Source organism: Microcaecilia unicolor, chromosome 4 (assembly GCF_901765095.1).
Source record: "Microcaecilia unicolor chromosome 4, aMicUni1.1, whole genome shotgun sequence".
Taxonomy (NCBI): Eukaryota; Metazoa; Chordata; class Amphibia; order Gymnophiona; family Siphonopidae; genus Microcaecilia; species Microcaecilia unicolor.
In genome coordinates this window covers 27805411-28075402 of record NC_044034.1, presented here as the reverse complement: position 1 = coordinate 28075402, position 269992 = coordinate 27805411, and the positions used below count along the sequence as shown (strand labels likewise).

Sequence of the window (269992 nt, the reverse complement as noted above, 5' to 3'; positions counted from 1 at the left end):
TTCTTGAGGTTTTTATAACAGCGTGCATCAGCGCCCGGGGTGCTTGCACCAGCTGTGCCTCTTGCTGCTGCCTCGCAAAGCTCTCAGCCTGCAGTGAGGTCTCTGACACCAGTGTCACATGTGGCACTGGTATCAACAGCCGCCTGTGTTGGCACTCCCTTGACGTCAGTGAAGGAGGATTTTCCAGAGTCAAGAATGGAACTGACACCTTGATATCCTTCTCGGGGGCATGGCTCGTCTATTTTGAGGCAGGCTCGGTCTCAGCCCTTCTCATGGGAGTCTGATGAGGATCCACACTACTTCTCGGAGGAGGAGGTCCTATGGTATCCCATCTGACCCTTCTTCTCCAGAGGAAAGGAGGAAGTCTCCACCTGAGTGTTTTTCCTTCCCAGTTTTTATTAGGAAAAAATGGCAGCTGCTGTTCCCATTCATTTGGAGATGGAGGATGAGCCTAAGGTTGAGATGTTCGAGGTTCTGGACTACAAATCTCCTCCTAGAGAGGCTGTGACTGCCCCCTTCACCGCATCCTGAAAGATGTTCAGATGAAGAACTGGGAGTCCCCTCTGCCAGTCCCTGTCTTGCCCAAGAAGATAGACACCATGTCTCAGATCTAGAGTTCCCCAGGATATGAGAAGCTTCAGTTGCCTTATCATTCCATGGTGGTGGAATCCGCGCTCAAAAGAACCAGGAGTTCTAGGGACTATGCTTCAGCACTTCCTGGCAAAGAAGCTAGAACCCTGGACTCTTGTGTGGAAGATGTATCAGGCCTCTGTGCTCATCTCCCATATTCAATTTTATCAGTTCTACTTGAGCCTATACTTGTGGATCTTTGTGTGTACTATGTCTGATTTGGCGGATTCTCTCCAATAGGAGCAGGCCGAATCTCTTTGCAAGTTGGTCAAGCAGCAGAAGACGTGTAGAAAATTCTTGGCCAGGGGCACCTATGACACCTTTGATGATGTGTCCAGGAACTCTGCCCAGAATATAGTGATGCACAGACTCTCATGGCTGTGTGTCTCTGACTTGGAGGTCCAGCAGAGGTTGGTGGATACCACGTCGGGGAGATAACCTTTTTGTAGACAAGGAGTAGGAGGTCACTGATTTATCAAGAAATACAATGACACCATTGATACTCTCCTTCTGGACGTCTTCTGCACCTTCCTTCTTATCTAGGTTTGTGGGCAAGTCAAAGACGGGTACATTCAGCAAGCTCACCCAATGCACTTATTCTTGTCAACAGCATGTGCCCAAGGCCCAGCCAACCCCCCCCCCCCCCCCCCCCCCCAAAGCTGGAGACAAGCTTTTGACTGGCTCCAGCAGAGCATAGCCACAGTAAAGGTAACCATCCTGGATGACAAACCGGTTAGGAAGAGGCTGAAGTTTTTCCAAGAAAGGTGGCCCCTTGTAACCTCCGACTGGTGGGTTCTCCAAAGAGTCCATCTCAGTTACGCCCTGCATTGGCATAAAAAACCACCAAATACCCAACAAGTGTGTCTTGCTTTAGCTCTCAGCACAAGTGGGTTCTTGCAGAGGAACTCTACACCCTTCTAAAGGCTCATGTGGTCCAGCCCGATCCACTAGGGGAAGAAGGGCAGGGATTCTATTCAAGGCACTTCCTTGTACCCAAGAAAACAGGGGCGATGCGTCCCATCCTAGACCTAAGGGCCCTATAAAAATTCCTTGTCAAAGAAAAGTTCAGAGCTGGTTTCCCTGGGCACCCTTCTCACCATGATTCAGGAAAATTATTAGCAATACTATGTGGACTTGAAGGATGCTTACACTCACATCCCCATACTTCCAGGTCATAGGAAGTATCTTCAGTTTCGGCAGGAGACACATCACTTCCAGTACCACGTGTTGCCTTTTGGCCTTGCATCAGCTCCCAGGGTTTTCACCAACTGTCTTGCAGTAGTTGTAGCATTGTTACGCAGACTGGGAGTCAGTCCATGTGTTCCCCTATCTGGAAGATTGGCCAGTGAAGAGCTTATCGAAGGATGGTGCTCAGGAGTCCATACAGAAAACTATTGAGATGTTGGAACTACTAGAGTTTGTTTTAAACTACCCTAAGTCTCATCTTCATCCAGTTCACCAACTGGAGTTCATCAGAGCCCTGGTAGACATGCAGCAGGCATAGGCTTTTCTCCCTGTGCTGAGGGCGGACATTCTTGTCATTTTTGCCACTCAGGTCCAAGCCAGCCAGCAGGTCACAGTTTGGAAGATATATAATAGTAACATAGTAGATGACGGCAGAGAAAGACCTGTACGGTCCATCCAGTCTGCCCAACAAGATAAAATCATATGTGCTACTTTGTGTATACTGACCTTGATTTGTATCTGCCATTTTCAGGGCACAGACCGTAGAAGTCTGCCCAACACTAGCCCCGCCTCCCAACCACTAGGCCCGCCTCCCACCACCAGTTCTGCCACCCAATCTCCGCTAAGCTTCTGAGGATCCATTCCTTCTGAACAGGATTCCTTTATGTTTATCCCACGCATTTTTGAATTCTGTTACCGTTTTCATCTCCACCACCTCCCGCGGGAGGGCATTCCAAGTATCCACCACTCTCTCAGTGAAAAAATACTTCCTGACATTTTTCTTGAGTCTGCCCCCCTTCAATCTCATTTCATGTCCTCTAGTTCTACCGCCTTCCCATCTACGGAAAATGTTTGTTTGCGGATTAATACCTTTCAAATATTTGAACGTTTGTATCATATCACCCCTGTTTCTCTTTTCCTCCAGGGTATACATGTTCAGCGTATGCCTTGAAGTGCTATAGAAATGATAAATAGTAGTAGTAGTAGGTCAGCAAGTCTCTCCTCATACGTCTTGTAAAGCAAATCCCATACCATTTTTGTAGCTTTTCTTTGCACTGCTTCAATTCTTTTTACATCCTTAGCAAGATACGGCCTCCAAAACTGAACATAATACTCCAGGTGGGGCCTCACCAACGACTTATACAGGGATATCAACACCACCTTTCTTCTGCTGGTCACACCTCTCTCTATCTTTTCCCTCTGACAGTATTAAGATCACTTATATCATCTCATTACTCTCTGGACCGGGCCTGGCCTGGGCCTCCCCTCTCTGGGAACAATGCGACCCTCTTCTGTCAGATCTAGGGGAGTTCCTTTGCCGGTTCAGGATGGTTTTCGATGTTCCAGGGCGGCCCTCCTCTGCAGTGGCGGATTTGCTGCGAATCCAACAGGGTAACTCGTCCGTGGGAACTTATGCTGTTCGTTTCTGGACCTTAGCCGCGGAGGTTCGTTGGAATCAAGAAGCTCTCACAGCCATCTTCTTCTGGCAGGGTTTGAATGGTCGGATCAAGGACGAATTGGCTGGCCGGGAACTTCCAGCTACCTTGGATGCCCTTATCACGTTCTGCATCCCCATTGACATCCGCTTTCAAGAGCGATCACAGGAGCGTACCACTCAACGCCCTCTGCTGAGGCCTACTCCCCGGCTGTCACAGCAGCCTATTTCGCCCAGAGGAGTGATGAGTTCCCTAGCAGGTGCCCCCGAGGAACCTATGGTGATTGGACGACAGCGTCTCTCCAAATCAGAGAGGTCCCATCGACGGAACAATAGACTCTGTTTATATTGTGGACAGCCTGGACATTTTGTGAATTCCTGTCCTAATAAACTGGGAAATGCCAGGGCCAAGGCCCTGTGAGGGGGGTGGCCTTGGGTCGATCCTCGCCCCTCCTAGATAATCTGATTTCAATCCCCATCTCCCTGCGTTGGCAAACATTTTGTATCAAGACAATGGCCCTGTTGGATTCAAGAGCGGAAGGGAATTTCATAACTGCAGACCTCTTTAAGCGCTTGGGGGGACTTGCTTTGCCATATAGTCCCGCTCTGCAGGTAACCTCTATTCAGGGATCGACCCTACTGCAACCCATCACCCAGGTTACGCCACCCCTGCTGATGCAAGTCGGGGTCTTTTATCAGGAAGAGATTAAACTTTTGATACTTCCCCAAGCAATCCACCCAGTCATTTTGGGGCTACCCTGGTTACGCCTACACGCTCCCAGTATTGACTGGGCCAATGGCGAGATCAGCAGTTGGGGAGCCCGCTGTTTTCACACGTGTCTCTCGTCGGTTGAGCCTCCTCAGAGGCTCATTTCGGCTCTTCCTGGAGTCCTCCAGCCTTGTGAAGCTGTGTTACCTGTGGAGTACCAGGACTTCCAGGATGTCTTCAACACACTGGAGGCGGACTCTCTGCCCCCGCATTGACCTTTTGACTGTCCCATTGACCTACTCCTGGGCAAGACGCCTTCCAGGGGCCGATTGTACATTCTTTCCCGAGAGGAATCCAAGACCATGCGCTCATACATACAGGTTCCCCCTGTAGTCCAGCAGCTGTCTCTGAGTCTAGTGTCTCTTCCTCTCCCCCAGTCTGATCTCTCTTTCTCTCCCTCTCCACTGCCTCCTCTCTCCCCCCCCCCCCCCCCCCAAGATCCAGCAGCACTTCTCCCTCTCAACCCTGACCCCTGCTAGGTCTAGCAACACCTCTCACTCCTCACCCTCTGCCCCTCCCCCCAGGTCCAGCAGCACCCCACTCCCAGGTCCATGGGGAAGGAGGGAGAGATGCTGCTGAGCCTTGGGGGGGGGGGGCAGAGATGCAGCACTTGGGTGTGTGCTGCTGAGGTGCCACGTACCTGTACCATGTGTTGGGAACCTCTGTTCTAATCTGTTTCCTTTCTGCCACTTTCTCTTCATATGGTATAGAACAATGTTTCACCCGTGCTTCATTGTCAAACTCAATGTATTTTTCCAATTATTAATAATGTTTCAATACAGTTGCCAACAATAAATTCAATGTATCAGCTTTAAGACTGTGAATTGGTGCCTTCAATTTGCAAATAATTTTCGTATGTAAAAGATTCCTGTATCCCTAGAATTGTCAAAATGCTTATCCATATGTCCAAAACAAAAATCTCTTATCAGACCACAATCATAAAACACGTGACAAGGTACCAGATCCTGGTGCACATTTTAATTAACTGGAATCCAGTAGTATCTATGAATAAGAAAGAAGGCAGTTTGTGTGATAGAAGCAGATAAATATATTTAAAGACTGATTGCCATATGTTAGCCCACCTTGGGCAATCCAGCATGTTTTCTAACTCTTGTTCCACACTTTAACCCCACTGGATATGTGTTGCTATTGCCATGAATAACTTTATAAAAATTATTCCTGGTAATGAGGGGCCAAAATTTAGAAATGTTAATCTGAATACATCACAGTTTCTGTGAGCAGTACAAGAACATTAAACATGCATTTCACCTTGTGCTAAGAAAGAAGCAAAATATGTAAGAAATATACATTACCAAAACTGGTGTTTTCCAATCACTAAACAATGAAAATAAAATCCTCTTTCCCCTTTTTTAAATTACTGTTGTAGACAAATTATTTTTCCATTTGAGATGTTCCCAGTCTCTTTCCAACCTTTTCTTTTTATATTATCCCTTACCCTCTTTTACCTTTCTAGCTCCTCTATTTCCACATTTTATTATGTCGACCAATCCCTTTCCTCTCACACATTCCCCAGTGCCTTCACATCATCTCTCCACCCCACCCCTCCTTATGCCTTGTCTAAAATAACCTTGCCTGTCTGTCACACCTTTGCAGATGCCCCCACCTAGCTACCTGCCCTCATTGCCGCATAATTCCTGAATCCCTACTTATCTGTCCATGGCCACTTCAGCCATCCTCAAGTCCCTGTTCAGTCATAATGTCTACATTCCCCCCTTAATCTCATTCCTGAAAGCCATATTTCTAAAGAGGGAGGTCACTTGCAACCCCTAGAGTTCTCAACCTGTAATGAGATACTGCATCAGGTTTATATCTTCTTTCTCAAGTTGCCTAGGCACTCTCCTTCTCTCTGGACCCTCATCACTTTGGGGATTTCAAGTATCTGGCTGCCTGCTTTAAATTTTTCCCAGCCTGGAAGCACTTGTGGTTGTTAAGGAAAGAATGGGCTTTCTGTCAAGTTTTAGGTGACAACCCCCAGTCTTTTACACTGCTTGAGAGTCCTGGTATAGGCAATAATGCTTTTTAAAGATGTGCCCTGAGGACCATGTGACCGCTCTTCATATATTCTGAAGGGTTGTTATTCTTAGATTGGCCACTGAGGCTGCTTTTGCATATAGCTGATGGGTACCAATCTTGTTTGGCACTTGAGTGTTTGCTGAATATTCAGAGATCCAGGAGGAGAGTGTATGCTTAGAAGTGGATTTGGATGATAGGTAACAAAGAACTGAGAGCGTTCCTTAGATCTTTGATTCTTGCAAGTAATATGAGAGAGCTCTTCTGCAGTTTTCAGTGAGGCCACTGAGCCAAGGTCCCAGGCAGGAGGGGGGTGGTTTGAGGGGAGGTTTGGTGTTCATAAGTACGCTCATGAGATATGCCATTATAAGCGAATAGGTGGATCCAGACTGAAGAAATTTTCAATCCTGATTCAGACAGTTGTAGAAAGCACAGAACCTGTGACACCGAACAGGTAAAAAGGTCTAGGTTTCTTGCTGCAGCCCAGTGAATAAAGCACATCTGTTTACTACTACTACTATTAAACATTTCTATAGCACTACTAGACTTATGCAGCGCTGTACAAATTAACATGAAAAGACAGTCCCTGCTCAACAGAGCTTACAATCTAAATTGGACAGACGAACAGACAGCTAGGGGTGGGGAAATTGCAGTGGTAGGGGTGATAAGTGAGGGTGTTGAGTAAGAGAGTCATGGTTAGGAGTCGAAAGCAGTAGCAAAGAGGTGGGCTTTAAGCCTAGACTTGAAGACAGCCAGAGACTGAGCCTGACGGACTGGCTCAGTGAGTCTATTCCAGGCATAGGGAGCAGCGAGATAGAAGGAATGGAGCCGGGAGTTAGCAGTGGGGGAGAAGGGGGACGGCAGGAGACATTTACCCAGCGAACGGAGTTCACGGGGAGGAGTGTAGGGAGAGATGAGAGCGGAAAGGTACTGAGGAGCTGCGGAGTGGATGCACTTGTAGGTCAAAAGGAGAAGTTTGAACCGTATGCGGAAGCGGATAGGGAGCCAGTGAAGCGACTTGAGGAGAGGGCTAACGTGAGTATAGCGACTCTGGCGGAATATAAGACGCGCAGCAGAGTTTTGGACAGATTGAAGAGCAGATAGATGGCTGAGTGGGAGACCAGCGAGAAGCAAATTGCAGTAGTCTAGGCGAGAGGTGATAAGGGTGTGGGTAAGGGTTTTGGTAGCGTCCTCGGAGAGGAAAGGGTGAATTTTGTTAATATTATAGAGAAAGGAACGACAGGTTTTGGCAATCTGCTGAATATGAGCAGAGAAGGAGAGAGCGGAGTCAAAGATGTTTAAACAAGTAGCATTTTCTAGTTGTGGGCCTTTAGCAGCTAAGATGACCTCCTCCTCAGTAGTTTGCATGGAGAACTCTTATCCGTAGAGCAATATCTCTTTATTTGGGGCACTGCATCCTTTACCTTCTCTCTGAAGAAATTGTCTGACAAAAAGGGTGCATCAGATAAATGGTCATAGAAGTTCTCATGGATGTCTGACGCTCTGAGCAATGTGATGTGGTGTGCAGTGATCATGGCTGCTGCAGAGTGGCATGTTGTCATGTAGTACAGATAAGGTGGCATGTTAATTCCTGTATATTCATATTGATCATGTTTGCAGATGTTTGGGTCATCCAATTGTTGAAGTGCACAGTGGTAGTGCAAAATTTGTAATTTAAGTGCTGTGATATTAAGTGTTAACATGGCACTCTAGTATACTCTGGTATTTTGTGGTCTTTTCCTGGAGGAATACAAAGTGATGTGAAAATGTACCCCCCCCCCCCCCTTTCCAATTTCCCGTTATTGCATATATGTCACACTATGGATGGCTTTGTTTGTCATGGCCTGAGTGCAACAGAGGCTCTGGAAGGTGCACAATCAGTTGGAAAGACAGTATCTTCTTAGGCCCTGGAAACTACACAACCCCAAGGAGTGCAGGTAACCCCTGCCCCCCCCCCTCTGCATTTGTTATAGATGAGGAGCAGTGGAGACAATGGAGTGCAGTCCGAGAGAGACCAGCTGGGGGACTCCGAGCCAAGGCTTGGACACCCCGATGTCATTGATCACGGAGGAAGAATTATACACAGAAAATTAGAAGCTTTAAGAAAATGTATCTAGAAGTAAACATCTTCACTTTATAAATTTTACAAGATTGAATATATCTTGCAAGGAAGCCTTGGTGAAGTATATGGTTGCTATATTAAAGGAGCCAAGAGCCTTAGATTAATAAAGCATATCAGGCTAGAATCAGTAAATGGTGCTAAAAAATCGGCACTCAATGCTTTTCAATAATGGGCACTCAAAGATGAGCATTGAATGCTGATTTCGGTGCCCAAATTTGGGTGCCAAGACTTGTGCCTGCTGAAATCAGGTGTAATTCTCAACACCCAATTTGGGGCCACACCCCTTGTATTCTATAACAGTGTGCAAATGTTAGGAATATCCCTGGCCTGCCTATGTTCCCTTTTGGGTTGTGTGCTATGGGATTTGGCGCATATTGTTATAAACTAGCATACACCAAGATGTGCATGCAAATTAAAATTGGTGCCAATTAGCACATTATTGGCACTGTAGTTGGGCACCATATATAGAATCCGAAGGATTATGTGCCAATGTCTGCTATCAGGAGTTTGGATTCTGAGGCATCTGTTTCAGTGGACAGTTTGAATAGATATGGTTTTGAAAGGGACGCTCATTTTCAACTACACAAACTCAAATGAAACAGTAACATATTTATGTTTTCCCAGATGTGGCAAGGGCCACCTAGTGAAGATAATTTTTGCTCCTTAGATGTAGGTTGAACAAGTTAGGGGCACATTTCCTGTTGAAGTAAATATAATAGAATGGTTTTTTTTAACCATCTCAGTTAACTTTATTCTTAAGTGATACATTTTCTGGAGATGGGTCCTTACAAACTCCACTGGTTAGATCTTCACTATCTGCATTTAGAGTAATTCACTAAAGCTTAGTTTAACTGTCATAATGTCCTTAGTATTTGCTTCCCTCCCCCTCCTATTAAGAAAATCCTTCCCTATATATTGTGGACTTTATGAGGTCCTAGTGTTTTGAGTTTGTATTTTTTTATTTATTGCTTTTGATCTATACATGAGGGCTCTCAGTATGTTCCTGACAAGTGTAATGCTTGTAAGTTTATTTTTGTAATCTTATAAATAAAAAGAATGATGGCCTTACCTTTTATTTTCCAGACCATGTTTCAGCAGCACTGTGATTGGGATACAGAAGAGAAACACCAGGGGGGGGGGGGGGGGGTGTGGCTTAGGCAAAACACCATATTTACATAGTGTTGGCCCAAGGTGAGATCTGCAGGCTAAGACCTTGATCCTCCTCATTCTTCTAACTGTGGGATCCAGGCCACTCATAGTGTCACCACACCAAAACTTGTGGTCAAGGCTGAGGCAAAAAGAGGGAACCTCATCCTTTTGCTCCATCAGGCTGAAGGTTCATGGCCAACCCCTGACAGCTCACCACACCAGACTCGACCACAGGGCTACAAGCTGTGACCTGTGCCCTTGGGAAATCAGCCTACCGAAACATCCTCTTGCACTAGACCATCTGCTGAAGGCAGAAAAATACTTGGCTGGTTCCAGAGCTGCAACAATTCTTATACATGCGATGACATCACTGAAATGTCAGTATTCTCTGCCTCCATCTGCTGGTCAGGGAGTGTCACCTACTTGAATGGATTGCTGTAACAGGATGATGAGGAATTTACATTTCTTGTAATTCTGTTTTTTTTTTATTACTTTGTTTTTGGTTGTATGTAATTTCTTGAATGTTGTAATCAAAGTTAAAAAGAAAATATTATTTCTCTCTGCATATTAGTGTGAACCACTAAACATACCTAAGCTGTGTAGCTTCATATTTCCAGGCCAGTACTTCATTTTCTTAACAAGATCAGTTAATTTCCTCAGCTAACACAGGGGTCCTTTTATCAAGCTGTGGTAAAAGAGGCCCCACACTAGTGAAAGCGTGTGTTTTTGCAAAAAAAAAAGTCTGTGTGGTAAGTTCGCACTTGCTGCATGGCCATTTTTTTTTTTGGGGTGGGGGGGCATTTACTGCCACCCATTCAGGTGGCCGTAAGTACTCCCGTGCTAACCCGGTGGTAGTTCCGGATTGGCATGTCAAGCTTATTGCCATGCGCCAACCCTTTAGTAAAAGGGCCCCATAATTAATCTTCACATCAATGTAATTATTTGAATGAGATCAGAAATTAAATATTTCTAAATTGATTTAAAATGAGTCTATTTTCACATACAAATACAATGTTGTTAATCTTATCTAAATTAGTGCGAGAATCCAAGGTTTATAATAGGTTTAATTTGTAAATCCTAACTACAAGGCTGATGGCAAACTTCAATATCAAATATGAAATTACATCTTTACAAAATGTTAAAATTGTAATGAAAATACTTTTACAAAGAATTGAACTACTACTAATCACTTCTATAGCGCTATGGAGCGCTGTACACATTATATGCAGATACTCGTCTTTGTCCATAGAGGGCTCACAATCTAAGGGGCCCTTTTACTAAGCTGCGTAAGCGCCTACGCGCCCAACACCCGACAATTCCGAGTTACCGCCTGGCTACCGCGTAGCCCGTGTGGTAATATCATTTTTTATGTGTGACCACCGGAAAATATTTTTATTTTCTGGCATGCGTGCATACATGCAGTAATTGGCATTTTACACCTGGTTACCGCGTGAGACCTTACTGCTAGGTCAATGGCTGGCGGTAAGGCCTCAAACCCAAAATAGACAAGCGACAATTTTCATTTTGACACATGTCCATTTTTGGCAAATATTTTTAAAAGGCATTTTTTACATGTGCACTGAAAAATGATTCTGCGCATGGCCAAAATATGCGTCTATACCAAATGTCATTTTTCAGCGCACCTTAGTAAAAGGACCCTTAAGTTTTTGTACCTGCGGCAATGGAGGGTTAAGTGATTTGCCCGAGGTCCCAAGGAGCTGCAGCGGGAATTGAACCCAGGAGCAAAGCCCGCTGTACCAACCATCCCCCACTGTGGAAGTCTGATTAATTTGGTGTCAAAGACTTAATTTTCTTTAGCTACTGCTGACTTTCTTAAATTATTATATAGCAAAGAAAGGTCATCAACATAATTAATGAATTGAAACTCAGCCACTAAAATGTGAGTAAAGAGGTATCATGGATTAGAGCTGATAAGCATGGCTCGGCACTAAATGCTGAAAAACATTTTATTCAGCATACAGCTTTGATTATAATCAATCACCTCTATTCATGTATATATAATTTAGTGTGTGCAACATCAAACAAATATAGTAAAAAAATGCATCTGAATTTTACAATCCAAAATTTCCTTGGCACCAGCATTTCAACGAATCATCTCCATCAAGGGTTATCAGCGGCCTAAGGTAATTTTGAAACACTGGTCAATCTTGCAAATTTATCTTGAATTATCACCTATTTTTGCTTACACCCATTCTCACAACTTGAGAGACATGGTTCACTCAATGTTTGTTTTCATGTTCAGTTAATATTATGGATTTTAGTGGACATCAACCTTTTGGACAATGCTCACTGTGTGTCCTCAGTCTTTATCAGGCAAAATATTAGTAACCATGCAAGATTATATGACTTTTTAAAAATCTTTCTAGTACATGTGTAACTAGTGGCTTGATATACCTAATCTGTCTTTGTCATCAACGTTGTACTGGCAAAACAAAATGATCACAGCAGATCAGAATTTATTTATTTATTTAGATTTTGCTCACACCTTTTTCAGTAGTAGCTCAAGGTGTGTTACATTCAGGTACTCTGGATATTTCTCTGTCCCAGGAGGGCTCATAATCTAAGTTTGTACCTGAGGCAATGGAGGGAAGTGACTTGCCCAAGATCACAAGGAGCAGCAGTGGGATTTGAACCGGCCACCTCTGGATTGCAAGACTGGTGCTCTAACCACTAGGCCACTCCTCCACTGAACATGTCATTTGGAAACATAGGCATAAATATTCACAATAAATGAGTGGAGGTACCATTAGTATCATACTGTGCTCTCTGGAACAACATTAATTTCATAACCCAAGATTTACTTGCACTCATGTAACCTACCCCCACCCCCCCCACACACACACACCGTTTACTAAGCCACGCTAATGCCAACACAGCCCATTCACATTGAATGGGCTGTGCCTCTGTTGGTATTGCTGCGCACCTCAGTAAATGGGGGAGGGTGTAAGTGTCTAACCAGAGAGGCAATATGGATTCATTATTGCTTTGGGTTGAACAACAATGGATTTATGTTTGTTTATGTTTATTCACATTTAATATGGATTACAGATGATTACAAATAAAATACCATTTGAACACAGTTTCCCTGAATGGCTTAAATAAAGAAATCAACTGGTTTGTATTTTGAATGACAAACAGTTTCAATTACTTAATTGAAGCCACTTTTTGCAGCTGTGATTGGTTCTTAAGTAGCGCATGATCAAAAGTTTGCTGACATGCAGAGGTATCTTGATAAGGACATACGTTGTGGAAAGTGTTGTTTAAAGTACTGTAATTTTTTCTGAGAATTATTTTGTCAGCAAGTTGGGGGGGGGTTGAATTATCAACGTGGGCTACCATTAAGATGGGTTATTTTACTATGATTTGTGTTATTTAACACAGGTCCCATTTTATTAAATCAGACCTAGTTACTACTACTACTTATCATTTCTGTAGCGCTACTGGACGTATGCAGTGCTGTACACTTGAACATGAAAAGATAGCCCTTCTCAACAGAGCTTACAATCTAATCAGTACAGACAAACAGGACAAATAAGGAAAACACTTAAGGTGGGAATGATAAAACAGACATGGGTACTGAACAAGAGAATAGAGGTTAACAGTAGTCCACATTGATAATGTATTTTTTCTTTTGTTTTATTTCCCAGGTTCTTTTTGAAAAGCCACTGATATCCCCTTAATACAGACATTGATCGAGTCAGACAAATCTGACTGTCTTCTTCGGCTGGGTGACCAAACAGTTGGATGTAGGAGGGGCGCTTGATGTGGTATACTTGGATTTCAGCAAAGCCTTTGACACGGTTCCACACAGGCAACTGATAAATAAATTGAGTGCCCTTGGTATGGGACCTAGAGTAACTGATTGGGTTAAAAATTGGTTGAATGGTAGGAGACAGAGGGTAGTGGTAAATGGAGCTTGCTCTGAAGATAGGGATGTTGTCAGTGGAGTACCGCAGAGATCGGTCCTAGGGCCGGCTCTTTTTAACGTCTTTGTGAGCGATATTGTGGAAGGGCTGTCTGGTTAGGTTTGTCTCTTTGCGGATGATACTAAACTCTGCAACAGGGTGGACACCCTGGAGGGTGTGAATGACATGAGGAAGGACCTAGTGAAGCCAAAAGAATGGACCGATATTTGACAACTAAGGTTTAATCCCAAAAAAATGCAAGGTCATGCACTTGGGTCGCAAAATTCCGAGGGAACAGTACAGTATAGGGGGTGAAGTGCTTCAGTGTACGAAGGAACAGCGGGATTTGGGGATGATTGTGTCTGATGACCTTAAAGCTTCCAAATATGTAGAAAAAGCGACTGTCAAAGCCAGAAGGATGCTTGGGTGCATAAAGAGAGGCATGGCCAGAAGGAAAAAGGAGGTGATAGTGCCGTTGTATAAGTCTCTAGTGAGGCCCCATTTGGAGTACTGCGTGCAGTTCTGGAGACCGCACCTACAGAAAGATATAAACAGGATGGAGTCGGTCCAGAAGGCGGCTATGAAATTAGTAAGCGGTCTTGAACACAAAAAAATATATAGGGTCAGGCTTATGAACCTCAACATGTATACGCTGGAAGAGAGAAGGGAGAGAGGAGACATGATAGAAACATTTAAATATCTCAAGGGCATTTATGTACAGGAAGAGAGCCTTTTTCAAATGAAGGAGAGCTCTGGACAAATCACTCCTTTCTGTACCCTTCTCCACCACCGCTAACTCCAGACTCCGCCCCTTCTGCCTCGCATCACCTTATGCCTGGAACAGACTTCCCGAGCCCATACGCCCTCCCTGCCCATTTTCAAGTCCTTACTCAAGGCCCATCTCTTCTTCCTTGCTTTTGGTGCCTAACCACCTTCCCATTCCTGATACCTACACTGACTACATAGTTTTTACCTTTAGATTGTAAGCTCTCTTGAGCAGGGACTGTCCTTCCCCATGTTTAAACTTGTACAGTGCTGCGTAACCCTGGCAGCGCTATAGAAATGCTAAGTAGTAGTAGTAGTATGAGGGGGCATATGACAAAGTTAAGAGGGAATAGGCTTAGGAGTAACCTAAGGAAGTATTATTTCACAGAAAGGATGGTGGCGGCGTGGAATGGCCTCCCGGTGGAGGTGGTGGAGTCGAGGACTGTTCCAGAATTTTAAAAGGCATGGGATAAGCATGTGGGATCGCTTAGGAACAGGAAGAATTAGGGGTTACAGAGGATGGGCAGACTGGATGGGTCATATGGCCTTTATCTGCCGTCATGTTTCTAAAACACTGGTGTCTTGGATTGAAAAATTCAAGATGTTTTTTCAATATATTTAATGTGTACAACATCAAAGTATATGTGATGATAAAGTGAATGATACATACCTGTAGCAGGTGTTCTCCGAGGACAGCAGGCTGATTGTTCTCACGACTGGGTGACGTCCGCGGCAGCCCCCACCAACCGAAAGAAGCTTCGCGGGCGGTCCGCACGCAGGGCACGCCCACCGCGCATGCGCGGCTGTCTTCCCGCCCGTGCGTGACCGTTCCCGCTCAGTTGAATGACAAGCAAAAATGATCACCGCAACTCCAAAGGGGAGGAGGGAGGGTAGGTGAGAACAATCAGCCTGCTGTCCTCGGAGAACACCTGCTACAGGTATGTATCATTCACTTTCTCCGAGGACAAGCAGGCTGCTTGTTCTCACGACTGGGGTATCCCTAGCTCTCAGGCTCACTCAAAACAAGAACCCAGGTCAATGGAACCTCGCAACGGCGAGGATACAACAGAAAATTGACCTACGAAGAACAACTAACTGAGAGTGCAGCCTGACCAGAATCAAAGCGGGTCCTGGAGGGTGGAGTTGGATTTACACCCCAAACAGATTCTGCAGCACCGACTGCCTGAACCGACTGTCGCGTCGGGTATCCTGCTGGAGGCAGTAATGTGATGTGAATGTGTGGACAGATGACCATGTCGCAGCCTTGCAAATCTCTTCAATAGTGGCTGACTTCAAGTGGGCCACTGACGCTGCCATGGCTCTAACACTATGAGCCGTGACATGACCCTCAAGAGCCAGCCCAGCCTGGGCGTAAGTGAAGGAAATGCAATCTGCTAGCCAATTGGAGATGGTGCGTTTCCCGACAGCGACCCCTAGCCTGTTAGGGTCGAAAGAAACAAACAATTGGGCGGACTGTCTGTGGGGCTGTGTCCGCTCCAAGTAGAAGGCCAATGCTCTCTTGCAGTCCAATGTGTGCAACTGACGTTCAGCAGGGCGGGTATGAGGCCTGGGGAAGAATGTTGGCAAGACAATTGACTGGTTAAGATGGAACTCCGACACCACCTTCGGCAAGAACTTAGGGTGGGTGCGGAGCACTACTCTGTTGTGATGAAATTTGGTATATGGAGCATGAGCTACCAGGGCTTGAAGCTCACTGACCCTACGAGCTGAAGTAACTGCCACCAAGAAAATGACCTTCCAGGTCAAATACTTCATATGGCAGGTATTCAGTGGCTCAAAAGGAGGTTTCATCAGCTGGGTGAGGACGACGTTGAGATCCCATGACACTGTAGGAGGCTTGATAGGGGGCTTTGACAAAAGCAAGCCTCTCATGAATCGAACGACTAAAGGCTCTCTAGAGATGGCTTTACCTTCCACACGATAATGGTAAGCACTAATCGCACTAAGGTGATTCCTTACTGAGTTGGTCTTGAGGCCAGACTCTGATAAGTGCAGAAGGTATTCAAGCAGGTTCTGTGCAGGGCAAGAACGAGGTTCTAGGGCCTTGCTCTCACACCAAACGACAAACCTCCTCCACTTGAAAAAGTAACTCTTTTTAGTGGAATCCTTCCTAGAGGCAAGCAAGACACGGGAGACACCCTCAGACAGACCCAACGCAGTGAAGTCTACGCTCTCAACATCCAGGCCGTGAGAGCCAGGGACTGAAGGTTGGGGTGCAGCAACGCTCCGTCGTTCTGCGAGATGAGAGTCGGAAAACACTCCAATCTCCACGGTTCTTCTGAGGACAACTCCAGAAGAAGAGGGAACCAGATCTGACGGGGCCAAAAGGGCGCTATCAGAATCATGGTGCCGTGGTCTTGCTTGAGCTTCAGTAATGTCTTCCCCACCAAAGGTATGGGAGGATAAGCATACAGGAGGCCGGTCCCCCAATGGAGGAGAAAGGCATCCGACGCTAGCCTGTCGTGTGCCTGTAGTCTGGAACAGAACAGAGGCAGCTTGTGGTTGGTCTGAGAGGCGAAAAGGTCCACCGAGGGGGTGCCCCACTCTCGGAAGATCTTGCATACCACTCTGGAATGAAGCGACCACTCGTGCGGTTGCATGGCTCTGCTCAGTCTGTCGGCCAGACTGTTGTTTACACCTGCCAGGTATGTGGCTTGGAGGAGCATGCCGAACTGGCAAGCCCAACGCCACATGCCGACGGCTTCCTGACACAAGGGGCGAGATCCGGTGCCCCCCTGCTTGTTGGTGTAATACATTGCAACCTGATTGTCTGTCTGAATTTGAATAATTTGATAGGACAGCCGATCTCTGAAAGCCTTCAGTGCGTTCCAGATCGCTCGGAGCTCCAGCAGGTTGATCTGCAGATCCTTTTCCTGGAGGGACCACAGACCCTGGGTGTGAAGCCCATCGACATGAGCTCCCCACCCCAGGCGAGATGCATCCGTCGTCAGCACTTTTGTGGGCTGCGGAATTTGGAATGGACGACCCAGGGTCAAATTGGTCCGGATGGTCCACCAGAGCAGTGAAGTGCGGCAACTGGTGGAGAGGCGGATGACATCTTCTAGATTCCCGGTGGCCTGAAACCACTGGGAAGCTAGGGTCCATTGAGCAGATCTCATGTGAAGACGAGCCATGGGAGTCACATGAACTGTGGAGGCCATATGACCCAGAAGTCTCAACATCTGCCGAGCTGTGACCTGCTGAGATGCTCTGGTCTGCGAAGCGAGGGACAGGAGATTGTGGGCCCTCGCCTCGGGGAGGAAGGCCTGAGCCGTCTGGGTATTCAGCAGCGCTCCTATGAATTCCAGAGACTGTGTTGGCTGGAGATGGGACTTTGGGTAATTTATCACAAACCCCAGCAGCTCCAGAAGTTGAATAGTGCACTGCATAGACCGGAGGGCTCCTGCCTCCGAGGTGTTCTTGACCAGCCAATCGTCGAGATATGGGAACACGTGCACTCCCAGCTTGCGTAGGTACGCCGCTACCACCACGAGGCACTTTGTAAACACTCGTGGGGCAGAGGCGAGCCCAAAGGGCAGCACACAATACTGAAAGTGCCGTGCGGCCAGGCGGAATCTGAGATACTGTCTGTGAGCTGGCAGTATCGGGATGTGAGTGTATGCGTCCTTTAAATCCAGGGAACATAGCCAATCGTTTTTCTGAATCATTGCCAGAAGGGTGCCCAAGGAAAGCATCCTGAACTTTTCTTTGACCAGGAATTTGTTCAGGCCTCTCAGCTCTAGGATGGGACGCATCCCCCCTGTTTTCTTTTCCACAAGGAAGTACCTGGAATAGAATCCCTGCCCTTCCTGCCCGGGTGGTACGGGCTCGACCGCATTGGCGCTGAGAAGGGCGGAGAGTTCCTCTGCAAGTACCTGCTTGTGATGGGAGCTGAAGGATTGAGCTCCCGGAGGACAATTTGGTGGCAGGGAGGCCAAATTCAGGGCGTATCCGCACCGCACTATTTGGAGAACCCACTGGTCGGAGGTTATGAGAGGCCACCTTTGGTGAAAAAATTTTAACCTCCCTCCGACCGGCAAATCGTCCGGTATGGACACTTTGAGGGCGGCTATGTTCCCGTGGATCCAGTCAAAAGCCCGTCCCCGGCTTTTGCTGTGGAGGCGCAGGGGGCTGCTTAGGCGCACGCTGTTGACGAGAACGAGCGCGCTGGGGCTGTCCCTGTGCCTGACGAGGCCTTCGGGCCGGCTGGGTGTACCTACGCTTTGCAAAAGAATAAGGCACAGCCTGCCGGGCCCGGAAAAAACGTCCACCTGCTGAGGTGGGTGCTGAAGGCGCCCGGTGGGAGAGCTTGTCGAGGGCGGTTTCCCGCTGATGCAGTTGGTCCACCAGCTGCTCGACCTTCTCACCAAAAATATTATCCCCCCGGCAAGGGACGTCGGCCAGTCTCTGCTGGGTGCGGTTGTCCAGGTCAGAGGCACGCAGCCATGAGAGCCTGCGCATCACTATACCTTGGGCCGCAGCACGAGATGCCACGTCACAGGTGTCATAGATACCCCTGGACAGGAACTTTCTGCACGCCTTCAGCTGCCTGACCACCTCCTGATAAGGCCTGGACTGCTCCGGCGGGAGCTTATCGACCAGGTCCGCCAGTTGCTTCACATTGTTCCGCATGTGGATGCTCGTGTAGAGCTGGTACGACTGGATGCGGGTCACGAGCATGGAGGATTGGTAGGCCTTCCTCCCAAACGAGTCCAGAGTGCTAGACTCCCACCCCGGGGGGCGCCGAAGCGGTATCCCTCGAACTCCGTGCCCTCTTGAGAGCAGAATCCATGACCACCGAGTCATGGGGCAATTGGGGCCGCATTAACTCTGGGTCCGAGTGGATTCTGTACTGGGACTCTGCTTTCTTGGGAATGATGGGATTAGATAGTGGTCTCATCCAGTTCCGAAGCAGTGTCTCTTTGAGGACATTGTGCAACGGCACCGTGGAGGACTCTCTAGGTGGTGATGGATAGTCGAGGACCTCGAGCATCTCAGCCCTCGGCTCATCCACAGAGACCACGGGGAAGGGAATGCAAATAGACACGTCCCTTACAAAGGAGGCAAAGGAGAGGCTCTCAGGAGGCGAGAGCTTCCTCTCTGGTGAAGGCGTGGGGTCCGAGGGAAGACCCGCAGACTCCTCTGAGGAGAAATATCTGGGGTCTTCCTCTTCCCCCCACGAGGCCTCTTCCTCGGTATCGGACATAAGCTCATGTAGCTGAGTCCTTAACCGGGCCCGGCTCGACGTCGAGGCACCGAGGCCTCGGTGTCGTCGAGCGGTGGACTCCAGCGCCGGCGGGGACGAAGCTCCCTCCATCGACGTCGACGGGGACTCCACTTACGTGGCGGTCGAGACCGGCGCCGCAAGCGGCGGCGGTGTCAACGGCCTCGGCACCGGGCTACAGCTCGCCGGCGCCACAGTCAACGGCGCCGAGGGCGCAAGCACCCCCGGCGCCGGCACAGCCTGGCGCATCAGCCCTTCCAGGATCCCCGGAAGGATGACTCGGAGGCACTCGTCCATGCCCGCTGCCGGGAAAGACGGGGGGGGCCGGTAGAGGTGTCGGTGCCGGAAGCTGCTCGGGTCCAGAAGACTGCACCGAAGTGCTGGGACCCTGACGCGTCGGTACTTCTACTACTGAAGGGGATCTCTCCTCTCGACGCGGACGCTTCGGCGTCGACTCCTTGCCGGTACCGAGAGCCGGATGCATCGAAGGCGACCGATGACGGTGCTTCTTAGATTTCTTGCGGTGCCCGTCATCGGTGCCAGGTGGAATGGAGGAGGAGGAGGTCGATCCCCCTCGGTCTCGAGGAACCGGGTCAGACAGGGTTCGGTCCCGAGGGCCATGGGCCGAGGGAGTGACCGTGGCCGATTGCCCACGCGGTCTCTCACCCCTACCCTCACCGGAGGACCGGCGGGCCGACGGGACCTGTGCTCCTGGGGTCGATACCATCGGTGCCGATTTCGCGGGCATCGATACCGGTACCGAAGAACCAGCCGTCGATACCGATGCCGTCGAGGTCGACGTCGAGGGGCCGGCGCAAGTTCCGAAAAGACAGTCCTGTAGAACTTGCCTCGCAACCTGAGTCCGTTTCCGGAGACCAAGACACAAAGAGCACGACTTGATATTGTGCTCCGGCCCGAGGCACTGGAGGCACCAAGCGTGGGTGTCGGTCTGCGAGATAGGCCGGCCGCACCGACCACACTTCTTAAATCCACTCGGGACCTTCGAGGACATCGACGGAAAAATCGCGTCGGCGAAATTAAAGTCGCCGATGGTGGCGGTAAATCACACCTCGAAAAATAAATCGGCCGCAACGCGACGCCCCCGCTAGAAAACGAGGGAAACAAGCGCGTTCACACTTTTTTTTTTTTTTTTGAAGAAAAGAAAAGGCCGGAACGCGCCTAGAAACAAACAAAACTAAGGAAATTCGCAAAAACGCGACGGTTTTTCGGGCTGAACAAGAGAGAGCGGCGACGCACGACTCTCTCCAGCGCGGAAAAAACAAGACTGAGCGGGAACGGTCACGCACGGGCGGGAAGACGGCCGCGCATGCGCGGTGGGCGTGCCCTGCGTGCGGACCGCCCGCGAAGCTTCTTCCGGTTGGTGGGGGCTGCCGCGGACGTCACCCAGTCGTGAGAACAAGCAGCCTGCTTGTCCTCGGAGAATGAAAGCTGTATAATGAATAAAATGTTATTCAGCTTTTAGTGCAGAGACATGCACTTATCAGCTCTGACCCAAGATACCTCATTAGTCACATGTTACCATCACTAATTATGGTGATCGCTTTTTTGATGTATTATTGTTTTTCTTACATTATTAACAGGTATTAATTCCAGTCCTTGAATGCCGCAAACAGGTCTTCTTTTCAGAGTAATCAAAACATGCAAATTAACCTGGTCTTATACCAAGTATATGCAAATATGTTAATTGTGGTTATCCTGAAAAACAGACCAGCTTGTGGCTCTGAAGGACCAGCGTTGAGAGCCCCTGATTTTATACGATCTGCATACTGTATTTCATTCTGACAATAGTAACATTGTAGATGACGGCAGAAAAAGACCTGCACGGTCCATCCAGTCTGCCCAACAAGATAACTCACGTGCTAATTTTGTGTATACCCTACTTTGATTTGTACCTGTGTTCTTCAGGGCACAGACCGTATAAGTCTGCCCAGCACTATCCCTGCCTCCCAACCACCGGCTCTGGCAAAGACCGTATAAGTCTGCCCAGCACTATCCCCGCCTCCCACCCACCAGCCCCGCCTCCCACCCACCGGCTCTGGCACAGATAATAATATGCACTACAGTGTATCAGGCTATTCCCTAGCTTCCAACTTGTGTACAGTGTTCCTGGTTGGATCTTGTGTTTCCGTAATTCACAAATTTAAGGGAAGTCAGAATGAGGTGTGCTAAGATATCATAGTACCCCCCTATGTCATCACATTTTCAGAATTTGCACTTAAGTAGTTGGAAGTCACTATCTTTCTGAAATCTGAAAGAAAACAATACTAGTCATGTTAAAGTAAATACTTTCTTTAGCAGACCTGCTCACATTAGTGGAAGTATAGGACAACTGCATCCCGTTATATACTATGTTTTCCAGTTCTGAAGCAGCTATAACATGGAATGCAAGGCAATAACGGGGCATCAGCTAGGAGCCTATTCTATAAAGGAAAGTATGCATTGACTTTCCTTTAAGAACACTAGCTTAACCAGGTCTATATGCACCTAGTACTCAGGCACGACCACTTATGCCAGTCATAAAGCTGATGTAACTGCTCGCACCTAAATGCCAGTGATGCTTTCGTAACTTATAGTATTCTATAAGGTACGTATGCATGAATTTCACCCGCCATGCAAACAGGCATTAAGAGATACCAGCATATTTACAAACTGGTGCTTAGGTAGCATTTTGCATATATGCAAGTACCAGTATTCTAAACATTTACAAACTTACATTTTAGCACTTATTGTACAGAACTGTCCCCTCAGTGTTTAATTTCATTATTAACAATTAATTAGTCTTTTCGCCTTTGGATGAACATTTTGACTTTCTCGCACATGAAGAACTCAGTCTAGGAAAGATACAATCACACAGCACCACTGAAAAAGCCATACCTGAAATGACAACAAAGAGAAAAACCTTAAACTCTTATCCTTAAACCTGTTACATTACAGATAAGCAACTTTGCTTTCTTGGAAGACAAGGGTGTTCACCAAGACACACAAAGGAGATCTACTTTTTAAGGAAGCAACGAGAAAACATTTTTTGTTGAGAAAAACCCTCTTGGGGGGCAATTTTTAAAGGACTTTATCTGCAGATAAAAATACATTTACCCACCAAGAAGGCCCCTTTGAAATTGTCCTCTGCAGGATAGCTCACATTATGGATGACATCACCGATGGAGCTTCTCCAGCTCAGAAAACAGTGAAAACTTATGAGCTGCTTCGCCAAACTACGTGCGCCTCTTCGCACTTGTCACTGTCACACAGGACCATCTCCGTCTACATTTTTAGCATGAGTAGAATACAATTGTTTGGGGAAGTGGATGGGAATGTGACGACTTGCATCCTGCTGTCAATGAAGAACATCTGCTACAGGTAAGTAACTTGACTTTCTTTGAGGACGAGCAGAATAACAAGTCCACATATCATGGGATTCCCTAGCTCCAGGCTGCCTTCAACAGAAAAGGGGGAACATGCCAACAAATGCACTGCAATGGGCAGGCATCAACTTACTTTTGGTAGCAACCAGCCTCTTTTTCTTTTTTTATTGAAGGCAGCCTAGAATAGAAAGAAAATAGACCTGAGCAATGGAGTTGGATTCTAATTCCCAAAGAGATTATGGAGGAATAACTGGCCAAACTTAGGGCTCTGCTTACTAAGGTGCACTAGCGTTTTTAGCACACGTTAAAAGCACTAGCACGCCTACAGAGCAGCTTAGTAAACAGGGCCCTTACTGTTGTGTTGGGAATCGGAATCCTTTTATAATCAGTACTGGGAGGTGAATCTATTCTGGTAGCCCTGCAAATTTCTTCCCTGGAGGCAGATCTCAGGTGAGCTACTGATGCTGCCATAGCTCTGATATTGTGAACCGTGACATAAACCTCTAGAGTCGATCCTACCTCAGCATTAGTAAAGGAAATGAAGTCTGCTGGCCAACTAGATAGTGTGTGTTGACAGCGGCCCGTACCCTGTTTGGATCAAAGGAAACAAAAAGTTGGATAGACTTTCTAAGGGCTTTAGTCCCCTCCAAAACAGAAGGCCAATGCTCTCTTGTCCAATGTATGCTGTGCACTTTTACCTAGGTGGGCATGAGGCCTAGGAAAACATTCTGGCAGGATGATAGACTGGTTAAGATGGACATCTGACACTTCCTTAGGAAGAAACTTGGGAAGAGTACATAGAACCACCCATTTGTTACAGAATTTAGTAAAAGGTGGGTCAGTTGCTAAAGCTTTGAACTCGATCACTCACTCTGCATGCTGAAGTCACTACTATTGTAAATAAAACTTTTCGGGACACTTCACAAAGCTTTCATCAACTGGGTTAATGCTAGAGAATGACATGGGGATGGGGCCGGAGCCCACGGGGATAGATGCTGTGGGGACGGGGCAGGGATGTGGACAGAGCCTGTGAGGACGGGGACAAACATTGGACCTGTGTCACTTTCTACTTTGAAGCCTGTTAATGAACTGGACTGTTATTTATGTTTCATTGATGATGAAGACAATATTTTTATTTTTTGGAAAAACATGCTGACCACAGTTAGCAAAATCTGTATGGGGGATCCTGTACATCCTGCTACCAGTACCTCTTCTAAGCAGTGGCGTACCAAGGGGGGGGGGGGGGCGGTCCGCCCCGGGTGCACGCCGCTGGGGGGGTGCCGCGGCGCGCGCCTGCTCCGAGTTCGCTAAACTTCGTCGCTCGTTTGCTGCAGCTCCCTCTGCCCTGGAACAGGTTACTTCCTGTTCCGGGGCAGAGGGAGCTGCAGCGAAGCGAAGTTTAGCAAACTCGGAGCAGGCACGCGCCGCGGCACCCCCCCCCCCCCCAGCGGTGTGCACCTGGGGGGGGTGTCATTTCACCGGGGGGGGGGGGGGCGCATTCGACGCTCCGCCCCGGGTGCCATCCAGGCCAGGAACGCCACTGCTTCTAAGACATCTTCTAGTGCAGAAGGGACTATGGAAGACAGGAGAGCTAGACTGAGTCCTGAGATTCTTGATGATTTCTTATTCATCCACAGATTAAAAAATCATAACAGTGCTTCATAGGACATATTTCTCTCCTCTAGGGCATACAAAACGGGTTGTATTTTGTACTCCTGGACATTTTAACAGGGTGGATTAGGATTCCTTGGGGTAGTAGAAGTCAGCTATTGTTAGGGTTGGAAGGGTAGAGGGTGGTGGTGGTGGTGGTGGGAGGGTTTATTATAGTTGCTCATTGTTATTATTGTTTTCTATTTGTAATTTGTACACAACAGCTGTACAACATATTGTTCCTTTTTTATATTTAAATCTTTTTATTAAAGTATAAATCATAAGTGTTTGAGGCTTCTGCAAATGAGAACAGAGCCCACGGGGATGGGGTGGGGACAGAACCTGTGGAGATGGAGACGGGGCCTGCGAGGATGGGGCAAGGATGGAGACAGAACCCACGGGGCCGTGAACAGATCTTATCCCCATGTCATTCTCTAGTTAACACTATGTTGAGGTCCTATGACACTGCAGGAGGCTTTATGGGACACTTCAATAGAAACAAGCCCTTGCACAAATCAAACAACTACCTTCTGAACAATGGTAAGAGACAACCTGCGCTAAAGGAGTTGGTTTTCAGACCTGACTCTTGACAACTGTACAAGGTATTCAAGGTGCAACAGAGTCCATTGAACCTGCATATTAGTGATGAGGAATTCCCCAGTCATATGGGCCATCTTATGGTTCCCTCTTCTTCTGGTACTAGCGCGGGGTACAAATAAATGCAGGAAGATGAGATTCATGTTTCCCTATCCTATCCTGAGTTTCAGGAGAGCTTCTGCTATCAAGGGAATCAGAGGATATTTGTACAGAAAGCCCCCTCCAAATCCAGGAGGAAGGTATCTAAAGCTAGCCTGCCGGGTGTCCCTATCCTAGAGCAAAACTGAGGCACCTTCTTGTTCTGAGGCGTGGTGAAAACGTCTTTTGGGGGGTAGTGCCCTACTCTTGAAACAGAATTTTGAATGACAGATGCTGAAGTGGATTTGGGGTATTGCAGTGGTGCAGAGTCTGCCAGCCATATGCTGCTTTTATTTGAGCTGCTGCTAGCGGAATGAATAATGTGGCAGGAGAAGTAAGAAATAAAGAGAACCAGAGTTTCAACTGGTTGACGGACAGACGACAGAGGGTGGTGGTAAATGGAGTTCGCTCGGAGGAGGGAAAGGTGAGTAGTGGAGTGCCTCAGGGATAGGTGCTGGGGCTGATTCTGTTCAGTATATTTGTGAGTGACATTGCCGAAGGGTTAGAAGGTAAAGTTTGCCTATTTGCGGATGATACTAAGATTTGCAACAGAGTGGACGCCCGGGAGTGGAAAGCATGAAAAGGGATCTGAGGAAGCTAGAAGAATGGTCTAAGGTTTAGCAATTAAAATTCAATGCAAAGAAATGCAAAGTGATGCATTTAGGGAGTAGAAACCCACGAGAGACTTATGTATTAGGCGGTGAGAGTCTGATAGGTACTGAGGGGGAGAGGGATCTTGGGGTGATAGTATCCGAGGATCTGAAGGCGACGAAACAGTGTGACAAGGCGGTGGCCGTAGCGAGAAGGTTGCTAGGCTGTATAGAGAGAGGTGTGATCAGCAGAAGAAAGGAAGTGTTGATGCCCCTGTACAAGTCGTTGGTGAGGCCCCACCTGGAGTATTGTGTTCAGTTTTGGAGGCCATGTCTTGCTAAGGATATTTAAAAAAATTGAAGCGGTGCAAAGAAAAGCTAAGAGAATGGTATTGGATTTGCGTTCCAAGATGTATGAGGAGAGACTTGCTGACCTGAACATGTATACCCTGGAGGAAAGGAGGAACAGGGGTGATATGATACAGACATTCAAATACTTGAAAGGTATTAATCCGCAAACAAATCTTTTCCGGAGATGGGAAGGCGGTAGAACTACAAGGCATGATATGAGATTGAAGGGGGGCAGACTCAAAAAAGATGTCAGGAAGTATTTTTTCACAGAGAGTGGTGGATGCTTGGAATGCCCTCCCGCGGGAGGTGGTGGAGATGAAAACGGTAACGGAAATCAAACATGCGTGGGATATACATAAAGGAATCCTGTGCAGAAGGAATGGATCCTCAGAAGCTTAGCCGAAATTGGGTGGTGGAGCCGGTGGGGGGAAGAGGGGTTGGTGGTTGGGAGGCGAAGATAGTGGTGGGCAGACTTATATGATCTGTGCCAGATCCGGTGGTGGGAGGTGGGACTGGTGGTTGGGAGGCGGGGAATAGTGCTGGGCAGACTTATACGGTTTGTGCCAGAGCCGGTGGTGGGAGGCGGGGCTGGTGGTTGAGAGGAGGGGATAGTGCTGGGCAGACTTATACGGTCTGTGCCCTGAAAAAGACAGGTACAAAACAAGGTAAGGTATACACATGAGTTCATCTTGTTGGGCAGACTGGATGGACCGTGCAGGTCTTTTTCTGCCATCATCTACTATGTTACTACGTTCCCCAACGGTACAGTTGCTGGGCCTTAGGGATTTGAAGTGGCCATTGCAAACTTTTCATGTGAAACAAGAGAAATTTAAAGTTAATCTTTTTTTTTTTTTTTTTAATTCCTGTCAGAGGAGGGGAGAGCAGCAACCAATGAGGAGCTACATATAGGTACTTTTAAGGAGCCTTTTACAAAGTTGCAGTGGAGGGGCATAACTGAACGGGGATGACCATCTCTAAGGGCACCCATCTCTAAGGATGTCCCGGCGAAGGGGAGGGGAAATCTGTATTATTGAAACAAGATGGGCGTCCATCTTTCGTTTCGATAATACGGTCGGGGCCGCCCAAATCCCAACATTTAGGTCGACCTTAGAGATGGTCGTCCTTAGAGATGGTCATCCCCGGTTTTCGGCGATAATGGAAACCGAGGACGCCCATCTCAGAAACGACCAAATCCAAGTCCTTTGGTCGTCGGAGGAGCCAATATTCGTAATGCACTGGTCCCCCTCACATGCCAGGACACCAACCGGGCACCCTAGGGGGCACTGCAGTGGACTTCACAAATTGCTCCCAGGTGCATAGCTCCCTTACCTTGGGTGCTGAGCCCCCCAACCCCCCCCCAACCCACTCCCCACAACACTACCATAGCCCTAAGGGGTGAAGGGGGGCACCTACACGTGGGTACAGTGGGTATTGGGTGGGTTTTGAAGGGCTCCCATTTACCACCACAAGTGTAACAGGTAGGGGGGGGATAGGCATGGGTCCGCCTGGCTGACGTGCACTGCACCCACTAAAACTGCTCCACGGACCTGCATACTGCTGTCATGGAGCTGGGTATGACATTGAGGCTGGCAAAAAAAAATTTTTTACGTTTTTTTTTTTTTTTAGGGTGGGAGGGGGTTGGTGACCACTGGGGGAGTAAGGGGAGGTCATCCCCGATTCCCTCCGGTGGTCATCTGGTCAGTTTGGGCACCTTTTTGAGGCTTGGTTGTGAAAAAAAATGGACCAAGTAAAGTCGGCCAAATGCTCGTCAGGGACGCCCTTCTTTTTTCCATTATCGGCTGAGGACGCCCATCTGTTAAGCCCACCCCAGTCCCGCCCTCGCTACGCCTGCGACATGCCCCGGGAAATTTGGTCATCCCCGTGACAGAAAGCAGTTGAGGGCGCCCAAAATCGGCTTTCAATTATGCCGATTTGGGCGACCCTGAGAGAAGGATGCCCATCTCCCGCTTTGTGTCAGAAGATGGGTGCCCTTCTCTTTCGAAAATAAGCTTGATAGCATTTTTAGCTCAAAGTAAAAATCAGCTAGCAGTAAATGTTGAGCGCAGATAGAAATATAATGTGCATCTCAGCGTTTACCACCAGCTGAATTTTACCGTGAGCTAAAAACGCTAGCGTGGCTTTGTTAAAGACCCTCTAAATGGCGCTCCTTATAAAATTACCCTCCAAGTGTTTATTGTTCACATTGCTTTAAAACAAAGTCACTCACCAATAGCAGGTCCCAGCCAGTATACTACAGCATATTCTAAGAATGTATTTCCTTTACAGTGAAAATATATTGAGAAGGCCAGAGCTTGATTGAATACTGCTCCTGTTATATTTCCACCTGCAATAGATTCCAAAATAAACAAATTGGCAAAGTAATTCTTAAAATTATTGAACAATTAAGGGTACATATTTTGTGAAGAAAATGCTGAATTAACAGACTGCAATTCAGTCAAATGCAGACTAAAGAAGTGTGATCGCTGCAATATTCACACTAATGCAGAACCTGAAATCCAACCAAAATTCTGCTACAGTTTGAAAAGATGAGTAGGCAAGAGACATTTGTATCCCACATATTTGTAGGCTCAATGTGGCTTACATAGTACTGGAGGGCGTTTGCCGGCTCCGGTGAGAACAAATACAAAGTGATGTTGTGGTAGGATAAAGTTCATTTGGTACAGTCACATTTAGGGTACAGCGGAAGAGTTATGTCCATTACGTACTTTAGTTTTGTTGTGTCGCAGAGATCAGGCATTTAGGTTGGATCGGCAGGGTATGCCTTTTTGAATGTTAGTATTTAGTGATTTCCGGAAGTTTAGGTGGTCGTGCATCATTTTCAAGGCTTTTGGTAATGTGTTCCAGAGTTGTGTGCTCATATAGGAAAAGCTGGATGCGTAAATTAATTTGTATTTGAGGCCTTTGTAGCTTTGGTAGTGCAGATTTAGATATGTTTGTGTTGATTCTGATGTGTTTCTAGTTGGTAAGTCGATGAAGTCTGTTATGTATCCAGGGGCCTCACCGTAGATTATTGTGTGAACCAGGGTGCAGATTTTGAAGGCAATGTGTTCTTTGATTGGGAGCCAGTGTAGTTTTTCGCGGAAGGGTTTTGTGCTTTCATATCGTGTTTTTCCAAATATAAGCCTAGCTGCCGTGTTCTGAGCGGTCTGAAGCCTCTTTAAGGTATGTTCCTTGCATCCCACGTAAATTCCATTGCAGTAGTCTAAGTGGCTTAGTACCATTGATTGTACCAGGTTGCGTAATATATCCCACAGGAAGAATTGTTTCAAGCGTTTGAGTTTCCACATTGAGTGGAACATTTTCTTTGATGTGGATGACACTTGGCTCTCTAGCGTTAAGTTACAGTCTATTGTAATGCCGAGGATTTTCAGGCTGTCTATAGATAGGAAGGGTGTAATCTGGGGTGTTGATACTTGTGGGGTTGTCCACGCTGTATTGGGATGAGAGGATGAGACAATGTGTTTTTTTCTTTATTGAGTTTTACCTGAAATGCATTTGTCCATGATGTTTAAGCTGAGTTTTATTTCGTTGGATATTGCCTATGTTACCTCTAATGGGGGGGGGAGCTAATTTTTGCCAAAAAATCCTTTCCTAGGGGCCTTGTTTACTAAGCAGCACTAGGGACGTGCTAGCGTTTTTGGTGTGCACTAAATGCTAAGCTGCCCATAGGAACTTATGGGCGATTCTAGCGTTTAGCAAGCACTAAAAATGTTAGCGCGGCTTATTAAACAAGGCCTTAAAGGTTTTACTTGAGACAAGGGGCCCTGTTTACTAAGCCTTGCTAGCATCGTCCATATGTTACTATGGGCGACTTAGCGTTTAGTGCGTGCTGATCTGTGCGCGCTAAAAACACTAATGCGCTCATAGCACTGCTTAGTAAACATGGTCCCAAGATGTACTAATGCATTTTCCCATTTTGGGGGTAATTTTATACGGGGTTTTTTTTTTTCATGCATATAAAACTACACCACATATACAACTACAAGCTATAACAAGTAAGCGTATATTTGCATATAACCAGAGTGCAAGCAAGTTTGTGGCAGATATCTGGGTGAAGCATGGGCAGAATCATACATTACATGCATAAGAAGTGATGTATTAGTCTTCAAAAACTCTATGAATAACCACATGAACTATAGATGCCCTCTCAACACTGACAACACTATTGTAACTCCACCAAAATGTAAACTGTAAGCCACTTTGAACCAAAACTTGATTTTGGATAATAGTAGGATAAAAGAATGCATAAATAAATAAAATAATCATTTTTATTTTATTATCGATCCTAGAATTTCAGTTTTAGTTTAGTTTTTATTTTAGTTTCTAGTAAGTTGATCATTTTATTTTTTAAATAATTATAGTTTTTATTTTTAGAAAACCAATCATTTTAGTTTTTGTTTTTTTACAGCTACAAAATTATAGTTTTTATTTCTTCTTGAAGAATTTAATGTCTGTTTTAATCAGTTTTTCAATATTATCCAGAAGCATGGGGATTTCTTCTAGCTTTGACCACTCGCTGACCAGAAGTGTATCAATTCCAGTTTAAGATTATTGTGCCTTTTTACTAAGCCATGCTATAGGCGCGTGTGAAGACACAGTGAGGTCCATTTACAGAGTGGAGGTAAGCCCAACGCGGGCTTACTGATCACTCTACCGGGACTATGGCTGGCCCAAAGCAGCCAGCGGTAGTCCTGCACTAAGTGCGTGTCATTTCCTGGAGGAAAAAGAAGGCCCTGGAAAAGGCATGCATGGCGGTAATTGGGCATCGCTGCATGCTACCCTTTTACCACGGGTTAGCACAGGAACCCTTATCGCAATGGGTGGAGGTAAGGGCTCCCAGTTGCTTGGCCATGTGTGCCTGGGGTCTTTTTACCTGCTGTGTTAAAAAAGGTCCTGATGCGTGGAAAAAATGGCCCGCGCCGCTTGTGCAGGGCCTTTTTCCCACAGCTTAGTAAAAGGACCCCAGTGTTTTTTTAAGCCTTTAAAATGTATTAGATATTTTCCTGTCTTAATTATAACCTGAAGTATATTTCTCCTATTTGGCCAGCAGGTGGTGTTTCTTTGCTGTAAAGCTGTTACAGAGGACTGGCCTCTCTTTTTATAAAGTTAGCACACAGATAAAGGAAATGCCTGTAATAATGTAAGCAGTTTTTCTTGACTGTTCTGGGCTCTGATTGGCCCAGGAGCTCATCTCATTTGGACATTACTGTTACCCCCCCCCCCCCCAGTCTTAGCCAGGAAGGAAAGAGAGCAGGATCTCTTTGTTAAGACTCTGTGAACAGCGCACAAATGTAATAATAATAATAATAATATATCCTGATCTCCCCAGGTACTTTTCAGAAAGTAAACAAATGTTTAGTTAGTGTTATAAATTGATCCATATTTCAGTTACCTGTTACTGATTGCACTTTGTTTGTTCCACTGTTCAGTTTTTTAGATAATAAACAATTTTGTTTGTTGACTCTGCTGTCTGGGCTGATAAAGAATCCTGGTGGTTTGTGTGTTGGGTCTGTGAGTGCTTTCTGGGAATTGTGGGACCTAGATATCACTGGGGATAATTTCAGAGTGGTAGACTCACCCAGAGGCGGTTGTGACCCAGTTGGTGGGAGGAGCGTGCTAGTGTATAGCACATGCAGCAGGTGTAGGCGGACCTGAACTGTGACGGACAGCAGGGGCGTAGCCAGACCTCAGCGAGAGGGGGTCCAGAGCCCAAGGTGGAGGGGCACATTTTAGCCCGCCTCCCCCAGCTGCCGCCCCGGCCACTTTCGACCCCCCCCCCGTCACCGCAAGGTACCTTTGCTGGCGGGAGTCCCCAACACCCACCAGCCTTAGTCTTCTTCAGTGCTAATCTCCGGCACGTTTGCTCGCTTCGCTGATCTGTGCTGTGAGTCCTGACTTCTCGCATGTTCCCACTTAAAGGAATGTGCAGGATGTGCTGGATGTCAGGACTCGCAGCACAGATCAGCGAAGCGAGCAAACATGCTGGAGACTGGTACTGAAAAGGACTAAGGCTGGCAGGGGTTGGGGACCCACGCCAGCAAAGGTACCTTGTGGCGGCGGGGGGGTCGAAAGTGGAGGGGGCCAGACTAAATCTGTGGGGGCCCATGCCCCCACCTAGCTACGCCCCTCACGGACAGACTCTCTAAGTGGCTGTGGGGTAACCCCAGGCAGGTGGCTAGGCATTTTGTGACAGCGCACTAGCATTTTTAGCACACGCTAGAGACACCCATAGGAAGATATGGGCATCTCTAGCATTTAGTGTGCGCTAAAAATGCTAGCGCACCTTAGTAAATAGGGGCCTTCATGTACATAATTTTTCAACTATAATAATCATGTAGAAGGTGCTGTTCCATTGGGTCAGACAATCTATAATGAAAATCTTCCCACAATTTTTAACTTTCTGGCCTAACTTTGATAATTTCCTTAATTGACCCACCAGATTTTATTTGTTTTATCACCGGAGGTGGCTAACGCCTCACGGTACTATGTAAGCCACATTGAGCCTGCAAATAGGTGGGAAAATGTGGGGTATAAATGTAACAAATAAATAAATGACAAATTTTTTCAATGATCTATGAATACTGGCAGCTTCCAACTAACTGTAACAAATGAGTCAAGCATGGAAGGACCAGAGGCCATCTTTCAGCATAATGCCTGAATCAAGGGTCTATAAAAACAGTATAAAAATATACACATACAAACTAGGGCCCTGTTTACTAAGTTACGCTGTAGGCGTGCTATCGTTTTTAGCACGTGCTAATGCTAGATACACCCATAGGAATACATGGGTGTCTCTAGCATTAGCGAGCACTAAATTTACTAAATGCCTTAGTAAACAGGGCCCTTAGAAGACAATTACTGAAATAAGTTAAAATAGACATAGAAACTTAAAATATCAAATAAAGGGACATGACCCTCTTTCACCCTGACAGGTCCTGTGCTTGTCAAACCTTAAAGGGGAAGCAGCATTTCTTCTATCTAAGAGTCGGTTGGGCCGCTGGACGAAAATGGTGTTAAAGGGGCGATCAAGGAGGACAAAGCCGTAGCGGAGAAATTAAATGAATTCTTTGCTTCGGTCTTCACCGAGGAGGATTTGGGGGGGACACCGGTGCCGGAAAGAATATTTGAAGCGGGGGAGTCGGAGAAACTAAACAAATTCTCTGTAACCTTGGAGGATGTAATGGGTCAGTTCAGCAAGCTGAAGAGTAGTAAATCACCGGGACCTGATGGTATTCATCCCAGAGTATTAATAGAACTAAAAAATGAACTTGCGGAGCTACTGTTAGAAATATGCAATCTGTCCCTAAAATCGAGTGTAGTACCGGAAGACTGGAGGGTAGCCAATGTTACTCCGATTTTTAAGAAGGGTTCCAGAGGAGATCCGGGAAATTATAGACCGGTGAGTCTGACGTCGGTGCCGGGCAAGATGGTGGAGGCTATTATTAAGAATAAATTGCAGAGCATATACAAAAACATGGACTGATGAGACAAAGTCAGCACGGATTTAGTGAAGGGAAGTCTTGCCTCACCAATCTAATGCATTTTTTTGAGGGGGTAAGCAAACATGTGGACAATGGGGAGCCGGTTGATATTGTATATCTGGATTTTCAGAAGGCGTTTGACAAAGTGCCGCACGAAAGACTCCTGAAGAAATTGCAGAGTCATGGAATCGGAGGTAGGGTATTATTATGGATTAAGAACTGGTTGAAAGATAGGAAGCAGAGAGTAGGATTGCGTGGCCAGTATTCTCAGTGGAGGAGGGTAGTTAGTGGGGTCCCGCAGGGGTCTGTGCTGGGTCCGTTGCTTTTTAATGTATTTATAAATGACCTAGAGATGGGAATAACTAGTGAGGTAATTAAATTCGCCGATGACACAAAATTATTCAGGGTCGTCAAGTCGCAGGAGGAATGTGAACGATTACAGGAGGACCTTGCGAGACTGGGAGAAGGGGCGTGCAAGTGGCAGATGAAGTTCAATGTTGACAAGTGCAAAGTGATGCATGTGGGTAAGAGGAACCCGAATTATAGCTACGTCTTGCAAGGTTCCGCGTTAGGAGTTACGGATCAAGAAAGGGATCTGGGTGTCGTCGTCGATGATACGCTGAAACCTTCTGCTCAGTGTGCTTGCTGCGGCTAGGAAAGCGAATAGAATGTTGGGTGTTATTAGGAAGGGTATGGAGTCCAGGTGTGCGGATGTTATAATGCCGTTGTATCGCTCCATGGTGCGACCGCACCTGGAGTATTGTGTTCAGTACTGGTCTCCGTATCTCAAAAAAGATATAGTAGAATTAGAAAAGGTACAGCGAAGGGCGACGAAAATGATAGTGGGGATGGGACGACTTTCCTATGAAGAGAGGCTGAGAAGGCTAGGGCTTTTCAGCTTGGAGAAGAGACGGCTGAGGGGAGATATGATAGAAGTGTATAAAATAATGAGTGGAATGGATCGGGTGGATGTGAAGCGACTGTTCACGCTATCCAAAAATACTAGGACTAGAGGGCACGAGTTGAAGCTACAGTGTGGTAAATTTAAAACGAATCGGAGAAAATTTTTCTTCACCCGTGTAATTAGACTCTGGAATTCGTTGCCGGAGAACGTGGTACGGGCGGTTAGCTTGACGGAGTTTAAAAAGGGGTTAGATAGATTCCTAAAGGACAAGTCCATAGACCGCTATTAAATGGACTTGGAAAAATTCCGCATTTTTAGGTATAACTTGTCTGGAATGTTTTTACGTTTGGGGAGCGTGCCAGGTGCCCTTGACCTGGATTGGCCACTGTCGGTGACAGGATGCTGGGCTAGATGGACCTTTGGTCTTTCCCAGTATGGCACTACTTATGTACTTATGTACTTATCTTAGCTATAACCTGGAAAAAAGGAGCCAGAGCTCCCCGCTGTGCTATCTTCGTGACAGGGCACCAGCTGACTGTAAATGACGAGATGTCATGGGTGTCTTGATGTTTACTGCCAGCTGATTCCTACCATGAACTAAAAATGCTACTGTAGCTTAGTAAAAGATCCCCTTAACTAGTCAAGGGCCTTTTTTTATCAAGCCGTGCTAGTGGTTCCTGCGCGGCAATACCGATGAAGTCCACTGCTGCACCAGGGACCACTAGCTTAGCTTGATAAAAGAGGCCCTAAACATAATAGCCATCATAAATCCCTACTCATAAAATTCAGTGTTGAATTTTTCACATTTTTTGTTTCACTGTTTATTCTAATTTTAGTTTTTATTTAGTTGTTTAGTTTTATCTTATGGCTAATTTTAGCTTTTATTTGGTTTTAGTTTTATCTTTTAATTAAAATATTTGGTTTTTTTAAATTTACTTTTAGTTAACATATCACTGTGCATAAGTTTAAAAAATACTTACCTGCTTCAGCTGCATAGATTTCACACCTTCTCTCAAGCTGTTGTAAATATACATAGCCACAATGTTGCTGTGATTTTGGCACGTTTTGTGCTGATATTTTATGAATACACATAGGTGCCTGTGTTTCTTTATAAAATAACCTCAAATTGGGCACCTACTTGGCCTCCTGTATATACTAAGTAAACCGCTTTGAATGTAGTTGCAAAAACCACAGAAAGGTGGTATATCAAGTCCCATTCCCTTTTCCTTGTTACAGAGGGAGTATCCCTCCCAAAGTTGAGCACACCTTGGACCACCCTCCTATCTTCAACTGTGGCTGGGAATTTTATCTCCCACCTCCATCCTGGGTGCAAGTACTCCACTATGCCAACAGCACAGCCTGCACCTATAGTAATGGCTTCTACTGCTCTGATTGGCATAGACATTTGCTACAAACCACTAGGAGTTGGAGATCAGTAACCTGACATGTTCTTCAGGGGCAGAAGCAGATGGAAAGCTGTACTACAGCATGTGGCAGGGGAAATAACCACACCAAACAGCAATGTGAATCCCATCATCCAAGGTGGCCAGAGTTGTACCTAATGCTCTGTATGGGTTAAACCCCTCTGTGCCCTGTCATTTGTTTTGGTTCTTTCCTCCTCCTATCTACAGATCCTCTCGGGGTTCTCGGTTTTGACCAAAACTGAATCAGTAGCTGAAATTTGCTTCCCCCCCCCCCCAGGAGACAGTGGGTCCTCCCTGGTCATACCCCCCCTTCAACAGAGTGGGTCCTACTGGGCCAGCCGTCACTCCCACCAGCAGAAGGTGGGACCTTCTGCACTGGCAGGCCAGCAAGCTGGCCACCCACTCTCCCACCACCCGAAGGCCGTCACTGGGCTTACCTTTATATGCCCCAGTGAACTAGTGGCCTCTTCTGGACAAGAGTGACTTTGGAATGCCTGGAAGAGGCCACTAGACCACCTGGGCAAATAAAAGTAGGCCCGGGCAGGGTGGACAGCAATCATAGGGGAGGAGGGAGAGTGTTTCGTTTTCAGCTGAAAACGCACTGGCATTTTCAGCCAAACCCCAAACTTGGATTTCAGGCTGGTTTCAATGCCAAATCTTGAGTGGAGAGATGTGGTAGCCGTGTTAGTCCACTTTTAAAGGTAATTGATAGAAATAAAATAAAATAAATCAGGAAAGAAAATAAGATGATACCTTTTTTATTGGACTAACAATACATTTTGTGATTAGCTTTCGAAGGTAGCCCTTCTTTGTCAGATCAGAAATAAGCAAACGTTGATAAATAACATATAAGTGAAACATTAAAGCATTTCAGTGACAGTCTAACAGGATGAGTGTGGGGAGGGTTAGGTGAGAGACAGGGGGGGGGGCTGGTGGATGAGGGACAGGGAAATATGCAAGGTGATAAGATGGTGACAAAGCAGTAGAATTTTCAAAAGCTAATCACAAAATGCCAAATCTGAAACTCAGCTGACTTCTAGTCACTATTTTTGTCCCCAACCACCTCCTTCCCTATGTGGACCCTGATGATATTAAGGATGCATTATGAAAATGATAGCACTCCCAGCTCAGAAGGGAATATCAAGCATTAAAAATGTGAAACTTGAGATAATTATAAGATAGAGCGGGACAGATGCATTTAACCTAGTTACAGATTGCTGAGACTTGCTGAATTACTAATTTCAGCAACCTTAAGTAATGAATGTTTTGTTCAGATGCTGGGAAGTGTCACCAAGAACACAAATGTTTGGAAGGGAATAGGGAAGTAAGAGAGAAATATGCAGATGTCTGAGCATGCAGATGTAATATGGAATAATGTATGTTAATTCTGTATTCCTACAAATGTTAATGATCTTTACCGAAATGATAATGATCTTTACCAAAATAGCTAGCAGCTGTCTGACCTTTGCTCTTTAGAATGCTGATAGAAGTTGAATATAATCTAGCCAGTGCATTTTTTCAAAGTTTGTGTCCCATGCCTTGTGATGTAACTAGTTAATTTATGACTTAAAGCATTCTTAATAAAAGAGCAGATGACCTGAGGGATTTTAAGACAGTTGTGGGTGGCCTCACTGCCATTATGTGAGACCCTCAGTTCTCTCTCCCAAAGGCCTTTGACCTATATATTTTTTTATTGGTGGTGTGTGTGTGTGTATTTCTTTCCCTTGGTCTCTTAGAGCTGAAAATAAAGGACCAGGTATGATCCTGTTCTGGGCGGGGTCCCAGGCAATCAACCCTAGCTTTCCTTCCTTTTTTTTTTTTTTCCTTTTAGGTTTTTCCTGTTATGGAAATTGCTTTGCTATGACCCAGTGGCAAGGCAAGATATCAAATCAACTTAAGTACATGGCCAAACCCAATTCTTAATAGATATGATCTTAGGGAATATAATATTTTATGTGTGTTGCAATCATATATGTACCTTTTTTGTTTTATTATTTCATTTAATTTCCCTTTTATTTTATTGTTTTTTTTTTTTTTAAATCTGTACTATGTTTGTTATACTGTGCATGCATAGGACCTCTTTGGGGTAGGCACTTCAAATGTAATATCTGCTTGGGATTTTGATAAGGTGGGTGAGAACAACCATTCAAATATAACACTCCAGTCGTTTTATCTGTACATTCTGGATTGATGTTATTCTAAGTTTATAGTTTAGGTACTGAATTTGGAAAGGTTAGATTTAAAAGCATGGTTTTCACCTCAAGCTTCATTCAAATGAAGGTTGATGATAGATGGGAAAAGTTGATGTGTAACCACTGTTGATAACCCCTGGGACCCATCTGGCACTCTGAAGTTATGTTGAGCTTCTTCAAAGTTTGTGGCTAGTGATATGTTTTATGCTTTATTTCTAATTTTTTAACTTATTGCTTAGTGCAGTGTGCTGAAGTTCTTTTTAAGCGTTTTCCCCGAATAATGAAATGTTTTAACTAACGGAATTCAAAAATGCGTGGGATAAACATAAAGGAATCCTGTTTGGAAGGAATGGATCCTCAGAAGCTTAGCCGAGATTGGGTGGCAGAGCCGGTGGGGGGAGACGGGTCTGGTTCTGGACAGACTTCTACGGTCTGTGCCCTGAAAATGGCAGAAACAAATCAAGGTCAGGTAAACACATAAAGTAGCACATATGAGTTTAAATTGTTGGGCAGACTAGATGGACCGTGGTGGGAACACACAATTAAATTCAAGGTCTTTTTCTGCCGTCATCTATTATGTTACTATGTAACTAAAGGAGAGAGTGCAACTTCGTTCCTTTTTTGACACCAGGGCAAAAGCCATTGCGAGACCCACTCCTAGCAGTGTGAAGTACGAACCTGCGTACACAAGGAGGACAACGATGGCGGCGAACACGTGGGCCTGATACTTAAGCTGCTTGCCCCGCACATAGAGTAGGCTGTTCTGGACCACGAAGGCGCAAAATGCTTCCACGCCCGTCGCCAGGAGCAGGTCATCGGTGTGAATGCCACTCTGACACTCCAAGCAGCCCAAACTATGCAGCGGTGACAGCTTCAGCGTCCACAGGCGCGCCATTCCAAACCTGGCCAGCAGGGCGGCGCCAAACTGGCAGGCTAGCCACGGCCAGGTCCTGCTGCCCAGCGACGCCCGGCCGCTCAGCAGCTGCTCCAGCGTCCCATTGGGGTTGCAGGTGGCGCCGGCGAAAGTCAGGACGTTCACCATGGTAACCGCGTAAACAAGGATGAGGAGGAGCTGCGGGTCGGCGGCGCCGTGCTCGCCCAGGAGCCGGAGCTCGTGGACGCAGCAGCACAGCTGTAACGTGGAGACGAACTCGACGAACAGCGGCCGGTAGCGACTCTTCAGCTTCTTACGGGCGCAGGTCCGCAGCGCTTCACAGGATAACACAGTAGACACCAGGAGCGCGAGGGACACCCAGCGACTGTCCGCCATGGCGAGAGCGGCTCAGCGCCGCAGTTTCTAGCCCACTTTCGGCTGCCCGTGCCTGTCTCCCAAGGCGGTGCTGGCGCTCAAGTGTTGCGGCGGCAACGTGGCGACTGGCTGGGTTTCCGGAAGTGACACCGATAACGAACTTAGGACTTGAGCGAGGTTACCAAAAAAAAAAACCAAAAAAAAAACAACCCCGCAGCTCCAGCACAGGTGAAAAGATAGAACAGGGGGCGCGCGACAGGCAGGCAGCAGCGCTAGAGGGGGCTAAAGGGAAGTACCACCTTCGTCCAATCCCTTGGAGCGTGGCGCGCTCGAGCTCAGCCAGTTGCCCGCCCGCCCGGTTCCAGGGACGCTTTGCCTTTGCGTTTGCACGCGTCGTCGCTCGCGAGCGACCGTTGGGAGCAGCTGCTTTTTTTGCCAGTGCCTTGAAGTTAAAATACGGGGTTGCACGCAGAGCAGATACGATGCCCCACCAACGTGTATGTGTGTCAGTGCTGTTTACGAAGGGAGGCAGCAGGGGTATAGTTTACAGGTTTCTGGAACTGAGGTAACTTTGGAATATTTAATATACTGCATTTTAAGTTCGTAGTATGGACCCCACTGTACCCAAAACTTCTGATTTATCATAATTGACTTTAAATCCAGACATTTCCCCAAAAGCTCTTATCTCATTGCAGATGTTTATTAATGACACTTCAGGTTATGCCTGGGGAAAGATACCCATCGTCTCTGACAGCAATTTTTCCCGCTAAATGGGGGGGGAGGGGGAGGGGTGCGGCCAACACTTGTTCTGAAAGTAGTAGAAGAGGGTAACATGTTCGTTAAAAAGGCTACAGTGACGTCTCGATTATCTGACGTAAACGGGAGTGACCCGTTGTCGGCACCTAACCATTTCACCTCTATCCAGGAAATCTGGACTGCCCCAATTTGACTGTCTGCACATGTTGTCCATTAGATTGTAAGCTCCTTTGAGCAGGGACCGTCCTTCTTTGTTAAACTGTATAGTGCTGCGTAACCCTAGTAGCGCTTTAGAAATGTTAAGTAGTAGTAGTAAGTGAAAAGTCAGACGATTTGGAGAACAATGGTAACCTCTTGCAGAGGCGTAGCCAGACAGCAGATTTTGGGTGGGCCTAGTCAAGAAGTGGGTGGACACCAAGTGTTATCCCCCCCCCCAATGCGATGAGGCCAGTATCAGCAGCTTAGGAAGCTTAGACTGCTGAAGTGGAGAGCAGTGTTTTCAGCTCCATCAGGGGGAGGTCTTCAGCTGGCGGAGCTTGGGATCCCCACTAGCAAGCACTAAATATGTGCTGCTGTTGGGTGGGCCTGAGCCCTAAGTGGATGGGCCCAGGCCCACCTGTGGTTACGCCACTGTCTTAAAGAAAGCAGAAACAAAGGCAAAGTTCCCGAATTCAAAAATTCTCTTAAGACTCAAACAACTAGGAGCTGACGATATCATAGGGGTCTGTTGATTATCCGACTATCGAGCATAGCCAAGACTACTGTACATTAAAGATTCAAAATTGACTACTCCCCAGAAAAAGTCAATTTTTTGGATACCACGGTCTCAATCAGCGATGGCTATATACAAACATCCATATACAAGAAACCCACAGACAAATGCAGCTACCTCCACAACTCCAGCTTCCACCCTTCACATACAAAAAACTCCATTATTTATAGCCAAGCCACAAGATACCACCGTATCTGCTCTGACCCTGGGGACAGAGACAGACACCTTGAAATCCTGACTGCATTCTTCGAACAGAAAGGCTACAACCTCAAAATAATCTCCAAGAATATTGCCTCCTCCCTCAAAACACCCAGGGAAAATCTGCTACAGTACAAAGAAAAAAAAAAGCCACAGACAGAATCCCCCTTATAGTGACATACAACCCAGAGCTGGAAAAATTAAGAAAAATCATAAAAGATCTGCAGCCTCTACTCCAGGAGGATGAATTACTGAAAGAAATATTCCCATCCCCACCAGTGTTGGCCTTCCGACAGCCACCCAACTTAAAACACAAGCTAATTAGAAGTAAGCTCCCAACACAGATTCAAAAAGAGGCACACATCCTTGCAATATATCCAGCTGCAAACGATGCCAAAACATTTCACAGGACCCCACGGTCATTCACAAAGGAAAAATATTCAACATTAAGGAATCTTTCACATGCTCATCTTCCAATGTGGTATATATCATTGTGTAAAAAATGCAACGAAGGCTGCTACATTGGAGAAACAAGTCCGATGCTAAAGAAGAGATTTAATTTACATAGACACCATCCTGCTTATTTTCGAAAGAGAAGGGCACCCATCTTCCGACACAAGTCGGGAGATGGGCACCCTTCTCTCAGGTGCGGCCAAATCGGCATAATCGAAAGCCGATTTTAGCCACCTTCAACTGCAGTCCATCGCAGGAGCGGCCAAAGTTTAAGGGAGCTTGTTGGAGGCGTAGCGAAGGCGGGATGGGGGCGTGGTTAACACATAGGCGCCCTTGGCCGATAATGGAAAAAAGGCCGGCCCTGACGAGCATTTGGCCGACTTTACTTGGTCCATTCATTTTCAGGACCAAGCCTTAAAAAGATGCCCAAACTGACCAGATGACAACCGGAGGGAAGTGGGGATGACCTGCCCATACTCCCCCAGTGGTCACCAACCCCCTACCACCCAAAAAATAAAAAGTCAAAACATTTTTTGCCAGCCTCTATGCCAGCCTGAAATGTCATACCCAGCTCCATGACAGCAGTATGTAGGACCCTGGAGCAGTTTTAGTGGGTGCAGTTCACTTCAGGTAGGCGGACCCAGGCCCCCCCCCCCCCCCCACCTGTTACACTTGTGGTGGTAAATGGGAGCCCTCCAAAACCCACTGTACCCACATGTAGGTGCCCCCCTTCACCCATGAGGGCTATGGTAGTGGTGTACAGTTGTGGGGAGTGGGTTTGGGGGGGGGGATTTGGGGGGGCTCAGCACCCAAGGGAAGGGAGCTATGTACCTGGGAGCAATTAATGAAGTCCACTGCAGTGCCCCCTAGGGTGCCTGGTTGGTGTCCTGGCATGTGAGGGGGACCAGTGCACTACAAATGCTGGCTCCTATGACCAAAGGGCTTGGATTTGGCTGGATTTGAGATGGCCGGCCTCAGTTTCCATTATCGGCGAAAACCGAGGCCGGTCATCTCTAAGTTTGGCGATCTCAACATTTAGGTCGATCATCTCTAAGGCTGACCTAAATGTTGAGATTTGGCTGGCCCCGACCGTATTATCGAAACGAAAGACGACCGCCCATCTTGTTCGATAATACGGTTGGCTTCGCCCCTTCCGGGGGCCGTCCCCGGAGATGGGCACTCCCGTTAATTATGGACCTCCATATGAAAAATGCTAGTACCAATAAAGATTGCCATGCCTGTGGGGCAGCACTTTAGAAAACCAGAGCACTGTACCAGTGATTTCATGGTAAGAATCCTTAAAGGGAACTTTAAAACAATACAGGAACTTAAGACCTTTGAAGTCTGAATGATTACATATTTTGACACCCACCAGACAGGACTTAACAAAGATCTGGGTTTTCTAGCCCATTATAAACCATAAAATTGTACTGCTTTGTCACCCTCCTGTCTCCATGCATATCTCCCTGTCCCTCATCCACCCGACTCTTCCTGCCTCTCACCTATCCACCCCCATCCTGTTAGACTGTCACTGGAATACTTTGATGTTTCACATATATACTGTCATCTACCAACATTTGCTTATTTTCGATCTGACAAAGAAGGGCAACCTTCGAGAGCTAATCAAGAAATGTATTAAGTTATGTCCAATAAAAAAGGTATCATCTTATTTTCTTTTCCATGTTTTATTTTGTTTTATTTCTATTGATTACCTCTAAATAGATATGAAAACTGTGTGGTATTTTTTGAAATATTTACATTATCAAATAAGCTACGTTTTTGCGAAACTGAGTATGTGCAGAAGGAGGGTGCCTGCCCCACACATGCTCAGTTTTCATACATGCAGGGGCAGGGGCAGTTGACAGAAGTGCTGACGTAGAATTTCTTTGGTCTGCTAGTTTCCAGATTTATGGATTTTGGGTAGCATGTAGAATGTACTATCCAAATTTGAATATTGTAATGGCATATATGCGGGTATTAAAATTGCAATCCTTAAAAAATTACAAACACTACAAAATACCGCTGCCCGCCTTGTATGCAGTGCTCCTCGCTTTAAGAAGGCTTTCCTTCTCTGTTCGATTCCCACTGCAGCTCCTTGTGACTCTGGGCAAGTCACTTAACCCTTCATTGCCCCTGGTACAAAATAAGTACCTGAATATATGTAAACCGCTTTGAATGTAGTTGCAAAAACCTCAGAAAGGCGGTATATCAAGTCCCATTTCCCTTTCCCTTGTTAAAACTTCACTGTCTTCTCATAAGCACCAGGACCACCTTTAAAATATGCTTCCATATCATCAAGCTGATCAATCCATAGACTGGTGGGTTGTGTCCATCTACCAGCAGGTGGAGATAGAGAGCAAACTTTTGCCTCCCTATATGTGGTCATGTGCTGCCGGAAACTCCCCAGTATGTTCTCTATCTCAGCAGGTGGTGGTCACACACAGCAGCAGCTCTGGCTAGGCCTCCAAGCCTAATTTTTAGGTTTTGTTGAGTGCCTGGGGTTGAGGGCTCTTTTGAGCAAGTGCAAACCTGGTGGTGCCAGGTCCCTCCTTTTCTCCCCCCTCCCGTTGGCTCCGTTAAAAAAAAAAAAAAAAAAAATTTTTAAACGTCCTTAAAGGCGTTTATTTCGACGTTTATTTAAACGTTCATTGCAGCTACTCACTGGGACACCAGTTCGTTACAGCTCGGAGCGGACAGCAGGTAATTTTTACCTTTTTATAGCGGGCAGGGGGTTCCCCGATTCTTCTCCTCGTGGCATATGGCGTCGGAGGTGCAAAGGGTCGCTCCCCGGATCGCTTGAGCGCTTCTAGAGGGGATGCGGGGGTCTTACAGCCTGATTCGCCCTTGTTGGGTGACAGTTTTGTGACCGATGAATGTCCCGGTCCTTCCTCCGGCGTGGCGGTTTTTCCCGCCATAAACGCCCATCCCCCGCTCCTCGCCTCCGCCATCTTGGCCGGCCACGCGGCTCGGACGGCTTCTTCGTGGGCCGCCCTTGAGGTTGGAGACATTAATGCCATGAACGCCCTTAATTTGGGCGACGGCACAAAAGCGGCTAAAGTTAAGCGCCGTTCTTCCCGCGCGGCTCCTTCGCGGAGTGTCGCGCCGGACGCCATTTTGGATGCGCAGCATGTCTCTCCCCCGCTCTTGCGAGCGCCGGTTGAGGGTGCGTCTAGGGCTGTTGCCCAGGCTGCGGAAGTGCACAGTCTGGGGGGTTTCTCCCCCGAGTTTGTTTTGCTGCTGCATCAGGCTTTCCTCATGCAAAACGCTGCCCCTGCTCCCTCGTCTGGTAAAGAGGTTGAGGTTCCCAGAGGTAAACGCCCTCGGGTTGATTCCCAGGCCTTGGAGGACTTTGTCTCCTCCGATGTAGATGAGGGCAGCGTGTCTGAGGTCTCCCAACGGTCCTTTGCGGATTCCTTGGAGGAGACGGATCCCCGCTCGGATGGAGCGGATGACCCCTCTGCAGCGCGGCTTTTTAGCCCAGAGGATTTGCCCAACCTGTTTTTACAGGCCATGGACACTTTGAAGATTTCCTCTCCGGAGGACGTCTCTCCCTCAGCCCCTGTTGGCTCTGCCATTATGCTGGGGACGAAGCGCCCGCCTAGAACCTTCCACGTGCATGATGCCATGCACACCTTAATTTCGGCTCAATGGGATGTCCCGGAAGCGAGCCTTAAAGTGGCTAGGGCTATGTCCCGCCTCTATCCTTTGGCTGTGAGTGAACGTGAGGCCTATCTGTGGCCTACCGTGGATTCTTTAATCACTGCGGTGACTAAGAAAACGGCGTTGCCGGTGGAAGGTGGCACGGCCCTAAAGGACGCCCAAGACAGAAGATTGGAGGCGGCCTTAAGGTTGTCTTTTGAGGCGGCTGCTTTAAGTTTGCAGGCCTCAGTTTGCAGCTCCTATGTGGCCAGGGCGTGCCTGACTATGGTGCAGCGGGCTTCCCCCTCGGATCATTCCTTGAGGGCTGATTGGCCGGCCCTGGAATCGGGCTTAGCCTATTTGGCAGACTTGCTGTATGATGTCTTGAGGGCCTCAGCTAAAGGCATGGCTCAGACAATCTCTGCGCGGCGGTGGCTTTGGCTGAAACATTGGTCTGCTGACCATGCCTCTAAATCCCGCCTGGCTAGATTGCCTTTTAAAGGCAAGCTGCTCTTTGGGGTCAAGCTGGACAAAATCGTGACCGATCTCGGCACGTCTAAGGGCAAGAAATTACCAGAGGTCAGGGCTCGGGCTAGTACTCGTCCCGGTACCTCCAGAGGACGGTTGCAGGAAGCCCGTCGGTACCGCCCGGGCAAGTCGGGTTTCTCTGCCCCCTCTTCCTTCAAGAGGAATTTCTCCCCCAAGCAGCATTCCTTTTGCAGAGACCGCCGTCCCGGAGGTGCTTCCTCCGGTCCTCCCCCAGGGTCTCGTACCCAATGACGGGGCCTTGGTCCACGCCCCAGTGCAGATTGGAGGACGGCTGTCCTCGTTTCTGGGCGAGTGGACCACAATAACTTCAGACGCGTGGGTGCTGGAAGTCATCAGAGACGGCTACAAGCTAGAGTTCTGCCGACCCTTAAAAGACGGTACACTCTCTCCCTGCAAGTCTCCGGTCAAAGCTGTGGCAGTGCAGCAGACCTTGGACAATCTGATCCGCCTGGGCGCGGTCGTTCCTGTGCCAGAAAGTCAGCTTGGCAAGGGACGTTACTCCATTTACTTTGTGGTACCAAAGAAAGGAGGTTCTGTCCGGCCTATCCTCGACCTCAAAGGGGTCAATCGGGCCTTGAAAGTGCGGCACTTTCGCATGGAGACTCTCCGCTCTGTTATAGCGGCAGTGAAGGCAGGAGAGTTCTTGGCTTCCTTGGACATCAAGGAAGCGTACCTGCATATTCCCATCTGGCCTCCTCATCAACGCTTCCTGCGTTTTGCAGTCCTGGGACGACACTTCCAGTTCAGAGCCCTCCCATTCGGGTTGGCTACTGCTCCGCGGACCTTTTCCAAAGTAATGGTGGTCATCGCGGCCTTCCTACGAAAGGAAGGGATACAAGTCCATCCTTATCTGGACGACTGGTTGATCCGAGCCCCCTCTTATGCAGAGTGCGGCAAAGCTGTGGACCGGGTAGTTGCTCTTTTGAGCTCCCTGGGATGGATCATCAACTGGGAGAAGAGACAGCTGCGCCCGACTCAGTCCCTGGAGTACCTGGGAGTTCGATTCGACACCCAAGTGGGCAGAGTGTTCCTGCCAGACAATCGGATTGTCAAACTTCAGGCTCAGGTGGACCAGTTCCTGGGAGCCTCTCCTCTTCGGGCTTGGGACTATGTGCAGCTGTTGGGCTCTATGACGGCCACGATGGAAGTAGTGCCCTGGGCCAGGGCTCATATGAGACCACTTCAACACTCCTTGCTGCAGCGCTGGACTCCGATGTCGGAGGATTATGCTGTGCGACTTCCCTTGGACCCAGCAGTGCGCAAGGCGCTGAGCTGGTGGATGCAGACAGACAAATTGTCTGCGGGAATGCCTCTGGTGACCCCAGAGTGGATTGTCGTCACGACGGACGCCTCTTTGTCGGGCTGGGGAGCCCACTGCTTGGGAAGGACAGCGCAGGGGCTCTGGTCTCCTGCAGAGGCAAAGTGGTCTATCAACCTCCTGGAACTCAGAGCCATTCGGTTGGCGCTTTTGGAGTTCATCCCGGTACTGGTGTGGAAGCCTGTACGGGTCCTGTCGGACAATGCCACGGCTGTGGCCTATGTCAACCGCCAGGGAGGTACAAAGAGCGCCCCTCTAGCCAAGGAGGCTATGTATCTTTGCCAGTGGGCGGAAGCGAACCTGGAGCAGCTTTCAGCGGCCCACATTGCCGGAGTCATGAATGTCAAGGCGGACTTTCTCAGTCGCCATACCTTGGAGCCCGGAGAGTGGCAGCTATCGGCTCAGGCGTTCTTGGACATCACGAAGCGCTGGGGCCAGCCAAGCCTAGATCTGATGGCGTCATCGGCCAATTGCCAAGTGCCGCGCTTCTTCAGCAGAGGACGGGACCCTCGATCCCTGGGAGTAGATGCTCTTCTCCAACAGTGGCCGACACAAGAGCTCCTCTATGTGTTCCCGCCCTGGCCCATGTTGGGCAGGGTGCTAGACCGGGTGGCAAAGCATCCCGGCAGGGTAATCCTGGTGGGTCCGGATTGGCCCAGGCGTCCCTGGTATGCGGACTTGATCAGGCTCTCAGTGGACGATCCTCTGCGACTGCCAGTGGAACAGGGCCTGTTACATCAGGGTCCCGTGGTGATGGAGGATCCCTCCCCCTTTGGTCTTACGGCCTGGCTATTGAGCGGCAGCGTCTGAGGAAGAAGGGCTTCTCAGACAAGGTCATCGCCACTATGCTGAGAGCGAGGAAGCGCTCTACTTCTACTGCTTACGCCAGGGTTTGGTGTATCTTTGCAGCGTGGTGTGAAGCAGGCTCTCTTTCTCCCTTCACTGCTCCAATTTCTTCAGTGTTGGCGTTCCTGCAAGAAGGTCTGGAGAAAGGCCTGTCGCTCAGTTCCCTTAAAGTCCAGGTAGCGGCTCTGGCTTGCTTCAGGGGCCGCCTGAAGGGTGCTTCCCTGGCTTCACAGCCAGATGTGGTGCGCTTTCTCAAGGGAGTTAATCACCTGCGCCCTCCTCTGCACTCAGTGGTGCCTGCGTGGAATCTCAACCTGGTGCTAAGAGCATTGCAGAAGCCGCCTTTTGAACCCTTGTCGAGGGCATCTCTGAAAGACCTGACGTTGAAAGCCGTCTTTTTGGTGGCTATCACTTCAGCCAGAAGAGTTTCCGAGCTCCAGGCGCTCTCATGTCGAGAGCCTTTTCTGCAGTTCACTGAGGCAGGAGTGACTATTCGCACAGTGCCTTCCTTTCTGCCCAAGATTGTTTCTCGCTTCCATGTGAATCAGCAGCTCTGTCTCCCTTCCTTTCGTAGGGAGGACTACCCAGAGGAGTACTCTGCTCTTAAATATCTGGATGTGAGACGAGTCATCATCAGATACTTGGAAGTGACCAATGATTTCCGGAAATCGGATCATCTGTTTGTCCTGTTTGCAGGTCCTCGTAAGGGTCTGCAGGCTGCTAAGCCTACAGTGGCAAGATGGGTCAAGGAAGCCATTGCAGCGGCGTATGTGGCCGCGGGGAAGGTGCCGCCTATCCAGCTGAAGGCTCACTCCACGAGAGCTCAGGCGGCCTCGATGGCAGAGGCCGGATCCGTCTCCTTGGAAGAGATATGCAAGGCGGCAACTTGGGCTTCGGCTCATACATTCTCCAAGCATTACCGGTTGACTGTGGCTGCACGGGCGGAGGCCCGGTTTGGAGCTTCAGTGTTGAGGTCAGGGATTTCTATGTCCCGCCCTGGGTGAGTACTGCTTCGGTACATCCCACCAGTCTATGGATTGATCAGCTTGATGATATGGAAGGTAAAATTATGTATAATCATACCTGATAATTTTCTTTCCATTAATCATAGCTGATCAATCCATAGCCCCTCCCAGATATCTGTACTGTTTTTATTCTGGTTGCATTTCAGGTTCAAGTTTAGTCTTCAGTTACTTCAGAAAGACTTCGTGTTCAAGTTCTTCCTTCACTTGGATTCTTCAAGAGTTGAGACGAGTTTGTGTTACAGTGAGCTGCTGCATTCCTCTCCCCTCCGTTTTACGGGGCTGGATTGAGATTTAAATTCTGCCGGCACTCCCTCCCGCTTCGTGCGGCTGTAGGGCAGCTTTGTACCCCTCCCGCTTCGGCGGTGTTAGGGTCAGTCAGCTCCTCCCGCGGTTGCGGTTGCAGGATAAGCCAGATCCCCCCGCATCGGCGGGTGTGGTGTCCCTCCCCCGCTCCGCGGGGATGAGCTGGACGGATTCCCCTCCCCCACTTGTGTGGGGATGAGCTGGGTTAATTCCCCTCCCCCGTTTCGGCGGTGGTGAGCTGGGCAGAGTGTCCCTTCGTGGGTGTAATTCTCTTAAGTGCTGAGTCCTGCGGATGGAGCTTTGATATCGACATACTGAGGAGTTTCCGGCAGCACATGACCACATATAGGGAGGCAAAAGTTTGCTCTCTATCTCCACCTGCTGGTAGATGGACACAACCCACCAGTCTATGGATTGATCAGCTATGATTAATGGAAAGAAAATTATCAGGTATGATTATACATAATTTTACCATGGTTTATCACCCTCCTACATGCTAATTGATTTACCTTTATGTAATATAGTAAAAACATCTAGAGAATACCTCAGGATCCATTATCCAAACAGCAAAGGTCTTTCTTGCAAATCAATCCTTCCATATCATCATGCTGATCAATCCATAGACTGGTGGGTTGTGTCCATCTACCAGCAGGTGGAGATAGAGAGCAATCCTTTTGCCTCCCTATATGTGGTCATGTGCTGCCGGAAACTCCTCAGTATGTTCTCTATCTCAGCAGGTGGTGGTCACACACAGCAGCAGCTCTGGCTAGGTCTCCAAGCCTAATTTTTAGGTTTTGTTGAGTACCTGGGGTTGAGGGCTCTTCTTGAGCAAGTGCAAACCTGGTGGCGCCAGGTCCCTCCTTTTCTCCCCCCTCCCGCTGGCTCCGTTAAAAAAAAAAAAAAATTTTGGGCGCCCTTAAGGGCGTTTAATTCGACGTTTATTTAAACGTTTATTGCAGCTACTCACTGTGACACCAGGTCGTTACAGCTCGGAGCGAGAAGCAGGTAATTTTTACCTTTTTATAGCGGGCAGGGGGTTCCCCGATCGATCTCCACGTGGCCTATGGCGTCGGAGGGCGAGGGCGCGAAGAATCGCTCCCCGGACCGCGTGTGCGCTTCTAGAGGGGGGTGCGGGGGTCTTAAAGTCTGATTCGCCCTTGTTGGGTGTCAGTTCGGAGGCCGGTCAGTGTCCCGGGTCTTCCTCCGGTGCGGCGGTTTTTCCCGCCATAAACGCCCATCCCCCGCTGCTCGCCTCCGCCATCTTGGCCGGCCACTCTGCTCGGACGGCTTCTTCTTGGGCCGCCCTTGAGCTGGGAGACGTTAATGCCATGGCCGCCCTTGATTTGGGCGACGGCAAAAAAGCGGCTAAAGTTAAGCGCTGTTCTTCCCGCGTGGCTATTTCGCGGAGTGTCGCGCCCGACGCCATCTTGGATGCGCAGCATGTTTCTCCCCCGCTCTTGCGAGCGCCGGTTGAGGGTGCATCTAGGGCTGTGGCCCAGGCTGCTGAAGTGCACAGTCTGGGGGGTTTCTCCCCCGAGTTTATTTTGCTGCTGCATCAGGCCTTCCTTATGCAAAACGCTGCCCCTTCTCCCTTGTCCGATAAAGGGGTTGAGGCCCCCGGAAGTAAACGCCCTCGGGTGGATTCCCAGGCCTTAGAGGACTCTGTTTCCTCTGATGTAGATGAGGGCAGCGTATCTGAGTTCTCCCAATGGTCCTTTGGGGATTCCTTGGAGGAGACGGATTCCCGCTCGGATGGAGCGGATGACCCCTCTGCAGCGCGGATCTTTCACTCAGAGGATTTGCCCAACCTGTTAGTGCAGGCCATGAGCATTTTGAAGATTTCCTCTCCAGAGGACGTCTCTCCCTCAGCCCCTGTTGGCTCTGCCATTATGCTGGGGACGAAGCGCCCACCTAGAACCTTCCACGTGCATGATGCCATGCACACCTTAATTTCGGCTCAATGGGATGTCCCGGAAGCGAGCCTCAAAGTGGCTAGGGCTATGTCCCGCCTCTATCCTTTGCCTGAAAGTGAATGGGAGGCCTTTCTTTGGCCTACCATGGATTCTTTAATCACTGTGGTGACTAAGAAAACGGCATTGCCGGTGGAAGGTGGCACGGCCCTAAAGGACGCCCAAGACAGAAGATTGGAGGCGGCCTTAAGGTCGTCCTTTGAGGCGGCTGCCTTAAGTTTGCAGGCCTCAGTTTGCGGCTCCTACGTGGCCAGGGCGTGCCTGACGATTGTGCGGCGGGCTTCCCCCTCGGATCCTTCCTTGAGGGCTGATTGGCCGGCCCTGGACTCGGGCTTGGCTTATTTGGCAGACTTACTGTATGATGTCTTGAGAGCCTCGGCTAAAGGTATGGCTCAGACAGTCTCTGCACGGCGGTGGCTTTGGCTGAAACATTGGTCTGCGGACCACGCCTCTAAGTCCCGCCTGGCTAAGTTGCCTTTTAAAGGCAAGCTGCTCTTTGGGGTCGAGCTGGACAAAATCGTGACCGATCTCGGCACGTCTAAGGGCAAGAGGTTACCAGAGGTCAGGGCTCGGGCCAGTGCTCGCCCCGGTAACTCCAGAGGACGGTTTCAGGAAGCCCGTCGGTACCGCCCGGGCAAGTCGGGCTCCTCTGCCCCCTCTTCCTTCAAGAGGAACTTCTCCCCCAAGCAGCATTCCTTTCGCAGAGACCGCCGTCCCGGAGGTGCGCCCTCCGGTCCTCCCCCAGGGTCTCGTACCCAATGACGAGGTCCTGGTCCATGGCCCAGTGCAGATTGGAGGACGCCTGTCCTCGTTTCTGGGCGAGTGGACCAGGGTAACTTCAGACGCTTGGGTGCTGGAAGTCATCAGAGACGGCTACAAGCTAGAGTTCTGCCGACCCTTAAGAGACGGGTTTGTACTCTCTCCCTGCAAGTCTCCGGTCAAAGCTGTGGCAGTGCAGCAGACCTTGGACAATCTGATCCGCCTGGGTGCGGTCGTTCCGGTGCCAGAAAATCAGCGTGGCAAGGGACGTTACTCCATTTACTTTGTGGTACCAAAAAAGGAGGTTCTGTATGGCCTATCCTCGACCTCAAAGGGGTCAATCGGGCCTTGAAAGTTCGGAACTTTCGCATGGAGACTCTCCGCTCTGTTATAGCGGCAGTGAAGGCAGGGGAGTTCCTGGCATCCTTGGACATCAAGGAAGCGTACTTGCATATTCCCATCTGGCCTCCTCATCAACGCTTTCTGCGTTTTGCAGTCCTGGGCCGACACTTCCAGTTCAGAGCCCCTCCCGTTCGGGTTGGCTACTGCTCCGCGGACCTTCTCCAAAGTAATGGTGGTCATCGCGGCCTTCCTGCGAAAGGAAGGAGTACAAGTCCATCCTTATCTGGACGACTGGTTGATCCGAGCCCCCTCTTATGCAGAGTGCGGCAAAGCTGTGGACCGGGTGATTGCTCTTTTGAACTGCCTGGGGTGGATCATCAACTGGGAGAAAAGCCAGCTGCGCCCGACTCAGTCCCTGGAGTATCTGGGAGTTCGATTCGACACCCAAGTGGGCAGAGTGTTCCTGCCGGACAATCGGATTGTCAAACTTCAGGCTCAGGTGGACCAGTTCCTAGTAGCCTCTCCGCTTCGGGCTTGGGACTATGTGCAGCTGTTGGGCTCTATGACGGCCACGATGGAAGTAGTGCCCTGGGCCAGGGCTCATATGAGACCACTACAACACACTCTGCTGCAGCGCTGGACTCCGGTGTCGGAGAATTATGCTGTGCGCCTTTCCTTGGACCCAGCAGTGCGCAAGGCGCTGAGCTGGTGGCTGAAAACAGACAAGTTGTCTGCAGGGATGCCTCTGGTGACCCCGGAGTGGATTGTCGTCACGACGGACGCCTCTTTGACGGGCTGGGGAGCCCACTGCATGGGAAGGACAGCGCAGGGGCTCTGGTCTCCTGCAGAGGCTAAGTGGTCTATCAACCTCCTTGAACTCAGAGCCATTCGGTTGGCGCTTTTGGAGTTCCTCCCGGTACTGGCGTTGAAGCCAGTACGGGTCCTGTCGGACAATGCCACGGCTGTGGCCTATGTCAACCGCCAGGGAGGTACCAAGAGCGCCCCTCTAGCCAAGGAAGCCATGAATCTATGCCAGTGGGCGGAAGCGAACCTGGAACAGCTGTCAGCGGCCCACATTGCCGGAGTCATGAATGTCAAGGCGGACTTTCTCAGTCGCCATACCTTGGATCCCGGAGAGTGGCAGTTATCGGCTCAGGCGTTCTTGGACATCACGAAGCGCTGGGGCCAGCCGAGCCTAGATCTGATGGCGTCATCGGCCAATTGCCAAGTGCCGCGCTTTTTCAGCAGAGGACGGGACCCTCGATCTCTGGGAGTAGATGCTCTTCTCCAACAGTGGCCGACACAAGAGCTTCTCTATGTGTTCCCGCCCTGGCCCATGTTGGGCAGGGTACTAGACCGGGTGGCAAAGCATCCGGGCCGGATAATCCTGGTGGGTCCGGACTGGCCCAGACGTCCCTGGTATGCGGACTTGATCAGGCTCTTAGTGGACGACCCTCTGCGGCTGCCAGTGGAGCAGGGCCTGTTGCATCAGGGTCCCGTGGTGATGGAGGATCCCTCCCCCTTTGGTCTTACGGCCTGGCTATTGAGCGGCAGCGTCTGAGGAAGAAGGGCTTCTCAGACAAGGTCATCGCCACTATGCTGAGAGCGAGGAAGCGCTCTACTTCTACTGCTTACGCCAGGGTTTGGCGTACCTTTGCAGCGTGGTGTGAAGCAGGCTCACTTTCTCCCTTCACTGCTCCAATTTCTTCAGTGCTGGCGTTCCTGCAAGAAGGTCTGGAGAAAGGCCTGTCGCTCAGTTCCCTTAAAGTCCAGGTAGCGGCTCTGGCTTGCTTCAGGGGCCGCCTGAAGGGTGCTTCCCTGGCTTCGCAGCCAGATGTGGTACGTTTTCTCAAGGGAGTTAATCACCTGCGCCCTCCTCTGCACTCAGTGGTGCCTGCGTGGAATCTCAACCTGGTGCTAAGAGCCTTGCAGAAGCCGCCTTTTGAACCCTTGTCGAGGGCATCTCTGAAAGACCTGACGTTGAAAGCAGTCTTTTTGGTGGCTATCACTTCAGCCAGAAGAGTTTCCGAGCTCCAGGCGCTCTCATGTCGAGAGCCTTTTCTGCAGTTCACTGAGGCAGGAGTGACTATTCGCACAGTGCCTTCCTTCCTGCCCAAGATTGTTTCTCGCTTCCATGTGAATCAGCAGCTCTGTCTCCCTTCCTTTCGTAGGGAGGACTACCCAGAGGAATACTCTGCTCTCAAATATCTGGATGTGAGACGAGTCATCATCAGATACTTGGAAGTGACCAATGATTTCCGGAAATCGGATCATCTGTTTGTCCTGTTTGCAGGTCCTCGTAAGGGTCTGCAGGCTGCTAAGCCTACAGTGGCAAGATGGGTCAAGGAAGCCATTGGAGCGGCTTATGTGGCCGCGGGGAAGGTGCCGCCTATCCAGCTGAAGGCTCACTCCACTAGAGCTCAGGCGGCCTCGATGGCAGAGGCCGGGTCCGTCTCCTTGGAAGAGATTTGCAAGGCGGCAACTTGGCATCGGCCCATACCTTCTCCAGGCATTACCGCTTGACTGTGGCTGCTCGGGCGGAGGCCCGGTTTGGAGCTTCAGTGTTGCGGTCAGGGATTTCAATGTCCCGCCCTGGGTGAGTACTGCTTCGGTACATCCCACCAGTCTATGGATTGATCAGCATGATGATATGGAAGGTAAAATTATGTATCATACCTGATAATTTTCTTTCCATTAATCATAGCTGATCAATCCATAGCCCCTCCCAGATATCTGTACTGTTTATATTCTGGTTGCATTTCAGGTTCGAGTTTAGTCTTCAGTTCCTGTTCAGGAGGACTTCGTGTTCAAGTTTTTTCAATTGGATTCTTCAAGAGTTGAGACGAGTTTGTGTTACAGTGAGCTGCTGCATTCCTCTCCCCTCCATTTTATGGGGCTGGATTGAGACATAAATTCTGCCGGCGCTCCCTCCCGCTTCGTGCGGCTGTAGGGCAGCTTTGTACCCCTCCCGCTTTGGCGGTGTTAGGGTCAGTCAGCTCCTCCCGCGGTTGCAGGATAAGCCAGATCCCCCCGCATCGGCGGGGTGGTGTCCCTCCCCCCTTCCGCGGGGATGAGCTGGACGGATTCCCCTCCCCCACTTGTGTGGGGATGAGCTGGGTTAATTCCCCTCCCCCGTTTCGGCGGTGGTGAGCTGGGCAGAGTGTCCCTTTGTGGGTGTAATTTTCTAAGTGCTGAGTCCTGCGGATGGAGCATGGATATCGACATACTGAGGAGTTTCCGGCAGCACATGACCACATATAGGGAGGCAAAGGGATTGCTCTCTATCTCCACCTGCTGGTAGATGGACACAACCCACCAGTCTATGGATTGATCAGCTATGATTAATGGAAAGAAAATTATCAGGTATGATACATAATTTTACCTTATTGCAGGGTTCACATATCAGAGTACCAGACTTTGGAATTCTCTACCGAAGCAATTAAGGTATTTAGAACATAATCTGAGATTCTGTAAATTACTAAAGGCTTTTCTATTAAGTACATAAGTAATGCCATACTGGGAAAAGACCAAAGGTCCATCGAGCCCTGCATCCTGTCCCTGACAGTGGCCAATCCAGGTCAAGGGCACCTGGCAAGCTACCCAAACGTACAAACATTTTATACAAGTTATTCCCGAAATTGTGGATTTTTCCCAAGTCCATTTAGTAGCGGTCTATGGACTTGTCCTTTAGGAAACCGTCCAACACCTTTTTAAACTCTGCCAAGCTAACCTCCTTCACTACGTTCTCCGGCAACGAATTCCAGAGTTTAATTACGCGTTGGGTGAAGAAACATTTTCTCCTATTTGTTTTAAATTTACTACACTGTAGTTTCATCGCATGCCCAGCACTGTTCTTGTACTAAAAGTTTTGAAGCTAATGTCAAAACCCCTTAAAATTTACACTCCTGCCCATCCATATCTATTCAGTTACGATCAGGGCATAGACCGTAGAGTTTGCCCAGCACTGGTTTTGCTTCCCAATTTCCGGCATTGCCACCCAATCTCTGCTAAGGTTCCGTAGATCCATTCCTTCTAAACAGGACTCCTTTGTGTTTATCCCACGCATGTTTGAATTCCATTACCATTTTCACCTCCACCACCTCCCGCGGAAGGGCATTCCACGTATGTACCACACTTTCTGTGAAAAAATATTTTCTGACATTACTCCTGAGGAGTAGCCTAGTGGTTAGTGCAGTGGACTTTGATCCTGGGGAACTGAGTTCAATTCCCACTGCAGCTCCTTGTGACTCTGGGCAAGTCACTTAACCCTCCATTGCTCCTGGTACAAAATAAGTACCTGAATATATGTAAACCGCTTTGAATGTAGTTGCAAAAACCTCAAAAAAGTGGTATATCAAGTCCCATTTACTTTTCCCTTTCCCCTTTCAACCTTAATTCATGTCGTTTAGTTCTGCCACCTTCCCATGTCTGGAAAATGTTTGTGGATTAATAACTTTCAAATATTTGAACGTCTATCATGTCACCCCTGTTTCTCCTTTCCTCCAAGGTATACATATTCAGGTCGGCAAGTCATTCCTCGTACGGTTTGCAATGCAAACCCCATACCACTTTTGTAGCTTTTCTTTGCACTGCTTCCAGTCTTTTTACATCTTTAGCAAGATAAGGCTTCAAAACTGAACACAATACTCAAGAGCGAGGAAGTATCCGTTGGTGGCTTCAGACGGACAATCTAACCAGAGGAGTTCTTCTGGATGTGCCTAGTGGATAATAGTCACAACTGATGCCAGCCTCAAGGGCTAGGGAGCTCTCTTGGGTGCCTTGTTAAGGGGCGGTGGTCCTGACAGGAAGCAATCAATCTCTTGGAAACCAGAGCAATTTGCTTGGCACTAGAGGCATTTCCGTCTCTCCTCGAAGGCAAACCAATGTGCGTCCTCTTAGTCAATGCCACAGCAGTAGCTTATGTCAGTTGCCAAGGAGGAACAAGAGTTGGTGCTTCTCATGGTTTGAGCGGAACATCATATATCTGCTCTATCGTCGGCTCATGTAGTGGGAGCAACAAACATTCAAGCAGATTTCCTCAGTCTCCACACTCGAGACCCAGGAGAATGGATGCTTAGTGCGACAGCATTTCAGACTGTAGTCAATCACTGGGGGCTTCCAGTCATGGATCTTATGGCGACAGCCATCAATTCCAAAGTGCCTCATTTCTTCAGTCAGAGGAAGGATTGCAAGGCAGATGGCATAGATGCTGTTCTTCAACCTTGACCGGCAGGCCTTCCTTACATGTTCCCTCAGTGGCCTCTTCTAGGACGTCTAATTCAGAGGATCAAGGTGCATTTAGGTCTTGTGGTTTTGGTAGCTCCGGATTGGCCTCGCAGGCCTTGGTATGCTGATCTCATACCGTTCTTTTCTTTTAGGAAGCTATCCAAACCTTTTTTAAATCCCACTAAGCTAACTGCTTTTACTACTTTCTCTGGCAAAGAATTTCAGAGTTTAATTACACGTTGAGTGAATACATTTCTTGATTAGCTTTCGAAGGTTTCTCTTCTTCGTCAGATCGGAAATAAGCAAATATGGTAGCAGATAGTATATATAAGAGAAACATCAAAGCATTACTTTGACAGTCTGACAGAGTGGGAGGGTGGGGGTATGCACGGGGACATCAAAGCATTTCATTGATATTCTAACAGGATGGGTGTTGGTAGGTGAGAGGAGGGTAATAAACAGAGAAATACAACTTTATGGTTTATAATGGGTTAGAAAACCCAGATCCTTGTTAACTCCTGTCGGTTGGGTGTTAAAATATTCAATCATTCTTATTTCAAAGGTCTTACGTTCCTGTATTGTTTTAAAATTACCTTTCAGTATTCTTACTGTGAAATCACTGGTGCAGTGTTCTGGTCTTGTAAAGTGTTGGCCCACAGGGGTGGGGGCTTGACTGGCACCGGCTATTTTCATGTGATGTCTGTGCAGATTGAATCTTGTCTTAAGCATCTGGCCTGTTTCTCCAATATAGCATCCTTCGTTACATTTTTTTACACTGAATGATATATACCACATTGGAAGATGAGCATGTAAAATAGTCCTTTATATTGAATATTTTTCCCTTGTGAATGACTGTGGGGTCTTGTGAAATGTCTTGGCATAGCTTGCAGCTGTATGTGTTACAGGGAAACGTGCCCTTTTCTTTTTCAGTCTGTGTAAAAAATGTAACGAAGGATGCTATATTGGAGAAACAGGCCAGATGCTTAAGACAAGATTCAATCTGCACAGACATCACATGAAAATATCCGTTGCCAGTCAAGCCTATACTGTATGTGCTATAGATGTAATCTACTTAGATTTCAGCAAAGCTTTTGACACGGTTCCCCACAGGAGGCTCTTGAATAAACTGGACAGGCTGAAGATAGGACCTGACGTGGTGAACTGGATTAGGAACTGGTTGACGGACAGAGGGTGGTGGTTAATGGAATTCGCTTGGATGAGGGAAAGGTGAGTAGTGGAGTGCCTCAGGGATTGGTGCTGGGGCCAATTCTGTTCAATATATTTGTGAGTGACATTGCCAAAGGGTTAGAAGGTAAAGTTTGCCTTTTTGCAGATGATACTAAGATTTGTAATAGAGTGGACACCTAGGAGGGAGTGGAAAACATGAAAAAGGATCTGCAGAAGCTAGAAGAATGGTCTAAGGTTTGGCAATTAAAATTCAATGTGAAGAAATGCAAAGTGATGCACTTAGGGAGTAGAAATCCACGGGAGACGTGTTAGGCGGTGAGCGGGTGATATGTACAGACGGGGAGAGAGATCTTGGGGTGATAATATCTGAGGTTGCTAGGCTGTATAGAGAGAGCTGTGACCAGCAGAAGAAAGGAGGTGTTCATGCCCCTGTATAAGTCGTTGGTGAGGCCCCACCTGGAGTATTGTGTTCAGTTTTGGAGGCCGTATCTTGCTAAGGATGTAAAAAGAATTGAAGTGGTGCAAAGAAAAGCTACAAAAATGGTATGGGATTTGCGTTACAAGACGTATGAGAGACTTGCTGACCTGAACATGTATACCCTGGAGGAAAGGAGAAACAGGAGTGATATGATACAGACGTTCAAATATTTGAAAGGTATTAATCCGCAAACTAACCTTTTCCGTAGATGGGAAGGCGGTAGGACATGAAATGAGACTGAAGGGGGGCAGACTCAAGAAAAATGTCAGGAAGTATTTTTTCACAGAGAGAGTGGTGGATACTTGGAATGCCCTCCCGCGGGAGGTGGTGGAGATGAAAATGGTAACAGAATTAAAAAATGCGTGGGATAAACATAAAGGAATCCTGTTCAGAAGGAATGGATCCTCAGATGCTTAGCAGAGATTGGGTGGCAGAGCCGGTGGTGGGGAGGCAGGGCTAGTGCTGGGCAGACTTCTACAGTCTGTGCCCTGAAAATGGCAGATACAAATCAAGGTCAGGTATACACATAAAGTAGCACATATGAGTTTATCTGGTTGGGCAGACTGGATGGACCGTACAGGTCTTTCTCTGTCGTCATCTACTATGTTACTATGTTACCTGTTAAAAAAAAAGACGTTTACCCTTAGTTTGCAGTCTTCCACATCCCTGCCACAGTGGAAGACCGCGTTGAGTCGGTCCCTTACTGCCTCCCATTCTTTCTGCTTTGTTGTAGCAGCCAGCCTCTGGCTTGTGGGAGCAAAGAGATGTGTGTGCCTCTGGATTTCCTGAACCAGCAGTTCAATTTCAGGGTCACTGAAATTACCCTTGCGGGTGAGTGGTTGCTTTGGTGCCATTGTACTAATGTGATGCAAAGAATCGAAAATACAGAGAAGGGTGCTTAAATACTCTCCCAGGGACGCCCATGTAAGAACGCGATGGGCGTCCTAATTTTGATTATTGACAAAATCCCTAAACATCCCCAGCTGCTCTGGCAATTTGGGTGTCGTCATTTCGATTATGGGTAGGGAACTATGGACGTCCCCAGCTGCTCTGTGTTTTGGGCGTCCTTATTTCGATTATGGGTGATAATGATAAACGTCCTCAGCTGCTCTTCCCATTTGGAAGTTTGCATTCCTTCTATTGGCGCCTCTTTAAAACGGCTTTCTCTGTGCTTGCCCTTTAGAGGTTTTTCTTTAGATTATGGGGTGGTATTTCAAAGCGTTTTAACCTCAGTTATAGTAACTGCAATGGAATATATGCGGGATGTAAAGAACAACTCACAAAGAAACTCCAGACAGCCCAAAACACAGCAACCAGGCTGATATTCGGTAAAACACGTTTCGAAAGTGCTAAACCCCTTTGAGAAAAACTGCATTGGCTCCCAATCAAGGAACGTATCACCTTCAAAATCTGCACCTTGGTCCACAAGATTATCTACGGTGAAGTCTCAGGATATATGGTCAACCTGATCGACCTCCCAACCAGAAAAAGAACCACAGCATCACGCACCTACTTGAATCTCCACTACCCAAGCTGCAAAGGACTCAGACACAAATTAACCTATGCATCCAACTTCTCCTACATAGGCACACAATTGTGGAATGCACTGCCAAAGACTGTGAAAACAATCTACGACCACCTAAACTTCAGGAGATCATTAAAGACCTACTTATTCAGAAAAGCATTCCCTACTGACCTAACTTAGATGCCTCAACTCTGCAACACAGCAAAACCATAGTTTGTATTGGACATTATATATTCCTTCCTATTTTCGATCCCTATGTACCTGAATATACTAACCTTACCGACCCTAATATCAAATTGTAATTTGTTTCCATACCAGACTTGGTGATCACCTTTACGGTATTATGTAAGCCACATTGAGCCTGCAAATAGGTGGGAAAATGTGGGATACAAATGTAACAAATAAATAAATAAACCTTGTTTTTGCCACTGTATGCTTTTGTACACCTGTTTTTTTTTGGGGGGGGGGGGAGGGGGATCTTTTTGCCAATTCTTGAAAGATGACTGGTGTGTGGCCTTTGTACCTTTCCATTCCAAAAGTTTCAGACTGGGTGTTAGCTGGTAGCTTAGCATATACCAGTGATGGTGAACCTTTCAGAGACCGAGTGCCCAAACAGCAACCCAAAATCTAATTATTTATCGCAAAGTGCCGGTACTCATAGGCGGGGTCACCACATATGACTCCACCCCTCTGATAGCCACACCCCTTACACCAGCCATGGCGCATATAAAGAGACATCATTGAAAATATTATACTAGTATAGGAGAAAAAAATAACATGATTTTTTTTCATTATAAATCATTCTGTAAGCTGTTACAGCTCCAGTATACCCAGTGCAAACTAAGACAGCAGATGTAAATTCTCAAATTGGACATATTCCAAACACTAAAATGAAAACAAAAAGATTTTTTCTACCGTTGTTGTCTAGTGATATTGGTCCCAGTCTCTGATTCTGCTGCTCTCTATCTGTTCTGTTAACACCATTTCCAGGGCTTCCTTTCCATTTGTTTCTTTACTTTCGTCCTTTCTTCTTCATTTCCTTGAGTAGATGAGTGATAGATGGCTGAGTTAACAGATGGGGGGGGGGGGGGGGGGAATGCATGGGGGAGCTTTTGAATGGAAGCAGAAGCTGAATGAGTACTGTGCAGAACCACAAGCTAGTAATCCGGGAGAAGATGAGTGATAGATGGAGGGAGATGGGTGTAGAACACAGTAAGGGAAAAATTGATAGGTAGTTGTGAATGAAGGCTTTTGATGGTAGTATTCTGGCCCTGATTCTTGTTGAACTGGAAATAGAACAAGATAAAGGCCTGTTTTGCTCAGGAAATGCATGGTTGTGGTGTTTGAGCTGATGGGGAGAAGAATCACAAGCTAGTAATCCGGGAGCGAGACTTATTACTATATAGAACAGTGTAGAAAAATGAGCGGATATTACCTGGGCCGACGATACCAGTGGCTCGGCGGGGGTGGAGTACAGCGGGGTAGAATACGGCTGAAGCACAAGGTGGGAGTCGCGGAGCGGTGGCTGCGTGCTGGCGCACAGAGTGCTGCAGGGGGAGCAAGACGCGACGCCGTGACGTGGAAGAGAGGAGCCTTAGAGGAGATGATGCAGTGAGCGAAGCAGCGGAAGTGTAAGGTAAGCTCCAGCGACACCCCCCCTAGCGCCAGAGCCGAACAGCCAATGCGGTGCCACGATTCCTTGTTTTTTTTTCTTTTTGTAGCCACGAACGATGAAGGCAGCGCATGCCCTCTCTGGCATGCGTGCCATAGGTTCGCCATCACTGGCATATACTCTGCATTTTCTACATCTGACCAGCTCTCCATTCTCTACCCTCCAGGAGCTCCTTGCTGTGTGTGATGTGCTCCCTCACTGGCCCCCATTCTCTCCTTTGTTGAAGCAGGCAGCCTCTGGTCCCTTGGAGCCAACAGATTCTTGCACCACAAGTTCAAGGTAACCTCATACCTCTCAGCCACCTCTTCCCTTTCTGCTATGTAGGTGCTAAACAAACACTTCTTGCATCTTGCAGGACAGCTGATCAAGAGGATTGCAAGAGACAACAGTGGACTGTAAAACACTGCACTCTGAGAGCCATGACTGTTTCTACCCAATTTATTGTACAGATGTCTTGTTCTCTATTGGACACACTCAGTTGTGGCTGCCTGTGGGGTGGGGGAGGGGAAGAGGCCCAGAGAATGGATGTGTGCATCCCTCATGGTCAAGGGCTCCCCATTCTCTGTATGTTCTCTGCATTCAAATCATACCTCTATTTTCACCAGGTTCACGGGTATCCACAGCTGGTAGTTATTCTCCCGCTTTGCACCTCATGTGTCTCCCTGCTAGGTTCCATTCTTCTTTATGTGGTGAACCCCAGTCCCCTTTTATGAAGTGCCCACCCGTTCTCAAGGTTGCTGGGGGTGGGGAGGGGGGGAAGCATATATGTACTGAATGTCTTTTCCACATTATTCAACACAGTCCTACAATCCTCCATAGTTATGGAACAACCACATTTATAAATTCTATCATGCAAACTATTTTCAAGGTGGCCACAGGTGCGTGCCTATCATGGCCTTGAGCCCTTAAGTCATGGTGAGGGAGAGGGGTTCTGGTTACAGTTCCTATTCTAAATTACCTGCAGGTGGCTACAGCCCGGTGCCTATATAAAATGCCTATATAATTCCCCTAACCTGTGCCCTTCTGTACCTGATGTATTATATTGCAATTGTGATGAAGTAAACATCCATCTAATACTTTTACCGTTGTTTTCCCTTTTCTCCTCAGCACTATTTACCATTGCTGATACATTCAATGTGAAAAGATGACCCAGCTGTTTCTAGCTCCTTCCTCGCTATCACCAATGTGGTTTGGTTGTGGGTAAGGGTGTCTGGTGATCAGAGAGCAAACATTGTGTATGCGCTACCTATGGTTATCTGCAAGTTTCTACTTGGCAGATCACTAGTGCTAGACAACATACCTAACAACTCTGTGCTGTGGGGCTCTATGGTAAGGGGGTGAGAGGCTGGATGGGCATTTCTGTTCCTCAACAGAAATGCCCACCCAGCTTCCCCCCATCTTACCATACAGCCATGCAGTTTGGAAGGAACAGGTAGCCTTCTGTATGGCCACACTTATGACACATATGTACCAAAGTTTCTCTTTCACAGTTCACCTGTCATGCAACCCAGATTGCTGACTCCTCTCACATCAACCCCAGCATTTGATAATATGTAGTGCACAAAGTAGAGACACACAGCCTGTTACATGAAAAATATGAAATTGTGTATTTAAGTAAACAAAAAAATATAACTATTTCCAAATTGTTTTTCCCCCCCCAAAGTCTTTTAAGGGAGGCCATGTCCTCGTCCCTGCAAGACGTTGTGCAGCAGGCTAACGAGCAGCACCAGGAGCAGCCTCTGCACCCTGAAATGCTGCTCGTTAGCCTGCCGCATTGCCTACACCTCCAGCCTCATTGCTGACACCTCTTGCAGCAACTGGTTTTGGCTATTCACCAGTTTCTGTAGGAGGCATGGGGCTGGTGATAGGGCTGGGGATGGTGTGGAGAGGGCTGGAGGTGTTGGGCCCTCCTCGAGGGGAGGCATATCATGTCAGGGGTCCTCCTCCTCCTGCTTGACCACCGCTGCAGGCAGTCCTGCCTCCTCCTCCTGCTCTTTCTCCTCCTCCTCCTGCTGGCGCCCTGTGTATGTAAAAGGATTGTCCTTGAGATCAGCACTTTCAACATAGCTTGCATAGTGCAGGTGTTGGTTAGCTGGTATGAGGCAGGAATGAGGAAAGGTGGGGGTCAGTGGTGAGCCCTGGGCTAGACACATGGGGCGTGAGATGCATGAGATGACATGACAGGGAACCCTGGAAGCTGGTCTGAAAAAGGAGTACACTATAAGATGTGTTGGCAGGGAACACTCATTCCTCAGCAGCATGTTAGCATTTTGAGTTGTGACTATGGTAGGATGAATTTTTTTTGGGGGGGTGGGGAGGAGGAGGGGGGGTGGAAGCACTATTTCTTTACATTACTTTCAAATCATGCTATGACATCCACTAAGAGCAGGACATCAGGCAAGAATACCATGAAACAGTATTCACCCCAGAAAGGGGGATACAGAAGTGAGGCATGTCATCTCATTCATCTCAGATGATTAATTGGAAGTTACAGCCACACTGATGGGAGGGTAGCAGCAACCTCAGGCCTTGATCTGGGACAGAGGTGTTATGGCTTACTAGTTGCCTATTAGCCACCATGGAAACTGACATTGTACACATTTGCATTATTAAATAAATACATTTACAAATGAGTAGAGATGCCCTGTTTACAATACTTACGTCGAGCCCTGACGCACCGTCGCACGCCTCCTAACAAGATTGGGGCTTTCCCACCGTATACGCCGTAACCGGCGTCTCAGGGACTCCAGGTCCCTCTGAATTCCCAAACGTCTGCAAGATACAAGTTTGTACACCAGGAGTCAGGGGATGGCCCTTCTTGCTTTCACAACACAAATTCATTTGGCAGCCAAATTGTAGAGACACACAACAGTGATTGGGGGGGGGGGGGGGTGCATTACAGCTACTTTTTCATGAATGTCTTCTCCTAAAGTTGAAGCTGTCAACCAGGATAAATGTCTTGCTGCTATTGCAGTTGCACCTCTTATAGAGGTATCAAAATGATCATGAGTCGTTCGGATCATTTGTTTAGAACATTCTTCTAAATTTGCCATAATAGATACAAATAGAAGAATGTTTTCCTGAGGCAAGAGGAACTGCAACTTTGATAAATCATCCATAATTGTATATAAATATTCTACATGGTGAAAAGTGTGAACTGAAATACGAGCTGAAAGCATAGCAGATTGAAAACTCTTTCTTGCCATTGTATCCATAAATTTTAAGTCTTTTTGAGGAGAATGTTTATATCCTTTTGAATCTTATTTTGACACATTGCTGATTTAACTACCAGTGATGCGTGAGGAAGTTGATTCTTGCCATGATCTAAAACGTCCTGTACCTTATATTTATTTTCTAAAGCTCTCTGAGTAGGTATTATAGAATACTAGTAAAAAAGGCCCGTTTCTGACACAAATGAAACGGGCGCCAGCAAGGTTTTCCTCGGAGTGTGTATGTTTGAGAGAGTGACTGTGTGTGAGAGAGTGAATGTGCGAGTGTGTGTGTGTGACAGAGAGTGAGAGTGGGTGCGAGTGTGTCTGTGAGAGTGAGAGTGTGTGTGTGAGCATGAGAGTGTGTGCCAGGGTCCCCCCTCCCTCCCGCCCTTTGAGTTCCAGGGTCATCCCCTCTCCCTCCGAGTTCCAGGGTTTTGTCCCCCTCCCTCCCTCCGAGTTCCAGGGTCATCCCCTCCCTGCCTCCGAGTTCCAGGGTCGTCCCCTCCCTGCCTCCCTCCGAGTTTCATGGTCCCCTCCCTCCCCTGCATTATGCTCTCTCTCCCTGCATTCATCCATATGCAGGCAACGTCCTCTGTGCCCTGCCCCCTCCATCCATCCATGTGCAGTATCTCTTCCCTGCCCCCTCCACCTCCCTCCGAGTTCCCGGCCCCCCTCCCTCCCCCCTTCCCCCTCAGAGTTCCAGTGTCCCCCTCCCTCCCTCCCATTTCCAGGGTCCCCCCTCCCTCTGTCCCTCCGTCCCTCCCTCCCAGTTCCAGGGTCCCATGGAACTGGGAGGGAGGGGGGACGGAGAACGTTGGAGGAGTGACGTCAGCAGGTGGTTACAATCCCAGTGACACACATTGGAACGTTGGAGGAGTGATGTCAGCAGGTGGTTACGATCCCAGTGAGACACATTGGAATGTTGGAGGAGCAAATTATTATATTAGAAGGATTTGTCTAGATTAATTTATGGTGGTCTTGGAGTACTTGAGCTACAGGAAGGGCAATAGACTCCTTAACAATATTTAGATATTTGGTTACTAATCTTTTGTCATCAGAAAGGCAACTCTGAGAGGATGGAGGAATATTCAATGTGTTAGCTAACTTAACTAAAAACTTTGAATAAGTACATCTTGTTTAGGTGAGTGTAAACTAGAAGTAGAGGGTATTTGATGAACAGGTTGCATAGGTTGTAAATTATGATTTGAAGAAGCTTGAGAAAGAACTGGTGAATTTACAGAAAAGTGAGAGAAGATCCACCAGAAGGTGGAAAACTCTAGCACCCCACGGTAAAAACAATAATATGTAAAAAGTGGGAGTACGACCACGAAAACCAGAAACTGGAAGATGTTCTTGAATAAAAAACTTTATTGAAAATTTAAAGACTCGACACGTCGTGTTTCGGCCGTCAGGCCTGCATCAGGAGTCTGCTGTACAAAGTGCTGCAGAGCAATGACGATGGAAATCCTCTGGAGTTTTTACAGCAGTCTTAAAAAAGACTGTTTTAAAAAAAGTCCGTCAGAAGCGCTGCTCGCACTGTTGATAGTATACTATCAACAGTGCGAGCAGCGCTTCTGACGGACTTTTTTTAAAACAGTCTTTTTTAAGACTGCTGTAAAAACTCCAGAGGATTTCCATCGTCATTGCTCTGCAGCACTTTGTACAGCAGACTCCTGATGCAGGCCTGACGGCCGAAACACGACGTGTCGAGTCTTTAAATTTTCAATAAAGTTTTTTATTCAAGAACATCTTCCAGTTTCTGGTTTTCGTGGTCGTACTCCCACTTTTTACATATTATTGAATTTACAGAAAAATCATCTTCTCTAGAATTTGAAGGACAGACAGACCATAATTCCTGTCTGTGAGGAGATTTATGGTGAGAGGATGTTTTAAATGAAAGCAACTGAGGTGGAATAACCTCTTTAGCTTTAGAAGGAATAGAAGAACCTCTTTAACAGGCTGCTGATTTTGTAGAACCTGTGTGAGTAAATTAATTAACTGTAACTGTGCATTAAAGGAAGATGATTGAGATCTAGTTCCCCTGCTTTTATGAGATTTAGAAGAGGCACAAGATAATGAATGCCTGGAGTGTCGACGTTGTGCAGACTTATGGTGTCGATGCCAAGAGTGAGCTTGACTCCGTTTAGTTGGGGGAGTGTCAGACGATGAGAAAGAGGTCGAGGAAGCTCGATATCGACCTGAAGTGAGAGTATTTGATGATGACGTTGAGGAACGTCGATGTTGAGAAGCTGATTTGTGAGAAAAAAATGGTCTCGTTGAAACAGCTGATTTCAAAGAACGTAAAGCCGAGGTGGAAGCATCGGTGTCAGGCAGAGAATCAGCAAAAATTACCTCAGGCAATTGAGCTGACACTGACAAACTTTGCAAATTCCCTGAAGAGAAGTCCTGATCCCCGGGCATTAAAACAAGGGGGAGAGCAGGAAATGAAGGCACCTGATCCCCGGGCACTGAGGCAAGGGGGAGAGCAGGGATTGAAGTGTTATTTGTGGAGCTGAATCAGCTGATAAAGGTAAACATTGAGCAGTAGAATTTTTCTTCGACGAACTTACAGATGAAGTTTCCGAATGTGAAGTAGCTAAATATTGCTTCAGTTTAGAGCTCTAATTTCAAGTGACTTCTGTAACATACTCCTACAAGAAAAACAATTAAGTGTATCATGATGTTCCCATAAACAACGGAGACATCATATATGAGGGTCAGTAATAGATCATTTACATGTGCAAGTAGCACAATGCTTAAATCCTGTCTTTTGGGTAGACATATTAAATAAAATATCTGATAAATTGAATTCTCGAATTTTGACTGACTGACTCAAGTAAATAGACACGGGTCGTTCCGTTTCCACGGACAAAATACTACTACTACTACTACACATTTCTAGAGCGCTACTAGGGTTACGCAGCGCTGTATCTGTAATGTCACTTTGTATATATATACTACTAGTAAAAAAGGCCCGTTTCTGAGAGCAGTGAAATGGGCACTAGCAAGGTATTTGTTTTTTTGCAATGAATGTTTTGAAAGGGATTTTTAGGATAATTATGTGGTGTTGGTAATGAATAATTGACATTTTTGTATTATGTGCAATATCATTTTTTAATTTTTGTTTTTTTGTAGTGTTGGTTGTTTTGTTTCTTTTTTAGTGGGGTTTTGGGGTGGAGGGGGTGGTGGTTGTGTGTCTGTGTGTGTGAGTGAAAGATCATGTATCTCATAGGTAGTTTGTGTGTGTGTGTGTGAGCCAGTGTGTCTTGTGTGTGTGTGTCACAATTTGTGTGTGTGTGTCTTCCCTTTTGTTCCCTCCACTGTTGTTCACCAAGCTGCATACCTTGGATTAGAGATTGTGAGGGCGTGTTATCTCCGTACTGTGGTTCAAAGTGTCAGTTCTTTTAGTTCAGAGGTGCGTTTCCTCGTACCTTGTACGTTTGGAGGCATATTTTCAAAGCACTTAGCCTTCCAAAGTTCCATAGAAACCTATGGAACTTTGGAAGGCTAAGTGCTTTGAAAATATGCCTCAGAGTGGCACAGTTGCTGTTTTCTGTGTGTCCAGTGTATTGCTAGAAATGAAATGGGCAGTGTTATAATTGTCATGTATTGCCTTTTTTTTTTTTTTGGACTCTATTAGGAGACATTAAGTTTGGCAGTTACATGAAGTGATTTTTGTGTGTGTGTGAGAGTGATGCATGGGAAGGAGTATGTGTGAGAGAGAGATGATGTTTGGTTAGGGGGCATGTGTGGTGATGTGAGGCGGCAACACTGTGTGTGACATAGAGAGTGTGGCTGTGTGTGTCACAGTGATAGTTTGTGTGTGTGTGAAAGTGAGAGAGGGTTGTGTTGACTAGGAGGTTGGGTGTGAGTTTCTGTGTTTGTGTGATTTTGTGTTTCTGTCTCAGAATGTCGTGGGGGAGGGGGTAATAGGGGGCGGTGAACTGTGAGTGTGTGGTGGGGGAGAGAGTGAGTGTCCATCTCTCCATGTTGTGCGTCGGTGTGTTTTTTTTCGGGGGGGGGGGTTGGGGGGGGGGGTGGTTGTGTGTGTGAGAGACAAAGATGTGTTTGAAAGATAGATTGTGTGTGTGTGTGGGGAAGTGAAAGAGGGTGGGGCAAAGTTGGAGTGCAGGGGCGAGTATCGTGTAACAATGTTGGGGGGGGGCGTCTGGTAAACTTGGAGGGGTTGGCTGTTGTGTTTTACTGTTTTTGTCTTAGAGTTGCAGGTGTCTTGTTATTTTGGTGGGCCTGGGGGTGGGGGACATATGTTGGGGAGGGGGCGTGTTTTGCGATCTGTAACTCTGCTTCACTGTGTGTGTGACACAGAGTGTGTCTGTGTCACAGAGTGTTTGTGTGTGTGTGAAAGTGAGAGAGGGTGGGGTGGACTGGCAGGTTGGCTGCTAGTGTCTGTTTTTGTGGTATTGTGTGTATGTCTCACAATGGCTGGTAGGGGAGGGTGGGTTTTGGAAGCTGATCTGAGAGGGTGTGGCAGGGGGCTTGGAGGGGGTCAGCGTTGGTTGGGTTTTTTTTCGGAGGGAGGGGGGGTTGGCCGTGTTGTTGGTGGCTTGTATTAGTGTGGTGTTGTAGTCTGTTTTTTTTTTTTTAATGTTGGCTTGGGGGGGGGGGGGGGGGGGGTTGGGAAATGTCCCATGCTGGCAAAGTGGGATGAAGTGGTGTGTGGCTTTGAGGGTGGTTATTGTTGCAGGGAAGATATAGAATGAGAGAGAGAGAGATTGAGTGTGCATCTATCCTTGTGCATCTTCTGTGTTTTTTTTTTTTTGGGGGGGGGGAGGGTGGCGTGTGAAAGATCATGTGTGTCACGGAGCTACATTGTGTGTGTCTGTGTCACAGAGACAGTTTGTGTGTAAGTGACTGAGGGTGGGGTGGATTCGGAGGTTGTGATATTGTGTGTGTGTCTCACAGTTGTGTATTGAAGTGACATTTGGCTTTGAGTGTGCTTATTGTTGAAGGGGTGATATATATACAGAGAGAGTGAGTGAGTGTGCCTGTTGCGCATCAGTGTATGTTTGTGTTATTTTTTTTTAGTGGGGTTTTGGGGTGGAGGGGGGCAGTGGTTGTGTGTCTGTGTGTGTGAGAGTGAAAGATCATGTGTGTCACACAGTTACTTTGTGAGTGTGTCTTATGTGTGTGAGACAGTGTGTCTGTGTGTGTGAGAGAGGGTGGGGCGGTCAGGGTGTTTGCGGGGGAATGCGTGTGTTTCTGTGGTATTGTATGTGTGTTAGTGTCTGTCAATGACAGGGGGGGGTCCATGGGTTGGTGAAATGTGAGGGTGGTTGGAGGGGGGTCAGCGTTTTTTGAGGGGTGGAGTGGGTTGTATCCGTGTTGTTGCTGGCTCTTCTTTTTTTTTGTGTGTTGTGCTGGCAAAGTTGGAGGAAGTGTTTTTGAACTGCGAGGGTTTTGCAGGGGGTTTGGAGGTGGGTTTGCGTGTTTTTTTTGTTGGGGGGGAGGGGGAGATTCATCTTCATCGTCGGTGTTACAGCAGCCGGCAGCAGCAGTCCAAAGCGTGTAGACTCGGCCCTTTTCTCTCTCATGTCCTGTTTTCGCACGGGCGGGACCTGAGCTGTGTGAGAGAGAGAAGTGCCGAGCCTGGACGCTTTGGACTGCTGCTGCCATTCGCCGTAACACCAACGATGGAGGGATGGTGCCTGCAAGTGTAAGGGAGGTAGGGTAGGGTGTTACGGAGGGACGACGACCCGAGAGGGTGGGGTCCTCTACGTCCGGAGGCGTGTCGTGACGGGAGGGCGGAGAGTATGGAGTAATTGAACGCTGATTCGGGAGGGAGTCTGTCGGGGAGGAGGGGGAGGTCTGAAGTTGGAGAGGAGAGGGCAGGGGTCCGAAGTCGGATGAGGGGGGCTGTTGCCGGGGGACGTGGTCCAGTGGCATCTCAGGAGGGGCGAGTGACAGAGCACCGGGGGGGTGGGGCTGTTTTCGAGTGTGTCAGTGAGGTTGGTTTCTGGGCTTTACTGGCACTGTTCTTCACAGCGGTTGTGTGTCGTTGACGTTCGGGCATGCTGTTTGGGTCGTGTTGCTTTCTTGTGGTTGGTCAGTTTCGCTGGTGACGTACCAGGAAGTACTGACGTCAGTTCATCAGATGTAGAGCACGAATGGTACTACTACTACTTAACATTTCTAGAGCGCTACTAGGGTTAGGCAGCGCTGTACAAATTAACAAAGAATGACGGTCCCTGCTCAAAGGAGCTTACAATCTAAAAGACGAAATGTCAAGTTGGGGTAGTCTAGCTTTCCTGAGTAGAGGTGTGGTGGTTAGGTGCCGAAGGCGACATTGAAGAGGTGGGCTTTGAGCAATGATTTGAAGATGGGCAGGGGGCCTGGCTCAAGGTTTAAGTGCCACGGAGTCAGTTTCAGAACGTTGGAGGTGCTTTTTATTATATAGGAGATTGGTACGGGCGGGAATCCTCTAATTTGCTCACTTTAACTTTTAGAGCACTTTCTATTGGATAGCCGGGTTGGTCACGTCACCGTGACCTTTATTCAGAGGTGTGGCAAAAGATCCTGTCCATGGAAAACGTTTAATTTTCGTAATTAACATCCGATCCGTTTGAGCACCAAAATGAACCTAACTTTTGGTGCACTATATGGAATTAAGGGGTTGTATTATACTCCGATAGCTTAAACAGTTCCCAGTACATTTTGGAAATATTCAGAAGCTATCCATAATGAGCCAGGTTCTTGGGGCCTGGATTGGCCGCTGTCGGAGACAGAGTGCTGGGCTTGATGGACCTTTGGTCTTTTCCCAGCGTGGCACTGCTTATGTACTTATAACATTAACTACCCTAGCGTACACTCAAAGCCCACTAACAGAGAGTCAACGTCTATGAATAAAAGTAAAGCGAAAGAGCCAATGTTTTCCGTCCACTCCGCAGCCGGTTCTGCAGACAGTGACACGCTGACGTCATTGAAAAGCAGTGTATTCCCATTCATTGTGACGTCATCGACGAAGTCACCAGACTTCTTGGTTCCCCTTCTCTCTTTACACACACCTACCTTCTGCCCTTCTCTGAACACCGCACGCTTCACTCCACCCACCTAGTTACAAAGTATGTACACAGCGTAAGACTGGCGATCTGGGCGAAGATACACCATGTGCTAGGGGGCGACGGAAGAGGCGGAGAGAGGGGCGGTGCTTGTTGGGGTAGCGAGTTCGTAGCGTGGTGGGAGGAAGGAGTGGCGGTTGGTGGAGGAGGTGCCAGCGGCCCTAGGGGTGGGGCTGGGGCGGAAAGTGCCTGTGCCGGCTTCCTTCCATCCTGTGTGGGTGCTGGAGTGGAGTCGAGTTCTGCGTGCAGAAGGGCGCAGGAAAGCTAGCGAAGCTATCCAGCAAAGGTAAGAGAGCGGCTAGGGCACGGAAGTGGAACGATTACGGCCGCTGTGAGAAATTGGATCTCCTCTGCGGCCCCCACTAGCGAGGGGACATGTGAGTTTGTATATGTGCTCAGGGTGGGGACTGGCGCTCTCTTCCCTGGGGATGGGGAGAGTGTGCGCGCAGGGTGGGGGACCGAGAGAGTGTGTGGGCTGAAGCTGTGTTCTTTGGGGAAGTTGGTGTCGAGGTAGGCACTGGAGCTGTGTTCAATGCAGGAAGGGAGCGTGTATGGTTGCGTGCCGGGGGGGGGGGGTGGAACTGTGTTCCCTGAGGGAGTGGGCGCCACTGTTGGGAACTAAAATACTGGGCTGGATGGACCATTGGTCTGATCCAGTATGGCTTTTCTTATGTTCTTATAAGTGACAAAGATAGGGACTGGAATTGCGTCCCCAGGGGAAAGAGAGTGTGTGCCCAGGGTGGAGGCCGGAGCAGCAGAAACAAGTACGTTCCCTGGGTGGGTGTCCTGAGCTGTGTCTCGAACTAAGTTTGAGTCTGTGTACAGAATGTAAGGAGGAGATCGATTGTGGTAAAAAGCAGAATTTGAGAGTAAAAGTTGGTTTCTCAGGGTCTGGACGGGAGTTGTTTGCTCAGGGAAATCGATGTGTGTCTGGGGTTAGGAAGGAGCTGCTTAGTGGAAGTGGTAGGCAAAGATTTCAACTGGAAGAGGAAATACAGTTTGTTTTTTTTTAAATGTATGTTGAGGTCGCTGAACTGTAATGGTTCTCTGAGGGGGAATGATTTGTAAAGACTGTGCTGTTGGTGTGGATGGACTTGTATGGTCTTTCTCCCGTCATTTTATACTTTCTTTGTTTGCATGTATTGGAGAAAAGAGGGCCTGTGTCTACTCTGTGTCTTAGGGCGGAGAGAGCCATGGGCACTATATCACATGGGGAGCCATATAGAAGTGCTTGAGTTTTTGTGGAGTGTGTAGGTGAGTTATTTTTGTCAGCTTATACAAAAGTGGTGGTGGTGATTTTGGAGACATTCTGAGAACATAGATCTTGTATAAGCTGCAAGGTAGCAGGTTTTCTCACAATTCTTGTGCAGTTTATGTAATTGCTCCCTTTTTGTAGGTTAGTTGATTTTTAGATGGAAATACAATGTTTGGGGGTGGGGGTGGATATAGGCCAGAGTTTTGTGGTATAGCAAAAAAGAACAAAAACAAAAAGATGTGCAGTAGGGAACAACTTGAAGTATTTGTTTCTTTTTCATAACTGTATTTAAAGCAGGAAGCAACAAATAAGTGTTTATTATATTTTGAATTATTTCTGTTATTGTATTGCGCTAATCTGTTCAGCTGGCTCTCCAGGTCTTTTTTTTTTTCTGTAATGTTTAGTAGGAAATAAATGTAGCCGGAAAATACAAAACAGAAGTAATGGCTAATAACATTATTAGATTCACTCTTTAGAAATTTTTTGTTTTGTTTTGTTACATTTGTACCCTGCGCTTTCCCACTCATGGCAGACTCAATGCGGCTTACATGGGGCAATGGAGGGTTAAGTGACTTGCCCAGAGTCACAAGGAGCTGCCTGTGCCTGAAGTGGGAATTGAACTCAGTTCCCCAGGATCATCCTGTTACTTCTGATGGGTGTTGTCAGTTGGAATTGTTAAAGATCTTTTAAGATTTGCTGCTTGAGAGACCGTAGGAATTACTTTACATTCATAAGGTGAAACCTGTACTCTGTGCAGTGTTGTAAAGGTTTGTCTGCTATGTGGGTAGGAATAGGGCTGGGAAGCTGCAGTAATAAGGATAAAAGGTCTTTATGTTCTTACTAGTAAAAAAGAGCCCGTTTCAGTATGAAAGGAAACGGGCGCTAGCAAGGTTTTCCTCCCTCCCTCCCCCTGTCCCCCCCAAGTCCCACGGCCCCCTTTCATCTCCTCCGTTTTCCATGGCTTTCTCCCTCTGTCACTCTCCGTCACTCTGTTCTCCCTCCGAGTTGCAGGCCCTCCTCCCTCCCTCTGTCATTCTCCTTCTCTCTGTCCTCCCTCTGAGTGCCAGTCCCCCCCCCCTAAAATTGCCAACCCCCCCCCTCTCTTACTGGGGTCCCGTCAGCAGCATTGACGAGCGAACAGAGTCAGCGAGTGTACTGCCTTTCCTTCTGTTCGCTCTGAGCTCTGACTTTGGTCCCGCCCTCATTTCCTGTTTGCGCAAGGGTGGGACCAGAGTCAGAGCGAAGAGAAGGGAAAGCAGCATACTTGAAGGGATGTATGACGTCAGTGTTGTCTACCGCAGGTAGCAGACCACATCCAAGGGAGCCACAGTCCCAGGCAGCGTCAGAACGTTGGAGGTGAGAATTATTATCTAATATAATAATTCGTACCTCCAACGTTCTGAATTTGACTCCGTGTGGCAGTGAAGCCGTGTAGTGTTTGTAGGGTTCGTAATCGCACCCCCGATCACTGCCCCGCCCTCGAGGGAACTCTGTGGTTTCGCTTCTGTTTCTGCAGTTCCTATGGTCCCGCCATTCTGCAAACAGGAAATGAGGGCGGGACCAGAGGAACAGCCAAAACAAGCGGCGTCTGTACTTGCTGCACTTCAGTGTTGCTGGATGAGCAGGAGGTAAAACTTTTTAAACAGCAGCTGCCACGTAGGAAGGGCTGGGGCACCCGCACACATCCTCCTTGCTGTCGGAGGCCACAGAGACAGAGGGAGGGAGGCACTGGCTGGCGGAAATGGGAGGGGGAGGAGAGGGGGGTCCTGAGATGAGAGAGAGAGGGGGAAGGTGGGTCCTAAGACGAGGAGGGGGGAGAACATTAATGGCAGAAGGTCATTACCTTGCTAGCGCCCATTTCATTTCAATGAGAAATGGGCTTTTTTTTACTAGTATAGGATAAAAGGAAGCAGGAGCAAATGAGTGCATGTCATGGAGGAGCCAGACCGATACCAGAAACCTACTGAGCTGGTACTGATAAGTTGGTGGTGGCTTGTCCAGCAAGGCCAGTGGATGAGGGAAGGAAACAATTGAGAACCTGGCTTATTGTTTTAAAAAGGGCACTTTTCGGAAGACTTAAAACATAAAACAAACAAAACATCCAGAAAAAGGAGTGTAATTTTCATGAGTTACTGCTCATAGGAAGTGCATGCCTTAACTATTAGCAATCAACAACAACAAAAAAGGTTTGTCTTAAAATAAAAGCATTGTGACTTTTATGTGGTGTTTGTGAACTGTCATTTACTTTACTTCCCAAATGAGGGAGCTAAATATGTTGATTCCTGACTGAAAGAGGTAAAGTCCAAACCAAGAGGAAGACATTTAGGGAAAAAGACATATAAGATTACAATGTGATGATGAGTGGGTAGAAGACTGTTTACAAAGCCTCTGTGTCTGGCCGTGCTTTAGTTGGTGAATAGCTGAAATTTGGCTGCATGTAACATTTCTTCTGACTCATAATGTTTGGTACAAGAAATAGACTATCACTTGTTACCAGTGCAATTGCTAAAATGCAAACATTCCAGCTGTCCAAAACTACATTCAAATCAGGGGCAGACTGACCAGCCTATCAAGGCAGTGGCCAAGGGGCCACAGCAGTAGGGGGCTTATTCTCCCCTGACCAATAATATACATCAGATTGGGTGATTAGGAGCTCTGGGCAAAAACAGTCATGATCACTGTCAGTCCTCCCCTGATTTAAATGTTACGGAAATGTTATCCTTTATTTTCTTCCTTCCGTCACAGAATGTTGTCACACTGACCATAAAGTTAGAAGAGCCAAGAGTGGTATGCAGTTCTTCCAGTAATGGCATTCATTTTCATTTAAATTAAACGGTAATGAGTTGGTGACTTGTTTTCTCATGGACACCTGCCAAATCATAGTTTGAATCTTAATTAGGTGCTGCTGGATAGGAGCAGGTATAATTGTTCTCCTTTTAACAATATTATGAATTCTGCCCTGTAGCCTTGACTAGTAAAGAAAAGCAGGAGAAAACTATCACATGGTTGGTTCTGGAATACTTCTTGGCAGTGGTGCACTGTGCCAGCCACCTGAGCCAGAGCTGAGTTGATAGAGCTTGATATTTTTAGCCAAGACAAAAGTAAATAGTAGCTAAAGCAGCCAGGGGTATTAGTGTGTAGCCCAGTGACCAAGCATGATATATTTTTAGACTAATTTATTTTGTTTAATAAGCTTTTTAAGTTATAGCACTTTACTGTATTTCAGTTTTTTTTTCCAGAGGATGTTTTTGTAATGAAGTATATTTAAGTTGCACAGCTCTAATTAGAGTGTGCATTTTAATATGGCCAAAAGAACTGTCATCTGGCATGCCCAAAGAATAAAGATACTGTATTGGAAATGAACATGCAACAACACGGCTCTAAGTAATAAATAATGGCTATAGCTTTATTAACATGAATAAGAGACAGGAAGATGTTACTTAACCTATAACACGAGGCCAAAGAGACCTCATTACTGACACCCTATCACCTAATTGAGAAAAGATAGGAATGGAATTGCAAGACTGAAAGATAATGAGAATGGCTATGTGGAGAGTGATGAGGATAAAGCAAACGTGCTAAACAATTACTTCTCTTCGGTGTTCATGGAGGAAAATCCTGGAGAAGGACTGCGGTCAACTGCCGAGGGAACATCTAGGAATGGAGTGGATACTGCGCCTTTTATGGAAGAGAGAGTTTATATACAGCTTGCTTGAGAATGTTAGCTTCAGAACGTTTAGTACAAGAACAGTGCTGGGCAGACTTCTACGGTCTGTGCCCTGAGAATGGCAAGGACAAATCAAACTCGGGTATACATATAAAGTATCGCATATCATATAAAATGAGTTTATCTTGTTGGGCAGATTGGATGGACCATACCTGTTTTTATCTGCTGTCATTTACTATGTTACTAATCAAGTTAGGTGGCAATACGTTTTGGCAGTTAATAAGCCCTCTCTTATGATGTGCTGATCCTCAGCTAGGTACCACATTACCTCCGTATGAAACTTTGTTTTGGCTTGGGTTCTGTACCGCAGACCCAGGGTAGTGTAAGCTTGGCACTGGTCCCTCCTCTCGCCTCCTCTGCTTAGTTGGTTTATATATCAGACTTGATATTAATGTTTTAGAAGGAGCAGAGGGCATACAAGGAAATCTGCCTGTTGCCACAGACTACCATTCTGAGCCTGCTGCCGTGTTTGGCATGGTTCATTCATACTGTGGCTTATGCCCCTATTTCCGTTGTGTTTGAAAATGGAACAAATTTATCCTTATAAGGGCATAGAACTTTGGAGGAAGAAACATAGGGTATATTTAAGGCCAATTTAAATGCTAAATGCTTTAGCTAGATGTGGGCTATTAACTTCAACCAAATTTTGAGCAGGATTGATGGAGGCAAAAACAATAATAATCCTGGTTGAAAAAGGATATTGGATTTAGCTCATGCCTTTTTCAGTTATAGCTCAAGGTGAGTTGCATTCAAGTGCAGGGTAGGTAACGATTTGAGGGTAATCAGATATCACCTGGAGTTTTTAACAATGCATCTTGGGGGGGGTCACGTGATGCTTTAGGGCAAGGCAGACGTGGTGCCGAGTTCTCCCGGGCCCCGACTCGAATAAACCCGTAAAAACCCTGCAAATAGTAGAGAAAACTGCTTTCTGGTAAGAATAGTGACAGCGCATCGCATGGAAAAGTATCTGAGCGCTGCAACAGCAACAATGGCGCCGAAAAACACAAAAAAAGAAAAAGAGAAACCGAAGACGACTGGCGGAGTGGAGGACGGCCCGCCACAATCTGACGTCGCGGTATTCTCAGAAGAACAACTGCGCCAAATTGCAAGTACTGTGGGAACGGTGATCGAGCCGATCCAAAAAAAATTTGATAAGGTTTTTGCTCAGCTAACGACGCTGGAAGAGCTCTTAACGGATACAGTGAGGAGGACTGGAGAGACTGAGCAGCGGATGGTGGCAATGGAGGAGGCAATTCCCCCGGTTTTGCAGCAGGTGAAAACGCTCGAGACTAAAACCGGGTCACTGGCAGAGAAACTTGATGAACTTGAAAACAGATCCCGTCGGGCGAATTTAAGAATAATAGGCTTACCAGAATCTGTGGGAGCCTCAGTATTATCGTCAGTGCTGGAAAAATGGCTGTCGCAAGAGTTTGCACTATCTGACCACGCGGGGCCCTTATGTCTAGAAAGGGCCCACCGCATTGGCCGACAGCAAGATGGCCGACGCAACCCGCGAACTGTGATCCTGAAAGTACATAACTACATCCACAAAGAGGAGATTTTAAGAGGATACAGACAAAAAAGAAACGAGACTAAATTTGATGGACATCAAATTCTCATTTTCCAAGACTACTCAGCAGCCTTACAAGAAAAGAGGAAACTGTATTCCCCGCACTGCAGGCGCCTGCACGAGCTGAATATTCAGTTCATGTTGGCATATCCAGCGATTTTAAAAATCAAAGAGCAAGGACAATGGAAAGTCATGGGATCACCGGAGGAAGCAAAGAAATATGTGCAACAGCTGGAGCAGAGGGAAAGAGCACCTGTGGGTAATGAATGAATGCACTGATGTGTATAGGAGCATACGTGGACAAAGCTGTGTAACTCAAAATTTGTTAATGGTTAAACAGGGTTGTTAAGCTGGTTAAAATGAGGACATAAGAGTCGGGGGCCGGGAGACTAGGAAACCCCTAAGACCCACTGTAAATGGGTAGTTGTTATGAGGGTTGGAGGGGTGATGGTTTGGGGTATCAAGCGGGCGGGGGGAGGGGGAGGGAGGGGGAAGGAAGGGGGGTGGAGGAGGGGAGGGATAAGGAGAAAACACAAGATGACAATGAACCTAAACACAATTTTTATTGCTTGTCTAGCTGGTATCAACTAATGTCATTGCTACTACGGAGTGCGGTGGGGGACACACTCTCTCGGGGCAAGGCTGGGTGCCCCGGGAGACAAGACCATAGAGAGTATTTAAAGACTATACAATCGGGGAGCTGGCACGTCCCCTAGGAAAATACGAATAATTTCATGGAATGTTGGGGGCATCACTTCCCCCGTCAAGAGAACTAAAATACTGGCGGCATTAAAACGACACGATGTGGGGATAGCATGCCTACAGGAGACTAGGCTCTCCCGGGAAGAGCACGAGAAATTAAAAAGACACTGGGTGGGCGAGGTGTTCTACTCCCCAGCAACAGGGCGAAGAGGGGGGGTGGCCATACTAATTCATAAAGCCTTACAGTGTCAGGCACAAATGATGTTTAAAGATGGAGAAGGGCGAGTAGTAGGGATTAAATTGAACCTACAGGGAAAGGAACTGCACTTAGCCTCCATATATGGCCCGAATGTTTCCGCACATGCTTTCTACGCCCAACTGTTAGCGCGATTTCAAAATCAGGCCAATCTCCCCTTGATCTTGGCAGGTGATATGAACCAAGTGATGGATGAGGAGCTAGACAGATCAGGCACAGGCCAGAAGAGACGGGAGCCCGCCACCGCAAGGTTGGCGGCCTTCTGCCAGGAACTGGATCTAGTAGATACATGGAGATTATTGCATGGGGAGGAGAGGGATTATACGCACACCTCTAGGGCGCACCGCACGCAGTCTAGAATAGATTACATATTTACATCTCAAGACCTCTTCCCCAGAGTAATTAGCGCCCAAATTGGCCCAGAAGAAATATCAGATCATTCGCTCACTTGGGTGGATCTGGAGCCCATGCCACTCTTCCAACAGAGGCCGGGATGGCGATTCCCAGCTTACCTGTACAAGGTCAAAGACTTCGTGGGGTTCCTACAGAAGAAATGGGAAGAGTACACAACACACAACCAAGCCCATAGGGAAGATCCTATACTATTTTGGTCAGCTGCCAAGGCGGTATTAAGAGGCGAGATGATTGCCTATGTCAGTAAACGCAACCGACAGATAGCACAGGGCATAATAGGCCTAGAGAAGAAATTAAGAGAAGCAAAAAGGAACTACACTAGGAATCCCACACAGTCACAATATGAGTTGCTGGTGTCCACCAGAGCAGCATTGAATAGCTTCATACACAAAAGGACAATGAGATCCTTATTGTACAGGAAATATAAACTACACAAATTCGGAGACAGGGCGGGAGGAATGATGGCTAGGCTGGTGAAAGGGGCCCGCAAATCGTGCTTCATCCCAGCCATACAAAAGTCCACAGGTGGGGTAACTACCAGCCTAGAAGAGATTGCGCACATATTTAGGAAACATTTTGCCACGTTGTATGAAAAGGGCCCAGAGGAGGAAGGCCCTCGGGAAGAGATACAGAGATATTTGCAAACGCAGCGACTGGGAAAGATCCCTCTGGACCAGTTGGCCGCCCTTAATAGTCCAGTAGAGGCAAAAGAGCTGCAAAGGGCTATAGGTGCTCTAAAGTTACACTCGGCTCCAGGGCCTGATGGCCTGTCTGGAGAGTTTTATAAAATGTTGAGTCCACAGATCATAGGGCCACTAACTGAGCACCTTAATGCCATGGTAGAGGCAGGTCAATTCCCAAAGCATACCAACTCGGCGATAATTAGCTTGATCTTAAAAAAAGGCAAAGACCCTTTGCAGCCTAATTCATATAGGCCAATCTCTCTAATAAATGTAGAGGCCAAATTATTATCCCGGATTCTGGCTGACCGCCTGGCACCTTTGATGCCTCGGCTCATTGGGGAGGATCAAACGGGGTTTGTCCGGGGCCGGCATTCAGTTTTAAACGTAAGGAAACTCATTATGGCAATGCTATCCGGGGCAGAGCTCGAGGTACCCCGCATGATTGTGAGTCTAGATGCAGAGCGAGCATTTGATCAAGTAAATTGGTCTTTCATGTTCGGTCTTTTAAAGGACATAGGATTGGAGGGATGGGCGCTGCAAGCGATAACACTCCTGTATACGCAACCAAAAGCTGCAGTTAGAGTAAATGGGGTCCTAACACCAGAATTTGACATAGGCAGGGGCACACGACAGGGCTGCCCCCTCTCTCCACTACTCTTCTTACTGACACTAGAACCCCTATTGGTTGAGATTCGCACGCGGCGAGACATCAGAGGCATAAAGGTTTTTGGGAAAGAGCACAAGGTGCTGGCATACGATGACGATGTCCTGCTGCTACTAGGGGACCCTCAGGCCTCCTTGGAGAATCTTTTAGAAGTAATAAGGGCATATGGCAAGTTGTCTGGGTACACAATCAATAAAGCCAAATCACTGGCGATACCCTTAGATCCTATAATCAGAACCACTTGGAGGGGTCCCCTTACACTGCAATGGGAAGAGCACCAGTTTAACTATTTGGGAGTCACTATTCCAACTGACCTGGGGACCCTATATGATAGGAATATACAACCCCTCATAGACAACACGAGATGCTTACTGCAACTCTGGAGCTCATGCCCACTCTCACTTATGGGTCGGATAGGCCTTATAAATATGATAATAGTCCCGAAATGGCTTTACAAATTTCAGATGTTGCCGCTATATCTGAGGCGAAAGGAAGAGAAGATTCTAAACAGGCTAGTACAGAATTTCCTCTGGAATAACAAAAAGCCCAGACTCCCTTTACACGTGATTCAGAAGCCAAGACCACAGGGGGGGATGGGTCTGCTTAATATAAGACAGTTAACAATAGCCTGTGCCATGAGGCACATAAGAGACTGGCTAGTGGGGAGCCAAGATTTTTCAGCAACTCCAACAGAGTTAGACATGTCCCCCACTGCACACCTGGGCTGGGTGTTACATGCGCCTGGAGGAAGATTAGGTAGAGATTTGGTCAGGAACCCCCTGGTTGTCTCGGCAAGAGCAACGTGGCGATGGCTTTGTAGGTGGCACCATTTCGATTGGAGGGCGACACCTTTTTTGCCATTGTACCACAACCCTGATTTTCCAGAGGGCACATCGTCTGCGGCATTTAGCCGCTGGCGGACATTAGGTATAAAATATGTATATCATCTAGTGTCTGAAGAGGGCAAAACGCGTACGTTTGAAGAATTGTGTCAGGAATTTAAATTACGGGAGATAGACCGCTTTTCTTATTTACAGGTGCAACACTACATAGTGGCGCTGGGCTGGTCTAACTTAAGTGAAGACGTACAAGACATGTTGAGCACAGACATGACATTGGGGGCACAGGAGTCGGTGCCACTCAAATATCACCACAGAGCTCTGCAAGATTCCACAGAGGATATAGACTTTAGAAGTAGAGCTCAGCACTGGGCAGAAGAGTTATTGATTGAAGTTTCTGGAGAGGCATTGAGTAAATTTATAGCCTCCATGTGGAAAGCCTCCATCTTCACCAAATACATAGAGATGCAGTATAAGTTTGCACTACGATTATACATATCACCAACACGAGCTTACAAGGCTGGGTACAGTGACTCGGATGTGTGTCCTTGGTGTAAACAGACCCGGGCCACGCTTGGCCATATGTTTTGGTTTTGCCCACACACACTGCAACTGTGGACCCAAATTCTGGGTGAAATTAAGAGATACTGGGGGCGCACAATACAGAGACATCCAATGCTGTTGTTTGGTGAATATAACTATATCAAGCCAGCACTGCCTGGATTTTTGTCATTCCTGCAGAGAGCAATACTGATGGGAAAGAGAGTCATCCTACTACAGTGGCGAGACACTAGAGCCCCTGCTCTGGGAACCTGGAGAATACAAATGATAGAACTCCTAAAGCTGGAGAGATGTGGACAATTGGATTTGTCCTCCAGAGAAGGACTGAGATTTCAGAGGACATGGGCGAATTTCTGGGATACACTGCAACCGTTAGCGAGAAGTCGAATTTTAAACTGATTATTAGAGTTCATATCACAGCTGTAATTGTTAATAGGAACATGTGTGTTGTGGGAGGGGTGGGCAAGGGGAGGGATGGGAGGGGGGATTGGGGATAGGGAAGAGAGAGGGGGGGAAGATTAGAGAGAGGGGACAAATAAAAAGCAGAATATAATACGCTTTATGGAAATGCTGAAAGCACTGGGATTACAGATGGTTATACCGCAATGTTGTTAATATGCTATCTTTTCTGCTAATAAACAGAGTTAAATATAACAATGCATCTTGAACACTGAACAGATTGCATAAGTCTCAGGTTCTCTTCTGTTGTCATATTTTGTTTCAGTGCTTGAATTAGAGTTCTAAATAATGCAGTTCAAGTGACACTTTATAAAGGAAAGTAACTTTTTTTTATATACTTTTTTGAGGCCACTTGCTATATGAAGCTTCACTTCAGCTTTACCAATAAAGGTACTGACAGGTGCAGAGAAAGTAACCCCACCCCCACCCCTCATTCTCTTAGATTTATCACTTCTATTTGTAGACCTGAATCAATTTACGTGTACAACATGTATTGATCACCATAAATCTAATTCCACCTCACATCCCGTGTCCTTGTTTTTACTTCATGGTTGCCTCCATATTCCGGAAGTTCTTCCCTCTTTCCTTACTTGTCTACTTCACTTTTCCCATTCCAACCATTTATTTATTTAGGGCTTTGCTCACACCTTTTAAGTAGTAGCTCAAGGTGAGTTACATTCATATACACTGGGTATTTCCCTGTCCCTGGAGGGCTCACAATCTAAGTTTGTACTTGAGACAGTGGAGGGTTAAGTGACAAGATCACATGGAGCAGTGGTGGGATTTGAACCAGTCACCGCTGGATGTCAAGACTAGTGCTCTAAGCTGTGCAACATCCAGTATACTTCATTTTTCTGAAGTAGACTCTGGTCTTGGGACGCTTATGCTTTTAATAAATTGATTGATCAATACGGTTGCAGCTGCTTCTGTCAATTTTAGAAATCATACCCATATTTGTAGCTTCAACACCCTATCTTCCAGATTCCTTTAATCGGGATACTCTTATATGAGAATAACCAGGTATTCATTAACTTCCTGAATTGCATGTAATCTGTACAATTATGAATTTACTCTGGTAATTAGTTCTAGCATAGTGGTTTGCAATGTAAGGAGGTTTCATTCCTTTTCCAAAAGCATCTGATTTTACTTTTTCACTACTAGGAACTCTTTTCTACAGACATCAGTGCTCTCTCCTTGTAACTAGTGCCTTACCTTGAACTTGGTCTGTATTTCTTTAATCTATAGACATATTGTATATAAGAAACCTGCTAGCCTGGAGGCTATTGATGCAGATGTCTATACCCACTCGAATAGTGTAGGTATCTTTCTACTACTACTACTATTTAGCATTTCTATAGCGCTACAAGGCGTACGCAGCGCTGCACAAACATAGAAGAAAGACAGTCCCTGCTCAAAGAGCTTACAATCTAATAGAGTCCCTGGAGGGCTCACAATTAGAAAAATAAAATCAAACAGTTGAAGTGGAATTTGAACTGGGGAGGAACTGGTGCAGATGCTGCAGTTGCAGTGTGCTCAGGCATCGAGGGTGCTTCTGCCAACTGCGGATTAGCCCCAGATTCTTCCTGAGGCTTCATCCATGCCTGTGGAGAGATCCTTAGTGCCAGCACCTTGAAGGGTGTCAACACTGACTCATGCAGTGCTGCTCAACGACAGGGGGGTGGGAGATGTTATCTGTTCTGGACACAGTACCATTACACTCTATCCTTAAAGATGCACTGATGAAGCACTGGGAATCTACCCTCTCAGTGCAGATCGCACCTAAGAAGTTGGATACACAGTATTGTATCTAGAAGGCTTCTGGATTCGAGAGGGCACAACTACCTCACCAGTCTCTGGTTGTTGAATCCACCCTCAAATGAGCTAGGAGCTCCAGAACTCATACCTCTGCTCCCCCAGGTACAGAGGCCAGGACATTAGACTCATTTGGGAGGAAGATTTTTCAGGCTTCTATACTTATTGCCTGCATCTAGTTCTACCAGCTCTACATGAGCCATTACTTGCAATCTTTGCTACGCAGTACACTTACATGCTCATTTTCGAAAGAGGACACCCATCTTTCGACACAAATTGGAAGATGGATGTCCTCAAAGGGCTGCCCAAATTGGCATTATCGAAAGACGATTTTGGGCGTCCCCCAACTGCTTTCCATTGCGGGGACAACCAAAGTTCATAGGGGCGTGTTGGAGGCGTAGCAAAGGCAGGACTTGGGCATGCCTAACATGGGCATCCTCGACCCATAATGGAAAAAAAAAGGGTGTTCCTTATGAGCACTTGGACGACTTTACCTGGTCCAGTTTTTCTTACGACCAAGGCACAAAAAGGTGCCTGAACTGACCAGATGACCACTGGAGAGAATCAGGGATGACCCCAAGTGGTCACTAGCCCCCTCCCACCCTAAAACAAATCTTTAAAAATATTTTGTGCCAGCTTCAAATGTCATACTCAGGTCCATGACAGCAGTATGCAGGTCCCTGGAGCAGTTTGTGGGTGCAGTGCACTTCAGGTAGGCGGACCCAGGCCCGTCCCCCCCCCCCCCCACCTGTTATACTTGTGGTGGTAAATGTGAGCCCTCCAAAAACCACCAGAAACCCACTGCACCCACATCTAGGTGTCCTCCTTCACCCGTAAGGGCTATGGTAGTGGTGTACAGTTGTGGGTAGTGGGATATTGGGGGCTCAGTACACAAGATAAGGGAGCTGTGTACCTGGGAGCAATTTATGAAGTCCACTGCAGTGCCCCCTAGGGTGCCCGATTGGTGTCTTGGCATGTGAGGGGGACCAGTTGACTACGAATGCTGGCTCCTCTCACAACCAAGGGGCTTGCATTTGGTCGCTTCTGAGATGGGTGTCCTTGGTTTCCATTATCGCTGAAAATCAGAAACGACCAAGTCTAGGGACAACCATTTCAAGATTTTGGCATCCCCGACTGTATTATTGAAACGAAAGATGGATGTCCATCTTGTTTCGATAATACGGTTTTCCCTGCCTCTACGGTTTTGTGGGGACGTCCTCAGCAAAATTTGGGCGTCCCTTTCGATTATGCCCTCTTAGTCTTGCGGATTCTCTCTCACAGGAGCAGGCTGCAGATCTTTGCCAGTTGGCCAGTAAGCAGCTGGAGTGCAGAAATATCTGGCCAGGGGCTTAACAATTCTTTTGATATTGCATCCAGACCCCGCCATGGGTGTGAGGATGCGTAGACTCTCATAGCTGCATGTTTCTCACCTAGAACCAGCGGTTCAGGAGAAGTTGGTGGATGTTCCTTTCCTAGAAAACAGTCTTTTTGGGGACAAGGTGGAGGATGTTGCTGACCTCATTAAAAAAAAAATAAAAAAACATACTGATAACCATCCAGACTGTGTCTTGGCAACCTCCAGCTGTAACCTCTTCGCCTAGGAGGTTTTTGAGTGGGCCTAGGCAGTTACTCTACTACCTTCAAAGGCATAGGTTTCTGCCGCTTTTCACTCTGCCCAGAACCCCCAGGCCCAGCGTTCTCGGCCTCTCCAGACCTGATCTCGGAAGTCCCAGCCAGTGCCCCAGTCAAAGCAAAGGGCGAGCCTTTGATTGGCTCCAGGAGAGTGTAGCTGCAGTCAAGTAACTGTCCCAGATGGCCTACCTATTTGTGGGGGGGGGGGGGGGGGGAAGCTGAAATGTTTTTTCCCCCCAACACGGGTGGCCCCTTGTTACCTCTGACTAGTAGGTTCTTCAAACAGTAGTCTCAGTTACGCCCTACATTGGTGTCAAAGACCACCAAATTGCCCACTGAGAGTGTCGTTCAACAGCTCTCGGCACAAGTAGGTACCTGCAAAGGAAATCTCTGCCTTTCTACAGCGCAATGCGGTCAAACCCATACCACCAGGGGAAGAAGGGAAGGGATTTTGTTCTAGGTACTTCTGTGTGCTCATGAAAATGGGAGGATTTCATCCCATTGTAGACCTAAGGGCCCTGAAGAAATTCCTGGTGAAAGAAAAGTTCAGGATGATTTCCCTGGGTGCCCTTCTCCCAGTGATTCAGGAAAAAGATTGGCTATGCTATATGGACATAACGGATGTCTATACCCATATTTCAACAACTACAAGTATAGTGTTCTGCCATTTGGCCTCGCGAGAGATCTCCATGTATTCACCAAGTGTCTAGTGGTAGTTGAGCATATTTGTTCAGACAGTATGTGTTTCTAGCTGGATGATTGACTGGTCAAGAGCACATAGCAGGAGGAAGCTATAGAGTTAATGCGCCTAACTATTAGGGTGTTGGAGTTACTAGGGTTCATCATAAACTATCCGAAGTTCTACCTTCTCTTGGTTCAGTGATAGGACTACATTCGATACATTGCAGACTTGAGCTTTTCTTCCACAAGCGAGAGCAGAGACCTTGACAACACTCGCAGGTCCAAAGCAGCAAGCAGGTCACAGCTCAGCAAATGTTAAAATCGATGGGTCACATGGCCTCAACAGAGCATATTGCTCCCTTGAGAGAGGTCCAGTGGACCATAGCTTCCCAGTGGTCTCGGGCGGCTGGGAATTTAGTGGATGTAATCCAGATTTCTCCAGAGTTGACTCATGCCCATCTCTGGTGGACAATTTGGACAAATTTGACTGCGATACTACCATTCCAAATTCCACCTCAGAAGTTCTGCCAGTTCTGCTGTTTTCTCGTGGAATTGGGTGGATTTTTTAAGCAGCCCATGGGAAATTTTGTAACTGTTGCGGGTTGCAACTTTTCGGGCTTGTTTCTTGGCTGTGTGCATGTTATGGGCAGTGTTGCTGGTTGGTTCTGGCTCTCTGCTCACCCTCCTGTTGGTCTAATTTGGAGCCGGAATGAGGCTTGGTGCTAAGGGGGTTAAGATTTATTATTTATTTTTATTTAATACATTTATACCCCACATTTTCCCACTAGTTGTAGGCTCAATGTGGCTTACACAAAACCGATCAACTTGCTGCAGAGAACACCCATGACTTTCCTATGTAAAGGACTAAGGCTAACAGTCTTGGGTAAATCTCTCTTATCTGCCCCCTTCTCCTCCACTGCTAACTCCAGACTCCGTTCCTTTTATCTTGTTGCACCATATGCCTGGAATAGACTTCCTGAGCTGGTACGTCAAGCTCCATCTCTGGCCGTCTTCAAATCTAAGCTAAAAGCCCACCTTTTTGATGCTGCTTTTAACTCCTAACACTTATTCACTTGTTGAGAACCCTTATTTTATCATCCTCACTTTAATATTCCCTTATCTGTTGTTTGTCCTGTTTGTCCTAATTAGATTGTAAGCTCTGTCGAGCAGGGACTGTCTCTTCATGTTCAAGTGTTCAGCGTTGCGTATGTCTAGTAGTGCTTTAGAAATGACAAGTAGTAGCAGTAGTTGAAAATAACTAGAGATGACCGTGAATCTCCCCTGGCAAGACAAAATCTTTGTAATCTTTCCAAATCTACCATTCTGAACTCTGCAGTCAATTTTAGAGGTGTTCTTCATCCCCTCCTAATTGTGTAAGCTGAATTGTTCAATCCTCAAACATTTTTGCATTGTTTCTGGTCATATTATGTATTCAGCACTCTATTAAAGCCTGGCTGTCCTAACTGACTTCTGCGATCAGTTCTTAAATTCAGTTATTCTAGCTCAAAAGCAGTACAGAGGAAGGCAACAAGAATGATATGGGGATAAAGATGTATGAGAAGAAACTACCTCCTCAGCTAGGAGGACTTTTGGCAAACCAAGGAGGAGTACCTGTTACTATCTATGGCGTAGGTACAAGCCTTTGTCTTGCCAACCTGCTCAGGCTCAACCCCAGCATTCTTGTTCATGTCAACAGCGTTCGTCAAAGGGCCCTGCTGCTCCCCAAGCAAAGCAAGGGATGGGCTTTTGACTGGCTCCAGCAGAGCACAGCCACAGTAAAAGTGTCAGTCCTGGATGACTTGCTGGTTGGGGGGGTGGCTGAAGTTTTTTCACGAAAGGTGGCCCCTTATAACCTCCGACCAATGGGTTCTCCAAATAGTCCGTCTCGGATATGCACTCAATTGGTATCTAAACCCTCCAAATTGCCCACTGAGAGCTCTCCAAATAGTCCTCCTTGGATATGCACTCAGTTGGTATCTAAAACCGCCAAATTGCCCACCAAGAGCCATTCAGCTGTCAGCACAGACAGGTACTTGCAGAGAAACTCCACCCTTCTGAAGGCCCATGCAGTCGAGCCCATTCCACCAGGGGAGGAAGGACGGCAATTCTATTCCAGGTATTTCCTTGTACACAGGAAGACTGGGGAGGGGGGAGGTGTCCCATCCTAGACCTAAGGGCCTTGAGTAAATTCCTAGTCCAAGAAAAGTTCAGGATGGTTTCTGTGGGCACCCTTCTCCCAGTGATTTAGAAAAAGGACTGGCTATGCTCTCTTGACTTAAAGGATGCATATATTCGCATCCCAATACTTCCGTATCTTTGAATTCGGCTGGGAACCCATCACTTTCAGTACCGTGTGTTGCCTTTTGGCATCGCGTCAGCTCCCAGGGTCTTCACTAAATGTCTAGTGGTAGTTGCAGCATCACTACGCAGACTGGGAGTCTGTTCCCATATCTCGACGATTGGCTGGTGAAGAGTATCTCTTCGAATGGTGCTCAGGAGTCCATGCAGATGACTATTTGGGTGCTCAAGTCTTCGCCTTGTCCAGCGATTGGAGCTCATAGGTGCCCTTCTCGATGTACGGAAGGATTGAGCTTACCTTCTAGAGACGAGAGCGGATGCTCGCCCTCGCTTCCAAAGTTTGAGCCTCTCAGCAGGTCGCAGCTCGGCAGATGTTGAGATTGCTGGGCCCCATGGCTTCCACAGTGTTTGTTAACCCATGACACATCTTCACATTAGATCAGCTCAATGGACCCTAGCTTCTCAGTGGTATCAAGCCATGGGGAGTCTAGAAGATGTCCTCCAAGTTTCCCCAGTGCTTATATGCTTCTTTCAGTGGTGGACCATTTGATCCAATTTGACTCTGGGATTTCAATTCCAAATTCCTTAGTCACAAAAGGTGCAGATGAAGGATGCATCTCTCCTGGGATGGGGGGCTCATGTAGATGAGCTTCACATCCAAGGTGTTTGGTCCAGCTAGAAACAAATCTTCAGATCAATCTCCTGCAGCTCCAGGCGATCTGGAACGCTTTAAAGGCTGTCAGAGATTGTACTCATCCAAACAGACAACCATGTTTCAATGTATTACATCAACAAGTAGGAGGGTACTGTATCACGCAGTCTAGATGTGGCATTGCGCTTCCCAGCATGGCAAGTTCCTTCAAACCACTTATCTGGTGGGCAAAAACAATACTCTGGCTGACAGACTGAGCAAGATAATGCAACCACACGAGTGGTCTCTCAATATAGGCATAGCCTGCAAGATCTTCTGAGTGTGGGGCAACCACTTGGTGGATCACTCCCTTGGTGGATCTTTTTGCCACTTAGATCAACCACAAGGTTCCTTAGTTCTGTTCCAGGCTTCAGGCCCATGATAGACTAGTGTCAGATGCCTTCCTCCTCAATTGGAGGACAGGTCTTCTATATGCGTATCCTCCCATACCTCTAGAAGGGAAGGCTTTGTTGAAACTGAAGCAAGACCGCAAAAAATGATTCTGATCGTGCCGTACTGGCCATGGCAGATCGGGTTCCCTCTTCTTCTGGAGTTATCCTCCAAAGAACCGTGGAGATCGGAGTGTTTTCTGACCGTCATCACACAGAACGAGGGGTCTCTTCTACATCCCAACCTCCAGTCTATGGCTCTCACAGCTTGGATGTTGAGAGCCTAGAATTTGCTTCCTTGAGTCTTTCGGAGGGTGTCTTCTGGGTCTTGTTGGCTTCCAGGAAAGACTCCACTAAGAGGTGCTATTCTTTCAAATGGAGCAGGTTTGCTGTCTGGTGTGAGAGCAATGCCCTAGATCCCCTTGCTTTTGCCCTTCACGGACGCTGCTTGAATATCTTCTACACCTATCGGAGTCTGGTCTCAAGACCAACTCTGTAAGGGTTCACCTTAGTGCAATTAGTGCTTATCATCAATGTAGAAGGTAAGCCCATCTCTGGACAGCCTCTAGTTGTTCGATTCATGAGCGGTTTGCTTTTGTCAAAGCCCTCTGTCAAACCTCCACCAGTGTCATGGGTTCTCAACGTTGTTCTCACCCAGCTGATGAAAGCTCCTTTTTGAGCCACTGAATTCCTGCCATCTAAAGTAGTTGACCTGGAACGTTGTTTTCTTGGTGGCTGTTATTTCAGTGGAGTAGAGGAGTAGCCTAGTAGTGGTTAGTGCAGCAGACTTTGATCCTGGGGAACTGGGTTTGATTCCCATTGCAGCTCCTTGTGACTCTGGACAAGTCACTTAACCTTCCATTGCCACAGGTACAAATAAGTACCTGTATATACTAGTAAACTGCTTTGAATGTAGTTGCAAAAACCACAGCTCGTAGAGTTGGTGAGCTTTAGGTCTTAGTAGTGGTAACTGTGTTGGATCCGCTGGGGAACGGTAATCGTAACATGATCAAATTTGAGCTGATATCTGGAGTGAATTCACTAAAGAAATCTACTGTAACAACATATTTTTGAAATGTGACTATGACAAATTGAGGAAAATGGTTAAAAAGAAGCTGAAAGGGTCGGCTGCGGAGATTAGGAATTTAAAATCAAGGGTGGATGTTGTTTAAAAATACCATCGTGGAAGTCAGACCAGATGTATTCCATGTATTAACACAAGTGGAAAGAAGAGCAAATGACAGCCAGTGTGGTTAAAAGAATGGAAAAAGGATCCGAATGAAGAAAATAAGAAGCAACATAAGCACTGTCAAGCTGTGTTCCAACTGTTGGTGCCGTAGAACTGAGAAACTGAAGGAAATCCCAAGCTCTTGGCACTTGTTCTGCATAAAAGGCTTTTTTATCTAGAATCTTGTGCATTCTCTTGAGTGCTACTTAAGTGTTGAAGCGGACCATAAAATACTTGAGTACTTGAGAGGGAATTGGATGATTCTTGGTGAAGTTTACAATCCAATCAAAAAGTGTTGCAAGGAGGAGACTACTCAGGGTGTGGCATCCTGAGAATCCTGTTCAGATAAGATAGTTGTCTAAGGGTAAATTTAAATCATTTTCTTGCACATGAGTGCTGTGGCCACTGCCATCACCTTGGAAAATGTCCTGGGATCCATTACCAAACCAAAAGCAGAGCTTTGAACTGATGATGCTCTCCTAGCACACACATTCTCAGGTATCTCAGGTATAAGCTTCTGAGACTGTGAAAATCACTTTGACTAAGTTAAATTAAGTCTGGAATTCCTTCAGTTTGAGCAAAGATATTACTGAAGGCAAGGTTTCCATCCAAAAATGGGGAGGCTGAAGAGCAGCATTGACTCCTTTCAAATACAGAATAGTTTTGGGTCTACAAAATAGGAGTACTGGCATTGACCCTGCTCTTGAAGGGGAACAGACTTGATGGCACCCAAATTGAGTTGACAGAAGGGAGCCCTTCACTACCCTGTGCTTGAGTCAACCTGCAGAATGCACCATATAGGCATATGAAGTGGGACAAACAAATTTGAGAAAGCCCTCTGTGGGGCTAAAACAATTACCTTGCCTCAGGAAAAGGGGAGGCAATGAAGGAACATATACACAGATAACAAAATATGAAAGCAGCACTCTAGAATGTAGACTAGGTGTAACTAAATGTCCCTCCAACAACAAAACCCAAGTTCATACACCCCAAATATATACTGAAAAAAAACAAGAGACAAGACTCAGGTGTTATAAGAACACTGCACCAGTAATTTCACAGTAAGAATCCTGAAAGGTAACTTTAAAACAATACAGGAACGTAAGACCTTTGAAGTCAGAATGATTGAATATTTTGACACCCAACAGACAGGACTTAAGGATCTGGGTTTTCTAGCCCATTATAAACCATAAAGTTGTATTGCTCTGTTTATCACTCTCCTCTCAACTACCCACACCCATCCTGTTAGACTATAATGAAATGAAATGCTTTGATGTACCCATACATACCTCCTAACCACCCCCACCTTGCTAGACTGTCATTGAAAGGCTTTGAAGCTTCATTTATATATACTATCAACTAACACTTTTGCTTATTTCTGATCTGACGAAGAAGGGCAACCTTCGAAAGCTAATCAAGAAATGTATTATGTCCAATAAAAAAAGGTATCATCTTATTTTCTTTTCCATGTTTTATTTTGTTTGATTTCTATTGATAACAACAAAGAAAAGATATAAAAGCTGATTTATTATATTGGCAGCAGAGAAAATGGTGTAAACTAGTGATTATACATTTATGCTAAATCAGACAAAATGATGGTAAAGCAATGGATATTTATGTACCTGTCAAAGCAAGCTAAAGAATGCACACTGTATACCCTATGTCCTGAACTGATTAGGACTCCTTACTCCTGGGCAGTATGGAAAAGGTAGTTAGAACCTGACAGATGATGAAGGGCTCTTTCACTCTCACAGACACGAAGGCAGAGGTGATCCGTCTCTCGGGAGGATCAAAGGAGCTGCAGCAGGCAGGACCTTCAGGTACTGTCTCTGGATAGTGATGCAGACTGGAGCAGGCCTTAGCAGCCAAGCAAACAGTAGGGCTACCTTTTAACCAGCTTGAGATGTCTTCATGATATGGCTGGCTCGGATCAGGTCATTTCGCAGCCGTTCTTCTGATAACTGCTCCAGATGACAACCAGATAAAATCATGTTTTTGCAGAGGCCTTTTATATCTTTTTTTTTGTTTTTTTCTAGGTAACATGGGCCTCCCAGTCTGGAATAGTAAATTTTTGACTTCATTGTTTTGACTTGGAGAATCAGAACATTATGCCATATGTAAAACATGGCAGGGTCATTGTGATCACGGCATCTTATTTCAGTAAAGTTATCATACTGCTTGTGTTTGTTCAGCCATTGTATTGCCCCCCATTACCAAGGGAAGTTCTGCAGTCCTTGGTGGTTTGTAGTCCTTGGGGATGTTTTTCAGTATCTTTGCAAGCAAATCTGAGGCCTAACAAGCATCCGGCCTACACAGTGAAAGGTGGCATTAGCCAGAATCTGTATTTCATAAAGTCAGGTTAGCTGAATAATGCCAGGCACCATATTTCTATACAGCTTTGCTATACAGTGGCATGCAGTGCTCCATGGTGCCTCCTGTAGGACCTTTTTCTCACACACCTTGAGGACTTTGGGGGCTCCTACCAGACCCCTTGATGCTCAGTACTCATACTGCACAGGGGCCTGGAGCCCAGAAAGATTTTGTGTAAGGCAGTCCAAGAGTGTCTGACAGCACTGTGGTACTAAAAAATTGCAAGTCCTCCTGGGGCCTCTTCCACAGGACTGACCACCTGCAGCTGCGTGGTGATGCTAGCCTGTGTGTGTTGGGAGTAGTCCCTGATTTAGGAGAGTGGAACATGATTCTCCTTGGACCTGATGAAAGAATTGTGTTCTGTTGACAAAATGGCCATCGTTACCACCACAGTACCTTAACTTTTTAATACAAACAGAGGCCACCTTCCAATGCTGCCACTCAGAGGATGACTGTGGTTAGAACCCCCCCCGCCCCCCCCCCCCCCAAAAAAAACAACAAAAAAAAAAAAAACCCAAACAAAAGAGAACGCCAAACTCTTCAAAAATATCTGCTACTTCGGGTGCAGTCAGAAAAAAGAGGTTAAGTGGCCATATTCCTCAATGGAGGAGGGTGAATAGTGGAGTGCTGCAATGATGGGATCAGTGCCATTTGACATATTTATAAATGATCTGGAAATCGAAACAAGCGAGATGATTAAATTTGCAGATGACACAAAACTATTCAAGGTTGTTAAAACACATGTGAACTGTGAAAAATTGCAGGACGACAGCCTAAAAATACTTGGTGTCACAGTCGTCCGCAACCTTAATCTTGAGAGCCAAGTAAACTCCGTAAAAAAGAAAATGTTCTACTCAATGTGGAAACTTAAATGCGTAAAACGGTTCTTCCCAAGGGAAATATTTAAAAACCTAGTACAATCAATGGTTCTAAGCCATGCAGATTACTGCAATGGCCTCTATGCGGGATGTAACGAACTCACAAAGAAACTCCAGACCGCCCAAAACACAGCAACTAGGCTATTTGGTAAAACATGATTTGAAAGTGCCGAACGCCTCCGAGAAAAGCCGTACTGGCTCCCAATCAAAGAACGGATCATCTTCAAAATCTGCACCCTTGTCCACAAAGTCATCTACGGCGTTGTCCCAGGATACATGATAGACCTCATAGACCTATCACCCAGAAACAGTACCGGATCATCACGAACATACTTAAACCTCCATTACCCAAATTGCAAAGGACTCAAATACAAAACAACATATGCATCCAGCTTCTCCTATATAAGCGCACAACTATGGAACGCACTCCCAAAACTGTGAAAACAATCAATGACCACCTAAACTTCAGGAAATCATTAAAAGCCAACCTGTTCAAGAAGGCTTACCCTACCGATCCAACGTAAATCCCCACACCCGGCAACACAGCAAAACCAAAGATCATACTGGACAATATACAACCTTCCCTCCCTTGTACCTTCACGGTGTCTGAAACACACCAGCCTTATCTGACCACAATATAACCTTGTATTTGTTTTCTACCAGATTTGGCTAATGCCTTTACGGTACTATGTAAGCCATATTGAGCCTGCAAATAGGTGGGAAAATGTGGGGTACAAATGTAACAAACAAATAAACGTGGAAGACTGGGCATCCAAATGGCAGATGAAATTTAATGTGGACAAATATAAAGTGAAGCACATGGGAAGAATAATCTGAATTATAGTTACCTGATGCTAGGGTCCACCTTGGGAGTTGGCACCCAAGAAAAAGATGTAGGTGGTGGTGTAGACAATATGCTGATATTTTCTACCCAGTGTGTGGCAGAAGCTTAAAAAAAAAAAAAAAAAAGCAAAATAAGGTGCTAAGAAGTATTAGGAAAAGGATGGAAAATAAGACCAAGAATAGTATAATGCCTCTGTATTGCTCCATGGTGCGACCTCACCTTGGGTATTATGGTGACCAGAATTTAGCACATCTAAAAAAAAAAAAATAATATATATATATATAGCAGAATTAGAAAAGGCTCCAAGAAGCATGACCAAACTGATAAAGGAACTTCTCTCATATGAGGAAAGGCTAAAAAGGTTAGGGCTCATCAGCTTGGAAAAGAGATGTCTGTCTGAGGGGGATATGATTTAGGTCTACCAAATCCTGAGTGGCATAGAATGGGTAAAAATGAGTCTTTAAAAGAGTAAAAAAAAAAAAAGGTTCAATGACTAGGGGACACTCAATGAAGTTACATGGAAATACTTTAAAAATAAATATTTTTTCACTCAATGAATAGTTAAGCTCCAAGTGGTTAGTGTATCTGAGTTTTAAAAAAGGTTTGGATAAGTTCCTGGAGGAAAAATTCATAGTCTGCTATTGAGATAGACATGGGGAAACCGCTGCTTACCCTGGGATTGGTAACGTGGAATATTGCTATTTGGGTTTCTGCCAGGTACTTGTGGCCTGGATTGGAAACAGAGTACTGTGTTAGATGGACCATTGGTGTGGCTCTGTATGGCTGTTATGCTCTTATGGCCTTTCTGTTTATGCTGCATGAGGACTGGGAAACTCTCCAGCACTTCTGTCTTTTTATTGAAACTTTTTGAAGTAACTTGTTCCATTAGGAAAGAAATAATATTAAGGGAGCACTGTAACAAGGTATATGTCCCATCACGGGAAGGTGAGTACCGCAGCCAAGGAGACATACCAGAACTTGACTTTATAGAGTGTTAACATGGATTGAGGTTAGTCCTGTGGCCCATTCACAGGACGAAGACATTGGACCCTGCATGGGAGATTGTAGCTTGTCAGGAAAGGCTATGTGGGAGGTGGCAGGGAGGGACTAACCTTTCTGGATTCTATTCATATAATTCCCTGAGTGCTGGGAGCAAAAGAAGAATACCCAGCAACTGAACTAGGAGAGACATTGGCATACGATTGCATAAGCAGGTGAATAGTGGACATTGCTTGCTAATAAGACCCGGGAAGAGAGGAAAGGTATCTGTTAGGCCCTGGAAAGGCAGGGGACAGGATACCTGTTTACCCCAGAATTGAAAGAACTAAAAGATGCTTGATTGCTGGTGGTTATTTATTCACTCTCAACTGTAAAGGGAGACCCCAGACATAGACCATACAGCTGTTGAGCTTAAAGAGTTTGAGACTGATCTCGCCTTTTTGAGTGTGAGAGGAAAACGGTAACGGAATTCAAACATGCATGGGATAAACATAAAGGAATCCTGTTCCGAGGGAATGGATCCTCAGAAGCTTAGCCGAGATTGGGTGGCAGAGCTGGTGGTGGGAGGCAGGGCTGGTTGGGAGGTGGGGATAGTGCTGGGCAGACTTATACGGTCTGTGCCCTGAAAATGACAGATATAAATCAAGGTAAGGTATACACAAAAAGTAGCACATATGAGTTTATCTTGTTGGGCAGACTGGATGGACCGTGCAGGTCTTTTTCTGCCGTCATCTACTATGTTACTATGTGGTTCTGCTGGAGATGGATACTAGATGGGGGTGCTGACCTTGTGGAGACCAAACGAGGTGGACTACAGCAGATCTTGGACTATCTTTTTGGTGGATTACTGCAGTAGATTGTGGACAGATATTTTGTTAAAGCATTGAACAGGAGGAGCGAAGCTGGAGGACAACGGTTGACATAGCCCAAAAATAGGAACCTATGCCAGATAGCTCAGGGATGTGGAGGGCCAATGAACCTCTCCAGACTCAACTAGAAGGATCATAATCCAGCTCCTGGGACTCTACACCAGTTAGCCTCAACCACTAACACATGCTATAATTACAAATATCCTCCTTGACCAGCTGCTGGAAACAGGTATACTGACAGGAGTCTGGCTGCACCACCTGTTATACCTGTGATGTCAGTAGAATCTTCAGATTTTTTTTTTCCCCGCTCCATCTGCTGGTAAGTGAGAAATAACCCACTGGTCTACTCGAATAAGGAAAAATAAGTCGCTGAATTGGATTATAGAACAAATAATTGTTGGCTATCAAGGTAGTAATTCATATGTAATGAACCTTTGATACGTATGTTGCTCTGATAAAGAACAGCCTGTCAGTCACTGGTCTAATGTTTGGCAATTAAAATTCAATGCAAAGAAGTGCAGTGATGCACTATGGAGTAGAAATCCAAGGAAGCATATATGTTAGGTGATGAGAGTGATACGCACACAGAGAGAGGGACCTTGCTGTGATAGTGTCTGAGGATATGAAGATGACGAAACGGTGGCTGTAGCCAGAAGGATGCTAGGCTGGTTACAGAGAGATGTAACCAGCAGAAGAAAGGCGGTGTTGATGCTCCTGAACAAGTCATTGGTGAGGCCCCACCTGGAGTATTGTGTTCAGTTTTGGAGGCCATGCCTTACTAAAGAATGTAAGAAGACTTGAAGCGGTCCAGAGACAGGTGACAAAAATGATATGAGGACTGCGCTAAAAGACACATGAGAAGACTGGACCTAAATATATATACCCTAGAGGAGAGGAGGGACAGGGGAGTTATGATACAGAAGTTTAAATACTTGAAAGGTATTAATATAGAAACAAATTTTCCAGAGAAGGGAAAATGGTAAAACTAGAGGACATGAGTTGAGGTTGCGGGGTGGTAGACTGGAATAATCTCAGAAAATTCTTTTTCATTGAGAGAGGGTTGATGCTGGAGAACAAAAACTGTGGCGGCATTTAAAAAGGTTTGGAATGAACACAGAGGATCTCTAATTAAAAAATGAATGGTATAAAAAAAAACAAAACCTAAAGGGTTGAGTTTGCATGTCAAGTAGTGCTTAGATGGCAACTCTGGCTGTATCAACTAAGGCCGGTGCTGGGCTGGCTTGTACGGTCTAAGTCCCGCATACAGCAGTCCGGTTTAGGATGGGCTGGAGAGAACTTCAACGGAAATGCCAGTAATTTGGAAGGTGAGGACAGTGCTGGGCAAGCTTCTACGGTCTCTGTCCCACAAATGACAAGATGGATTTGGATAGGCTTTAATAGCAGCTCCAGTAGTTGGAACATAAGGACAGCCGGGTGGACTTCTACGGTCTGTGTCCCAGAAACAACAAAGGAATACTTTAACTATATATCAACATGTTCATTGTTGATTTAATCTAGAATTGATAATGAATGTGACTTGTTGGGCAGACCAGGTGGAGGAGTAGCCTAGTGGTTAGTGCAGTGGACTTTGATCCTGGGGAACTGAGTTTGATTCCCACTGCAGCTCCTTGTGACTCTGGGCAAGTCACTTAACCCTCCATTGCTCCTGGTACAAAATAAGTACCTGAATATATGTAAACCGCTTTGAATGGAGTTGCAGAAACCTCAGAAAGGCAGTATATCAAGTCCCATTTCCCTTTCCCTTCCCTTTATCTGCTGTCACTATCAAGCTCATTTTCAAAGCACTTAACCTCCCAAAGTTCTATAGAAACCTTTGAAAATATGCCTCTATGTTACTTAAGCAGAGGTAGTTTGTCTCTGCCGAGAAATACTGACATTCTGTGGCTGAGAATGCACATGCCTTATACTGATTTTGGCATTGTTTTGACTAGTTACATTCAAGTACAGTAGGTATTTCCCTGTGACCATAAGACTTAGTCTAATTCTGTACCAGAGGCAATATAGGGTTAAGTGATTTGCCCAGAACCAACATCAATAGGATTTGAACCCAGCTTCTTTTGTTCTCAGCCCACTGCTCCAAAAATTTGCAGAGGAGGTGAGAGACTAAGGGAGGCTACTGTGGGTAAACTGCATAAAACATTTAAATTTGTTACTTGTGAGTAACATTAGCTGTCTGGTCTGTAGCTGGAATCTCATGAGACTAAGATTTCATTTAGCAGAACAACACTGCTGAATGAATTGTTGCACTAGCCTGGGTTTGATATGAGCCCAAGGTCTGGGCAAAGTACAATTTTTAAATAATGTTAAGATAATTTTTAAATAATTTTGTGGCAACAAATAATAATCTGCCCTTTTGTTTTGCAATTGTTATGACTGTTTCCTTCTAAATAAAAAAAACCAAAAACAAATCCTTAATGTGTGATTATTGGACAAGGCACAGCACTATCTTGTTCTCTAAAATGTTTTATATTTTCTTTCAAGATTGCGCTTTTAAGACAGTACTTGAGTATCATTTTCCAAAAGGTTTCTCTGACACCAGGATAAGAAAGGAGTACATTCAGCTTCTTGAGTTGCTTTAAACAACTAATGTGAAACGATTGTGAATGAAAGAAAAGAAACTTCTAAAAAGTTTTTTTTCCCCCCCCCCCCATCTTGTGGGATGATAGGATGGGCTATAAGAGATGGTTTGAACCTAGGGGGTTGAGGATCAAGTAATGGAAGAGTAAAAATGGAGGTGGGGAGGGAGTATTTTCAGTGTCTGGTGTGTTCTTGTGAGCATCATGTCTGTTGTGACCCATTATCATACTATTTTGATTTGATTTACCTATTAGCAAGTTTACCTCACTGTTCTAATTGTGTATTAAACTAATGTTGGAACTTTTGACCTATGCTGTTAGTACAATGTCAGTTGTCTATGTCAAGCTGCACCCAATGTACACTGCCTTGGATGAATCTCTTCATAAAGGTAATCTTAACAAATTGTACACTGGGGTTACATTATTCTGGTTTTATTGTAAACAACTTTGTATTTTTACAGGATGTAGTGTATCAAAATTGTACTTAAATGGAGCATTTAATTGGGTGGGTAGAGGAATTGTTTGTGGACAAGTGGGAGTTGTCTTGTTTTTGAAGAGTAGATGTATCCAGTTGTGAAACATTTTGGAACTTAACAGCCCATATCATTATTCTGTCTCCCATATACATTAAAAAAAATAATAAAAAGGCTGAACTTTACTAGCCCTACGAAGCCAGTACAGAGCACAAGTTCATCATTGGAGAACATTAAAAGGCTAGAGCTTAAAAAAAAAAAAAAAGTAAAGTATTTGTTAGCAAATCTGATCTGAGTTGGGGAAATGCATGTTGCAGAGAGAAGGGCTTTTGAGTTGGTGGTTGCCTTACCTAGAATGAGGAACTAATGTATACTTGTGTTCTGCATTCACTTATTGATGACATCCAAATTAGGAGAAATGCTGTAGTAATAAACAAATCAGGAGAAGTGCTGGGTGATGACTTTGGGACTTCCCTTTTACACATGATTTCTCATTTCTTAAGCAAATCCAATTTTACTTTCCATAGTTCTTGATTGAAAGCCAGACGACATTCTTAGACTACTTTCTATTTAACAGATTTTAATAACATCTTGTTTGTTAACCTAGGCTAGACTAGGACGACTGTATTACTAGGGTGAAGTCATCTCTGACATTTGTTTATTTTCTTTCCAAGACAACAGAAATAGGGAAAGCATTATGCTTAAGAGGTTGAATGTCTGTCATGGGACAAAATAACTCTGAAAATTTAACAGGAAAAGACAGTGTGGCATGGGAGAACAATAGTGAAAAGACAGTTTGAAAATGGGCCTGATTGGACAAAAAAAACAAAACCCTCATTTCTCCAAAAAAAAATGGCCAGTTAACCAAGTAACTTTGTCCTATTTACAGACTAGCTGGTTAATCAGTCTTCAGTAACACTTTGACATTGCTCCAACAAAAATTTTGATAGGTCACATCAGCTGCTCCTGCCTGATCTATTACCTCTGCCATCTTGTGATTTGGTCTTTTCATGTAATCTAGGGTTTGGCAATCCACTTGCAGTTTTGGAGAAAGGGGGGCAGTATCTTGAAACAAGTCATTCAACGAGATTAGATGGACAAGGTAGGTAGTTGCTTCTTTTCTTTTCACTGTAGGATCCCATCTTCAGCCAGCTTTCTGATGTGGATGGTTTGGCAGCATATTTTCTTGTATCCAAATTTCAGAGTTAGACAAAACATTAGCCCTATTTAGTGAACTGAGTTACAGAGAAAAAGTGAGTTGTCAAAGATGTTAAAATGGAACTGCTACAAGAAAGCGAGCTCTGTCTTCTGTTGCTTAAAACTGCTTGTTTTCTTAATGAAGTAAGAGGGAAATGGAAATCCTTTTGCACCACTGGATCTTCCTATCAAACAATGAGGATGAGAATTTGGGCATTAGTGTCCCCATAATGGTCAGCTTTCTAAGTACCATCCATACTGAAGATCTCCTAATGTTGTCCTGGAGGGCACTTGGTAATTGGGGACTAGAAGGTCTCTATGCACTATGGAGGAAAGAAGATAACTGCAAGGTACTGCACAAAATGAGTAAAGCAGCAGTGGAGACTCAGGGCACCAAAAAAGGTGCAAAGCAGGTGGAGGAAAACTGGCATCTAAATACACACTGTTGCCATGTTTGATAGGATCAGAATAGCAGATCCTGTGGGTTATGTATAAGAAATGTAATGAAGAGGCTAACTGCCAGAAATTGAGAAATGGTACTGCAGACATTTTATGCCAGGAACCTCCTCAGTAATGTTAACACAAGGCAGCATAAAAACCTGCTGGCCAAGTATTAGTCACAAAATAGACACAACATTGTTTTTAATGGTCTGTCCATCATATTCCTTTCCCCATTCTCTATTTCTGTGGATAACACTCTCATCCTCCCTGTCTCATCAGCTTGTAACCTTGGGGTCATCTTCGACTCCTCTCTCTCCTTCTCTGGACATAGTCAACAGACTGCTAAAACCTGTTGCTTCTTTCTCTATAATATCACCCAAATTTGTCCTTTCCTTTCTGAGCACACTACCAGAACCCTTATCCACACTCTTATCACCTCTCGCTTAGACTTTTGCAACTTGCTTCTCACAGGTCTCCCACTTAGCCATCTCTCTCCAATCTGTTCAAAATTCTGCTGCACGACTTCTATTCCGCCAGTGTCGCTATGCTCATATTAGCCCTCTCCTCAAGTCATTTCATTGGCTCCCTATCCGTTTCCGCATGCGGTTCAAACTCCTCTTATTGTCTTACAAGTGCAGTCACTCTGCAGCTCCTCAGTACCTCTCCACTCTTATCTCTCCATACACTCATCCCCAGGAACTGTGCTCACTGGGTAAATCTCTGTTTTGTGCACCCTTCTCTTCCACTGCTAACTCCAGACTCCATTCCTTTTATCTTGCTGCACCATATGCCTGGAATAGAGTTCCTGAGTCGGTACGTCAAGCTCAATCTCTGGCTGTCTTCAAATCTAGGCTAAAGGCCCGCCTTTTTGATGCTGTTTTTAACTCCTAACCCTTACTCATTTGTTCAGTACCCATGTTTTATCATTCCCACCTTAGTGATTCCCTTATCCCTTATTTGTCCTGTTTTTCTGTCCTAATTAGATTGTAAGCTCTATCGAGCAGGGAATGTCTATGTTCAAGTGTACAGCGCTGCATATGTCTAGTAGTGCTATAGAAATGAGTAGTATTAAGTGTTGTTCCACTTGGAGCTTTCTTATATTTGTACATTTTTTGGATTGTTGAGATGCACAGTTGTACTTTTGTTTTTGATGGTTTTGATTTTTCAGCACTATGGTGCATAGCAGACTTTTGTAATATATAGGGATTTATATCTATATCTGTATATCTATATATTTTTTTAAAGATAGTAACATAGTAGATGACGGCAGAAAAAGACCTGCACAGTCCATCCAGTCTGCCCAACAAGATAACTCATATGTGCTACTTTTTGTGTATATCCTACTTTGATTTGTACCTGTGCTCTTCAGGGCACAGACCGTATAAGTCTGCCCAGCACTATCTCCGCCTCCAAACCACCAGCCCCGCCTCCCAACCACTGGCTCTGGCACAGACCGTATAAGTCTGCCCAGCACTATCCCTGCCTCCCAACCACCAGCCCCGCCTCCCACCACCGGCACTTTTCTCCACGTGTTTTGAAGTGGAATTTTTTTTCCACTGTTCATTCTTCTATTTGGCAGTAGGAAACCAATACTAAGAAAGTGAACGCCTTAAAAGAATTATGATTTGCAGTTCTGTTATCCTAGAGTTTAGAGGTTTACAGTTTAGAAAAATATAACAATTTATAGTTACTGTGAACCATAATGTTTAATATAACAAACCTTTTTTGGTTTGTTTAGATCTGTAGTTTATAATCATTGTAGAGTTAGATGCACCCACCAGTTTTCTTCAGTTCATTGCACAAAACCATAATTTGCAGTACAAAGTTCTCTTTATGCCAGTATGTGATAGCAGAGCTTTTTTCCTGCTGGTATCTGCTTGATTACGGAATGCAGTAGCTGTGCTGGTTTGGGTCCAGCCTCATGCCTCTCCTCCTTTACCTTGTGATGGATAGGAAGGGATGGGCTAGACCAGAGTACAGGAAACCCTTCTTTCTGTCATGACATATTCCCACCAGCTTCCACTCCTGATCCTTGCACATTGCCTTCAAGGGCGTAGGAAGCAAAGGACTGTCTTTTGATGAATGAGAGTCCAGGCACTGGACAGAGTTGTAGAATCAGTTCTGTTTTCCTATGCTACAGCATCGGTACTACAGGACTACTACCCCGCCTCTTGGCCAACACACAATTCCCCTAATTCTTTGTGCTCCTGGGACTCCGGACTTTGTGACTGCTTGACGAACCCCACAAGGCGAGGCAGGAATGAGAGCATATGCAAGCCTTGCTTAAATGTGACTTGAGTGTATCAAAGATCTAGAGAACAGGTCCCGTAGGAACAACCTGTGGTGGTTGGGCCTCACAGAGAACATTGCAGAGGGAGAGCTGTGAGGCTTCTTAGAAACTTGGTTACCGAGTAGCAACTACCAGACTTGGTGGGGATGTGCATATTTAACAGGTGTCTTTGAATATCTTCTTTTTTATTATATTGATTGTTTTGTTTTACCACCATTTGCCAAGCAGATCATAGCAGTTTACAAAAGCAGAATATCAATATGCTGAACAATAAAACCAGACTTATCAATAAGTACATAAGTACATAAGTAGTGCCATACTGGGAAAGACCAAGGTCCATCTAGCCCAGCATCCTGTCACCGACAGTGGCCAATCCAGGTCAAGGGCACCTGGCACGCTCCCCAAACGTAAAAACATTCCAGACAAGTTATACCTAAAAATGCGGAATTTTTCCAAGTCCATTTAATAGCGGTCTATGGACTTGTCCTTTAGGAATCTATCTAACCCCTTTTTAAACTCCGTCAAGCTAACCGCCCGTACCACGTTCTCCGGCAACGAATTCCAGAGTCTAATTACACGTTGGGTGAAGAAAAATTTTCTCCGATTCGTTTTAAATTTACCACACTGTAGCTTCAACTCATGCCCTCTAGTCCTAGTATTTTTGGATAGCGTGAACAGTCGCTTCACATCCACCCGATCCATTCCACTCATTATTTTATACACTTCTATCATATCTCCCCTCAGCCGTCTCTTCTCCAAGCTGAAAAGCCCTAGCCTTCTCAGCCTCTCTTCATAGGAAAGTCGTCCCATCCCCACTATCATTTTCGTCGCCCTTCGCTGTACCTTTTCCAATTCTACTATATCTTTTTTGAGATACGGAGACCAGTACTGAACACAATACTCCAGGTGCGGTCGCACCATGGAGCGATACAACGGCATTATAACATCCGCACACCTGGACTCCATACCCTTCCTAATAACACCCAACATTCTATTCGCTTTCCTAGCCGCAGCAGCACACTGAGCAGAAGGTTTCAGCGTATCATCGACGACGACACCCAGATCCCTTTCTTGATCCGTAACTCCTAACGCGGAACCTTGCAAGACGTAGCTATAATTCGGGTTCCTCTTACCCACATGCATCACTTATTAGTGATAAATGAGGGTGGGAATGAGTAGCGTAACATTTTTCTTTCTTTTTTATTTTTTAAAAATTGGTTTCAATAAGCAGTTCTGCAGCTAGAAACTCGTATTCCAAACATTAACATGAACTTGTACATACTTAAATAAAAGCATAACACATCATTCTTACCGGGATCTACATTTGTTAATTCCAACCTAATCTCTCTATGCCCCCTCCCTCCCCTACATCCCTGCCCTTCCCTCCCTTAGGACACAAAAGGTATGATAGAATCAAGGGAAACCCATCAACCATAATTTGAAGGCATTATCCTAAAACTGAACCCATATGGTTTGTAACTGTGCTACAGGAGCCATATTTAAGAGCACATTAAACTTTGTGAAGATTCAGAGCATATCATCACAGGAAGAGAAGTTCTCTCTCTCTCTCTCTCTCTCTCTCTATTCCAGGATATGGTTTGTGTCTTTGCTTGAGGGTTGATTACCTTTTAGTTTATATCTATTTATTAACATTTGGCAACAGTCAGCTGACTGTTCCAGCTGCTGTGTCTTTAGCACTAGACCCGGTTAGGGACTGGTTGCTTAAAATGTTTAGTTGTGGAGATGAGTTTTAAAAACATTTTATGATAAAAGTCGGGGTTTTTTTCTAGATGTTTCTAAGGTCTCTGAGGGAGAGGCAGCAGTTTCTCCTTAGGTGGTCCTGGGTACTTTAGCTGGGTTCTACTTATGTGTTGAAATTTCCTTGCAAATCTCTCTATATAAAAGGCAACCCCAACGTTCTAATGAAGCCTCACTGGAAACTTGAAGGGGGCGAGATATCCGGTTTGCCACAGACTGTGTGCCCCGCCCTCGCGCCACAACGTGATGACGTCGAGGGCGGGCGAATGACGCATCTCGCATGACATGCAAACGGTACCCCGTCCATCTGATCTTGCGGTCGCCATCGCTCACTCCTTCAATCGCCTATCTCCATCTGCTCCTCTCAGCGCCTCTCACCTCCGAGTGAAGGCGCTGCAGCAGGCAACAGATGATAAGTACATAAGTAGTGCCATACTGGGAAAGACCAAAGGTCCATCTAGCCCAGCATCCTGTCACCGACAGTGGCCAATCCAGGTCAAGGGCACCTGGCACGCTCCCCAAACGTAAAAACATTCCAGACAAGTTATACCTAAAAATGCGAAATTATTCCAAGTCCATTTAATAGCGGTCTATGGACTTGTCCTTTAGGAATCTATCTAACCCCTTTTTAAACTCCGTCAAGCTAACCGCCCGTACCACGTTCTCCGGCAACGAATTCCAGAGTCTAATTACACGTTGGGTGAAGAAAAATTTTCTCCGATTCGTTTTAAATTTACCACACTGTAGCTTCAACTCATGCCCTCTGGTCCTAGTATTTTTGGATAGCGTGAACAGTCGCTTCACATCCACCCGATCCATTCCACTCATTATTTTATACACTTCTATCATATCTCCCCTCAGCCGTCTCTTCTCCAAGCTGAAAAGCCCTAGCCTTCTCAGCCTCTCTTCGTAGGAAAGTCGTCCCATCCCCACTATCATTTTCGTCGCCCTTCGCTGTACCTTTTCCAATTCTACTATATCTTTTTTGAGATACGGAGACCAGTACTGAACACAATACTCCAGGTGCGGTCGCACCATGGAGCGATACAACGGCATTATAACATCCGCACACCTGGACTCCATACCCTTCCTAATAACACCCAACATTCTATTCGCTTTCCTAGCCGCAGCAGCACACTGAGCAGAAGGTTTCAGCGTATCATCGACGACGACACCCAGATCCCTTTCTTGATCCGTAACTCCTAACGCGGAACCTTGCAAGACGTAGCTATAATTCGGGTTCCTCTTACCCACATGCATCACTTTGCACTTGTCAACATTGAACTTCATCTGCCACTTGCACGCCCATTCTCCCAGTCTCGCAAGGTCCTCCTGTAATCGTTCACATTCCTCCTGCGACTTGACGACCCTGAATAATTTTGTGTCATCGGCGAATTTAATTACCTCACTAGTTATTCCCATCTCTAGGTCATTTATAAATACATTAAAAAGCAACGGACCCAGCACAGACCCCTGCGGGACCCCACTAACTACCCTCCTCCACTGAGAATACTGGCCACGCAATCCTACTCTCTGCTTCCTATCTTTCAACCAGTTCTTAATCCATAATAATACCCTACCTCCGATTCCATGACTCTGCAATTTCTTCAGGAGTCTTTCGTGCGGCACTTTGTCAAACGCCTTCTGAAAATCCAGATATACAATATCAACCGGCTCCCCATTGTCCACATGTTTGCTTACCCCCTCAAAAAAATGCATTAGATTGGTGAGGCAAGACTTCCCTTCACTAAATCCGTGCTGACTTTGTCTCATCAGTCCATGTTTTTGTATATGCTCTGCAATTTTATTCTTAATAATAGCCTCCACCATCTTGCCCGGCACCGACGTCAGACTCACCGGTCTATAATTTCCCGGATCTCCTCTAGAACCCTTCTTAAAAATCGGAGTAACATTGGCTACCCTCCAGTCTTCCGGTACTACACTCGATTTTAGGGACAGATTGCATATTTCTAACAGTAGCTCCGCAAGTTCATTTTTTAGTTCTATTAATACTCTGGGATGAATACCATCAGGTCCCGGTGATTTACTACTCTTCAGCTTGCTGAACTGACCCATTACATCCTCCAAGGTTACAGAGAATTTGTTTAGTTTCTCCGACTCCCCCGCTTCAAATATTCTTTCCGGCACCGGTGTCCCCCCCAAATCCTCCTCGGTGAAGACCGAAGCAAAGAATTCATTTAATTTCTCCGCTACGGCTTTGTCCTCCTTGATCGCCCCTTTAACACCATTTTCGTCCAGCGGCCCAACCGACTCTTTGGCCGGTTTCCTGCTTTTAATGTATCTAAAAAAATTTTTACTATGTATTTTTGCTTCCAACGCTAATTTCTTCTCAAAGTCCTTTTTTGCCCTCCTTATCTCCGCTTTGCATTTGGCTTGGCATTCCTTATGATCTATCCTGTTACTTTCAGTTGGTTCTCTTCTCCACTTTCTGAAGGATTGTTTTTTGGCTCTAATGATTTCCTTTATCTTACTGTTTAGCCACGCCGGCTGACGTTTAGTCTTTTTTCCCTTTTTTCTAATACGTGGAATATATTTGTCCTGAACCTCCAGGATGGTGTTTTTAAACAGCATCCACGCCTGATGCAAGTTTTTTACTCTGCGAGCTGCTCCTTTCAGTCTTTTTTTCACCATTTTTCTCATTTTGTCGTAATCACCTTTTCTATAGTTAAACGCTAGCGTACTTGATTTCCTAGTTTCACTTCCTTCAATGCCAATATCAAAACCGATCATATTATGATCACTGTTATCAAGCGGCCCTCGTATCGTTACCCCCTGCACTAGATCGTTTCCCTTCGCCCCTCCCTCCTTCCCTCCCTGTGTCCCGCCCTCACAGAATTTACTCAGACGACGGCGGGACAGGGAGGGAAGGAGGGAGGCCCGAAGGGAAGCGATCATCTGTTGCCTCTGCTGCAGCGCCTTCACACGGAGGTGAAAGGAGCTGTGAGGGGCCGAACCCCCTCCAAGCCCCCACCGTCGCAGCACATCCCACCCCGCCCCCTCCGAGTCCAACCGACAACGTTCACAGCTTCTCCTACCACAAACAGGTGAGCCTATTTAGTTCCCTGTAAACAAGGAAGGCAATTTGTTTGATCTCTATTTCCACTGTCCCGAGCAGCCGTCATTGCTATACACTCAAAATAAAGCAACCAAACATATGAGCTGCTGCATCCAGGTAGTCGTTCTTTATTATTGCTTCATCTGTAACAACTGTGAAGGTGTTTCATTTGCGCCCCCCCCCCCCCCCCCCCCCAAACATTCACACACACACTCTCTCTAACACACACAAAAACAAAAAACCTACTGGTAGCCACCAAAACCACAACCGGAAGGATCCCTCACTTTCAAACCATCACCCCAGGAACGCAGACCCCCCCCCCCCCTTCAAAACTCCCTCACCACTCCCTCACAGTTCACCACCCCCTCCCCCTAACATTCTCACTCACACACACCATCACACCCTCCCAACTAGCCTACCACGCCCACCCCTCCCTTTCCCACCCCTCAAACAACATTCTGACAACAAAAACACAATATCTATCACACACAGAAAAACACTTCACTAATGACAACAAGCCACAACACAACCTGAAGGCGGTGGGCCACCACAACCAGGCGGCGGCCGACCACAAGGCCCTGGAGAACACCTGGAAACTTATGCACAAACTGGTGAGTTGCAGCGCAGTGGGAGAGGGGAGGGAGGACGGCCTGCAAATTGGACGACAAGAAAGGGGGCCGTAGGACTCGGAGGGGACAGAGGAAGACAGCGAAGGGGGGGGGGAACAATCTTGCTAGCGCCCGTTTCATTTCATACAGAAACGGGCCTTTTTACTAGTGTCTGATAAAATTGAGAGGGTTGTTTTTTTTCTGGATACTAGTCAGCTACTCTGAACTTTCCTTATGTGTTGTTTTCTTGGATTATATTGAGCAGGAGTAGGTGGCTGTTCTGGGGTGTATTTTCCTCCGTACTTTCCTCTGTACTTGAATGTTTGTTCTTACCTCAAGATGTTTAAGTTTTTGTTGGAAAATGTTGATGTTTTTGTTGGAAAATTTTATCTAGATAAGTGTAAAAAAAAAATACCAAACATGTTTATATGTTTGACAAATGTACAACAGTAACAACTCAACCCTTTCCAACATGTAGCTGTGGTGTTTGTTTTAACCCAAACAAATAACTGCCATCTAATTGTGGAGTGCATTGTTTTTATGCCCAGTGGTCCCAGGGCCTGACAATAACTCTCTCTACCTATTTTATGAATTATGTTTTAATAAAATTGTTTTTACAATGAATAGTTGGTGAGAGGTGTAATCTTATGGCAGTTTGAACACTAAACTAGGAATCAGGTGAAAAATGGTTCACGCTATCTGTGTGTTTTCAGTCATTTTACTTGTTTTGTGCTTACAACTCATAATTACAATGAATTTCAACTTCCTGAAGTAGACAAACATGGCTGTGACAGATTAAATAATAACAAGGTAGAACTGGCTGTGACCTTTGTTAGTGTTCAGTTTGGCAGCATCTCGCTGTCATAAAAAATATGAATGTTAGCACTTTACAAAGTGTGGACATGCAACTGAGAGCTGTAGTTTGAACTAATAGAACAAGTTATACGCTAAACAGAGGTTCTCAATTGCTATGTAGATGATGAAACCTAAAACTATTCTTTTTTGTTTGTTTGTTTGTTTGTTTAACACTATCTTTTTTTGGGTTAGTGCTAGTGCTCTGGAACTCTTTGCCGGAGGATGTAGTAACAGCGGTTAGCATATCTGGGTTTAAAAAAGGTTTGGACAAATTCCTGGAGGAAAAGTCCATATAGTCTGCCACTGAGACAGACATGGGAGAAACCACTGCTTGCCCTGGGATTGTTAGCATTGAATGTTGCTATTTTCTGAGATTCTGAATGGGATCTTGTTACTCTTTAGGATTCCGGAATCTTGCAGTTCTTTCGGATCCTACATGGAATGTTGCCACAATTTGGGTTTCTGCCAAGTATTTGTGATCTGGCTTGGTCACTGTTAGAAACAAGATACTGGGCTAGATGGACCATTGGTCTGACCCAGTGTGGCAACTCTTATGTTCTTATCAGAAAGTGGTTGAGAGATATTTATTTATTTATTTGTTGCATTTGTATCCCACCTTATCCCACTTCTTTGCAGGCTTAAAGTGGCTTACAATACATCATGAGTTGTGGAAGAATGTTAGTAGATACATATTTGGTATTACAGAATCTTAGTCGGCATGATGTTAATAAAAACAAACTAAAAGCAGTTATAGTATACCAGTAAAAAAGGCCCGTTTCTGTTAGAAATGAAACGGGCGCTAGCAAGGTTTTCCTCGTAGTGTGTATGTTTGAGAGTGTGTGTGTGTGAGATTGACTGTGTGAGAGAGAGTGAATGTGCGAGTGTTTGTATGTGACAGAGAGAGACTGAGACTGGGTGCGAGTGTGTCCGTGAGAGAGAGAGTGTGTGTGTGGCTCAGAGTGTGTGGCAGGGGCCCCTCCTTCCCCCCTCCATCCTTCCGAATTCCAGGATCATTCCCCTTCCCTCCCTCCGAGTTTCTCCCCGACGTACAGGGCTATATGTGCAGTTACTCCAGGCTGGACTTAAAAACCTCCTTGAACTTGATACTGCAAAACCTGGCATCGTCTGTCCCAGGTAGGAGAAGTTCAGAGAACAGTTCTGCTGGCCCATCTGTGTCTGTTGTGAGTAGAAGAACCTTTCTTGTGCTCCGATCTTCAGCTCAGGCAATTCTTTGTTCTGAGGATCCAGTTGTTTATTAAAAGTTTGTGACTCGGTCCCGTTTAGCATAGTGAGAGAACAGAAGTGGCTGTAGAATGTGGGTGTAGTGCTCCCATTGACAGCCAGCAGCACAGAAAAAGAAACGATTAGGAGTAGAGGATGTGTGAAGAAGAGAAGATCTGCAGCTGACTGTGTGTCAGGACCAAAACTGTCTCCCAGCCTTCTTTTGCCATTAGCATCACAAGTGATCAAAGTTTATGTATAGGTACAGAGAAAAAAACGGAAACAATAGAATTCCCCTCACCAGTTAGCCAAAGTCCCTGCAGAGGTGTGGTCGACCTTTTTTTTTTTTGCCCTTTTGATTAGTTTCAGGAGTCCTCTGACTGCTCCTCCCCGTCATTCAACCTGCACCATGCTCTCTTCTAGTAGCTTAGCTGAACCCCTCCTGTTGTTGTTGAAAGAAACTGGCTCGCCCTGAAGGAGGACAGAGCTTATTGATTGGCTGATTCCTGTTAGTAGGTGGGTCCTATCTTAGCATTTTGCTACGACTGTTCAAGTGTCCTTCTATGAAACAGCACGCCCTCAACAACGACGGGCTTTTAGATTGTCTGGTTGCTGAGGAGGAAGGTCTTATTGTAACAGTAGTAAAAGAGGGCGGGGCCCGGAGCGATTCCCCCCCCCCCCCCCGCCTCTCTGCCTCCCTCCCTGCCAACCCGGAGCGATTTTGGTGGCTTCACCACCACGAACCTTCGAACCTTTTTGAAGGAAGTCAGGGCTTGGCTTCACTGACGTCAGTGTCCTCAGAACGTTGAGGGTGAGTTTTATTATAGTAGATAAGCAGTTCCTTGTCATCAAGCAGATGAAGCCATTACGTATGGGTTGTGTCCATCAACCAGCAGGGGGAGATAGAGAGCCCTCAACTTTTCACAGTGCCTCATGGCCAGCCAGCTCCACTGCCTCTTCAGTATTCTCCATCTCCCCAAGCAGGGTGGCTGCAGCTTCTTTGAGCTCCATCAAAAATCTGCCTGGGGGTTACTCCTGGCTTGCCAGTTGTTAGCCGGGGTGTTAGAGGCTATAGCAGCTTCACTTTGAAGGCACATAGGTCTGTCCTTTCCCACTCAGTGGATGCAGCCACATTGGTTCGCCTTTCCCTGCCTTTCCCACTCATCTGAGCCTCCGGAGTTCTTATTACCTCTGCTTTCCTCACAGTGTTAAAAAAAAAAATGGAACAGAGGTTTTCCTTTGATTCTTCTATGGGACCGGAGCTGTGATACTCGGTCCGGTGAGGTAAGAGTGTTTTCTAACTCCTCTGTGGTGGGCCCGCGATCGGGGCGTTTTTGGCGTGAAGCCGCCATTTTGAATTTTCTCACCATTTTCGGCGATGGCTGCAGAGAATGTAAAGCGGTGTTCCCGGTGTGGCAAGCGCAAATCAGCAGTGGGGCTCTGTAAATCGTGCTGTACAGGCGTCAGAGCCGGCCCGAGCATGGCGAGCGATGATTCTTCCCGCTCAGAGCTGGCAGCGGACGCCATTTTGAATTCTCCGCATGGCGCGGCCTCCGTAGAGACGGAGAGCCCTGAGCCCCGGGGGGGGGGGGGGGACCTCGAATTGAGGCTATTCAGGGAGCGGCTAGCCCCGGACGGGATCTGGGTGCCCAGGGCGAGTTTTTCTTCCCTGATTTTGTGTTATTGCATAAAGCATACATGCTGAAAAGAGCTCTCCCTCAAGGGTCGTCTGAGGCCCCTTCTATTGCCCCCCCCCCCCCCCCCCGGTGGATTCTGGCCTGGGACTGCACGCTGAGGCTATTTTCCCTGATAATTGGCATAAAGAAAAGCGTAGAAGGGCTAATTCCCCTTCAGATTGTGGTGCACCTCCTTTTTCCCCCTTGTGGTCGGGCTGTGAGAATTCGGAGAGTTCTGGCAGGCCTTCGTGGTCTGAGGAGCCAGAGTCAGGTGCAGAATTACCACAGGATCTGGATGATCCCTCCGCGGTGAGGTTTTTCCACCGTGATGAGCTGCCAGCGCTGATTTCAGATGCCCTACAGGTCCTTTCTATTGAAGAGCCTGACAGTGGCACGGCCTCCTCTGTGAATCCTAGGATGGCTAGTTCCAAAAAGCCTGCTCGAGCCTTTCCTTTGCATGACTCCATCCAAGAGCTTATTTCCACTCAGTGGGCTGACACCGAGGGACCTTTGAAAGTTTCCAGGGCTATGGGGCAATTATACCCTCTGCGTGAGGAGCATTTGGCTCGCTTTGCAAGGCCTAAAGTAGATGCCCTAGCCACTGCGGTGACAAAGAGAACTACCCTCCCTGTGGAAGGAGGAGTTGCCCTGAAGGATATACAAAACCATAGGCTGGAAGCAGCACTTAAACGGTCCTTTGAAATTGCAGGTCTTACTGTTCGGGCGTCTGCATGCAGTTGTTATGCTGCTAGAGCCTGCCTGGCGTGGGTGCAACAGGCAGTGGAACAGCCCGGAGATGGATCGGAGCCTTTCTCGGATGTGGCTCCGCAGCTGGAGTCGGCCTTGTCCTTTTTGGCTGATGCCCTTTATGATATTGTCAGAGCTTCGGCTAAACAAATGGCAGTAGCAGTGGCGGCTCGCCGTCTTATTTGGCTACGACATTGGGCAGCGGACATGGCCTCTAAGGAAAGGTTGGTGAAGTTGCCCTTTCAAGGCCTTCTTCTATTTGGTGAGGAGTTGGAAAAAAAAATTGTTAAAGGCCTGGGAGATCCTAAACCCCAGCGCTTGCCCGAAGATAGGCCGAGGCCTTCCTCCAAGGGCCAGGCAGTCCACTCCTCTTATAGACCTCGCTTCCGTGAAGCTAGAAGGTACCGCCCGGGGTGTTCTGCTGGGTTCACTTCTCGTGCCCGTTTTTCAGCAGAGGAACTCCTTTCGCTCGGACAAGCGTTCCGCAGCCACTGGCTCTAGGCCTGGAGTTCAGGGGCAACCCTCTCAATGATGGTGCGCTGGCCCCCTCCTCGCTTCCTGTCATCGGAGGACGTCTTTGCCGAGGAGTGGGCCAATATTTCCTCAGATCAGTGGGTTCTGGACCTGATCAGAGATGGCTACAGAATAGAATTCAATGCCCCAGTAAGAGACGTGTTTGTGGAGTCCCGATGCGGTTCTGCTGCCAAATGGGCGGCAGTAGAGGAGACTTTGCAAAGTCTGATTCAGTTAGGGGCCGTGTCCCCAGTACCTCCCGCCGAACACGGCTACGGCCGATACTCCATCTACTTTGTGGTGCTGCGAAAAGGTGGGTCTTTTCGCCCTATTCTGGACTTAAAAGAATTAAACAAGTCCCTGAGAGTGCGGCATTTCCACATGGAAACCCTGCGCTCCGTCATTGCTGCGGTACAGACAGGAGAGTTTCTCACATCTGTAGACCTGAAAGAAGTTTACTTGCACATACCAATTTGGCCCCCGCACCAGAAGTTTCTGAGGTTTGCGGTGTTGGGAAAACATTTCCAGTTCCGGGCCTTGCCTTTTGGCCTCGCCACAGCTCCCCGAACCTTTTCGAAGGTAATGGTGGTAGTAGCTGCTTTGCTCAGGCGAGAAGGTATCAGGGTTCACCCGTACCTAGACGACTGGCTCATCAGAGCAGTCTCTGTAACAGAGAGCTATCAAGCTACAGCCAGAGTGATCTCAGTACTTCAATCTCTAGGCTGGGTCGTCAATATGGCCAAAAGTCACCTGACCCCCTCGCAATCTCTAGAATATTTGGGAGCCAGGTTCGACACAGGCTCGGGCTATGTATACCTACCCATGCTAAGGCGGTGCAAGCTTCAGAATCAGGTCCGTCTGCTCCTGAGGATGCCCCGCCCACGAGCTTGGGACATTGTCCAGCTGCTTGGATCAATGACGGCCACCATGGAACTGGTGCCCTGGGCGAGAGCGCACCTGAGACCTCTACAGTATTCCCTACTTCAAAGATGGTCTCCAGTGTCTCAGGATTATCAATGCAGACTTTCTTGGCTCCCTGCGGCCCGACTCAGCATGGAGTGGTGGCTCTCAGACAGCATGCTGCGGCGAGGAATGCCGCTGGCGCTCCCCGATTGGTGTCTAGTAGTGACAGATGCCAGCCTGAAGGGATGGGGCGCACATTGCAAGGGGAAGCATGCCCCAGGGTCTATGGACACCCGAGGAGTCGGAGTGGTCCATCAACCACCTGGAGTTGAAAGCGGTGTTTCAGGCGCTTCTGGCCTTTCAAGTGACCCTGGAAGGATTGGCTGTCAGAGTGATGTCGGACAACACGACAGCAGTGGCCTATATAAATCGACAAGGCGGCACTCAGTGCAGAGCACTTGCCGCGCAGGCTGAACAGATGTGCCACTGGGCCGAGCTGCATCTTCAGTTTCTGTCAGCAGCTCACATTGCAGGTCAGAGCAACGTGCAAGCCGATTATCTAAGCAGGCATCAGATCGATCCAGCGGAGTGGGAACTAGCAGACGAAGTATTCCTGCAGATCTGTGCCAAATGGAGCAAGCCCATGATGGATCTTAATGCGACAAGTTCAAATGCCAAAGTCCCGTGCTTCTTCAGCAGATGGAGAGATCCTCGCTCGGCGGGGTTGGATACCTTGACTCAGCCCTGGCCTCCAGGCCTACTATATGTGTTCCCTCCATGGCCCTTGATAGGGCGCTTGCTCCTGCGGATTCGGCTGCACCCAGGAGAAGTGGTCCTCATCGCCCCGAATTGGCCCAGGAGGCCTTGGTATGCGGACCTCCGACAGATGTTAGTGGAGGCTCCCCTTCCTTTACCTCTGGTACCGAACCTGTTGTCACAGGGCCCGGTAGCCATGGAGGACGCCTGCCGCTTTGGCCTTATGGCATGGCGATTGAGAGGGCGCAATTGAGGGACAAAGGCTATTCAAACAGTCATTTCCACTCTCCTGCAGGCCCGCAAGCGTTCCACTTCCGTGGCTTATGCCAGGATTTGGCGCCAGTTTGAGTCTTGGTGTGCTTCAAAAGCGATCACACCCATGCGGGCTCCTGTCTCGCCGATTCTGGACTTTTTGCAGGATGGTGTACAAATAGGCTTGGCCTATAATTCCCTGCGGGTGCAAGTGGCAGCGTTGGCCTCCCTTCGTGGTAAGGTTGAAGGCGTGTCTTTAGCTGCTCATCCAGATGTGGCACAGTTTCTTAGTGGGGTGCTTTGGCTCCGGTGTTCCGTGCGAGCACCCTGTCCAGTTTGGAACCTGGGGCTAGTTTTGAAGGCCCTGCAGGCTTCTCCTTTTGATCCGCTTCGGCAAGCATTAGAGAAAGATTTGACACTAAAGGCCGTTTTTTTTGTGGCCATTACTTCGGCGAGACGGGTGTCAGAGCTCTAGGCGCTGTCCTGTAGAGACCCATTTCTGCAATTCTCAGAGTCCGGGGTCACGGTTCGGACCATGCCTTCCTTCATGCCTAAGATGGTTTCAGCGTTTCACCTAAACCAGCCTATTTTCTTGCCCTCCTTTGGTAAGGAGGAGTTTCCAGAATCTTTTGGGCAGTTGCACCTGTTGGATGTGCGCAGGACTCTGCTGCAGTATCTGCGAGTTACTATCTCTTTCAGGATCTATGATCATCTGTTTGTTTTGCTATCAGGTCCTCGCAGAGGGTCTCCAGCGTCTAAAGCCACTATTGCCCGCTGGCTCAAAGAAACCTTTTCAGCTTATCTGCATGCCGGCCGGTCTCCGCCTGTAGCCTTTAAGGCGCATTCTACCAGAGCGATTTCTTCCTCTTGGGCTGAAACTGGAGCACTCTCTCGTCAAGAGATATGCAGTCCAGCAACATGGGCTTCTAAGCTCTCTTTTGCCTGACATTACAGGCTCGATGTGCGTTTTGGAGCACAAGTGCTAGCGCGTGGTGTGACCTGTTCCCACCCTATATAGGGATTGCTTTGTTACATCCCACACGTAATGGCTTCATCTGCTTGATGACAAGGAAGGGAAAATTAGGTTCTTACCTTGGTAATTTTCTTTCCTTTAGTCATAGCAGATGAAGCCATGAGCCCTCCCTGTATGATTGTCTGTATGTTGTGAATCTGTTTCAGGTTCTGTTCTTGTTTCCTGAAGTTCCTTCCTTGGGAGAAAGTTGGAAAACAGTCTTCAGGATTCATGTTCACTTATAGGAGGATGAGTCCATTCCTTCCAGTTTGTTTTTGAGGATGAGTTTATTCCCTCCAGGAGGTTGCGTGTATCCCCTCCAGTTATACAATAAGGAGGACGAGTTTATTCCCTCCAGGAGGATGTGTTCATGCTCTCCTTTTGAGTTCATGCCCTTGTTAAGGGGCCATCGTTCGCTGTGAGGAAAGTTCATGTTATTCCCATTGCGGTTTGCCATACTGCTTTGGAAGCTTCAAATACTGAAGAGGCAGTGGAGCTGGCTGGCCATGAGGCACTGTGAAAAGTTGAGTGCTCTCTATCTCCCCCTGCTGGTTGATGGACACAACCCATACGTAGTGGCTTCATCTGCTATGACTAAAAGAAAATTACCAAGGTAAAAAACTAATTTTCCCTTAAGTTAGAAACAGAGAAATATGATGGCAGATAAAGGCCAAATGGCCTGTCCACTTCCCATTCCCGTTAATCCTTGGATCCCTTTTCCTAAGGGATCCCACATGCTTGTCCCATGCTTTCTTAAACTCTGACACAGTCCTCGTCTCCACAGCCTCCACCAGGAGGCCATTCCACGCTTCTACCACCCTTTCCGTAAATGAATACTTTCTTAGATTCCTCCTAAGCCTATTTCTTCTTAACTTCATTGTATGCCCCCTCGTTCCAGAGTTTTCCTTCATTTGAAAAAGGCTCTCTTCCTTACATTAATGCTCCTGAGATATTTAAACGTTTCTATCATATCTCCTCTTTCCCTCCTCTCTTCCAGCGTTCTCCTCTTTCCCTCCTCTCTTCCAGCGTATACATGTTGAGGTTAATAACCTCTCCTTATATGTTATGTCCAAGACCGTTTATCAATTTTGTAGCCACCCTCTGAACTGACTTATCCTGTTTATAGCTTTCCATAGGTGCGGTCTCCAGAATAGCACACAGTACTCTAAGTGGGGCCTCACCAGAGACTTATACAAGGGCACCATCACCTCTTTCTTCCTGTTGGTCATCCCTCTCCTTATGCACCCAAGCATCCTTCTGGCTTTGACCATCAATTTTTCTACCTGCTTGGCCACTTTAAGGTCATCAGACACAATCACCCCCAAATCTCTTTCTTCCTTTGTACACTGAAGAACTTCACCCCCTATATTGTACTGTTTCCTCGGATTCTTGTGACCCAAGTGCATGACCTTGCATTTTTTAACATTAAATCTTAGTTGCCAAATATTGGACCATTCCTCAAGTTTCGCTGTCCTTCCTCATGTCATCCACACCTTCCGGGGTGTCCACTCTGTTGCAGAGTTTGGTATCATCTGCGAAGAGACAAACCTTACCAGACAGCTCTTCTGCAATATCACTCACAAAGATAGTGCAAAGGGACACTCGAGTCTTTGGTGTCTTTTAGGGATGTGCACAGGCAAAACATTTTCAGTTTATGGATGTTTTGGCTTGTCCTGAAAGTTCAGGCATTTTTTTGTTCACATTCATTGAATGAAAAATCTTTAATACATACTGGTTGTGCAATATATAGATTAATCTTTAGATAAGTACACTTGGATCTGTTGCACTTACTAACAAACCAAATTTGGGCTAATATACATCTCTAGTTTCTTGTCTTGCTTTGGCAGTTTTTGGCTTTAACTTCACTGTATGTGATCCAAAATAATTGCACAATTTATCCCACTACAGTCTGCTTTGAATGATGACATGCTTTATCTACTGGTTATTGGTTGGAATGAGCAGTGCTTTATTCCTTGTTGAGTACACTTGGTACTGTATTCTTTTGAAGATTTTGTAGATGCATCATTACAAAACTATTTTTATTTAAAATGGTATATTTGGTTTTATAATATGCCACACTTTTTTCTATAGTAGTTAAGTGCATTACATATTAAATGTTCAATCTGTTTACCTATACAGGCAGTATTAGGATATTAGTGATCTCTAGTACATAAGGAGTGGAGGAGTGGCTTAGTGGTTAAGCAACAGTCTTGACATCCAGATGTGGCCGGTTCAAATCCCGCTGCTGCTCCTTGTGACCTTGGCCAAGTCACTTAACCCTCCATTGCCTCAGGTACAAACTTAGATTGTGAGCCCTCCAGGGACAGAGAAACACCCAGTGTACCTGAATGTAAATCACCTTGAGATACTACTGAAAAAGGTGTGAGCAAAATCTAAATAAATAATGAAATATACTGTTCAACAGTAACTGTTCTAATGGAGTGGTTTTGTCACACACATTACATACTATTCAGAATCTGTTCCATTGTACCACATACAATTGTTTCTATTTTATAAGCTTTAATAGAGAATGTTAAACGGGAAGGTACATATCCAACATTAGATATGTGGTAGTGTACATAGCAAAACTGCTCAGAAGTTGTTAATTCACACCCTTTAGTACGGAGTACTACAAGCTGCCCGTTAATATGTAAACTGCCTTGATTGTACCACAGAGAGGCAGTATATAAAAATATAATAAACATAAACTTAAGCATGAAAGATAGTATCTGTTAAAGCACTGTGCCATGCTCTTGAAACATGAATTCAACATCTTCCTATGCTATCACCTCTGACATTAGACAAGTCACTTTTCTTCCTGTGCCTCAGTGTATGCAGATATAACTAGGTAATTGTAGAATTGTATCTCATGTTATTCTTGCCTCCTTCACTACACCATATGGTTCTCCCAAACTTTCCACACCAGAGATGACTTCATATGTGTTTTTTAAATACTAAAATAAGGGAAAACCAAAGATCAAATAGGATCTGTGGTACTAGGTAGCTTATATAGATTTTGTGGCCCATATCTTCCTTTCTATAGAAATTTTAAAATACATTGAGATTCTGATTTCATGAAAGGTGATGCATAAATGAAAATGATGTATTGAACTCAGCACATGCACATTTATTATCATGATCTTTAAGAAGCATACTGTTGCAGAAGCATCCTGATAATAGTTCACTTAATATGCCATCAGTGTAACACAGCATTAAGAGTTTATCAGTGTAATCTTCTATAATACTTGAATAAATTCTGGTCATAGCACACAATGGATTTGTCAGTTCCAAGTAAATATATAATTATGAAAAGATTGTGGTTTTTTTTTCTTTCTGTCCTTAGTAACGGCCACTCTTTTTGCTGATGTCTGACAAAGGCATGGAAATTGAAGACAAGCCTCCAGCTCCTCCAATGAGAAACACCAGCACTTTTATTGGAGCTGGCATTAAAGACTCCGGAACTTTAAACCATAGCTCAAAACCGCTGCCTCCTAACCCTGAGGAAAAGAAGAAAAAGGACAGATCCATCCGATCCCTGTTACCAGGCACAGGAGATAAAGGTACGAGACTAATATTTCGCTTTAGATGAATGTTTTCGTGTCATCCTGCAATATCTAAAAGCTACACTTTTTGCTAGTGTCTCAAATATTAGCCACTGATCCAGTGCATATGCAGAAAGCTAAAGAGCTTATTTTGTTACCTATATTAAGGAACCCAGTGGGTAGCTTGAATATGATCTTAATGAGGTCCAAAGGCCTTAACCAGCCATTTTACATCACTCCACATGAACAGGAAATAGAGAACCTGTGCTTCCAGAACAGATAAGTACATAAGTAATGCCATACTGGGAAAAGACCAAGGGTCCATCGAGCCCAGCATCTTGTCCACGACAGCGGCCAATCCAGGCCAAGGGCACCTGGCAAGCTTCCCAAACGTACAGACATTCTATACATGTTATTCCTGGGATTTTGGATTTTTCCAAGTCCATTTAGTAGCGGTTTATGGACTTGTCCTTTAGAAAACCGTCCAACCCCTTTTTAAACTCTGCTAAGCTAACCGCCTTCACCACATTTTCCGGCAATGAATTCCAGAGTTTAATTACACGTTGGGTGAAGAAATATTTTCTCCGATTTGTTTTAAATTTACTACACTGTAGTTTAATCGCATGCCCCCTAGTCCTAGTATTTTTGGAAAGCGTGAACAGACGCTTCACATCCACCTGTTCCACTCCACTCATTATTTTATATACCTCTATCATGTCTCCCCTCAGCCGTCTCTTCTCCAAGCTGAATAGCCCTAGCCTCCTTAGTCTTTCTTCATAGGGAAGTCGTCCCATCCCCGCTATCATTTTAGTCGCCCTTCGCTGCACCTTTTCCAATTCTACTATATCTTTCTTGAGATGCGGCGACCAGAATTGAACACAATACTCAAGGTGCGGTCGCACCATGGAGCGATACAACGGCATTATAACATCCTCACACCTGTTTTCCATACCTTTCCTAATAATACCCAACATTCTATTCGCTTTCCTAGCCGCAGCAGCACACTGAGCAGAAGGATTCAGTGTGTTATCGACGACGACACCCAGATCCCTTTCTTGGTCCGTAACTCCTAACGTGGAACCTTGCATGACGTAGCTATAATTCGGGTTCTTTCGAGAGACTTTTTCAGCAATGATTTCCTTGTCCTAACTTCTCTGACCTGATTAATCGTGCTGTAACTAATACTGAGTCTGTTGCTTCTTTGATACACTTTTTGGCTTTGCTTGAGTCTCACTGTTTCTGTGAGTATATCAGCACTTGTCACGTGACCTTTGATGTCAGAATTCCCTGGAAAAGTGACTATAAATTTCTGTTATCTGTCGCATTGCGCAGCGGTGAGCATACACAGAACAGACCATGTTCCTTTGAGCTCCTTGAGGTGAATTCCAAGGGGCATTATCAGTATCAATCTGGTGTGGCTTCCCCTTTTCTTCCCAAACTGCTCCTTTTTCTCTGTTTTTGTTTTGAGCCTGGTCTTGTCCATTTTTCTTCAGAATCATTCTGTGTCCATTATGGACTCTTCACAGGCTATCCCAGCGCACTGGGGAGCAGCTAGGGACCTAGCACATACTTCCAAGTTTATTATCCAGATAAGCTGGGCTTACTCTATATAATACTTTAAAATAGTTGTCGGTCAATAAAAATTTAAAAATCAATAGGCCATAATTATAGTTGCTGAAGCACAGGAGGAGCAAGTTCATAAGGATGCAGTCCTCTGATAATCCTAGCTGCAGTATTTTTTTATAGAATCTGCAGCCTTTTCAAAAGATCTTTGTTGAAGATCTGCATAAACAGAGTTGAAATTGTCTAGTATCATTAAGACCATCGTCTGCACTACAGTAACCAAATTTGAATGACAGTCACAATTGTTGTAAAATGCATAGTTATACAAAACGTATTCTGTCTGCTGCGAGTCAAAGTTGGTGATGCAAACTTAAGAGTCAAGCCGCACCCCAAGATCTTTTACATGTCACATACAAATATTATCCAACCAAATATTCATATCCTGTGAAGACCCATGTCCCTGTCCACATTGCTCTATTTTAGATATATTCAACTTTAATTGATGATCCTGAAACTAGTGACATTTCTCAAGCAATGATTCAATTTCCCAAGCCTCATTCCCCTCTTCAGTGGGGCAAAAAAATGTGTACGTCCTCTGCAAACAGGTAATAAGTGCAGCCCGATTCTTTTAACATGTTACCCAAATATATTTAATATGTAATTGCTTTGGCATGCCTCGATACGACCACTGGACTAAAGGACAACATCCAGATCACATCACAGCTCATGAACTGCAATTCCTGGTTGCTGACCCAATCAAATCTGGCCAAAGGTATTCTATTCCAAATTCCTCAAACTCAAATTGTGTTAAAAAAAAAAAAAAAAAAGAAGGGGGGGGGGTCCAAGTTGGGCTGGGAGGCTCATGCAGATAGGCTCCCCACACAGGGTTCACGGTCTTCTGAAGCAAAGCTTCAAGAGAGATAAAACGTCTGGAGCTAAAAGTAGTTTGGAATGGTCTAAAGACTTGTAGATGTCAGTTTTTAAACAAATTCTAGTTTCGAGTGGACAGTCAAGTAATGTTCTTCAGCAAGCAGGGAAGAACAGGATCTTTTGTTTTGGGAAGCGGGTCAGGTTATGGAGCTAAGCCATCTATTATGGGATAAATCGGAGCCTTATTTGTGGTAGAAAGACAACATTCTAGTGGGCAAGCTGAGTTGAGTTCTACAGATACTACTACTGCTAATCATTACTAAAACACTACTAGATGTATGCAGTATTGTACATTACATGTAAGACAGTCCTTTGTTCAACGGAGCTTACAGCAGAGTGGAGGAGTAGCCAAAGGGCTAGTGCAGTGGGCTGAGAACCTGGGAAACTGGACAAGTCATTTACGCCTCCGTTGCCTCAGGTACAAAAACTTAGACTGCGAGGCCACTAGGAACAGAGAAAGTACCTGCATATAATGTAAACTTCTTTGATTGTACCACAGAAAGATAGTATATCAAATCCTATTACACTTTACCCTTTTACAGTGTATTCAGGGGAGAGCAACAGAACAAGTAAGGGATTAGGAAGTTGTTTATTATGGTAATTATTAAAACAGGGGTGCTGAACAGGTGAATAATGGGTTAAGTAAAGCAGCCTCAAAAAAGTGGGGGGTCTTTTTTCTAAGGTGCGCGTGTGCTGGTGTAGGTGTGTGTTTTGGATGCATGTGCATTTCAGCGCACATGTAAAAAATTGGCCAAAAATAGAAGTGCAGCAAAATGAAAATTGGCATATGTCCATTTTGGGTCTGAGACCTTATCGCCACCCATTGACTTAGTGGTAAGGTCTCACACGTTAACCAGGCTGTAATGGCCTACACACGTAGAATGCCTTTTACCGCCCAGTTATCGCCATGTAAAAAATGAAGGGTAATTCCAAGTTGACACACATTGGGTGCACATAGGCAACTATGCAGTTTAGTAAAAGGGCCCCTGGGTTTTTAGTCTAGATTTGAATAGGGCCAGACACAGAACATGACGTACTGTTATAAGAGCAGTTCATCAACAGAGGAGTAGCAAACCAGATCCACTAGTGGGATACCTATATGGTGGATCTCTCCCATGATCAGTTCTGCTCGGGGATAGGGAATTGCAGCAGACAGCCTTGGATGCTTTCTATCTAGATTGAGCGGATGACCTTTATACAGGTATCCTCTAATACCTCTGCTAGCAAATACTGCTAAAACTCAGAAGGGACAGAATTTTGCCTTATTGGCTAACAGGGTAGTTTATTGTGCCTTTCCCTATCATCAAGCCGATCAATCCATAGACTGGTGGGTTGTGTCCATCTACCAGCAGGTGGAGATAGAGAGCAATCTTTTGCCTCCCTATATGTGGTCATGTGCTGCTGAAAATTCCCCAGTATGTTCTCTATCTCAGCAGGTGTGTGATCACACAGCAGCAGCTCTGGCTAGGTCTCCAAGCCTAATTGTTTAGGTTTTGTTGAGTACCTGGGGTTGAGGGCTGTTCGTGAGCAAGTGCAAAGCTGGTGGTGCCAGGTCCCTCCTTTTCTCCCCCCTCCCGCTGGCTCCGTTAAACAAAAAAAAAAATATATATATGTATTTTTAAAAACGTTCAAAAAGGACGTCCATTTGCAGCTGCTTACTGGAACAAGTCGTCGCTGCTCGGAGCAAGAAGCAGGTAATTTTTACCTTTTACTAGCGGGCAGGGGGTTCCCCGAACGGTCTCCACGTGGCTATGGCCTCGGATGGCAAGGGCACGAAAAGACGCTCCCCGGAACACGTTTGCGCGCCTAGCGGGGAAGCGGGGGGATCGATGGTAGAGTCGCCCTTTTTGGGCGCCCTTTCGGAACCGGGAGAGTTCACCGGTTTTTCCTCCAGCGCAGCGGCCTTTCCCGCCTTAGGCGCCCATCCCCCACTGGCCACCCTCCCGGTCGTGACCGGCCACGCAGCTCGGTCGGCTTCTTCTTGGGCCGCCCTCGAGATGGGAGACGTTAACAGCTTGGTCGCCCTTGAATCGGGCGACAGTAAGAAGTCGGCGAAATTAAAACGCCCTTCTTCCTGCGTGGCTCCTTCTCGGAGTTTTGCGCCGGACGCCATTTTGGATGCGCAACACGCCTCTCCCCCGCTACTGGGAGGGCATATGGAGGGCACCTCTAGGGCCGCGGCACAGGCTGCAGAAATGCACAGACTGGGGGGGTTTCTCCCCTGAGTTCATTTTGCTGCTGCATCAGGCCTTTATTATGCAGAACACTGCCCCTGCCCACCTCTCTGATCGGGGTGATGAGGCCTCTATGCTTAAGCGCCCTTGGGTGGATCTTCCACCCTCGGGGGACTCGGTCTCCTCTGATGTGGATGACGGCAGCGTGTCTGAGTTCTCCCATAGATCCTTAGCGGAATCGATGGAAGAGACTGATCCTCGCTCGGATGGAGTGGAGGACCCCTCTGCAGCGCGGCTTTTTCGCTCAGAGGATTTGCCCAACCTGCTTATGCAGGCCATGAGCATTTTGAAGATTGCCTCTCCGGAGGAAGGCTCTCTCTCAGCCTCTACTGGCTCCGCCATTATGCTGGGAACGAAGCGCCCGCCTAGAATCTTCCACGTTCATGAAGCCATGCAGACCTTAATTTCAACACAATGGGATGCCCCTGAGGCGAGCCTGAAAGTAGCCAGGGCTATGTCCCGTCTGTACCCCTTTCCTGATGGGGAACGGGAAGCCTTTGTCTGGCCCACGGTAGATTCCTTAATCACTGCCGTGACTAAGAAAACGGCGCTGCCGGTGGAAGGTGGCGCTGCCCTGAAGGACGCCCAAGACAGGAGAATGGAGGCGGCCTTAAAGTCGTCCTTTGAGGCGGCCGCTCTGAGTTTGCAAGCCTCAGTTTGCGGCTCCTACGTGGCTAGGGCGTGCCTGACTGTTTTGCAGCGGGCTTCCCCCTCGGACCCTTCCTGGCGGGCGGAATGGCCGACCCTGGAGTCGGGTTTGGCCTACTTGGCAGACTTGCTGTATGATGTTTTGAGAGCCTCGGCCAAGGGCATGGCTCAGACAGTCTCTGCGCGGCGGTGGCTCTGGCTTAAGCACTGGTCTGCTGACCATGCCTCTAAATCTTGCCTAGCCAAGTTGCCTTTTAAAGGCAAGCTGCTCTATGGGGACGAGCTGGACAAGATCGTGACGGAGCTCGGCATGTCCAAGGGCAAGAGGTTGCCGGAGGTCAGGACTCGGGCCGGCAGTACCCGTCCTGGTTCTTCTAAGGGCCGATTCCAGGAAGCCCGTCGGTATCGCCCGGGCAAATCGGCCTCCTCTGCCTCCACTTCCTTCAAACGGAACTTCTCCCCCAAGCAGCATTCCTTTCGTAGGGACCGCTGCCCCGGAGGTTTGTCCTCTGGCCCACCCCCAGGGTCGCGTACCCAATGATGGGGACCTGGTCCATGGCCCAGTGCAGATAGGAGGGAGGTTGTCCTCGTTTCTGGGCGAGTGGACCAGGGTAACTTCAGACGCTTGGGTTCTGGAAGTCATCGGAGACGGCTACAAGCTAGAGTTCTGCCGACCTCTAAGAGACGGGTTTGTAAACTCTCCTTGCAAGTCTCAGGTCAAAGCAGCTGCCGTGCAGCAGACTTTGAGCAACCTGATCCGCCTGGGTGCGGTGGTCCCGGTGCCAGTAGATCAGCTTGGCAAGGGGCGCTACTCCATTTACTTTGTGGTGCCAAAGAGAGAAGGATCTGCTCGGCCTATTCTCGACCTCAAAGGAGTCAATCAGGCCTTGAAAGTTCGGCACTTCCGGATGGAGACCCTCCGCTCCGTAATAGCTGCGGTGAAAAAGGGAGAATTCCTGGCCTCCCTGGACATCAAGGAACCTTACTTACATATTCCCATCTGGCCGCCTCATCAGCGCTTTCTGCGCTTTGCAGTGCTGGGCCGACACTTCCAGTTCAGAGCCCTTCCGTTCGGGTTGGCTACGGCTCCGCGGACCTTCTCCAAAGTAATGGTGGTCATTGCAGCCTTCCTCCGCAAGGAGGGAGTGCAAGTCCATCCCTATCTGGACGACTGGCTGATCCGAGGCCCTTCCTATGCGGAGTGCGGGAGAGCTACAGACAGGGTCATTGCTCTTCTGAGCTCCCTGGGATGGATCATCAATTGGGAGAAAAGCTAGCTGCGCCCGACTCAGTCCCTGGAGTATCTGGGAGTTCGATTCGACACCCAAGTGGGCAGAGTGTTCCTGCCGGACAACCGGGGCGTCAAGCTTCAGACCCAGGTGGGCCAGGTCCTAGCCTCCTCAACTCTTCGAGCTTGGGACTATGTGCAGCTGTTGGGCTCCATGACGGCCACGATGGAGGTAGTGCCCTGGGTCAGGGCTCATATGAGACCACTACAGCACTCTCTTCTGCGGTGGTGGACTCCAGTCTCGGAGGATTACGCCGTACGCCTTCCCTTGGATCCAGCGGTGCGAAAGGTGCTGAGCTGGTGGCTGAGGCCAGGCAAGCTGTCCGCAGGAATGCCTCTTACGACCCCGGAGTGGGTTGTCGTCACGACGGACGCCTGCTTGACGGGCTGGGGAGCCCACTGCCTGGGACGGACAGCGCAGGGGCTCTGGTCTCCTGCAGAGACGAAATGGTCCATCAACCTCCTGGAGCTCCGAGCCATTCAGTTGGCGCTTCTAGAGTTTCTCTCGGTACTGGTGCTGAGGCCTGTACGGGTCCTGTCGGACAATGCCACGGCTGTGGCCTATGTCAATCGCCAGGGAGGTACCAGGAGTGCCCCTCTAGCCAAGGAGGCCATGAAGCTATGCCTGTGGGCGGAAGCGAATCTGGAACAGCTGTCGGCGGCCCACATTGCGGGAGTCATGAATGTCAAGGTGGACTTTCTCAGTCGCCATACCTTGGATCCCGGAGAGTGGCAACTGTCTGCTCGGACGTTCTTGGACATCACGAAACGCTGGGGCCGGCCGAGCCTGGATCTGATGGCGTCCTCGGCCAATTGCCAAGTGCCGCGTTTTTTCAGCAGAGGATGAGACCCTCGATCTCTGAGAGTCGATGCTGTTCTCCAGCAGTGGCCGGCACAGGAGCTTCTCTACGTGTTCCCGCCCTGGCCCATGATGGGCAGGGTGCTAGGCTGGGTGGCAAAGCATCCGGGCCGGGTGATCCTGGTGGGTCCGGATTGGCCCAGACGTCCCTGGTATGCGGACTTAGACTCTCGGTGGACGGCCCTCTGCAGCTGCCAGCGGAGCGGGGCCTCTTACATCAGGGTCCCGTGGTGATGGAGGATCCCTCCCCCTTTGGTCTTACGGCCTGGCTCTTGAGCGGAAGTGGCTGAGGAAGAAGGGCTTCTCAGACAAGGTCATCGCCACTATGCTGAGAGCGAGGAAGCGCTCTACTTCCACCACTTACGCCAGGATTTGGTGTACCTTTGCGTCGTGGTGCGAGGCAGGCTCTGTATCGCCCTTCATTGCTCCAATATCTTCAGTGTTGGCGTTCCTGCAAGAGGGGCTGAAGAAAGGCCTGTCGCTCAGTTCGCTGAAAGTCCAGGTGGCGGTTCTAGCTTGCTTCAGGGGTCGTCTGAAGGGGCTTCCCTGGCTTCACAGCTGGATGTGGTACACTTTCTTAAAGGAGTTAATCACCTGCGCCCCCCTCTGCACTCGATAGTGCCTACATGGAATCTCAATCTGGTACTACGGACCTTGCAGAAGCCGCCCTTCGAGCCCTTGCCAAGGGCATCGCTGAAGGACCTGACGTTGAAAGCAGTCTTCCTGGTTGCTATCACATCAGCCAGAAGAGTTTCCGAGCTCCAGGCGCTCTCGTGTAGAGAACCATTCCTGCGATTCGCTGAGGCAGGAGTATCGATTCGCCCAGTGCCTTCCTTCCTGCCCAAGATTGTTTCTCGATTCCATGTGAATCAGTAGCTTTACCTACCCTTCTTTTGTAGGGAGGATTACCCAGAGGAGTACCCGGCGCTCAAATACCTAGATGTTAGACGGGTCATCATCAGATACTTGGAAGTGACCAATGATTTCCGGAAGTCGGATCATCTGTTCGTGCTGTTCGCAGGCCCTCGTAAGGGTCTGCAGGCATCTAAGCCTACGGTGGCACGTTGGGTCAAGGAGACGATCGCGTCAGCTTATGTGGCGGCAGGGAAGATTCCGCCTATTCAGCTGAAGGCACACTCTACTAGAGCACAAGCAGCCTCGATGGCGGAGTCCAGATCTGTCTCCTTGGAAGAGATTTGCAGAGCGGCTACTTGGTTGTCGGCTCATACCTTCTCACGACATTACCGCTTGGATGTGGATGCTCGGGCTAAGGCCCAGTTTGGGGCTTCAGTTTTGCGTTCAGGGATTTCCATGTCCCGCCCTGGGTGAGTACTGCTTCGGTACATCCCACCAGTCTATGGATTGATCGGCTTGATGATAGGGAAGGTAAAGTTATGTATCATACCTGATAATTTTCTTTCCCTTAATCATAGCCGATCAATCCATAGCCCCTCCCAGATATCGGTATTGTTTGTGCTCTGGTTATATTTCAGGTTCAAGTTCAGTCTTCATTTCCTGTTCAGGAGGACTTTGTGTTCAAGTTCTTCCAATTGAAGTCTCTTCGAGTTGAGATGATTTTGTGTTACAGTGAGCTGCTGCTTCCTCTCCCCCCGTTTTGGCGGTGGCTGGATTGATAACTAAATTATGCCGGCGCTCCCTCCCGCTTCGTGCGGCTGTAGGGTAGCTTTGTATCCCTCCCGCTTCGGCGTTGTTAGGGTAAGCCAGCTCCTCCCGTGGTTGCGGTAGCAGGTAAGCCAATTCCCCCCCGCATCGGCGGGTGTGATTTCCCGCCCAGCGCTGGTGCGCTGGAATATTTCCCCTCCCCCGCTTCGGCGGTGGTGAGCTGGGCAGAGTGTCCCTTTGTGGGTGTAATTCTCTAAGTGCTGAGTCCTGCGGATGGAGCTTTGATATAGACATACTGGGGAATTTCCGGCAGCACATGACCACATATAGGGAGGCAAAAGATTGCTCTCTATCTTCACCTGCTGGTAGATGGACACAACCCACCGTCTATGGATCGGCTATGATTAAGGGAAAGAAAATTATCAGGTATGATACATAATTTTACCCTGGGAGTTACTCATCAGGGAACTGATTCAAGTTAGGGGCTTTCATAACCCTAATTGCACAGAATCACACACATCTGGTCCTTGGACTCACAAACGGGATGTTGAGAATAACATTTTTTTTTGTTTTTGCATTTGTACCCCGCGCTTTCCCACTCATGGCAGGCTCAATGCGGCTTACATGGGGGCAATGGAGGGTTAAGTGACTTGTCCAGAGTCACAAGGAGCTGCCTGTGCCTGAAGTGGGAATTGAACTCAGTTCCTCAGTTCCCCAGGACCAAAGTCCACCACCCTAACCACTAGGCCACTCCTCCACTCTCTAATCTGCTTGAAAATATCTGTAAGATCCTTCTGGCTTCTTGGACACGCTCCACTAGAAGGTCTTATTGTCTTGGTTAGTCTCTTTGGTTGTGGCTTGCATTTAGTAGTTTTGCTATCTATTTCTACCTGTCTAGTTTTGGCATATTTAGCTTAAATTGTTTCTTTGCTATCTGGAGATAAACCTGTAAAGGAGGTGGAAAACAAGATTGGATTGGATTTATTTTTCTATACTGTAAAATTACACTGTTGTCAAAGTGCTTTACAATAAACAATTTCAAGGAAAAAATTATTACAAACATACAATACCATTAAAATAAAATCTCCAACATCTCAATTAAAAAATACTGTTGAAATAAACCATGCTTTTAAAAGTTTACGAAAATCAGATAAAAAATAGCTACTCAAACCCTCAGAGGATTTCAGACAAATGGCCCAGCATATGAAAACACCTTTTCCTGGTTGTAAGTCTGATCACATCAAGGCCTGGGATGGGAGCTGGAAGAGATTCTTTTGTAAAGAGTGTAATTCTCTTTGTGAAGTAAATCTCGACAACTTGCCAGGTAAGCTGGATGTTCAAAATGATATGATATACGATTTTATATTTATTTATTTATTAAGATTTATTTACTGCCTTTTTGAAAGAATTCACTCAAGATGGTGCAATACCAAACACAAGCAACCAATGCAGATGGTGCAATATTGGTTTAATATGATCAAATCTTTGTCCCTGTTATCAAACGAGTAGCTCTAACACAGAAATCTGTTTGCTAACTTTGTTCTTCTAGTAATTTGGTCATTCTACACTATACTCTCTTGCTATACTGCTAAGTTGTGGCTCTTACCTTGAGAAATTCAGATTTCGCCTTTTCCTTTCTGAGCACACTACCCGAACCCTTATCCGCACTCTTATCCCCTTTGCTTAGACTATTGCAACTTGCTTCTCATAGGTCTCCGACTTAGCCATTTCTCTCCTCTTCAATCTGTTCAAGATTCTGCTGCACGACTAATATTCTGCCAGTGTCGTTATGGTCATATTAGCCCTCTCCTCAAGTCACTTCACTGGCTTCCTATCCGTTTCCACATACAGTTCAAACTCCTTGTCAGGTTCTCAGGTTCAGATCCCGCGGGACCGGGCACTGGAGCAAACGTGAGCCCTTGGGCTGCTGACGAGGAGCGACAGCAGTAGGCAAAACCCACCAACCAACGCTGGGCAAGCACACCGGCACCGGCAGGGACTGCAGGCACCGCCCAGCGAGCCGGAACACACGGACTGGAATCCCCCAGACTGGAGGACACAGGACTGCAACACTGGACTGGAATCCCCAGGACTGGAATCCCCCGGACTTGAGGACACTGGACTGGAATCCCCTGGACTGGAGGACACTGGACTGGAACATGGGACTGGAACACACCGGACTGGAGCACCCTGGACTGGTCCGTACAGCTTCACCTGCACTAGAACAAGCTGGAAACAGCAGTACTCCTAAATCCTAAACTGACATAAGTGCTCCCAAGCCCTAACCAACAGAAGAACTCCAAACAGAAACCAACAAAAGTGTTCCTAACAATAAACCAACAAAAGGACTTCCTAAGCCCTATACTAACAGAAGTGCTACCAATAGCACCACTAGGAAAAGCAGGGGAGCCACAGGGAAAGAGCAGGGAACCTAAACACATAAGCTAACACAGGTGCTACTAAGCACCAAACACAGAAGTGCTACTAAAGCACCAATCACAGAACTGCTTCCAAAGCACCAAAAGGGAAAGCAGGGGAGAGCTACAAGGGAAAAGCAGGGAAGCTAAACACATAAGCCAAAAGTGCTTCCAAAGCACCAAAACACAAAAAGTGCTTCCAAAGCACCAAAAGGGAAAGCAGGGAAACCACAAAGGAAAAGCTGGGAAGCTAACACAGATCAAAAGTGCACACTGCACTACCACTAACCTGGCCCTAAAGCAAACAACTAAGCAAACGTTGCAAAGGCACTGAAGGGAAGAACACCACTTCCTTATCAAGGCCCTGTCTGATGATGTCACCACTACCAGACGCAGGCAGCATACTGAAACAGAGCTAGAGCTAACTCAGGCTTAACCCCCACAGCTGCAATGTAGCAGAGCAATTAGAGCCATGCTGGAAGCAACAGCACACAGAGGCAGCTAGCTCAAGTAACACACACAGTTGCAGTATAGTAAAGCAATTAGACTCATGCTGGGAGCAGCCAGCCCACAGACACAGAGCCAGCTCTAGCAACACAGAAAGAAGAAAAAGAAGCCAGCACAGAAGCTGACCACCAGAAATAAAGTCAGTCTGAGAGGGGTTCTGACCACAATCATGACACTCCTCTTATTGACCTACAAGTGCATTCACTCTGCAACTCCTCAGTACCTCTCTACTCTTATCTCTCCCTACACTCCTCCCCGGGAATTCCGTTCACTGGGTAAATCTCTCTTCTCCGAGGACAAGCAGGCTGCTTGTTCTCACTGATGGGTGACGTCCATGGCAGCCCCAGGAACGGAAATCTTCCTAGCAACAAAGTTTGCTAGAGCCTTCGAGCGCGCAGGTGCAGCCATCTTCCCACCCGTTGTGCGAGAGTCCCGCTTCAGTTCTTTTTTCTCCGCGGTAGAGAGTGGCTGCTTGCGGTCTCTCTCTGTGCACATGGAAAGAGACTTCACTTATTTTTTTGGTTTTTGTCTTTTCCCTCATTTTTTTACATTTAAGTTGTATCCCTTAAAAAAAAAAAAAAAAAAAGAAAACCCTTTATTTTTTAGTTTTAGGTCCTGTTAAGTTTTCTTTCGCTTCCGACGCCACGCGTACGCGTTTCTCATTTTTTGTGCCTTTATTTTTGGCACAATCGATAATTTTGATTTCACTGCCGCTATTTTTCCATCCATGTCATAGAGGACACCCAGCGGCTTCAAGAAGTGTACTCAGTGCAACCGGGCGATCTCGGGTACTGACCCTCACACGTGGTGTCTTCAGTGCCTTGGGCCTGACCATTGCCCAGACGCATGTAAGTTGTGTCTTCGCTTGAAAAAGCAAACACAGGTGTCGAGACAAGCACAGCGGGACCGACTTTTTGGAGCTTCGCCCTGTTCTTCGATGTCGGCGTTGTCGATATCAGCACCGAAGATGGCATCGACTTCGGGAGCACAGGTAATGGCTGTCCGGACACCACACGCTGGGAGCAGTGAGCCGTCCAGTGGGTCTCCACCTGCCTCAAAGACTCCTGCTGTGCAGGCCCACCGGGACCAACCACTCTCAGACCTGACCCCGAGGAGGCATGTGGATTCCACATCCTCCTCATCGGTACCGAGGAGTATCGATGACTTGCATCGAGTGAAGGCGAAGAAGCATCGTCATCGGTCTCCTTCTAAGCACGGTACCGGGAGCTCCGGGGTGTTGAAGGATTCGGCACCCGTGAAGCGCCGACGCCGGGAGGAGCGCTCACCCTCCATTCAGGAAGTGTTGTTGCGTCGGTCTTCGGACAGCCCGGTACAGCCTCCTCGACCTCAACAGATTCTGGACCCGGTTCCTGCATCCAAGCCATTCGCCCAGGTTTGCTGGAAGGGTTGCTGCGTCAGCCTGTTCCGGTGCCGGGGGTGGTTGCGCCTTCGGCACCGTTGATGGAAGTGGCAGCTGGCTCTGGCCTTGTGGTGAGGTCTCTGACGCTGGTACCGCTTGCGGCATCAGTGTCAGCTGCCACCCAGGTTGACTTCCCGTCAACATCGATGGAGGGAGCTTCATCGCCGCCGGCACGGGAGTCGACTTCTCGGCATAGCCATCGGGGACATGGTTCCTTGGCGTCGAGGCGGGCCCAGTTTCGGACTGCAGTTCAGGAACTCTTGTCCGATACCGAGGAGGATGCCTCGTGGGATGAGGGAGAAGATCCCAGATATTTCTCTTCTGAGGAGTCTTGTGGTCTTCCCTCTGATCCTACTCCTTCACCAGAAAGAAAGCTTTCTCCTCTGGAGAGTATTTCTTTCTCTTCATTTGTCCGGGAAATGTCTGCAGCTATTCCCTTCCCTGTGCTGACTGAGGAGGAGCCCAGGACTGAGATGCTCGAGGTCCTTGACTATCCTTCGCCTCCTACGGAATCATCCACTGTTCCTCTTAATAATGTCCTTAAAGAGACATTGCTGAAGAACTGGAAGAAACCACTAACTAACCCTATCATCCCCCAAAAAGCTGAGTCCCAATATTGAATTCATGGAGACCCTGAGTTGATGAGGTCGCAGTTACTTCACGACTCTATGGTTGTGGATTCCGCTCTCAAGAGGGCCAGTAGTACTAGAGATTTTGCCTCAGCGCCCCCGGGGCGGGAATCTAGAACTCTTGACTCGTTTGGGAGAAAGGCCTATCAGTCCTCTATGCTGGTGTCCAAGATTCAGACATACCAGCTCTACACGAGCATCCACATGCGGAACAATGTAAAGCAATTGGTGGACAATCTCCCTGTGTAGCACGCCAGGCCTTTTCAGGAGGTGGTCAGGAAGCTTGAAGGCATGTCGTAAATTCCTGTCCAGGGGTGCTTATGACTCGATGTTGCATCCAGAGCCGCTGCTCAGGGTATAGTGATGCACAGACTCTCGTGGCTGCGTGCCTCTGACCTGGATAATCGAGTCCAGCAAAGGATTGCGGATGTCCCTTGCCGGGGGGATATTTTTTTTGGTGAGAAAGTTGAGCAGGTGGTCGAACAGCTCCACCAGCGGGAAACTGCTATGGACAATCTCTCCTGCCAGGCGCCTTCAGCTTCTACCTCATCAGGTAGACGTTTTTTCTGGGGAAGAAAGAATGCGCCCTATGCCTACAACAGGCGTAGGTACAATCCTCCTTCCTGACAGCCTTCTCCGGCTCAGCCCCAACGCGCCCGTTCTCTCAACAGCGTGCGGCCAGACAGGTCCCTGCAGCTCCCCAGCAAAAGCAAGGGACGGGCTTTTGACTGGCTCCAGCTGAGCATAGCCGCTATCATAGTGTCTGTGCCGGACGATCTACCGGTCGGAGGGAGGTTAAAATTTTTTCACCAAAGGTGGCCTCTTGTAACCTCCGATCGGTGGGTTCTTCAAGTAGTCTGGTTAGGATACTCCCTCAATTTGATCTCCAAACCTCCAAATTGCCCACCGGGAGCTCAGTCCTTCAGCTTCCAGCACAGGCAAGTACTTGCAGAAGAACTCTCCGCCCTTCTCAGCGCCAATGCAGTCGAGCCCGTTCTACCAGGGCAGGAAGGGCTGGGATTCTATTCCAGGTATTTCCTTGTGCAAAAGAAAACAGGGGGATGCGTCCCATCCTAGACCTAAGGGTCCTGAACAAATACCTGGTCTGAGAAAAATTCAGGATGGTTTCCCTGGGCACCCTTCTTCCCATGATTGAGGAAAACGATTAGCTATGCTCTCTGGACTTAAAGGATGCTTATACACACATCCCGATACTTCTAGCTCACAGGAGGAATCTTTGATTCCGTTTGGGAGCGCAGCACTTCCAGTATTGTGTGCTGTCCTTTGGTCTCGCGTCTGCACCCAGGGTATTTACAAAATGCCTGGCAGTAGTTGCAGCGTTGCTACGCAGACTGGGAGTGCATGAGTTCCCTTATCTCGACGATTGGCTGGTAAAGAACACCTCGGAGGCAGGAGCGCTACAGTCCATGCAGATGACTATTCAATTGCTGGAGCTACTCGGGTTTGTTATAAATTACCCCAAGTCCCATCTTCTTCCTGTTCAAAGACTGGAATTTATTGGAGCTCTGCTGGATTCACAGATGGCTTGCGCCTATCTTCCCGAGACGAGAGCAGACAATCTTCTGTCTCCAGTTTCCATGGTCAGAGCTTCTCAGCGGATCACAGCTTGGCAGATGTTGAGACTTCTGGGCCATATGGCCTCCATAGTTCATGTGACTCCCATGGCCCGTCTTCACATGAGATCTGCTCAATGGACCCTAGTTTCCCAGTGGTATCAAGCTGCATGGAATCTAGAAGATGCGATCCAGCTGTCCACCGAATTTCATAATTCCCTTCAGTGGTGGACAGTTCGATCCAATTTGACCTCAAAAAGTGCTGGCAACTTATGCATCCCTTCTGGGGTGGGGAGCTCATGTAGATGGACTTCACACTCAAGGAGCTTGGTCCCTCCAGGAATCAGGTCTTCAGATCAATCTCCTGGAGTTGCGAGTGGTCTGGAACGCTCTAAAGGCTTTCAGAGATCGGCTGTCCAATCAAATAATTCAAATTCAGACAGACAATCAGGTTGCCATGTACTACATCAACAAGCAGGGGGGCACCGGATCTCGCCCCCTGTGTCGGGAAGCCGTCCAGATGTGGCTTTGGGCTCGCCATCACGGCATGTTTCTCCAAGCCACTTATCTGGCAGTCTGGCCGACAGGTTGAGCAGGATCATGCAACCTCATGAGTGGTCGCTCAACTCGCGCATAGTTTGCAAGATCTTCCAAGCGTGGGGCACCCCCTTGGTGGATCTTTTCGCCACTCAGATCAATTACAAAGTCCCTCAGTTCTGTTCCAGGCTTGAGGCCCATGACAGACGCCTTTCTCCTTCATTGGGGGAGGGGTCTTCTGTATGCATATCCTCCCATACCTCTAGTGGGGAAAACTTTACTGAAACTCAGGCAAGACCGCGGAACCATGATTCTGATTGCTCCTTTTTGGCCACGTCAGATTTGGTTCCCTCTTCTTCTGGAGTTGTCCTCCGAAGAACCATGGAGATTGGAGTGTTTTCCAACCCTCATCACTCAGAACGAGGGGGCGCTTCTGTATCCCAACCTCCAGTCTGTGGCTCTCACGGCCTGGATGTTGAGAGCGTAGAATTCGCCTCCTTGGGTCTCTCTGAGGGTGTCTCCCGAGTCTTGCTTCCAGAAAAGACTCCACGAAGAGGTGTTACTCTTTTAAATTGAGGAGGTTTGCCGTCTGGTGTGACAAGACCCTAGATCCTCGCTCTTGTCCTACACAGACCCTGCTTGAATACCTTCTACACCTGTCAGAGTCTGGCCTCAAGACCAGCTCCGTAAGAGTTCACCTTCGTGCGATTAGTGCTTTTCATTATCGTGAAGAGGGTAAGCCTATCTCTGGAAAGCCTTTAGTTGTTCGATTCATGAGAGGTTTGTTTTTTTCAAAGCCCCCTGTCAAACCTCCACCAGTGTCATGGGATCTCAACGTTGTCCTCACCCAGCTGATGAAACCTCCTTTTGAGACTCTGAATTCCTGCCATCTGAAGTATTTGACCTGGAAGGTCATTTTCTTGGTGGCAGTTACTTCAGCTCGTAGGGTCAGTGAGCTTCAAGGTAGTGCATGCTCCTTATCTCAAGTTTCATCACAACAGAATAGTCCTCTGCACTCACCCTAAGTTCCTGCTGAAGGTGGTGTCGGAGTTCCATCTGAACCAGTCAATTGTCTTGCCAGCATTTTTTCCCCGTCCTCATACCCGCCCTGCTGAACGTCAGTTGCATACATTGGACTGCAAGAGAGCATTGGCCTTTTACGTGGAGCGGACAAGCCCCTTCAGACAGGCCACCAAAATGTTTGTTTCTCTCGATCCCTACAGAAGGGGAGTCGCTGTTGGGAAACGCACCATTTCTAATTGGCTAGCAGATTGCATTTCCTTCACTTATGCCCAAGCTGGGCTGACTCTTGAGGGTCATGTCACGGCTCATAGTGTTAGAGGCATGGCAGCGTCGGTGGCCCATTTGAAGTTAGCCACTGTTGAAGAGATTTGCAAGGCTGTGACATGGTCATTAGTCCACACATTCACATCTCACTACTGCCTCCAGCAGGACAGCCGACGTAACAGTCAGTTTGGGCAGTCGGTGTTGCAGCATCTGTTCGGGGTTTAGAATCCAACTCCACCCCCTAGGCCCATTTTTCTTCTGTTCCAGGCTGCACTCTGTTAGATGTTCTAGTTCGTAGGTCAATCCTTGTTATGTTCTCACCGTTGTGAGGCCCAATTGACCTTTTTTGTTGTTTTGAGTGAGCCTGGGTGCTAGGGATACCCCATCAGTGAGAACAAGCAGCCTGCTTGTCCTCGGAGAAAGCGAAGATACATACCTGTAGCAGGTATTCTCCGAGGACAGCATGCTGATTGTTCTCACAAACCCGCCCGCCCCCCCTTTGGAGTTGTCCTTTTTATTTGTTATTGCTTTATATTTAACTGAAGTGGGACTCTCACGTGATGGGCGGGAAGATGGCCGCGCATGCACGGTGCGCGCGCCCGCGTGCTCGAAGGCTCTAGCAAACCTTTTGTTGCAAGGAAGATTTCCGTTCCTGGGGCTGCTGTGGACGTCACCCATCAGTGAGAACAATCAGCCTGCTGTCCTCGGAGAATACCTGCTACAGGTATGTATCTTCGCTTTATCTGCACCCTTCTCCTCCACCTCTAACTTCAGACACCGGTCCTTTTATCTTGCTGCACCATATGCCTGGAATAGACTCCCTGAGCCAGTACGTCAGGCTCTATCTCTGGCCGTCTTCAAATCTAGGCTAAAGGCCCACCTTTTTTGATGCTGCTTTTAACTCCTAACCCTTACTCACTTGTTAAGTACCCAAATTTTATCATTCCCACCTTAGTTATTCCCTTATCTCTTATTTGTCCTGTTTGTCTAATATTGTAAGCTCTGTCGAGCAGGAACTTTCTCTTCATATTCAAGTGTACAGCGCTGCATGTGATTTGTACCACTATAGAAATAAGTAGCAGTAGCTATAATCCCTCCCACCCCTGATCTTGCTCCTCTTATATAGGTGTGACCTAATACACTTTACCTGAATGAGACTTTATTAAGGATTATTATTAATCTTGCTGATTTGGTATCTCTTGTCATAGGATACCTGCTCACGCTGATTCCAAGCAATCCAATATGACTTCCTGTCAGTGCATTAGCTGTGGTGCATTGGTCGGCAGACCATGTGGAGGCTTAGAGCTTGGCCCCTCAGTCTACAGTTCTGTGCTATATAAAGGAATCCTATCAAACTCGAACATGAATAGGCTGCAGTTAAATGAGCTTCCAGAACTACATAGCATATAGTTAACTTGATCCTACTGCCACAGAGAATTATAACTCCCCCCATCCCAAACACACAAACAAACAAAAAGAAAACAGAATAGACAAGACAACACTTAGGCTCTAGTAGATTGTGACCTGTGATGCAGAAGTAGCTACTCTCCCGGGTTTTGCCCCCACAGAATTATTTTGCAGCCTTAAAACATTATTATGCTCAGGAAATAGGATTTTGCCAGGTACTTGTGACCTGGATTGACCACTGTTAGAAACGGGATGCTGGGCTTGATGGACCTTCGGTCTGTCCCAGTATGGCAATACTTATGTACTTATAATGAAAACTGAAGTGGAAGCGAGTCAAAGAAGAAAGCTCAATGCAAAACATATACCAAAAGCATTGACAAAACAGCTGAAAACCAAAGGGGACTCCATTATTAGAGTCATTTAAATTAGGAGTACACTCCATGGGTCCCAACAAAGTGGAATACTTTTCAGGTTCTTCCAAGTACACAATCCAAATACTGAGTGTGATAGAGAAGAGAGTAAGAATTATAAAGTTGGTCACGACTATGACTTTATTCCATGCCTACACTCACCTTGCCTCCGGGTGACCGGGTCCTGTGGTTGCTGTGGACTGTTTTTTTCCTGTTTCCCAGATGTCTTCCAGGTTCAATTCCGGTCCTGATGTTCCAGCTTTCCAGACTTGCCCTGGTGGTTCTGCTGTGATATAATCTGTAATTGCCTTATTAAGCACCTGGGAACTTTCAGGCTTTGCCTTTGCAACAGAGATCTTCAGATGTGCTTTTGTCTGAGAGTGTTTGTTGCTGCTGTAGCTCTGCTAGTATCTGCTTTGTGTGTCCTTAGCTTTAGTTTCTTCTGTTTGTTTTTGCCTTGTGTGTCTTTAACTTTAGTTCCTTGCTGCTGTATCTGCTCTGCCTAGTTTCAGTTCCTTACTGTTTGTTGCTGTTTTGCTCATTATCAGTTCTAGTTTCCCTCCTGCTGTTTCAGCCCTGTGTGTCTTTAACTTTAGTTCCCTGCTGCTGTATCTGCTCTGCCTAGCTCCTGTTCCTTATTGTTCTCCTGATTTGTCTGTCTGCGCTTCCCTTTTGGGTGGTCTTCTTGCTGTTGCTGGTCTCTGGCAGCAGCCCAAGGGCTCACTACTCCAGATCGCTTGCAGTGATGTGAAAAAGTTGATGTTGTAACCCACCTGAGAACAAATGACCTGGTTAAAAATAGCACATGTTGAGCAGAGGTCTTTCCAGAGGCTGGGGGAGGGGTTGAGCTATTTGCTGTGGACTGCAGTTTATTCTGAAGTACTGCTTGCCTGTGAAAAGGGGTGAGGAAAAATTACATAATACAGAAAACTTCTATGAGTGGCTCAAAACCTGATGTCATCAAGGTTTTTAGATACATAGGAGGATGAGGCAATATAGGGGGTGGAAAGGCTACATCTTTCTGTGTCAGGAAAGAATCCTCAGAAATTTAATCAATATGTTTCTAGGTGTTTAAACCAGAAGTGGGGGTGGCATATGGAAGTAGATAGACTCAGGATGTCACACTCAGCAACAGCAAGAAAGTGACATCAGTGGGAAAAATAACAAACCAATTTAGCAACTCTTTTCTTGGCATCAAACTAGAAGGGGAGATTATACAAAACAAAAAAAATAGGTGGGAAGCAGTGAGCACAAATGTTTGCAGTCTCAGCAACAAAATTCAGTATATGCAATCCCTGACATTAGCAACAATATCTAAGTCTTCCTTTATCATAGAAACATGGTTCAATAACTCCCATGAATAGGATGCAACCATACTGAGTTATAATTTACTTAGGAAAGACAGAGATGGCCAAAAAGGTGGAGGAGTAGTATTGTATGTGAAAAATATTAAAGTGGCTGAAATGCAGGGGGCCTAGGGAGGAATTGATATAGATAGAACCTCTAGCCACATGAGTGTTGTATACAGGCACCAGGACAAATGGAGAAGCTGGACAAAAGTCTGGTTGTAGATGTCCAAAAGCTGGGAATGAAAAGGCAGGTGGTGGTGCTCAGGATAGTTCAACCTACCAGTTGCAGAGTGGAATGTCCCATCTGCAGAATCAAAAAGTAGATCATGGATGCCTTTCAACGTGCTCTGCTCAGACAAATGGTGACCTAACTCATGAGGGAAGGGGTGATATTGGATCCTAGTACTCCTGATGAGTACCCACCTGGATAATAGTGATCATTACATGGTATGGTTTAATATTAAGAACTAAAGTGGAATGCAGACACAGAAAGTCCCGGTTTTTAAACATGCTGACTTCAATAATGATGAGTACTTGAAAAAGGAACTGACCGGATGGGAGGACATAAGAAAAGTGGAAAGACAGTGGTCCAAGCTGAAAGGAGCTATAAAGTGGCAATAGACCATTATTTAAGGAAAGTAAACAAAAGCAAGAGGAAAAGGGAAATGGATATGGTTTTCCAAACAAGTGGCTGATTAAAAAAAAAAAAGAAGGCAGAAGAGGTGGTATTCATGAAAAAGAAAAGAATGCAAGATAATGAATACAGAAAATACTGGGTAAAACTCAAAGTGAAGAGATACAGCTGGCAAAAGCACAGAGATGTATAGAAAAGTGACACATTTTTACCCAGGTATAGTGGGGAGAGACTAGAAATGGAATTGTAAGTGGGCATGTTTAATAAATAGTTCTGTTCTGTGTTCATCTACTAACTAAATTAATGGAAAACAGAGTGACCTTTCAAGTCAACGAGTATATACAAAAACTTTTCATCTTCATCCTTAATGAATCTCAATCGGGGTTCTGTCCTACCCATAGTACAGAAACAGTATTGCTTACTTTAATACCCAGATTCAAGCAAGAAATATCAATCGGAAATAGCGTACTCCTTTTGCAGTTTGATATGTCTGGAGCATTTGACATGGTTGACCATTGTATTCTTACTAGACTTCTGGATAAGTTGGGAATTGGTGGCAATGTTATAAAATGGATTGAAGGCTTTATTACCTCTAGATCCTATCAAGTCAAATCATCTACTGCAATTTCATCTCCCTGGTCATCAGATTGCGGTGTACCTCAGGGTTCTCCCCTGTCCCAAATTCTATTCAACCTTATGATGATTCCTCTGGCTAAATCCCTTTCAAACATGGTCTCAACCCTTTTATCTAAGTTCACGACGTTACCATATTTATTCCCTTCAAATTTAACCTGGCAGAAATGTCCGACAAAATAACCAATGGTATGAATATCCTAACTTCTTGGGCCAATGCTTTCAAAATGAGATTGAACAAAGACAAAACTCAATGCTTAATCCTCTCCTCCCAATATTCCACATTCCATCCAACTACTCTCACCACTCCTGATATCACAATTTCTATATCCAACAATCTGAAAATCCTTGGAGTTATATTGGATAAATACTTATCCCTTGAAGACCACGCAACATCCATCACCAAGAAAATGTTCAACATGATGTGGATGTTGAAACGTGTGAAACCTTATCTCCCCTTGAATACCTTCCGCAGTTTGGTACAATCCACAGTACTCACCCACGCTGATTACTGTAATAGTATCTTCGTTGGATGTAAGGCCCAAATCATGAAGAAACTTCAGACTGCCCAGAACCCGGCAGTTAGACTTATTTATGGGAAGCCTAGATTCGAAAGTGCAACACCCCTCCGTATGAAACTTCATTGGCTCCCTATTAGAGAATGAGTCAACTTTAAGGCCATCACACTAATACACAAGATCATCCATGGAGTATCACCAAGTTACATGGTCAGTCTATTAGATCTTCCATCCAGAAACAGGTCAGCATCTTCACGAACATACCTTAACCTGCACCTTCCCAATTGCAAAGGACTAAAGTATAAAACATGTCATGCATCTAACTTCCCCTACCTGGCATCCCAACTCTGGAATGCTCTACCCAGATACATTCGATGAACTAGTGAATACCTTCCCTTTAGGAAACTATTGAAAACCCATCTATTCAAACAGATGTACCCAAATGACTTGACCTACCATTAGCAAACATAAGCAACCCATCCATTTACCGGTTCATCTAATCATTAACAACAATGGCTCAGAAATTACCTCCTACCAATCTTCTTACCCTCCATGCTCTTCCCTACCTCGTCTTCATCGCTCCACTTCCTTACCTATCCCTAGCCTTTCTCTCATACCTCTTTTATCCCATTTACCCTTGTTCATTTGTCCTACTACATACCTCCTTTGTTGATTCAGATACTACAGATTGTATTCTCTTGTTACTATGTAAGCCGCATTGAGCCTGCGATGGGCGGGAAAGCGCGGGATACAAATGTAATAAATTCATGGAAGAAAATCTAGAGAAGGACCTTGGTCAGCTTACAAAGATATATATGGGAATGGAGTAGATGTGCACCATTCACAGGAGAAAGTGTTAAAAAAAAAAAAAAAACCCAAAGTGGGCAAAGCCATGGGACTGGATGAGATCATCCCAGGATATTGAGGAAGCTCAGAGGTTCTGGCCTTTCCTCTTAAAGATTTGCTGCTTAAATCCTTGGAGGCAGGAGCTTCCGTGGGATTGGAGAAGAATGGATGTGGTCCCTCTCTACAAAAATGGTGACCAACAAACCTCACTTCTGTGGCTGGAAGGTGGGGATGATAGTTTCTGAGGATTTCAAGGCCATGAAATAAGGTGGTGACTGTAGCCAGAAAAATGCTAGGCTGCATAGAGCGGCATAATGAGCAGAAGAAAAGAGGTATTAATACCCCTGTACAAGCTGTTGGCAAGGCTCCACTGGGAGCATTGTGTTCTGTTTTGGAGGCTGTATTTCACTAAAGACATAAGACTTAAAGTGGTTCAAAGGAAGACAACAAAATGGTGGACTTTGCATCAAAAGTATGTAAGAGAAACGGCTTGAATATTTGAATATATATACTCTAGAGGAATAGGAATAGATGTGATATTTAAATACTTGAAACAAATTACTATATTAACAAATCTTTCCAAAGGTGGGGAAGAGGTAAAACTAGAGGACATGAATTGAGGTTGCAGGGTGGTAGCTTAGGAGTAACATCAGGAATATTTGAGAGGGTGGTGGATGCTTGGAATATCCTCAAAGTTGAGGTGGTAGAGAAACACTGACGGAATTCAAAAATCTATGGGATAGGTTTAGAGATTTTAGGGGATGCCTAAATAGAGGATGGAATCGCAGCAAAACTTATGACCTCATGGCTGCTGCTGATGGTATGATGGGCAGAAATGGTGCTTAGATACCAATTCTAGTAGCAGGGGAAATAAGGCCAGTGCCAGCCAGACTTCTACGGTCTGTGACCCATTTATGAGTCATTGTTCCAAAACAAGTACGTGTTGCCATTACTGCCCACCTATTACATCAGTCAAGTAGTGCAGGGGACTTGCCTGCTGACGTTGCAGACCTTGGCAAATTCTGACAAAGGTTATACTGAATTTAATCCATGTCTGTAACATGTAGTGCTGTAGGCTCTTGCCAAAGAAGTTTTAACTAGCCAGGCTCTGTATTGCAGTTCTCCATTCAGGGGTCATATATCTCCATGGTAACAAAATGAATCTGACATACTTTTATTACCTAAAGAGGTGAGAGGTGTGTGTAGAGATATACTGTTGGGTAGTGGGCTAGATGAGGGGTGGGCACCTCAGTCCTTGAGAGCACATCCCAGTCATGTTTTCAGGATTTCCCCAATGAATATACATGAGGTCTATTTGCATTCACACTTCCATTGTATGTAAATAGATCTCATGCCTATTCATTGGGGAAATCCTGAAACTCGACTGGGTTTGCAGCCCTTGGACCAAGGTTGCCCACTCCTGGTCCTAGAGACTATGCTAATCTCTGGCTAAGAATTGAAAGTGTTATGCTTGCTCTTTTATCAGTTACCTTCCCTAATATTTACTGCTTTCTTTTGCTACTTTGAGGAAATTCAGTCACATCTGTTTATACAGACTGATTCAGTAGTATTTGAAAAAGATTGTGCAAGACAGAGAACATTTCTCCACACTATTCTCCTTTCACTTTCCTTTCTGCTTTGCTTATTTAGTTCTGCTAAAGTGTGACGCAGCTGACCGTATAGGTGCTCTCACCTTCTCCTTTTTTGAGGACATTAGTTCAGTAACCAAGGCATAAGCAGGCATGATTTCCACTAAAGCACTCTTATTTTGATTATTTCCGAATCAGTTATTTTGCTAATGATCCTAAGGTGCTGGTACATCTCCTTCATCTATCTTACTGCTAGAGAAGCTTGTTCTTTTTGTTGGGAGTAAAACATTTTACTTTGCATTTATACCAATCTACAGTAGATAAGTGAAGTGCCTTAGTGCAAATTGTGCCTGCTTGAGCCATGGTTACAAAACTTTTTTTTTTAAAGGACAAAAGTGTGTTTGGGGGTGGGGTGGTGGTGAGAGCCCTTACAAGGTCAGTTGCATCACCTATATCACATTTCAGCAGCTTGAGATTCAGTTCAAAGGCTATAATTGATTTCAAGCCAGGTGTAAACTCCTCTGAAGTAGTTACCTAATTTTTATATCCTTTATGGCTGCTGATGTACTGTTTCTTATTTTAATAATTTGTTTTCTTGATAGCCAATAAAAAGAAAGAAAAGGAGCGGCCAGAAATTTCACTTCCTTCAGATTTTGAACACACAATTCATGTTGGTTTTGATGCTGTAACGGGAGAATTCACGGTAAGAAATATGCAATACTATACAATATTTCCTTCAAAGCCCTAAAAATTAGGATTCTGGCAGGATTTAGTCTTTTCATTCTTTTTCCAAATCCTCAACTCTCCCAACTTTAACTTTTTAAAATTTCTTACTCATGATTTTTAAAGGCCTAGAAATCAACATCTCTTCCATTACTACTCACATACCTGACCTTTTGCTTTCTAGAATATATATTGGGTTTCATCATGGCTGTGCTTCCAGGTTGGTTGCCAGCTCATGGCTTATTTTGCTTGAGTGGCTGTTGCTGTTCTTGATGCTACTTGTGGCTTCTGAGGGAGGGGACTAGGTGCAGTTCTCGTCATCCCATTTTTTAAAAAGATAACATTAAATAGAAAAGGGAGAGAGGACAACCAAAATCATAACATAGTAGATGACGGCAGAAAAAGACCTGCACGGTCCATCCAGTCTGCCCAACAAGACAAACTCATATGTGCTACTTTTTGTGTAGATCTTACCTTGATTTGTAACTGTCATTTTCAGGGCACAGACCGTATAAGTCTGCCCAGCACTATTCCCGCCTCCCACCACCGGCTCTGCCACCCAATCTCAGCTAAGCTCCTGAGGATGGAACCACTCACCTATGAATGGTTAATCATTTTGCTTGAAGAGGTAGCTTAGAGGAGGTATGATAAAGGTCTGTGACGACATAAGTGGGGTGGGACAGGTAGGGGACATACGTTTGCTATTTCAAATAGTACCAAGATTATAGAACATGCCAGGAAACTAATCAGTGTATTCACAAGGCATATACTAACATAACTGGTGAAGGGAGTGCATCAATCAACTACTTCATTATACTCAGCTTCACATTAATTAGATTCTTAGTTAATATATAAAGATCTAATCAGGCAAATTTTCTTTCAATGGGATCATCAGATCAGCGAGTGTGCTTCTGTATTGGCTAAACTGAGCCAAGCAGTTTTCAAGGGGCACCACCGCAATCCTCATTGATCCTCATACTGATCTTTTCAAATTTCATATTTTTCAGTTTTTCAGTTATATAGTGAATTCTCACTTGTTTTTCTTAGTTAATTTAATCTTCAATAAAGCACTTAGCTTTCTCAGCTAAGTGCACTGAAGAGGACAGTACAAATAAAAAAGTAGCACATATGAATTTTTCTTGGGCAGACTGGATGGACCGTGCAGGTCGTTTTCTGCCGTCATCTACTATGTTTACTATGTGATATCCACTAAGATAAAGGCCATTCATATTAAGACTTGGGAATAAATAAGAATTTTCACCTCTGCACATAATGTACAACTAAAACATACCAAAACCAGTGAAAACTCATCAGTTCTTGCCATCTAAGATAAATCATTTGTCTCATAAGAGGAGGGAGATATTCTTTCATAAAATAAATTAGCCTCTCCATCCTTCCAGCAAAACAATTCCCACTTTACCTGTAAGCGGTATTGCTGAAGGGTTGTCTAGTAAAGTTTACCTTTTTGCAGATGATACCAAAAGCTGCAAATAGGGTAGACACCCCTGATGGTTTGGATAACATGAGGAAGGACATAGTGAAGCTAGAGGAATGGTCTGGAATTTGGCAGCTTAGATTTAATGCTACAATAAAAAAATGCAGGGTCATTCATTTGGGCTGGGAACGGTACAAGTAAAAGGGTGAAGAACCTTTATGCATGAAAGAGGAACGGGACTTAGGTGTGATCATATGTGATGATCTTAAGGTGGCCAAATAAGTAAAAAAAAAAAAAAAAAAGGTGATGTCAAAAGCTAGAAGGATTCTTGGGTGCATAGAGAGAGGAATGGCCTGTAGGAAAAAGGTGATGATGCCCCTGTATAAGACTTTGGTGAGACCTGAGTATTGTATACAGACCTGCACCTTCAAAAAGATATAAACAGGATAGGCGATCCAGAGGGCAGCTACTAAAATGGTCAGTGGTGTTGGTCATAAAGCAGTATGGGGACAGGCTTAAAGATCTCAATATGTATACTTTGGAAGAAAGGCAGGAGAGGGGAATTATGACAGAGACATTTAAATACCTATGTGGCATAAATGCAGAGGAGGTGAGTGTTTCTTTTGAAAGGAAGCTCTGCAACAAAAGGGCTTAGGATGAAGGTGAAAGGGGATAGACTCAGAAGTAACCTGAGAAAATACATGGCCTCCTGGTGGAAGTGGTGGAGACCAAAACAGTATCTGAATTCAAGAGAGCTTGGGACAAGTACATAGGATCTCTAAGTGAGTGATAGGGAGAGTAGATGGCATGGATGGGCAGACTGGGTAGGTCATATGGTCTTTATTTGCTTACATTTTTCTCTTTTTCTTAAGTACTAGTCTAAAAGACTCTGTACTCCTCTTTTAATTTATAATCACCAATTTTTCTCCATTTATATTCCAATTTATGAATCATTAACTTAACTAATTTCTTCTGAAAAAGTAAATGCAAAACTCTTAATGCCTTACATTTTCTTTCTAACAGGAGCAATTTTATCCACAGTACCTTTCAATATTTGAATTCAAATGTGACACCTTATCCATTAAACCCACACTCTCATTGCTGGTTGCCAATTTTTCTAAAATTATGTGCTGAAAAATTATCTACTTGGATCAGTCCTCTATAACTATCCTCAAAATTGTGCTGATCTCCCCTTGCAACATCACCCAGTAATCAGTACGAAAGTAATTAAAACAACATCAATTAAAATCAAAAAGATAGTAATGGACTCTTAAAACACTGCTTATTTTATTTGCTGGGCATATTAACAAATCCAAAATGTGACCTTTTAAATAGGAGTTAGAGCCTGAATCCAGACTCTCAGCTCTCCTGATTTCTAAATTAGATTTCTGCCTACATTTAATTATCTGGAAAAACTTCTATTGTCCAAAAATTGGGTGGCTTCATATTACACTATATTACATTACACTACACATTAATCTTGTATTCTGCAGAAGCCTTTGCAGTTTTATGCAGATTGCAAGAAATAAGGAGCCGAAACAGATTTTGGGAGTTACAGACTAAATACATTTGATTATGACTCGACCTACCTGTTTTTTAAAAAGAAAAGATTTTAATTGTTTTCTAAAGATTAAATAATTCCTTGATGACTGAATTATAGTAGGGAGAGAATTCCAAGCTGAGGCAATCTTATATGATAGACAAGAAGCCAATTGCTTTGTAAATTTAACCATAATCACTGGAAACTTCAACACTATCTGACCTCGCTCTAATTGTCTTTCTAAGAAAGAAAAATACTTAACCAAGTATAGTAGAAGGTGGCCATACAACACCTTAAAGACCATAGTACATAATTTAAATTGAGACCGTGCAGCTATAGGCAGCCAGTGAAGTTTGTCCAAATAAACCCCACTGTGTAAAGCTGCGCTAGCAGCTGCTGTGTGCTAATGCTGACACAGCCCATTCACTTTGAATGGACTGTGTCGGCATTGTCACGCAGTTTTGTAAACGGGGGGGGGGGGGGGGGGGGGGGGGGGAGAAATATGGTCTTCATTATATAATGAAACAATGATTCTAATTTCCAGATTTTGAACCATTTGAAGCATTTTAAAAATCTCATTTACTATGTTGCAATAATCCAACTTTGACAGCAACAAAGATTGCACTGTAAGTCTAAAACAAGGTGGTTCAACATTTCTGTGTATAGCTCTTAGGAGTTCTTTTACTAAGGTGCGCTGAAAAATGGCTTACGGTAGAGTAGGTGCGGGTTTTGGGCGTGTGCCGATCCAGTTTTCAGCGCACCTGTAAAAAAAGAGCGTTTAAAAAATTTTGCCAAATGGACATCAAGCTAAATCAAAATTGCCGCGCATCCATTTTGGGTCTGAGACCTTACCGCCAGGCATTGACCTAGCGGTAAAGACTCACACAGTAACCGGGTGGTAATGACCTTGGTGCGCGTCCGAAAATAAAAATAATTTTTTGGGCACATTCATGAAATGAAATTACCGCAAGAGTCATGTGGTAGCCATGCGGTAACTCTTTTGGCATGTGTTGGGCATGCATAGACGCTTACGTGACTTAGTAAAAGGGCTCCTTAATTTCCTTAATAGAAAAAAAAGAACTCTTAAACACCCTATTAATATGACATAACATAGTTAACAACTGGTTGTCCACTTCAATTTGTAATATGAGTGATAAAACTTATTTCTAATAACAAATGTCTCTCTACCTTGTATATTCTTAAGTGGACCTATCCAAAGAAATTTTTTATCATCTTGATTAAGTTTTAAACGAAAACATAAATTCCACCATTCTATTACTTCCACACATTTTTGAATTTCTCTCATCTCTTCATAGTTCTTGCATTATCTGGAAAAACTCCCATTACTTAAGCCAGATCTCAACCATTCAGATCACTCACACCATTAAAAGCAAACCAGTAAACCTTAATAAATGGGAATGACTGAAAGGGCACTCAGGCACATATGAGACATGTCTATCCACATTCTTTCATCTGAATTTGACACTTTTCTTTTAACAGATATGTCCAGTAGTACAATTGTATACTGAAACATCTTTAGGTCATTTTATGTGGACCTGATGAAGGGGAGTATAGTTCTAAGCTGATTACAGCTAGCTCAGAAAGAAAAAGGATTTCTTACACTTTGCTACCTAATGTTTCTTAAAAAAAAGTGCATATTACACCTTCCATAATTTCATTAAATCATCTCTAGGGTAGAATTTACTTAGATATTTAATATAGTAGTCCCTAAAAATAAAATAAAATCGAGTACAAAATAGCTTAACTTTTTATGTGAAAAATTTGAAAGTGAATGTCTTCTTTTGGGGCAACATAACTGTATATCTTCTCTGCTATGTGGCAAAATAAATCATTTGTAAATTTCCTTGTAATGTCTGAAGAATCTGTAGCAGTTGTGCAAGGTAATTGCATAGTTTTTGGAGCTTGTCAAAGTTAGCTGAAAGTACTCTAATTAACCTGGAGCCTGTAGTAAATGCATTTTTAGGATTAAATTTGAAAGCAGAAACTGATCTGACTGGAGGTGAGCAGGATGTGCCATTTTCGTCTTGTATGATTGTAGCTTTGTATAATTGAAAACAGGGAATGCCAGAGCAGTGGGCTCGATTGCTGCAGACGTCAAATATCACAATATCAGAACAGAAGAAAAATCCACAGGCTGTATTAGATGTCTTAGAATTCTACAATTCCAAAAAAACTTCCAACAGCCAAAAGTATATGAGTTTCACAGGTAAGATATTTTACTACAAGCCAGAAGTAGATTAGATTTAGTGGATTAGTTTTTTTTTTCTTCCATATAGTGTAATCCCATTAAATTTTGTATTTTTGTTTATATTCTTTTTTTTCAATCTTTATTTAAGTTTTTACCAAACATAACATTTATGAGTGATATTACACTAATTGAATTAATATTCTATTCATTACAAGAAAATTATTCTACACAAAATAATACTTTTTCTAACGACCACAATAATATGAAATTGATCCAAGAAAGAAATGGAAAACAGTTTCGCATCGAGTTAAATTAAATAAGTAGCTACATTCTGGAGTTGGCAGTAGTGGAGAAGGGAACAGATAAGAAGGATTTATCCATGGAGCGGAGTGCACGGGAAGGAGTGTAGGGATGGACGAGTGTGGAGAGATACTGGGGAGCAGCAGAGTGAGTACATTTATAGGTTAGTAGAAGAAGTTTGAACAGGATGCAAAAACGGATAGGGAGCCAGTGAAGGGTCTTGAGGAGAGGGGTAGTATGAGTAAAGCGACCCTGGCGGAAGTTGAGGCGGGCAGCAGAGTTTTGAACCGACTGGAGAGGGGAGAGGTGACTAAGTGGGAGGCCAGCAAGAAGCAGATTGCAGTAGTCTAAACGAGAGGTGACAAGGGTGTGGATGAGGGTTTTGGTAGAGTGCTCGGAAAGAAAGGGGTGGATTTTATGGATGTTGTAAAGAAAGAAATGACAGGTCTTGGCGGTCTGCTGGATGTGAGCAGAGAAGGAGAGAGAAGAGTCAAAGATGACCCCAAGGTTTCGAGCCAAGGAGACAGGGAGAATGAGAGAGCCATCAACAGAAATAGAAAACGGGGAGAGTGGGGAGGTGGGTTTGGGGGGAAAAATGAGAAGTTCGGTTTTGGTCATGTTTAATTTCAGGTGGCGTTGAGACATCCAGACAGCAATGTCAGACAAGCATGCTGAAACTTTGGTTTGGATGCAAGGTGAGATATCAGGGGTAGAAAGGTAGATTTGGGAGTCATCAGCATAGAGATGGTAGGAAAAGCCATGGGATGAGATTAATGAACCAAGGGAAGAAGTGTAGATAGAAAAGAGGAGGGGACCAAGAACAGAACCCTGAGGTACGCCGACAGGCAGAGGGATAGAAGTAGAAGAGGATCCACCAGAGTGAACACTGAAGGTGCGGAGGGAGAGGTAGGAAGAGAACCAGGAAAGGACAGAGCCCTGGAATCCAAGTGAGGACAGGATATCGAGGAGTATGCTGTGATCGACAGTGTCAAAAGCAGCACAAAGATCAAGAAGAATGAGGATGGAATAGAGACCTCTGGATTTAGCCAGTAATAGGTCATTGGAGACTTTAGTAAGAGCAGTTTCGGTTGAGTGGAGAGGGCGAAAACCAGATTGTAGTGGGTCAAGAATAGCATGTGAGGAGAGAAAATCAAGGCAGCGGCGGTGAACAGCACGCTCAAGTAATTTGGAGAGAAAAGGGAGGAGGGAGATGGGTCGGTAATTAGAGGGACAAGTAGGGTCGAGTGAAGGCTTCTTAAGGAGAGGTGTGATCACAGCATGTTTAAAGGCAGTAGGGACAGTTGCAGTGGAAAGTGAGAGGTTGAGAATGTGACAGATAAACGGAATAAGAGCAGGTGAGATGGCATTAAGAAGGTGGGTGGGAATGGGATATGTAATCTGCTAATGCATGCTTCTGGTGTACTCTGCTATGTTAGCACGTTTTTTGTTTCAATGCTATTTGGTTTCTGTATTGGGGAGCAAAATATTTAGCTTACATTTTGCATTAGGATATAAAGAGGGGCATAATTGAACGAAAACGTCTATCTCCATGGGCGTTTATCTCCAAGAACGGGTCCGTGAAGGGGCGGACCGAACCGTATTTTTGAAAAAAATAGACGTCCATGTTTTATTCGACAATTTGTGAGCTGGGCGTTTTTGTTTTTCAGTGATAATGGAAAATGAAAGCGCCCAGCTCAAAAACGAATAAATCCAAGGTATTTGTTCGTGGGAGGGGCCAGGATTCGTAGTGCACTGGTCCCCCTCACATGCCAGGACACCAACCGGGCACCCTAGGGCGCACTTTTACAAAAACAAAAAAAAAAGGTAAAAGAGCTCCCAGGTGCATAGCACCCTTCCCTTGTGTGTTGAGCCCCCCAAATCCCCCTCAAAACCCACTGCCCACAAGTCTACACCATTACTATAGCCCTAAGGGGTGAAGGGGTGTACATGTGGGTACAGTGGGTTTGGGGGGGTTGGATGACTAAGCATTAAGCAGCACAATTGTAACAGGTGGGGGGGGGGATGGGCCTGGGTCCACCTGCCTGAAGTCCACTGCACCCCCTAACAACTGCTCCAGGGACCTGCATACTGCTGTCAGGGAGGTGGGTATGACATTTGAGGGTGAAAATAAAAAGTTGTGAAACATCATGTTTTGTGGTGGGAGGGGGTTAGTGACCACTGGGGGAGTCAGGGGAGGTCATCCCCGATTCCCTCTGGTGGTAATCTGGTCATTTAGGGCACTTTTTGGGGCCTTATTCGTGAAAAAACAGGGTCCAGGAAAAGTGCCCTAAATTCTAGCTACAAACGCATACTTTTTTTCCATTATCGGCGAAAGGCGCCCATCTCTCCTCGGCCGATAACCACGCCCCAGTTCCATCTTTGCCACGCCTCCGACACGCCCCCGTCAACTTTGTACGCTTCCGCGATGGAGTGCAGTTGAAAACGTCCAAAATCGGCTTTCCATTATACCGATTTATTCGTTTTTGTGAGATAAACGTCTCTCCCGATTTGGGTCGAAATCTAGGCGTTTTTCTCTTTCAATTATAAGGTGGAAAGTGTGATTTACTTTGTAATGGAAGATTACTGCATTTGGTCCCTTGGTCCAAAAACTGGGTAAGCATTGGCATGTAAGCTACTGCATCATCTTTCTTCTAGTGAGGGGCCATTCTCACAGTAACATCCCTGATGTCTGCACAGTTCATTTGGAAACCAATTCATTTTTACCCATCAAATGGTTTTCTCCAAGGTCATCACTGGTCCTTATGTTTTTATCTTTGTTTATATTTTTCCCAGTCAATGCACCGGACCAAGTGTACCTTGGAACCAACACCATAAGCTAACTTATTGAACTTACAAATTTCAAGACTGTTATGAATTTTAGAAAGATATGAAGATTTATGCATATAAGAGAAAAATATAAACAAAGATAAAAACATAAAAGGGACCGGTGACTTTGGAGAAACCGTTTGATGGGGAAAAAAGAATTGATTTCCTTCATGGCTCTCTGCTGAGGTCCAAAAAGAAAAAGTCTTTATATATATATATATATATATATATATATATATATATATATATATATATATATACACATACTATGCATTGATATTTAATTTAAACATTTAATGGTTTGTTGTGTTTTTTTTTTCTTCAGATAAATTAACAGAGGATTATAATGGATCAAACTCATTGGTAAGTTTTACTTTTGAATACATCCCTTCATTTTCTGTTCAGATCTGTTTTATCATATTTATAGTAGATATAGCAGATTTTAATACCAACTTGAAACATTTAGGGCCCTGTTTACTAAGGGCTATTTTTGCTAAGCCGCAGTAAGCACTAGCACATGCTTAAAAGGGCTTACCACGGGTTGTTCTGAGACACCCCATGGTAAGTTCCAAATCTGCGTGGGTAAATTTTTCTGAGAGGAGACACATCTGAGGGCGGAGAGAAAGTGTTTCTGCGCTAATCAGCACATCTATGTTGTCACGCGCTGATTAATATGGGATTAGCACATAAGTTCTTACTGTCTATAAAATAGGTGGTAGTAAGGGCTTGCACACTAATTTTTGATAATAGCTATGCACTAATGGAATTTTAGCATTGGGTGGCATTAATTCAGAAAATAAAAAATCGGCCATATTCTGGCAGTGATAGAAAGTGGCCATAGAATACAGGAAAGACCTGTATAAGGGTGCGCTAAGAACACTTTCTACCTCAGCTTGTAAAGGGACGCCCTAAGCATTTTTCCATGGTACTAAATAAAGGAAACCTTAATTCCTTAGCATTGGCAGCAGATGAATCCAGAGACGGGTGGGTTGTGTCCATCTACCAGCATGTGGAGATAGCATTGATTTGAACTGTGCCTTATGGGACGAAATGCTTCCTGGCCATTTAGTATTCTCTGTCTCAGCAGGTGGACGGACGGCTTTCCACAAGCTCCTGGCTTCTTCTGCTTTCAGCTCCTGTTCTAGTACTCGAGCTTAGGGGTGACCAGGCTGTTCTGTGCTGACTTTAGGGAGCACACCTGGTTGCTCCAGGTCCCTCTCCCATCCTTATTTCTTCTCCAGCCCATTTCCCACTATTTCTTCTTGCTCACAGAAAAAAAAAAAAAAAGAAGACTTCATGTCTGTTTTGGATTCCCATCCCTCTTGGGCTCTGGTACTGTATTACAGGAGAGTGAAATCTAGTCTGGGACATTGCAGCATTAATTCGGAGAGAAGGTACCTCAGCTGTTTCCAGAGGCAGTGTAGAGCGTTGTTTACCTTTTTTCTACATTTTGACATTGTTGCGGAGAGGTTTTCATGGCGTCGGATCTTGTTAAGTGCTGCTCCCACTGCGGTTCGCAGTGAGTATCTTTGAGAGTGTGTGTGGGGGGGGGGGTGTTCTGGTCCAGAAATATCTGAGGAGCATGGCAGCGATGTTAGTGTGGCGGTTTCCCGCTCGGACACACGCCTGTCTTCTCCCTCTTCAGCTGTGGTGTCAGTGGCCATTTTGTTTTCCTGTGGGGACGGGACCATAGTAACTTCGGCTGGGCTTCCTGTGGTGGGAATGAACGCTTTGCTGTTGAACACCTCAGAGAGTGCTGGCAGCACCTCTGCTCTTGTGGGAGTAGCCAGAGAATTTTTTTCGCCTGAGTTTATTTTATTACTTCATCAGGCATATCTGTTAAAACAGACTACTCCAGCTGCTTCTTTTTCTGCACCGGGATTTCTGTGGGGTTAGCACCCCCGGCCCCTGCTATAGCTTCTCCTCCTGAGCTGGAACAGTCACAGGCTTTTGCCTCTGAGGGGGCTGTAGCCCCTTCTGCTATTTCAGTGCAGGATCTTGGGAGATTTAGAAGAGGGAGAGCTTCTACCATATGAAGTACACAACCCCATGGTGATTCAGGTGTTCCACAGGTAGGAGCTCTCAGCTTTTATTTTTAAAGCCTTGGCGACTTTGAATATTTCTTCTCTAGATACACAGTCTGCGGGCTCTTTTAATCCTAAGATAGCTGGCACTAAAAAGCCCCCCCAAAACATTTCCATGCAAGAAATTATTGCAGCACAGTGGGACACGCCTGATTCTGGTCTGTGAGTTACCAGAACTATGTCTCTGCTTTACCCAGGGTCGCAAGGTGAGCAGGACAGGTTGTGTTTGCCTAAAGTGGATGCTACAGTGGCTGCAGTGACTAAAAAGACAACTTTGCCTGTGGAAGGGGGTATGGCTCTGAAAGACATACAGGATCGAAAGCTTGAGGCTTCGCTGAAGCTGTCCTTCGAGGTATCCACACATGCTGTACAGGCAGCGGTCTGTAGCTGTTATGCAGCTAGAGCTTGTTTATCGTGGATTTAACAAGCGGTGAATTCTTCCGTGGATTCAGACTTGAGACCGTTTCCTTAATTTCCAGATGTGAAGATGGGCTTAGTCTATTTTGCAGATTCTTTGTTTGACCTCGTTTGGGTGTCGGTCAAACAAATGTCCTTGGCTGTAACAGGTTGTCGCTTGTTATGGTTTTACCACTGGGCTGCAGACACCGCTTCTATGCATCGTTTGGTTAAACTCCCTTTTAAGGGTAAACTTCTCTTTGGGGAAAATTTGGGAAAGCTTGTCAAAGATCTTGGAGATACTAAAACTTGGCATCTTCCTGAAGACGGGCCTCTCTTCTTTTAAGTCTGGACAGTCAAGGCAGCGGTTTAAGGACAATTGTCCATTTGCTATTGTCCAGGGAAGTCTTCATTTTCTTCCAGATTCCGCTTCCAACAGAGAAAGTCCTTTTGGACGGCCAGGCGTTCCACTGATCAGATAACTAAATCCGTGCCTGCCTCTCGACCCTCACAATGATGGGGTCGTGGCCTACTTATCAACTCAGGGGGATGGCTGTCTCAATTTTTCGAAGAGTGGGCTGTGCTTACTACGAACCAATGGGTCTTAGAACTTGTTTGAGATGGTTATAAATTAGAATTTTCCTCTCCCATCACAGATTTTTTTCTTGGTGTACCCGTGTTCAGCAGGACCTAAATAGGCAGCTGTATGGTCCACTCCACAAACAGAGTGGATAGGGGCTATAATTCTAGTTCCTGTTAAGGAACGAGAACATAGTCGCTACTGCAGCTACTTTTTCATTCCCAAGAAAGAGGACTTTTTCATCCAGTGCTAGATTTGAGAAGGGTCAACAGATTTCTGCAGATCGGACATTTCCGCATGGAGACTCTGAGGTCGGTCATTTCGGCAGTGTAGCAGGAGAGTTTCTCACTGCCCTGGATCTCAAGGAGGCTTATTTGCATATTCCAATTTTGCCTCTGCATCAACGTTTCCTATGCTTTGCCAGTCTGGGACAGCATTTCCAGTTCTAAGTACTTCCATTCAGATTAGCCACAGTGCCACACACCTTTTCTAAGGTCATGGTAGTAGTGGCGGCAGCCTTACAGAAGGAGGGGATCAGAGTCCATCCCTACCGTGACAATTGGCTTATCTGGGCTTCATCACTGGACGAGAGTTTTTGGGTCACCATCAGAGTGGTATCTCTTCTCCAGTCGCTGGGATGCATTATCAGTTTTTCCAAGAGTCACCTTGTTTTCTCTCAGATACTGGAGTATCTTGGAATTGTTTTCAACATTGTACGCAGCAGGGTGATCTTGATGGACTGCAGACATCTCAAATTGCAGCAACAAATCCGACTCTTGATGCAGCCCCCCCCCCCCCCCCCCCCCCAGAGTCTGAGTTTATGTCCAGGTGTTGGGGGTCGATGGTGGCCACTTGGAGGTCGTACTTTGGGTATAGGCTCGCATGAGATCTCTACAGCAGTCTCTGTTGAGTTGGTTGGTGGTCACCGGTCTCCAAGGATTATCAGCACCATCTTCTGTTGCAGCTGAAAGCTTGTCGCAGTCTAGTCTGGTGGTTGAAGGATTTTAATCTGTCGAGAGGAGCTCCATTGGTGACCCTGGAATGGATGTGGAAACTGTACAAAGCAGATCGTAGATAAACCAAAGAGATATTTTATTAATATGATAAAGATAAAATATGCATACAATAGTCCGTATACATAAAATAGCCCGACACAGGCCGTGTTTCGCCCAACTGGGCTGCTTCAGGGGCTATAGAGTGGTTCTTCACTACCAAACCAGAAATATGCTTGGTAAAGGCAAGTGTATGAACAATATCCTGAAAAAACGGCTCATCCAGAGACGCAAAAACAAATGGATAAGTTTGAAGGTCCTTAACCATTTGTTTTTGCGTCTCTGGATGAGCCGTTTTTTCAGGATATTGTTCATACACTTGCCTTTACCAAGCATATTTCTGGTTTGGTAGTGAAGAACCACTCTATAGCCCCTGAAGCAGCCCAGTTGGGCGAAACACGGCCTGTGTCGGGCTATTTTATGTATACGGACTATTGTATGCATATTTTATCTTTATCATATTAATAAAATATCTCTTTGGTTTATCTACGATCTGCTTTGTACAGTTTCCACTTTGGAGTTTGCAGATCGTCTGCCCCTTTGTTTTCTTGGACCCTGGAATGGATGTGACAGATACCACTCTTCTCAGGGGATGCACTGCCAATCTCAGTGCCGCAGGGATTGTGGCCAGCAGCCAAGGTGCTGTGGCCTATAAACCGTTTGGAGCTACAATCAGTGTGCAAGGCTCTAATAGCTTTTCAGGCACTCATAGAGGGCATGCCAGTTTGCGTGTTCTCCGACAACATGACGGCAGTGCCATATATCAACAGACAAGGCAGCACTCACAGTCCCACGTTGACAGCGGAAGCGGATTTGCTCCTAAAGTGGGCAGAAATACATCTAGCACAGCACTCAGCAGCTCCCATTGTAGGAACTTTGAATGTTCAAGCTGACTATTAGTCGAAACACGGTGGATCTGGGAGAGTGGGAACTCTCAGAACCAGCATTTTGAGTGGTCACTCATCGTTGAGGGACTCCTGTGTTAGATCTGATGGTGACCCACAGGAATGCCAAGGCTTCCTGGTTCTTCAGTCAAAAAGAAAAAGCGGATCCGAAGGCATCAATGCTCTTCTCCAGCCCTGGCCAGAGATGGACTTTCTGTAGGTCTTTCTCTCATGGCCTCTAATCAGCAGAGTATTGCATTGGGTTAAACATCACAAAGGGCTAGAGATTCTGATTGCCCCGGATTGACCCAGAGGCTGAAGTATGCAGACCTCATCAGACTTCTGGTGGACAGGCCATTTCGGCTTCGAGTCATATGGCCTTCTGTCTCGTGGTCCTCTGTTGATGGGGGTTCCGTCTTCCTTTGATCTTATGGCTTGGTTCTTGAGCGGTTAAAGCTGAAACATAGGGGGGTATCCAGACCCTGTGATTGAGACTTTGCTTAAGGCGAAGAAGCGTTCTACTTCAACAGCGCACCAATTTGAAGCGTGGTCCGCTGAGAGGGCGGTGTCGCCATTCCAGGCATCACTATCTCTTATGTTGAATTTTTTCCAAGATGAATTACAGAAGAGATTGGTGGTCGGTTCCCTTAGGGTACAAGTGGCAGCTTTGGCATGTTATTGCAGCTGCCTGTCTCATTCCTCTCTGGCGTCACACCTAGATGTACGCTGCTCCGGTGGTTCATCTGTGTCCAGAGTGGAACCTTAATTTGGTTTTTCAGGCACTGAATAAACCTCCATTTGAAGGGTTTCATAAGGCAATGTTTAAAGGTCTTTCTTTCAAGGCGGTATTTCTAATAGCTATTGCATGTGTGCATAGTGTCTCAGAATTACAAGCGCTCTCTTGCAGAGATCTGTTCCTCCACTTTACGGATGTGGGAGTGACTGTGCAGACGGTGCCTTCATTTCTGCTGAAGGTGGTTTCTTTGTTTCACCTTAACCAGCCGTTGTTTTTACCTGATCTTGTTGAGGGTCTGTTTCCCTCTGATTTCCAACTTCTCCGCCTCTTGGACGTTAAGTAGGTTCTTTCACGTTATTTAGCGGCGACCAATGACTTTTGTTGTTCAGATCATCTGTTTTTCCTTTTTTCAGGCCCTCACAAAAGTGAATTGGCGTCCAAAGTGACCATTGCGTGCTGGTGAAGGAGGCCATTTCTTCAGCATATCTTCTAGCAGGTTGTTCACCTCCATTGCACCTTCGGGTTCATTCTACTCTGGCTACAGCAACCTCTTGGGTGGAAGCACCTGTGGTTGCAGTGGAGGAAATCTGTTGGGCAGCAACTTGGTCTTTGGTTCATATGTTTGTTAGGCACTATTGGGTGGACATTGCTGTGTGAGCAGACACTTCATTTGGAACATCTGTGCTAGCTGGGGGAGGCTCAGCTTCCCACCTTGTTTAGGTACTGCTTTGCTACATCCCACACATCTCTGGAGTCATCTGCTGCTGATGCTAAGGAACGAAAAATTATATCTTCCCTGATAATTTTCTTTAGTCACAGCAGATGAATCCAGAGTCCACCCTAATCTCTGTTCTGATGGTAGCCATGTCTTGAAGAAATTTTTGCTGCGTTATTATTTGCTTTCTTTATCTCTCTATAGATAGGTGCAGTTTGCATGAATTTGGAATTGGATTTCTATGTGTGTGTTCTTCTTTGTTTCCTACTGCTTTGATATGACATATACTAAATGGTCAAGAAGCATTCCGTCCCATAAGGCACAGTTCAAATCAGTGCTGTCTATCTCTACCTGTTGGTAGATAGACACAACCCACAAGTCTCTGGATTCATCTGCTGTGACTAAAGGAATGAAAATTATCAGGTAAGATATAATTTTTTGATAGACCCCTTTAGTGTCTGATTTGGGTAATGAATATTAAAGCTTCATGTTGTATTAAAGTGCTGGAATTCAGGATCTTCTATCCAGGAGTGAGTCAGCATACTTGGGGGGGGGGGGGGGGGGGGGGAGTGATTTACTAAACGTGCACACTAATGCCGTTAACGCCTTATTTGCTGCTCATTGCATTAAAATGGCAAATAACATACATTGTCATTGTTTGTATTGTTACTAAACTCCGCCCTAATTTCCTTCTTCATCGCTTCCTTCATTTAGAACTGTCTATGACTGTTCTTAAGTATGAGGCTAAGTACATGATCTGAAAACTAAAGGGCAACCTAATTTTGGTTTGTTTTGATGCTGAAACCAGCCCAAAATCCAAATTTTGCCTTTTCAGCTTTGGCTGAAAATGGTGAAACAGTGCAGTGTACCCATAGCCAGAGGGTATCCACCCAGTCAGGTTTTCAAGATTTTCACACACCAAAAAAAAAATAAAATAAAAAATATATGTGTGTGTGTATATACAGTGCACTCCATTTAAGTGCATGTCGGATAAACACATGCTTTGTTTAACTGCATGCTGTACTTCGGTCCTGTTTTTGGCGCCATCAGTTTCTATGGGGACAAACTTCGGTTTAGTGCACCACTGATTTGCTTATATGCATGGTTTAAGACCGCTCCTCTGCAGGAAAGACTCCACATAAGCGCATGCACGGAATATGGAAGCCAATTGACATGTGACAAAGGGACGGCAAATTTGAAATCTCGTTGGTTAACTGCCACAGGCAGAATAAGCGAAAGAAAGTTGTTAGAGTGTACACTGGAGTCGTCGTTGTCGCCGCACAACTGTAAGACTTTAACACTGGCTGAACGAATAGAAGTTCTTAAAAAAATTAGAAAACAAAGTCAAGCATCTATTGCTAAAGAATATGGTGTCAATCCCAGTCAAATTTCACGTATCTTGAAGCAGAAAGATCAGCTTCTGGAAGACTGGCAAAACAATACAAATCCACACAGGAAACGAAAACAGGCGGGAAAAGCTGAAGATTTAGAAGATGCTCTTCTTTGGTGGTTTTCTCAAGTCAGGAGCAGACAGTTTCTTGTCAGTGGTCAACTGCTTATGGAGAAAGCTAATCAGCTAGCTGAAAGTCTTTTACTAACTGAATTCAAAGTCACTGTTGGAAGGAGAGGAACAACATAAAATTCAAGAAACAGCATGGTGAAAAACAAGATGCTGATGACTTTTTTGCTGAAAATTGGGTTGTTTCAGTTCTTCCTACCATCTTGAACGAGTTTGCACCTCGTGACATTTTCAATGCTGACGAAAACGGTCTCTATTGGCGAGCGATTCCTGATGGAACACTTGCATTCAAACAAGCCGAAACTACAGAAAGTAAAACATCGAAGGACCGACTGACTATCCTCCTTTGCTGCAATATGGATGGGAGTGAGACGTTGGAACCACTTGTTATTGGAATTCTCCGAGGACAAGCAGGCTGCTTGTTCTCACTGATGGGTTGACGTCCTCGGCAGCCCCCTCCATCGGAAAGTTTACTAGCAAAGGCCTTTGCTAGTCCTCGCGCGCCCATGCGCACCGCGCATGCGCGGCCGTCTTCCCGCCCGAAACCGGCTCGAGCCGGCCAGTCTTCTTTCGTCCGCGCTCGGTACGGTCGTGTTACGCCGTTCGTGCCCCAGAGAGTCGACCTCGCGCGTCCTTTTTGACGTGTTTTTTTCCTGTTTTTCCTTGAAAAAGTTCGGGAAGCGCTCCGGTAGTGTTCCGGAAGACCCTTTCGGGTTTTCTGCCCTTCCTGTATTTCTCAGTTTTTGCCCCGTAAGTTTTCTTTCGTTGTCGGGGTAGGCCTCTTTTGGCCTCGGTCGAGACTTTTCTCCCTCTAAATTTTGGTGCTTCAATTTTCGGCTTTTGATTTCGCCGGCGTGATTTTTCCGCCCATGACATCGAAGCCTTCCAGCGGCTTCAAGAAGTGCACACAGTGCGCCCGGGTAATCTCGCTCACTGATAGGCACTCTGCGTGTCTTCAGTGTCTAGGGGCCCAGCACCGCCCTCAGAACTGCAGTCTGTGTTCCCTGTTACAAAGGCGGACTCAGGTAGTGAGATTAGCCCAGTGGAACGTTTTGTTCTCGGGCTCTTCGTCGGCATCGGCACCGGAGGCATCGAGTGCATCGACGTCGTCAGCGTCCGGACCATCTTCCTTGGCTGCCGCTTCATCGACTGCATCGAGGCATCGAACCTCTGCATCGGCGCCGAGGCATCGGGCGACTGCATCGACGTCGGTGGTACCGAGACTTCGTCTGCTGATGTCGTCGGACGGAGGTGCATCGTCAGGAGTGCAGGTGAGGGCTGTCCATTCCCCTGCTGGTGGCGGTGAGCCTTCGGGTGGGTCTCCTCCTACCCTGAGGGCTCCTGCGGTACAGCCCCCCCGGGATCGACCTTCTTCGGTCTCGGCCCCGAGGAAGCGACGGATGGATTCTACGTCCTCCTCGTCGGTGCCGGGGAGCTCCGGTGACATGCTTCGGAAGAAGTCGAAGAAGCATCGACACCGGTCTCCTCCCCATGTCGGTACCGAGAGCTCTGGGTCGCCGAGGGATTCGGCACCCAGCAGGCATCGGCACCGAGAGGACCGCTCACCCTCTGTTCAGGAGGTGTCGATGCGCTCCACTCTGGACAGCCCGGAACAGCCTCCTCGCCCGGAACAGGCCTGCATCGACCTCTCAGCCTTTCTCTGCAGCCGCTCTAAACGAGAGCCTCCGGGCCGTTCTCCCAGAGATTCTGGGAGAGCTGTTGCGCCCTACCCCTCCGGTACCGGCGGTGCTTGCGCCTCCGGTACCGTCGAGCGTGGCGCCGGCTGGCCCATCGCCCGGGTTGAGGTCCCCGACGTCGGTACCGCGTGCGGTGCCGACAGCGGCCACCTCCCAGGAAGGCTCCCCGACTACGTCGGCGGAGGGAGCTTCGCCGATGCGGGCGAGGGAGTCTACCTCTCGACGCCCCCACCGTGGACGGGGTTCCACCGAGTCGAGTAGGGCGAGGTTGCAGACGCAGGTTCGTGAACTTGTGTCTGACACCGAGGGTGAGGCCTCGTGGGAGGAAGAGGAGGACCCCAGATATTTCTCTGACGAGGAGTCTGAGGGTCTTCCTTCTGATCCCACTCCCTCTCCTGAGAGACAGCTTTCTCCTCCCGAGAGTCTGTCTTTTGCTTCCTTTGTCCGGGAGATGTCTACGGCCATCCCCTTCCCGGTGGTTGTGGAGGACGAGCCCAGGGCTGAAATGTTTGAGCTCCTGGACTATCCTTCTCCACCTAAGGAAGCGTCCACTGTTCCCTTGCACCATGTCCTAAAAAAGACATTGCTTGCGAACTGGACCAAGCCACTAAGTAATCCCCACATTCCCAAGAAGATTGAGTCCCAGTACCGGATCCATGGGGACCCAGAGCTGATGCGCACTCAGTTGCCTCATGACTCTGGAGTTGTGGATCTGGCCCTAAAGAAGGGTAAGAGTTCTAGGGAGCATGCTTCGGTGCCCCCGGGCAAAGACCCTAGAACCTTAGACTCCTTTGGGAGGAAGGCCTACCATTCTTCTATGCTCGTGGCCAAGATCCAGTCTTACCAGCTCTACACGAGCATACACATGCGGAACAATGTGCGGCAGTTGGCGGGCTTGGTTGATGCTCTTCCCCCTGAGCAAGCCAAGCCTTTTCAGGAGGTGGTCAGGCAGCTGAAGGCGTGCAGAAAATTCCTGGCCAGAGGAGTTTATGACACTTTTGATGTTGCGTCCAGGGCCGCTGCTCAAGGTGTGGTGATGCGCAGGCTCTCATGGCTGCGTGCCGCCGACCTGGAGAATAGACTCCAGCAGCGGATTGCGGACTCGCCTTGCCGTGCGGACAACATTTTTGGAGAAAAAGTCGAGCAGGTGGTAGAGTCTCTCCACCAGCGGGACACCGCATTCGACAAGTTCTCCCGCCGGCAGCCTTCAGCCTCTACCTCTACAGGTAGACGATTTTTCGGGGGAAGGAAGACTGGTCCCTATGCTTCTGGTAAGCGTAGGTACAATCCTCCTTCCCGACAGCCTGCGGCCCAGGCTAAGCCCCAGCGCGCTCGCTCTCGTCAGCAGCGTGCGCCTCAGCAAGGCCCCGCGGCTCCCCAGCAAAAGCAAGGGGCGAGCTTTTGACTGGCTCCAGCAGAGCATAGCCGACATCCAAGTGTCAGTGCCGGGCGACCTGCCGGTCGGGGGGAGGTTGAAAGCTTTTCACCAAAGGTGGCCTCTCATAACCTCCGATCAGTGGGTTCTCCAAATAGTCCGGCAGGGATACACCCTCAATTTGGCCTCAAAACCTCCAAATTGTCCACCGGGAGCTCAGTCTTACAGCTTCCAGCACAAGCAGGTACTTGTAGAGGAACTCTCCGCCCTTCTCAGCGCCAATGCGGTCGAGCCCGTGCCATCCGGGCAAGAAGGGCTGGGATTCTATTCCAGGTACTTCCTTGTGGAAAAGAAAACAGGGGGGATGCGTCCCATCCTAGACCTAAGGGCCCTGAACAAATATCTCGTAAAAGAAAAGTTCAGGATGCTTTCCCTGGGCACCCTTCTCCCCATGATTCAGCAAAACGATTGGCTATGCTCTCTGGACTTGAAGGATGCCTACACACACATCCCGATACTGCCAGCTCACAGACAGTATCTGCGATTTCAGTTGGGCACACGCCACTTCCAGTACTGTGTGCTACCCTTTGGGCTCGCCTCTGCGCCCAGGGTGTTCACAAAGTGCCTAGCTGTGGTAGCAGCGGCACTTCGCAGGCTGGGGGTGCACGTGTTCCCATATCTCGACGATTGGCTTGTGAAGAACACATCCGAGGCAGGAGCCCTGCAGTCCATGCAGATGACTATTCGCCTCCTGGAGCTACTGGGGTTTGTGATAAATTACCCAAAGTCCCATCTTTCCCCAGTGCAGAAACTCGAATTCATAGGAGCCCTGCTGGATTCTCGGACGGCTCGCGCCTATCTCCCAGAGGCGAGAGCCAACAACTTGTTGTCCCTCGTCTCGCGGGTGCGAGCGTCCCAGCAGATCACAGCTCGGCAGATGTTGAGATTGCTGGGCCACATGGCCTCCACAGTTCATGTGACTCCCATGGCCCGCCTTCACATGCGATCTGCTCAATGGACCCTAGCCTCCCAGTGGTATCAGGCCGCTGGGGGACTAGAGGACGTGATCCACCTGTCCACGAGTTTTCTCGAATCCCTGTATTGGTGGACGATTTGCTCCAATTTGACTCTGGGACGTCCCTTCCAAATTCCTCAGCCACAAAAAGTGCTGACCACGGATGCGTCTCTCCTGGGATGGGGAGCTCATGTCGATGGGCTTCACACCCAAGGAAGTTGGTCCCTCCAAGAACGCGATCTACAGATCAATCTTCTGGAGTTGCGAGCGATCTGGAACGCTCTGAAGGCTTTCAGAGATCGGCTGTCCCACCAAATTGTCCAAATTCAGACAGACAACCAGGTTGCCATGTACTATGTCAACAAGCAGGGGGGCACCGGATCTCGCCCCCTGTGTCAGGAAGCCGTCAGCATGTGGCTCTGGGCTCGCCGTCTCGGCATGGTGCTCCAAGCCACATATCTGGCAGGCGTAAACAACAGTCTGGCCGACAGGTTGAGCAGGATTATGCAACCTCACGAGTGGTCGCTCAGTTCCAGGGTAGTGCGACAGATCTTCCAAGCGTGGGGCACCCCCTTGGTGGATCTCTTCGCATCTCGAGCGAACCACAAAGTCCCTCAGTTCTGTTCCAGGCTTCAGGCCTCCGGCAGACTAGCATCGGATGCCTTCCTCCTGGATTGGGGGGAGGGCCTGCTGTATGCTTATCCTCCCATCCCTCTGGTGGGGAAGACTTTGTTGAAACTCAAGCAAGACCGAGGCACCATGATTCTGATTGCTCCTTTTTGGCCGCGTCAGATCTGGTTCCCCCTTCTGGAGTTATCCTCCGAAGAACCGTGGAGATTGGAGTGTTTTCCGACCCTCATCACACAGGACGAGGGGGCGCTTCTGCATCCCAACCTCCAGTCTCTGGCTCTCACGGCCTGGATGTTGAGGGCGTAGACTTTGCCTCTTTGGGTCTGTCAGAGGGTGTCTCCCGCATCTTGCTTGCTTCCAGGAAAGACTCCACTAAGAGAAGTTACTTCTTCCATTGGAGGAGGTTTGCCGTCTGGTGTGACAGCAAGGCCCTAGATCCTCGCTCTTGTCCTACACAGACCCTGCTTGAATACCTTCTGCACTTGTCTGAGTCTGGTCTCAAGACCAACTCTGTAAGGGTTCACCTTAGTGCAATCAGTGCATACCATTACCGTGTGGAAGGTAAGCCAATCTCAGGACAGCCTTTAGTTGTTCGCTTCATGAGAGGTTTGCTTTTGTCAAAGCCCCCTGTCAAGCCTCCTACAGTGTCATGGGATCTCAATGTCGTTCTCACCCAGCTGATGAAACCTCCTTTTGAGCCACTGAATTCCTGCCATCTGAAGTACTTGACCTGGAAGGTCATTTTCTTGGTGGCAGTTACTTCAGCTCGTAGAGTCAGTGAGCTTCAGGCCCTGGTAGCCCAGGCCCCTTACACCAAATTTCATCATAACAGAGTAGTCCTCCGCACTCACCCTAAGTTCTTGCCAAAGGTTGTGTCGGAGTTCCATCTGAACCAGTCAATTGTCTTGCCAACATTCTTTCCCCGTCCTCATTCCTGCCCTGCTGAACGTCAGCTGCACACATTGGACTGCAAGAGAGCATTGGCCTTCTACCTGGAGCGGACACAGCCCCACAGACAGTCCGCCCAATTGTTTGTTTCTTTTGATCCCAATAGGAGGGGAGTGGCTGTAGGGAAACGCACCATATCCAATTGGCTAGCAGATTGCATTTCCTTCACTTACGCCCAGGCGGGGCTGGCTCTTGAGGGTCATGTCACGGCTCATAATGTTAGAGCCATGGCTGCGTCGGTAGCCCACTTGAAGTCAGCCTCCATTGAAGAAATTTGCAAAGCTGCGACGTGGTCATCTGTCCACACATTCACATCTCATTACTGCCTGCAGCAGGACACCCGACGGTTCGGGCAGTCAGTTCTTCAGAACCTGTTTGGGCTTCAGGATCCAACTCCACCCCCCGAGGGCCCTGTTTGTTCTGTTCCAGGCTGCACTCTCAGTTAGTTGGTAAATTTTTTAGGTCAATCTCATTAATGTCCTCGCCGTTGCGAGGCCCAATTGACCATGGTTGTTGTTTTGAGTGAGCCTGGGGGCTAGGGATACCCCATCAGTGAGAACAAGCAGCCTGCTTGTCCTCGGAGAAAGCGAATGCTACATACCTGTAGAAGGTATTCTCCGAGGACAGCAGGCTGATTGTTCTCACAAACCCGCCCGCCTCCCCTTTGGAGTTGAGTCTTCCCTGGAAGTGTATTGTCTTGCTACATACTGGACTGGCCGGCTCGAGCCGGTTTCGGGCGGGAAGACGGCCGCGCATGCGCGGTGCGCATGGGCGCGCGAGGACTAGCAAAGGCCTTTGCTAGTAAACTTTCCGATGGAGGGGGCTGCCGAGGACGTCAACCCATCAGTGAGAACAATCAGCCTGCTGTCCTCGGAGAATACCTTCTACAGGTATGTAGCATTCGCTAGAGCAAACAGCCCCGTTACTTCAAGAATGTTCAGTGACTTCCTGTGTCATACGAGGCTAATGCAAATTCATGGATGATTGGGGGAATTTGGAAGCAGTGGCTAAAGAAGTTAGACAATAGAATGCGGGCACAAAAGCATCAGATTTTGTTGCTTTGTGATAATTGTGCTGCACACAGTGATGATGTCAGGCTGTCTAACGTCAAGGTGGTGTTCCTGCCACCAAACACTACCTCTCTCTGATCAGGGCATAATAGCCAATTTCAAACAACATTATCGGGCTCTTGTGCTACGTCATCTGATGAGCGTTATGGATGACCAGACTGGCAAGGATAAACGTGCTATTGAACTGGCTCGTAATCTATCACTGTTGGATTCCCTACGTATGCAGAAAGAAGTCTGGAATCATGTTACACAGGCAACCATTGTGAATTGCTACAAGCGGGTAAGCTTTGTTAAGGATGTGGAGAGGGACGAAACAGATGCAGCTGTTGCAAACGGATCAGATGAACAGGCTGTTGACATCCCAGCCGGTGTTACTGAAGAGGAGTTTTATCACTTCATAGCTGTTCATTATGATCTACAAACAGCTGACGACAGCACTGATGTCCAGATATGCGCCTACACGCAGGCAATGGCTGATGATGAAACAGATGATGAAATGAGCAGCGAGGCACATGCTGATGAAATTCAACAACCTCCTGTCACTTGTGCAAGAACGATGGAGAGTCTCAACACCGTGCGGGCCTATCTGGAGGCCACTGGATGTCAGTGCTATGACAGTTTTTACTGTCTGGCAGACGTAGACTATGGAACTAACAGACACAATAGTGTACATAGGGCTATGACTGATTACTTCAAGTAAGCCTAACGTCAGTTAATGGAGACTGTATAACGTCAGTTAACGTTGACTGTATACTGTATAATAAACAGTACTGTACATATGCTTATCAGATGTCAAGCTTCTTTGTGTCACAACGGTTAAGTGCACGCTCCGGTTAACTGCATGTATTTCTTTAGTCCCAGACCCTTGCACTTAAGCGGATTGCACTGTGTGTGTATGTGTGTATATGTGTGTGTGTATATATATATATAATATGATTTGCGTACAGTGGAGACAGTGCATACAAAGAGATCTCATGCATATTCATTGGGTAAATCCTGAAAGCCTGACTGGGTTGCAGTCATTGACCAAAGCTCTTCTTCCTGCTCCCACCTCCAAACAGGAGTGGACTCAACCTCTCTCTCCTTTCCTGCTCCAACCACCCCGCAGGCCTACCTTAGTCCTTGGTGGCTAGTTTGGGGCAGGAGTGATTGCCAGTCACTGCTGCCCATGCTGGCTCCAATCTCAAAATAGCTCCTGCAACCTCAAGAAGCAGTCTCATGAGACTGCTGCTGGCGTTTGCAGCAGCCATTTCATTTGGACTGCTGAGACAGCTTTCTGTTTTGACCGAAGCCGAAACTGGCCCAATCCCCAAACTGTAGTAACTCCCTCCCCCACACCCCTGGCCTACCTTAGAGTCCCTGGTGGTCTAATGGCTAGTTGGGGCAGGAACAATCCTCATTCACTCCTGCCCATGCTGTCTCCAATCTCAAAACTTAGCTTTTTATGCATTTTATTTCCTTTTATTGGCTGTGTATTTAGGTTTTGATGGTGTATTTTGTTTTTCTACCTTGAGCTCTTTTGGACAATAAGTGCAAAATTAAGCTTTGCAGTTTATATTAAAGCATAATTTTTATTTTTAAAAATCATTTTGAATTTATTTTGGTATATCTGAAATTTGAATGCAGCACTATGCCCCCAAAATATTTTTCCACATAATTAGACTTGTTACATGCTGACCTTGTTGAATAATATAATTAATACATACAGTAAATTGTAGATCATCACACTAGCAATGTTATGGTAAGTTGACCTTTTGATACATTTGGATAATTTGTGTCAAGTTTCTGAAAGACACCACAAACAAGTTCTGTACATGCTCTGGTAGTTTAATAGTGTGCCTAAAACATTTCAAGAACACACACATTTTGTAAAGACAACACAAGCACCTATGTGCCATCCTGATACCTCTAAGTTGTCATTAACAGAGCCATTCAGGATAAAAAGACAAGGCCTATCCCTCTGTTTTCATAAGTGCAGAGTTTGAAAAAAAAAAAAAAAAGCACATGAGTGTCAGTGAAATTGTATCAAATACCAAGGTTCAATTGAGTCCCTCATTCCTGATGGGTGTGAAGAGTGACACTCACCAGCTGATGTTTCCCCAAAGATGCTGAGTATTCTCTGATGCTATCAATTACTCAGTTTCCTCAGTATCTTTTGAAGGGAGCAATGCCTTAATTCCTCAAGTCATGAGCCTAAAACGTTTGACCTTTATTGGGAGGTGAATCAGAAAGTCATATTAATCTTGTATAGCTGTTGCCGGCTGTGTATAGTTGAATATTTCCATTTTGAAAAATTTTTCAAAATGTCTTCCTCAGGAAGGGCAGAACTGCTTTTTCATGAAAATAGGCAAAGAGTGTGAGAAGTATATAGTTTGGGGGTCCTATGCTGTTTTTGAACTGACTTAATCAGCCTTTTCAGTGGCTGTAAATGCATTTAAATTTGCATGACTGCAAGCTTCATGCCTATGTGGAGGAAAGGCTCGCTAAGATTGGAGGGTGGCCAATGTAGTGCTGATTTTTAAAAAAAAGGTTCCACAGGCGATACGGGAAATTATAGACCAGTGAGCCTGACGCTGGTGCCGGGAAAAATAGTAGAGAATATTATAGAGAACAAAATTACAGAGCATATTCAAAAGCATGGATTAATGAGACAGATTTAATGAAGGGAAATCTTGCTTCACAAATCTATTACATTTCTTTGAAGAGGTGAACAAACGTGGATAAAAGTGAGCTGGTTGATATTATGTAACTGGATTTTCAAAAGGTGTTTGACAAAGTACCACAGGAAAACTCCAGAGGAAATTGGACAGTCATGGGATAGGAGGTAGTATCCTATTGTGGATTAAAAACTGGTTAAAAGATAGAAAACACAGAGTAGGGTTAAATGGTCAGTATTCTTAATAGAGAAGGGTAGATAGTGGTATTCCCCATGGGTCTGTGCTGGGACCACTGCTTTTTAACATATTTATAAATGATCTAGAGATAGGAGTAATTAGGTAATTAAATTTGCTGACAACACATTTACTCAAAGTTGTTAAATCGCAAGTGGATTGTGAAAAATTACAAGAGGACCTTACGAGACTGGGAGACTGGGCGTCTAAATGGCAAATGATGTGTAATATGAGCAAGTGCAAAGTGATGCATATGGGAAAGAGGAGCCCAAATTATAGCTACCTAATACAAGGTTCTGGTCACCAAATCTTAAAAAAGATATAGTGGAATTAGAAAAGGTACAGAGAAGGATGACATGATAAAGGGGATGGGACGACTTCCATATGAGAAAAGCCTAAAGTGGCTAGGGCTTTTCAGCATGGATAAAAGATAGCTGAGGGGAGATATGATACAGGTCTATAAAATAATGTGTGAAGTGAAACGGATAGACGTGGATCGCTGGTTTACTGTTTCCAAAAATACTATGACTAGGGGCACGCAGTGAAAGTAGTAAATTTAAAACTATCGGAGAAGAGAGGTCACGTGATGCGCGGCTAGAGGGTGGCTGTCGTCGTGCAGAGCTCCCTCCCTTCCCGAATTGTTACAGCAATAAACCGCGGCGACGAAAGCAGTGATTCACCCGAAATACAGGGGAAACACCTAGCTAACCTTGGCGCTGGTAGAGCGCGAGCAGGAACAGACGGATGGCAGCGAAATCGGGGAAGAAAGAGGGGACGAGAAGTCGGATCCCCGAATCCAAGATGGCGGACGCAAGGAGCGGGAGTCCTCCGACGGTGAGCTCCGCGTGGGCTGCAGAGGTAGCAGCAGAGGTATCCTTGATGCTAGAGGCTTCCGTAGACCTGAAGCTACAAAGGATCACAGACCAACTGCAGGGAATCGATGAGAAGTTGGGGGGCATCCAGACAGAATTCGCCCAATATAAACAGAGATTATCAGATATAGAAGATAGTGTGCAGCGACGGGAACAGTCAGATAAAACGCTGAAACAAAAGGTGGAATGCCTAGAGGCCAAATTAGAAGATCTTGAGAACAGATCTCGGAGAAGCAATATCAGAATGATAGGTCTTCCTGAAAATATCAAAGAAGTAGACCTGAGATCGGTATTGGAAACTTGGCTTCCCACTGCACTTAATTTGACATTGGCAACGGGCCCGCTACGTGTGGAGCGGGCCCACAGACTGGGCCCCCTGAAAAAAGAAGATCAGAGGCCAAGAGTGGTGATATTTAAAGTGCTTAATTTTGCACACAAACAGGAAATATTTCGTGCGCTCAGAAAAGTGGAGCAGCTGAAATATGAGAACTCTGTGGTGCGCTGTTTCCAGGATTACTCCATGGCGGTGTCTCAGCAGCGGAGGGCATATCGAGATGTGTGCCAACTTTTATTCGCAAAAAAGATCCAATTCGCTCTACTATATCCTGCCCGGCTGAAGGTTTGGTACAGAGGGTCCCAACAATTCTTCAATACAGTGGAGGAGGCGTTGAAATTTGCACAGCAGGCTGTGAGGGCTGAAGGACCGGCATGAGTGATCTGGCCCGGTTGACAAATGCTCTTGAAAGTTAATGAGCCTGCGGGAGTTTGCTGCCGGATGCTTGTCTGGAGTTAAGTGTCCCGGGACATATACTTCAGAAGGACTTTATTACACTAAGTGATATAATGCGATGCCATTTGTATTATGTTTCATGAGGCCCACAAGGGGGGGTTTGGCTGAGTGATTATTCTGTTCCATATAAATACCCGAGGAAAAAAAAAAAAAAAAAAAAAAAAAAAATTCGGGTGGGTGAATGAGGGGATACGAGAAGTGTGACTGACAATGAAACATGTATAGGGAGGGGGGGGAGCTCGCGTGACTGGCTTCTTTTTAGGAGCCATGCAGGGTTACACAGGGGATAGAGGGGTTGGGAGGGGGAGGGAGGGGTTGTGGAGATATTTGGGAGAATCTGGCAAGAATTATGATTGGAATGGAGGGTCAAGGGGGGGAGGCTCAAGGGCTGGGGGGCCTCCTCTCTCATTATTTGACAAATCTAACATAGTTATTCAAATGTATGATTACTGGACTTATGAGTTCACTTAAGCTAGTTTCGTGGAATGTGGGGGGGGTTTCCTCCCCTATTAAACGAACTAAAGTTTTGCAGGAACTGCAGAGACAGAAGGCTGATGTGGCCTTGCTTCAGGAGACACATCTCTCCTCCGGAGAACATGCTAAATTTAAAAGAGGATGGGTGGGATCTCTGGTAGAAGCCCCGGCGGTGGGTCGGAAGGCAGGGGTGCTGATTCTCTTTCGGAGGGGCATCCCGCTTCGGATCATCTCCGTCTGGGCCGACCCGGAGGGGAGGTGGGTTTTGACCAAGGTGGAAATTAATGGTCGCCCTTTGATTTTATGCAATGTCTATGCCCCCAATGTGTTTAATGAAAAATTTTTCCAAGATCTGATTAGGAGGCTGTCTCCTCACGTGGAGGGAGAATTGATTGTGGGTGGAGACTTTAACTTGGTATGTGACTCTCTCATGGATCGTTCCACCTCAGCTTGCCAGAATCCGGGGGGGAGCCGTAAGGCGCTGTCCTCTTTTTGTAAAGCCCTGGCACTAGTAGATGTATGGCGGATGTTAAATTCGTCTGAAAGGGATTATACCCATCTCTCAAGGGCACATGGTTCTCAGTCCCGCCTAGATTATTTGTTTGTTTCAAATTCTTTATTTTCTAAGGTGCGGAGGGCGGAGATTGGCCCGTACGCAGTTTCTGATCACGCTTTGATATGGTTAACACTGGAAGATCGGTTGAAGGGCCGGGGTAATTGGATGTGGAGATACCCCTTGGAGTTGGTAAGAGATCCGAGATTTCAGAAACATTTATTGGGCAAATGGGAGGATTATGTGTATCATAATGGTGCTCATGTTGACCAACCAGCTCTGTTTTGGGAAACAGCAAAGGTTGTCTTAAGGGGAGATATTATCTCTTACTCTACGCATAAGAAGAGGATGAGGGACAGGGAAATTGTTCGTCTGGGAGGCTTGGTCCAGAGGCTACGGAGAAAATATGGACATGCGCCCACGGCCTCATGTAGAGTGGCTTTATTGGAAGCGCAGAAAGAATTAAATGAGCTCTTACACCAGCGGGCGACCAAGACCCAGTTGTATTATAAATACCGTCTGTTCCAGTATGGTAATAAGGCGGGCAGCATGTTGGCTAGGATGGTTCGTAGGAAAGAGGGGATCAATCGGGTCTCCCAATTAAAAGCTGGGGATGGGAGAATGGTGAGAGACGATGGGGATATTGCGGACACCTTTGGTAAGTTTTATGAGGTGCTGTATGCCTCGGATCGAGACGAAGTATTGGATAGCAAATTGTATTTGGATAACTTGGTTTTGCCTGTCCTCTCGGATAGGCAGAGGGAACGTTTGAATGCACCATTTACAGAGGGGGACCTGATGTTGGCTCTACAGCAGTGTACTTCCCACAAAGCTCCTGGACCTGATGGTTATAGAGTAGAATTTTACAAACAATTTTATGACCAGATCCAGGGGCCCTTATTGACTTTATTTAATTCAATGGTGTCAACGCGGACGTGCCCGGGTACGTTCCGGGAGGCCCAGATTGTTGTAATACCTAAAGAGGGGAAGAATGTGGTGGACCCTGCATCTTACAGACCCATTTCTTTAATTAATGTGGATGCGAAGTTATATGCCAAAATCTTAGCCAACCGATTAGCCTTAGTTTTACCATCCCTGGTTGAAGAGTCCCAGGTGGGGTTTGTAAGGGGGAGGACGGCCGTGAAAAATGTTCGATCTTTGTTGACCTCCCTAGAAGTTGTAGCCCGGAGACGCCTTCCGTCACTTTTAGTTAGCTTCGACGCGGAAAAGGCGTTTGACCGGGTCAGCTGGTCGTATTTGTTTGCCGTCTTACGTACTTATGGTTTTGGGGGCTTTTTCTTAGAGGCTATCAAGGTCCTATACTCGGAGCCGGGTGCTTATGTGTGGGTAAATGGAGAACGTTCGAGATCTTTCCGGATTCATAGAGGGACGAGGCAGGGGTGTCCCTTGTCTCCGCTTTTGTTCATCTTGTCCCTGGACCCTCTGCTCCGGGAGGTGATGCAACACCCGGAGATTAGAGGGGTACAGATAGGAGATTCTGAGTTCCTGCTCTCTGCTTTTGCAGATGATTTGCTAGTACATCTCACAGAACCGCGCTCTTCTTTGCCGGCTCTATTAGAACTATTTGCGGAATATGGAGATTTTGCGGGGTTCCGCCTCAATTATAGTAAATCAATGGCGTTATCCTCGATGGAAGACTTAAGGCGGACATGGGGAGAGGGATTCCCCCTTAGGTGGGCGCCGGGGTCTTTTAAGTATCTCGGCCTACATATTTCGATGAAAGTCTCAGAATTGTATCACTTGAATGTTTCTAGATTGTTGAGAGCCACAACGGAGAGGCTGCGTGCTTGGCAGCATTTACCATTATCTCTTAGTGGGAGGATTCAGTTATTCAGAATGGTGGAGTTCCCTAGATGGTTATATCTATTACATATGCTGCCCGTCTATTTGAAAACAAGAGATTTGACCTTGTTGACCAAGATGGTTAGGCGATTCTGTTGGGGAGGTAAGAAGGCAAAGTTGCCATTACAGATGCTGCAGGGGGCCTGGAGGGAGGGAGGCCTGGGGCTCCCGGATTTGAGGAGGTATAATTGGGCTTGCCTCCTGAGGTATCTCGGAGATTGGTTTTTGGCGAGAGATGATTACACTTGGAGGAAGTTGGAAAGCCAATATTACGCACCGTGCCATTTCTATTTTCTCTTGCAGGCTCCCAGTAAGTCACTTCCCCCTGATTTGCGCTCCAGTATCTTAGTGTCCCCTCTGAGAGCGCTTTGGAGAGATGTGATGCGGATGTTTGGCCTGAATAGATGCACCTCAGATCTTCTCCCTATTCAGGGTAACCTGCTGTTTAGGCCGGGATTAGAGAATGCGGTTTTTCGGACTTGGGCGAGACAGGGGATAAGTCGGTTAGAGCATGTGTTGAGTCGACAAGGTTGCATGTTGAACCTAGGAGCATTGGGACTGGGGTATGATATGAGAGGTGTTTTTGCCTATGCCCAGTTAAAACACTATGTGGACTCCCTGGAGACGGAGGCTCTGGGGGCTGGACACTGTCGCCTTTTGAGGCAGTTTTTCCATTCGGTACAAAGTGAACGTCTTTCCATTTCAGGGCTATGCAGAGCGTTAGGAAAGTTTTTGGTGCCCAAGGATCGGGAGAGCATTCGGCAGAGATGGGCAGGAGATTTGGAGAAGCCAAATATTTCTTTGGATTTTGATGCTTTGACGGCCAGGATACGAAGTTTGACGGGAAACGCAGGGCTTAGAGAGTGCCAATACCGCATCCTACATAGGGCCTATTTAACGAAGGCTCAGGTATTTAGGATGGGGGGAGTTGATACACCCTTATGTGGGAAGTGTGGGAGGGTTCCGGGCTCTTTTTTTCATTGTTTGTGGAGCTGCTATACAGTGAGACACTTTTGGGATTCCATCGCTCAATATCTGGCGGATCTCTTGGACTTGAGAATCATGTGCTCTCCGATGGGAATTTTGTTAGACAAATATGAAGCATTTCTTTTGCAGAAGGGATCGGCCCGTCAGTTGGTTCGGAAGGCCTTTTTGATTGGCAAGAGGCTGGTGATGAGACAATGGGTGGCAGAGACCCCCCCGGATTTCTGGCACTGGCGTAACAAGTTACACGAATTTATGTTGTTTGAGAGAAGAGGGGTGGGGGGCTCCACTGGGCGGCTACGACGATTCTTGGATGTTTGGGGGCCATATATTCATAGTCTGTCTCCTAAGGGGCGCAGTTTAGTGGTGAACTCGCTTTAGACATATACTGAACTCAGACCATCCTCTATGATAATAAATTGGAAATCTGAATATCTCTCAACAAGGGGTGGGGGGGAGGGGGGGGGGGGGAGGGGGGGATACTAGTGTTTGATTTACAGTTCAGCACCCTTTTTGGGTTTGGTAATATTCTGTCCCTCACGAACATTTCAAGAATGGTAGATTTTGATGTGGAATGTGGAATGGGGGAACATATAAGTTTTAAAATATACTCTGTTAGAAGGCTGACAGGGAGGAAGGGAAATGTCTTATCAAAACATCAAAAATAATCGTTACTTGTATAATATCAGTCAAAGTTGCTGAAACACGAATATAAAGTATAATTGTGGGAGGGGGGATAAAAAAATGTTGAAAGTATGATGACTGTAAGCAGAGAGGTGTATCTGTTATGTTGCCACCGCAAATGTTGCAATGGTGTCTTGATATTAATGTGTGAAGGTGGATTTACATTCTGGTTTAATTTTGTTGTCTTTTGACTCATCAATAAAAACCGTTGAAACATAAAACTATCGGAGAAAATTGTTCTTTACACAACGTGCAATTAAACTCTGGAATTCATTGCCAGAGAATGTAGTGAAAGCAGTTAGCTTAGGGTTTAAAAAAAGGTTTGGACGGCTTCCTAAAAGAAAAGCCCATAGACCATTATTAAAATGGACCGGAAAAATCCAAAATGTATTGTGCTTTTTTGGTATCTTGCCAAGTACTTGTGACCTGGATTGGCCACTGTTGGAAACAGGATGCTGGACTTGATGGACCTTCGGTCTGTCCCATTATGGCAATACGTATGTACTTATGGATATGGTAACCACCGTTTGGTGCTTTGCACACTCTCCTATCCCTGTCCCTCAATATTTTTATTTTTATGCACCCTTATGAATCATTTGAGGAAATGGAAATCTTGGTCAATATAACTTGTACCTTTGAACACAAGCTCTAAACGTTCTATAGAAGTCAAAATCTTGAGTATTTCATCTCAAGATTTAAAATTCTAATTCAGTGGATCAGTTGAATTGATATAGCAGTATAGTAAGATATTTTTCCACCCATCCATATTTTACTATACTCCTATAGCAATCTTCATTAAAACTCTTGTAATATCAAGGACTAGTAAAAAAGGCTTGTTTCTGACAAATGAAACGGGCGCTTGCAAGGTTTTCCTCGGAGTGTGTATGTTTGAGAGTGTGTGTGTGAGATTGACTGTGTGAGAGAGAGGGAATGAGAATCAGTGTGTGCCAGAGGCCCATCACTCCCTCCTCCCTCCCAGTTGCAGGGTCATCCCCTCCCTCCCAGTTCCAGGGTCGTCCCCAGTCCCAGGGTCCCTCCGAGTTCCAGGGTCCCCCCACCCTCCGCCCCTCAGAGTTTGAGTCCCCACCCTCCCAGTTCCAGGGCCTCCTTCCCTCCCAGTTGAAACAGCTGTAGACTTGTTTCTGATGGAGCAACAATTTAAAAACGACAATGTGGAGCAGCAGCTGCTAGGTTTGTTTGGTTTAGAGTGTATGGCAATGACTGCAGAGTGACTGAGTAATTGCAAGCTCTTAAGAGTGTGGGAGGAGTTAATTGTTTTAGTTGCAAGGAGCTGTGCAACCCAGCTGACCTTGTTAATCACCCAGGGCAACCACTCCAGGTGCCTGAGAAAACAATTCTCTCTCAGCTTGTTTTAGTACTCTCTTTTCCTTTGTGTACTTACTAAACCGGATATCTACCGTGTTTCCCCGAAAATAAGACACTGTCTTATATTAAATTTTGCTCCCCAAGACCTGCTAGGTCTTATTTTCAGGGGAGGTCTTATTTTTCGGGGAAATATCGGGTCGCCCCCCCCACCCGAGATCGCCGGCTCCCCCCGCCCTCAGTCGCTCCCGGAACTAACCTCTTAAACGCTTCCTTTCACCATTCATCTTCGCACTCGCCGCAAGCAGCAGGGCAGGCCACTCCTTCCTTCCGTGTCCCGCCCTCGCCTGACGTAACGTAACGTCAGGCGAGGGCGGGACACGGAAGGAAGGAGTGGCCAGCCCTGCTGCTTGCGGCGAGTGCGAAGGTGAAAGGAAGCGTTTAAGAGGTTAGTTCCGGGAGCGACTGAGGGCAGGGGGAGCCGGCGATCTCGGGTGGGGGGGGTGACCCCGATGTTTCCCCGAAAAATAAGGCCTCCCCTGCTAGGTCTTACTTTCGGAGGATGTCCTATTTTCGGGGAAACATGGTATGCCACCTCAAGTTTCCGGCTGGAGGCTTCAATTAGAACGTTGGAGGTGCCTTTTATATATAGAGATAGTACTTAAAAGTACTATCCTTGATATTACAAGAGTTTTAATGAAGGTTGCTAAATGAAAGGATACCGCATTAGTCTGTGAATGGAAGGAGCTACAGTGGCGTCAAGAACACCCCCCCCCCCCCCCCCCCAAAAAAAAAAAAAAAAGAAGAATAATTTGTGAAATAGGACACATTTTGATCAGTTAATTTCTCGTAAATTGGACTTCCTACATTATAAATTAAATTTTGACAGGATCTAAATTATTTCACACACTTTAAAACATACTGAAACAAAACAAGTAACTTCCATTTCTTAAATTGAGCATATGTGAAATAACACTGCTAATTTATTGTCTACAAAAATAGCTTGTTCATAAGAACATAATGCCACTCTCTAATTATATAAAAGCACTTGACTTAACTCATTTGCATTAACGTTAGGCATTTATAAGACCAAGGAATATGGCATATTTTAAATTTTACATGGGTACAAAATTTGTTAAATTAAAAACTAATCTAGTTATACTAGTTTACTGTATGTTTTAGAAGATGTTGGTTTATTGGTGATAGATAAGCTTTTACCTTATTCTTACTCATAGTTTACATAAAGGTATGGGTCCCTGAAGCTAGTGGGTACCCTGTGATTAAGCTCTAGGCTTTGTAAAATGGGTTCTGCAGATCATGTAGCTGTTAACATGAGATTGCCATACTAACACACATGTATTTATATAAGAGCTCTACCGAATAGCATATTTTACTGTTCGGCTGAGTACGAATAATGGGCATTGAGCTTTAACATAACAAATAATAAAAGAAGCAACATAAAATCAAGTGTTTAGCACAGTAGAGCTGTCACGAACTCAGGGAAAAGTGAGCCCTTGGACCGCTGCCAGCGAATGGCAGCAGCAGTCAGTCAAATCCCCCAAACAAGGATTGGAGCTGGAAACAAGCAGGACTGGAACTGAAGCTGAAGACAAGCAGGGCTGTAACAGGCAGGACTGGAACTGTAGCTGAAGACAAGCAGGGTAGGAACTGAAGCTGAAGACAGGCAGGGCTGAAGACAAACAGGGCAGGAACTGTAGCTGAAGACAAGCAGGACTGGAACTGGAGCCAAAGACAAGCAGGGTAGGAACTGAAGAACTCATCTGAAGACCTCTGTTGCAAAGGTAAAGTTTGAATGTCCTCAGTTCCTTATGAGAGCCTTCACTGATGATGTCATGACTTCAGGAAAAAGGCTTGGTGGATACTAGAACATCAGAGTTAGGCTTGAATAATGTCAGGAATGAGGCTTGAATACTGGAACATCAGAGTAGGACTGGAATAATCTATTTGGATTTTCAAAAGGCATTTGAGAACGGCCCTCATGAGGAGACTTGGAATTAAAAAAAACAAAAAAAAACCCACACAAAGGAGACTATCCTTATTATGGCTTGAAAACTGGCTTAAAAACAGGAAGCATTAGAGCTAAATGGTCAGTTTTCCAGATGGTAAAAATTAGTAGTGGAGTGCCCCCGAGGATCTGTATTGGGGCTTCTATATTTTTAACATATTTATTTTTATTTAAAAGAAGTTGTAATCAACTCGTCAAAATATCTAAATGGAGTACAACCATTTGTGTATAAATCACAAGGAGGAGGAGTGGCCTCGTGGTTAGGGTGGTGGACTTTGGTCCTGGGGAACTGAGTTCGATTCCCAGCACAGGCAGCTCCTTGTGACTCTGGACAAGTCACTTAACCCTCCATTGCCTGCCGCATTGAGCCTGCCATGAGTGGGAAAGCGCGGGGTACAAATGTATCAAAAATAAAATAAAAACAAAACTAAAATATACATTAAAACAAAAAAAGCATCTACGATTAAAACAATAAATTGCACAAATGAAATATCACATATTCAAACATCACTAATTCATAAACTTGAGCATGCATCCCGCAGACCAATTCCACCATCTCAAAATGTCAATAGCTAGATTGCAATTCAAAGGACCAATATGTGTCTGAACTATTTATTGCTAAAGGCCTATGCAAATAACAAAGCTTTCAGTTTCTTATTAAAGTAACACTGGTTATAAGTCTCAGCTCAACAGAAAGTTTCTGAATGATCTTGATCATAGAAGCAGTGAGTGAGGTAATTAGATTTGTGGATTACAGTAAGGGGTTTGTTTACTCGTTCACTGCTTGGGTGTTAATCTGAGCTAGCCATTAGTGTGGACCTGCTAACAGCTACTGCATTCTAAAAACCACCCAGTACAGTAAGTCATGCATTAGTTGCTTATTGCGAGTAAGGGATAGAATCCAGGTGGGTCATGGGTAGAGATGGGGCATGGCCAGCCCTGACAGTGCTCAGGATGATAACTACTCAGTAACTGACAGTTGCTGGCACTGTGGTTGCACTTAATACCACCCCAGGAGAGAATCATTCCTTACTTTGCAGATTGACACCCCAGTGGAGTACTGAGAGACTGTCACTAAGGATCATAACTGCCATTTTGAACCTGGTGCCAGAGAGAGCTGGAGGACTGAGGATTGCTCTTGCCCTCTACACCCTAGATACCTGGGGGTCTTTGGGGAACAGAGGTGCTTTGAGGGGACAGGGGTAACTTTATTGTCTGAAGCCACATTGACAGTATCTGCCTTGTGCAGTAAATCAAGGCAAATGATTGCCAAGCCTTCAGCTTTTACTACATGGTCTTTGTGCACTTGAGGTGTGGTAAATGCAAAAGCTCACCACACTTTAGTAAGCATCCCCTAAATTATTCAAAATTGTTAACAAAAAATACTCTTATTTAGTTCCACTCCCTCCTATCTTTTTATTGCGGTCTAAGGAAGAACTTGTGTTTTCTTTTGTTATATTTCCTTAATGTTGTTTTTTTTCTGTATTTCTTAACTCAAGAGTAATCTTGATTAAATTTGCAAATCAATGAAAAAAAAAAAAAGCAAATAGAATATTACAAGTCCAGGATTCTGTCTGCAACAGTGGCCAAGCCAAGGGACAAGTATCTGGCAGAGTGTCATGGTGCTCATCTCTGGAGATAAGCAGTGGATTTCCCCAAGCCTACCTTAATGGTTTGTGGACCTTTCCTTCAGGAACTTTTGCAAACCTTTAAACCCAGCTTTAATAACAGCCACATCCACTGGCAACAAATTCTAGAGTTATCTGTGCATTAAGTAAAATATTTTCAGCAATGTTTTATATGTATTACTTAGCTTCCTCGTTGAATGCCTCCTAGTCTTTGTACTTTTTGAAAGTGTAAACAACCAACTCTTAAAGTAGTCTGTTCTAAAAGTTCTCTTGTAGAAATCTTTGGATGACCCCATACGGTCTCTAATGGCTGATTTGCTTCATAGTCCTGAGCCTGGGATGGGGATAAGGCCTGATAGCCAAAGGTTCTCCTGTCAAATATGTAGCCCATTGGTCCTTCAGCCAGCACACCCCCAAAGGCTGTTTGTTCAAATGTTACTAAGCCAATTCATCCACATCATCTTTATCACTTATTTTCCCCCCAAAAGAAAAGGGTCCAAAACAGGACATCCCTACCGCTTGGGAACAGGTTCATCCTCCATGGCAGCAGGGTTCCTTTGTGCAATGCTTTGTTCCAGCATTCTCTCAATAGCCTTAAGATTTCCTTGCAAGAAGTCCAAAAGAGGCTGGACTTCCAGGGCATCCTGCAACAATTTCTGGGTCTCCACCTGCTGTTGGAACACATCCTTTGCTTCCATCTTAGTGGTAGATAACTGCAAAAAATAAACAAAACCCAAGTGCGTTTCCTTCAACTAGGGAGCTTACTCTCCCTCCCCCCCAAGTTCCTCTCACTGGTACCCTTAGAAATCCTACTCTCAGCAAAGACCCTTCCCAGGTACTCTTACTAAGAGAGGCCACTGAGTCATGCTCCTCTATGGGTGACAGGAATCCTCTGGTCACTGCTCAGCATGGAAGCTTGCCGTGTCACATGTAAGGGTCCCTCTGCTAGAAAAGTAGATTGATGAGGCAAGACTTCCCTTAACTTAAATCCATATTATTTGTGTCTGTTAAAACATGATTGTGTATGTTCAGTAATTTTGTTCTCTGCAATAATTTCTGCCATTTTGCATGGCACTGATATCTGGCTCACTGAGCTCTAGTTTCCTGGATTTTCTCTGGTGCTCTTTAAAAAACAAACAAAAACCAAGCATTCCTTAGCGTCCTGCTGGACCACTCTAGACAAGTGGGTTATGCTCCCAAACCAGCAAGTGGAAACAGAAAACATTGTTTCAGTGCCCCCGTTATCAGAATAAGAAGTGATGCAGCCCTGGAACTTGGCTTGTTTTCTCTGTCTCCAGCAGATGGTACAGGTGGGACTGGTATAGTTCTTTTCTTCTGAGTAGGCCTGTCTCCCTAGGGTGCAGCCCTTGAGGTTGAACTTGGGCTTGGGTCTCTCAGGCGTTGGTCCCCAGACCCTCCCCTGGTTGCGTGCAGATGGGTCTGACATTCCATAGCCTCAAGCTTCTGCTTGAGAGGCCAGCCAACAGGGGTCCCATACAGCTTCTGCTGATGGTTGTGAGTTAGCCTAATGTCAAAGATGTTCAGTCCTCAATGTAGTTGTTTGATTCTTTTTTAGGATCAGCATCTGATAGGTTATGAGAAGATTTCTTGCCAGTCAGCCCAAATTCAGTATCACTCTTGATACAGAGATTGCCTTCTTTTTGTTTTCTGGATAGTTGCCCTTCATTCTTGTTAGTTAATCCACCAGTACAAGTAATAAATTGGCTTCCTTTATTATTTGCTGGAAGAGAGCTAGGTACTGGATGCTATTCAGAGATTTTAGGACATATGATATTAACTCCAGTTCCAAACAAAGCAGGTTTGGATTTGAGTTTACCTTCTAATTTTAGACCTCTTGCTATCATACTTATTGCTGGCTAAGCTGTCTGAAGCAATTGTTGCTAAACAGCTAATAAATTATTTGAATGAAAATGATTGTTTACATCAGATTCAGTTTGAATTTAGAACTTCACACAGCACTGGAGCTTTACTTATTACTTTGGTTTCAGATGCTAAGAAACTGCTATCTAAAGGTAAAGAAGTGGTACTTCTGCTGTTTAGCTGCAGCATTTAATACAGTAAAGCATGATGTGCTGTTAAGCTTATTGGGTTAGGAATTGCTAACAGGGTGCTTAACCACTTCAGGGAATTTTTGCATAATAAACAATATAGGGTAAAAACGAAGAACACTTTAGGGCTCATTTTCAAAGCACTTAGACTTACAAAGTTTCATAGGTTACTATGGAACTTTGTAAGTCTAAGTGCTTTGAAAATATACCTCCACGTCTTCTAGTTGGAAGCTTCAGTGTGGCCTTCCACAATCATAGGAGCCGGCTCTGTGGGTGCTGAGGGTGCTTGAGCACCCCCAATATTGAGAAAATTCCTTGTATGTGTCCAGGGAGGGGTTATTTCCATTGGGAAATCATTTTGAAAAGTTGGCTCCTATGTCCACATTATTCCCTCCTTTCACCTATTTTATTTAATATGAGTATTTTGGGGATGGTTTGCAAGAGTTAAATATACAATATTATACTTATGTGAATAACGTTCTATTTCTAGTTTGGTAGCTTATTACTTTTTTTGTAGAACAGTTTCTAAGACTAACAAAGGTATAGAAATTGTTGAAAACTGAAGACTATAATGGTTGAGTAGCTCTTTAACAGAAGCTATTATGCTATCAACAGGAATAGCGCTACAAGATGAAAAATTAAATGCTGGGCCTTCTACTCGATTCCATGCTCACACTAGAGACTCAAGTCAATTATAATCACTGTTCTTCAAATTACAGCAGCTGTGAACAATACATAGATTTTTCATGAAGAACAATTTGGTCCAAGCCTTGATACTTTCTTACATGACCTATTGAAACAGTATTTACTTAGTACTTTAAAACCGATTGAGGACCAAACTTCCGATGTTGCCAAGTTGATTTATCATTAACATAAATACGATTTGTCTGCACTGGTTGCCAGTGCACGCTTGAATGATGTTCAAATTAGCTTGTTTGGTTTGATTTGTAAAATGTTTGAGGGTTCTGGTCCTGATTGTCTAATCTCCTCTCAGTTGTCTTTTCTAGCTGAAGAGCCCTGACCAAGGGTTTCCCAAGCTGTGGGTGGGGACCCCAAATGAGGTCACAACCTAGGTGGGCTCTCCATAGGTACATTGTTATTCTCCATATCCGGGGGAGGGGGGGGGTCACACAAGTTTATTTGATTTGTAAAATGTTTGAGAGTTCTGGTCCTGATTGCCTAATCTCTCCCAGTTGTCTCTTCCACAGGCTGAAGAGCCCTGACCTAGGATTTCCCAAACTGTGGGTTGTGACCCCAAATGAGGTCACACAACCTGCTTTTGAGGTCACAACCTAGGTGGGCTGTCTATAGATACATCATTATTCTCTACTTCCAGGAGGGGTCACACAAGTTTGTTTGATTAAAGTCGTGCTGACACAGGTCCAAAGAGATATGCTATACTTACATTTTTAGCAAAGCCTTTATCACAGTTTCACATAGATGACTTATAAATAAACTTGTGTGCTTGGTATGGGCCTAAAGTGATTAACTGGGTTAGGACCTGGTTGAGTGGAAGTGTGATAGAGTTAGTGGTAAATGCATTTCACTCTGAGAACAGGATGTTACAAGTTGTGTACCTCAAGGATCAGTTCTTGGTCTGATTCTTTTTAACATTTTCATAAGAAAAATTGTAGAAGGCCTGTCTGTTAAGGTTTGCCTCTTTGCAGATTTTACCAATATCTGCAATGGGGTAGACACCCCTAATAGTATGGATAATGGGAGGGACCTAGCGAAGCTTAAAAAATGGTCCAGAATTAAGATTTAATTACCTCTAGCAGTATGTCCTGTGCTGCCATTTCCCCAGATGGCTGCGGGGTGAAGAGGATGCTGCTGGACATCTTTCTTGGATTCAACAGTGTTAGAGGGTCTGATCAAGGGCCTCTCTGTGATAGGTGCCTCGTCCAGGAGTGCCATGGCTTGTGATGCCTGGGACTAAAAGCCTAGATTTGGGAAGGGGGGAGGTCCAGTTGGGGATTGGGGGGTGCCCTGGACCTACTGAATCACAAAGGAATTTTTGCAAGACAGGTATTGGGGAGTGGTGGGCCACTAGGGAATCTTTGTGGGGTAGGGTTAGGGGCATGGGTCAGTCTTTTCATGAGCATTGTTTTTAAATGTTTCCCTTCTTTGACAATTCATGAGCCACTTCCTTCTCATGCACTGATTGCTCCCAATGCAGCAAAGCATTGCAGATTATCATGGTGGTGTGTGCTGTTTTTCTTTCGGCACACATTATTTAACATTACAGTAATTTTGTTTATTGCATTGGGCATGAAAGATTTTTTTTCAGTGTGTTAAATCTCTAATCCATTCTAACACAGGGCTTATTACATTGACCCCAAAGTCTGTTGACAAAAAATGATCTTGGATGTTTTGAACATAAATTCATTAAGATATGTTTAAATCATCTTGTCCAGTTTCTCTGTCTTGAGCTAAAAGAAGAGGGCTCTAAGATGACTTTAGATGTAGAGCTTCTCTAGTCAGTGGCATTCAGCCTCAAAGGCAAAAAGGGAGCAATTTCCATTTATCTGTGAACAGATGAAATGTTTTGTGTTTCTTGATAATAGATGAGCTAAAATGTTTGATTAGTTACTAGATTTAGGTAATATGATTTAGGGAATATTTTAAACCTAGAATGCAAAAGCTGTATCGGAAACCCCTGCAGTGCTTCCAGTCTCTGAAGATGATGATGATGAAGATGAAGCCTCTCCACCTCCAGTGATAGCTCCCCGACCAGAGCATACCAAGTCTGTGAGTAGATTACAGTTTTGGATATTACCTAAAAACTCATCCATATTCTGATTACTGTATCAAATGACATTGGGTTTTATTTTTTTAAGACACAACTTAAACTGTTCCAGTGTCAAGACGTTGCATATTATCTCTCTGTTTTTAAACAACATCCTACTCAGACTTATAACCCTATTTAGCTTTTAGAGCCTGCTCTGATCTTAACTGCCAATAAGGTATAGATCAAGGAGTCCAAGATTGAGGCACCATAAGCAGATTGCTGTGGTGTTTTTCATGGAGTCTCTATTCAGTGCTTAATGAACTGGGTAGGAGAGGTTACTTACCCATTTAACTAGTGCTGGTTGGGTCCCCATAGGATAGATATTCAGCAGCACATAACTGCATGCTGCTGGCTGATCCCTGGTGTAGATCCTGGCACATAAGTTGGGTGCATAACCCTGGTATTCTGTAACACTGCACTAAAATGTTTGGAATGTCCATGACCCACACATGCCTCTCCCATAGCCACACCCACTTTTGGGTTACACACAAGACATTTTCGGCACGCAGCATTATAGTGCGTAGGCAGATCCACGTGTAAGTCCAAATTAATGTCAATAATTAACAGCTTGTTTAATTAGTTGGAGCACAGATCTTGGATCCAAGTCCAAGTTTGTGTGACTTTTCTAGAATCTGGGGTTTGTGTCTGGGAAGCAATATTTTGTAATATTTGTAATCTGTGAAATTGCTCTTTTTGCTCCCAAGTAAATTGCGTTACAGTAGTCAATTCATCCTGTAGCTATTGCTTAAATGACTGTGTAGCTAAATTGTCTTGAGTCAGGTAGAAAGTCTTAGTTACCAAAATGATGATTTTCTTTATGTGATTGAGGATCTGTTGTTAATTCAGCCTCTAAGAAACCTGTGCTCTAATTGGAGAGACACAATAAGAACATAAGTATAGCCATACTGGGTCAGACCAATGGTCCATCTAGCCAGCCAATCCAACTCACAAGTACCTGGCAGAAAATAATTAAGCTATTGCTGGGGAAAGTAAACCAAATAGAACCCATAGCACCTCTGATTTTAAGACAAAAGAGCAGGAAAACTAAGGGTCAAAATGATTGTGCTGTCCTTAAAAAAAAATTTAAATTAAATAAAACAATGCACTGCATCATAAGGCAGTTTGTGGGCACTTTGTGTGGTTTTACTCTTACATCGTAGTGATAGTCTGGTGTTTTAGTCTGCATACATTTTGATAATTATATTATGCTTGGAAAGCGCTAGTTGTATTACCAGTAAGTATAGTATTGTGGTCTGTGTCTGCATATGCCAAAATGACGCATAGCATTTATCCTGTGCCAGAACTTCACTGCTAGGTCAGCAGTATAAATACAGGAGTGTTCTGGTTAACAGAAGATGATTTCAGTTCATTAATTACTTTACACATGTGCACATATGTATAATTACATATTGAATGTTAAAATATCACTGTCTTCTTTAAATTTAAACTGCAAATGTGCACAGTTTTGGCACAGTGTTTGAAAGCACTTAAATGATGGATTGTTTCTTACAGTGTAAAATATTTTTAAGTGACTGTAGTTTAAATAATGGTTTTTTTTTTTCAAAACTAGATTCTTACTCGTTCCGTGATTGAACCTTTTCCTCCACCCACTACCAAAGATGTGGCTGATTCTTCACTTCCTGAAAACACAGTACCTGCAGAGCCGTTGCAGAGAAATGCAGAAAAGCCAAAGAAGAAAGCCAAAATGTCAGATGAAGAGATCCTAGAAAAATTAAGTAGGCTTCCATTTTTCTTGAGAGATTCAGGTTCTGTAAAGATGAATTGTTCTCTTTTGGCAAGTGTCACCTCACTTTTCTCTGTTACTTGTCTAATCACTTCAGCAACCAGTTAAAATAGTCATAATTGAGGATCGAGTCCACATAAAATTTAGATTCTCATACACTCATGCTTGTTTGTAATTTTTTAAAACTTTGCTTGTAACATGTATATGCTATAAATAATCAAATGATTGTAGGAGGCTACCATTCTTTAGAATTGTAATATCTCTGAGACAGAAGTACACCAATTCTGCAGGAAATCCCAGTCTATTCTTATTCTAACATTTGCATCTCCTAAAATCTGCCACCTCCCATACAGTAGCTTTTTATTATTTGCAATTGGTCTTACCTCTGTAGCTTCTTATGGTTTCATTCTTTCCCATTAACTAAATCATGGACTTTTCAGTTTGTGCTTATTGCTTTAATTTTGTTGAGGAGATTTTGTTTACTGGTGGTTCTCCTAAAAGACCCTCCAGTTCCCTTATAATTACCCCCCTTTTTGTATTAATTGGCTCTGCACAAAGTGTCGCATTCAGCCCTTAATTATTTCACCATGACTGCTTCTGTCTCTAGCTTATTAATCTGCAAGACTTTCTCCACCACATCTCTACTGTGGGCACATTTACCTGTTTGCAGTTAGCTGCTGTCGTCACTTCTGCTACAAGGATCATAAAACATTTTTCTTCTTTGGAAGCTGTGGTCTACAACTGAAAAAGATGTGAGGAAAAATTCCAAAAATAAATAAAATACCATTCTTGTACCCAAGCAAAATCAGTGTATAGTTGAGGGGAATTGACTTGTCTATGTTCTGTATCCTCTGCCCCATCTTCCTAGAAAATGATATACGTTTTATTTAGGGTATATATGTTCACTATGCATATGCACGTTCCTTGCAGATTCACTTCATGTCTCCGTTGTCTGTCTCTCCACACTCTAATAACTTTGCACTCATTTTTTTCTCATAATTAGCCAATACCTGCACTAGTAGACTTATTATATGCATTATAGGTGTCTTCAATCCACCCAGCAATCTTCTGCCCCTAAATGTGTTTCCTGTAATAAAACGTCTTCATCCTTTTTTTTGCAACTCTGTACATATCCTCCTTTGCAGAGGTGGTCTGCATTCTTCTGATGTTTATAGGTTGTGTATTCAGTCTTTGAGGTCCAGATCAAAAGCAAATGCGAGTGCTAGAGGCCATTAGCGCCGGACTAGCGCCTGCGTTTTCCTACATACCAAGGTCAGAGCCTGCGAGCGAATGTAACACGATCGCCAGCTCTGAACACTAATAGTTTGCAAATGCATGCTAAACAAGGACGTTAGTATTCCTCCCCAATGCTCAGTGGGCAGCGCGCCAAACTAGTGCGCTGCTGCTGCTGTAAACCCTACTCCAGCTCTGAGCTGGTGTTAGGGTTTACAGAGCGTTGGGGAGGAATGGGGGAGCCTTGTCCAGCATGCAACTGCTAGCAAGCCTCTCCATCCACCCCAACAGAAGAGCTGTAGCCCCCCTAGCAAGAGACCCCCCCCCAACCCTGCAGGAGCTGCAGCCCTCCCCACCCCCATGACAGAAGAGAGGGGTGGTGATCCACCGGGCCTCCAGACCACATTGGTGTTTGAGAGGTCCGGGCTTTTTTTTGACAGTCCTGACCTGTCGAAGAACTTCTATGGGAGGATTGTTCCTTGGGCGCGTGCCCAGGCACAGTCCTTCCACAGAAGTACCCCTACGATCAGAGCTAATATCGTGTCTAAATTTGTAGTCTATTAGCTCTGATCATAGGGGCATTATTGCCCCTTGCTGTTCCGGTGCTAATTTTAGAGCGCTGGGTGGAGCAGCGCGGGGCTTCCGCTCATCGGGCTCTTAGTGTGCCTATTTCCCCAGTTAACTGCTCTGTTAACATGAACACCCATTTCAGCCATATCTTTACCCCTGGTGTGTGTGTATTTAGAGAGAAATATCCTATATAATAATTCTCACCTCCAACGTTCTATCTTGCTGCCTGTGTTCGTGGCGAAGTTGGTTTGCTAGGCTCCGAAGCCAGGCTGACATCACATGCACGACACCAACCGCACGACAGCAGCACGAGGCCCCGCCCCTGCCACCACGCCCTTCCCACAAGGTCACTGCTGCCACTCACCCCTCCCCTCAAGGTCACCACTGCTCCCCCCTCCACCCCCCCACGAGGTTGCCACAGCCACTGCTCCTCCCTCTACCCCCCCCCCCCCAAGGTCGCCGCCCAGGCCCAGCTACTTTCCCTCCGGACCCGCCCACCCAAACAGACCTGCCAAGTCTCCCACAAAACATGCGTCGCCAGCTCCCATTTCCAGCCACTGCTGCTTCTCCTGTTGAGCAGCAGCGGCTGCTACAAAAACAGCTGTTTTTAAAAAGCAAGTACGGCACCGCAGGCAGCCATCGGGCATCGGCTGTCGGCTCTGCAGCCGCTCCTCTCGCCTCTCACGTCACTGCCCCTCGAGGACGACCCCATAATGAGCTATTTAAGTAAAACAAAATGTACCTACTAGTGGATGAACTAGCAATCAGACCTGAATATTTTTTTTTTGTTACATTTGTACCCCGCGCTTTCCCACTCATGGCAGGCTCAATGCGGCTAACATGGGGCAATGGAGGGTTAAGTGACTTGCCCAGAGTCACAAGGAGTTGCCTGTGCCTGAAGTGGGAATTGAACTCAGTTCCTCAGGACCAGAGTCCACCACCCTAACCACTAGGCCACTCCTCCACTTATTAAATGTGATAATTTGCACACTCATTTATCCAGGATAGGAAGACCACAAAAACAGCGATGTCCTACTAGTGGCCAAGTTTCTACATCTGGTAGCTGGGATATACCTTTAATATAGACTAGAACAGAGCTTCCAAAACTGTAGGTCAGGACCCCAAATGGGGTCACAAAACCTAAGTTTGGGGTCATACCCTAGATGGGCTCTCCATAAGTGCATCATTCTGCATCTCCAGAGGCCTCGGGTTTTTTTGTTTTGTTTTGTTTTACCACAGTCGTGGGGTCACAAAAAGATTGGGAAGCTCTGGACTAGAATAACCAGATAGTTATAAATTCATTCAAATTTTTCTTACATTCAACAACAGCTGTAACTTGAAAGTATAATCCATAGAATTACTTCTTTAATGAAATCCATTGTTCTGTGGAGGAGACAATTTTTAGTCTGTCTTTTTTTTTTTTTTTTTTGTAAAGTGATCTTTTGTATTTGATCTGGTGATAAATGACTCCTTGCAAAAATCTTTTATGTAACGTTTTAGTATACTTGTTAAACTTTGTTTTATAAAGAGAGAAACTGTTTGATGAACTTCTCCGACTGGGGTAACCTCCATTTCTTTACTCTTTCTTGACGTGCTGGAGAGGATTTTCTGGGGTAGTTGGGCGAACTTAGTTAAATTGTGCACCTATATATAGGAATCCAGAGGGCAACTGATTTTTCACATTTTCTTTTAAAGGAAAGTAGGCAGCTGATTTTCTTCATAGAGTACTAATGTAACGTGTGCGTAGGCAGGAGCTCTTTTGCCGATTATAGAGCTGTCTGTGTAAGCGCCTGTGTTCCAGAGATATGCATGCAAATTAGAGTGTTCCATATATACATAAGTAACTTTGTGCTGTACCCAGACTCCACCTTTGCATGTGCCCACCTGCAGAAGTATGCACCATCAAAAAAGTGTATGTATTTACAGAATAAAACTTACTGTATTTTTCGGACTATAAGACACACTTTTTTCCCCAAAAATTTGGGAGGAAAATGGGGGGTGCGTCTTATAGTCCGAAGGTAGATTTGGCTGGCTGGCTGGCCGGCCGCCCGCCCTCCGAGTTCGGGATCGCCCTCCCCCCGGCCCTGTCACCACTTCTCCCTACTCACGTCACGCGATCTTCCCTGGTGGTCTAGTGACGTCGGGGCAGGAAAGAGCCCCCTCTTTCCTGCCCAGCTCGCTGCTCTCCATCCTCCTGTATGCAGCCTGACGGTCTCGGCGAGATTCAAAATGGCCGCCGAGAGCACCTAGGTTTTAGAGGAGGGAAAAAGGAAATTTTTTTTTTCCTATTTCCCTCCTCTAAAACCTAGGTGCGTCTTATAGTCCGAAAAATACGGTGCATATACAGCATATATGCACATATACTAGTATTCTAAACCGCACATAAAATTATCCTTTAGAGTGTCTCCCTGAGTGACATATACCTGACTTGGATCTTTTGATAGAAAGTAGTAGTACTGTATTCTGGGAGGCTTAACCAAGGGCCCTATTCGATGGCAGCATAGATTCTTTATCTTGCAGTTCCCACATTTTAAATAACACACTAGAAATTTCTTAACTAGAATTATAATTTCATGTAAAAGCAACTCCAACCCTTGATTATATTATTTTGCTTAATTTGACGAACCTTTCAAATCTTTGTTTATAAATCTGGCCTACATGAGGGGTGACATCTGTTATATGTAGTTGAAACTAATTGATTAACTATCATGCTGGAGACATGTCTGATCTATGAAACGTGGACTTGGGGGCACAATTGCTAATTGCTCAAAATTATCATGTGCCTAAATTGATAGTAGCTTATGCTGCAGGCAGCACTGTTGAAATCAAGCGCTTGGGTGATCATAAAGCATAATTGTCTACCAGCTTTCACCAGCACATTGCTCTAATCTGATGTTCATTTAGCTATTTCCACTCCTCTTCCTACAGCATAATGAAATGTGGTACTAATGTTACATGAATTTATTTATTGGATGATTTATCAAATGTTATACTGTAATCTAGGGACAGAATACGAGGGAGGATATATTTGGCATTAAGCCTATGGGTTACTATATTTGGGGGGGGGGGGGGGGGAGAGAGAATAGTTATGTTTCTGCCCTAGGAGGTTTCCTATCTAAGTCTCTAGCTAAGACAATAGAAAATGACATGACTTACTCAAGATTACACTTTTCTATTATATATTAGTACGAGCTGAAGAGGATAACTTTATAGCGTACATATTCAGTAGTCCTCTTCTCAACTTATCGGTTTATACCAGTTGACTTCAAATCATATCTTTCGCATCTAGCAATTCACCAGAAGGAAAGAGGGAGAAACCTTGGAGGAAAATACCTCAAAAGAACACCCTCTTATTGTGGCACAGCCTACGTTACCCGGGAGCATTCACTCTCATCATCGGCTCAAATCCTCCACCTCCTTATGATTTTTCTATATTTTCAATAATACAAGTTTTCTCTTTTGTTATTTTTTTTTTATTTTTTTTTCTTATTATAAGCTGAACTTATCTTTGCGTGCTGCCCAGTGTTGTTCAAGTGCCAAGGCCACCTATGGCCAGAGTTTCAAACCTTCTTCAGGGTCTGTGGCAGGTCTTACTACTTTGTCTTATTGGGATCCTTCTCCTGCTCCTTGGAGGTCCCCTTTTCTTCTTCCCCAGGCTCCTTTTCCTTCTAGCTTCCTGGCGGTCCCTTTGCCTCCTCCAGCTCCTCCTGATTACAGACATCAGAAGAACAGCATTTGACCCTGGCTTCTATGGTTCTTAGCCTGTTGCTCTAATGATTAGGTTACACTAAGAATAAATCTGATCATTGTCCTGAAGTTCTGTTAAGATGATTTGGGGCCATTTTACTAAAACACATAAGATTTTGCAGTTATTGCACCTTAGTCTAATAAATTAATGTGCAGTAAGTGCACCTTTAATGCAGCAACTATTAGTGGTTCCACATTAAAAGATTTATTAGCACACAGTACCCTGGTCACAATTAGTGTGGATGCACTTAGCACTCCCTATTTATGAGGCACCAAGTGGACCCACTTCTAACTACACAAGCTAGTATGTGGTATATACTGCGTGCTAACTGCAGTATAATCTCTGCCCAATACAATATACCCTTAACGTGTGCATTAGTGCATACTAATCATTGAAATAATGCTAAACTAGTTACTGTGCAGTAATTCGCACATTAAGTGCCTAATGCACTTTAGTTAAAAGGCCCTTTTGTCTTGCTGTTTCCCTTTCATCCCAGGGATCTGTGTGCTCCACTTCATCCTTCTTTCTTCACTACTAGTTTTTGGTTGACATACATACATTGCAATAAAAGCCTTATTTTCTTATCTATTCAACAAGGACTCCGAGTACTGCACCTTCCATTTTTGCTCAAGTCAAGGAGCAGGAGGCTATGCTGTGATTTTGACCAAGGGTTCTTGGTTTACAGTAGTGTTAAGAATATAAGAACATCCATACAGGGTCAGACCAATGGTCCGTCTAGCCCAGTATCCTGCTTCCAACAGTAGCCAATTCAGGTCACAAATACGTGGCAGAAACCGAAATAATAGTAACATTCCATGCTACCAATCCCGGGCAAGCAGTGGCTTTCCCATTTTCCACCAGGAACTTGTCCAAACCTTTTTTAAACCCAGGTACGCTAACCACCATTACCATATCCTCCGGCAATGAGTTCCAGAGCTTAACTATTCTTTGAGTGAAAAAATATTTCCTCCTATTTCCTTGTAATTTCATTGAGTGTCCTCCCTAGTCTTTGTACTTTCTGAAAAAGTGAAAAATCAATTCAGTTTTACCCGTTCTTGTCCAGTTAAACTAACATTTGCTTGCTTTTTGCCTATTTAATTGATTTATTAGGATTTATTTACTGCCTTTTTGAAGGAATTCACTTAAGGCTGTTTACAGTAAGAATAGATCAAACATGAGCAATAGGCATTTACAGCAGTAAAAATATTCAAATAACAATACAAAGTATGGCATAGTATACTACTTACAATGTCAACACAATGTGTAATAGAACATTATAATCGATAGTGAACAGTAAGGCAAAGTCTAGCCTCTCAATTGGTAACCCAACGCCATTCTTTGTGATTCCTCTTTATAGCATCCGTTGGAAAGGAAGGGGGGGGGAGGGTAGGTAAAAGGGTTACATTTAAAAATTGAATTTTTTTAATCTGTTCAAAAGCATGCAAACATTAAACTTATCCCTTTGTTGTTCTACTTATGACCCTCTCTGTTCAGAAACCAGTTCCAGCAAGTCAATATACAATATGCAATAAATCCTTCTTTGCAGATTTCATTATTCTAGGAAAAGTAGTTTAATGGATTTCTTTTCTTTAAAGGAAGTATAGTGAGTGTGGGAGATCCCAAGAAGAAATATACAAGATTTGAGAAGATTGGACAAGGGTGAGTATAGAATTTTCTTTGTCAGTGTAAAGACTGTAGAAAAAGCGGGAAGTTTCTGAAATGTGACTAATGTAACATAGCTCACTACTTCCACACCACAATAACTTTGGGGGTTTGCATAATATTTGAGTAAAACCTATGTCATTAGATGACCTTGTTTCCAAATATACTTTTGTGGATAGGTAACCATAAATTTCCTCAGTACTAACCAAGACCTTAAAATGAAACATTTCATTTTCAGAACAAGATGTAGTTGTTTAAATCTCAAACTCCAGAGTTTAATTTTATCTTTATAAAAGAAATTCATCATTGTTTGTTTTTTTTTGTAGCATATGACTTCAAGATTTTGGGATGAGTAATCCAAGCTTGTGTTATGTGGGAGGTTATGGAAGTTGATGACTATTTTTGCTTGCTGATGTTACATTGACCAATATGGTAGGAATATATTTGGTTAATTAGGATCTAAGAAAACAGCTGTTGCACTTGAAAGTACATATTTTAAAGCATTTAAAAGCTGGCAGTGAAAAATAAGTATTTGCCATTGGAAAATGAAATAAGAATAGGTGGTAGAACAAATAGATGAACTGAATACTTAGTATGGCGATCTTAGCTGTTTTATTTATGCAGGCTAAGTTAGAAAAAGATACCTGAATTTGGTGCGTTTTCCCAGCAAAAAAGATGCCAGGGGTGGGGTGACCACAGAGGGACCCCATAATAGCCACACTCTCTGCAAGCAACCAGTTTATAAAGACATTATTTTCATGTTATACTAGTCCCTAGGAAAAGAGAACAAGTTGGATTGCTACAAATCACTACACAAACTATGTGCAACAAAAACTGATTTGGTGGAGACCCTAAGAAGCTGCATTTTTGCTACAGTACAACACCAGAAAAAGAGAAACAGAAATGCATTTATTCCTGTACTGTGCAAAATACAAATATATCCAATTTTGCAGGGGCTGAGCTGTTATGTGTGTTCGATATTATTCCATGAGCCTTCAGGAATTGGCTGAAGGCGCTGCTTCTCCTATGGGGGATACTATTTGTGGGCCTGTCTGGGCTACTTCATTAATATTTGGGGCCCATGGGACAATTTTAGCAGAAAATGGAAAAAGTGGCGGTACTCTGTACCCCTTGAAAAACGGTCCTGCCTAAACTTTGGGTTGGAAGGTTTGTTTTGTGGGTAGAAGCTCCAGGTTAGGCTACATAGTAACAGATGGCATTAAAGACCAGCCCAGCAAGGTGGCTAGAATCGGATCTGCTGTTCTGAGTAGAACACGCAGATTGCCACCTCTAATCCTGTGTTTAGGATTGTATCTGCTGTTCTATACATGTTTACACCCCTGTGTCTTTTTTTTGAAGTGTGAAAGTCATTTATTATGCTTTGATCTCCATCCTCTTGCTATATAGGGATCTTCGTGTTTATCCCACACCTTTTTTGAATTCTGTCATTGTTTGTCTCCACCGCCTCCACTCGGAGGATGTTCCAGGCATCTATCACACTTTCCTTAAAAAAGTATTTCCTGATATTGCTTTTAAGACTGGAGATGGGTTCCTACTTCAGAGGTTTAGATGAAGAATCTGATGCTATAAAATAAGTTTCCCTTGAGTGGCAAAATAATGCACAAATGCTTGGTCATTTTCTGTTCTGTACCTACTCAATTTCAATTAAATCAGAGAACCTTATTGTAAAATCTGTTCACCATTTTCTATGGCTTTTCCCTCAGTTTTTCTTCTTTGAGTTAGTGAAACTAAAACATTGCATTTTTAGGTGACACAGTACCATATTACCTAGTTTATAAAAAGTCCTCAAACATCAGATCTCATATTCAGAACAACATGGTAGCATACTGTTTTTCAAATCATTTTAAGTGTCTCCTCTTTTCCTGAGATGTGTACCGCCTCTTCACCCTGGCAGCCCTGGATGGGACACATACTGTGTCCTTGTATTCTTTTGTACTTGGTGTAACAGAAAATAGTAGATGAGAGGAAATAGACCTGAGCAGCCCATCCAGTCTGCCCAACAAGATAAAGTCGTAGCTTATGATTGAATGTGATATAGCTTATGCATACTTGATTTTGATCTCTTCTTGACATAATCAGGACACAGGCTGTAGAAGTCTGCCCTGCACTGGTTTTAATTCCCGACTACTGGCGTTGCCATCAAAGCCCATGCCTGCCCATCCAGAACTGTTTAGCCATAATTGGGACACAGACTGTAGAAATCTGCCTGCAGTGGGCCTTTAAGTTACCTTCTAGGCACCACTAAGTTTTTTTTTGTTGTTGTTTTTTTGTATTGATGCCATTATTGCCATATAGTAATCCTTTGTGTTTATCTCACACATTCTTGAATTCTGTTACTGTTTTTGTCTCCGCCACCTCCCACGGGAGGACATTTCAGGCATCCACCATCCTCTGTGTGAAAAGGTACTTCCTAATGTTACCCCTCTGTAACTTCAATTCATACCCTCTAGTTCTACTGCTTCTCTGTCTCTGGAAAAGATTTGTTTTGTGTATTAATACCTTTAAAATATTTAAATATCTGATTCGTATCACCTCTATCCCTTCTTTACTCTAGAGTATACATATCCAGGTCATCAAATCTCTTCTCGTATATCTTTTGATGCAAACACCATACCATTGTTGTTACTTTTCTTTGACCCACTTAAATTTCATTTCATTACATTGCATTTGGGCTTATATCTCACTAACACCTTCTCAGTTCTAAGTGGCTTAAAAATGTTTTAAGGGGGTGTGAAAATCAGATCATTCCTCTGAGAATTACACTGGGTTGCTTGGGGGGAGGCAGAATTGTGGTTATGGTACCTATTTCCTAGATAAGAGGGTTTTTTTTTTTTGTTTTTTTTTAAAGAGACCTGAGGCATGATTGTGAGGGGAAAACAATTTATAGTACATATTTTCTGAATAAGAGTTTTTTTTAATCTATTTTTGAAACTTGAGTAAGATTGTGAAGGGGAATCTGGCAATGTCTTTCCAGAGTCTGGCTGCGTGAAGGGCAAGCTTGCCCTCAGCTGAGGGGAAAGTGAATAGGTTGGCTTTTTCCTGTTTCCTGGTTCTTGCAGAGATTGTGAAACAAAAGCGAGCTAGCATATAGCTAGCGATCAAACCTTGTAGAGTTTTGAAAAGGAACAAGCTAGTTTGAAGGACACTCTGGCCTCAATGGTAGCCAGTGTAGTTCGATTGAGGAGGCAGTCAAATTTTGATAGCCCGAAGATCAGTCTGATGTATTTTGAATGGTTTTTAGTCTCTTAAGGCCTTAGTGCAACCCAAGTATATAGTTACGGTAGTTGAGAGATGATAGTAGTGCATGCACCAGTCACTCGTAGTGAGTGGTTTCAAAGTACTTCCAAATGGCATGGAGCTTTCTCATTTGAATGAAACATTTTTTCTCCGAGGACAAGCAGGCTGCTTGTTCTCACTGATGGGTGACGTCCACGGCAGCCCCTCCAATCGGAAACTTCACTAGCAAAGGCCTTTGCTAGTCCTCGCGCGCCCATGCGCACCGCGCATGCACGGCCGTCTTCCCGCCCGAACCGGCTCGTGTTCGTCAGTCTTCTTTTGTCCGCGCTCGGTACGGTCGTGTTTGCGCCGTTCACGCCCCTTAAGTTGACCATCTCGCGTCTTTTTGACTTTTCGCTTCTTAAAAAAAAAAAAAAAAAGGGATTTCAGAGGAGGGCCTTTCGGTCTTTTTCCCCTTCCTGTATTTCCAGTTTTTGCCCCGGTAAGTTTCTTTTTGTTTTCGGGGTAGGCCCTTTTGAGGCCTCGGGTCGAGTTTTTTCTCTCCCTCTTTTTGGTGCCTTACCGCAATTACGAGTTTTGATTTCGCCGGCGTGATTTTTCCGCCCATGTCATCGAAGTCTCCCAGCGGCTTCAAGAAGTGCACCCAGTGCGCCCGGGTAATCTCGCTCACTGATAGGCACGCGTCGTGTCTTCAGTGTCTGGGGGCTGGGCACCGCCCGCAGGCCTGTAGTCTGCGCCCTTTTACAAAAAAGGACTCAGGTAGCGAGATTGGCCCAGTGGAACGTGTTGTTCTCGGGCTCTTCGTCGGCAACAGCACCGGGAGTATCGAGTGCATCGACGTCGACAGCGTCAAGACCTCTGACCTCGGCGGCGACTGTATCGAGGCATCGACCCTCTGCAACGTCGGTACCGAGACATCGGAAGGCGGCGTCGGTGGTACCGGGACCTCCACTAGTGCTGATGTCGTCGGACGGTGGTGCTTCGACTGGAGTGCAGGTGAGGGCTGTCCATTCCCCTGCTGGTGGCGGTGAGCATTCGGGTGGGTCTCCCCCTACCCTGAGGGCTCCTGCGGTACAGCCCCCCCCCCCCCCCCCCCCCCGAGACCGACCTTCTTCGGCCTCGGCCCCGAGGAAGCGACAGTTGGATTCTACGTCCTCCTCGTCGGTACCGGGAAGTTTTGGTGACATGCTTCGTTTGAAAAAGTCAAAGAAGCATCGACACCGGTCTCCTTCCCACATCGGTACCGAGAGCTCTGGGTCGCTGAGGGAGTCGGCACCCAGTAGGCATCGGCAACGGGAGGACCGCTCACCCTCTGTTCAGGAGGTGTCGATGCGCTCCACCTTGGACAGCCCGGAACAGCCTCCACGCCCGGAACAGACTCTGACTTCGACGCCTGCATCGGCTTCCATGTCTTTCTCCACAGCCACCCTGCACGAGAGTCTCCGGGCTGTTCTCCCAGGCATCCTGGGAGAGCTGTTGCGCCCTTCCCCTCTGGTACCGGGGGTGCTTGCGCCACCGGTACCGTCGAGTGAGGCGCCGGCTGGCCCCTTGCCGGGGTGAGGTCTCCGACATCGGTGCCGCTTGCGGTACCGACTGTGGTCGCCTCCCAGGAAGGCTCCCCGACGACGTTGGCGGAGGGAGCTTCGCCGGTGCAGGCGAGGGAGTCTACCTCTCGACGCTCACACCGTGGCCGTGTTTCCACGGAGTCGAGCCGGGCACAGCTTCAGACACAGGTTCATGAACTTGTGTCTGATACCGATGGTGAGGCCTCGTGGGAGGAGGAGGAGGACATCAGATATTTCTCTGACGAGGAGTCTGATGGCCTTCCTTCCGATCCCACTCCCTCCCCTGAAAGGCAGCTTTCTCCTCCCGAGAGTCTGTCTTTTGCGGCCTTTGTCCGGGAGATGTCTACGGCTATCCCCTTCCCGGTGGTTGTGGAGGACGAGCCCAGGGCTGAAATGTTTGAGCTCCTGGACTACCCTTCTCCACCTAAGGAAGCGTCCACAGTACCCATGCATCATGTCCTAAAAAAGACATTGCTGGCGAACTGGACCAAGCCTCTAAGTAATCCCCACATTCCCAAGAAGATCGAGTCCCAGTACCGGATCCATGGGGACCCAGAGCTGATGCGCACTCAGTTGCCTCACGACTCTGGAGTTGTGGATCTGGCCCTAAAGAAGGCTAAGAGTTCTAGAGAGCATGCTTCGGCGCCCCCGGGCAAAAACTCTAGAACCTTAGACTCCTTTGGGAGGAAGGCCTACCATTCCTCTATGCTCGTGGCCAAAATTCAGTCTTACCAGCTCTATACGAGCGTACACATGCGGAACAATGTGCGGCAGTTGGCGGGCTTGGTGGACAAGCTCCCTCCTGAGCAAGCCAAGCCATTTCAGGAGGTGGTCAGGCAGCTGAAGGCGTGCAGAAAATTCCTGGCCAGAGGGGTATATGATACCTTTGATGTTGCGTCCAGGGCCGCTGCTCAAGGTGTGGTGATGCGCAGACTCTCATGGCTGCGTGCCTCCGACCTGGAGAATAGGATCCAGCAGCGGATTGCGGACTCGCCTTGCCGTGCGGACAATATTTTTGGAGAAAAAGTCGAACAGGTGGTAGAGCAGCTCCACCAGCGGGATACCGCTTTCGACAAGTTCTCCCGCCGGCAGCCTTCAGCTTCTACCTCCACAGGTAGACGTTTTTATGGGGGAAGGAAGACTGTTCCCTATCTTCTGGTAAGCGTAGGTACAATCCTCCTTCTCGACAGCCTGCGGCCCAGGCTAAGCCCCAGCGCGCGCGCTCTCGTCAGCAGCGTGCGCCTCAGCAAGGCCCCTCGGCTCCCCAGCAAAAGCAAGGGACGAGCTTTTGACTGGCTCCAGCAGAGCATAGCCGACATCAACGTGTCAGTGCCGGGCGATCTGCCGGTCGGGGGGAGGTTGAAAGTTTTTCACCAAAGGTGGCCTCTCATAACCTCCGACCAGTGGGTTCTCCAAATAGTCCGGCAAGGATACACCCTCAATTTGGCCTCCAAACCTCCAAATTGCCTACCGGGAGCTCAGTCTTACAGCTTCCAGCACAAGCAGGTACTTGCAGAGGAACTCTCCGCCCTTCTCAGCGCCAATGCGTTCGAGCCCGTGCCATCCGGGCAAGAAGGGCTGGGATTCTATTCCAGGTACTTTCTTGTGGAAAAGAAAACAGGGGGGATGCGTCCCATCCTAGACCTAAGGGCCCTGAACAAATATCTGGTCAAGGAAAAGTTCAGGATGCTTTCCCTGGGCACCCTTCTCCCCATGATTCAGGAAAACGATTGGCTATGCTCTCTGGACTTGAAGGACGCCTACACGCACATCCCGATACTGCCAGCTCACAGACCTGTATCTGCGATTTCAGCTGGGCACACGTCACTTCCAGTACTGTGTGCTACCCTTTGGGCTCGCCTCTGCGCCCAGAGTGTTCACGAAGTGCTTGGCTGTCGTAGCAGCGGCGCTTCGCAGGCTGGGAGTGCATGTGTTCCCTTATCTCGACAATTGGCTGGTGAAGAACACATCCGAGGCAGGAGCTCTACAGTCCATGCAGATGACTATTCGCCTCCTGGAGCTACTGAGGTTTGTGATAAATTACCCAAAGTCCCATCTTCTCCCAGTACAGAGACTCGAATTCATAGGAGCTCTGCTGGATTCTCAGACGGCTCGTGCCTATCTCCCAGAGACGAGAGCCAACAACTTGTTGTCCCTCGTCTCTCGGGTGCGAGTGTCCCAGCAGATCACAGCTCGGCAGATGTTGAGATTGTTGGGCCACATGGCCTCCACAGTTCATGTGACTCCCATGGCCCGCCTTCACATGAGATCTGCTCAATGGACCCTAGCTTCCCAGTGGTTTCAGGCTGCTGGGGATCTTGAAGACGTGATCCACCTGTCCTCGAGTTTTCTCAAATTCCTGTATTGGTGGACGATTTGGTCCAATTTGACTCTGGGACGTCCTTTCCAAATTCCTCAGCCACAAAAAGTGCTGACTATGGATGCGTCTCTCCTGGGGTGGGGAGCTCATGTCGATGGGCTTCACACCCAGGGAAGCTGGTCCCTCCAGGAACGCGATCTGCAGATCAATCTTCTGGAGTTACGAGCGGTCTGGAACGCTCTGAAGGCTTTCAGAGATCGGCTGTCCCACCAAATTATCCAAATTCAGACAGACAACCAGGTTGCCATGTATTACATCAACAAGCAGGGGGGCACCGGATCTTGCCCCCTGTATCAGGAAGCCATCAGCATGTGGCTCTGGGCTCGCCGTCACGGCATGGTGCTCCAAGCCACATATCTGGCAGGCGTAAACAACAGTCTGACCAACAGGTTGAGCAGGATTATGCAACCTCACGAGTGGTTGCTCAATTCCCGAGTAGTGCGCCAGATCTTCCAGGTGTGGGGCACCCCCTTGGTAGATCTCTTTGCATCTCGAGCCAACCACAAGGTCCCTCAGTTCTGTTCCAGGCTTCAGGCCCACGGCAGACTGGCATCAGATGCCTTCCTCCTGGACTGGGGGGAAGGTCTGCTGTATGCTTATCCTCCCATACCTCTGGTGGGGAAGACTTTGTTGAAACTCAAGCAAGACCGAGGCACCATGATTCTGATGCTCCCTTTTGGCCGCATCAGATCTGGTTCCCTCTTCTTCTGGAGTTGTCCTCCGAAGAACCGTGGAGATTGGAGTGTTTTCCGACCTCATCACACAGGACGAAGGGGCGCTTCTGCATCCCAACCTCCGGTCTCTGGCTCTCACGGCCTGGATGTTGAGAGCGTAGACTTTACCTCTTTGGGTCTGTCAGAGGGTGTCTCCCGCATCTTGCTTGCGTCCAGGAAAGATTCCACTAAGAGGAGTTACTTCTTTCTGTGGAGGAGGTTTGCCGTCTGGTGTGACAGCAAGGCCCTAGATCCTCGCTCTTGTCCTACACAGACCCTGCTTGAATACCTTCTGCACTTATCTGAGTCTGGTCTCAAGACCAACTCTGTAAAGGTTCACCTTAGTGCAATCAGTGCATACCATTACCGTGTGGAAGGTAAGCCGATCTCAGGACAGCCTTTAGTTGTTCGCTTCATGAGAGGTTTGCTTTTGTCAAAGCCCCCCGTCAAGCCTCCTACAGTGTCATGGGATCTCAATGTCGTTCTCACCCAGCTGATGAAACCTCCTTTTGAGCCACTGAACTCCTGCCATCTGAAGTACTTGACCTGGAAGGTCATTTTCTTGGTGGCAGTTACTTCAGCTCGTAGAGTCAGTGAGCTTCAGGCCCTGGTAGCCCAGGCCCCTTACACTAAATTTCATCACAATAGAGTAGTCCTCCGCACTCACCCTAAGTTCTTGCCAAAGGTTGTGTCGGAGTTCCATCTGAACCAGTCAATTGTCTTGCCAACATTCTTTCCCCGTCCTCATTCCTGCCCTGCTGAACGTCAGCTGCACACATTGGACTGCAAAAGAGCATTGGCCTATCTGGAGCGGACACAGCCCAACAGACAGTCCGCCCAATTGTTTGTTTCTTTTGATCCCAACAGGAGGGGAGTGGCTGTGGGGAAACGCACCATATCCAATTGGCTAGCAGATTGCATTTCCTTCACTTACGCCAAAGCTGGGCTGGCTCTTGAGGGTCATGTCACGGCTCACAATGTCAGAGCCATAGCTGCGTCAGTGGCCCACTTGAAGTCAGCCACTATTGAAGAGATCTGCAAAGCTGCGACGTGGTCATCTGTCCACACATTCACATCTCATTACTGCCTGCAGCAGGATACCCGACGCGACAGTCGGTTCGGGCAGTCAGTGCTTCAGAATCTGTTCGGGGTTTAGAATCCAACTCCACCCCCCTAGGCCCATGTTTATTCTGTTCCAGGCTACACTCTCAGTTGGATAAATTGTTAGGTCAGTCTCAGTTATGTCCTCGCCGTTGCGAGGCCCAATTGACCATATTTGTTGTTTTGAGTGAGCCTGGGGACTAGGGATACCCCATCAGTGAGAACAAGCAGCCTGCTTGTCCTCGGAGAAAGCGAATGCTACATACCTGTAGAAGGTATTCTCCGAGGACAGCAGGCTGATTGTTCTCACAAACCCGCCCGCCTCCCCTTTGGAGTTGTGTCTTCCCTTGCCTTTGTTTTGCTACATATGGGACTGACGAACAAGAGCCGGTTCGGGCAGGAAGACGGCCGCGCATGCGCGGTGCGCATGGGCGCGCGAGGACTAGCAAAGGCCTTTGCTAGTGAAGTTTCCGATTGGAGGGGCTGCCGTGGACGTCACCCATCAGTGAGAACAATCAGCCTGCTGTCCTCGGAGAATACCTTCTACAGGTATGTAGCATTCGCTTTGGTTAGGTTGTTAACTTTTGCCTCTAGGAAGAATGCTGTCGATTTGGATGCCTAAGAGTTTGATGGTTGAAGAGAAGGTAAAGTTGACTTGATTGATGGTAATCGTCTTAAGGATTTGTTCTGTTTTTGCGTTAAAACATAGTAATTTTTTTTTTCTGTGTTGAGTTTTAACTTGTGAGCATGGATCCATTTTTCTATTAGGTTGATACATTGGTTGGGCCCTGAGTGCGTCAATTTTGACGACTGATTGGGTAGGGATTAACACCGAGATGTCGTCAGTGTAGATGTAGTGAAGAAAGCTGTTTCTATCTAGCTGTGAGCTTAGGGTGCGGAGAAAGACATTAAACAGTACCGGGGAAAGAGGGGGGGGGGGGGGCTGTGGGACCCCACACTTGTTGCTCCAGTTCAGGCATAGGTCTGTGTGCAGTTTGTCCTTGTATGATCTGCTTTCCAGGAAAGCCTCTGAACCACTTTAGAACATTTTCTGTGACTCCCATTTCCTCAAGGTTTCATAGTAGGAGAGTATAGTCTACTAGATCAAATGCTGAGGACAGATCGAATTGGAGTAGCAGTGCACATTTTACTTAACTTAGCAGTAGTCAGATGTGGTCTTGCAGGGAACACAGAACTCTTTCTGTGCTAAATAGCGCACAGAATCCGGATTGGGATGTTGGAAGGATATCTTATGAGTCCAAGTAGTGGTTGAGCTGTAGGGTTACCATTTCCTCCATTATTTTAATAAAGAATGGAGTAGAGGCCACTGGTCCATAGTTAACTATTTGTCTTGATTGGCTGGGGTCTTTAGGTATTGGTTTGGTGATGATTTCTGCCAAACTTTGAGGAAAGATTCCCTGCAATAGTTTCTTTTCCATCCATGAATGAACGGTGACATGGAATGATGATGGGGTTGCAATCATTAAGTAGAGGATAGATATCTAGTGTGCAGTAAGAGGGGGAATACTTTATAGTTTGAAGATAGACCACTGTGTATTGTCAAATTCTTTCCATAATCTATTTGTTGGGGTGTCTTCTTTGGGAGACAGGGTCATAGGTGTGTCAGAGTCTTTGTCGGGGGGGGGGGGGGGGAGGGAGGAGATCTGCTCTGAGCTTATTAACCTTGGCATGGAAGTGTTTAGCTAGTTGGTTTGCTGTGGGAAGTTTTTTTTTTTTTTTTTTAAATCTCGGCGTCTTCAGGTATTGAGGGTGTAGTAAGCAAGTTGACAATGGGAAAAGTTGCTTTGTATTACACCCCCCTTTTTGAATTGACACAGATTAATATTTTTTTCCTGACTAAGGTTATAGCTTTTTTGTGGTTGTGGACAGCCGCACCCCAGTTGGCCTTGTATAGATCGGATTTTGTCTGTTCCATTTGCATTCTAGTTTTCTTCTCGTTTTAGTTTCAGTAGGTCTGGAGTGAACCATCTGTCACTCCTCTTCCGTACCAGTTTAGTTTTGGTGCAGAGAGGTGCAATTTCATTCAGAGTTTCAAGGCCAGCTTTAGGCCAGTTGGTTTCCAGGTCAATTATTCCTTCTTCAGGCATTTTCGGTAGTACAGCATCCCAGAAAGTGTTGGGGGTCTATTCTCCCTCTGGATGTAACATGTTGTAGGTTGGAGACTTTCTTGAAGTGGGTCCAGTTGATTGCGAATGAGTATCTATAGTGATCAGACCATAGTGATTCTTCCCAGCAGATTTCTGATATTCTGATAGTGGGGTTCATGTGTTCATTGTCACTGAAGATTACCAGGTCTAACGGGTGACCTTTGCTATGGGTTGGTGAGAGGGGAGGAATTGCATAGTTTAGAAGATAGGAGAGCGCAGAGCTTTCTCCTGTTAGTGTCTGACAGGTTTTCTAAGTGGACATTAGTGTCTCCCATTATGGGCTATCGATTGAGTTTTTTGAAATGAATTCGCAGGTCCGGAGGGGACATTGCTGTGATCGGCTTTAAAATGGGTGTTATCATTGTCATGCATCCTTAGCAAGATACAATCTCCAAAAATGAACACAACACTCCCAAGTCTTGCCAATGACTCTTTCCAGGAGCATTAATATCTCCTTCTGCTGGTTATGCCTCTCTGGCTACACCCATCTATCTCCTTGTCACATTGTTTTGCCACCTTGAGATCCTCACACTATTGCCACAAAGTCCCTTTCTTAAATTGTTTGTTTCTTGGCTTTAATCTCATAATCCCAAGTGCATCACTGTCCACTTTTTCACATTAAATTTTAACTGTCAGGCCTTAGATTATTCTTAAAATTTTTGAAGATTTCTTCTCATGTTGTCTATTCTCTCTATGGTTCCATTCTGTTGGTAATCTGTGTCATCTGTAAAAAGGCAAACTTTTCCTTCTAACCTTTCAGCAATGTCGCTCACAAATATATTGTCATTCACAAATATATTAAATAGAATCAGTAAGACACATATTTACCCAGGGATAACTTTGAATATTGGTTCACTCTTTTTCTATCAGCAAACTGGATTACTGTAATGCCCTCTTAAATGGTGCTCGTACATCTGACATTTGACACCTTAAAATAGTACAAAACTTGACTCATTGCTAACTGATGTAAATGTGATCATTTAACTTTTGTTTCGCCAAGAACACTGGCTGCCAGTAACTCATGGAATAATGTATAAAACGGTAATGCTAGTTCATAAGATTCACAATTTGGGACTTCCGCTGTACCCCTCTCAGTACTGACACCTTGTACTCCTTCATGATCACTCAGGTCTGCACAAAACAACTATTTAAATATTTTTTCCTTCCACATTATTGGACTTCACGCCATGAAAAATGTTTTAGCGTAATACCTCTCACCCTTTGGAACTCCTTGCCTATATTTTGAAATTAGAACATTCCCACCAGAATTTCAGACATGGGATAAAGACTTTCCTATTTTGAGATTCATTTAAGATGTATTTCTTCTTCCTCCAAACTCCCTTGCCTCTACCCCTCCCAGCAAGCGGCTCATGATCCAGTCCTGGAATGATATATATTTTTTTTCTTTGATATTTTAAGCGGCTTACTTTTTTGAATTACTACTACTACTTATTTCTATAGCGCTACTAAACATATTGTCAGAATTTGTATTTCTTTTCCATCCTATTGCTTTCATTTTATTAAATTGTAAACTGCTCAGAAAGTTCACTAATGAGTGGTATATCAAGATCTAAATAAACCTGAAACTTGAATCAGCCCTTGTGCCGATTACTGAGGCACTCCCATTACTCGCCTTCCTTTGATCTGAGTAGAATCCATTCACCATGTCAACCGTTTCTAGTTAAGTTCACCACTTTGGGGCTCATTTTCAAAGCACTTAGACTTACAAAGTTCCATAGGCTACTCTGGTCCATAGTTAACTACTTCAGTGGTTGATTATATATATATAATTATATATATATATATATATATAATCAACCACTGAAGTGGAGAAACAGGATCCGCTACGAGCAAGATAAGGTGGAAGAGAGAGTAACTTGATCAACAAAACTTCCAATGAAGCCCAGCAGATGAAGTGTTTTTTTGCTTTTGTATCTTCGAACCATTCAACACAGCTACCATCAATATCATAGCAGGTTATTGCCTTGGTGTATTTAATCAATAGTCTTTTTAAAGACTGATTTATGTTTAGTACCCTTTCAAATTAGTCACTACTACATTTGGGTACAGCAACCAAAATAGACTCCTGAAGCAGGCACTATTGCCGAAACATGGTGCCATGTCGAGTCTATTCACTTATTTGTGGAATAAAGCCAATTAAACTTACTTCATCTCCTGGGCTTCTTTGGAAGAGTTTTGTTGGTCATGCTACAAAACTCTGCTGCCCGTCTCATCTTCCGCCAGGGTCGCTTTACTCATACTACCCCTCTCCTCAAGACCCTTCACTGGCTCCCTATCCGTTTTCGCATCCTGTTCAAACTTCTTCTACTAACCTATAAATGTATTCACTCTGCTGCTCCCCAGTATCTCTCCACACTCGTCCTTCCCTACACCCCTTCCCGTGCACTCCGCTCCATGGATAAATCCTTCTTATCTGTTCCCTTCTCCACTACTGCCAACTCCAGACTTCGCGCCTTCTGTCTCGCTGCACCCTACGCCTGGAATAAACTTCCTGAGCCCCTACGTCTTGCCCCATCCTTGGCCACCTTTAAATCTAGACTGAAAGCCCACCTCTTTAACATTGCTTTTGACTAGTAACCACTCGCCTCCACCTACCCTCCTCTCTTCCTTCCCGTTCACATTAATTGATTTGATTACTTTATTTATTTTTTGTCTATTAGATTGTAAGCTCGTTGAGCAGGGACTGTCTTTCTTCTATGTTTGTGCAGCGCTGCGTATGCCTTGTAGCGCTATAGAAATGCTAAATAGTAGTAGTAGTAGTTCTCTGAAGTTATATGAATTTTTGTAGATTATGACTAGGCTGGATTTTTTTTAAAACATACATACATTGCAGGTTTGACTTCTGCATATTCACCTAGATTCCCTAACAAGGCTTCATTTTGAACACAGTGTTGGGTCCTGACCTTTACGTTAATGTCTCTGTGGAAAGAGTTCTTGTTTAAAGATGATTTACTGATAGTTTGCCTACTCAGATTTCTCGGTTCTAGTCTTAAATAAAAACTGATCCAAAAGGAGAGAACTGATGCTGATGTACTCTAGTTGATACTAAGGATGGGAAGAAATGACTGATTCCTTGGGGGGAAAAAAGAAAACAAAATCTCTACAGTCTTACAGTACATAACATTTTCACAAATGTCGGGATTTTTCCCCATCCTCTGTATTACATCATGTTTGATGTAGTCTCTCCGTAACTGGTGATACCCCATTTTTTTTGTTTGTTTTTTTAATTTATACCATGTAATTTTAAATATTTTCTACATTCGAGGTGCAGGTTAATGGTGGTTTTATAGTATCTTTCTAACACATATTTTCTTTCACTATATAGGGCTTCAGGAACAGTTTACACTGCAATGGATATAGCAACAGGACAGGAGGTAAGTATTAGCAAAATGCTGCTTTAAAAAGAAATTCACAGTTTCACTCTCAAGTTAATGTGTGAACCTTCTCTGGTTTCCATGATTGTTGGCCTAATTTTCAGTTGTGTTAGCTGGGCTCACTGCATTTTGTTTAAACAATCACAGCACTCAAGGCTGGTGGTACAGAATTGTGAAGAGGCTCGACTTGATCTCAGGTAGCTCCATTTAAATCCTGGGCTTTTGCTAGTCTAGTCTTTCTGTTCCCATTGTACTCATTTTTATCTCAGGACTAAGAGAAAATGAGGCATATTTTCAAAGCACTTTGGGAGGCTAAGTTCCATAGGTTTCTATGGAACTTTGGGAGGCTAAGTGCTTTGAAAATGAGCCTCAAAGTAATCTAGTATTTGCTGCCATGTGTACTTAGGGTATACTGGATAAAATGCTACTGTGATACTGCAGACCTTGTAAGAAAGTTATTGTGATTGTACCCAGGGCTGCTGAGAGACTGAGCCAGGCCTGGAGCAGGGCCACTATTGCTGCTCCTCCCCCCCCAGGATTTGCCTCGTAGCCAGACAAAAAATGGGGGGGGGGGGGGGAGGTCAAAATATGTGTGTGGGGGGTTATTTTGCTTCACCTCTCTGCCCACCATCGTAACTCCACATACCTTGACTGGCTACGCGCAGGACCCAAGAGACAGGCAGAACTCCGGAGTCTCAATGCGTGGATGAGACGATGGTGCAGGGAGGAGGGTTTTAGATTTGTTAGGAACTGGGCAACATTCTGGGGAAGGGGGAGCCTATTCCAAAAGGATGGGCTCCACCTTAACCAGGGTGGGACCAGGCTGCTGACATTGGCATTTAAAAAGGAGATAGAGCAGCTTTTAAACTAGAAACGGAGGGAAAGCCAACAGTCGCTCAAAAGCGCGTGGTTCGGGATATGGTATCTTTCAAAGATATCACCAAAATAGGGAAGATAGGGTATCCTGATAGTGAGGTTGCAAAAGAGACCATAGTAGATCAGGTGTCCTTAAATAAAAATCAGACAAAAGATTGCAAATTAATACTGTCAAGTACTAAGCATGATGTAAACAGGAACAACAAACCTAGTTTGAAATGTCTATATGTGAATGTCTGGAGCCTAAGAAATAAGATGGGAGAGTTAGAATATATTGCACTAAATGAAAAATTAGATATAATAGGCATCTCTGAGACCTGTTGGAAGGAGGATAACCAGTGAGACACTGTCATACCGAGGTACAAATTATATCGTAGTAATAGGGTGGATCGAATTAGTGGAGGGGTAGCATTGTATATTAACGAGAGCCTTGAATCAAATAGAAAATTCTGCAGAAAAGAAAACACTTCTTGGAATCGCTGTGGATTGAAATTCCATGTGTAAATGGGAAAAGGATAATGATAGGAGTGTACTACCGTCCGCCTGGCCAGGATGAACAGACGGATGCAGAAATGTTAAAGGAAATTAGGGACGCAAACAAACTGGGCAACACAATAATAATGGATGATTTCAATTACCCCGATATTGACTGGGTAAATGTAACATCGGGGCATGCTAGGGAAGTAAAATTTGTTGACGAAATCAAGGACAGCTTTATGGAGCAGCTGGTAGAGGAACGGATGAGAGAAGGGAAAATTCTAGACCTAGTCCTTAGTGGAGCGCATGATCTGGTGCAGGAGGTAATGGTGCTGGAGCTGCTTGATAACAGTGATCATATGATGATCAGATTTGATATTAGCTTTGAAGTAAGTATACATAGGAAATCAAATACGTTAGCATTTAACTTTAAAAAAGGAGACTATGATAAAATGAGAAGAACGGTGAAAAGAAAACTTAGAGGAGTGGCTGCGAGGGTCAAAAATTTACATCAGATGTGGATGCTGTTCAAAAACACCATCCTAGAAGCCCAGGCCAAATATATTCCGCGTATTAAAAAAGGAGGACGGAAGACCAAACAGCCGACGTGGTTAAAAAGTGAGGTGAAGGAAGCTATTAGAGCTAAAATAAAATCCTTCAGAAAATGGAAGAAGGAACCGACTGAAAATAATAAGAAACAGCATAAGAAATGTCAAGTCAAATGCAAAGCGTTGACAAGGAAGGCTAAGATGGACTTTGAAAAAAAAAAGATTGCGTTGGAAGCAAAAACACATAGAAAAACTTTTTTTTTAGGTATATTAAAACCAGGAAGCCGGTAAAAGAATCAGTTGGACCGCTAGATGACCGAGGAGTAAAAGGGGCGATCAGAGAAGACAAAGCCATAGCGTAGATATTAAATGAATTCTTTGCTATGGTCTTCACCAAGGAAGATTTGGGTGGGATACTGGTGCCGGAAATGGTATTGCAGCTGACGAGTTGGAGAAACTTAATGAATTCTCTGTAAACCTGAAGGATGTAATGGGACAGTTCTACAAACTGAAGAGTAGCAAATCTGGACCGGATGGTATTCATCCCAGAGTACTGATAGAACTGAAAAATGAGCTTGCGGAGCTGTTGTTAATAATATGTAATTTATCCTTAAAATCAAGCATGGTACCGGAAGATTGGAGGGTGGCCAATGTAATGCCGATTTTTAAAGAAGGTTCCAGAGGAGATCCGGGAAATTATAGACCAGTGAGTCTGACGTTGGTGCCGGGCAAAATGGTAGAGGCTATTATTAAGAATAAAATTACAGAGCACATTCAAAAGCATGAATTAATGAGACAAAGTCAACATGGATTTAGTGAAGGGAAATCTTGCCTCCCCAATCTACTACATTTCTTTGAAGGGGTGAACAAACGTGGATAAAGGTGAGCCGGTTCATATTGTATATCTGGATTTTCAGAAGGCGTTTGACAAAGTACCTCATGAAAGACTCCAGAGGAAATTGGAGAGTCATGAGACAGGAAGTAGTCTATTGTGGATTAAAAACTGGTTAAAAGATAGAAAACAGAGAGTAGAGTTAAATAGTCAGTATTCTCAATGGAGAAGGGTAGTTAGTGGGGTTCCCCAGGGGTCTGTGCTGGGACCGCTGCTTTTTAACATATTTATAAATGATCTAGAGATGGGAGTAACTAGTGAGGTAATTACATTTGCTGACCAACACATTTACTCAAAGTTGTTAAATCGCAAGTGGATTGTGAAAAATTACAAGAGGACCTTGGGAGACTGGGCATCTAAATGGCAAATGATGTTTAATGTGAGCAATTGCAAAGCGATGCATATGGGAAAGAGGAACCCAAATTATAGCTACCTAATACAAGGTTCTGGTCACCAAATCTTAAAAAAGATATAGTGAAATTAGAAAACAAAAATGAGGACATTGTAATGCCTTTGTATCAGTCCATGGTATGACCACACCTCGAATATTGTGTTCAATTCTGGTCGCCGCATCTCAAAAAAGATATAGTGGAATTAGAAAAGGTGCAGGGAAGGGAGACGAAAATGATAAAGGGGATGGGACGACTTCCCTATGAGGAAAGGCTAAAGCGGCTAGAGATCTTCAGCTTGGAGAAAAGATGGCTGAGGGGAGATATGATAGAGTTCTATAAAATAATGAGTGGAGTTGAATGGGTGGATGTGAAGCGTCTGTTTATGCTTTCCAAAAATACTAGGACTAGGGGGCAAGCGATGAAGCTACAATGTAGTAAACTTAAAACGAATCGGAGAAAAGTTTTCTTCACTCAACGTGTAATTAAACTCTGGAATTCGTTGCCAGAGAATGTGGTAAAGGTGGTTAGTTTAGCGGAGTTTAAAAAAGGTTTGGACGGCTTCCTAAAGGAAAAGTCCATAGACCATTATCAAATGGACTTGGGGAAAATCCACTGTTTCTGGGATAAGCAGTATAAAATGTGTTGTACTTTTTTGGGACCTTGCTGGGTATTTGTGACCTGGATTGGCCACTGTTTGAAACAGGATGCTGGGCCTGATGGACCTTTGATCTTTCCCAGTATAGCAATACTTATGTACTAACTGAGACCATAGCATGTGGCAGTTCTTCAGAACCCCAGCTTGAGTTTGGTACTTAGCACTATGCTTTCACCTTACTGGTCTGCAGTGTTTGAAATGGAGTTTCTGAGGCTTCCTTATTCCTCAAAGGAGGTTACCCAATTAGTCTATATAGCAATGTCAAAACTCACTGACTGACAGGTTGTATACAGTGTGAATTATGGTTAATGAACTGAAGCTGTAGTAACAACGAATGAGGATAGATCACCCCCTTGGCTACCTATATGTGGAGTTCCCCAAGGATCCCCACTCTCACCAACTCTCTTCAACCTAATGATACCTTTAGCCAAACTTCTAGCCAATCAAAACCTCAACCCTTACATATACGCAGACGATGTTACGATTTGTATCCCATTCAAACACGATCTAAATGAAATCACCAATGAGATCAAAGCCTCCAAATCATGCACTCCTGGGCGGATGCATTCCAGCAAAAAATTAACGCAGAAAAAACACAATGTCTTGTACTCACTTCTTAATACAATACAAACAAATACTCCACCATAACCACATTGTTCTCCACCATATTGTTCTCTCCCTGTCTTGCAAAATCTAAAAATCCTTGGAGTAACCATCGAACGAAACCTCACACTAGATACACACGTGAAGAATACGACAGAAAAGATGTTCTACTCCATGTGGAAACTCAAAAGAGTTAAATCTTTCTTCCCGAGATACATCTTCCGGACCTTAGTACAGTCACTGGTAATAAGCCATCTGGACTACTGCAACGCACTGTACGCTGGCTGCAAAGAACAGAATATCAAAATACTCCAAACAGCCCAGAATACCGCAGCCAGACTCATATTTGGAAAAACTAAATACGAAAGTGCAAAACCCCTAAGAGAGAAACTGCATTGGCTCCCACTCAAGGAACGCATTGCGTTCAAGATCTGCACAATTGTACACAAAATCATCCATGCAGACACCCCAATCTACATGCTAAACCTTGTGGACCTGCCTTCCAGAAACTCCATTAGATCATCCGCAAATTTAGCAATCTACACTTCCCCAGCTGTAAAGGACTAAAATACAAGCTGACACACGCTACCACCTTCTCCTACATAAGCACGCAGTTGTGGAATGCATTACCTACAACCCTGAAATCCATTGACGAAATAACCAACTTTCGCAAAGCTCTGAAGACACACCTCTTCAACAAGGCCTACAAAGAGAACCCATAACTTCACAAAATTACTTCACCAACCCACCCAGTTATTAAAGGACACCTTTTATATTATCCTGTTTATCACCTTTCACTCTCTTTTCCCTTACTTTTCTCTGAACATTACTAATTGTAAGTGTACGGATACTATTTGTAACTGACACCCTGGAATGAACATGTCTTACATAACTCTGTAAGCCACATTGAGCCTGCAAATAGGGGGATAATGTGGGATACAGATGCAATAAATAATAATAATAATTTGCCCAGAAGACTACTTGAGAGAAAAATATGAATGGCCTTGAGAAACGGTAGCGATTCATGTTGTTGCAGATAGATAAATGATTTCTCCCTGAAAAGAAAAAACCAAAAACCTACAAAATACTATGACATTAATAGTATCAATTGGTAATTTTTCAAATTTTTTGCAATGTAATTAACATTTTGCCATAAAGGGCTTACCAGCATATCCTAATGCTTACATCTTGCTTACTGCTAGTAGTAAAAAGGTAACTACTTACAAAATCTTGTGTATTTTTATCTGAAACTGCCATAAGTATTGCACAGCACTAGTTTGGAGATTTTTGAGGGAAGGCTGCTATCTGCTTTTCTTTATTTTTGAGCCAGGTGGTCTGCATGTACATAAGAGGTCTTCAGTGCTAGTACTAGATTTTTAAAAAAATGTCCCTGAAAGTGACCTTGATATAAGTACCAGTGGGGTTTCTGATGATATGTTGAGTTTTTTGGGGTGTTTTTTTTTAGTTGATGTTTGTGTACCATATAATGCTGTCATGAGCATATTTTTCTCTTCCTTCTGTTTAGTCAATGTAAAATCTAATGAATGATGTAAATTTTTTTCATCTTATTTAATGGGGATCCATTGGATTATTGTGAGGTGAGGGGGCACCTCTGTCCTATCAATATGTGACTTGTGCGTTTTAACTTAACATTGGAGAGCAGTATGGTGTTATATATGTTTTTTTTTTGGGGTGGGGGGGGTTGCTATTGTGAATGGAGGTATTATACCATAATTTTGAGATGCAATAAGCTATAGAAGGAGGAAAGTATTCATGAACAGTCACAATATCTCAGTCCAGTTTAGTGAATATTTCTGGTAACTTAATATAATAAACTTGGTGAAAATTCTGTTTCTCTGAAGTTATTCTTTGTTACTCTGGTTGAATAAGTGTCATTGAAATGTATGGATTGAAACAGTTTTCCTTATTAGACAAAGATCTCGCTTAAAACAATTGCCTTACTTTGAAAATTTGTGGGTTTTTTTGTCTTTATTTTTTACTTATCTGTTTCTACAGCCCCATCAGATTGAAGTTGCATATTTTGTAGATTCTCACATTTTATACTTTTCCTGGTCTTGCCTATTTTTAGGTTGCAATTAAGCAGATGAATTTACAGCAGCAGCCCAAGAAAGAACTGATAATTAATGAAATCCTAGTTATGAGAGAAAACAAGAATCCCAACATTGTGAATTATCTAGACAGGTATGGCAATATTTATCATTTACTAGTAAAAAAGGCCCGTTTCTGTAGGCAAGGAAACGGGCCTTAGGCAGGCAATTCCCCCCCCCCCCCCCCCCCCGTGCTACGGCCCCCTTGAACCCTCCCTTCCACGAATCTGTCGTTCCCCCCCCCCCCCCCCCCGTTACGGCGAAAACTGCCCCCCGCCGCTGCTGCTGCCGCCGTTGTTGTGCTACCTGTTCTTACAGCCGAAGTGTTGTTCTTTCCTTCCCGTTGGTTCTTCAATCATCTTGTCGGGACGTTCCTCTGCATGCGTCTGACGTCAGACGCACGCATGCGTCTGATGTCAGACGCACGGAGTTAAACTTTCTGAGAAGATGATTGAGGAACCCACCCGAAGGGCAGAACAACACTTCGGCTGTCAGCACAGGTAGTGCACAACAGCGGCGGTTTTCGGCGTTTTGGTGGGGGGGATCGACAGGTTCAGGAAGGGAGTGGGTTTCGAGGGGGCCGTAGCGCGGGGGGTGACAGCTGATTCCGAGGCAGTAGGAGGAGTAGTTTCCCTACTCCTCTCCTTGGAATCAGCTGTTTTGACGTCCGTGCGTGTCTGCCTCGCAGTCCACCTGCAGCCAGGGAGCCACGGTCCCAAGCATAGAACGTTGGAGGTGAGAATTATTATATAGGATTTAAAATTGTTACTTTGTTTTTATATAGGGACTCGTATCCCCAAAAATACTAAATTAAACCTGCCCGGTGACTCAGTTATAGTGTAGTGAACAGCCATGTGGAAGGTCCCCAGTGAGTTCTTCAGCTCTGTGGGTCAGCTAGAGCAGTAGTTCTCAACCCAATGAGCTGGTCAGGTTTTCAAGCTAGCCACAATGAATAGAGATGAAATATGTATGCATTCTTTTTATTTTATTTTATTTTATTTATAAGTTTGCAAATTATTACAAACACTCTGTTATGAGGAATTGCTCTCCTGCTTTTCCATGGACAGCAGAATGGAAGTCCCCAGTACCCTCCCACCTCCCTATGGAATGAACATGACCTGTTTCCAAGCTATCTGTGAAAATCTAGATAAGATTTAGCCAATAGAAAGGCTTGGGCATTGGAATGCTGTTCTTGTTACAGAAAGTGAAGAAGTGAGCTCTGGGTTGTAGAAATGACGTTTCTGCATGTGGTGGGAGATGGAAGAGAAATGAAGCCATCCTTCCCTCCTCACCCCCAAAATAGAAAGCATTTCCAACACTTGCAGTTCCGTAATTCCTATTTACTGTGAATCAGTGTATAAGCTGCACCTTTCGAACAGTCCTTTCCTCTCCTGATCATGAAGACACAGAGAACCAACACAGATTTACATGAACATTCATTTGAAACATGTGGATATACCAGTCCGCAAACACACACACAAGAAATAATACTCAAATACACAATCACTAAAGAAACACAAAGAAAACCAGATATATGCAGACATACACAGAGGAGTTGGAAAAGATTCCATGAGCCATATATTCTGCATGGTTTCCTCACTTGTTTTTTTTTTTTTTTGTGTACCAGACACCTTTGTTGACTAAAGAAACTGTGTGTTCTTGCAAGGCTTATTCCTACATTCTCCAAGACAGTCTGTTCTGGCCTCCTTGTTCTTAGCCTCTGTCTTCTTTCTGACGTGTGCATTCAGCTATTGTAGTGAGGTACTGTGGCACCAGATGTTCTTCTAAAGTGAACATAAGTAGTGTTGAAGAGTATGGACAGTTTTAGCCAGCCTTATCTTTCCTTTCCCTGCCAGGAATGTGATCTGGATTCCTGTGGCTTTTACTGTTCAAGGCTTTATATTTCTTTTAATGCAGCAATACTGGACTTTTTAGGTGCTGTGAAATTGTTTTGGAACAAACACAGGCTTGGCAATATATCATGAATGCTGGTCTAGCTGCATGTATCTTTTTTTTTTTTTTTTTTTAACAGTTTAAAGCAGGACACATTTAGTTAGAAAAATGCTTCAGTTCTTTAACAAGAAAAGCAAGTCTATAACCTAGTCTATATTCTGCTTTTTCCAGAAAACAGTTCTAAGTGTAAATCACAAGCTGACAAATAAAATTTAATTTGATAACATGAAACATAAAACAAAACACAGTTGCCTAAACATACCACCTGATTGTGTAATGGTGTAACCCCCCCCCCTCAAAAATACTGCTACATCCAGAATACATGTATAACAGCAATCTAATTATCAAACTTTGCTCTCCTCACTGCGGAAAGTCACCCAGGCGATTAATAGGTTCTCCAACTCTCACTGTAAATTGGATACCTGCTCCAGCTACCTAATAAAATCCACTCCCCCCCCCCCCCCCACCGCTTCATAGCAGACCTTACATCCTACTTAAACTACATGCTTCAACAAGGTCTCTTCCCTAAGGAAAATGGCAACATCCTACTCACCCCAGTACCAAAAGATCCCAAGAAAAAAATCAAACGATCACTAACTACCGCCCAGTATCATCAATCCCACTGGTGGTCAAACTGATGGAAAGCATGGTAACCAAACAACTTACTGATTATATAAACAAATTCACAATACTACATGAATCACAATCAGGATTTCGCCTCCTCCATAGCACTGAAACAGTACTAATTACCCTCCTAGCCATAGTCAAGCAGGAAATAGCAACAGGCAAAAGCATACTTCTCCTCCAATTCGACATGTCCAGTGCGTTCAACATGGTAAACCATAAAATACTACTAAGACTCCTAGATTACTTCGGGATTGGCGGACACATACTTAGTTGGATCAAGGGTTTCCTAACCACTAGAACATATCAAGTGAAATCAAGCTCAAACATATCACCACCGTGGAAAGCAGAATGCGTGGAGTACCTCAGGGATCACCACTATCACCGATCCTTTCAACCTAATGATGACCCCACTAGCCAAATCCTTATCCAACCAAGGCCTTAACCCTTTCATCTATGCAGACGATGTCACAATATACATTCCTTACAAACATGATCTGACAGAAATCATCAACGAAATCAAGCACAGCTTGAATATCATGGACTCATGGGCAAACGCATTTCAACTGAAACTCAACACAGAAAAAACCCACTGTCTAATCCTCTCATCCCAATACAATACGAACAAACCCACAAACATAAACATCCCAGATTATACCCTCCCTATCTCAGACAGCCTGAAAATTCTCGGCGTTTACAATCCACTGTAACTTCACACTAGAGAACCAAGTGAAATCTACAACAAAGAAATTGTTCCACTCAGTGTGGAAACTCAAACGCGTGAAACCATTCTTCCCGAGGGAAACATTTTGCAACTTGATACAATCAATGGTACTAAGCCATGTAGCCTACTGCAACGGAATTTATGCAGGATGCAAAGAACAAATTATAAAGAAACTTCAGACCGCTCAAAACACGGCAGCCAGGCTTATATTTGGAAAAACACGATTCAAAAGTGCCAAACCCCTCCGAGAAAAGCTGCACTGGCTCCCAATCAAAGAACATATTGCTTTCAAAATGTGCACCCTGGTTCATAAAATTATCTACGGCGAAGCCCCGGGATACATGACAGACCTCATAGACCTACCAGCCAGAAACACAACAGGATCAACACAAACATACCTAAATCTCCACTACCCAAGCTGCAAAGGACTCAAATACAAATCAACCTATGCATCCAGCTTTTCCTACATAAGCACACAACTATGGAACGCATTACCAAAAGCCGTGAAAACAACTTATGATCACCTAAACTTCTGGAAATCATTAAAAACTAACCTGTTCAAAAAGGCATACCCTATCGACCCAACTTAAATGCTTATACCCTGCAACACAACGAAACCAAAGCTCATAATGGACATATAATAACTCTTCCTCTCTACCATTCCCTATTGTGTTTATAACACATGAACCTTATTCTAACACAAAATCACTGTGTAACTGTTTATACCGGAATTGGCAAACGCCTTTACGGTATACTATGTAAGCCACATTGAGCCTGCAAATAGGTGGGAAAATGTGGGATACAAATGTAACAAACAAATAAATAATAAAACAGCACCACACATCTTTAAACTTAAAATCCCAGTTGAAATGTGTGGGATAGGCTCAAGTCAGTGAAAGCAATTGCTTGCTCACCTTGGATTACTTATAATTTTACGCAGGGCAGTGATCTTCATGACTCTTTTCCCAGTCAGGTTCTCAGGATTCTCACAAAAAATACGCATGAGAAATTTGTATATACAAGGTCTCTCTTGTATGCAGATTCTCATATGTATAGTCATTTTGACTACACTGAAAACCTGATTGTCTGGGGGGTCGTTATGTTTGGAGATTGCTGATACTAAGTGGTCATATAACGCCATGTCCAGAGACACAGGTTGAGCCAGTCCTTGTTCTTACCCCATTGCCTGCATGATAGCAATTCAGCAAATGAGGGCCGATAAGGACCAAGCTCTGGTTTTCCAAGTGCATTCCCTAAGAAATGCAAGACAACATCTCCATGCATACACTGGGGGTAAAATGAGGACTAATTTAGCTTGTTCCCCTTTAGTTCTATTCGTTGTAGCAGAGACCTAGCAACATGGGTCATTATATTTAGTTTATATATTTTTGTTATATCTAAGAACTCATTAACATAATTATAATCTTTAAGTTATTAAATAAATCTGATATATTAGCTTGTTACTGAAACTTAGGGGCTGATGTAGTAACCTTTTGTTAGAGCCATATTTTAAAGCTCAGCATACCGTTTCCTAGTGATTGCATAATGCAAAAGATTTGTTCATCAATGCTGTAAGCAAATAGCACGCGGATAGCACACATGGGAGAGCATTAGATCATTCCCGCAAATTTCGCAATCTACACTTCCCCAGCTGTAAAGGACTAAAGTACAAGATGACACACATTACCACCTTCTCCTACATAAGCACGCAGTTTTGGAATGCATTACCCACAACCCTGAAATCCATTGACGAAATAACCAACTTTTGCAAAGCTCTGAAGACACACCTCTTCAACAAGGCCTACAAAGAGAACCCAAAACTTCACAAAATTACTTCACCAACCCACCCAGTTATTAAAAGGACACCTTTTATATTATCCTGTTTATCACCTTTCACTCTCTTTTCCCTTACTTTTTTCTGAACATTAGTAATTGTAAGTGTACAGATACTATTTGTAACTGACATCCTGGAATGAACATGTCTTATATAACTCTGTAAGCCACATTGAGCCTGCAAATAGGTGGGATAATGTGGGATACAAATGCAATAAATAAATAAATACTTAAATGTATGTACACACATAGAAACTGTCTTGCACACAAAAGCAGTTATATTGTCTCTTGTTGGATTGCATGTACTTAAATCCACACATATGCTGGAATGTTGTTATGTTTGTGTAATCTGGTGACAGCTGATATCCATTTGTCAACATTGTAGCACTTTTTCTTCAGCACACCTCTACCTTCAGCTATCTTGAACCCATGCTCTTCATGGAAGCCAGAAAAAAATTTGCAGGTCCTTATGCTCATAGCAAACGGAAGAGATGGGCATGAAATCCTCGCTGAGGCTTACTACAGAAGAAAAAGCTCAGTTTTTACTCCTCAGACCTTGTGTTAAAGCCTTGGCATTGTTCTCAGCTTTCTTGTGTGCGCATTTCTCTGCCTCTACACAGAATAGCTTTATTAGCATTGTTGGAATGTGCTGTGCACACAGCTATGTGCAAAAGCTGAGCTAACCTGTATGCAAAGCCTAGCACATCTTACTGCATCGGCCACTTTTCATTATGCTATTCCATTTTGTTGTAGTTATCTTGTAGGAGACGAGCTGTGGGTAGTCATGGAGTATTTGGCAGGAGGATCTCTAACAGATGTTGTAACTGAAACCTGTATGGATGAAGGACAGATAGCAGCTGTGTGCCGAGAGGTGAGGTTACAGTATGTTGCTATTTCTGATGATGAATATTTAGAGGAATATGCAAAAATATCAGATGTGCACATTTTCCTAAAATTGACACACATGATTTTTTTCAAAGGAGTAAGCAGGAAAAGCTCTATATAAACTTGGAGGGGAAGAGGAGAAATAGCATCTATGGCAGCAAAATTTGTACTCTGCCAGCGGGCAAAAAGCAACCAGACCTGGGACAATATGGACTAGCATCAGAACCTGGGAATTGCCCTTGTCCTCTCTGTACAATAATTTTATTTTACTGTTATTGTTTTGTAAGATATCTTCTTTTGTTTATTTAACTGCTAAAAGTGTGAGTTTATAACAGGCAATTTTTATGAGCTCCAAAAGGTGCCTATTTTAAGCATATTTTATAAGGCAACATAGGTGCATGGGTCTTTTTTTTTTTTCTTCAAACATTTTTATTGAAAACAATTTCAACTATTTTACAAACACATAAAATAATCAAAGGGCTTCCTACAACATGAAAAGACTTTACAACATGCTGCTAAACAAAAAGCTAACAACATAATCAGAGCATTTGCTATAATGCAGTCAAGTATGAACAGAAAGTATCCAAAAGGGCCCAGTATCTTGCATGAGATGCCAAGTTATGGTGTTTTAAGGGCTTTAGAAGCTTCATATTTTTTAATTATACAAATATCGCTCCACCATTCTCTAAAGTTTAAGTTAGAATTGTCCTTCCGATTGCAGAGGGAAAGGGAATGGGCCTTGATATATTGCCAGAGTAGTTAGTCAAAGTGGTTTACACAGGTACTTATTGTGTACCTAAGGCAATGGAGGGATAAGTGACTTGCCCAGAATTACAAGGAGCTGCAGTGGGAATCAAACCCAGTTCCCCAGGGTCATAGTCTGCTGCAGTAACCTCTAGACTAGTCCTCCACTCTGTATGAAATGAAGGGCAACAGCCAGCATGACATCAAATAATTTATGATGATGGTCTGGCAAGGGTATAGCTGGATTGGCGGATCTTAATATTATTGTCCGATAGGAAATTAGTGTGTTCTGTAGAAGGCTAAATATCTGAAGCATTGTTTTCCATGTAAAGGTCCAGTAGGCTTGGACATTCTTACAGAAGAATATAGTGAGCCAAATTCTGAAGAGCAGGACCAACATACACTTGAGTTGCTCCTTTTGGATAGTTTTGCTAGTTTTATTGGAATCCAATTTGCCATATTTATGTAGGGTAAAGTAAGATGAGTGGATGATAGCTGCAGATTTTTTCAGCGAAGAGATTGACCAACAAGTCAAGTCTTGAGTCAATGGCAAGCTTTTTATTCCAGTATGATTCCACTGATAAACATTATTAGTAGCATTTTCCTGTAGCGTCTAATAAATACAAGGTGCTTTCTTGTGAGTAGTTACTAGAAACTGGCATAGGGAGTTGAATTGAGAGGAGGATTAATGAAGGGACAAGGAGGACTGAATGGAGGAGACCTGTGTGGTAACCTGTTCCCAAGTATAAGAGTCAGTTAATGGAACTCAGCAGTTCATAATATATCATTTGTAAACAGTTGTGACACAGCCCTTAGATTCCCATATATTTTCATATGTTAAGCAATTTAGCATCAAATAGAGAGGAATGCCATATTGGAATATCATCTAGTGATAACATATTTTTCATATTGTTGGTGGAAATTACATAGAGTGCAGGCTGAAGCTTTTAAGACACGACATGATGGCATATAGTGAAACATCTATCATGTAAAGGAGATACAGTGGATGAGTGTACTAAGGAGTCTCAAAGGTTAGCCATCTTGGAGCATCATAATGTTCCTCCATTCTAAACCATTTGTCATGAAACACCTAGCCACACACCTTGGACAACTCCATGACCACTTAGGTCTATCCCCAGCACAGCTCAGGTCCGCCTGCACCTGCTGCTTGTGCTCTACACTAGCACCCTCCTCCCATTGACTGGGTCCCAACTGCTTTTGGGCGACTCTCCCACTCTCAAGTTATCCTCAGTGATTCCTAGATTACTGGGGCCACACTCCCAGTAGTCCCACAGTTTCTAGAAAGCACCTAAAGACCCAACACACAAACCACCAAGATTCTTAGTCCAGACGAGCAGAGGCAATAAACTAAAAATGTTTATTCTCATAAAAATATTGAACAGTGAACCACAAAAACAGCACATAACGGGTAACTGAATATGGATCAATTATAAAACTAAACATTTGTTTACTATCTAAATAGTACCTGGGGAGTTCAGGACATATAGCTGCTCAAAGGTTATCAAACATGACTGTTCACAGGGCCTCAGCAAAGAGATCTTTCTCTCTTTTCTCCTTGGCTAAGACTGGGGAAAAATGCCAGTACATCCTAGATGAATTGCGTTCCTGGGCCAATCAGAGCCTAGAACAATTTTTCAAAAGTGTACTGCATCTTCTCCAAAGACAAGCAGGCTGATATTCTCACAAGTGGGTGACGCCACGTCGGCCCCGGAGGATTTTAAAGCAAAATCTCAAAATCTCTTTACGGCGTTGCGACGCGCGAGCGATCGTACCGCGCATGTGCGCACACCTCTTCCCGCTCGCCGTGCGGACACGCCCCTCAGTTTTTCTTTTTCCGCGTCTGAGGAGACACGGAGTTCGTTAGGGCTTCGTGTTTTCTTCAGGTCTTCGGAGTTAAATCTCTTTTTTTTCTTTTCTTTTTTCTTGAAAGTGCTGGTATATTGTTATCTGTGGGCTCTCTCTAGCCAGCAAACTAAACAAGCCCACATTTTTATGATCCATTTATTAAAACTTTACAAACGGCTCTCCAGAGCTGTGACAGCCTGCTCCAGCACACCACTGTCTTTAAGCCCCATAAAAGGTGTATGTCACAGGAAAAACCAGGACCTAAGCAGGTGCATCCCTGGTCAGCCACTGAATGGGCAACCTGGTGACACAAATATCAGTGGTGTAACCTTTGAAGTGAGTCTCCACCCGCCTCGGCGCCTCCTGCTCTGCAGGTCATTCGGGCGCATCGGAGGATGTGTCTTGGGCCGGATCATCTCCCTGTGAAGCGCAAGTAGTGTCTCAAAGAAACGAGACGTATTCTACTCTGCCAGGGATGCCCAAAGGAGATCATTCTGGAGTCCGACAGAGACCGATGCACGCTGGGTATAGTTATGCATCGAATAGGTCTCCACCTGCCTCGGCGCCTCCTGCTTGGCAGGTCATTCGGGCGCATCGGCGGATGTGTCTTGGGCCGGATCATCTCCCTGTGAAGCGCAAGTAGTGTCTCAAAGTAACGAGACGTATTCTACTCTGCCAGGGATGCCCAAAGGAGATGCCCAGAGCTTTGCTCCCTCGGTTATGGAGGTATCCGGGCTTCAGACATCAGTCGGTGCCGAGAGCGTTGCTCCCTCTGTTATGGAGGTATCCTGGCATTGGACGTCGATGCACCGGTACGTCGGTACCAGGTATCATCGGTACCATGGGTCCCGTCGGCACCGGGTATCATCGGTACCATGGGTGCCGTCGATGCCGAGTGTCATCGGTGCCATGGGTGCTGTCGGTACCGGGTATCATCGGTGCCATGAGTGCCGTCGGTACCGAGTATCATCGGTGCCATGGGTACTGTCGGTACCGAATATCATCGGTGCGTCGGTACCGAGGAGTATCGATACCAGGAACATTGGTACCATGGTCGGTGTCATGGGTCCCGTCGGTACCGGGTATCATCGGTACCATGGGTCCCGTCGGCACCGGGTATCATCGGTACCATGGGTGCCGTCGATGCCGAGTGTCATCGGTGTCATGGGTGCTGTCGGTACCGGGTATCATCGATGCCATGAGTGCCGTCGGTACCGAGTATCATCGGTGCCATGGGTACTGTCGGTACCGAATATCATCGGTGCGTCGGTACCGAGGAGTGTCGATGCCAACTACATTGGTACCATGGTCGGTGTCATGAGTCCCGTCGGTACCGGGTATCATCGGTACCATGGGTCCCGTCGGCACCGGGTATCATCGGTACCATGGGTGCCGTTGATGCCGAGTGTCATCGGTGCCATGGGTGCTGTCAGTACCGGGAATCATGGGCACCATCGGCACCAGGTATCATGGGCACCATCGACTATCGGTACCAGGTATCATCGCCCATCGGTACCGAGTATCATGACAGATATCATGACCAGGTACCATCGGTGCCAAGGGTGCCATTGGTACCAGGTGTCATGAGCACCGTCGGTGCCATGCATACCATCGGTACCGTCGGTGCTGTTGGTGTCGGATATCAGGGGTACCATTGGTACCACATGTCATGGTTACCATCGGTACCAGGTATCATAGGTACCATCGATACCAGATACCATGACTATCATCGGTACCAAGTACCATGGGTACCATTGGTACCGAGGTCCATCGGTACCATGTGTATCATCGGTACCGTCGGTGCCATGGTCTTGCAGTCTGGTTTCGATTCCCATTGCATTTCCAGACTTTGTCCTTGGCTTCGGGACCATGGGTACCATTGGATGCCATGGGTGCTACCGCCTCCTGCGGCATCTGGCTTTTCACCTGGTCTCCTTCACCGATGCTGCCTCTGGTATGGGTGTTCGCACCCTACTGGGGCAACTTCTCGACCCATAGTAGCCTCCATATCGGACGTGTTTGGATCTGAGCTGCTCTGTTTGAGTAGTTAGTTCAGTTCAATGATGGTCATCTGACATTACAGAGGAGATTGTGAATCCCAATGCCCAGATGCTAGAGGTCCTGGACTACTATCTTCACCTGAGTCTTCTGCACTCAGAACAGATAGGAGTTCTAAGAACTTACTTTGGCGCCCCCGGGGCCAGAGCATACATCCTTAGCCTCTTTTGGAGAATGGCGTACCAGGCTGGCATGATCGCATCCCAAATCAAGTCTTGTCAGATCTTTACGAGCATTTCCACCGGAGTAGGCTAGACCTTTTCACCAAGTGGTCAGGTAGCACACGGTGTGTTGCAGGTTCCTGTCCAAGGGCATTTTCGACACTTGTAATGTAACACCTAGATTTCTGCTCTAGGTACAGTGATGCGCAGACTCTCATGACTGTGTGCCTCTCTCCTGGAGGAGGAGACTCAGCAGAAAACTGTAGATATGCTGTACATACACTTCCTCATCTTGGAAGTTCTTTAGAGAGAGGAGTAGTTTTCCTTGTGCCTTAAGGGGTCGTACCTATACTCCTACTTCTCGACAGCCGGTTCGGGCTATGCCTCAGCACGCTCGTTCTAGTCAGCGGCGTGCACCTAATCAGGCCCCTGCAGCTATTCCCCAGGAAACAGAGGGGTTTTTGACTGGCTCCAATTCAGTATAGCCACTAAAAAAAAAAAAAAAAAAAAAAATGTCCGTACCGGCCATTCTGCCTGTCGGGGGGGGAAGTTTACATTTTCTCCACCAAAGGTGACTTCTTTATCCTCCAACCGGTGGGGTTTTTCAACTAGTCCGGTTAGGATACATTCTCAATCTGGAATCAAACCCTCCACATTGTTCATTGGAAGCTTAATCCTTTAGCTTCCATCAAAAGTGAGTACTTGCAGAGGAACTCTCTGTTTTTCTCAGCGCCAATGCAGTCGAGCCCGTTCCACCAGGGCAAGAAGGGTTGAGATTCTATTCCAGGTCTTTCTTTGTGGGTTGCATCCCATCATAGACATAAGGGGCCTAAACAGATTTGGTTCAGGATGCTTTCCCTGGGCATCCTTCTTCCCATACTTCAGGAAAACGATTGGTTATGCTCTCTGGATTTACAGGATACTTATACTCTCTTTGCATCCAGAGTATGTTTTTTTCCTAGTGCCTGGCTGTTGTTGCAGCGTATCTTCATGGACTGGGAGTGCATGTGTTCCCTTAACACGATGATTGCCCGTCTCAACAGATTACAGCACAGTACATATTGAGACTTCTAGACACATGGCTTCCGCAGTTCATGTAACTCCCATGGCACTTTTGCACATGACATCCGCTCAGTGCATCCTAGCTTCCCAGTGGTATCAAGTATAGGGTATCTAGAGGATGTAACCCGACTGTTCGCCAGTCTTCGGTATTCCCCTCAGAGGTGGTTAATTCTCTCTATTTTGATTCTGAGGCATCTTACTCAGTCAAAAGCTGCTGACGAAGGTTGCATCCCTCCTGGCTATCCAACCAAATTATTTTAATTCAACAAACAATCGGGTTGTGATGTACTCGATAACAAAGGAGTACTGGATCTTGCCCTCTGAGTTAGGATGCCATGCAGATGTAGCGGTGGGACCGCAATGCGGCATGTTTTCTCCAAGCCACTTATCTAATTGGCGTAAACAGCAGTCTGGCCGACAGGCTGAGCAGGATAATGCTACAGTTGAGCATGCCTATAGTTCGAAAGACCCCTCAGTGGATCTTTTTGCTACTTAGTCCAATCGCAAAGTCCCTCAGTTCTGTTCCAGGCTGCAGGTTCACGGCAGGCTACCATCGGATGCCTTTCTCCTTCTTTGGGAGACAGGTTTTCCGTATGCGTATCCTCCCATACATCTGGTGGAAAAGACTTTGCTGTTTCTCAAGCAAGATTGTGGAGCCATGATTCGGATTGCTCTTTTCTAGCTGCGTCAGATAGGATTCCCTCTTCTTCTGGAGCTGGAATGTTTTCCAGCTCTCATTACGCAGAACGAGGGGGCACTTCTACATCCCAACCTCCAATCTCTGGCTCACACGGTCTGGATGTTGAGAGTGGGGTTTCGTTGAGTTTCCAGAGTGTCTCCCGACTCTTGCTTGCTTTCAGAAAAGATTTCACAAAGAGGTGTTATTCTTTTTCATGGAAGAGGTTTGCCGTCTAGTGTGACAGCAAGGCCCTAGATCCTGCATCTTGTCTTATACAGACCTTGCTTGAGTTCTTTCTACACCTGTCTGAGTCTGGTCTCAAGACCAACTCTGTCAGTATTCATCTTTGTGCAATAGAGCTTATCATCAACGTGTGAAAGGTCAGCCTTTAGCTGTCCACTTCACGAGAGGTTTATCTCTCCCCCAATATTGAGAGAATTCCTTGTATGTGTCTAGGGGAGATTATTTCTGTTGGGCTTAGCACCCACAATAATTTTGACAGTTGGCTCTTATGCTTCGGTCAGAGTTCCTATCACTCCTTATCCAGTATCTTGGGGTCCCAATGTCGTTTTCATCCAGCTGCTGCAAGCTCAATTCGGGCCACTGGATTCCTGCCATCTGAAGTATTGGACCTGGAAGGTCGTTTTCCTTAGTGGCTGTTCCTCAACTCGTAAGGTCGGTGAGCTTCGGTCTCTAGTAGCTCAAGCGCCTTACCTTACTTCTCATCTTAACAGAGTAGTTCTCTGCATGCAGACAAAGCTCTTACTGGCGCTGGTATCAGAGTACCAGCTGATCCAGTCAGTTGTCTTGCCAACATTCTTTCTCCCTCATCTTGCAAACCCTGGCAAAAGCAAGCTCCGCACTTTTTGCGTGGAGCAGACGAGCTCCCTCGGACGGTCCGCCCAGTTGTTTATTTCTTTTAATGCCAGTTGCTGTCAGAAACTGCACCATTTCTTCTTGGATAGCAGAGTGCATCTCCTTCATTTTTGTCCAAGCTGGACTGACTCTAGAAGGCCATGTCACGGCTCACAAAATTAGAGCCATGGCTAAGTCGGTGGCTCATCTAAGATCAGTCACTATTGAAGAGATCTGCAAAGCTGCGGTGTGGTCATCAGTCCACACATTTTCATCTTACTACTGCCTTCAGCAATAGCCGACTCGTCAGTCGGTTTGGGCAGTCGGGGCTGCAGAACTTCTTTGGGGTTTAGAATCCAACTCCAACCCTCCTAAGCCCATTTTTGTTCTGTTCCAGGCTACACTCATTTAGATATTTCTTCTTTTCAGGTCAATTTTATTCTGGCCTCGCCGTTGCGAGACTCAATTGACCACTGTTTGTTGTGTTGTGTAAGCCTGGAAGCTAGGGATACCCCACTTGTGAGAATATCAGCCTGCTTGTCTTTGGAGAAAGAGTAGTTACTTACCTGTAACAGGTGTTCTCCGAAGACAGCAGGCTGCATATTCTCACAAACCCTCCCACCTTCCCCTTTTGGAGTTGTCTCCTCCATCTTTTGGATTTAACTGAGGGGCGTGTCCGCACGGCGAGCGGGAAGAGGTGTGCGCACATGCGCGGTACGATCGCTCGCGCGTCGGAACGCCGTAAAGAGATTTTGAGATTTTGCTTTAAAATCCTCCGGGGCCGACGTGGCGTCACCCACTTGTGAGAATATGCAGCCTGCTGTCTTCGGAGAACACCTGTTACAGGTAAGTAACTACTCTTTACTTCCTATCTGTGTTAGACTAAATTAAAAACAAAAGTCATTTCTCTGTAACAGCTTTAAACATAAACATGCACCACCTGCTGGGCAAACTAGAGAAATACACTTCAAGAAATAATACAGTTTACAGGCTTTAAAACCCACTGTTTTGTCACACCATTGAACAAGCTGGGATAGACAGACAAAAGGTGGAATGGTATGTCCGGAAATCCAGAAGATTGATTCCGCCTTTGTCTTTGCCAAGTTTTAATTTCTTCAGAGCTATGTGGGAAGGCTTGTTTCCAGATGAAGTTGTTGAGTAAAGTATCAACCTTTTTGTATAGCCTGGGGGGGGGGGGAGGGGGGTCATACTGAAAATGTAATTTAATTTAGGGGCCAGGACTATTTTTAATGGCTTCTGTTTACCACACTAGATGAGAAATAAGAGTGACCAGGAATACAAAATAGGTTTTGTGAGGGAGGTGATTTTTATTGATTTGTCAATTGTGTTGGCATACCACATCTCTAAGTATTTAATTTTGTGGGTTCCCAAGTGAAGGGCAAATGGTCCAGTTGGTGTTTAGTAATATGAGGGTTTAGAGGCATTGCAGCTGCTTTAGACCAGTTTATTTTGTACCCAGAGATTGGAGAGGAGTTGATCACTTCCTAGCAAAGTTGGAAGGAATTTCAGAGTGGTATAAACTAAAATGTCAGCATATATAGATAGCTTGACCAGAAGAGACACCAATAATGTTCTTATTAGCTCTAATGGCATTAGCAAGTGGTTCCAGGGCTAAATTTAAAAAGGAGGAGAGATAGGGGACAACCCTGCTTAGTGTCTCTTTTGATACTAAAATTTTGGAAGATTGTACCATTGACTGCAATAGCTACCAGAGGATTTTTATACAAGAGTTTGATCATTGCTATAAATTTGGGGCCAAAGCCATACCATCGAAGGGTTCGAAATAGATAGTTCCACTCTATCCTATCAAATGCCTTCTCAGCATCTAGTGAAGTAGCCCCAGAAGGCCTCGTCAGATAGTTTTACTTTATATTGCATAATAGTCTATAATTGTCACTGGCTAATCTGTTGGGGTGAATCTGTTTTGATCCCTTAGTAAGAGCTGTATTTAATTTATACTTCAGAGCTTGCAATTGCATGAGACTGTGAAGGTTATTATCTAGTAAGAATTTATTTACAAGTGTCTTAACATCTGATTTAAGACTGACAAGCATTTTTTTATTTCCTTGATTTTTCCCAGTGGAGTAACTAATTATGTGACCTCGCATTGTGGCCTTGAATACGCCTGTAATAGGGTTTAAAGAAAAATATTTGCTAATTTTATCTCACATAAAAAGGGTAAAAGCCTCATTCTGCAGCAATATAGAATTAAATCTCCAAGGGGGTCTATTAGTGTTTCCAATAATATCTATAGTGAGAGAAATGGATGAATAGTTAGAAAAGGTTCTGCTGAGAATTTCAGAATTGCAGGTGGATGGTAATAAGGAGGTAAAAATGAGAAAGTAATCTATATGGGAAAAGCTGTTGTGAGGGGGAGAGTTAAAAGGTATAGTCACAATCTGTGGGGTGAAAAATACACCATGGATCTAACAATCCAAGTGTGAATTTAAATCGTTAGAGAATTAGTTTTTATGGGGTGGCAGGTGGATTGTTTTGTACAATATAAGTACTTGGATTTGATTAAAGTCTCCACCATTTATAATCTGGGAGGAACCCATAGAAATAATCTGTGATAATTTGAAAAAACTGAGGGGAATCCCTGTTGGGTGCATAAATGTTAACCAGAAGAAATTGTGCTTTTTGAAATTTGAGATCTAGCATCAACTGTCTCCCAGAAGAAATCAGAGAGCATTTGCATGGGAGAGACCAGTAAATCAGCACATCTATACCTTTGTTTCTGAATAGCTAGGGAAAAACCTGGAATATTTTGTTTTGCAACTTGGAGTTATTATTATTTAAATGAGTTTATTGTAGTAGAATAATACCTGCATTCAGAGTTTTACTGTAAATCAGTAGTATTTCCTTTGATAGGGTTGTTTAAACCCTAGGCATTGATGGAGACTATATGCATACAGATAAATTCTTAAAACGGTTACAGCAGATACCCATTGAAAAAAGAAAACGCATAGTTACAAAATAGAAAGCAGCATGCAAGGATAGAGGACATACTTACATCGGAAGTCTTAAGTGTATTCAAGTGGGAAAAGCACAACCTACTGACGGCAGCCATCAAACCAGGAGTTGCTGGGTGGAAAAGCAATGAGGGGTGGAGGTCAAGGGTTGTGACAGCCAGACCCTTTAGCTGTAAAAATGGAGAGGACCGATTACAAACCAGTGTTAGCAATTCATCAAAGACATTGTGTAGAAAACTGAGCATCATCTACATAATGAATTTATAATGTTTTTGTAACATTATAAGCAGAAATTAATGAGACATCAAAAGATAATGAATGAACTGTGTACTTCTGCATTTCAAATGAAGCAGATTAAACAGTATGATGTGTAAAACCAGAACAGTCATTTAAATGTGTCGAGGAAGGAGCCGAGCTGGTTGGGGTTGTTAAAGTTGTGGGTGGTGGTATGTATAGTGACCTGCATACGGGCTGAATGAAATATCCCTTACTGAGCCCCTAGATGTCAGACATTCCCAGTAAGAGAGGAAGGCCTTTCATGGTAGACTTATTTAAATCTGGGTATATGGAGATCTTCATTCCCTCGTGCAGGAGTGACGATTAATTCTAGCTTTCTGTAAAACAGCTAATGCCAAAAGGATAGCGCAAAAAGTTTAGAATCAGAGGTCTCGGGTATTTCTGCTGGGCTGGCTTAAAAGAGGGAGAGCGGTGGGCACGTTCAACCTCTGTTTTATTTATTTATTTATGCATTCTTATATCCCACTATTATCCAAAAACAAGTTTAGATTCAAAGTGGCTTACAATTTACATTTGGAGTTAGTATATTGGTGTAGAGGGGTTGAGATCCAGTAAGCACAACAGCAGCGCTGCGTACGCCTTGTAGCGCTATAGAAATGCTAAATAGTAGTAGTAGTAGTCTCTTGTAACCAGAGCTAATATTGTGATGTCATAATGCCTCAGGCCACCAATAAGAGCCAACCTCATCAATGATGTCACAATGGCTTGATTGTCCTATACTTGGCTCACTTTTATTACATAGCTCTTTGAGCAGGGACTGTCTTTCTTCTATGTTTGTGCAGCGCTGCGTAAGCCTTGTAGCGCTATAGAAATGCTAAATAGTAGTAGTAGTAGTCTCTTGTAACCAGAGCTAATATTGTGATGTCATAATGCCTCAGGCCACCAATAAGAGCCAACCTCATCAATGATGTCACAATGGCTTGATTGTCCTATACTTGGCTCACTTTTATTACATAGCTCTTTGAGCAGGGACTGTCTTTCTTCTATGTTTGTGCAGCGCTGCGTACGCCTTGTAGTGCTATAGAAATGCTAAATAGTAGTAGTAGTAGCAGCTGCTCAAGGTAGGAAATCGGATTTGCACCTTCCACTTTCTCTGCAATGCCTGTTATTCGGATGTTGTTGCTTCTAGATTTATTATTGAGATCTTCTAGATCTTTTTTCAGCCCATCTATCTCTTGACTTTTTTTTGAAGGTCCTTTATTAATTCGGCATGTGCATCACATTTATTTTCAATGTTTGAGGTGTGCATCTCAGTAGAGGAAATTTGTGTTTTTGCCTCTGCAGTCTCTTCTTTGATGTCTCTGATAAGGCAGTTTGGTTTTGAAGCAGGCCTTTTGATAAGGAGAATTTCCTCCATCAAGGATTAAAGTGATATCTCCGGCTCATCCTCCGGTGCCATTTTTGCTGGGGAGCGCGGTTCATTCTTTGGTTGCTTTGGGACTGGAAGTGGCACAGAGCTTGGATTGACTTTCAAATTTCTTCCTGCCATGAGCTCTGGAGATATTGCTTTCAAACAGGGTTGGGAACTGTGGAGTTAGGTGGCCATTATGGCTGGAGCTCTAATATCAATACTTGTAGACCGCTTATATCCCCCCCATAAGATGGGCCCAGAACAGTTTACAATGTATGTAAAAAATCAGAAAACTGCAATAAACTGTCATAATTTTTGAAATAGATTTTAACTTGTTTACAGAAAGGCAAATAAGATTGTTTTCTAATCTGTAAGGGAAAATCATTCCAGGCCTGGGTTGCTTTATGAGAAAGATTGTTCTAATATTTTATAACACACCAACTTGAAAGAAGGGAAAAACAAGGAATAGCTTGCCTCCATAGAGGGATTTTTATCTGAAGGGTAAGCAACCAGAGCAGGTAAACTGTTTGGAGCCATACCATTTAAAATTTTGAAAATAAAACAGACTAATTTGTAACCTATGTCTGGAAGGGAAGCCAATGAAGCTTAGTCAAAATCGGGGACACAGAATCAAACTTACTCTTCTTGACAATCGGTCTAGCTGTCTTATTTTGCGAAAGCTGAATTTTAATAAAAGGCTGGTCTTTTCCACCTGTAAAACAGAAAAAAAAAGATATCCAATGAGCTTGGAACTATTGACGTGAAAGAGTAAAAAGTGCATTAAGCATGATTGTGCTTGCCATCCATAAACTTCAGTTTTTCTAAATTAAATATTTGTAAGAACTGCAAAGGTGAACAGAACAAGAGTTCTGTATTGAAGAGTCCTTTGTAGGATGTGAAGAGGTTTTAAGTTGCATTTTTTTGTGACTAGGCAAGTGAAACCTGAGCTCTCTAAAACTATTGTAGCTACTCTGTGAGCAGTCCGTCTTTGATATCTTTTGTAATTTCTTCTTTAGCACCATGATGCAAGCACTTCTGATCGATAAGCTTTAGCATGAGAATTTGAATGTGCCTGGAAATCCAGTGGCAACTACTGGGGTGGGAGGGGAATGATCAGGTGATGAAGCAATAGAGATCATGTGGCAGAAATCCAGTGGTCCCCTTGCTTATGAAGAATTCCTGCCCTTCCCGATCAGTTCTGCTACATTGCATTGGCTTTCACTTATTAATTTTGCAATGTTTGTTTCTTCTGCCAGTGTCTTCAAGCTTTAGAATTCCTTCATTCAAATCAAGTAATTCACAGAGACATCAAAAGTGACAACATTCTGCTGGGAATGGACGGTTCGGTCAAACTTAGTATGTATAAAACTGGGACCCTCCCATTAAACTTCATTAGAAACATTAATGCTTGCAAAACTAGCTATCCAAGCCATTGAATAACATTGACAAACACTGTCCTATTAAAGTCCCTCTCCTATAAAAATTCCCTTTAAGCACTCTGCATGGATAGTGCAAAATTAGCTCATTTCAGAATGCTTAGTAAGATGGATCATTCTCACACAGGCTGTTTTACAAGGGTTAAATGAAAAGTAATGCCTCCACCTCCATAATTCATCAACAGATGTCAGTTCTGATACACTACACTTGTTCACTTGTTCTTTGAAATCTCTTCCTTCACCTGAGTGAAGAGGCTTTGAAATGGAAGCATGCAGTGAGCACTCATGGTGCAATTTAAGCAACATGCCAAGATAGAGTTTCTGACTGTTGGAATTTCTCCAGTTGAAATTCACCACTGCATTTCTTTGAAGGCTTGAATAAACACGTGGATAAAGGTGAGCCAGTTGATGTAGTATATCTAGATTATTCAGAAAGTTTTTGTCAAAAAGTTCCAGATGAGACTCCTTATAGTTAAAAAGTCAAGGGATAGGAGGCAATATTCTGTTGTGGGTTAGGAATTGGTTATTGGACCGAAAACAGAAGGTAGTGTTAAATGGCCATTTTTCTCAATAGGGGAGGGTGAATAGTGGAGTGCCACAGAGATCTGTAATGGAACTAGTGCTATTTTAACATACTTATAAATGATCTGGAAATCGGAATGACAAGTGAGGTGGTTAAATGGTTTTGTGCCATCTGCAAATTTAAAGTTGTCAAAACACATTCGGACTGTGAAAGATTGCAGAAAGACTTCAGGAAACTGGAAGACTGAGTATCTAAATGACACATGAAATTTAATGTGGACAAAAAGTGATGCACACTGGGAATAATAATCCAAATCATAGTTACCTGATGCTAGGGTCCACCTTAGACAACATGCTTAAATCTTCTGCCCAGTGTGAGGTAGCGGCCAAGAAAGCAAACAGGATGCTAGGAATTATTAGGAAAGGGATGGAAAATAAAACGGAGTGATAGAGGCATTATAATAATCTTCTTGGTATGACATTACTTTGAGTATTGCATTCAATCCTGTTTGTCGTATCTCAAAGATATAGTGGAATTAGAAAAGGCTCAAAGATGAGCGACCAAAATGATAAAGGGGATGGGAACTCCTTTCATATGAGGAAAGGCTAAAGAGGTAAGGGCTCCTCAGCTTGAAAAAGAGACGGCTGAGGGGGGGGATATGATTGAAGTTTACAAAATCCAGAGTGGTGTAGAACAGGTAAAAGTTTAATCTATTTTTTTATTCTTTCAAAAAGTACAAAGACTAGGGGTCACTCAATGAAGACAGAAACACTTTTAAAACAAATATATATATTTTTTTCACTCAACAAATAGTTAAGCTCTGGAACTCGATGCCAGAGGATGTGTTAACAGTTAGCATATCTGGGTTTAAACAAGTTATTAGAAGAAACGTCCATAGTGTGCTATTGAGAGAGACATGGGGAAGCCACTGCTTGCCGTGGGATCGGGAGCATGGACTGTTGCTTCTATTTTGGTTTCTGCCAGGAACTTGTGACTTGGATTGGCTACTGTTGGAAGCAGGATACTGGGCTGGATGGATCATTGATCTGATCCAGTATAGGTATTATGTGCTAAGCAAATACATGTAATAAAAGAGCAAGTTTCAAGCATTATTTTTTACATTTAATTTTATTAAATTTGAGATCATTTATATAAAGAAAATACACATTTGTACTCAGGAACAGCATAACATGATTATGAATAACGAATAGAAAACAAAATATAATACCCCACATTTATGGTAAGCCAACTGGACTGCATTATTTTTGTTTTTTATTCATTACAATGTCTGTAAACACAAGTGTTAGAGGTGGAGGCATTTTCATTTAACCTTTGTAACTGGAAAATAGCTTCACAGCAGGAGACTTGGATAATATACTTGATATGAACAGAGGGTAGGGGAGGTAACATGAACTGGGAAAATGTGGGGGAAGCACTAGCATTTTGGAATGCTGGGAAACGATAAGCATGTGTACATAGTTGAATTTGAAACAATGACTTAGGTACAATTACAACGAGATTGTATGGTTTAAAGTGAGTTGTAAATTGAGTTTTACCTCAATAAAAATAAATGTTGGCATGACACATCATGATCCACTCGTGTATGTAGTCTAATGCTGCTGCCTCTTCTGAAACTGACTTTGTTACGTAATAACTGTTGATGATCACTTATTAACATTTTTCCATTTCATTTTCAGCTGATTTTGGTTTCTGTGCTCAGATCACTCCAGAGCAGAGTAAGCGCAGCACGATGGTGGGAACACCATACTGGATGGCTCCTGAAGTAGTGACCCGAAAAGCCTATGGACCTAAAGTAGACATTTGGTCATTGGGAATCATGGCCATTGAAATGGTTGAGGGAGAGCCCCCATATCTAAATGAAAACCCTCTCAGAGTAAGCTTATGTCCCATACTACTTTCTCATCACTGCTCAAGAGTGCCTCTGCTTCTATTTAAATATGCTCTATTGAAGTACCTTAACACATCGAGAACTGCTAACTGTTGAAATATATAATAGTGTTTATTAGTCCATTTATCTGATTGGGGCAAAAATAATACTTTTGTCCATATAATACTCAGTTTGTGGTTGCTGTAGCTGTTAGAACACTCCATAAGTGTAATAATTAAATCATTAGAACGAAGACAACTACCACTTCATTTCTGATCACAATTTAACAAATACTGCAAACTAAGTTATGAGATTAACACTTGTGGTTTCATATTTATACGTTAAAGGAAAAGGGAGTTAACTCTCTAGTCCTGCCTACCATGTAGGACGGCTTTTAAGAAAACTAAAAAAAATATCGACGTTCATAAATTGGAGCCAGACCGAAGGATGGCAAGATTCAGAAAGAAACATAACTATTTCCAAGACATAGATGAAGATTTTTCTGTTCTTAATATAAGACTCAAACAATATCAAATGTATGTATTCACTGCAAATAACCACTAGGTGTATATGGAGGAAAAGCTTCAAAACAGACAACAACTCCTATGTTGATAAACAACCTTAGGGAGCATTACCTAATCATCATGGGCTAAAAAACCTCCGTTGCTTTAATAAAACTGTTGATACAGTACTAAGACTAATGTCCACTCAATCAATAGTAAATGTGAACGTGTCACTTATCTTCCAGCTGTTAGTCGATCCTAACATCTCCCACAACCCGACTCTGGCCGAGTTTCGACTCCTGCTTCAGGGCACCGTGGTGTATAGTGATCGATATCTGTGAAGAATAGCAAAGTTATTCCACCTTGTAGTTTTATTCTTACAACCTCAGCCAGCATTCCAATCTCTCCTCACATTTAGTGCTGAAGATATTCATTCTCAAAGGGGACAAAATGGCGACGCCCTTATAAGCACAGACGTCAGACGCTCACAAACCTAATTGCTCTCCCTTAAAGGGCTAGCTTCTAATTTCCCTTAGTAGAGGTACGAGTTCAAAAGAACTGGTGCCATTCAATTCGTAATATAAGACTGCCATTCCTGGGCCTCACTGCAAAGCTTTGCTTGCCTTTCCTCTTTAGCCAAATCTGGTACCTAATCTTTTGTACTCCAGCAAGATTCATACTTACTTTCTCCCATTAATATCACTGAATAATGGATCACAAGATCCTCTATCAATTCTCCCTTCTAAACTGCATGGAACACAGAATCTATCCACTTATCCTTTGAGAACTGTAGGCACTGAGAAGGGAAGAAGTAAAATAGAATGTTTATATTCACTCTTTGACTGGATATAAAATGATGACAGTTCCATTTGTGTATTAGGGCTTCTTTTACAAAGCCACACTAAAGATTCCCCTGTGGCAAATGAGAGGAAGCCCATAGGAATTGAATGGGTGGGAATCGCTAACGTGGCTTTGTAAAAGAAGCCCTTAGTGTCTTAAGAGGGAAGGGGAAATGGGATTTGATATACCACCTTTCTGAGGTTTTTGCAACTACATTCAAAGCGGTTTACATATAGGTACTTATTTTGTACCAGGGGTAATGGAGGGTTAAGTGACTTGCCCAGAGTCACAAGGAGCTGCAGTGGGAATTGAACTCAGTTCCCCAGGATCAAAGTCCACTACACTAACCACTAGGCTACTCCTCCACTTATTATAAGAGGCTTATTATATATATTTTTTTAAATCATCAGTGTCACACAATAAAAGATGACTTTGGCATGGTTTCATCCCTTCCCCCTAGGTTTGGCAATCTCACTAACTCATTAGCAGTAGCTATCATTTTTTGCAGTTATAAAACAATTCTTGGAAGGTACCCCTCTTTTCTTAAAAGCACTGTGTAGTCCCTCCAATCCTAAGCAACATCTGCAAAAATTAAAATAAAATGGATCTATCCCCTGCATACTGCACAGTAATTTTGGAAATTAAGTGCCTGATTGACTTTTTCTCCATTCTGTGTTTATTAAACTTGATACTCTGCAAATCCTAAAGTTGCATCAGTGACCTACAAACAATAAAATTATAAAAGCCACTGAGCTTAAAACAAAAAACTTGATGAAACAGGTCCCAAGACTGTTTACCTCTATTTTTTTTTTTTTTGCTTCTTCTGACAGCAATCATGTTTCACAAGTGTGTCAGTGTTACAATCACACACTCATATCGTTGGTTCACAATGAGGGGCATAATCGAACGGGGCGCCCAAGTTTTCCTGAGGGCGTCCTCGCAGGACGTCCCTGTGAAGGGGCGGGGAAACCCGTATTATCGAAACAAGATGGGTGGCCATCTTTTGTTTCGATAATACGGTCAGGGACGCCCAAATCTCAACATTTATGTCGACCTTAGAGATGGTCGTCATAAATGTTGAGATGGTCGTCCCCGGTTTTTGGCCATAATGGATACCGAGGACGCCCATCTCAAAAACTACCAAATCTAACTCATTTGGTCGTGGGAGGAGCCAGCATTTGAAGTGCACTGGTCCCCCTGACATGCCAGGACAGCAGTCGGGCACCCTAGAGGACACTGCAGTGGACTAACTGAACGGAAAAAGCCCTTCCCTTACCGATCCCTTAGCGATTTGGAAAGGAGTGGGCATGCATGCAAATGAGCTGCTCGCTGTTAGCTCATTTGCACACGATTTCCTTCCTAAGGAGGGGATGCCAGTGCAGAGCAGCCACGCATAATGCATGCCAAAGATGGTTTCATACACGTAGACAAGCTGAGTATATAATAGCCATCTACAACCTTAAATAAATTGCCATCTACAACCTTAAAAAAACACAAGTCCAGGTGAAAACGTCCACGTTCTTGTCAGGGATGTCTGTCTTTTTTTTTTTTATAGTATGGGTTAAGGACGTCCAAGTGTTAGGCGCCTTCGCTATGCCTCCGTCCCTGCGACGGGCAGTTGAGGACATCCAAAATGTGGATGTTTCTGTGAGAAGGACGTCCATGCCTCCGACACCCCCTTTATTTATTTGGATTTTGGATCACAAGTAGCAGCAGTGAGATTTGAACCGGCCACCTCTGGATTGCAAGACCAGTGCTCTAACCACTAGGCCACTCCTCCACTCCACTGCCTTGAAATTTGGCCATCCCTGTGTGTGTGGCTGACCTCCCTACAATGTTCGGGACTCAAGGAGGAGCAACCTGTGGTCCCCTGAAAGGAGGACCCTGTCTTGAAAAGGTACCTGCAAGCCCCCGCAGGTTTTTCCACTTAATGAGGACCTTTGTGGGCTGGTGGAGACACAGTGGCAGCGTCCGGATGCTCTTCTGTGGACAGCGAGGGCTATGGCTAGCCTCTATCAACTCCCTGTAGGGGAACTGGAGTGTTTGCAGTTGCCTAAGGTGGACACCTTAGTTGCAGCGGTGATGAAGACAGCAGTCCCGGTGGAGGGCGGAACCGCTCTCAAAGGATCCTCAGGATTAGTGCATGGAGGCTCTTTTCAAACACTTGTTTGAAGTGTCAGCCTTGGCCCTGAAGACAGCCATCTGTAGTGTCTATGTGTCCCGTGCCTGCTTTTGGTGGGCAGAGAATCTTCCGGATGTTCTGGAAGATTTGGCTGACAATCTGGCCAATTTGGAGATGGGGACCCCCTTCTTAGCAGATACTGTGTATGATTTGATCCAGGCCTCATCAAAGACCTTGGCCTTGTCTGTCACTGAGCGTCATTGTCTTTGGTTGCATCAGTGGTCGGCGGACCTGGCCTCTAAGATGCATCTCTGTCATTTGCCATTCTGGGGGACTACCTTGTTTGGAGAGGACCTGGAAGAGTTGGTGAAGGACTTGGAGGAGACCAAGGTGATTGCCGGAGAACAGATTGCATTCTGGATCCCGGGGACACCTTCAGGGCCTGAGGCTGACTCAGTGTTCTCAACAAGGTCGCTTTGTGGGGTGGTCTTTTGGTTGGCTTTGGGTCCCGATCCCAGTTCTTTCCGTCCTTTTATGGAGGATGCTGAGTGAGCCGGGACGGAGCTCAGGGGCCGTCCGTTCCCGCTCGCTCTGCACAGTGAGGATGTGGGGGCTCAGACTCCTGACCTTCACATAGAGGGACATTTGCACCTGTTCTTCCGGAGTTGGGCCCATATCAAGTCCAACCATTGGGTCCTGGAGTTCTTCAGTTCGGTTATCTTCTGGAGTTTCGCCATCAGCTGCCTGATCTGTTTGTTCTCTTGCTGTGCAGGGCAACTCAGAAGGCAGCCTGTGTGAGGCAGACATTGGACAGATTATTGCAGTTGCAAGTGATTGTTCCAGTCCCTCTGGCCAAGAGAGGTTCTGGCAGGTATTCCATCTACTTTGTCGTGCCCAAAAAGGAGGGTTCTTTCCATCCAATTTTGGACTTCAAAGGAGTCAACAGGCTGCTTTGGGTTTCCCCCTTATGGAAACCCTCAGATCTGTCATCATGGCCCTTCATCTAGGAGAGTTTGACAGCTCTGTAGCTCTCCAAAGCCTATCTGCACATTCCCATTCATCCAGATCATCGCAGATTTTTGCCATTCACCATCGTGGGAGAGCATTTTCAGTTCCGAGCCCTGCTGTTCTGGTTGGCTACAATGTCCATGACCTTTTCCAAGATCATAGTCATGGTGGCAGCTCATCTCCACAAGGAGGGTTTCCTGGTTCATCCGTTTCTGGATTACTGGCTGATCTGGGTCAAGTCCCTAGAGGACAGCGGGCCACGGCCCAAGAGGTTGAGCTCTTGACACACCTTGGTTGGGTGGTCAATGCCACCAAGAGCACACTGCAGTCCACGCAGACCCTGGAGTATTTAGGGGTGCTGTTTGATACCTACATAGGTTGGATGTACCTTCCACAACATAGGATAGTGAAGCTACAGTCAAGAAATCAAGAAATTGTTGAAAACTTACCTCGTTTGTTAAAACGTACTCTCCTAGTTACTCTGCTGATTAATATTCCCCATCTTGCCTAGTTTTCCACTGTTAGTTAATGCTTCCCTTGTATATCCTTTGTTCGCTTTATCTGTATCTTCACAATTTGTAATTTTTCCTAATTTTCTGTAAGCCACATTGTGCCTGCCTGTGTGGGAAAATGTGGGATTCAAATGAACCATAAATAAATAAATTCTGATTGCGCCCTTATGTCTGCGTCAGATTTGGTTCCCTCTTCTTCTGGAGTTGTCCTCCGAGGAGCCGTGGAGATTGGAGTGTTTTCCAACCCTCATCACCCAGAATGAGGGGTAGCTTCTACATCCCAACCTCCAGTCTCTGGCTCTCACAGCCTGGATGTTGAGAGCTTAGAATTTGCCTCCTTGGGTCTTTCAGAGGGTGTCTCCCGAGTATTGCTTCCAGAAAAGATTCCACGAAGAGGTGTTACTCTTTCAAATGGAGGAGGTTTGCCGTCTGGTGTGACTCAAGGCCCTAGATCCTCTTTCTTGTCCTACACAGACCCTGCTTGAATACCTTCTACACTTGTCAGAGTCTGCTCTCAAGACCAACTCCGTAAGACTTCACCTTAGTGCTATTAGTGCTTTTCATCGTCGTGTAGAGTGTAAGCCTATCTCTGGACAGCCTTTAGTTGTTTGCTTTATGAGAGGTTTGCTTTTGTCAAATCCCCCTTTCAAACCTCCACCAGTGTCATGGGATCTCAACATCGTTCTCACTCAGCTGATGAATGCTCCTTTTTAGCCACTGAATTTCTGCCATCTGAAATATTTGACCTGGAAGGTCATTTTCTAGGTGGCTGTTACTTCAGCTCGTAGGCAGAGCTTCAGGCCCTGGTGGTGCATGCACCTTATATCAAGTTTCATCACAACAGACTAGTCCTCCACACATACCCTGAGTTCCTGCCTGAGGTGGTGTCGGAGTTCCATCTGAACCAGCCAATTGTCTTGCCAACGTTCTTTCCCTGTCCTCATACCCGCCCTTGCGAAAGCAGTTTTTGCATACCTTGGACTGCAAGAGAGCATTGGCCTTTTACGTGGAACGGACAAAGCCCTTCAGACAGTCTGCCCAGTTGTTTCTTTTGATCCCAACAGGAGGGGAGTCGCCATCGCAGTGGCATTCCTAGGGGGGGGGCGGTGGGTGCGGTCCGCCCTAGGTGCACTCCGTTGGGGGGGTGCCATGCACCTGTTGGCGCCGCTCGTTCCGTGCTCCCTCTACCCTGTAACAGGTTACTTCCTGTTCCGGGGCAGAGGGAGCATGGAACGAGCGAAGCTGACAGGCGCGCGGCCCCCCCCCCCCCTCCTCCCCAGCAGGTAAAAATGCACCCGGGGGGGGGGGGTCGTTTTGCCAGGGGGGGAGGGGCGCATTGGCGATCCGCCCCGGGTGTCAGCCGCCCTAGGAACGCCACTGCACCATCGGAAATCGTACAGTCTCCAATTGGCTGGCAGATTGCATTTCCTTCACTTATCCCCAAGCTGGGCTGACTCTAGAGGGCCATGTCACGGCTCATAATGTTAGAACCATGGCTGCGTTAGTGGCTCACTTAAAGTCAGCATCCATTGAGGAGATTTGCAAGGCTGCAATGTGGTGTGGTCATCAGTCCACACATTCACATCTCACTACTGCCTTCAGCAGGATACCCGACGCGACAGTCGGTTTGGGCAGTCAGTGCTCCAGAATCTATTCGGAGTTTAGGATCCAACTTCTCCCCCCTAGACCCATTTTTGTTCTGCTCCAGGCTGCACTCTCAGTTAGTTGTTTATGGTTTCAGGTCATTCTATGTTATGTCCTCGCCGTTGCGAGGCCCAATTGACCAATATTCATTGTTTTGGGTGAGCCTGGTTGCTAGGGATACCCCACATGTGAGAGCAGGCTGATTGCCCTCCTCCCCTTTGGAGATTTGTTTGTTTGCTTATTTTTATGCTTTTTGATTAAACTGAGGTAGCACGCTTGTGCGGCGGGCGGGAAGTCATCTGTGCATGTGTGGTGAGCGCGATTCGCGTGCCAGAACTCTCTGGCAAAGCCTTTTGTTTATTTTGCTTGCAAAATTTGCAATTCCTGGGCCGCCGTGGACGTCGACCCACATGTGAGAACAATCAGCCTGCTGTCTTCGGAGAATACCTGTTACAGGTAAGTGTCTTCGCTTTTTCAGGCAACCAGTATGTTTTCATAGACCCATTGCAACTTGATAAATTTCTGCAGGATAAAACGTTTGTAATGCCTGTTTTGTGAGAATTTAAGGGTTTATAAGTATTATCTGTACTGTATCAGGATTGAGGGTTTAAGCCCTTGATCTACATTACCAAATTAATGATTTAGCTTTTCCTTTCCTTTCCTCTTCGCCTCTTAATGTGGGCTAAGTTGTAATATTTTAGTTTTGAATATGTATTTTTTTCTTTTTGGGTTGAAATCAACTTAAAATCTTAAAAAAAAAAAAAGGCAGGGTACTTATTCACTTTGGGGTCCTTTTACTAAGGTGCACTAAATGAAATGCAGCCCATTATAGCCCTATGGGTTGCATGGCACTTAGTGCATACTAATTCACTAGCACACTCTAAATCCATTAGCATGCCTTAGTAAAAGGACCCCTTTGTGATCTGAAGACAGTCCTGCCATTTCATGCTTTCTGAATAAGTGTCCCACTTCATTCATCTATTTATACCGTGAAAGAATGGACATAATCAACATGTTTAGTATCACAATGATAACAATGTGTTTTGTTATTTTTGTGGGTTTTTTTTTTTTTTTTTTTGTTTACATTGCTTCCAGAATGTTCCTTTGCTGTTGAAAACTGGATTGAGGTAAAAATGGAGGGAGAGAGGGAGTAGAGTTCAGCGAGCATACTCAAAAAGCAATCTATTGCTGTAAAATAAAGCATTTAGTGATCTATGTTGAAGAGCTGACTGAGAAGAAATCTTTTACATTAAAGTGGTTCTGGATAGATGAGGAACAAAGAAATATGTAAAATTTATTAACTATTGGGGATTTGCATTAAATTGCTGAGTGGATTTTTGTTATCTCTTCTTTCCTGTAAAAACTAGGCCTTGTATCTTATTGCCACTAATGGCACCCCAGAGCTGCAAAATCCTGAAAAGCTTTCTTCCGCATTTCGAGATTTTCTCAATTGCTGTCTTGAGATGGATGTAGAGAAGAGGGGTTCTGCTAATGATCTACTCCAGGTGAGTTTGTTCTTTCTCAGAGAAGGTGTGAATGTGTTTCAAGCTCTGGGAGCTTAGTCACACAGACAGTATGTAGCTGTGTGTTGAGACTTGATTTTCCAGGTGACAAGGCTGAAATGCACAACCTTATACAGTATTAGCTGTTCCAGTGGTTTGAATCTGTCTCAGTGTCCATCCATTGTCCCAAAGGATTGGTTTAAGATTACGTTGACCTAGAGAAGACCTTGACTGTAGGTCATAGAACTGTTTAGTACTGTAGTTTTTAGAGGGATGCTTAAAGATTTTCAAGTTAAAGTGAACTTTGTTTTTGCAAGATGAGGGTTTAATATTGGCTGCAGTTGCCATTAGAAAGAATGAAAACTTATCTGCTAAAGAAGGAATTGATAGTGAATGGACCGGTATTTATGGGGTATTCATCCCCTGCTGGCACGAGAAGCGGCCTGCAAAATGGCAGCAAGGTCTGGGGCTATGGGTGGCAAAGTGGTAGTGGAGAGTTAGTATTGGAATTACCAAGAAACTTGTTGGAGAGTGGGGATGAGGAGGGAAGAGAAACGGGAGCTGCCATGGGAATAGAGTGGAAAGAAGAAAGAGGTGAGGATTATATATGGAGAGAACATTGAATAGTGTGCAAGGGGGAAATAATGTGTCCCTTCACATACTCCCCTCACAGCCTCTAATACATGTCTCTACACAATATTACCCCCCCCCCCCCCCCGACATAGACCACCTACAAACTACCCCTAGATCACCCCTCATCGTTCTTACACGCTCACTCTCCCCTGCCACCATATGAGAGACACTGCTTCACCTCCCTTCCCACTGAGGTGTGTTCAAGTCTTGTAGCAGAATGAGAGGGAAAGGGAATGGAGCTTGATATACTGCCTTTCTGTGGGTTTTGCAACTACATTCACTAACCACTAGGCTACTCTTCCACTAGCAACATTCCATATAGAATGTCAAATAGTAGCAACATTTCATGTAGAATCTCAAATAGGGGAAGGGAAATGGGACGTCATTTACCACCTTTCTGTGGTTTTTGCAACTACATTCAAAGCGGTTAACATAGTATATACATGTACTTATTTGTACCTGGGGCAATGGAGGGTTAAGTGACTTGCCCAGAGTCACAAGGAGCTGCAGTGGGAATCGAACCCAGTTCACCAGGATCAAAGTCCGCTGCACTAACCACTAGGCTACTCCTCCACAGGGGAAATGTCTGTTTATCACCTTTTTAGTATGTACTTACTTGTGATTCTCCTCAGTATGTCATCCTTTTATTTTCCTCACACACTGCCTTTCTCCTGTTTAAACTATTATGGTAGTTGCCCAAATCTGGTCTGCTGCATAGCGTGCCAGACACTTGGCTATGTGAGTGCCTGTTTTCTGCAACAACGTTAGCTATTGTACTTGCAGCCTGATAGGATCAAAATAGTAATTGGGTCTATCAGCACAGCCAGTGCTAAATAGTTGCCATTTCTTAGGTCTCCTGCGTAGTCTGCTAGCCACTGCCACCTATGTGCATTTTCACTAGGGCTTAAAATTATTACAGTACTTGAAGCCTGCCAGAAAAGCCCATATTGCTAATCAATTCTATCATCACAGCCTTCCAGTCAAAACAGCCACACAATTGCCTGTATTTCCATTAGAACTTGTCATTTAACCACATTGCCATCCATTCTGGCAGTCCCAGCAATTGTTGAATCACTCTAGTAAAACACCACTTGTTTTTTGTTTAGAAATGTATTTATATTCTATGAATTGTATGAATTTGTATGTTTGAATTGTGCTTTGCACTTAAATATATTAAGTTTTGTTAACTGCTTTGAGTTGGACTATGTCTAAGGAAGGTAGTACGTATAGCAACATTTAAACGTTTTGTCATATTTTTACTATCTATCTTATTTAGCAATTGAAGTACCAGTGGAAAAAGTGTGAGCTGAATCCAAATAAACCAAGGGTTGTCTGGCCCCAGTGCAGTAAACTGCACTATCCTTTAGTGAAGTGGTTTCCATTACTTGGCTTCCCACTATTCCAGAACCTGTGAAATAGTTGTGCCCATCAACCAACAGGTGGAGATAGAGAACTGAAAATTGAGCTGAGACATATCTCTCTTGGCATTCAGTCCAGCTCCTCAGTATTTTTTTTATCTCCAGCAGGTGGATGGACACACTTTTCAGCCTCTGGTTCTGAATGATTTGCTCCTGGTCTAGTTGGTCAACTAGTCCCCAGTTGAGCTTTGCGGGTGTCTTGAGTCAGCAGAGTCGTATCTAGAGGTCTTCAGATCCCTGTCTCTGGTGCCCCATGAATTTACCTCTTCCCTCCCTTCACCTTTCCCCTGTTTTCTGTGGAGCTCTCCTTTTTCCAGTACAACAACCTTTAAAGAAAGGAGAAGGAAAGAGGTCTGCTGGAGAGCGTATCAGTCCTGATTCTCTCTCATCTGCATTGTGCTGCGCTTGTGCCAGTTAGGGTGAATGGTGATGGCTGTGGCTTGTATCACAAGCAAGGTGGGATCTGCAGCCATTTGGTGGCAGTGGAGGGGGCCTCTCTCACATGTGGGGTAGTGAAACATATTCTCTGCTTGTCAGCAGCTCACATTGCTGGGTCCTTGAATGTGGAGGTGAACTTTCTCAGGAGGCATTCATTGGACATTAGAGAATGGGAGCTATCTAGCCATGGTTTTCAGTTGATAGTGGACTGATGGGGTTCTTCACTTCTGGACTTGATGGTGATGAAAAGGAATGCCAAAGTGCCCAAGTTCTTCAGCCGCTGGAAAGAACTGGGCTCGATGAGGATCACTGTCCTACTGCGGCTCTAGCCAGAGATACATCTACTATGTTTTTCCTCTTGACCCATGGTAGGCTGCATGTTGAAAAGAATCACATTGCACCAGGGTCATGTAATTCTCGTAGCCCTGGATTCTTCTGAACCAACCAATCTGTGGAGCTTATGTCCTTTCACAGAGAGGACAAAGAGGCTATTCTTCCTTGAAGCTTCTCGATAGTAAGCAGAGGAGCTTGGCCTCATTGCTTCCAAGCCCACAATTGGTAGATGGCTGAAGGAGACTATTACGTCAGGTTATTTGCTTATGGGGAAGCATGCTCCTCAGGCCTTGTGGGCTCATTCTGTGAGGCATACAGCGACATCCTAGGCAGAGATTACCTTACTGTGTCTGTAAATATTAGGTGGTCAGCGCTTAATACCTTTGCCAAGCGCTACAGGCTGGACGTTGTGGTGCGCTTGGAAGCCAATTTTGGGGCTCCAGTCCTCAGAGCGGTGGCGCCAGGATCCCACCCACTCTAGGGATTGCTTTTAAACATCCCACAGGTTCTGGAATAGTGGGAAGCTACATAATGGAAGGAGAGAAAAGGTCTTAATTGATCATTTTCTTTCCATTAGTCCTTCTCACTATTCCAGAGGCCCGGATGAGGTTTGAGATGTTTAGTATGGGTCAAATAAGGGCACACCTTGCATGGTGCTTCCTGCATATTTCTTGTTCTCTGTAAGTTGTCCAGAGGTGAGAGAGGTCCACACATGTTTGCTCGTCTGATTAATGTTAGGTTAGTGAGGAGTTTAAGGTTATTGTGTTCGTTGTGAGTTTCTCTTTACTGCTTGTCTACGTAAATACTGAAGAACTGGACTGGATGCCAAGAGAAGTCTGGGCTTCATTTTCAGTTCTTTATCTCCACCTGCTGATTGATGGACACAACTATCCCATAGGCTCTGGGATAGTGAGAAGGAGTAATGGAAAGAAAATTCTCAGGTAAGACCTAACTTCTCCTTACTCAAGATTTTCCTGCATTAATTTTATTCAGTGCAGTAAGACATTTTAGCACAGGAAATTCAGCATAAAACTTTTTTCTAAAGGTTATCGCAGTGGGCAAGCAAATCACTGACAAAATGCTGTTAATGTAAATGTTATAATGGGGTGTCCCAGTGCTGTGCAGAGAATGCCTATTCTATAACAGCATCATGGCGCCCTGATTCTGTTATAGAATACTAGCATAAGCTCACATTGGTGTGCATAAATGTAGGTCACTGGCAGACGTAAATGAGCACGCCTAAGTGCGCCTTGCAACGTGCACAACTTAAGATTATTCTGAAGTTAGCATGTAGGCACACCTGTGCACCTCCCATGTTGTGCCTATGCATTTGCCCCTTTGAATTTATGCACTATATATAGCACTCGCATGCTAACTTATACTATAAAATAGTGTGAGGTGCATTGACACGCGCAGATGCCACTTTTCTGCCCAGTTATAGAAATGTCTTTGTTTTACACTCTTCCTAGCTCTGATTTTCCATCAGCTCAGGGCTAGAGTAAAGATGCAGCAGGAAGCAAAATGATCATTTGAGGAGAAATGTCCTTGGATCCCCCTCTACTTGATGCCATAAAAATAGCAAGTACCTTGTGGTCCAAGTATACTCCCCCACTCCCTAAATCTAGCCATCTCTAAACTTTGGGGGGCAGGCATGGTGCCCACTTACTCCTGCTTTGGCTCTCCATTGTAAGAAATGCACTCCTTTTATTAGGCAGGCTCACCCCTAGTGGTGCATCCAGATGTGGTGCTAAGGGTTAGGCACCATAATTTTGGACAGTGGCATTGCTATAGGCAGGAGCAAGTGAGCATCATTCCTGTCTCCCAACATTTAGAGGTGGATGGGGTTGGGGGTCCAAGAAGTTCCACTTGGATCATAAGTACTATTTTTATGGGTGGGGGTCAATGTGGTGCTTTTAAACTGCAGTTTTCTCTAAAATAGGGTTCAACATAGTGTACAAGAGTAAGAGAGATAACAAAAATGACAAAACCCATATCAATACAGTAAATACCTTGATGTTTCTAAGTAGCAATACTACATTTCAGATTGCCCAAACAAATAAGTCTTTAACGTCTTTTGAAATTTCAAGTAATCTTGCTCTATCTGAATATGTAGTGGAAAAGCATTCCATAAGGCAACAGTAACAGCAGAAAAAATTGAGGATTTGAGGGGATCCATGTGGACCATGAAGTTTTACTTTTTTGCAGGTAGAGAGTGTGTGTGTGTGGGGGGGGGGGGGGGGGGGGGTGGAGTTGAGGGTGTAGAGGCCACTTGGGCCAACAGGGAATTATTTTGTGGGGTCAAGGGGTGGAGTGAGTAAGTCCTAGACCAAGGAAGTTTTGTGGGATGGGGATTGGGGAGTCCAGGTTTTTTTTTTTGTTTGTTTGTTTCCCTTCCTTTTTGTGCATGACCATACAGGTCTTGATCTGCTGTCATTTATTATCTTATGAGCCAGTCGCCACTCGTGCAGTGACAGGAAGGGAAACATTTTACTCCTGATATAACAAAAGACCGCATATTAACTGTGGTGGTGTACGCTGCTTTTTCTGACATAGCACACTTTTTAATGTAAGAAAATTTGCATGCTGTCAGTTTATCGCCTCGAGTAAAAGGTTTTTTTTTTTTAGCATATGCATTAAAACGCTTAGTGCAGAATCCTGATACAATGCTTATTCCAAGGCCACCTTAAACTCTGTTTCTGTTTAACTGCCACTGTCCACCCCAGGAAAAGTATTCTTGTGCTCACTAGATTTTGTTTATTTATTAGGATTTATTTACTGCCTTTTTTTTGAAGAAATTCACTCAAGGCAGTGTACAGTAAGAATAGATCAAACATGAGCAATAGGCAATTACAGCGGTAAAAATATTCAAATAACCATACAAAGTATGGCACGGTATACTACTTACAATGTCAACACAAAACGTAATAGAACATTTTAATTGATAGTGAAGGGTAAAGGAAAGATGTAACATATAGATAGGTAAGAAGAGTTACAAAAATAAGGTGACTAAGTTAAAGAAAGTTGCACATCAGATCAGAGAGATGGTTAAATGTTATCTCAGCTAGGGTAGGAGTGGATAAACACGTCCTGCTGCAGTATGTTCAGCCCATGTCACTCCTTTGCATCACATTCTCAAATCAAGAAAACCAGCAAAGGTTATAGATCACCTGTGAATGTGAAATTTAGTCTTAATTTCTGTGCCTCTCATTTCTTTGCGAAGAGTTCTAATATACAGGTTTGGATCAATACAACTACTTTTCTTATTGCACTAGTTTGGTTGTGTTCTTATCTAAACGTAGCGCATAATGGTATTTCTATAATGTCAGAAGTTCTATAATGAGCAGCTGCTAACCTGCATTTGAACTTTAAAGAAACACGGCCTTAAATAGAAAAGTAATGTGTGTTAATGTCCTCTGTTGTAGCACCTGTTCTTGAAAACGGCAAAACCTCTTTCCAGTCTTACTCCCCTGATCCTGGCAACAAAAGAAGCAATGAAGAATAGCCGTTAAGTGGCAGCACCCTTACTGCAGTGAGCATTTGAACCTCCGTGGCAAAGACCAGGATCCCAGCTCTCCCTCTGAAGTGCTGAAAATTTTGGTTCCCTGCTGGAGTGCAGAAGTTCATTTCTGTCAGGTGTAAGAGGGATCGCTGCAAGGACATTGCACACACTGCTGCTATCAGTTCTTCATCCTGCCTGGTGTTAACATTTTGTACAGTTTAGCAAGGTTTGTAGGAAATCTCTGAATCAAATAGGGGTTGCAAAGCCAGTTTCTGCTTTTGAATCTTTCAGTGTGCTTTCTTTTGGGTGATTTTGGAATCTTGACCATGTCAGTCTGAATAAATTCAATCTCTGCTCTACTGAGCTTCAGCGAATTTCTGATTCTCCATTGAAATCCTGCAAACTTTGGGTAATCTAAGAGGGGTTTTGTGCAGCATCTTTCCTCATAGGAACTTGATAGGAACTCGGATGTACTCTGAATATCCTCCCTTATCAGTATTTCTGTTAATCAGCTGAGCGTATTGTAAGGCAGGTTGATAAAATGAAACCTTAAATTACTACTTTATTTACCTCTATGGTACAGCCATTAAATTAAGCAAATGGAGAGCCAGCTCGGTGGCACACTATACACTGTCAGGCAGAGGTCCAGTTTCTACTTCCTAAGCCAGGCTGGGCTGGGGATGCATCAGAGATGATGCTCACAATTAGCTGGGGGAGGGAAACCATGTTGAATCCTCATGGTAGACTAGGAGGGATCATCGATCTGTGGACCCTTGCCAAGGCCCGTTGTTATAATAGCTAGTCAAGTAGGTTAGGAGGGGATTTCAAATCATTAAAAAAAAATTTCATGTAGTTATGAATGAAGGCTTAGAACACCATAGCCTAACATTGGCCAGTTCTAATGGATATGGAAACCCAAAGTAGCAGACTGAAGGTGTCTGAATTCCCCCTTAACCTCCATCACCACTCCCTTCTCCTCCTCAAGGAAGCAAATGGAGGTAGTGGGATTGATCTGTCCTGTTAAGTCATTTGTTGCTTCAATTTGCATATCTTAATTGCTAATTGCTGTGTCATAGTAGGAAAACATCAGCCATTGTAGGGTGGCACATCAAGGCCTTAGTCATTTTTAAAAAATTTAAGATGGTTTAAAGCAGGGTTGTCCAACCTCAGTCCTTGAAGACCACAATCTAGTCGGGTTTTCAGGATTGCCCCAATGAATATGCTTAATAATCACATTTAATTATACTCTATAGCAATAGTTATTTTTTATCAAATTTAAATAACCACATAAAATGTTTCACTTCAACACTCAACAAGTCATACATTCCCTATTTCTACCACTCTCATTCTATTTTCTTCACCAACTCATACTCCACAATGTATCTACAACATTGTATTTTCTATGATTATAAAATACTCTTAATCTTACAATGATATGATTTTAAACTTCCTCATATGATGTAAACAGTCACACTGTTTGTATAAATAAGTGCCTCAGACCCTCTCCTACATTGGTTTACTGCATATTTTACTCTCCTTCACTACAAAGCACTTCAGTGTTCAAAGCTTTCTATGTCGGTGAGAATCTCTACGCTTCACTCTTCTGCATCCAATTCCAGTTCACTGCTTTGAACATTCCCAGAAATAGGAAATGTATGACTGGTTGAGTGTTGAAGTTAAATATTTTATGTGATTATTTAAATTTGATAAAAAATAAAGATTGTTAGAGTATAATTATATGTGATTATTATATTGAAATTCTGGTACCTATTTAGAGATCGCACAATTAATATGCATGAGATCTATTTGCATGCACAGCTTCTGTTGTATGCATATTCATTGGGGAAATCCTGAAAACCCAACCTGACAAGGGCTGAGGTAGGACATCTGTGGTTTAAAGAACATTCAAAAATGTAAGTGAGTGCCAGAATAAACCTAAATGAAATGGCTTAGTCATCACACCCTTATACATTTTTTTTTGCATTCTGCTATCCAGAAAATACATTTCAAAATGCTGTTTATGTACTGATTACACAATAGACTCTAATCTGAAAGATAGAATTATTCAAAATCAAGAATAAGAAAACAAAAAGTTTTTATTGCATAAGTCTTTCCATCCTTGACTTAGTGCTGGAAGAAGATCCTCTTGCCATCATGATTTTAGGATGTGTCTACCAACTTTACATGGAAGGATGGACATTTATGTCCTTGGCAAAACAGCTCAAGCTCTTCTAAGTTGGCTGGGGATCGTCTATGGACTGCAGCCTTTAAGTCTTTCCATAGATTTTCTATTGGTGTCGGTTCTGGAATTTGAGTGGGTTATTTGAAGATATTCACTTTCTTCTTGTTCTGCTCCATTAGGATTATCATCATACTGAAATGTGAATCTTCTTCCTAGTCCCATGTCTTGACAGATAGAAACAGGTTTCTTCAGGATCTGCCTGTACTTTGTAATATCCATCTTTCCCTAGATCTTCACAAACCTCCTTGTCCCCATGTATCACTATAGAGATGGGGTTAAAGTGATATGCTCTCTTTTTACAACATGAATAACTCTTTAGCATTGAGACCAAAGAGTTCTAGTTTGGTCTCATCAGATCACAAAGAAGACCCACATGTGTGCATTGTCCCCTAAGTGTTTTCTTTGGAAACACTAGGTATCAATCATGTGGCTTTTCTTCAGCAGTGGCTTCCTTTTTCCCATCCTCCTATACAGGCCATGTTTTGTGGAATGAAATTAGTCAATTATCATGTTCTCCAGTCTCATTAACCCACAGCTACTGACTTTGGAGAGAGAATCTGATCCAGGCAGAGTCTTGGTGTTGCCAAACTGTTTCCATTTTAGAATGATAGACCAGAGTGGGTCTCAAGAGATGTTTAAGCACATTGAAATTTTATTCTCAATCTGCATCTTTGAATAACTTTATCTGGAAGTTCTAAAGGCAGCTCTGTGTTTAGTATGTTTAGACCTTAGTTTCAATTTATTTTTTCCATGGAAAGCTTCATCCAGGAGTATTCAGATTGGCTCGGCTACTGGGAATCTGCACGGGGGGAGGCATTACTTAACTTAGTATTGGCCTTGCTAAACAATTTTTGGAATTGGTGTGCATTTGGGTTTACTGTAGTAAAGGCTGTGAACACTTAGCAATCAAGACCAAATTTTGATTTCTTAATTACTTTATCAATATTTTTATAACTTATTTTTCCATTGAAAGTGTAGAGTATGTTGTGTAGATCTATGAAACAAACTTTAATCCATTTTGAATTACATTTTTGGAGCAGAATGTAAAAGTTATTGCGAAGGTTTATACAAGGCATTGTATTTGAGTCCTACATTTTAGCCCTGCTTTTGTTGAAACACAGGCCCTTTCTTGGTGCAAGACTTCTCATGAATTACAGTTTAGTTCTCTACTACAGACTATGTAATCTCGGGCAAGTTTGCTTAGCTCCTGGCACCACAATATGTTGCATTAATCTGGCTATCCTAGGCAACAAATTAGAAAAAATATTTTATCTCAGGATGCCATGGGTAGATAGTTTTTGCTCCAGAATACATTGTCAAAGTAGTAATCTAAAGGAGTAAACTATTGATTCATAGTTAAAAATGCAGCAAATCTGGTATTAGAACCCTTCTTCTCGAGGAAGTGACGTCACGGGAGCAATGGCAGCATAAATGCTGAGCTCCTGCCTGCCCATAGCAAAAATAGAAAGATTCCCTACCATAATCAAAAATTAAAAAACATCTACCGGAGGGGGCAAAGCCTCTGACAGTGCAGGTAAAAGGAAATTGGCGCTGATCCACTGCCAGTAGCGAACTGCGGAGTTTTGCCCCGGGCGCTACGGAGAGGTGGAGGAGCGACGGAGGGTGAAATATCCATTGGCTCCGTGTTAAGCAGGCGAACAGAGCGCGGGAGAACAGACCCATCAGCACGAGTGCAAAGCCTCTGACAGTGCAGGTAAAAGGAAATCGGCACCGATCCAATGCCAGTAGCGAACTGAGAAGTTTTGCCCCGGGCGCTACGGAGAGGTGGAGGAGCGACGGAGGGAGAAATATCCATCGGCTCCACGTTAAGCAGGCGAAAAGAGCGCGGGAGAGCAGACCCATCAGCACGAGTGGAAAACAAAAAATAAAATAGCAACAGGGGAGAAAACAGAAGCGATGGAGTCCAGCGCTACGACGCCAAGCCTCTCCCAATTCGCATATGCGGGAGCCACGAGGCAGAACAATATGGCGGCCAGTGGAGAGGAAATTGCAGCAAGCGGGGACCGAAAACGCAATCCCTCTACCGAAGATATGTTCCCGACGCCAGAACAAATGAATCAAGAGGAGGAATCCCTCCCAGAACTAAGAACTTTGCTGAATGAAATTCGCACTGATTTAAAAGCTATGCGAGCTGACTTAGCTAAGATGGGGGCAGATCTCAGAAGTGAAATCAAAGAACTTGGGCACAGAGTGGAGGAAACAGAGACTAGACTGGAGGAACAGGGGGAGAACATGGGGGCCCTGGACCGGAGAGTTCAAGATATAGACCTGGGGCAAGAAGCACTAGCTGACAAGATTGAAGATTTGGAGAATCGCAGCCGGCGGAACAACCTCAGATTTCGGGGGTTACCGGAGTCACCCACTTACCAAGAAACGGAAAAGGTGGTACAACAGATAGTATGTGCATTGGTGGCAACTTCCGAACAGCCCCTGGAGCCCGAGCAAGTGCTATTGGACAGAGCTCATAGAGCCCTTGGGGCCACAAGAAACAACCTTCCCAAAGATTTGATCGCCTGCTTCCGGGATTATAAGCTCAAGGAGAGAGTTCTCCAAGCAGCACGCCAAAAGCAAGATTTTAAATGGGACACATACAAAATCGAGATATATCAGGACCTGGCGGCGGCAACACTGAGGAGAAGAGCAGACCTGAAACCAGTCACCAGGAGATTAAGGGAGATGGGGCTTCAGTACAGATGGAGGCACCCATTTGCCCTGGTATTCTATAAAGATGGGAGACAACATCAGATAAAAACGCTAGCAGAAGCACGGGAGCTGCTGCCCGAAGATATTCCAGCAACAGCATCCACGGATGTGGAAACGAGGCGCTCTCAGACGAACATGAGAAATTATCCGAAGTGGCAGCGAGTAGGCCGCAAACGCCTGCAACGCCAGCAATCAGCTGGACGCCTCACTTGAACACAAATGCCAAGGGTAATGTCAAGGACTGACATATTCAGTGGTTGATATGGTTAGAGATAAGGCTCTGTTTGGGGGAGTATAGCATATAAGGGGAAATGGGGATTCTGGAAGATCAAACGGGGGGAGGGAGGCAAGTAGGTAAGGGGAAAGAGCAAAGGGAAATGTTAGAAATACATAAGGATTGGAGAGGGGGAATCTAAAATGGTAATTTCTAATTAGAGATGGGCAAAGGGGATCACTTCCTCTCTACAAAGCACCGTTTTATTTGAGATGAAACGGGTGCTCTGGATTTGGGAAAGGAAGATGGGGGGGGGGGGGGGGAAGTTCAGAGGGGGGAACGGGGGGAAGATAAACCTTAGGGGTATATTACAAGATGGGGGGGGAGGGAAAAAAGGGGGACAGGATGTTATGATGTTACAGTATGGTGATAAATATGTTGAAGGTTTATTATTACAAGTTGTAAAATGTTTAAATGTATAACACTAAATGTAAGAGGCCTCAATACACCGCAGAAGCGTAGACAGGTGTTTAGAGAATTGACCCGACAAAAGTCGGATGTTGTGTTTCTCCAGGAGACCCATCTGAGAAGAAATCATGAACACCTGATGAAACATAAGAGATATCCCACTGTCCAATGTGCTTCCAATAGGGCGAATAAAAAAACGCAGGGAGTCCTGATAGCTTTGTCGGGATCCCTCCCATGGCAAGTACATACTACAGTGAAAGATAAAATGGGACGATATATATTGATGACAGTGTCACTATATAATAAGCATTATACTCTAGTGTGCATGTATGCCCCTAACGTGGGGCAGAGAGAATTTTTAGATACAGTGGAAAAGGTGATACAGGAAAATATACAAGGAGAATTGTTGGTGGGAGGTGATCTTAATCTCACGATAGATCCTAAATTGGACAACTCAGGAGGGAGAGTAGAATATGCAAAAACAGATAGGAAAGCCCTCATAAGGTGGATGGCCCGATGGGACCTAGTAGACATATGGAGAGAGAGACATGGGACAGAGAGAGATTACTCCTTTTTCTCTCCCAAACATAATACCTATTCACGAATTGATTACTGGCTAGGAGGCAGAGGGATGAGAAATGATATCAAATTAGTGGAGATAGAACAATGTAGCTGGTCTGATCACTCGATGGTGCTATTGGAGGTGATGGGAGGGGGAGGGAAGACAAAGAAGAGAAGATGGCGCCTAAATGAAACACTTTTGATGGACCCACAGAGTGTCCTAGAAATAGAAAACAATATAAGAGAATACATACAGTTCAATGATACTGAAGAGGTTAAACCGACAAGTTTATGGGAGGGCCTGAAAGTAGTTATTAGGGGCCAATGTATAGCGAAGCAAGCATATATCAATAAGAAAAAAGCAGAGGCAGAAACCAATTTACGGAAACAAATAACGAAACTAGAGAACATGCATAAGAAAGACCCAACAGATAGTAAAAAAACAGAAGAAATACGCCAACTTAAAGCTCAACTTAATGAAATACAACTGGCGGATATAGCCGGACAGTTAGAACAAGTACAGCAGGAGTACTATGAATTTGGAAATAAAACAAGCAGATTACTGGCTAATAAGCTTAAAAAGCAGGCACAGCGCAATTATATACAGGGCATACACAGCCCCTCAGGGGAGCTAATAACACAAACAGAGGAAATGGCAGGGGTATTTTGGGATTTCTATAATCAGCTATATCAAGCAGAACAAGATACATCAAGGGAGGACATGGAACAATACGTGCGGGACCTGGAGATGATTAGAGTCACGGGAAGGGAGCAGGAAGCGCTGTCAAAGGCCATAACATTAGAAGAGATAGAAGAAGCAATAGCAGATTTGCCAAACAACAAATCCCCCGGGCCGGATGGCTTCCCTTCTAGATTTTATAAAAGGTTTGCAAAAATACTAGCCCCAGTACTACTGAAAGCTATTGCTGCCTTCGAGGAGGCACAGGAGCTGCCATACTCATGGAGGATGGCTGAAGTGACCATACTCCTAAAGCCAGGTAAAGACCCGCTACAGTGTGGCTCCTACCGGCCAATATCTCTCCTGAACACGGACTATAAGATTTTTACTAAAATAATGGCACGCCGCCTACAGGAGGTAATGCCACGATTAATACATGAAGACCAGACTGGCTTCATTAGGGGTCGTCAAACACATGATAATACTAGGACACTGTTACATATCATACAACAAATACAGGATGACAAAACACCAACAATAATATTCTCAGTCGATGCTGAAAAGGCATTTGATCGTGTAGATTGGGAGTTTCTATTTACAGTAATACGTCAGATAGGTATAGAGGGACGATTTATGACATGGCTGCGCCTATTATACACGAAACCGATGGCGGTATTAAAGATAAATGGGACACATACTAACATACTAGAGCTGCACAGAGGAACAAGGCAAGGATGTGCAATTTCCCCATTATTATTCGCAATATCAATCGAACCACTAGCGAGGATAATACGGACACACAAAGATATAAGGGGAGTAGTACGGGGGCAAAGGGAACATAAAATAATGCTTTTTGCCGATGACGTTCTCCTGACATTAACCCATCCATCACAATCAATACAAGAGATAATGGAGGTGATGACAAACTATGGAAGGGTCTCAGGATTTAAAATTAACATAAATAAATCAGAAATATTAAATCTCTCGGCATCACCTAGGGAAATACAAGAGATAACAGATAAGTTTCCGTTCACATGGGCAAATAAGTCAATTCGCTATCTAGGGATACAGATTACACCGGAAATAGGGGGATTATATCAAGCAAATTATCCCAAAAAAATCAAAGAACTGTTTGAGGAAGTGGACAGATGGGAAGGACTTACTATATCATGGCTGGGAAGAATCCATGCTATAAAAATGATACTCTTACCAAAGATATTATACCTGTTCATGGCCATCCCAATACCTATCCCACAAAAGTTCTTCCAACAACTAAATAGGAAAATGTTTGCCTACATCTGGAGGAAGCGACCCCCCAGGGTAAATAGGGATATGATGTTCCAGCTGCCCGTGGAAGGGGGAATGGGAGTACCAAATTTCCACCTATATTATCAGGCAGCCCAACTAAGAGTATTAGCGGAATGGACTCCTAGAAATAATAAAAAATGGCTACATTGGGAACGTTCATGGTTGAGTACCCGCTATATAGGAGATATACTTTGGAGGAAGGGGACTGAAATTATGTCTCTAACTAAAAGGGTGCCGGTGGGGATTGGCCTCTTACTGGAGACATGGTTACGGATACGACGAAAAGTGTTTCCGGAGAGGAGATATTTTTTACAAATGGCTATATGTGGGGCTCCGGGGTTTCCGTTAGGAGAATCAGATAGTGTATATAAAATTGGGCCCGTAAGGGATTATACATGTTAGGCCAGATATGGAACAATGGAGAAATTAAAAATTTTGAAGAATTAAAAGAGGAATATGAGTTGGAAGAAAGGGATATGGCATATTATCATAGCCTGCGGAACTATATAAAAAGACGGGCAGGGGAAGAGCTGGAACTTACAGAAACAGGGTTAGAAAGGGCAATTAAGGGAGGAGGGGGCAAAGGGGGAGTGTCACGATTATATAAGGCACTATTAAAAATGTCCAGCCCTCAAGATCACTATATGAGAAGGTGGGAGGGGGCCTTACAACAAACCTTTACAAGAGAATGCTGGATGAGGGGACTTAGATATTTATTGAAGGCCTCTATCACTCAGTCAGTGGCTGAGAATGGTTATAAAATATGGTACTGGTGGTACTATACACCGGATAGACTGCAAAAAATATACCATAAGATATCACCGAACTGCTGGAGGGAATGTGGTAATAGAGGTACATTTATGCATATATGGTGGGAATGTCCCAAGATACAGGCATTTTGGACTCAAATTCGAGCAATGGTATACCAAATCACAAAGATAGAATATCCAAATCAGGCGGAATACTGTCTTTTACACTTCCGACCGGGAAGATGTAAGATACACCAACATAAAATGGCTAGCCAGATTTTTGCAGCAGCCAAAATGACAGTGGCAAGGGCATGGAAGCAGATAGAGGTACCACATATTCAAGTAGTAAAGCATAAACTTGATTATCTGCATCAGATGGCGAAACTGACCGCATTGAGAAAAGGCCAATTACATAGGTTTCAACAAATTTGGCAACCTTATGAACAGATGAAAGAAACATGTAAATCACCACATTAAGAAAGGGGAGGGGGGGAGGAAGGGGGGAAGGATTGTTAAGAGTTTATTTGCAAATATTGTTATAGAAGAAGAGATAAATATACTACACATATGGTGAGCGTTGCAAATATGTGGAGATGTATTTAACATGTTAAAATATAATAAAGAAATTAAAAAAAAAAAAGAACCCTTCTTCTCCCCCCACCCCAGTATCAAATCTGGTCCAGACTTTTTATAAGGTGGCCGTCCCTGGTGGTAGAGGGCTTTCAGGCACTAACAGAATTGTAAAGGCAGATCGGGAATTTTCCATTGAGTAAAGCCTGTTTATACAATAAACTAGCCATTAAGCCCGTAAAAACGGGCGAGATTTCCAGCTACCCTCCTTGCCGCTGCTCCCTCCCCCCCTGCACTGACCTGACAGCGCCTCTCACCTCCGTGTGAAAGCACTGCAGGCAGCAGCAGATCGCTCTGCTGCTGCCTGCAGCGCTTCCACACGGAGATGAGAGGCACTGTCAGCTCAGTGCAGGGGGCCCGATGCGGAGGAGGTCGGGAGTGGCGGCGGGGGTGGAGGTTGGTGCGCGCGATGTTCGTTTCCAGGCGGCAGCGTTCGACAGTGACTCCGACTCCGTTTCCCTCTCTGTTCTGCCCTCTGACGTCATCACATCTTGACGCGAGGGCGGGACAGAGAGGGAAGTCTCTACTGCGCATTTGCAGGTGAGTCGGTCACTTGCCGTTTATATGTTTGATACTTTCTTTTTTAATGTTTATTAAAGAGAGATATCAAATACAGAAGTAACACCAATGGGTAAATCAGAAGATACAAAAAGCAGAGAGAAAATGTCGATTCAAATAGTAAAATTGTTTTTGTTAGGACACCCCCCCCCCCCCCCCCCCCCCCAGATAAACAATCAAAACATTCCAACACCATGCACCAGGTACCCTTGGGCAATATATAACGTTCATTGACTTTTACAGTACAGTGATGTTCTGAATCTCACCCAGCATTAATGAGCACATGTTTGTATTTTAGATCCTGCCATAATGGTAATTTTTGTGTTCCTGTAGATCTGTGTTGTTGCATTAGGTATTCTAGATGTTTGGTATCAGATTAGAGTATTATACATTAATATAATGAAAACAAGGTGACAAAAATTGCTCAGGTAGGATTAACTTATTGAATGCTGGTCATTGAAAAATATTAAAAGAAATCATAGACAGGAAGGAGGTTTCTATGTTTGAAAATTCTATTTACTGATTTCTTTGTTTTGAAATTTTCAACACTTCTATTTTTGGAATGAAAATGAAGGTTTCTGGGATTAATGTGCCAAATCCATTTTCCATTTCAGTTTGGTGTATTGTACTGTCCCTCTTACATTGCTGTGTAGACAAAAATAAATTAATATTTTCTATTTGTTCGGATTTCTATATTATTTTTCATCAACTTGGTTTACAGTATAAATCATCAAAAAGATATTTGATAATAAACTGCATATATGTAAAATGAGCATAAAGGTGAAAGAGTAAAGGGTCATGGATTTGATATACTGCCTTTCTGTGATACAACCAAAGTGGTTTACATTTATTATATGCACATACTTTTCTTTGTCCCCAATAAGCTCATAATCTAAATGTTTGTACCTGGGTCAATGGAGGATTCAGTAACATAGTAAATAACTGTACAGTCCATCCAGTGTGCCCGAGAAGATAAACTCATTAATAAGGTATGAGGTGATCTTGATTTGTCTTTTCTATTTTCAGGGCATATACTATAGAAGTCTGTCTGGCACTGTCCTTGTTCTAAACTTCTGAAGTTATCATAGAAGCCATTGAAAAGCTTCATTCCAGATAACCAAATCTATCCAGCCACGATCAGGACACAGACCGTACAAGTCCGGCCATTACTGTCTTTGCCTCCCAAGAACCAGTGTTGCCACCTATTCTCTGCTAAGCTTCTTTGGATCGATTCCTTCTAAACAGGATTCCTCCTATGTATTTATCCCGTACAGTTTTGAATTCTGTTATGGTTTTCATATCCACCACCTGCTTCAGGAGGGCATTCCAAGTATCCACAACCTTCTTGGTGAAAAAATACTTCCTGACATTATTCCTAAGTCAGCCTCCCTTCAACCTCAATTCATGTCCTCTAGTTCTACCACCTTTTTGTTTCTGGAAAAGGTTTGTTTTCAAATTAATTTTTCAAATATTTTAACATCTGTATCATATCACCCCTGGTTTTCCTTTTCTCCAGGGTGTGTACATGTTCAGGTCAAGTCTCTCCTTGTACATCTTGTTATGCAAACCACATACCATTTTCATAGCTTTTCTTTGAAGCGCTTCCAGTCTTTTTACATCTTTAGGAAAATACAACCTCCAAAACTGAACACAGTATTCCAAGTGGGGCCTCACCAACGACTTGTACAGGGGCATCAACACCTCATTCTACTTCTCTCTATGCAGCCTGACATAATTCTGGCCACGGCCACTGCCTTGTCACATAGTTTCATCACCTTGAGATCCCTGGACACCATCACCCCAAGGTCCCTTTCCTTAGCCAAGTTTACCAATCTTTCTTCCTATCTAGTATGTCTCTTGTATTTCTGCACCCCAAATGCATCACTGTACGTTTCTTCGCGTTGCATTTTAACTACCAGACCCTTGACCTTCCAGCATTTGGAGATCTCTTCTCATGATTTCTACATCCTCCAAGCTATCCACTCTATTGGCTTCTTCATGTCATCTCAAAAAGGCAAACATTTTATCTTTTAACCCTCCAATAATGTCTCTCACAAACGTATTAAAGAAAATCAGCCCCAGCATTGATCCCTAGGCATGCCGCTGCTCACTGCTCACTTTTTGTTTCCTCCAAACGAATTCCATTTACCACCACCCTCTTTTGCCTGTCGGTCAACCAGTTTCCTTCCAATTCATTTCACTTTGTGGTCCTAAGTTCAGTTCTCTCAGCTTGTTCACGAGTCTTCTGTGAGGAACCATATCAAAGGCCTTGCTGAAATCTAAGTAGATTACATCTAGCGCATGTCCTTTATCCAGTTCTTTGGTCACCCAGTCGAAGAAGTCAGTAAGATTCATTTGTCAGGATTTTCCTTCACTAAAGCCACGTTACGTCAAATCCTGTTGGCTTCTAGAAAGTTAACTATTCTTTCCTTCAGCAGCGACTCCATTATTTTTCCTACCACCAATGTCAGGCTTACTAGCCTGTAGTTTCCCACTTCTTCCCTGTCCCTGCTTTTGTGACGAGGTGACCGCATCAACTCCTCCAGTCCAGAGGAACTTCTCCTGTCACTAAAGATCTATTAAATAAATCCTTCAGAGATTTCACTGGGACTTCTCAAAGCTCCATCAGTATCCTGGGATGTATCCTATCTGGCCCCTTAGCTTTGTCCACTTTCAGATTTTCAAGCTGCTTATAAACACTTTCTTCCATGAATGACTCAAAATATCTACTCCATTCCCAGATATTCTCTTGGTAGCCGACCGCGGTCCTTCTCCAGGATTTTCTTCCGTGAACACAGAAGAGAAGTATTTATTTAGCATGTTTGCTTTATCCTCATCACTCTCCACAATGCCATTTTCAGCATCATTCAGTCTTACAAATCCATTCCTATCTTTTCTCTTTTCCGCATATATCTGAAAAAGGTCTTGTCACCTCTCTTTACATATTTAGCCATTTTTTTCGCTAGCCATATTTCTCATTTACCTTCTTTAAGCCTGTAATCTCTTCTGTGATCCTCCTGTTGTGTTCTTCTGTATTTCTTGAACAAAGCCTCTTTTGCCCTTATGTTTTTCAGCCACTTGTTTGGAGAACCATACATACTTTCTGTTTCTCTTGTTTTTGTTTACTTAGCAGCTTTCAGCTTGTACCACTGTTCTTCCACTTAACCTATGCCATCAGCTCCTTCTTCAGGTAGTCCCCCAATTTATCAAAATCAGCACATCTGAAATTCAGTACTTTGAGCTTTATGTGGTTGCACTCCGCTTTCGCTCTTATATCAAACAGTATCTTGTGATGATCACTATTACATAGGTGGGCACCCACCCGGACATTGGAAACACTGCCTCCATTTGTGAGCACTAGATCCAAGGTTGACCCTTCCCTCATGGGTTCCATCACCATTTGTCTGAGCAAGGCACTTTGACAGGCATTCACAATCTCCCTACTTCTTTCCGATTCTGCTGACTGAGCGTTCCAATCCACATCAGGCAGGTTGAAATCTCCCAGCAATGCTGCCTCCCCTTTC

General features: G+C 45.3%; 2 protein-coding genes and 2 long non-coding RNA genes across 8 annotated transcripts; 1 reads left to right on the top strand and 3 right to left on the bottom strand.

Moving 5' to 3' along the window:
* Nucleotides 1–21327: 21327 nt before the first annotated feature.
* Nucleotides 21328–39392, bottom strand: AQP11 (aquaporin 11). Its single transcript, XM_030199338.1, has 3 exons — nucleotides 38667–39392; nucleotides 28194–28310; nucleotides 21328–22152 (listed from the first exon to the last, which is right to left on the bottom strand). The coding sequence occupies exons 1-3, from the start codon at nucleotides 39256–39258 to the stop codon at nucleotides 22049–22051; spliced, it is 813 nt and encodes a 270-aa protein (XP_030055198.1). The 5' UTR covers nucleotides 39259–39392; the 3' UTR covers nucleotides 21328–22048.
* A 24546-nt stretch (nucleotides 39393–63938) lies between these two features.
* Nucleotides 63939–72601, bottom strand: LOC115467843. The gene is made up of 3 exons (XR_003941770.1): nucleotides 72495–72601; nucleotides 64918–65028; nucleotides 63939–64276 (listed from the first exon to the last, which is right to left on the bottom strand). It is a non-coding gene; the product is annotated as an uncharacterized LOC115467843 (long non-coding RNA).
* Nucleotides 72602–72723: 122 nt separating this feature from the next.
* PAK1 (p21 (RAC1) activated kinase 1) lies at nucleotides 72724–257076 on the top strand. Of its 5 annotated transcripts, XM_030200072.1 has the most exons (16): nucleotides 72724–72830; nucleotides 102457–102537; nucleotides 122084–122300; nucleotides 147787–147887; nucleotides 152962–153109; nucleotides 156543–156580; nucleotides 189707–189823; nucleotides 191434–191599; nucleotides 198754–198817; nucleotides 213352–213400; nucleotides 219933–220045; nucleotides 225839–225956; nucleotides 239293–239392; nucleotides 241693–241889; nucleotides 249880–250017; nucleotides 256259–257076. In XM_030200072.1, the coding sequence occupies exons 3-16, from the start codon at nucleotides 122105–122107 to the stop codon at nucleotides 256343–256345; spliced, it is 1632 nt and encodes a 543-aa protein (XP_030055932.1). In that variant the 5' UTR covers nucleotides 72724–72830; nucleotides 102457–102537; nucleotides 122084–122104; the 3' UTR covers nucleotides 256346–257076. The 5 variants fall into 5 exon arrangements, with proteins under 5 accessions (XP_030055932.1, XP_030055931.1, XP_030055933.1 ...); XM_030200071.1 differs by lacking the exon at nucleotides 102457–102537; XM_030200073.1 differs by lacking the exons at nucleotides 72724–72830; nucleotides 102457–102537 and adding an exon at nucleotides 72849–72921.
* A 96-nt stretch (nucleotides 257077–257172) lies between these two features.
* On the bottom strand, nucleotides 257173–266140 carry LOC115468400. The gene is made up of 2 exons (XR_003941859.1): nucleotides 265925–266140; nucleotides 257173–259970 (listed from the first exon to the last, which is right to left on the bottom strand). It is a non-coding gene; the product is annotated as an uncharacterized LOC115468400 (long non-coding RNA).
* Between the last annotated feature and the right edge of the window lie 3852 nt (nucleotides 266141–269992).

Bases quoted from the DNA above. Each gene is read 5' to 3' on its own strand.
- AQP11 (XM_030199338.1), bottom strand. From the start codon at position 39,258: ATGGCGGACAGTCGCTGGGTGTCCCTCGCGCTCCTGGTGTCTACTGTG. The intron at 28,311-38,666 runs GTTCGTACTTCA...AATCTATTGCAG, and splicing joins TGTCCTCCTTGTGTACGCAG to GTGGAAATATAACAGGAGCA. The intron at 22,153-28,193 runs GTGAGTGACTTT...TTGTCATTTCAG, and splicing joins CTGGCTGGGACCTGCTATTG to GTATGGCTTTTTCAGTGGTG.
- PAK1 (XM_030200071.1), top strand. From the start codon at position 122,105: ATGTCTGACAAAGGCATGGAAATTGAAGACAAGCCTCCAGCTCCTCCA. The intron at 198,818-213,351 runs GTGAGTATAGAA...TTCACTATATAG, and splicing joins TTTGAGAAGATTGGACAAGG to GGCTTCAGGAACAGTTTACA. The intron at 241,890-249,879 runs GTAAGCTTATGT...TGTAAAAACTAG, and splicing joins TAAATGAAAACCCTCTCAGA to GCCTTGTATCTTATTGCCAC.